The sequence below is a fragment of the Periplaneta americana genome, chromosome 11 (genome assembly GCF_040183065.1).
Source record: "Periplaneta americana isolate PAMFEO1 chromosome 11, P.americana_PAMFEO1_priV1, whole genome shotgun sequence".
In the NCBI taxonomy this organism is placed as follows: domain Eukaryota; kingdom Metazoa; phylum Arthropoda; class Insecta; order Blattodea; family Blattidae; genus Periplaneta; species Periplaneta americana.
This window is the reverse complement of record NC_091127.1, coordinates 124,308,475-124,596,832: the sequence shown is the minus strand read 5'-3', so window position 1 is coordinate 124,596,832 and position 288,358 is coordinate 124,308,475. Positions and strand designations below refer to the sequence as shown.

Sequence of the window (288,358 nt, the reverse complement as noted above, 5' to 3'; positions counted from 1 at the left end):
GTAGACAGAACATTTTCTGCGTTGAAGAGAATAAAATCCTACACAAGAACGTTTATCCGGATTGGCACTAATATCCATTGAAAAAGTCATTTCTACAGAAACATTGCAAGTGGCCCAACTGTAATTTCAAGGACGAAGTCATCAACGTATTTTCGTCCCAATCAAGACGTCTGGAATTCACATAAATATGTAAGGAATTTTATTATAGGGACCTGGTTGAGGTTTTTTCCGGGGTTTTCCCTCAACCCAATATGAGCAAATGCTGGGTAACTTTCGGTGTTGGACCCCAGACTCATTTCACCGGCATTGTCACCTTCATTTCATTCAGACGCTAAATAACCTAGATGTTGACACAGCGTCGTAAAATAACCCAATAAAATAAAATAAAAAATTATTATAGGGATTTTAAAATATATTTTGTGTAATAATAGGGTCAGTGGTAGCCCAAACCCTTTAACCAGTATACGCCACTGGAAGATACTGGTCAAGATACTAACATACCTAAAAATATTAGTCACTGGCCTTCAATCTAATTTCAGTACTGTTTCATAACAATGGCCGTGACATCGGTATATTAATTGTATTAGTTTGAGGTCGATTCAAAGTGAACACACGACGCCGGACGTGTTTCAAGTACAGGCAGCGGAAGCGAATTTGACACAGGCCTAAGCAAGCACTTTCCGCGTTTTGTATACGATTATTGCGCATTATAAAATCAAGACAATACAATCATTGTATATAAGGGTAAAAAGAGTCATACAGATGTTTGACGGAAACGATGCAGCTTTCGTAAGTAATGCCCAAACTCTTCTTGGTGACCCAAATATTAAAAATCAGTGTGAATATAATAGACACATCAAAATTGTCTAAGGAACAGATGATTTTATTAAAAAAATTATTTCCAAACTCAAATAAGTACGAAGCATTCGACACACATAAGTGAGTTATTCATTTATCTATGCACCATACACCATAGCAACCAGTGTTTTGTTTTATTTACATTATTACATTGGAATTTCTTATTTTAGTGCGACAGATAGGGTGATTAATTCATTTGTAACGGAGAATTCGGGTAACTTCAACAGTGTAAAACATTAAAAAAAAATAGTAGAAATGAATACTCAACGTCGTCATTTAAGCTGCGATGACATGTTTAAAGCAATTTATATAATTGAAAACGGTGGAACACAAGCTGACGCAGCGAGGGGTCTGAATACTGGAAGAGGCGTAATATCAAGAATGTGGAGTCGATATCGTGAATTTGGTAGTCATGAAGAACAACATTCAGGTAAACCGAAAGTTGCAACTGCCGCACAAGACAGATTTCTGTGCCTAAGAGCTTTGAGAGAAAGAATTTCAATTGCAAGCATGTTAAGAAGTGCTTTGCAGAATGTTGGGAATGTGGTTGTATCAACTCAGACCATTAGAAACACATTGCCCGAGAGAGGTCTTAATGCCCGTCGGTCATTGGCGTGTCTTGCTATTCACGTGTAAATCGAGAACCTCGTGTTCTGTTGTGCCAGCAACATGAAAATTGGATAGATATGATCAATGAGGTCAGGTTCTCTTTACTGATGAATCACGCTTCGGTCTACATCCATATTTCAGAATGATACGCATATGGAGACAACCAGATCAAGCAGAAAGACTAAGATATGTACAGGTGATTCATAAATTCCAAGGAGGTTCTATCATGATACGGGAAAAAATAATGGCACACAGGAAGACTGACCTCGTTTTAGTTGAAGAAACATTAGGAGCACCTCATTACATTCAAGAGATATTGCAGCCTATAGTCTTTCCCATTGCTGAAGAAATTGGTCCTGAATTCCTCCTAATGCACTACAATGCCACTGCACATGTATAACAACACAATGTTTTTGAAGACAATATTCAAGTTCTAGGGTGGTCTGCTCAGTCCTCGGATCTTAAACAAATTAAGAATTTGTGGGGTAACCTTAAAAAAAGAGTTATAGAGGACATTGAAAACATTGAGACTCTCGATCAGCTGTTCGCACGTCTCAAAATTCACTGGCAGAACATTGGTCAAGATGAAATCTTTCATCTCATATCTTCAATGCCAAGAAGGTGTCGAGCAGTACTGAATGCAAGAGATGCTGCTACTCGAAACCATCGAGATTTTAAAACTTTAATCGTTTCATCATGAGAAAAGGTTATGCGTGTTTTTTTTTACATTATTACACACTTTCATACCGTGTAGAATGTTTTTCTGTACATAAATAATACAGAATAATACTTGCATGTCATGTACTACGTTTCTTCTTTGAGAATTAAATGAAAAATACTGTGTTCCTTAGATAATTTTGATGAGTGTATTTCATCTACAGTAGAGCGTCCCGTTTAGGCACGTGAAAACGTAAACAAAGTGCAAGTAACGCCTGGGGGGAGAACGATCCGTACGATAAAGACGAGGGATGCACAAGGTTTTAGTTACAACATTTATGGCGAAGCATGAATTGAAATTATATTTTCAAAAAATACACAAAACAAAAGAACACAAATTGCATAACGTTATCATATACTTACACATTATAACAAACAAGCAATTGTAACGTTGAAATAATTCAATATTACAAATACAATTTGCTATTTATATGATGTTGCTTTCTAGCAGCATTTTTTTACGGTCATGTATTTCATTCTCTGTATGACTAACATAATATCACCGTATTCTCTGGCCGAATTAACGAAACTACAGTATATTGGTCTGAAGTGACAACACTATTTCCTAAACGTAATTATCCCTTCTCAAAGTTCAATTTATTCAGGCACTGTACATGACCACTTCAGACCAGTATACAATAATAATAATAATAATAATAATAATAATAATAATAATAATAATAATAATAATAATAATAATAATACTAATAATAATAATAATAATAATAATAATAATAATAATAATAATAATAATAATAATAATGCACTTTTTTAGAGATTGGCATTAAGCCTACGGAATATGTCGCTAAGTACTAAATGATAAAACCGTAACAAAAATCAATTGGTTCTGCGAATTATTACACTGCATTGATAACCAGCAAATTCCCACTGATTGCTCTGAACAGAAAATAAGCTGGACAATGCAATCCGTAATTTAGATGTGAAATCGTGCCAGTAATTGAGGTTTCTATATCGTGCGATTAGAGATTTATGTTCAGGAAGGATAAAACACAACTAAAATGAAATAAAAAGAGCCTTAAAATTGAGACGAAGCGAATTCTGAGGATGACGACTCAAATAGACTCCTGCGTAGCTTAGCGGTTAGAGAGCTCAATTCGCACTTCGACGCTATGCCAGGTTGAATTCTTTCCTGAAGCTTTTCCAAATGCAAAACGAATGTCAGGTTATCCCATGGTGAATCTTCAGACTCATCTCGTTAAATACCAACCATCACCGACGCTATATAGAATGTTAAAAAAGTATCCAATATTTTAGGAGGTTAGTATACATCAAAACAAGAAAGAAAGTCTAATAAACATGGGCCCTACAACACATACTTTCTGCGATCTGAACACTTGTTCATAGGAAATGCTCAACGTGACGTCCATTTATGGCAATGCACTTTTCTGCCCTACAATACAGCAGGCTACCAGATAATCATACCGTAGTTGATGGAATACTGATACGTAGCAAAGAATACTGAAAATAAAAGTTTGGTTGCAGATATGAGCGGGGTTCAGCAGAGATGGTGTTGTGAATTTTCGTAATCAGCATGTGTGGATTGATGAAAATTCCGATGCAGTTGAAGAAACAAGGCATCAGCACCGATTCTCAATAAATGTATGGTCAGGCGTTCTTGGCGATAGATTAATAGGGCCATGCGTGCTACCACAGAGATTAACTGGGGCTCGTTATCAGGACTTTCTTATTAACGTATTGCCTACCTTGCTGCAGTATGTGCCATGTCAGCAAAGACTACAGATGTGGTTCATGCACGATGACACACCAGCACATTTTTTCCGCAATGAGCGTGAACACCTGACGCTGACATTTCAGGACCACTGGATTGATTGGAGAGGCACCACACCTTGGCTTGCTCGTTCCTCAAATATAAATCCCCTATACTTTTTGGTTATCAACAACAACCAGGTCAATTTCAAAGAGTGCGTGATTCCTTACGCCGAAGGGCAGAGGAATGCACTGCCATAAATGGACGTCACATTGAGCACCTCCTATGACGGTCAGCGCGTCTGGCTGCGAAACCAGGTGGCCCGGGTTCGAATCCCGGTCGGGACAAGTTACCTGGTTGAGGTTTTTTCCGGGGTTTTCCCTCAACCCAACACGAGCAAATGCTGGGTAACTTTCGGTGTTGGACCCCGGACTCATTTCACCGCCATTATCACCTTCATATCATTCAGACGCTAAATAACCTAGATGTTGATACAGCGTCGTAAAACAACCCAATAAAATAAAAAAACCTCCTATGAACAAGTGTTCAGATCTCAGAAAGTATGTGTTGTAGGACTCATGTTTATTAGACATTATTTTCTTGTTTTGATACATACTATCACCTCCTAAAATATTGGATACTTTTTGAACACCCTGTATAATCTAGTAGTTGCTGTAACCGATTAAAAAAATAAATCTTATGCCAATCACAATGAGAATTCTAACTGTATTAAACCACAAAGATATGGTGCTCCTTGAAAAACGTATCACAGCATAAAAAATAAAATGAAAAATGTGTAACTAATCTGGAATCTTTAATTATAGAAGAAATTACACTCTTGTTATTAAATCTCAATAAGTTTTTCCGTTATAGGGATTATATGCTAGACACAAAACCGAGTAATTTTTTAAAGAGGGACAAAAGCAATACCAGTAGTTAATAACAACAAAAGTTCATATTAGTTACAACACTTTTACATTCACTCTGCGACATCAGCCCTCCTACTCCTGGGAGATCACCCCACTTGAACATCTTAGCAACACGTGTTCATCCCCACAGTACGAGTATTGTCTCATGTCCGTCTGTCTAATGGGGGAGAGGATGCGAATCCTCTGCCTTGATTTATTGCCACATTTTCCGCGCCAGGTTGTCTGACTTCCGGTGTGTTCCTTGTCACAGTTTCCTCCTGTCAGGTCACACTTAAATACGAATGCGTAACGTGTGACCGGATTGTACTGACAATGATGTCATCATCACCATTCATTATTCTCGCGCCGACGAAACAGTCATGAGTTCGAATTCCTTCCGAGACATGACTGTCGCTAGTCATATCAAAAATTTTTTTAATTCGAAAAGGAAGCAAAGCGAGCAAAATTGTATTAAACTATTTTGTTTGAAACATCTCGAAGAATAACCCCTTGAAATTAATGACATTTTTCCGTTTCAACCTGTGTATATGAATTGTACCCCTCCCCGTATATATTTTCTGTATTCCTTTAGCTTGTTGTTCAAACAATAATATAAGATAATGCCTTATTTTTCTACATAATATCGTCATAATGCAAGAACTAGTTAATTAAATTTGTCATATTTTGAGATATTGCCTATTTATTTACTTATTGCACTAAGGAATGTCTCGTTTTCTTTTACCTATTTGTTATATTGGAAAAATAGATGTCGCTGGTATCGTTCAATCAGTTACCTAGTTCTTGCATTACATTCTGTGCGATTTTTGCTATGCTCTAACAGAGATAACAAAAAAACGCAAATTTCGAGTTACCTAGTTCTTGCATTCAGATGACGATATGATCTTATCCTTCCATTTCAAACCAATTTAAGAATAGACTAAGAAAATATTTTTCTAACAATTCTTCTTAAAATTTATTTTATTTATTTATTTATTTATTTAAATTTAAATATGCAGAATAAAGAATATAATTACAAACAAGAGAAACAGAAATAAAATAATACAATCAATATAAAAAAGGAGATACAGTAGTATTAACAAAATTTGAGATCGAATGAGCAGCGCTCGTGTTCGGTCGCAGTTCAGATATAATATTAATAGGCCTATAAGAGAATATAAAATAAAATAAAATAGGAAATAAAATTAAAATTACAGTTACAGAAATTATATAATGCCGGTACATTATTAATACAAGAGAAATATAGAAAATAAAAAATAAATAAATAAAATAGAATAGGAACTAAAATTTAAATTACAGCGGCAATGGAATTATATAATATAATATTAACACTAGACAAGAATAATATCGCACGTGAAAAGTAGGACAATTTATATATATATATATATATATATATATATATATATATATATATATACATATATAAATATATATATATAAAAAAATATATATATACGGTATAAATGTATATAGTTAAAAGTAATAGATGTTTCAAGTTTCTCAATGTTTAATGGTTATATACATCACAGAATAAATATTTACATTATCTTATTATTATTATTATTATTATTATTATTATTATTATTATTATTATTATTATTTCTTACCAATGTTTATTATTGTTTCACTAACATTACTTATCCAACTTTCATTATTTACTTTCATGTTGTTTTATGGTCTAGATCAGTGGTCGTCAGCACTCGCTGAAATGGGTAGAGTCATGGAGGGTAAGGAACTCTGCTCCGTCCTGCACAAGGGGTAGAGAGACAGCATACCCGCAAGCAGCGACGATTGCACGCTAGGGCAGTGTCTTGTCCGCGGGTAAGAGACGCTAGCCCGAGCGTGCAGTGTTTTGATGACCGCTGGTCTAGATATTAACGTAATAACTATGTAACCAATTGTACTTAATTCGAATCAGAGTCTGGCTGGGCGGAAGAAAAGGCCTACTGGTCTTAGCTCTGCCAGATTAAATAAATAAATAAATAAATAATAATAATAATAATAATAATAATAATAATAATAATAATTATTATTATTATTATTTATATTGCATCATGAGTGACTTGAATTAAATTTATATCAAAATATTACATTATTTTCCTCCTCGGAGGCCGAATTTATACATTTAACATAAAAAAGGAAAGATTAAATAGTAAAAATGAAAGAATAGAAGAAAGAAACGAAGACAATAAAACAGTAGAAGAAGTGAAAAGATAAAGAATGAAAAGTAGATATGAAATAAAGAAGAGAAAAGAATGTAGACAGGAAATAAAGAAGAAAAGAAGAGAAAAGCGAAATGAGAAAATTGTAAGGAAGTGAAAAGAAAGTGAACAAAAACGGTCAAAAAAAAGGTGAAAGAAGAAAATTTTCTCATAAAAGGAAAAAAAATTATAGCTAGGAGTGTGAGAACTGAAGAAGTAGAAACATTATCGAAAGGAGAACAGGAAGAAAAAAAATAGACCTTTGAAGAAAAGGAAAACGGTAATACATAGACGAAGGGAAAAAAGGACGAAGAGGTGATAATAAGGAAATAATATGAGAAAATAAAAAATTAAGAATAAAAAAACGTAACAGGAATCAGGCTAGAATGATCAGTACTGTACATAAGGGAAATAGCTTAAGATAATAAAAGGAGGAAAATTAAGAATGGCAGACTTATGAAACAGAATATGAACTGGATTAGGAGTAGCAACAAGAGCAAGCACGCAAAAATGAGGAAGGACAAATGAATAAAGAGAAAAATAAAACAACAAAGAAACGTCGCAAACGAAGAGAGTTAGAAGAGAAGAGTAGTACAAAGTCAGGAAAGATACAGAACGAAGAAAATTGTGTGTCAAAAAGGAGTTAAACAAGAACAAAAAGACGAAGAAGAGAGGGAAGAGAGAGAAGGAACAGACAAATCATACGGGGGGGAGGGAATTTGAATGATAAGGTAACCACACATTCGTCAAGGATTCTTCTACCTCACTTTTTTTCGGAAAAATTTTGATGCCTTATCCATATAGCCTACAGACCGTAGTTATGTCCAAATAAAAAATGAAAAAACAAACAAACAAAACAAAACAAAGAAAAATAAAACAACAAAGTAAAGTCACAAACCAACAAAGTGAAAAGAGAAGAGTAGTGCGAAGTAAGGAAAGATACAGAAAAAAGAAAATTGTACAAGGTTGTTTCCGATCTCTGATAACGAATTTGAATGACATCATGTGCGTCAGGAGTCACACGACAGCTGAACTGTGGCGCGAGGTGACAGACCAGTAGTGAGTGATCTCATAGTCAGAGTGCACGGCGACTCACAGCAGAAATTCCCAAAAAAAATCGACCCATTTTGGGAGGGGTACATAACAACCCTTTCCGATGCCAAGTACAGTTAAGTGACAATGAAAGAAGCCTGTAATAAACGAGGTTTCGTTATTTCCAAGAAAGGCATCTTCTGTGTACTTAATAAGATTGGTAAAGTTTGAATGGAATTAATTTGTATCATCTCGTGGAGTGCGGTGACTTGTGACGGGGAGTGGATTTGCTTGCTTTTTCCACTCTGGAATTTATCCCATCCGAGCTTTGCCAGTCTTATTAGGTACACACAAAATGCCTTTCTTGGAAATAACGATACCATGTTTTTTACATGTTCCTATGATTTTTACGTAACTGTACTTGGTATCGGAAAGAGTTGTTATGTACCCTCCCAAAAAGGCTCGATTTTCTTGGGCATTGCTACTGTGATACACAGTGCACTCTGATTATGAAAAATCATTCACTACTGGTCTGTCGCCTTTCGCCGCAGTTCAGCTGTCGGTGTGATTCCTGACGCACATGACGTCATTCAAATTCGTTATCAGAGATCGGAAACAACCCTGTATGTGTCGATAATGGAAGTAAAGAAGAATAAGAAAACGAAAAAGAGTAAGAGAGAGGATGAACAGAAAAAAAATCACACAAGGGAAAAAAATTGAATAATAAGATAACTACACATTCGCACAAGAATTCTTCTACCTCACTTTTTCTCGGAAAAGTTCTGACACCTGGAAGAGTTATCTATATAGCCCGTGGGCCATAGTTATGTCCAGTAATGTGTTAGCAGAATCACGTGGGTTCACGCTGCATGATTTTGTGATCATCACGGAGTGGAAACGCATCTGCCTGTGGTAGCAGCCAGGTGCTACTGTTAGAACCCATCTTCTCACCCTTTTAAAATATTACATCCCTGGATCCGGATCCATTAACACCAAACATCCTTCGTCTGGCTGGAAACTGCTTATTAGAGGGGGAATGCTACCCTAACACGTCACGGGGATGAAATATCTACTGCTAAAGTGTATTAATTGTTACCGATACTCCGATATTATTTCCAACAACTGATATTCACATGCTTTGGTGGTTTCGGAGCAGGAGGTGAGGGAAAATTGAAGGCTTCATCACCTGCGCACGATGTATGCGAACTGTAGTACAAACTGGTGATAGATGATATTGCTGCAAATAACAAAGCCTGTCCTGACAACGTGACAGACTATTTTTAATGGTAAGGGAGTGTTGTTGGAGTTTTCGAAAACATACTAATATAATCTATTAAGTAAATTAGTTGTACGTAATCATTTTTATATTCAGTCCGCTTTTTTCTTATCGTAATGATTATAGGCATGTAATTTTAAACTTTTTGGGTGCTATTCATAGACATTTCGCAGCACGCGCTACGAGCGTACTAAGCCATCCCCGGCTATCCACTGGTTACTTGTACAGAATTCAAATCATATCCTATCGCTAACACTGGTTTATGAATACGAAAAACGCTGATAATCCACCGAAAGCCCGCGCTAAAAATGTCTATGAATAACGGCCCTTTTAGTGTATTTATGAAGAGTATGGATTTCGTGTAATGTAGAAGTGCTGCTTGTATGTATGTATGTATGTATGTATGTATGTATGTATGTATGTATGTATGTATGTATGTATGTATGTATGTATGTATATATATATATATATATATATATATATATATATAATTATGGTTACACACTGTAAAAACAGCACCAACACTGTTCTTGTCACAATTTGAAGTAAAGATGATTATCATATATTTCAATATGACGATTCTGGAAGAAAATGAATGATGGATGAGCACGTTTCGGTTTGCATATACGGAGTGTCCCAAATTGATGCATACACTCTTTGAAATACTATTTCACAGCAGAGAAATGAGATAGAAATACGATTTTTGCTGTTTATGATTCAGAAGGCAGTGGAAAGCATGTTTATAAACAAACGTGGTGGTGCAATTATCATTCGATGAACGTAAGTGGATACTGAAATGTTATTGGAAAGTGGAGAATGTTGTTGAGGTTCAACGACGTTGGAGGGTTCAATTTGGAACACAACCACCAACAAGGTTAACTATCACAACAATCCGAGACAAGTTTGAAGTCGACGGAACGTTGCAAGATGTGTTGAAAGGGCGGTGCAGAAGAAAGAGAAGTTCCACCGATAACGAGAGTGTTGATACAATTATGCAGGCTTTTGCACAATCCCCAAAGAAGTCAATGAGGCAATGTTCTCGTGAGATTGATATAAGCAAATCCAGTGTTAATAATAATAATAATAATAATAATAATAATAATAATAATAATAATAATAATTTATTTATTTATTTATACTGGCAGAGTTAAGGCCATAGGGTCTTCTCTTACACTCTACCAGGTTACAAAGTATACAAGCAGTGAAAATGTAACAAAAAGTTAAAGAACAGAATACTAACATATTACAAAAAGAATAATAACATAAGAAAATCGACACTAAACAACATGAAAATAATACCATAACCATAATAGAAAAAAGAAAGTAAAATACAGATCTAAAGATTGGAACATAATAAAAGCAACTCGGTTTGTGCAAATAGTTAATAGGGAAAACGTAAGTAAGAATGCAACAAATGGAATGTAATAAAATAATAATAAAAAATAAGAAAAAAAATACAAAAAGTAAATAAAATCCACAATAAAAAGGGTATGATAATAAATTCATCGAGTGATCATTTATTTATCGGTTTCATTTCGCCAAACATCATCTCGCTATCATCAACCATTTACATTAAATAACCTAGTACTGTAGTTGATGCAGCTCAGGTAAATACCGACTAAAAAGACTTCATGACCAATTCCAATTCAAGTAATTGGGCCAATGTTTCCAATTCAAGTAATTGGTAAGATTGAAGTCCCTTTCAAATACAGGAGGATGAAAAAGGCTTGAAGGCAAAGACCAAATGGAAGTTATTAATTTGATGTGATTCTATCTATTTTTGTATCGCATGATTTGTGGCAAAAATATTAAATCCATTTATATCTAGCTATTAAGGAGTCTGTAAACATAGTGATCTCAAAATATTATCTTTCTATCTTGGAAAAGAAACTTACAATTTCCTTTCAGATCAATTACCAAGGAATCTGATAAAACTGACAGAACAATAGAAGATTCTGTTCACTGAAACTGAAGAGCACATTGTAATAATTTCACAACGTATGCAATAAACAAGATACAAGGAATTTTGTCAGTAATTATTATCTGCAGTATAACATCATGAAAAGATACTACTTCATTAATCCACAATGCTTGTAAGACCTAAAGAATCTGCAAGAAAGACTTCCTTCTAGTAATTTTATACGTCCTTCTTGGTAGGCTAATAGGTACTATGCTTGCTACAAAGTTTTGAATGTTTAGATGAGATAAAAACCATTTTTTCTTTGCAAATCTAGTCTTTCAGGTAAGGCTCCCTGTAAAGCAGATTTGAATAATTTCAAGGGAAAAATTGTTCCGGGACCTCTGGTTGAACGTACCAGCGCTCTTTCCAACTGAGCTACCCGGGAACTCCACCCGACACCGTCTCAACTCTTCCCTTTATATCCACACAACTCGCGTGGGCTGACGAAGCGCCAGAAACCCACATCGAGTGCACACAAACTCTGTGTGACTTGGAATTGTGGTTTTCTGTTAACGTACACAGTGACGTATATATTATGCAACTCTAGTCTTTCAGGTAAGGCTCCCTGTAAAGCAGATTTGAATAATTTCACAATTCCAAGTCACATAGAGTTTGTGTGCACTCGATGTGTGTCTCTGGCGCTTCGTAAGCCCACGCGAGTTGTGTGGATATAAAGGGAAGAGTTGAGACGGTGTCGGGTGGAGTTCCCGGGTAGCTCAGTTGGAAAGAGCGCTGGTACGTTCAACCAGATGTCCCGGGATCGATACCCGGCCCCGGAACAATTTTTCCCTTAAAATTATTCATTTTTTCTTTCTTTATTTAATTCGGGTCTAGGACTTTTCGTAACTGGAAATTTAGTCACCGTTATAGTTTGTCACCTATTTTTCGTCAGTATTTTTTGGTCATCATATACATTTTGTCATCACGTTTTTTTTTGTCACTGAGGAGATTTTGTCACCGAAGATATTTCGTCATCATATACATTTTGTCATCATTTTTTACACCGAGGAGATTTCGTCACCAAAATAATAACTGTATTGTATGTCGTTATAAATTGGATGACGAAGCTTTCGCTGAATTTTCAACTTCAGCTTTCGTTGCTTCGACACATTCCGCAGCTCCAGTTCTACCTCAATTTGCTGAGTGTTTCGAATGCTCTGTAGGTTCTTTTACAATGGTTTTCTTTATCTGAGGAAATAGTCCCCAGTGAATTACAAATGTCGTGGTGATCACAACTCCATACAATCTCGGTCTTTGTAACTTGTGCTCTGTATATTAAGTCCATTATAGATTAACTTATCTCTTGATCTATTACTTTTTACGAATCAAAATAATACCACCATATCTTAACTTGAAGATTTTGAAACCAATAAATCCTGTAACTTGAACATTTCGAATCCAAAGAATCAATGTATCCTTGAAACAAAATGAACACTATGAACACAATGAATCCTGTTCTTGAAGATTTCGAAACCAAAAAAACAATGTATCCTTGGAAACGAAATGAACAATATGAACACAATGAATCCTGTTCTTGAAGATTTCGAAACCAAAAAAATCAATGTATCCTTGGAAACGAAATGAACAATATGAACACAATGAATCATGTAATTGAAGATTTCGAATTCAAAGAATCAATGTATTCTTGGAAACGAAATGAACAATATGAACACAATGGATCCTATACTTAAAGATTTCGAATTCAAAGAATCAATGTATCGTTGGAAACGAAATGAACAATATGAACACAATGAATCCTGTTCTTGAAGATTTCGAAACCAAAAAAATCAATCTATCCTTGGAAACAAAATTAACAATATGAACAAAATGAATCCTGTTCTTGAAGATTTCGAAACCTAAAAAAAAAAAAAAATCACTATATCCTTGGAAACGAAATGAACAATATGAACACAATGAATCCTGTACTTGATTTCGAAACCAAAAAATCAATGCATCCTTGGAAACGAAATGAACAATATTAACACAATGAATCATGTAATTGAAGATTTCGAAACCAAAAAATCAGTGTATCCTTGGAAACGAAATGAACAATATAAACATACTGAATCCTGTACTTGAAGATTTCGAAACAAAAAACTCAATGTATCCTTGGAAACGAAATGAACAATATGAACACAATGAAGTAGGAATTTTTATTGCGTATCATTTTATATAAGTATTATCAAGGGAAGCGACACGAAGGAGAGAAAAATTATGGCGGCGAATAGTGATGAGGAAATTAAATTAGTGACAAAATATGGTGGTGACAAAAGTGAATCGGTGACAAAAGTTGCATTGCCAAAATATAATATGTGACAAAATCACCGGGTTACGAAAAATCGGTGACGAAAATTCCGGATCCCATTTATTTACTCTTTTTTCTTTCCTTCTTTTCAGTTGTTTAGTGTGCATACGGTCAATAAATAATCATATTCAATTAATTTTAAAGAAAAGCAAAAGAAAGAATGCATCTGGGAGGATTTCTACAGTACAGATGCCATGATAAAAAGCGAATGGACGCGCGCTAACTACGAGCTGAGGTATCTAATCAACCGAATGGCTGTACATGGCTTCTATTTCAAGCTCTGCAGAACCAAGATCTATCACGAACCAAATACCGAGCTTATGTCCTTACCGATGAGATCCCATAATGGAGTTCTGTATGGAGTGATAAACTTCATTTGTGCGCATATCTTCCTGCATTCATTAATTTTAAAGCAGGCATGTCAGAAATCAGACTCTGAATGTGCAGTTATGTGCGCGGATCGCCGGTCTGTGCGGACTGCAACATTCAAGGGTTACTCTTACCAGTTCTTAGCTGGGGGAGTGTACAATAATATATTCTGCGCTTCTAGGTTTGGATTAACCCTAGGATGGATGGCGGAGGTCTTTGAGGCCTTTCATCAATTTTATTACTCTCTTAAAAGTGTTAAAATATTATGAAATTGCATCAAACTTCATGTAATCTTCTGAAATATATCTAAGAACATGTTGTAAGATCATTTAAGGAGATACATTAAAATAAACTGTTTAAAATTAATTTTTGTTAATGCTACACGTATAATGCACAGCAGGGGCCTCTCAGGCCTGTCCTGCTTTATTCATTATACAGCCATACAATTTTATGTTTTACCGTTAATATGTGAATGTTGACACTTCTGGCATTTGTATCCTAGTAGCACTGTTGCAACATTTTAATTTTATAACCATTTTTGGATTTAACATTGGCAGAGTAAGCTGCTGTTCTCAGTGCTGTTAAATGCAAGTATTTTTGTTATTCTAATTGTGTTTTTTTTATGTCTTACTAATAGAAATAACATCCACCGCTGTAGTCTCGTGGTAATGTGTTCGCTCCCGAACCCATTGGACCGGGGTTCGATTCCCCCCTTGAGACGAGTTGCCTGTGTGAGGCTTTTCGGGGGTTTTCCCTCACACCTATGGATGAATATCAGGTAACTTTATCAGGCGTATAGAACTCCACTCATTCTCGCCACTTCCTTTCCCCCTCCTCATCATCCTTTCCTTATTATTCCGGTTGTCTTTCTTGGCCTTCAGATCACGCCTGCGGCGGCCCTTCGATACTCCTGATGCTCTCGGCCGGCCTCCATGGATATCTCAAAGAACTGTATTTGGTGACCCAGCAAAGGAACCCACTCCCCTCCCGACGGAAGGGGTGGCCTACACCTCAGACCGTTGGGCAGACGGGACGGGTGGCGTATACTTCAAACCGTTTGAGGGGGGAATGTGGTGGAGGCTGTTGTGGTGGAATGGTAGAGGGATGACGGGACTGGTCGTTAGGATGTTAGGGCTTAGGTCGGTTCGGCGTGGGTGCGGTCGTTGGGCTGCAACTGATTTCAGGGTCGCACAATAGGCTTCAGTTCGCGGTGTATAGGGATGTTCCCCTCCCGGCCTCATAGAGAGAAAAAAAAATAGAAATCATGCAAATGTTTATTCTTACTTCTATTTACACACTTATTTCTGAACTTAGAAAGTTTTATTCTTTTGTATAGAGTATGGCATCAACTAGTGTTTCTAAAGAAAGGCCTACTTCAAGTACTACAATAAACACAGATAATTACAATTCTTCAACCGCAATTTCTGAATGGTTGGATGAATCTAGCAAAGCTTCAGGGAATGAACCTGAATACAGGTCTATATCAGATAGTTCAGAATACATTGTACATAAGTAGTGATGAAGCGTCTGACATCACTCATACACAAAATACTCCCTGTCTGCGAACATTCTGATCGGAAGTGATGGAACTCAGTGGAGTAAAACACTATCACCTTCTAACCGGGTGCTACTCATAATATTATACACATTTCTCCAGGTGTCGTAAGAGGAATATTCGTCAATACCGAAGCATGGATGGAGTTACTTCATCACAACTAATATTGTAGCCTATTGTACGAGTATACTGTACAAATCTGGAAGGACGACGTTTAGCAGCCATAAGAAACAAGCTTGGCACGCTGTTACAACCTTGAACATATAAGACCACATATGAAGCACAGAGTCAACAATCAAAACTTGAACATGAATGTCCTTCAAGCATTTGCCCGGTGTGGAGTCAAACGGCCCCAGGAGGTGGATATGGATTTCATCCAAGAATAATGCCAAAAAGAAGATGCTTTTTGTGCCTACGTGACTTAGGAATAAAAATTGCTCAGTGTTGTTCAAAATGTTCTAAGAATGTGGTGCAATAAGCAAAGCATTCTTGTTTGGGAAGACTGTTTTCAGTAAAAGGGCATTGGACTTCATTTTATGTAATAATAATCCGAGGCACGACAGTGCATGAAGGAGCATGACCGACCAGCAGGCTGCTGAACTCACGTCCATATACCGAAGAAGAGGTGGACGCTCATCCAACCAGAATGGCGGTATCCTGGGGTTAGTACGATGATTCCCCCAGCCGTTACAGCTGGCTTTCATAACTGGATTTCGCTACCTATCATAGCTCCCCAAGTGCATCACAAGTTTGGGTGGTCACCGGTCCCATACTCTGGCCGAAATTTCAAGAAAAATTTACTTTCCTCATGAGGAATCGAACCAGCGCGCATTTCGTAACGCGAGTCCTATGCAGGATGCCTTAGACCACGACGACACAGCGCAGGACCACTTTATATAATGGAATTATAAATTCAGAACTTGTGTATATAGAGAAATTTTTATCATATTTAGCTACTCAAAACATACACACAGTGTAAAATTATTCTATTACAGAACTATATTGAATAACTAACTGAATAAAAATATCAAAACATTGAAATTGAACTTAAAAGATAAGAATATCCATTGAATTTATAATGAGGCCCCCATTATGCATTGATGTTCTCCTTGTGTTACTCTTTCTCTTCTTGTGTTCCTCTTATTTTCCTTGTCTTCTCTATATTCTCCTTATCCTTCCCTTCTTCTCTTTATATTTCTTTCTTCTACACATACGTATTTCCCTTCTTCTCCTACATTCCCCATGTTATCTTTGTCTTTCCACTGTTCTCCATGCTTTCTCCTTGTATTCCTCTTGTTCATTCTTGTCTTCCCGTTATCCTTGTATTCTTCTTGTTTCATCTCTTACACCGCCTACACGTAGATCTATATAAAGATGTGTAGCACGATAAAATTATGCGCCTGTATGCAGATGATCTCACCCACACGTAGTTCTACGTAAAGATTTCCAGCATAGGAAAGCTTTGGACCTGTAGATTTTTCAGTATCAGGAATTCTGAAAAAATTGGGAACAGATTTTTGCAGCATTACAATATTTTCCTATACTTTGTACAGATCTATCTTTCTTATCTTTAAATTTGAGTTACAACGTGTTTCACTTAAAGGTATATCATGGGGTATTTACAGAGTTTGGTAGGTCTACACTAAAAAAACAGTAGGCCTACAACACTTTTAATACTTGAGTTTGGCGGAAGTTGAGAAAGTACAAATACGTTGAATCTCAAACAAAGCAGAGCGACAGCCAAGTTGAAATGTCAAAGATTTCTCTTCAATAATATTAAACTGTTTTTTCTAGCTTCTACAATCGTGAAACGGTATCTGTTTCAGTTATTACGTGAAATTTCCTCAGTCTGACAATGCAGGACTCTCGTGATGTGTAGTCAACCTTAACACAGGATATCACCTTGACAACGAACTAAAAACGTTAGCATCGCGTTAGTCTTTACTGGTATCGCGAATGCTGAAGTATTTAATTTTCTGTAAATTCTGTAAATCTATTTTCAGCATGACCACACATTTTTTACAACACGTGTAATTAGAGAATTCATGAATTCTTCCAAATGCACTTTGCTCGGTACTTGCGTGATATTGCGTCTTTATCTCTTACGGAAACAATGTGGTTTCATCATATAATATGTCAATCTTGATCAGATATGATGGCTTCTACAGGTTGTGAAAAAATTTTAAGCACAAGACTTCGTGAGGCAATTTTCTTCAGAACTCTCAGATTAATATATTACTTAATTCCGTAAGCGAATGATGGTGTAATATTGTGACACAAACTTTCTCATAAGTACAGTATTACTTTTCAACTAAAATAGTGAATATCTTAATAAAGTTTTGTCAAATAATAAAACGCGTAATTGCATTCTTTTACATCCCGAAAACTTCCCCTACAACCAGGTTTTACCTGCCTCAATCCTTATTCGAGAGATATAACAGACCCTTCATTGCTTCGGATTCCCATCTAAACCACACGTTTCTGGAGAGGCTGAAAACTAAAGGCTAGTTCACAATAACCCGGAAACGGAAACGAGAACGAGAACGGAAATAATTTTAAATACATTTATTTTAACGTTATTTCCGTTCTCGTTCTCGTTGTTTCCGTTCCCGGCTTATTGTGAACCAGCCTTTAGTCTTGCAAAGTCGTGTCCTCTCCTTCAGTACTTATCGGCAAAGAAACGACAGGATCAAAGAATCGTTGAAATTACTCCAAATTCTGTTAGTGATGTTTTATATATACTATAAGTTTAAAATTAGAGTGTGTTAATTGGATTTTTCAAAGCAAAATGAAGCTTTAAATTTCAGGTTTCTCAAAACTTTAAATTTTGAGTTGTTTTCCTTTTGAACTGGTCCGTCGATAAGGGCCGTATTCATAGACATTTTTAGCGCGGGTTTCCGGTGGATGATCGGCGTTTTTCGTATTCATAAACCAGTGTTAGCGATGGGATATGATTTGAATTCTGTACAAGTAACCAGTGGATAGCCGGGGCTATCTTAGTACGCTCGTAGCGCGTGCTGCGAAATGCCTATAAATAGCACCCTAAAGGTTTTTCAAGCAAATAATGCATTTTCTCTCCGTCACTTTTACAAAGCGTTCCTCAAACTGACGGTCGTGTTGCTATATCAAGAGGGTCGGGAAATTAAGTAAGTTAAAGTTTAAAAAAGAAATGAAACATTTTCTGAAGAAAAAAAAACGAACACATATCGACGGCCCAGTTCAAAAGGAAAACAACTCAACCTCTCTCAAAGTGAGAGTCCAAGTTCCACAACCATACCGAACAACCGGTAATATAACTGTTTTATAAATTCCAACTTCCAGCTTTTTCGAGAGCAGACTGGATGATAAAAACTTCTCAACCAAATAATAACAGTCATTTCTCATATTTATTCTGCATTTAATTACCTCCCGAGTGTCATTTATTTGTTACTGTTGCTCCAAGGTATTTGAATTTTATCATCTTTTCAAAGGATAAATTTTCGTTTTTTATATTTCCATTTCTTACTATGTTCTCGTCACGACACATAATCATATACGTTGTCTTTTCGGGGTTTACTTGCAAACCTATCTCCTTACTTGCTTCAAGTAAAATTCTCGTGTTTTCCTAATAGTTTGTGAATTTTTTCCTAACATATTCAAGTTATCCCAATAAATAAATAGCTGATGTAACCCGTTCAATTCCAAACACTCTCTGTTTTCCTGGAGTTTCCTAATGGCATGTTCTAGAGCAGCGTTTCTCAAACGTTTTTAGAAGTGGGGACCACTTTCTTTTAAGTCAGAACAGTTCCGCGGACCACCTTACTCTTGTTCCCTTCGAAAGCAAATTTATCATTGTTGTAGCATATTTTAATACCAGTAGAATTATATTTTGAAACAGAATTAATTAATTAAAATTAATTTAATTCACGCAATTTTATATTAGTATTAACTAATTGAGTTAATGGTAATAGAAAAAAAATCATTTTCGTTTTTTAATAAATCAAGGCTATTAGAGTTTGGATTATCTTTAACTTACTAACTAAACAAAATAAATAAACGTTGGTACTCACATTAATGCGATAGATAAGCCTGCCGATTATTGCACAGTTCTATATTTGGATGTATGCTGGTAAGTTTAAGTCGGAGATCGTCACATACATCGAGTCGATTTCGGTACTTTGTGTTATTAGATTTAGTGATGAAAGCTCTTTTTCACACAGATACATAAAAGCAAACTGAATTCTAATCTCTAAAGCACCATTGTACAGTTCACTATATTCTCTTTTTACTTGTGATGAGGTCCAGAAATTAACCATACCTTCCGCTTGGAATTTTATTTTAAGTCGAGAGTTCAATTAACTGTTCTCTTTCACTCAATGAAAGTTTGTTATTTTCAATATCGCAATGAAAGGGATCACGAACCCATGGAAATTCGTCATATTTACTTGGAAAATAAGATTCAAATTGTGACCTCAGAGTTTCGAAATGCGAACATACGTCATTGTATAATTCTTTTCCAATAACGAAATCATTTTCAATCAAAAGAAGACTCTAGGGTTGGAAATAGTGAAAAAAATTCTCTGTTTTACGGAACTGACCCGCAAACCAAGTTTCCTCTAGAACACTTTTTTCTCATGCGCATTGAAACAGTCAAGGAATTACCTTGTAGAGAGAGATATAGTTCGTTTAGTTTTGAGAACACATCTGGAAGATATGCCAATGTACTTAGCCACATGTCATCAACTGATGTGCAGGGAAAAGATGGCGAGAAACACCACGTTCATAGTGCTTTAAATCCCTCTTTTGTTGCTGAGAGTAGAGTGGGAAATCGGTAGACAGGTAGGGTAATAAATTTCATAAAATGTCAGTACTGGGAGAAAAAGTGAAAGGTGATTGCCATGTGTCATTTCCAAACTCTGAGATTTTCAGCTATAGTGTGATATGCAATTCGTTTGAATTTTATTTTTTCTTCTTCCTTTTTGAAGGACCACAAGGGCAGACCTCGGGGACCACAGGTGGTCCGCGGACCATAGTTTGAGAAACGCTGTTCTCTAGAGCAAAGTAGAAAGTAAAGGTGATAATGCATCTCTTTGCTTTAATCCGCAGTGAATTGGAAAAGCGTCAGAGAGAAACTGGCCTATACGGACTGTGGTGTACGTTTCACTGAGACACATTTTAATTAATGGAACTAGTTTCTTGGGAATACCAAATTCAATAAGGATATTATATGAAACTTCTCTCTCAACTGAGTCATATGCCTTTTTGAAATAAGACTAATCTTGATAAATGTAATTGTTCAATTTATTATATGCAATCTAATAGGTGTCAAGTTGTGTTGTTTTGTAATCTGTTATTTTGTGTGTTCTTATGAATGTTATAGTATTATTACATCCGTGAAATTGCTCTCAACAGACACTACTCGTGCTATTAATTCACTTTGGATAATTTATCGCCGAATGAACAGCATTAGTTCATTTCCTTTTCTTAATTTTTTTTTTTCATATAATTTATACTGAAATAGCCTATCTGTACCATCTGAATAAATAAGTTACAAAGAATCAACTGTGATTTGAGATTATTATCACTTTTATTTGTTGCTTAAAATGTAAAATTTTAATAATGATAATGTTCATAATTTTCGATTGCGATATTTTGTTATAAGCAAACTGCGGCCGATTCGCGAGACTGAAGTTTGGAACGCACGGAGTATACATTCACATCATGACCCATGGGGTGGGATGGCACTGTTAGAGTACAGTTGGTTTCATAAGAAATTACATTGAAATCTTTGATTTAAACTAGGATTAGATATCCTACTATTTTAGATTTAAATTATTTTTAATTTCGGTAGTATTAGTTAAAGTCTTGAAACTTAAAGAATTTGGCGGTGTTTTAGTCTTCTTAGAGGAATCTGTCCCTTAATCGATAGTCCGCGTTGAACCTACCGCCTTCCTAATTCTGCTCGGCGTGTGTCCTTGCAATCACCACACATAATTGACATCCTGTGATTAAACAAGTACATTTTATTTGTTTTCATTTATTATTTTTTTTACTATTTATACATGCATATTTGTGTTAGTGTTAATTTCACTGTTTCATAATTCACACTACGAAGGAGCATGTCGAAAATTAAGAGCACCAAGCATTCCCTTCAGAACAAACTTATAGAGAAGTTCGTAAATGATTATTTTCTTATTAGTCTAAAGTAGCCATTGTCAACTGGCCTGCATAGTAGTTCGGAGCGCCGAGACGCTGGCTGAGGAGGTAGTAGTGTGCAGTGTGTCGAGTCAAGCCAACGCATCCCATCACAGAAGCAAACTTTCTGACCATAATTTAAAAGTCTTCTTCGATTGTGTTCTACACGAGCATTGACACCTAACATAAACCAGTTAGTGAGGGAAAAACGAATTAAAAAGTCCAGGAAAACCAATGCTTATGATCAGGGAAAATAATTTCTATAATTTGATATTTACATTGTAATATAATTTAGGCCTACTTCAGTCTTGTAACAGGAACGATAATATGTGTCATATGTGATACATAATAACAAATAATTGGTTTGTGATATAGTGACAGGTAAAAAATGGATAATTAATTTTATTTTATTGACGACACTTGAACAAAGGAATGGGATGACATGATTTAAATATTAGTCATGGATTCGATTTGTTTAATATTTTGTAAAGTGAAAATGCATTATAGGTCTGTATGTTCTCAAATACTTTAATATGAAAAAACTATTTGCTTTGAAAACCGTTGCAATACATAACGAAAAAGTACAACTTGCTTGTTGTCTTAAACTAAAAAGTGATTTAAAAATCCAGGAAAACGAAGTGATAATGAACAGCGAAAATAATTTTTATGATTTCTTATTTATGTTGTAATAAAATAATTTACTTCAGTCTTGTAACAGAAAAGATAATATGTTTCACATGTTATACATAATGGTTTTGTTATATATAGTGTCGGTTACAAGATGGATAATTTATTTTAGTGACGACACTTGAATAAAGGAATAGTATAACATGATTTAAATATTAGTACTGGATTTGATTTGTGTAATATTTCGTAACAGTGAAAATGCATTATAGGTCTGTATATTCCTATTTACTTTAATATGAAAAAAGCTATTTACTTTCCAAACTCTTACAATACATAACGGAAAAATACAACTTGTTTCTTGTCTTAAACTGAAAAGTAATTTACTTATTACACAGTTCCTCTTAAAATAAATTAAGTACATGCTTCTTCCATGTTTATTTTTATTATAATTACTAGAAACTGATTAAAAGGGTTGAACAAGTGAACGGACGCCACTGTCATCACCTGATTCCTTCCCCCCCCCCAACTCCTGCTGCACAGTTGATGTCTAAGGGACAGAACTGAGCAGCGAGAAAACGGTGTCTGCACCACAGTGCACTGAGATGACAACTCATGGTCTAAAGGGGGAAAAAAAACTGAATTTTACAAATTGTTAAAAAAATTATTTCAAAAGCAATATAATAGCAAAAAGTACAGGGAAAATATTTAATTATACAGTCACAACTGGCCTTCAATATCAAAATCAGACATAAAACATGAAAAAAAAAAAATTAATCGAGATTTGTATATAGTGTTGGTACATGCCAACATCCCTTTCAACAATATTTCAAAGCGTTTCTTGAAAAAAGGTATTTTGCGTGAAAGTAGGAGATACTTTTCTTTGATATGTTGCGAATGTACAGTACCTTGTAATTCGGTGCATTGAATTGTGAAGAAATGTATTTTATGTAAGTACCTACTGCATATTTTTTTTTCCTCTCTGCTCACACACAAATTATTATTTTACAGTGTTAAAACTTGTACAGTATAATATCCATTGAAACATGTTATGTTAGGCAATTATTTTTTGTACTAGAAATGCACTGTATATATTATATCAGCAAACGTGGACATTTATTTCGTGTCCTACTGTGACTGAATGTTTACATGTTGAGGCAAGGATTAACTGCACTCTCAATCTCTCATTCCCCTCGATCTACACAACACAATGGTCCGTGCGTTCGTAACTTACTGCGTTTCGGCACCCTGCGCCACAAGTCTGGTCATAAGAAAAAAAAACCCTAACAGGGTATGTCATATAATTTCACAACCTTCAATACTACTTCACACCAGCATATAAGCAACTTGAACAACATTATCTAAAAGACAAGATGGAATAGAAGTGTTTGGAAAGTGTTGTAACTTACCTCTTGTTTGATAAACAATCTAGATTTACAAGGACAATATATTCATAACAAAACCAAAAGCTCTAATTGAATCAGTGAAGACCTAAACAATAAACTATAGGCCTATAGTGTATAGTGGTGGTAACAACGAAAACCACACAAATAATATCTCTTTATACAAAATTACAAAACTAACACATAACTCGCGTTTGTCGCATGAACTGTACAAACTGGCAGAAACAGCTTAATATCGCGAGCATTCGAATTAAAACACATAACTCGCGTTTGTCGCGTGAACTGTAACAACTCACAGAAACAGCTTAATATCGCGAGCATTCGAATTAAAACACATAACTCGCGTTTGTCGCGTGAACTGTAACAACTCGCAGAAACAGCTTAATATCGCGAGCATTCGAATTAAAACACATAACTCGCGTTTGTCGCGTGAACTGTAACAACTCACAGAAACAGCTTAATATCGCGAGCATTCGAATTAAAACACATAACTCGCGTTTGTCGCGTGAACTGTAACAACTCACAGAAACAGCTTAATATCGCGAGCATTCGAATTAAAACACATAACTCGCGTTTGTCGCGTGAACTGTAACAACTCACAGAAACAGCTTAATATCGCGAGCATTCGAATTAAAACACATAACTCGCGTTTGTCGCGTGAACTGTAACAACTCACAGAAACAGCTTAATATCGCGAGCATTCGAATTAAAACACATAACTCGCGTTTGTCGCGTGAACTGTAACAACTCGCAGAAACAGCTTAATATCGCGAGCATTCGAATTAAAACACATAACTCGCGTTTGTCGCGTGAACTGTAACAACTCACAGAAACAGCTTAATATCGCGAGCATTCGAATTAAAACACATAACTCGCGTTTGTCACATGAACTGTAACAACTCACAGAAACAGCTTAATATCGCGAGCATTCGAATTAAAACACATAACTCGCGTTTGTCGCGTGAACTGTAACAACTCGCAGAAACAGCTTACTATCGCGAGCATTCGAATTAAAATACATAACTCGCGTTTGTCGCGTGAACTGTAACAACTCACAGAAACAGCTTAATATCGCGAGCATTCGAATTAAAACACATAACTCGCGTTTGTCGCATGAACTGTAACAACTCACAGAAACAGCTTAATATCGCGAGCATTCGAATTAAAACACGTAACTCGCGTTTGTCGCATGAACTGTAACAACTCACAGAAACAGCTTAATATCGCGAGCATTCGAATTAAAACACATAACTCGCGTTTGTCGCGTGAACTGTAGCAACTCGCAGAAACAGCTTAATATCGCGAGCATTCGAATTAAAACACATAACTCGCGTTTGTCGCGTGAACTGTAACAACTCACAGAAACAGCTTAATATCGCGAGCATTCGAATTAAAACACATAACTCGCGTTTGTCGCGTGAACTGTAACAACTCACAGAAACAGCTTAATATCGCGAGCATTCGAATTAAAACACATAACTCGCGTTTGTCGCGTGAACTGTAACAACTCGCAGAAACAGCTTAATATCGCGAGCATTCGAATTAAAACACATAACTCGCGTTTGTCGCGTGAACTGTAACAACTCACAGAAACAGCTTAATATCGCGAGCATTCGAATTATAACACATAACTCGCGTTTGTCGCGTGAACTGTAACAACTCACAGAAACAGCTTAATATCGCGAGCATTCGAATTAAAACACATAACTCGCGTTTGTCACATGAACTGTAACAACTCACAGAAACAGCTTAATATCGCGAGCATTCGAATTAAAACACATAACTCGCGTTTGTCGCGTGAACTGTAGCAACTCGCAGAAACAGCTTACTATCGCGAGCATTCGAATTAAAATACATAACTCGCGTTTGTCGCGTGAACTGTAACAACTCACAGAAACAGCTTAATATCGCGAGCATTCGAATTAAAACACATAACTCGCGTTTGTCGCATGAACTGTAACAACTCACAGAAACAGCTTAATATCGCGAGCATTCGAATTAAAACACGTAACTCGCGTTTGTCGCATGAACTGTAACAACTCACAGAAACAGCTTAATATCGCGAGCATTCGAATTAAAACACATAACTCGCGTTTGTCGCGTGAACTGTAGCAACTCGCAGAAACAGCTTAATATCGCGAGCATTCGAATTAAAACACATAACTCGCGTTTGTCGCGTGAACTGTAACAACTCACAGAAACAGCTTAATATCGCGAGCATTCGAATTAAAACACATAACTCGCGTTTGTCGCGTGAACTGTAACAACTCACAGAAACAGCTTAATATCGCGAGCATTCGAATTAAAACACATAACTCGCGTTTGTCGCGTGAACTGTAACAACTCGCAGAAACAGCTTAATATCGCGAGCATTCGAATTAAAACACATAACTCGCGTTTGTCGCGTGAACTGTAACAACTCACAGAAACAGCTTAATATCGCGAGCATTCGAATTAAAACACATAACTCGCGTTTGTCGCGTGAACTGTAACAACTCACAGAAACAGCTTAATATCGCGAGCATTCGAATTAAAACACATAACTCGCGTTTGTCGCGTGAACTGTAACAACTCACAGAAACAGCTTAATATCGCGAGCATTCGAATTAAAACACATAACTCGCGTTTGTCGCGTGAACTGTAACAACTCACAGAAACAGCTTAATATCGCGAGCATTCGAATTAAAACACATAACTCGCGTTTGTCGCGTGAACTGTAACAACTCGCAGAAACAGCTTAATATCGCGAGCATTCGAATTAAAACACATAACTCGCGTTTGTCGCGTGAACTGTAACAACTCACAGAAACAGCTTAATATCGCGAGCATTCGAATTAAAACACATAACTCGCGTTTGTCACATGAACTGTAACAACTCACAGAAACAGCTTAATATCGCGAGCATTCGAATTAAAACACATAACTCGCGTTTGTCGCGTGAACTGTAGCAACTCGCAGAAACAGCTTAATATCGCGAGCATTCGAATTAAAATACATAACTCGCGTTTGTCGCGTGAACTGTAACAACTCACAGAAACAGCTTAATATCGCGAGCATTCGAATTAAAACACATAACTCGCGTTTGTCGCATGAACTGTAACAACTCACAGAAACAGCTTAATATCGCGAGCATTCGAATTAAAACACGTAACTCGCGTTTGTCGCATGAACTGTAACAACTCACAGAAACAGCTTAATATCGCGAGCATTCGAATTAAAACACATAACTCGCGTTTGTCGCGTGAACTGTAGCAACTCGCAGAAACAGCTTAATATCGCGAGCATTCGAATTAAAACACATAACTCGCGTTTGTCGCGTGAACTGTAACAACTCACAGAAACAGCTTAATATCGCGAGCATTCGAATTAAAACACATAACTCGCGTTTGTCGCGTGAACTGTAACAACTCACAGAAACAGCTTAATATCGCGAGCATTCGAATTAAAACACATAACTCGAGTTTGTCGCGTGAACTGTAGCAACTCTCAGAAACAGCTTAATATCGCGAACATTCGAATTAAAACACATAACTCGAGTTTGTCGCGTGAACTATAGCAACTCGCAGAAACAGCTTAATATCGCGAACATTCTAATTAGAACACATAACTCGTGTTTGTCGCATGAACTGTACTAACTGGCAGAAATAGTTTGATATCGCGAGCATTCGAATTAAAACACATAACTCGCGTTTGTCGCGTGAACTGTAACAAGTCACAGAAACAGCTTAATATGGCGTGCATTCGAATTAAAACATGGCCATAAATAACTTATAATTCACTGGATATTTGCTCATAGTTTTACCTCGTCTATGAACATTTAATTATTTATTTTTACAACTTTCCGCTTTTTTCAGAGATTACTAGATATTCCCAAAAGCCAATTTTGTCTATTCGTCACTTTTCCATTATCAATATATTGTCGTTGTTTCTGCAATAACTCCTATGTGACATATTTATCGACTTTCAGATTTTTGCTCTATTAAATAACTTAAATAATGATACAGCAAATAATAAAATCTCCTATATGTAATTATATTTCTTTCTTTCGAAAATGTAAGAATTCACAATCTCCTATGTACCATTGCCACAGAATGAATAAATGTGTTTTATCTTCCTACTGAAAAATTTTATATTACTATATATGCACATAGGAGTTATCGCAGGAACAACGAAGACGGTCTTGTGACTTTGGCATTGAGAGACCTTTTCATGTAAGTCGTGGTATTCGTCATTTTCAGCGTCCTGGATACGACCAAAACATAATCTTTCTAGGCCATTTGGCATTCTTTAAATATGTGCAAGCCACCTCAGGCTTTCCAAGACAAAGCGTTAGTTTCATCAGTCTCCATTAATTATCCGATATTTACGGGTACATTTCGAAATCTACTCAACTTATTATATTCTGAGACTTCTACGCAATATTTCTATTCCTATAGCACTGTTTCCATGTTAATTTAGGATGCTCCTTTAATTTAGAATGCTCCTTGTTAATAATAATAATAATAATAATAGTAATAATAATAATAATAATAATAATAATAATAATAATAATAATAATTATTATTATTATTATTATTATTATTATTATTATTTTCTGTATGGTTGTGAAACTTGGACTCTCACTTTGAGAGGAACAGAGATTAAGGGTTTTTGAGAATGAGGTTCTTAGGAAAATGTTTGGGGCTAAGAGGGGTGAAGTTACAGGAGAATGGAAAAAGTTACACAATGCAGAACTGCACGCATTGTATTCTTCACCTGACATAATTAGGAACATTAAATCCAGACATTTGAGATGGGCGAATCCAGAAATGCATAGAGTGTTAGTTGAGAGGCCGGAGGGAATAAGACCTTTGGGGAGGCCGAGACGTAGATGGGAGGATAATATTAAAATGGATTTGAAGGAGGTGGAATATGAAGGTAGGGATTGAATTAATCTTGCTCAGGATAGGGACCGATGGCGGGCTTATGTGAGGGCGGCAATGAACCTCCGTGTTCCTTAAGAGCCGTAAATATTATTATTATTATTATTATTATTATTATTATTATTATTATTATTATTATTATTATTATTATTATTATTATTATTATTAATTGTAATTATTGAGACCGTAACGGGCCTTGGGCCTTGTACTTGTTTGGATGATGATGATGATGATGATGATGATGATGATGAGTGTAATTAGTTACCACTGCTACCAGGTATTTACCCATTTGCAGTGTGAATACATACATACATGCATACATACATACATACATACAGTACATTACATACACACATGTTTTATTCTCTCTGTAACCGTCCAACTCTCTGTCGTATGTGAGAATGATTTGTATAACTGTGTTAGTGATATTATTTTTAGTTTCTTTGGGCAGATCTCTACTTAAAAAAAAAGCTCTTGCTTGCATTACTCTACTCAAAATTTCAGATTGACATGTCCAATTTGATTCTATTATTGATCCCAGAGACTTCTAAACGTCCCACTTTTTGTCCTAAATTAAAATCACGACTCTGTTCATGCAAATTTACGACACTCGGCATGGCTGATAAGCTAATATTTAAACGTTCATAATGAGTAGTGATTTTTTAGAGTCACTACCTACTCGTATCTGCCACCATATCTAGTGTCAAGTATTCTGGAACTGCGGAATTTTTTGAAGTCCCGGGACACCGTTTATGAAGACTCTTTGAAGATGATTATAGACTGGAAGTGCGTAAGAGAGATACACTCTGATAATGTTACCTGTCGAGTCGGTGACAGCCACGACGACAACCGTCATCTGTTCAGGAGGAGGAATCTAATCTAAGAAGTCAATTAAACAGATAACAAATCTGCGGCTTACTGAGAACTAACTGGATCTGAAATATTAATATCGCAGAGATTAACACTGGTTCCCATAGCAATAGATGGTTGGATCGATTAACTGAGTAAATAGTAGCCATATGTTTTCATCACGTTTGCCGACATCAACGCATTACTGGCTTCCGATGCTGGAAACAGGGCTTGAAATAAAGATATACTAATCAAAACCATAATTCTTTATCTATACTAATAATAAATCTGTAGCCGAAATTTTTCTGGTAATTTTAGATTTTCCAAAAATAATTGGTCCTAACATATATAATTAACCACCCTGAAACCGAAAATCGTTTTTTTGACATTTTTGTTTGTATGTCTGTCTGTCTGTATGTTTGTTACCTTTTCACGCGATAATGGCTGAACGGATTTCGATGAAAATTGGAATATAAATTAAGTTCGTTGCAACTTAGATTATAGGCTATATGACATTCAAAATGCATTATTTAAAAGGGGGGTTATAAGGGGGCCTGAATTAAATAAATCGAAATATCTCGCTTATTATTGATTTTTATGAAAAATGTTACATAACAAAAATTTCTTTAAAAATCAGTTCCGATAATTTTTATTCTTTGAACAATTTTGATAGGACTGATATTTAATGAGATAAATGAATTTTAAAATTAAAATAACTGCCATCTAAGGCCGTGCAATGAAATAAACAAATGACTTCGTCTATAAGGGGCCTTGGTCAACAACAATCGAAGCTAAGAATCATAGCCTACAGAAAATGTTTCTATGTTCGTATGAAGCAATATCGGAAATTAAATTAACCGATTTGTATAATTAATTATTATTTCACCATTGGAAAGTGTAGTTTCTCTGTATGGACATAATGCTATAATGTTATTACAGTAACTTGTGAGTGAATTGAGGACAGGTAAGATTAAAATAGCTTTTTATGCACAGAAAACTTGATAGGCAATTCTGTGTATTCGTTTCCTGTATTTATTAAAATAATGTTTATCTCAGAGAATTAACGAACAACGAGAGTGTATTGATTTAGCATGCAGTAATAATATGTTAGCTTAGCATTTCATTATTTTATAATCCAAATTTTAACTATGCTCAATTGAATCGAGTTAAAATACATAAAATACATATGCATTAAATGCAATGCAAAAAATTTGGGTAATGAGCCAAGCAGATTATGTTGCCCTGTTGTAAAATAAAATTTGTTCCTCCTGAGATTCAAGAGCCCCCATAACAAATTAAAAACTTACTTATCGGGGTACATCCGTTATCAACAAACTTTTTATATAATATAATATAATATAATATAATATAATATAATATAATATAATATAATATAATATAATATAATATAATATAATATAATTTAAGTTATTTGAAGAGTTCAGAACCATAGTGGGCTAAGTGCCATTTACTGAATACGTAGAAAACAAGAGTTAAAATTAAGTTATTACCATAATTCAATGGAAACATATAACAAGTAAAATAAAGTATACACATTAAATGTAAATGATGTCAATGTTCATTGAACTATGGAAGCATGTAATAAAAATTAAGCAACATGTTAAAGGAATTGTCATTGCACCAAATGAGTGCTCTCTGGACCAAAATGATTCCATTTTAATTATTTAAATATAATTTAAATTAAGTAACATATTAAACGATTTATCCTTCTATCAAACACGAATATTCCCTGGATCAAATGTCCTATTTTAATTATGTAATTACTTTATATTTATTTCTAACGGGTGCAGCGGAGCGCACGGGTACGGCTAGTAAAGTTTAATAATGTTCTAATGCTCGTCAACATCTTCTGGCAGTCAAGTACAAATACAATCACACCAAATACAATAAAAATGTGATACCTACTTTTGCTCAGTCTTTAAACATTTAACAAAATTAAATGTAAGCGCATTCCACGTTAAGAAAAAAGCATTGGTTTTATAGGCCTTGCCTTATACAGGGACATCATTTTATTTTTACTAACATTTTTAATATTAACCTGGCTATACCTTTAGAGAACCGGGAACACCGTTTCCTATCCCGTTCCACGACTAGAGTTCGATGATACTGACGTAAAACACAAACAAATCACTTTACAAGGTATAGGAGGGAAGAAAAGTAGTTCATCCGTTTACGTAAACTAGGAAATATCGCGATTTTGAGTTCGATAATTTTCATTAGGTTTTTGTTTAATCAAAATGCAGTACTGTATTAAGAATAAGTGTTTTTACTCACGAACTGAATTATCCATGCGAACATATTCATTATGCAGTGTATATTATACTGTCTACAGCACATTAGCGTACAATATAGAGAATGAAGTAAATTGAAAAATAATCATAATATGGATATTTAAACACATTTTCGAAAGTAGTGGCCGTTCATTTCGATACAGGCTTAAGTTATTTTGTGCATATTATCGCACTATAGACTATTGCATCTAATTGCAATTGCCAGTTTCGTCCTTCGTACTAGTAACTCATGTTGAAATAATTCTGTACCTACTCTATAAAAGAATACATTACGTACTGTAAATTCAATCTTCACTTCTGCCCGAGTCGCACAGATAAAATTACTCAGACATGCTATCTACTGTCCGTCCAAGTGGTTATGCCGCAGGATCGTAGAAAGGGGGGAAATCACATGACAGTTAATTACTTACCGAGACCCTTTTATTTAAGTTATTTTAAACAGCTGTATACTATTACGTAAACGTCCAATTCCTAACAGAAATTAATGTTTTCAGAAAAGAGCTAAGACAGCCCAGCTTTTACAGTGGGGCGAGCAGAAGCAGGTGGGGGAAATCGGGATGCGACGTAGGCACAGTACCTGTTTGAAAATATGATTCAATATTGAAAGCTCTTTCGTCACTGGAAAACGCGAACATATTTCTGGAACGTACTATACTTTCTAACTCAGTGCTGTTTACTATATACAGCCTTGATTCTGTGTGAAGGACAGTTCGAACATCATTAGTAGAATGGGTGGGAGTGAAGTACATTAAAAAATTCAGGTACAATAAAAATGTTAGTAAAAATAAAATGATGTCCCTGTACATTATACAAGCTAGGTCTATGTGGTAGGTAGGTGTTTCTATGGCAACTGGTCATTTGATGGAATAGCCCCATATGTTCAATGCTTTTTTCTTAACGTGGAATCCTCTAATAGGTGAAAATAAACTTTAGATAAAATAGTTCGTTAAAGAAGTAACCCTGTCCTGAATTTTCACAACTATAATTCAGGCCAAGTGTGTAAGCGATATTTAAGATCACTCTACCCGATCCGTCCACTGATTTTGTCTCAGTTAATAGTTATTTATGCAACTAGTAGGATGTATGTATGTATGTATGTATGTATGTATGTATGTATGTATGTATGTATGTATGTATGTATGTATGTATGTATGTATGTATGTATGTATGTATGTATGTATGTATGTATGTATGTATGTATGTATGTATTTGATTCCCAACATTTATATCCATGTAATGTGGACCTCAAAATGTCTGTATCCGGTGCCACAATTACATTCATTACAGATATATCTTTTGTAGACGCTCTTATTATTTGACTTTAGACCCCATTTAAATAGGTCATTATTCCCACCTTTAAAAACCTAACAACTTGACTTAGATCATTCAAAATTGCCATTTTTACGACTATGTTCTTGATTTTCAGTACACTTATATCGAACACATTTACTTACTTACAAATGGCTTTTAAGGAACCCGAAGGTTCATTGCCGCCCTCACATAAGCCCGCCATCGGTCCCTATCCTGTGCAAGATTAATCCAGTCTCTATCATCATATCCCACCTCCCTCAAATCCATTTTAATATTATCCTCCCATCTACGTCTCGGCCTCCCCAGAGGTCTTTTTCCCTCCAGTCTCCCAACTAACACTCTATATGCATTTCTGGATTCGCCCATACGTGCTACATACCCTGCCCATCTCAAACGTCTGGATTTAATGTTCCTAATTATGTCAGGCGAAGAATACAATGCGTGCAGTTTTGCGTTGTGTAACTTTCTCCATTCTCCTGTAACTTCATCCCTCTTAGCCCCAAATATTTTCCTAAGCACCTTATTCTCAAACACCCTTAACCTATGTTCCTCTCTCAGAGTGAGAGTCCAAGTTTCACAACCATACAGAACAACCGGTAATATAACTGTTTTATAAATTCTAACTTTCAGATTTTTTGACAGCAGACTAGATGATGAAAGCTTCTCAACAGAATAATAACACGCATTTCCCATATTTATTCTGCGTTTAATTTCTTCCCGAGTGTCATTTATATTTGATACTGTTGCTCCAACACATACTGTTTCTAATAATACTTGTTACTGAAACATACTACCCCATTGCCCAATAAGTTTGTTTGTTGTGTGCATTTCATTTTTCAGATCATACTAATTTTCTACATATTATGCTTACTATCCTAGCTAGCCTCCTCCGCCAGACTCCTCACCTATTTTCAATTATCTCTTTCGTTTTACTTAACTACCTATTACACTTCTCTAATTCATTCAGAATTGACACTTTTATCACTCTGTTCTAGATTTTCAGATCACTTAGACTATATCGAACACACACTGTTTCTAATAATACTTGATACTAAAACATATTACACCATTGTCCAATATGCTCGTTATTATGTCTGTTTCATGTGTATCTTTCATTTTCCGATCTCACTAATTTTCTACATATTATACTTCGCCATCCTCGCAACTAGTAGGATATGAGCATCGTTACCACTCCAATGTGTTTTGCAAGAACGAGGCGTAAGCCGAGTTATGTAATTACAGAGAGCGGTAATTATGCTCATCCCACTAGTTGCATACAATATTTTATCCACGTTTATTTAATAATGCGTTTAATGTGTTCACGATACGATTGTTGACTGAGTGCGATATGTAAATGATTACCTCACTCAGTTCGGTAATGAATGTCATTGCCACATTCAGTGCGGTAATCATTTACATATCGCACTCAGTGCGGTAATCATTTACATATCGCACTCAGTGCGGTAATGAATGTCATTGCCATGGTGATATGACAATGGATAAGTACCCATTACCAAACCAATGCGGATAAAATACATTCATCCTTTTATAATATGTGACAATATTCTGTATTTTAATAAATTAATGTTTAATAAGTTACAGACGGATCTCAAATAGTTTATATATATTATTTACTAACTTATTGGAAACAATAAGTTAACAAAGATTCTCTTAGTTATCTTTCTTGCACAGCTTCTAAAATTTCCTCTTCCATGTCGCTCAAGGTCTTGTATTTATTCTTCTTGACTGTTTAATTGTCATATTTTTGAATCACATAAAGCAGACTTGAGAGTTAAGCTATAGATTTTAATTTTTGTCTCTTCATTTGTTTATCCCACAGGACCCTTTCAATGAGACGTGATGTAAAATGCATAAAGGGAGGGGGGAACTAAACAACAATAGTCCATGACTTCTTTTCTTCTAATCACTGGTTCTTTCTACTATCAAACTGAATGCCTCGTGGTTTTACTTCTAGTTCTGTATCTCTATTTGTCACAGCACTGCAATTTTTTACAACTTCTCTATGAATTTTACTATTATCAGCTACACTGGTAACACTATATTCTGATACAATATTGAAGTCGTCCAACACTCTGTGGTGATTGTTATAACTTTCCTCAGATGTACACAAGGGCAATCTCATCTGTAAGGTGCATCTCATTTTTTTAAGATCTTGCCTGCGTTTCTAAAGGATATTTGCAAGAAAAATCAGAATCGCTATCTGAAGAAAGTGTGCTCGTTCCCTACATGTCTGATTACATTTCTGACAGATCCTGGATATCTTAAATGATTGAAGGTTTGTTAGAAGCTTCCGTGGAATTTCGTTTCTTGGATTTTCTCCTTACATTTTCCTGGATTTTAGCTGTTATCTCAGCATCCACACCACTAATAACAATTATCCTGATAATCCTCTGATTGATAAGGAAGCTTCTTTCAAGTTCTGGAACTTTATTCGATATATTGCATTTGTATGATTTGGAGCATTATAAGCAGCTGCGTTGAATAGTTTGCTAGCATTTATTTTAATTTTATGTCTTTTACAAAGCTTTTCTTTTGTTTCTTCTCCAATTTTAGTAAGTACTTTTCGCTCTTTAAGGTTCACACTTTTGTATCATGGTTGTCATTAGAAATGTAGACACTTTTGGAATTGATGCTCGTCTCAAAGTTTCACCTATTCCTTTTGTCACTCCTTCATAAATCAAATCGGCTGAAGGTTCTTTCAGATGAAGACGAGTGAATAAGAAACATCTAATCACATAGGGATATGTTGGCAAAAATTTCATATCAAGATCTCCCAATGTTCCAAAGTCCTTTGCTTTTGATGCACATTTCTTTCTGGATTGGAGCGTAGATTTAGATATAAATGAGAACTAATATGAATGAAAAACCAACTCTAAACACAACTGCAACAGCAATACTGTTCTCCGAGAGCAAAGTAAATTCCAGTTCCCTGCAGAGAAGATGGGTTCTTCCCTCTCCACGCACCGAAGGCATAACAGTACAACTTTCATTCACCCATGAATGTGTTCTTTTAGATGTTTTTGTAGAGTTCACGTAAAAAATAAGCTCATAATTATCGTTTACAATAAAATTAACATTTATTTTTGAATACTATTTCTTTCCTTACTTTTGGAACAATTGCGCTCCAGTATGGAATACATTTTTATCGCTGAAATTTTGCGTGTCAGCTTATAAGATAATATAAAGATAAACTTTATTGTCAGAGGCATAAATATGCATAGACATTACCTATAAAATATATTTAAATACGTAAATTAAAATTACAATAAAGTCAAATATAAAATACATTAGGCAAGAGTTCAAAGGCACACACGTGCGGCTTGTAGACTGTAGGGACACAATTTTATATATTTCCTGAGTTTAAGAGTATTATTTGTATATTTAATATTCTCAGGCAAGCTATTGTAAATTTCAATACCAAATACAAGTTCTGCTAATAGTAGTATACTGGAATAATTAAACTATTTTTATTACGAGTATCATAAGTATGAAAGTCACTATTTTTGTGAAAGTCAGAAAGATTTGAATAAATTAATTGCAATACATTAAAATATATAGCCTATACCATAAAGAGTAAGGATAACATAATGTAAAAAAATATTCCCTACAAGAGGTTCTATTATCAACATCCGCTATGCACCTGACATTACGTTTCTGAACCATAAAAATGTCATTCAACATGGTTCCTGATCCCCAAACCAAATGTCATAGGAAAGCTTTCACTCAAGTTGTGCAAAATAAAAAAAAAAGTTAATACATCATGATTAATTATAGTCTTCAAAATTCGGATTTGATAACAAATACTGTTACTATGCAATGCAACTTTTTATATCTAATTTTTGCAGTTCTTTCTGGGACAGTTTTATATCTACTTTCATATTATACGAAATGTAAAAATAAATTGTTTGCAGATTTTCGTGGAAATATATATGTTCAGTATGTACAGCATTCCTCATACCAATAAGATGGTCTAGGGGCACGTCGTCAGTCTGCTTGTCTAAAACGTACAGCGATTTCTCCTGAAATAATGAGAGCATTTTGTTCATATTAAGCAGGATATATAATAAAAATCAATTTATCTGGAAGTGACACATATGAAATATATGAGCCGTTCAGAGCAGAAGTTGTGTAAGTCAAAAATGGGTAACGAGGGTTAAAGTAAACATTCTGTAAAATACAGCGCAAAGTAGCAATTAATATTCAATTTATTTAAACTATTAGTAGTCAGTGGATAGCAAGAACGACATATTAATTGCTACTTTGCGCTGTATTTTACAGAATTTTTACTTTAAACCTCATTATCCAAGTTTGACTTACACCACTTTTGCTCTGAACGGTTCATATAATACCTCTAGTAAATAAACAGTGTCACGAAAGTGACACACACTTTCACATTTTACGATTTGTTCATTCCGAAACTACTTAAGCTCTTCATGTTATCAGTTGGATTTCTGTCTAGATAACCGCATTTTTACATTAGGCCTATCTGTCAGTCAGTCAATCAGTCAGTCAGTAAGTCAGTCTCAGTCAGTCAGTCAGTCTGCCTGCCAGCCTACCTATTAATTTCCTGGGGGGAGGATAACGGGTTGGGAACTGCCCTCACACATAGGTCGCTGTAGTAGGTCCATTGTACTACCCGGAAAAGAATAATGCGCTTATCCTAAGGCCCCCAATGCTACTGACTTCTCTGCGGGCCGCCCCCGAACTCCCCTACAGAATCCCTTTACCTCCCCGCGTAGTCATTACCGCGATCTCTCAACTCCGGCTCCACGAGCTACCATGAGCCAAGGGTAGACTCCACGGTACATAATACTACCACCAGCAACTAATGACCACATACCATTAAGTCCAATTTCGGTGGCGTCCCGCAGTCGACTCTATATTGGAGTAACCCCGAAATATGTAATGAAATAGATATGATGATGAAAGAGGGAAAGTGTAATTGTGATGGCAAAATGAGTCCGAGATCCAACGCTGTAAGTTACCCAGCAATTCAGCTTCAATTGATTGAAGGAAAACCTCGGTGAAAAGGAAAAGAACCACCAGAAGTTTTCCCAACCAGGATTTGAACTCGGACCGGTTCGTTTCACAGTCAGATATACTCTTACTAACTTTTATTCCACAGCAATGGACTTTACATTCGGCCCATACTTTACACATTTTGATTTCCGTTATCCGAACGCAAGCACAGACTCGCAAATTCGCATGAAAAAGCTATTCATACGGAAAAAAAAAGAGTAAAGAAGAAAGAAAGAAAGAAAGAAAGAAATAAAGAAGGAATGGAAGAGAGTAAGAATTATATAACAAGTAAAGAAAAATATATTTTGACTGAATTTATAAAGCATGTAGTTTAATTAATTATATGATGATGATGATGATGATGATGATGATGATGATGATGATGTTTAGTAGGACGCGTCAGCTACTATGGCCATTTGCGCCCTTATCTAAAAATCTTTACGAAACAAAACGCAATAGTATCACAAGTAAACTGCAAACGTGCATTTTTAAAGTATTGTGAGCAGGTATATGTAATTAATTTTGTGCGAGATCGTGCGTATTTGCTTGGTTTCCGCACAAAACCAATCCGCGGAAAGTCTAAAATTCCACATTCACTATTCCCAATCTAACACACATAACAATTTCCCTCTTCTTACCTCGTAAGTGACATATTGATTTTACTGCTTTAGGCTTTTAACATATTATTTTTAGAGACGTTCGATATGGTAATAATTATAAATTGGAAACTTACCACTGCAATTTCACCTAAATTGCACTGTTAATTATTGTTTTTAAATATTTGCAAAAATTAAGTAAACTCTACAACTCCACTAAAGTTACTGCATTCGTGATGCAAGTAACATTAAGGAAGCCGTGAAAAAATCACCAAGATTCCAGACTCATCACAGACTGGGGGGAAAAAAAGACAGACGTATATCACGGCCTGCTGGAGTATAGTAAACACAGAAAACATTTTAAAGCAACAATGTTGAAGATAGATATTTTTGTTTTGCAAATTTGCCGTCATTGAACAGAAACCAAGATGGAGATTTCATTGCAACTAATTAGAAATTCCTCTTTCAGGTATGTAATAAACGATCTTCGCACAAAATAATGTACGATACACGAGCGGTATGTTTTCTTTGAATTCTCAGAAATTAAAAAAGCTCAACTACGTTTCGCTTTTTCAAACTTTTCCTCGAACATGAAAACTTCAACATACCGCTCTTGTAACGCATATTACTATTTCAGTGCTTCGCATAAAATGTGTAGGCCTTTACAGATGATGCACTCTCAAGAAACGTGCACTCATTCTCAAATAACCACGATGCTTGAGGGGATGCGCTCGTTGCGTACATCTGTCCATGTAATTAGGCACCCTGCAGAGCTACTCAATGAAGGATGCGGATAGTAATCGACCAGATCGATCTCTACCCCTTACATCAACCCCGATGCAGCTGCTATTGAAATCTGTGTGGGTAATAACAAATTTAACGAGTCAATGCGCAAACTACATTATAACGCAACGTAATTCAAATCTTTAAGTTTATTGGATTATACAGAGAGTAACAAACGAAGTAGAAAACATTTATTTCTTTTTATTTGAAAAAATTAAAAACACAAATATTGTAGGCCAGGGCTTCACAAATGTTCAAAATTACACGCGCGCAAATAGCCGTGCAACAGTGTAACGAGGTAAAGACTACTGCTGTGAGGTATTCAAATACATCTTCCGCGATTATTGCATTAAGTCAGCCGCGGCGAAAATGCGACTCACGAGCACATTGTGGCTCGCAGTGCATTTCCCTTGCTTTCTACCTACAACCCCCACCCTCTCACTCACTGGAATCAAACTCCGTTCCATGTATATTTGTCTCTGACCTGCGAGTGGCGTATCGTCGCAATGTCTCTTTCGAAACCATGTACCTCTATAAAAACGAAAGTTTCAAGTAGGATGGGAGGATGCATTTTTTGCTGACAATATGATGAGAATATTAAATGTATGATTTGTTCACAAGTATTACTAGGAAAACGGTTGTATAACATAAAACGGCATTATAAGTTACTACATGTTACTGATGAAACATTAAAAGGTTAAGTGTTGTTGTTGTTATTATCATCATCATCATCATCATCATCATCATCGCTGTACGTCGATCTTTTTTCAGCAGATGTACGAATAATGCGGTTAGATCTTCAATTTAAACTCACATATTTACAATGTGGTGTTAAATGAAAGCTAGATGTAAGGACTTGACAAATGTTGAACTTTTCAAATCTTTGGCAAAAAATAAATATTTGAAGCTTCGTTCTTTCGCTTGCTCTGTTGAAGCCATGTTCGCTACAACTTACGTTTGTGAAAAATTATTTTCAACAATGAAAATAGTAAAAATCAAATTTAGATCACGACTGACAGACAACTACCTTCGTGATGAACTACGACTGGCAGTAAGCGACATAATTCCTGATTTTGAAACTCTGCCGCAGAGACATTCTGAAGACAATTAATTTTAGGTTGTGATAAAGTGTCCTATGTTTTTTTGTTAATTTCTTTCTTCGTTACACGTACTAAACATTAGTTTGTAGCCTTGTACTGTATATATTTTATTTAAGTGCTTGACGTAAGGAAAATGAAAAACCGTTAATGTCAGACAGTTGCTTCAATTCCCCTTCGGGTATCGCCTCCCTCCATAGGTGCTATGCACGTTGCAGCTTACACAGCGGCTCGGCGCGCGATAGCATTTTCGCCACCGCTGCATTAAGTCTAGGGGGCGGAACTAGATGGCGGAGACTGAGTCGAAAGATTACGCTGTTTAGCTATCGATCTTTTTTTTTTGTTCTAACCTTAAGAATAGTGCTGTTTAGATAAATAAAAAATACGTTTGTTATGTTTGGTTAGGCTACATTAGATTAATAAATTCTTAGGTTGGCACAACATGTAAATATTATAGTTTTTTTTATGAATTTGTCCTACAGAATAATATCTGTAATATTGACAATTAATATTTGAGGAGAAAAATTCGCTCCGGCGCCGGGGACAGAACCTGGGTCCTTGGTTCTACGTACCAAGCGCTCTGACCACTGAGCTTCGCCGAATTCAATCCACAGCACCGGACCGAACCCTCCTGCTTGAATGTTTCCCTTTGTGGGCTGACTCCAAGTCAGGCATATATGTTGACGTATATGTCCAATATCAACTGCCATCCTCAAATATTAATTGTCAATATTACAGATATTATTCTGTAGGACAAATAATTAATAAAAAATCTATAATATTCTCATAGCTGCAGTGCATATGTCTGTAGAGATTACTGTACACTTAACTGCGGAATCCCGACCAAACAAGTCACTCAACTGAGTGCGCTCCTAATATAATGGCAGTTAACATAGGCATATGTTGACGTATATGTCCAAACTTGGAGTCAGGCCATAAAGGGAAACATTGAAGGAGGAAGGTTCGGTCCGGTGCTGTGGATTGAATTCGGCGTAGCTCAGTGGTCAGAGCGCTTGGTACGTAGAACCAAGGACCCGGGTTCGATTCCCTGCGCCGGAGCGAATTTTTCTCCTCAAATATTAATTGAAAACATGTAAAGACAATTGTGTGGTATCGATCTCTGAACGGAACTTAACTTTGTTTACTTTAAGTTTGACTCAACTTGTATATGTGAACGATTTTTTTCTGTCGTCAAGTGCACAAAAACAAAAATGGGGTCGAGTATTTCAGATGCTAATTTAAATCATATTCTCAGGGTTTCTGTCAGTCGTACTATTGCACCTGATATAACTGATATCATCGCAAAAAAAAAAAAACAACAAAGAAGCATCAATAGGCTACGTTTTATATTAAGTGTTCTGTTTGTGTGAATAAAAAACATTCAAGTTACTTCAACACACTTCCTGTCAGATATTAGTTATTAAAACAGAAATTGTTAATAAATATGTAACTTACATTTATTTATTTCGCCATCACGTATACAGTTTGCACTGACACCCCCACAGTGCAATGCACTCTGTGAAGCACTGTTGTAGGTTATATAATGATTAATGAAAATACATACTACATAACATTACAATAATTGTATTAATGAAATTATAACTAGGTCATACCCAAAAAAGCAAGATGATTGAGATCGGGTATGAAAAATATTGAAACTCTATCGAAAAAATAGTAATAATAATCAAAACTGCGATTAAACTGTTAATGTAATTACAGGTAAAATAAAAAAAAACACATTACACTATATATATACTCAGTCTTACTAATAAACCGTGTATAGTTTTTATACTAGACTTATGCAGAGTTGAGACAGTAAACTTTACTAATAAACCATGCAGAAGCGATGGACGTATAAACAGCCTGTAACTATACAATGGGAATTGCTTTGCAGTAGTTATATACACGAAACCCCTTGTTTAAGCGTTGTATATAGAGAAAAAATGGCCGCCCCTCTAACAGCTGTTCGTATCGACTGTCATTTTATGATGATGGTTGCCTGGTAACCAAAGAAGAACAAACCAAAGAGCACAGAATAATTAGAATAATATTGCTGTAGCTTGTACTCTTTGACCAAAATATAGTACGATAATCGATTAGAGCCAGTTGTACTATCGATACTTAACACGCCACACTAGAGCGCTCTACCGGATGCAATAAGGAACCTCAGATGTTCTATTATCTTTCGTAACGAAGTCATGACGAAACTATGACGTAGCTGTGTAACAGTTGCACTGTTATACACGACGTGTGTAGTGATTCTTAGCAAAGAATATACATACGACGTACAAACGAGCTACTCATTGTATAAGTATAAGATAGTTAAACGTCTGCATATAGAGTTTTTATTAGTAAGATTGACTGTGTATATATATATATATATATATATATATATATATATATATATATAAAGATAAGAATACGACATTCTTAAAAACAGTTTAAATACGGTTTTTTTTAAATAATTTATTGTTTAATAATTTCAGTTTTGGATTCTTCTTTATAAAATCAATATACAATCTTGGGCCGTTATTAGAACTGTGCCTTAGACCTGCTTTAGTCTTACATTTTGGTTTAATGAGGGAGAGTGAAATATTGTATCTTCATGTATTGTGGTCATGATCGAATGATATAAATTTAGTTTGATATTTATGGTAGGAGTTCAAAATATAAATTTCTTTGATATATAAAACATTAAATTCTTTGCATATGAAATGAGTTGAATAATCAAGTTTTCTTCTTAAAGATATTTTAATAATATTTATGTAGTAATATTAATGGACGAATGGTACTGTGTGATAATTAAAGGCAGAAATTTATACCACAACATGAGGATGTCGTTGAAGGTTTCGTACGTACTAGCACTGAAGATAGAACATTTGGGTTGACGTGAAGTCATTGCGATGTCGAAAACGAAATGCAATCGAAACAAACTTTTAAATATACGTACTGGTACATTATTAACTTCCACAAGAAAATAAAATAAAATGAAATGAAATCTTACAAGAAGATGCAAAATACAGCACATGTTGGCAAAAAACACGGCCTTAAGTGGAGTGAGGATTTATAACGTGATTTTGAAATATATATTAATTATTAAGGGATTATAAAATGTATTAATTCAAATTAAAAATGAAAGATGTATTTAAATGCGTTATTGAAATTAGTATTAATATATATTTTACTGATATATGTCTTTTAATTTGGTGATTTTTTATTATAATTCATTTGATTCGCAATAAGTTATACTCTTTTATTAAGTTAACCTACAAAACTTTCATTTCGACTTTTTACTGATGTTAAACTCTCACTAGTATAATATTTGAGTTACTTTCATTTCAAATCTTCCTTTCTTCGTAATAATTTATTAAGTTTCGTACTATGTGCTCAATTTGCCCTCCGAACTGAGTTTTACTCATACGGGAGTTAGATTTATAGCAAATGTTTATCTAAATTTTAAATTAAGGTTTATTTAACGACGCTCGCAACTGCAGAAGTTATATCAGCGTCGCCGATGTGCCGGAATTTTGTCCCGCAGACGGTCTTTTACATGCCAGTAAATCTACTGACATGAGCCTGTCTCATTTAAACACACTTAAATGCCATCTACCTCGGCCGGGATCGAACCCGCAATTTCGAGCATAGAAGGCCAGCGGTATAGCAAATACGCTACAGAGGGCGACGTTTATCTAAATGTTTTGTATTTTATAGTAATGTTATTATTTGAATATAAGTTCATTTCTGTGATTCATACTTTACAATTACTTTATATATGTCGTTTCTTTTAATAATTAAAATGTATATTCGGATAATAATATTAAAGTTGTTAAAATTACCTCCGTATAATTTGTTCTGTATAATTCTTTATACGCCTAAAAATATGTTATGTTTCTATACCTGAGAGACGATAATACACTTTTTTCTGGCCAACATAATATCTGCGTTTGTCCTTCGGGCGCAAAATTTATTTTCTTATTTGCTCTGCCTATATTTCAAACTGATACGCTGTGTGTATGATGGGAGAGGACTACCTTTCCAGCTGCTCTGTAAACACTGCTTTATCACGTATGCACGTAACTTCAGAGTTCATGTGCCTCAACTGCGAAGTCAAGTAATAAGTAAACTTGTATAAACTAAAAAGTATTTGTAATTTTACAAAATTAAAGAGAAATTAGCTATAAATTTACATGAACTTTTTCTTGTTTTTAGATTCTCTATCTATTCCCCAAAGATTCCCTAAATATTTCTTGTGCTAAACAACATTGTGTGTATGATTACAGTATTGTTGTGATGATTTTGAAAAACTTCTACAAAAATTTTCAAACATTATGAGAGAAAAAAGACTGGCTAAAAAAATGTTGCACATCCATGGGCATACCAAATTGCAATTAGCTGACGTGTATACATTACAATCTAAATCTCATGTGAATAAACAATATAATTTATCTAACTTGGAATTTGGTACATGGCTCAAGGCTTGATCACGTGGCTACGTGACGGTAGAGGAGGTAATTTAATCCGTTTCTCTGTTCTTATCTCAGATGAAAGATAGGACCAACGCAATCAATAAGTGTGTGGGCATTGATATGGAGATAATAGCCTAGCTAAGTACCGCTTCATCTGTTCGCAAATCGTCACTTTGTACTTGAATTCTGTGCACTGAAGATCTCTCTGGTTGGAGCATGAACTTGAAGAGCGCGCTAGCGCTTTGCACGCTAGCATTTTGTGGTGAGTTACAATGAAGATGAGAATAACTTCAACAAATTAATTTTTGCTAAGCTGTGAATTAAGGAATGGAAACATAGTAATATAAAACTGCCCTATATGGTTTATAATATTTGTGTTTATTCACTACATTTCATAAATATTTGTAGTACTGTACCTACACGAATATAATTTCATTGTACATTTGTGCTCATATAAGTCTAACAATGTTTCCATCTAGTGAAGTTACTTTGCAACGGTAAAATGTTTTTGAACTTGGGTGTTTCTTTCTGTTGAAATTATTTTTATTCCATGAAAGGGTGATGTTTTATTACTAGCGGTGATGACTTATTTGAAGATGTTATTTCACAATTTTCAACGAAAAAAGAAAAGAAAAAAAAAAACACCTTAGTGATCACCTGCTACAAAATGTGTAATGTAAATTGTGACGGAACCAAAAGGGTACTTATTTAAACATTTCGTGGTAATGATATGTGGTATAGTGAACAAACCAGCGAACTAGCTGTATTTTCAACAATTACGAGGGAGGATCGAAAAGTAATGCACAACAACTTCTTGTGGCAACGTATTTAATAGGGAAGCAAAACGAAACAATGTAGAAATAAGCTATAGGTTTTACCTATTTTTCAACACAGGAACAAAGTTTCTCGACATATTTCCCCCCATCGTGACACCAGATTCAGTACACATCGTTCATAAAACCCCGTTTTCTGGGCGTATAACCACTTGCGCACGACTGATTTCACTTGGCCTCCTAGGAAGTTTTTCACTGGTCCGAAGAGATGAAACTCAGACTGTTTGAGGTCTGGGCTGTAGGGTGAGTGACTGCCCCCTCAATGCCTCTGATATTGGGTGAAGTTGCAACGGTCACTAGTCGGCCGGAACGTGCTTCATCGGTAAAATTTATTCGGCCCTATTCAAAGAACCTGCACCACCTGGAGATGTTGCTACGCCCCAGACAATCAGCACCATATACGAGTACCTCCAACATTTCCCTGTGCATTTCATTCGAACTTTGTTGTTTTGCTCAGAAAAAACGGACTGCACCTCGCTGCTCTTCACAAGTAGACGATGCTAGCACCCGTTCCATCTTTACTCAGTAGTTACCGCTCGTTCCGCCAGGGTGACACCTAATTGAGCCATTGCTGTCTGTAACGCAAGATTCAAACTATCTGCCAACTTTGAACGTCCTAACCAAAATAGTCTATCGCAAAAAATTGTTGTGTGTTACTTTCCGATCCTCCCTAGTATTACTCAATCAACGACAAATAATTTTATTCTCATCAATAACTGAACTCTAGTTTTCCCGTAAGAATGCCGAAATTTGTAGCTCACTTATCGACGTAGTCGTTGCTCATGGAACACAATGGAATAATAATGAGTGTCACATAAAGAAAACAGAACATAATGATGATGACGATGATCAGTGGAGCGATTGGTGGAATTCAGGCAGGGAACATTGGAGTTTTTCTGCCTCTATCTGAAATATCATCTTTATCCACTTTGGTTTCGCTGAAATTCTGAATTCGGGTCTCCAGTATGAACTTCAAGTTATTTCAAAATTTTTATTTATGAAACTTACAAAGAAAAGTATTACAATCAAAGCAGCCAGTGTATGTATGTATGTATGTATGTATGTATGTATGTATGTATGTATGTATGTATGTATGTATGTATGTATGTATGTATGTATGTATGTATGTATATATATACATATACAGAGCGTTCGCCTACAGGTGGGGCCAGGAAAGCGGCATGTGCTGTACGCCGCTTGGTACGCGTAGTTGTTGAGACACGCTCGACAATCAAGGTCGACAAGTTATCAGTTGTGAGCCAGCTGTTACAGTGTTTTTACGTACAGTGCAGTTTCTTGACACAATTGCTTAAATATTCAGCGTGTGTGTAAAATTTGTTAACAATGCAAAACGCAAAATTCACTCTTGAACAGAGAGTTTTAATGTATGATGCATAAGTGAAAACAAAGTCATATAGAGAGGTGCGTAGGCAATTTGAAGTGAAATATCCGGGTGCTCCAATTCCGGGTCAACAAATTAAGGACAACAGGGTCGCTAAATGCTACAATTCCTAAGCGAAAACGAAGAGTATTGACGGAAGAAAAAATTGATGAAATCAGTGCATCATTTACAGTTTTACACGCTCTCCTAATGAATCTCTAAGAAGTGTTTCACAGAAAGTTAGTGTTCCGAAAACACCATCTTTACTGCTGCTCACTTTTAAATTAAAACCCTACAGAGTGCGTATCGTGCATAAATTACGGCCTAGAGACGATTAAAAATGAGTTCGGTTTTGTAATTGGATTTTACAAAGTATTGTGGACGGTATTGTGGATCCTCATTTATTAATTTTCTCTGATTAGGCGTGGTTTCATTTACGAGGTCATGTTGCCTCACAGAACAATAGGTATTGGAGTACAGAGAATCCCCATTTAATTCATGAGGTTCCATTGCATGACGAAAAGATTGGCGTTTCGTGTGCTGTTACAGCAAAGCGAATTATTGGGCCCGTTTTCTTTCAAGATTTAGTAAATGCACAAAGATATCGCACTCTAATACTCGCGCCATATTTCAGCAACAGCCCATACAGCCCATGAATCCATGAACGATTTAAGGGACGTTTTTGGAGAAAGGATTATTTCTCAGGAATTATGGCCGTCACGTTCCCCCGACCTTACAGTGTGCGATTTTTATTTGTGGGGAACTCTAAAAAATAATGTCTATAGGAATAATTCTCACATCATAATGGGAATTGAAGGGAAATATAACAAGAGATATTAGAAAAATTACCGAAGACGAACTTATTCGTGTGAATGCTAATTTTATTAAACTATGCCAGAAATGTGTGCATTCAGATGGACATCACTACCAACATCGCCTATAACAAGATTAGTACTACGTAGAAAAATTCTCGTGTGCATGCTATTAGTATAGAAAGCTTATGGATAGACGATTCCCGCAAGCGACACCGCAGGCAGGCCGCTTTCCTGGCCCCACCCTTAGGCGAACGCTCTATATATATATATATATATATATATATATATATATATATATATATATATACACGTTAGGCCTATCAGTGACGTACTAATTTTTTTAACAATTTCTTGACATTTTCGAGTCTACAATAATCTGTATCGCCTCTAATTATTTTTTATTATTTATTTTTTTTTTTTTTTTGCTGTATTATTATCTACTTAGTTTTTTGACAAATAGGGTATAATTTTTCACTTGTGTATGAAGTGTTACATCCAGATTCCTCAGGATTGGCTCCGGAGGTTAAGATTTTCCTATACCTACTTTCAGTTGGAAATAGTACACTATCAAGCTGAATGATATATGACTAAAATATTCAATTGTAATTGTCACGATGTCAGCCTGAGTGACGCAAGCGGTAGACAAACGGAATGTTTCGACGCTTGGTCCGAAAGATTGTGGGTTCAAGTCTCATTTCGGGCATGGGTGTTATGTTTGTAATTAGTTCAAGAAAAATGAAAAGGAGATAAAAAAAGGGAAAAATTTAGGAAAATGGCCTCCGATCGGTAAAATTAAGAAAAAAAAAAAAGATAATATGCAGTATTCGACTCAGCCGTCTTACACAGCAATATTTCTGATCGCATGATATAGTGACGTGGTCAGTTTATATGATTCCAGATCTAAATTACGGTCTGGATAAATTTTATTGTGCGAAAAGTGAGAATTTAATGGCCAAACTATAGTGTATAAAACAGGGATGGGCATAACGGAGGGGAGGTAAATGTGATCCAGTTTACTCCTTCCACAATATTTCGAACGTGTCACCATCACATGAACTTGGCTTCTCTTCCGCTTAGGGCTGTATAAAACTAATGCGGCATGCCATTACTTTAAACATTTAAAATCAAGTTAAATAAATAATATATCCATTCATAACAGGCTATATGATCACTGTGACTTAGTACTCATTATACTGCAAAAAATCACTTACAAGCTCTAGGTTGCATATAGGCCTATACTGTTTGGTCAGGACGAGTCTATCTATATTAGGATGAATACTACAGGGACATCACTTTATTTTACTAACATTTTTAACATTAACCTGGCTATACTCGGAAACACTGTTACCTCCCTTCCATTACAGGAGTTTGGAGTTGCTAGTGCAATATGTAAGCAAATCATTTTACTAGCTATAGGAGGAGAGAAAAGTAGTGTATCCATTTATGTTACAGGGAAATATAGTATTACGATTTTCAGTTTGGTCATTACCTTACAGTATTTTATCAAAAAACAGTGGAATAGTAACAATTTTTTTCACAAACTCAAGTCTTCAGGCGGTTATATACATTATGTAATGTCTACTTTATTAACATATTACTAACGTAATTTATTACTGAGAATTTTGTGAGCACTTCCGTAAGAAACCCCAATTTCTACAGCTAACTTCTTGACCGACTTATTACGACCTCGCTGCATCTTTTCTCTAGCATCTTCTACAGCATCTTCTGTCACCTTTTTTGGCCATTTTACACTTTTCTTCCTTTCTGTACACTCCATTGCTCTAAATTTGTCTACCAGATTAATGACATTTCTACGAAAATATTCCGTAATGATATAATCAGGAAATTGTATAAAAAAACTGTTGTTCATATTCGGTTATATTGTAATTCCAGTTTCCATCATCGTCCTTCATACCTACAAACACTAAAACAAAACTCTTGTTTAAATAATGCTGTTAGGTACCGTACCATATTATAGGGTACCGTACTTTCGGTAACTCTAATCTTCACTTGTGCTCAGTCCACACAGATAAATTCAGTTATGCTACACACCATACCTGTGTGAAAATAAACTTCAATAATATAAGCTCTTTCTCCTATAGAAAACGCAACATATTTCTGAAACACACTGTACTTTGTACTGATTACTTCACTGCTAGCAACAGCGGCCGTAAGTTTGTGTGACTGACGTTAGCAAGGACATTAGTGAAAGGGGTAGGAATCATGTACATTTAGAAACGCAGGTACAATAAAAATTGAAGTAAAAATAAAACGATGTCCCTGTATTAGGCTTACTACATAAACGTAAAGCAGTTACGAGATGATAGGACGTGTAGGTACGCGCAATATTTTTCATCAGATTCACTTTAGAAAAAAAAATGTTCGCAGGCATAAATGGATTAAAGAACTTCCTGCATCTTAGCAGCGAAATTATGTAAGTTAGGAGACTTGTCATTAGATAATAATTCATACAATACCTTGCTGGTTTTACCTGGCATTTGAAAAAGGGTACTTATCTCTATGACTCGCGATAAATTGATCAGACTGCATTTACAACTAGTAGTGACTGTGGGTTGGATTTTCCATTAAAATTATTATTGTAGATTCTTGAAAACTTTCTCAGTTTCAACCTGCACAACAAATTACCGTACATTAAAATAACACACTGTTTTATCACATGTAACAACTATTTTATTAATACAAACCATTTTTTACAATCCCGTTTAAATTGTTACTTACAAGTTTATGTTCGCCAAAATTCTTCTTATGTTCAAGATCGAATTGCCTTCTGTTAGTAGGTTTTATATAAATCTCAACTGAACAGTTGAGACATTAAATTTCACCTTTATTCATAACAACAAAATAGTCTTGTTCACATGTTTCTTGGAAATTAAAACGAAACAGTTTATTGGCCATATTCCACCACTTTACACACCCCTGACTAGAACGCTATGGTATCGGTGCAACCTTTCTTGCTGTACGCACACACAGGCAGATAGAATATTGTGGAGGGAGAAATTAAGCGGCGGTGTATACAGTGCCCACGATACCGCCATTCTGGTTGGATGATCGTCCACCTCTGCTTCGGCATGTTGCCGTGAGGCCAGCAGCCGGCTGGTCGGTCTTGGCCCTTCGTGGGCTTTAGCGCCACGGATTATTATATACAGTGCCCGCGCGGGAACATTGTTCCTATCCCTAGTATAAAACAACGATAGTAATACATGATCATAATACTACATATTTCTGACATATGCCAGGATAGTTGACACCAATGTAAGTTACTGTAGAATGTAGATATTTACAAACTTCATTCTTTTTAGTTGGTTATTTAACGACGCTGTATCAACTACTAGGTTATTTAGCGTCGACGGGATTGGTGATAGCGAGATGAAGCCGAGGATTCGCCATAGATTACCTGACGTTCGCCTTATGGTTAGGGAAAACCTCAGAAAAATTCAACCAGGTAATCAGTCCAAGGTGGAATCGCACCCATGGCCAAGCGCAACCCCGGATCGGCAGGCAGGTGCCTTAGCCGACTGAACTATCCACTAGTTTCCTATGTACTTGTCTAGAAATTCCCTAAAATGTAGATTATTTAATTTATTGACTGAACATCATGGTACGCTACACAAATCCATGCTAAACGTCGATTTAATATCTACATAATTATCAGATTGTGATGGTACTGTTTCTTTTTGATTACGTTCAACACACTTTCTGTGTCTTTTGGTATTGCAGTGTCTTTCAGTGCACTGTTTTTGCCACTTTTACGTTTATTTTACACAATGTATATGTAATGTTGTCTATATAGACAGTGAAAATATTAGTTTAAATATCCTCATTTATGCCCTGCAATATTACACGCTTGAGCGTCTTTCCTGAGGCATTTTACCTCTGCAATGAACCTTCAACCATCTAAAAATATTAAGTATTATTTAAATAATACGACTAGTAAGAGCAGTGCTCGATAAGACTACTCACTATGACTGCGTCCCGATTCTGACTTTCTAGAGCAGTAGTGTCAGAGTTGTAAGCTCCAAAACCGGTTGTGGAGCTAGATCGGAGCGTGAACTTGCTTATGTCTGTGGAAACACGGGAGCACGCAACCAGTCTAGTGGAGCGCTCCTCTCCGTTTAGTCTCTGTCTGACAACGCTGCTCTAGAGGAAGAGGGCAGAGGATGTGTAACTTTTAGTATACGAGCTTACTTGTGCCTGCGCTGTGACGTCACATATACTTCGAACCAGACAACTTCATTCCAGTTTATAGGTAGCTGGAGCCTAGTTATTGAAAAAGCACTTAATTTAAGTAAATTTAATCGATTTAAATTAGAATTACAAGCCACTAGAGTGATAACATCAGCATAAATAATCAGTTCAATAGGTATACCCTATTTTATTTCAAGGAGTGCAGTTCGGTGTTCAAAGGAGCCACCGAACTGCACTCCTTGAAATAAAATAAGGTATAGATTAAAGATAAGTCATTAATAGCAACAACGAATAATGCAAGCAGCTATAAATGTTCAGTAATAAATTGCTGCCACATCTTCAGACAATACAAACATTAATACAAAATAAAATAATACGCTCCGATGTAGCCGAAATGGTACCGTATCTTGGTATAAATCTAGAATATTCGTGTTATCGTATTCGATTCCTGACAAAGTTGAAATAAAATTCCCTTGTATAAGGAAACATATGTTAATAACGGTAAATTATAGTGGTAAATAATAACACTTTACAATGTTATTTCAGCCGTAAATGCATCCACTATACCAAGAGCTATTCCAGCAGCCAGTGCGAGTGAAGAATCAGTGGTCAACACATTTACTGGGGATTGTATTTACTTCAAAGCAGGAATTACAATCCAAATATCCGGACAAGTGAGTATATTTTTGTATGTCCATCTTAATTTTCTTTTCTATGAGTATTACGCTTACAAAATGTTAAATGTCTTTGTTAAATAGGAGTTAATTTTTTTTTTTTAAATTACGAAGGCGAAAACAGTATATAGGCCCTACAATTCTCGATATGGAGGGCCAATAGAATAGGTACAAAGCGAGATCAATTGAAGCCGTTCAGAGCAGAAGTGGTGTAAGTCAAAATTGGGTGATGAGGTTTAAAGTAAACTTTCTGTAAAATACAGCGCAAAGTAGCAATTAATATTCAATTTATTTAAACTATTAGTAATCAGTGGATAGCACGAAGGACATATTAATTGCTACTTTGCGCTGTATTTTACAGAATTTTTACTTTAAACGTCATCACCCAATCTTGACTTACACCACTTCTGCTCTGAATGGCTCAATTATTACTCCACCGAGGCCAGTGGAGTCCCGCAGTCCTGAGCGCCACTTGTACTGCTCCTGCGTTCGTATAGCGTTATCGCTATAGTTCACATTATGCCCGCCGCTCTACTCGCCTCGGTCGAGTAATACCCACACAACAGTTCAATGAGATGTGCCACTCATACAGCCCATTGTGCAACCTCCAGAATTGAATTTCGATGTGAGCAGTAAATTTTACGAGAAAGTCTTCTTATTCAAGGACAGTTTTTCTTGTAGATCTGTATGCTAAAAATTTACGAAACGGATAAGATCAACATCACTTATTTTACGGGGAAATCATACTAATTATCAGAAAAATAATTTAATATTCCACCTACGCTAGAGCTTAATATTCAATAATAATATAATACCTAATATTTCTCTGAACACAATCACCATAAAACCTAAAATCGCGTAGCATCAGCCTCCATGGGAAGGAAACTCATCGTAATAACTCGAAGAACTTGCATTGAAAAATGAGACGTTGTGTTCCCGAACACGTTATCTTACTCTTTACCAAAGCTACCTTACAAGAAATTATCAATTTAGTAGAAAATATGTCTGTCAATAATAATAAAATTTTTTTAACATATCTTAACTTCATTTTTCACGTATAATGGGAATTATTATGGATACAAAGTTGTCGTTGCTATAGGTACTTTTTTTAAATATTATAGCCAACTTCCATTTGAAACACTTCTCTTTTACGAGTTAAGTTCAGTATAAAGCCAGTTGTTGGTATAGATCTGTAAAACTTATAAGTGTAACTTGACTATGTGACTTAGAGAATAAATTTCTTAATCACCTCTTAAGTCAACATCGGAAGATACAGTAGGCTACAATTCGCCATAAAAGCACAGAGAGCTCGAAAATTAACGAACATTGTACATAAACAAATAAATAAACAAACAAATAAATAAGCAAACAAATAAGCAAATAAATAAATAAATAAATAAATAAATAAATAAATAAATAAATAAATAAATAAATAAAGGAAATATACATATATACACAAATTATTTTCATTCATACTTTTCGTCGGCCTGGGTAGCGTAGTCGGTATAGTGCTGGCCTTCAAATAATTCCAGTTGTTTATCTTCACTTACTCGCAATGTCCATGTTTCTGTGTCATATAATTCCACACTCTACACACAGCACTTCACTAGTATCTTGCTTAGTTCTTTTTCTAAAGTTCCGTAGATAATGCTCATTTTTTATTAAAGCTTTCTTTATCATTGCTATCCTCCTTCAGACTTCTTATCAGCAGCTTATGTTATTACTTATAGTATGCCCAAGTATTTGAAGCTGTCACTTCGTTTCATTGCCTAATTTTGAATTCACACGTTCACCTTCGTTATTATTTTTCTTCCGATAACCATACTCGTAGTCCTCGTCTTGTTTGCAGTTATATTCACCCCATACTGCTCACAGCTGTCATTTAGCTCCACTAGCATATCCTTTACTATCATCTCCTCTTCTGCTAATGCCATAACATCGAAAAATCTTATGCACTTTATTCTTCTTTCTCCTACTATCACACAGCTAAATTACTCTTTAAGAGCCCACGGCACAGCTTCAATAACTTCTGTAACTGGTTATCACTGATGTTCCTTGTGTAGATGTTTTGGGAAAAATGAAGTAACTTCTTCACGTATCGTAACGCAATGTCTTGAATTGCACAGATTCACGTATAAATATTCTTGTTATTGCTTTCGTTTCTTAGGAGTTTAATAGGGGTAAAAACTAGTTTGCATATGAAAGATTGTGATTGCTTTTGAGCTGCCTAATTATTTATTCGCTGTTGATAAGATGCACAACGAATCAAATCCAAATTGGTGGATCTGAAGATGAAACAATATAAATGGAACGAGATCGTTCTTGAACATGTTGTTGGATTTACTGCACGCAGATCAAATCCAGACATCAGATGTAATCCGCTGAATAGCCTATGTTCTCCAGTATCAATGGCCCATTTGTTGAACTCAAGACGTCAGATTAAGATAGAAAAAGAGTTGGGTTCACGAACAATTTCCTGGAAAATGTGGCACGGAACATTTTATTAACGGTTAGTCCATAATATTGAAATTAGACTTTTCTCTTGTACTTGCTTATCACGATCAATATTTGCTCAATCGATATTTCTCTTCCTACACAAAAAATACTTTTTTCCCCAAATAGTTATCTTCCATTTATAACGAAATTTATCCCTGAAAAACACCACATCATCATCATCTTGCTTTTACGTGGACAAAAACTCATTGTGCAAATCTTAGAATAGGATCCTTCATGCTCACTCTTCTACCCAGCATAGAACGAAATAAACACTGAATATTTGCAAGTGTTAAAATTTTTCACAGAAAAGGTAATGCACATTGCATAACGGACGGTTCCGTTTCGACACTGGTTTCGTGTCTTCGTCAGCGTCTGGTCAACTGTTGATCTGAGCTGTGTAGAAACGGAGCCGTCCATTTCACAAGTTACATTACCTTTTTTAACAATTGTAACATTTTTTTTAAGTTTTAAGTTTTTATAATATTATACAAGTTATATTACATTTCTTTTTACAATTTTAACACTTTACAATTTTAAGTTTTTATGAAGTTCTATAAATTATACGAAATGTTAACAAATCATCAAAAGAAAATAAGAATGTTCTGCCGAAGCCCATACATACAAAACACATTCATCAGCTGTGGTTCCAATGGTAGCACATCTGAATATAAAAATACTGCCGGCTCAGTAGATGCTTGGCATAAGGCTGGTTGTTCAAGTGTTGTTTCGTGTATGTCTTGTGATGTCCTACTCCTTGAGGATGTCCAATACTTGTTAAAAATTGTCATACAAACGAGGACGCAATGCGACAAGATTTCCAATTCTTAAAAGTGTATTATTGTAATGGAAATATTTCATAAAGGACTTTTCTGTTACAAATCATTTTGACAGTTCCCTTCAAAATGATTTTGGTACTATTCTTGTTACTCACAGAATTATTGAATATAAGTTATTATATTTAAAACCAAATACAATTTTGCAGAATGACATACAAGTTCCATACGTAGAAAAGGAGGGTGAGTTCATATCTGAAGATTGTAGTAGCGCGGATGAAAACCAACTGATAATAAGATGGGGTTCTGAGATAACGCCGGAACCGACGACCACCACGCCCGTCCCGACAGACCCGCCGACGGACCCGCCGACAGACCCATCGACGGATCCGCCAACAGACCCGCCGACAGACCCACCGACGGACCCACCAACAGACCCGCCGACAGACCCGCCAACGGACCCGCCGACAGACCCGCCAACGGACCCGCCGACAGACCCGCCAACGGACCCGCCGACAGACCCGCCAACGGACCCGCCGACAGACCCGCCAACGGACCCGACAGACCCGCCAACGGACCCACCGACAGACCCGCCAACGGACCCACCGACAGACCCGCCAACGGACCCGCCGACAGACCCGCCAACGGACCCGCCGACAGATCCGCCAACGGACCCGCCGACAGACCCGCCAACGGACCCGACAGACCCACCGACAGACCCGCCAACGGACCCGCCGACAGACCCGCCAACGGACCCGCCGACAGACCCGCCAACGGACCCGACAGACCCACCGACAGACCCGCCAACGGACCCGCCGACAGACCCGCCAACGGACCCGCCGACAGACCCACCGACGGACCCACCGACAGACCCACCGACAGACCCGCCGACAGACCCGCCGACGGACCCGCCAACGGACCCGCCGACAGACCCGCCGACAGACCCACCGACAGACCCGCCGACAGACCCGCCAACGGACCCGCCGACAGACCCACCGACAGACCCGCCGACAGACCCGCCGACAGACCCGCCGACAGACCCGCCGACAGACCCGCCAACGGACCCGCCGACAGACCCGCCAACGGACCCGCCGACAGACCCGCCAACGGACCCGCCGACAGACCCACCGACGGACCCACCGACAGACCCGCCGACAGACCCGCCGACAGACCCACCGACAGACCCGCCGACAGACCCACCGACGGACCCGCCGACGGACCCACCGACAGACCCGCCAACGGACCCGCCGACAGACCCGCCAACGGACCCGCCAACGGACCCACCAACGGACCCGCCGACAGACCCGCCAACGGACCCGCCAACGGACCCACCAACGGACCCGCCGACAGACCCGCCTACGAACCCACCGATAGACCCGCCGATAGACCCGCCGACGGACCCGGAGAACCCATCACACATCATGCTGAATTCACCAGACAACACGCTGCACACATCAGTCAAGAAGCAAGAGCCATCAGCTAACAGGGATATATCATCTGGCAGAATTGATGTCCGCTCTTTAGATTGGAGTGTTGAGGAGTCCCCTGTTCACAGACGTCATCGTCGTTCCGTGTCTGCACAAGTGGATTATGAGTATAATCTCGTACTCACAGTTAAAAAAGTGGATACGAGTTACAGTCTGAGCAGCATACGCTACTACAAGAACACCGGTGAGTGAAATTGAGCAATTATATACTAGTGTAAGCACACCATTTAATAAGATCTTTTATAAAGAACATATACATAAACAGTAAATAAAAATGGCGTGTTTTATTCAGTAGTACCACAAAAGCAATGACTTTTTCCTAATAACATTAGACTAGCAGAATCCAGGAAGGTCTAAATCACCATATTTGAATAATTACCAACAAAGGAATCAATCAACATGGGCTTTCTATTGTGTTTTGTATTATTATTATTATTATTATTATTATTATTATTATTATTATTATTAGACTATTATTATTATTATTGCCATTATTATTATTATTATTCTGTTATTGTAGAACGTGGTTCGTTTCTTATTTATTTCACATTCTACCTGTTTTTTTTTAAACATTCTTTAACAGCTCTTAAAACCAAGTTTCTAATTCTAATTTGAGTAATGTATTTTCGTTGTTGGGATTGAAATTATGATTCACATGTTGATATAACCACTGCCATAGCCCATGAAATTTAATTTGCGTTTCTCTCTATTCTTCCCTCTCAATTTCCTCTGCGACACATTGCTTATACTTGGGAAGTTGTCGGTTCCATTCAGTGTTTCCAGGTTTTTACGGAAGAAAATCTTTCAGATGGGTTGAAAAATCCCCCAAATTTAGACAAAAATCCCTCTTGGGGTGGTAAGGTCTAAACTCCAAAATACACTTTTTAAAAACGAATTAAAATAATAAATTAGAACAAGACAATGTTCCTAATAAATATCACAGTGCAACAGGGCACTCACCCTCAGATCGGCATATTATTGATGATCCTGTTCACATTCTTCTTCTGCAATCAGCAGCCCAGCTATTTTGATGTCTCTTGAATCATTGTTGTAGGCTACATATTTTCATTGAACAGCTTCAACATTTCAACGGTGATTTGTTCATGTTGCTCATGTCTAGTTTCATCCGCACTAGAGACAACACTGTTTTTGCTGATAGTCCATTTCTTTTCTTCGTTTTTATATCACTAACCACTGAAAATATGCGCTCTACAACATGGGGTAAAGAAAGGCAAATTTTGACTAGTTTTCCTAAATTTTTTAACAAAAATTCAGAATTGAAATTGTGACGTTCTTCTATTCGCTTCCAAATTTCTAATACAGGCAAATTTAGATAAGCAGTTTTCTCTTCAGAAGAAAAATAATTGAGTAAAAGGCTCCATTCATTTAATACTGATTCTTGGTTTACTTTTGTCTTGAATTTATCAATTGTGAAGTAAGTGTGATACTAGACCTTTCAACAATCTTACTGACACCTAATGCAATTTTTGGATGTAGAAAAGTCAAATTACTTATAACATCTTGTTGAAGGGGCAATCTTTTCAAGGACTCATTGAAAGTTACTTGATAGAACTCTAAACATCGTAATCTGAACTTTTATTTTGTCATCAGATAACTTTCTTGTAAAAACACTGGTAATTCTGGGGACATTTTTCAACTGTAATGGATTTTTTATGCGAGGGCGTGGAGCTGTGTCTTTCTAATTCACTCTTACCGGCCGATAGTTCCATTTTGCAACACAAACATTTTACTTTATAGGGATCATTAGATTTAGCCAACTAACCTTCAAAATGAGGTTCCTCCTACCATGATTCAACGAATGATTGTTTCCTCCAAGATTTCTCACTTTAGATAACTATTTCCTGATTTCACGTTTTTTTTAACGGCGTGGACGATCCTTCTTGAGAATCATTCATTGTACCAATAAAATAAACACACGCTTAAAAATATCGGTAATTTAAAACTAAGAAAATAAACAGACACTAAAAAATATCAACTTAAAACTATGGTCATAATGTAAAATATGTACATTTTTCCCGACTGTTAACACAAGCACTTAACTTACGGTAGGCCTATATTCCTAACGTACTCATGTTCGCAACAATCTATTCTCTACTGAAGTACTGATTCGATTTGAATATAAAGCGGAAAGACGTAAACGACAATGGTAAATGGCAGCCAACAAGCAGTAAAATTAAAAAAGAAAAACATAAATCTCATTGGTCGTTTCTATCTGAATCACTCAACTCATTGTTGACTAACCATATCTGTAGTGCTCGGGAAAAGTGGCACAAGTAAAAAATGTTAATTTTACAGGAGAAGGAAAAAAACTGTCTTCACACTAGTTTATGTCGATTTGATTTTCTTATATATGAATTGAATCGGTCATTGCAGAAAGGGGATAAGTCATAAAATCTTACTTTTGAGATAATCAATAAAAACTGTTTTCTTCTTCCAATACTGGAGTAATCATTATAAATATTTTTTCTTACTTTGTTTATGAATAGTGAAGTATAATACTTCATGTTAGACATCTGACGTCTCAAACACTTTTGTTTAAAATTGTTTAATCGAACCATGACTTATCCCCTTTCTGCAAGGAATTGTTAAATATAAAAGAAAAAAATATATAATTTACAATTTTGGGCTAATGTAGTATTTGAAAACAAACTAAATGTTAATAATTACAATGATAATGATGTTTTTGTGTGTAATTACTACATTACTGTCACCATTTCATAATTATTTTTGCATTTTAATTATTATTCCTACTACAGAAATGTACCAATATGTGATTTTATATCATAGTTTTAAATCAAAACTCTATTTTTAAACTAATACTTAAAAACTGCATATAGGAGAGCACAATAAAAATACACTAAAGTACTACACAAAATTATTTGTTTCAATTGTTATAGAGTGTATTGTTGGACGTTGGAAACCACGTCATTTTTAAATTCCTTGTCACAAGGTGGCCAGTTCAGGATCTCTTCGTAAAAGAAAGTGTGTTCCAATGGAATGTATTGCCTAACTTTCGATACGTCTTCGTATTAATGGGAATTTTCCCATTGGTTGCTTTTGTATAGGCATTACTATGCGTCCAGAACCTGGTTTTTTCATACAGAATCTGTGTTTCCTCATTTCACTACCAATGAACAAACTGGATCATCTTTAGAGTAAACAAATTCACTGAATTGTGCTGAAGAAAACATATTCTTATCTTTCCCTTTCTTCCTCAGTGTGTCTAATAAGCAGGTGGTTTTCTTGTAATACTCTGACAAATAGTATTTAAAATTCAAAATATCATCAGTAGTAACTTATTCTGTAGAAAATCTGTTGTGTTTGCTTGGTGGATCAAGGTATTGTACTGGTCTGGCACATATACCCTGTCTGTCTTCCTTAGCGCTTCACTACACCAAAGTTGCGGTCACAGGGAAGAAATTAATGGCCTCGTTGTGGAAAATAATGAATGATTTTGTTAAATCTCCCCATTTGGGTCAGTGCAAGCAACAATCGAATTAAGGTAATATGATTTTTATTTTTCCCTCCACAGTTATCAGAGAAAAGATACAATTCCTTGACTGAAGAAGGGACATTATTTTCAATGTAGTTTAGAAGGAACACACTTCATTTGAAGATTTGTGGCCTATACCTCCATGATAGGAATAGAAGTGCGCCGTATGGTTTTTGAAATTGTGAATGTTGAAAATTGATGACCCAAAGTTGCGTCTAAACAAACAATGATTAGTTTCTTACCCACATTGTTCTCCTGTCGTACGGGCTGCTACAGACTTCCCAACGGAATTGACGTTCCAATGCCTTCAGTTTATTTTTCTTATTTACATTTCTGCGGTAGTTAATTTCATTGCGTTTACGTTTACCACTAATAACACAGTTTCCTTCCCCTGGGTCACTTACTACTTCTAGCTTATCTGTCATTTTCCTTATCAGCTGATGGGCGCGTAACTTATTAGATCCATGGCACTCTGTTGCTTCACGTCGTCAGTCAGTGCAGAAAGAAGGTAAGTCGCTGACTTGTCCCCTTTCTGCAATGACTGCGCTGCTTGTGGTACTCTGCTTTGCGTTGAGAATGAGCAAATTTGTCCCATTTCTGTATAGAAATGTGTGTCTAGGTCTGGAGAAAGCAATGGCACTCTTAACTCATTTTCGCGTTTTTCATGACTTATCCCCTTTCTGCAATGACCGATTCAATTATTGTAATGGGAAAAATATTTATGTCTCTTTTCCCAAGCGAGCAGATGTTCCGTAAGTTGTCAATAAATTAATAAAAAATGTTTGTAGAAACTGACATGCCACTTTTCCCAAGCAATGCAGATATATTAAGCATATAATAGAGTTTTCAGTGTTAAATCATTTCTATGTGCTTTTAATAAAAATTAAGAGACTCATTTTATTAAGCATATAATAGAGTTTTCAGTGTTAAATCATTTTATGTGCTTTTAATAAAAATTAAGAGACTCATTTTATATCTGAAAAATAAAAATAATTTGAAAAATATTAAGAAAATGGAAAAATTGGAAAGGTGTGAAAATCACTACATTTTATGTCATTCTGTCAAAAAATCCCTCAATCCCTTTTCAACCAAAAAATCCCTACGCCGAGGGATAAATCCCTCAACCTGGCAACACTGGTTCCATTATTCCCAGAATTTATATCGTACTTAAAAATACAACACTGTCTTTAGTAGTTCATACACTCAAGACAGTGTTGGAATGAAACCTAAAGACGAAAATTGTAAAAATACAGGACTATCGACAACAATGAGTTTATGAAATGCATTATACTTTTTCCAACACATTTCTAATATTCAATCAACAACACAACTCTACATTATTACGGTGTGAAAGTTTAGGTTCTGTATTCTTCTGCACAAAGCATGGATAAATAGACGTAAAAGTAATGCAATGAATTAACTTCTTTTTAATTGTAAGAGTTATAAAAAAATAAAAAAAAAAGGAATAACAAAACGTCTTATTCTTATATCTTATATCTTCAGGGAAGGAGTACAGCATTACCAAAGATGACATACTCAAAACTGACGTCGGATCAGAGTTCGTGTGCAGCGGAGGTGTTGAAGTAAAGGACGGAGATATGACAGTCTCCTTCAGACGAGTGGAGTTCCTCGCCTTTGCAAACGACGAAAATGTTGAACTACGTAAGTTAAACACTTTGTTCGAAGACAGGGACATTAACGTTTCTATGAATCCAACACATTATATCATACCATACCATATCATATCTTGATATCATACAGCTTTATATATCATGTCATACAGCATCATGTTGTATGTCATATGACACCATATTCATATATTATTACATCATACCACACCACATATCATATATCATCACACACATATCATATCATATATTATATCATATCATAGGCCTATATAATATCATACCACACCATATATCATATCATATCATATCATATCATATCATATCATATCATATCATTATCTCCTATCATATCAAATATCTCTTATCATATATCTATATATTACAATACATAATATCATGGATACTATAAATCATATATCGTGTAATTATATGATATCATACAGCATATATCATTTACCATGTGATACAGCAAAATATTGTATGCCATAAGACACCACATTGTATAGCCTACACCAATTGAAGATATTGGTGTAAAATGAGTCCAGCTCCATTCTTCAGAACTTTCCAGAAGAAATAACAAAACTGAATAAGTGAAGGGATGTATTATTTTACACAAACGTTTTGGACTGATATGAGGTAGTTCAGCAAAAATCCACCACTCTCAATGTTTTTTTTTTTTTCAACTTTTCCACGTATATGATTCAGTTATTGTAATAATCTGTAATGATACTGATGGTACTGCCTCCATTTTGCATCAGAAAATGTTATTTTTCAAGTTTTTATGCCTAAAAACTTCAAAATAATGTAAATATGATTACATAATAGAAAAATCTACTTTCAGAAGTTGGTATAGTTCTGTTTATTTTTAGTGCTTAATATTATTAGACTTCTCATCAAGTCCACACCTGTGGAGTAACGGTCAGCACGTCTGGCCGCGAAACCAGGTGGCCCGGGTTCGAATCCCGGTCGGGGCAAGTTACCTGGTTGAGGTTTTTTCCGGGGTTTTCCCTCAACCCAATACGAGCAAATGCTGGGTAACTTTCGGTGCTGGACCCAGGATTCATTTCACCGGCATTATCACCTTCATTTCATTCAGACGCTAAATAACCTAGATGTTGATAAAGCGTCGTAAAATAACCCAATAAAATAAAAAAAAATAAAAACTTCTCATCAGAATGGTGAGACTATTCTACTCACTGGCATTTAGAAGCATACACATTTGGATGGTACGTATGTTGTTTCTAATTCTTTTATTTGAAGGAACTTTGGTTACTTGAGCGGTACAGATGCAGAGTAAAGATGTAAGTCTTCATTAGAAGGTGCATCGTAATTGCACCAGCTGACGCAACTCCTTCAGGTTTGGAGCTACCCCCTTTTGCACTGGTATCTTCAATAGGCCGTATATACAATGTGATTCAAAACCTCTGCGACAAACTCTGAGGGGTGATAGATCTGACAATAAGGAACTCTTTTTGTTAAACAACCTATGTCTTTTGACGCGTCGTTTCGAAGTTACGTTGAAACTGTTTTTGCGCGGGCGTATGTCAATGTATGGGAATGTGTGCAACCCTGCTTGTTTGTAATAGACGAGAAGGGCTGTTGTTGTTTGTTTACGTCTAATGTTCAATACCTTTCCCTTTCACTTCAGTGTAATCATCAATTGAGAATGGATGTCTACACTTTTCCCGAGTTAGCCGACATGGTAATGTGTTATGGGGAGGCTCGCGGAAACGGAAGAAGAGCTTTCCACATGTACCAACAACAATTTCAAAACAGAAATCACCCTCACCACACAGTGTTTGCTCGACTTTATCAGCGCCTTCGAGACGATGGGTCTCTTCGTCCCCGGCGCATTGGTGGAAGACCGCGTAGACATCCATTCTCAATTGATGATTACACTGAAGTGAAAGGGAAAGGTATTGAACATTAAACGTAAACAAACAACAACCCTTCTCGTCTCTTACAAACATTTCAACAAACAAACAAACAGGGGTGCACACATTCGCATACATTGACGTACGCCCGCGCAAAAACATTTTCAACGGTAACTTCGAAACGATGACACGGCAAAAGACATAGGTTGTTTAACAAAAATAGTTCCTTATTGTTAGATCTATCACCCTTCAGAGTTTGTCGCAGAGATTTTGAATCACTCTGTATAAAATATTTTGTAAATACGTAATGTGGAAGCCAGTCGTATTGCTGATGTCATGGGTGTTCCACCACTTGCCTTTTGTAGTGTGTCTTATGTTATTTCCTTACCACTAAGCAGCATTTTCACGTGCACAACTATGCTAGCGGCTTCCGTCATGCGACCAGCAAGATAGTCGCGACAGAATCTCTTTGGATAATCACTTATCATTACAACTAATCACTTCATATTGTATTTTTTAAAAAGTTTTGAAAGTAGGATATATAGTATTGATGTTCTCATTCCCATTGCAATTACTAAATTGTCTTTGTCGTAGCTCAACTGTGACTCATTCGTGCGCCAAAAGACGGTGTTTTAGTTATCTCAACATGCATTACGCAGTGTGTTTTTAATCAAGATCTCAGAACGTTTTTTGGCACTTAGCACGTTTAGAATGTTAGGTCCTTAATTACTGCAATGTGCAGTTTATGTTTAATAGTACGATTACGAACGTCCTCTTATACAAACGTGAACAAAGATATGCTGTGTAATACGTAGTGGCAAACGGCTGTTTCTGTTTCCTCATTTGTTTCTTGCTCAAGAGCACACAGTGGAAGATATGTTGTTCCTATAGTAATGGTATAACATTTGCTCATTTCTCAGAAAATATTAATTTTAGAATCCATGTTTATAGGACTTTTATTTCTAGCTTTGATGCGCACTACCTCCTGTTTAAGTACTGGAAAATTTTTTTCTGAACATTCTGTATAATAAACGAGCAGCCTAGTTTGTGTACTATATTTCGGAGATATTAATTATCACATACAGAATTATTTATAATTTTCGTTGCAATTATGCAATATTTATTATATATAACACACGAGGAGAGCAATAGTAAGTGCACTTATGATCCCAAATATTTAACATAATTTGTTACGCGTGGGTGCACAAGTGAAAGACGAAATTAAAAGTAAGGAATCTCAATAAATAAATCCGTTGCGGGACAGCACATGGAGAGCCAGGCCTACTTGTGAACGATCATCCAATCAGTAAGGGGATTACATGTGGTCAACAAGAAGGCCATCTTCCAGCTGTTATAGACGGCTTGCTATTCACTATTCATTGTAGCTCTCCAAATTCATCACCGGTTTCATACATTGCCCGAAATTTTATGAGAAAATTTCTTCCTCCATGAAGACCCGAACCAGAGCTTATTCCGTACAGCTAATTCCTTGGCATGAAGCGCTCGAAAAAGCAGCTACGGTATGGGATTCTCAATATATCATAAATCGCTTTTAGATTTCGATTATCGTAAATAAAGAAATAAGGTTAGAAATAATTATAATATACAGTATAATTCTGTGACTTTGTTTCAAAATTTTGGGGATGATAGAGTTGACCGTTATTAGGGTTCCATTTTATTTTATTTGAAAAATACCTCACTAAAACACGGGACATTTTGTAAAAAAGCGGGACACCAAAAAAAAAAATGGAAAAATCTCAACATTATTAACTACAGTAATTAAAGTTTAATTATTCGATGAGGGGGATATGAATCCTTTATAGAGAATACCATACATAAAATTATCACTGTATTATTATTATTATTATTATTATTATTATTATTATTATTATTATTATTATTATTTATGGCTCAACGTTTGGTCGCACTGAGTTTTTGTCTTGCATTATGATCATAATAATAATTATATCCATCAGCAGACTTAAAATAAGATGTGTAATTCCTAAGTTATTGATTGTTGTCATCTTGCAGGTGATGATAATACAGAGATAATATTTTCTTTGCTTACTTTATACTTTATAAAGTATACTCGTATTAAAACAATTATATTTTGTGAGGAGGATAGAAGTTATTCCTGGCAAGGATATTAATATGAATTTATGAGAGGGGGATAACTTTCCAACAGGTGGAGAAATCTCCCTCATCCTCCCCGTTAATTCGCACCGCGGACGTAAGCATTATATATTAAGTACTTGAAGACATCACCTGTACAATATTATTCCCGTTGAGATAAGCGCTACTTCCACAATTGACTACTCTTACTTAACTTACATAATCGAATAATTTTCTAAGCAACAAGTTCACTTTGTATAATTCCTTAAAGGCATGCAAATGTACATACAGTGTATAATACGAGTGCCTATGTATGTGTTAGTGCGTGCGTGTTTACGCCATCGAGCGAAGTAACGAAAATAGAATCTAATGTAACTACAATGTCTGAATTGGTTATATAAGTAGACAGAAATGTAGCTAATAACATGGGAATCTAAATAGTTACGAAATGTACAGAAAGTACTGTATTTTCATATTAATGACACTGTTTATTTATTTAATTTCAGAACCGTGTGAAAATCACGAGGATGAACCAGCACCAGAGTTACCAGTAGACCATGGAGATCCAGACGTTGGGGATTTCGGTGTAGGGGACCCCGAGACTGGCGAAGCCTGTATCCAAGCAAAAATGGGCATCGTCCTGATGGTTGCATATCAAAACACCGATGGAGAAGTGAGTATAATGACGACTTTAAATTAGTAGACTACTAAACAAGTGCAAGATTTTTGTTGTTAGCAAAGATCGGTTCTGTAAGATTTAAAAAACTACTGCCGAGATAGTTTTCAGACCCTATTACCCAGACTGGACGGTGTAGAATAATTTACTGGTTCAGCAGTGGTATTGGTGCTAGTGTATCATGTACGTATATTGAAAGTATACAGTGTATTTAATGTTATGTTTTATTTAACGACGCTCGCAACTGCAGAGGTTATATCAGCGTCGCCGGATGTGCCGGAATTGTGTCCCGCAGGAGTTCTTTTACATGCCAGTAAATAAGTATACAATGTTTCTGTGTCTTAAAAAAATGTTGTATATACAATGTAAACAAAAGAGAAATTTTAAGATATATTACGATTTGTGTAATAATAATAATAATAATAATAATAATAAATTATTATTATTATTTATTTATTTATTTATACTGCCAGAATTAGGGCCATAGGCACTCTACAAGGTCACAAAGTATACAAGCAGTAAAAATTTAACAGAAAATTAAACAAGAGAATACTAACATATTACAAAAAAAATAATAGCATAACAAAATAGACACTAAACAAAATGAAAATAATATCATAATAGAAAAAAGGAAGTAAAATACATTGGAATATAATAAAAGCAACTCAGTTAGTACAAATAATTTATAGGGAAAACGTAAGGAAGAATACAACAAAATGGAATGTAGTAAAATAATAATAAAAAAGAATAAAAAAGACGAAAATTAAATAAAATCCACAATAAAAAGGAGTATGATAATAAATTCATCTGGTGATCAAGAGAACAAAAAAGAGGAAAGGAAGGAAAATAAATTTTTTACAAAACTATCGTAGAGAAAAGAGCTTATAATTGAAAGGAATCTGAATTGAAGAAGTGCAATTTTAGTCTATTTTTGAAACTAGATAATGTCCGACAATCTCTGATATGTTTTGGTAGAGAGTTCCAGACATGAGCTGCAAAGACGGTGAAAGATGAAGAGTAGAAGGATGTTCTGTGTTTAGGAATAGAGAGTGTGATATGGTGTTGTGAGCGAAAGGAAGGAAATCTTTACACTGCAGTGCACTGGGACCGTTAGAAGTAAAAATACAAATTAACCAGTGACTCTCTGAATGATTAGATAAATGAATGAATAGGTAAACAAACAATTAATTAAAAACAAATAAATGGCGAATGAGTGAATTAGTGATGAGTAGACTTCGTGGAATTGCCACGAAAATCGCAAGGTTTACTGCGCATGCGGTATAGACTGTATGAGAAAGGGGCGTGCAAAGGATGGAGTATGCCTCTGATATAAACACCGAGCAGTATACTGTGGTTACAATAAAACCTGTATCCTGCATTCAAGAAATATAATGAATGATCATTGAAGTAGCAAATGTCTAAACATGTAAATACACATTTATTTTATAGTGAGATATATTACCACTTAAAATTTAACGTAAGATATTCACATCATTCTTGAATATGTGCATTGCAGTGAAGAGTTACGTACATTTTGAGCGACTGCAAAGTAATCTCCTCCGATGGTCACTTAAACAGTTTTTATATTGGGAAATGTACGTTCAACATCACACGATGTAATACGTGCATATTTGAAGAACGGAAAGTCACAACTTTTTAGTACACCAACTTCAGACGTCTTGTCGTGACCTAATACCACATCATTTATAATACGAAGTTGTGAATAGGCAGAATTTTTAGCAATAATGTTTCTTAAATTACATTTCACTTTTTCTGAAATTAGCGAATTGTTATTTTGGATGACGGTTTGTGATACTTTATCCACTATATTAAGGGCTTCTGAGAGTTGTAGTTTAAACGATTCTAACAGGGTGATGCTTTTGGACACGATTTTAAAATTAGAGTCAGTGAACACAATATCTTCCAATATTCAGAAGGCAATGATTTTACAGCTGCAACAGCGGAACTGTCTGTGCTATCCAATGCATCAATTACCTCCATTATATTACTGTAATGTTCTGCATAATTCTTGTCTGCACTGAACAAATGTTAAGCTTTGACTATTCCAACCACAGTAAATGCAAAAACAAGTGCTTACATTGGTATACATTAGCTATAGCTGCTCTATCTATTTGGACCGGTCACAACTCTTAACATGAACTGCTTATACTACGAGACCGGGCGGTCGCTCACCTCCTCTATACTACCGTACATCGGCAACCTGATAGCATGCTGCGTGTGACAATTCAACGAAGTCTAGTGATGAGAATATAAACGAACAGATGAAAGAAAAATAAATGAATAAAAAAGAACAGCAGTAAGAACAAGTGATTGAGTTAATAAAATTAAAGGTCAAGTGAACGGGGGAATGAAATAACTAACGAACGAATGAATCAATGGAAACTGAATAAACGAAAATGGAATCAAAAAAGAATAAATTAATGAATAAAGGAATGAGTGAATGAATGAATAAAATAATGAATGAACAAATGGAAGAATGAAGGAATAAATGTATGATGGAAGAATATTTCAATAAAAATTTTATTTAACGACGCTCGGAACTGCCGAGGTCATATCAGCGTCGTCAGTGTGCCGGAATTTTGTCCCTGAGGAGTTCTTTTACATGCTACTAAATCTACTGACACGAGCCTGCCGCATTTAAGCACAATTAAATGCCATCTATCGGGGCCGGGATCGAACCCGCAACCTCAGACACCTCTACCGACTGTGCCACCCAGACCGACTAAGTTAATAAATATATAAAGGAAAAATAAATTAATAAATATGTCATGGCTGAATAAATTAATGAATATTTGATGAATGAATGAATGAATGAATGAATGGACGACTAAACAGGCCTACGTTATGAAAAATGAATGCATAATTAGATTGTAGAAAATTTAATGAATAAACAGATGATAAAAATGAGGAACAAACGGAGATATTAATGAATAAACAGGTGATGAAATAAATAGTACAAGAATTGAAGACTTCTCACGAATAAGGATGTAACCAACAAATCTATAATACATGTTTCGGGAGAAAAAAAAATAATTTCAGGGACATATTTCGTTGGGCTTGTATTTACCAGCAGAACCATTTGATTAACAAGGATACAAATTTATTCAGCTATCGGATGCATTCATTTATTGTTGTAAATGAATGGATCAAAATTACTTTTTCTACCGACGTCACACATTTAATTAATTTGATGTTACACCCTTTTACGAGGGAGGTCTTCAATTAATAGGCCTAAATGAATAGGATATAGAAAAATTCATGAATAAATAAATGATGGAAAAATGATTGAATAGTTCATGTAAGAATGAATAAATAAATTAATTACTGAATTACGGTGAATCAATAATTAAGTAGATTAATGGAAGAACGGAAGGGTGAATGAAAGCGTGAGTGAATGAATGAGCGAGTAAGAAAGTGGAGTGAGTGAGTGAATTAAAATATTAATTAAATATTGATTGTTCGATGGAAGAATGAATGATTAAGTAAATGATAAATGAAGCAATGAATGAAAGAGTGAGTGAACAAAAGAAAAAATGAATGTGTGAATGAATCAAATGTATAGGAAGAGAGTTAACAAACGCAACTGTAAAAGATTAAAAGGATAAGTTACGAAGGAAGTGGAAGATAGAACGAATGAACGACGGCAAAAATTGTTGAACGAATCGATAATCGAAGGATGGGCTAACATAAAGTAAGAGATAGTAAAGGAATTGTGTGTACTAGTCCTTGAAAAGGATTAAGTGCTTGATTTCAGTTATATGAGGTCCTAGTTAATTGATCATCTCACTTTGTTTAGTATCATCCATCCGAGGTAACGTGTGTTAAAAGCACTCTTCATTCGTTAATTGAATAGAGGCTAAGTAGTTATTACACAGTTTTTATAATTGGTTATTTTACGACGTTTCATCAACTGCTATGGTTAACTAGTGCCTGAATGAGATGAAGGTGATAAAGCCAGGGTCCTGCGCCGAAATTTACCCAGCATTTGCTCTTAACGGATTGAGGGAAAGCTCTGGAAAAAAGAAAACTCAATCAGGTAACTTGCCCCAATCATGATTTGAACCCGAGCCCGCTCGTTTCACGGACAAGCATGCTAACCGTTACTGTACAGCGGTGGAATACTATTATTATTATTATTATTATTATTATTATTATTATTATTATTATTATTATTATTATCCAATCTGAATAATCTTATTTAACCACACTAGGCACATTAAGGTCTGAGTTAGGGTGAAATGATTTACATCATGATTTTAATCACTCGATTTTTATTATATAAATCATTGACATAAATCAATTTTTTAATAAAAATCAACTAATTATTTTTTAAATTATGTTTATTAATACTTTTTGAAGTAAAAATTATAGATACATTCTATATGTTAACAACGACATTCTCATTGGGTAAATATTAAAATTAGTTTGCTTTCTTATAGGTTGTCTAATGCTTGTAGTCCTTTGTTGTTCAAATTCAAACCGTTTTTGAGTTAATAGTAAATAGCTATGGTAGTAACTTGCTATGCTAAGGGAAGAGTCACTTTACTGAATGTTTTAAGTTGTTGTACTTGTAAAAGTGTAGTAAGTACAATACAGAGACTCTAAACCTCTTTCTACACTCCTGAAATTACGCACTTTGTACTTTTGTAACTGTACTGTCGCTAAATTCGAGTATAGAGTGAAGGGGTATTATTTTTCAGAACAATAAACTTTATGATGTAAAATTATTCCAGTAGTCCTGCAGTTGCTGTACTGTACAAGAAAAACCTACCTTTCATTCCACTGTGCTAATGGTAAATGTAAAATGGTAATGTAAAACACAAGTGTTCAAAGAAACTCAGCTCTAAACAGGTAACAGAAATACACAATAAAACAAGAAAATCGTCCAAGATAGAGCTATAAGAGGTGTCCAATATAGAGGATATGTTGGACATGTAAAATCACACAGGGTGTTTCCGGGCTAGTGTTACAAACTTTCAGGGATGATGGGGAATGGCACATGTATCAATTTGAGATAAGGAACCCTAGTCCGGAAATGACTGAGTCAAAAGTTACAAGCAAAAATAGTTGTGTGGGAATGGAATTGTAATTTTGCACTACGTGCCCTCCTTCCCTTAACGTTTGGAGCAGTCATGGAAAGATGGTATGGGTTGGATGTCCTCTACGTGGGTACTTGGGCTTGTCTACTGTTCCCATTGGCTCATCCGTATTCGAAAATCAGGTCTGCATATTCCGCTCTCGTGTAGTCCTCCATTTCACTAGGACTGATCGACTGGACACTGCAACTTGTACACATACACTACTGTCTACAGACGTGCATATCAGGACCAACCATGTCCGTTACACATTACGCCATCTGCATTGCTTTAGTGTAGTTTCCGTCCCCATCCCTCAGACAGCGCACTGAATGGAATACTGTAAGTAGACAACGTAAACAACGTCAGATGAATACAGTATGTGTAAGATGCACAGATAAATACACATAAATAAGGTGTACAGAGGAATAAAATTATTCCAGTTCCACACAACTATTTTTGCTTGTAACTTTCGACTCAGTCATTTCCGGACCAGGGTTCCTGATCTCAAATTGATACTGAAAGTTTGTAACACTAGCCCGGAAACATTCTGTATAAATTTGTCCGGTTCCAAGATAATATTTCCAACATAATGAGTTGTCTAATATACAGAGGTGTCCAAATACAGAGGTTTCACTGTATTAGTAAAAAATTCAAGGTCTCCTTACATGATTTCTTTCTTAAATGTGTGAACAAGTGCAAATTTCAAAAGTCTCCTTAAACTCTGTAGCATTTTGAGTACACACGAGAATCCCGCTACACATTGGTGTAAATTGTTGATTCATAATCTTTACAAATGAGGATGGAATGCGCGAAAGGGCAGATGATGATGATGATGATGATGATTATAATGATGATGATAGGAGAGATCCAACATATTAATCAACTTCGACTTGTGTAAGTGAAACAACATGAATCTTTGGTGTGTTAATATATAAAAAACATAATTTTAACATTTTAATACGTGCAATACAGTGCAACTCAAAAACATTTTAACAAATATAGGAACTATATGTGATAACAACTTCAAGATAACCATAATGTTACATAAAACAAGGGACTTTTATTGTAGATATAGTAAATTAGTATAGATTTTAATCATTAGTAACAAGTAAGAGTTTTAATTTATATATTATTTTGTGAACTATGATATGTGATCAAGGGTACATACCATATATTTCACACACATAGGTGTATCTATTTGATCGTGTAATAAGGCAATTCCATACGTTTGAAAATGGCACATAAGTGCCGAAAACGTTAATGTTTAAATTCAAATATAAACTAGATAAGTATAGACGGTTAGCCCAATTTAATATTATTATATTAATCAACGCTTTTTTCTTACCTGTCTGATTTGTTATGTTTAACAGACCAAATATGGCAAAGTCGAAGTGCCGGCAAATGCACGCGCTAATGGATCTTGCTCAGCAGCAGATAACTCGCAGATACTAATTTTAGCCTGGGGAGGCGACGTGGCAACAACCCCTTCATCCCGAGCAGCAATAGCAGACTATAATGCGGTCACTTTATCTTTCAAAAAGACTGAGGAGGAATACTATGTAGATAACATCGGAGTAGATGTAATAGTGGATGAAGAACGCTTCCCGGGTGCAATAAGTAAGTATCATATACAATACATAGAATACTCAAACAGTCACAGATGTAATATATTAGAAACACATCGACAAACTTTACAACCGAAGTGTATTATCACATCTCACGAACGCTTTGAACCACGAAATTCTTAGTTCTTTTTAGGAGTGTATGCTCTGATAAAACTAGATTTGGTCTACTTGCATGTTACAATCAACAGCATTACATTAAATAATAAAATAAAATAAATAGATTAATCATTAATATAGCAATAATTATATGTAATGGGCTGTTAAGATCTTTCACCTTCCAATGGCTCAATTATCCCACTAACTATCTCCCGTCTTGGTGATCAGTACATCGCCTATTTAATACTTATCCTACCTTGTCTTTACTATCCATAATTTATTCACTAGTTCACAAATATCTTACTGTTTGTACCAGTTCACTTCTACAGCCGATTTGTTATTCAGTTCACTATCCGCTACTACTTATGCGCATCATAAATAATTCCTACTATTTACACCTACGTTATTCTCATACCTTAATTTATTAATTAATTTAATGTAATTTAATTTTAATTTATTTAAGTAGCTAGTGGGTACAAATTAAATTTATAAAAGAAAAATGTTTCTAGCCACCACCGTAAGAGCCAAGCTCGTGTACGGTGTGGTCTTAGCCAATAATATAACATAAAATTTACAAGGACAGTTTACTAAATACAGTAAATAACTTAATTCAAAGCAATAAATAACACACAAGAGCAAAAAAAAAAGAAGAAGAAAGAGAAAAAGAGAGAAAAAACACATTTAATATAAATTGACAATCAGACAGAAGCCAGTGATATTCAATAAAAACATGAATATATTCGACAGAAATAAAAGGTAAAAAAATATATTTCTTAATGTTATATATCATAATATTAATTATTCCATATACTCTTTTCTTGATCTTTTACTAGTTCACTCATTAACTCGAAAAATACTGTTTACTAGTCTTTTTTTTACCTCAGTAAAAGAGGTCGTTATCACCCCTGATCTCTACTTCTTTCACTGACCACTCCTCCCCTCTCTTCGCAGCTCACAATTTCTTCAGACACTTATCTTCCTTATACTAACAAATCTCATCTCACCCCCATCATATTTTTTTATCAATTTTCGTTATCCTCAACGGCTTATTTAATGTTTGATTTAATTTCTCGACTTTTTTTTACCATCATGCTTCTAAAATCTTCAATATCCCCAATAGACATTGCATTTCAGTCTTTTAAATTACTTCTTTCAATCATACTCTTATTACTATCACTTCTTTCCCTATTTTCACATCCCGGCTCACGGATTAGTTTATCCCATCACTCATCTTCTTTCCTTTTCCCATGCTCCTTGTGCCCCTTCAACGCTTTCTTAGCAAACTCTTACTCAGCAGTTTAACGTTGCTTCCCTCCCCATGTCGAGTCATGTTTATACAGGGACATCATTTTATTTTTACTAACATTTCTAATATTAACCTGCTATACCTTTGGTTGAGAACCGGGAACACCGTTTGCTACCTTCCACTACTGGAGTTCGATGATACTGGCGTAAAATACAAACAAATCACTTTACTAGGTGTAGGAGGGAAGAAAAGTAGTTCATCCATTTACGTAAACTAGGAAATATCGCGATTTTTAGTTTGATAATTTCCATTATAGGTTTTTGTTTAATACAATACAGTATTAACAATGAGTGTTTTTACTCACGAACTGAGCTGTCCATGTGGACGTATTCATTATGCAGTGTATATTATACTGTGTATTGCCTGCACATTAGTGTACAATATAGAGAATGAAGTTAAATTAAAAAATAATCATAATATGGATATTTAAACACATTTTTGAAAATGGTGGCCGTTCATTTCGATATAGGCTTCAGTTCTTTTGTGCATATTATCGCACTATAGGCTATTGTACCTAATTCCAATTACCAGTTTCGTCCTTCGTACTAGTAACTTATGTTGAAATAATTCTGTACTTACTCTATAAAAGAGTACCTTACGTACTGTAAATTCAATCTTCACTTCTGCCCGATCCTAAAAGATAAAATTACTCAGACATAACTGTCCGTCCAAGTGGTTATGTCATAGTGTCGTAGAAAGGGAGGAAATCACGTGACAGTTAATTACGTAACGAGGCCCTTTTATTTAAGTTATTTTAAACAGTTTTATAACATTACGTAGATATCTAATTCCTAACAGAAATGAAAGTTTTCAGAAAAGAGCTAAGACACCCCAGTCACTAACCTTTACAGAGGGGCGAGCAGAAGCGAGTGGGGGAAACCGGGATGCGACTTAGGCAAACAGACGACAGTGTCTGTGAGAAAATATGATTCAATATTGAAAGCTCTTTCGTCACTGGAAAACGCGAACATATTTCTGGAACGTACTCTACTCACTAACTCAGTACTGCTTACTATGACAGCATACGCAGCCTTGGTTCTGTGAGGAGAACGATTGGAAGTTTATTAGTAGAGCGGTGGGAGTGAAGTACATTCAAAAACTCAGGTACAATAAAAATTGAAGTGAAAATAAAATTATGTCCCTGTACTTCCTCGTTCATCATGTGGTTTCTTAACCTCGTTACTATCTCCTGTTGCCGTGCGGTGACCGTCGACTATCTGATATTCCGTCGTTGCTGTTGGGATGATTTTTTTCACTATTCCTGTTCTTCCTCTTGGGTAAGTGGTTATTCTCGACTGTCTGCTGACTTACTATTTCCTCCCTCAGCATAACTCACCTTTTCTCCCTTGGAATCTGTTCGCTGTTTATATTCCTTTTTCTCTTCGGTGCCTATAACCCAAATTCAGGGTTCTCTTCTTTAAGCAAAACTCCAGATTATAAAATTTACCATTTACTTTCAGCTTATCGTCGTACATTTTAGCGAAATGTTCTTTCGACCTTGCTGCTTTCATATATGGTAGTAGCCGCTTTCTTCTATTTCTGACTTCAACTGACATCTGCTTCTATTTTCACTCCTGAATTACTAATCTTTCTTCGGGTATTCAATATAACTTCCCTTATTATTGTACTAGCCGTACCTATGCGCTCCGCTGCACTTGTTAGAAATAAATATAAAGTAATTACATAATTAAAATAGGACATTTGGTTCAGGGAACATTCGTGTTTGATAGAAGAATAAATCGTTTAATATGTTACTTAATTTAAATTGTATTCAAATAATTAAAATGTGATCATTTTGTTCCAGAGACCACTCATTTGGTGCAATGATAATTCCTTTAACATGTTTCTTAATTGTTATTACATGCAAAATTGCAAATAATTAAAATGTGATCATTTGATTCAGAGAATATCCGTTGTTGGTGCAAGGATAATTCGTTTAACATTTTTCTAAATTAGTCTAGAATGCATCCTTTAATAAATCACTCCAATTAATAGAGTGGATTGTGTACGAAGATAATTTTTATGTTAATCTTACTGTGCATCTTTTTTTTTTTTTTTTTTTGTTTGTTAAGTTTATTTTATTCACATCTTAACATCTGTGGTCATGTTGTGTGTTTAGAATGTGTGGGTAATTATATGAGCAGGCCGTTTTTACTCTTGTTGAGTTCCTGTTGTGTGTTGTAGATGGCCTGTTTTCATGTAATTGAATATAGCGTTTAATTAATGTTTTTGGTATTGGTAATTTAGGCAGTAATGAATCATGGCATATATCTTTCCAATCCAGCATTTTCCTTTATGACTAAGGGAAATCATGAAACACCCCAGTCAGATTGGTCGGCCACGGGGTTTGAACCCGGAAGCTCCCGAATGCGTGTCTAAACGCTACCGTCTGAGCCAACTCGCTCGGATGTATATCATTGTTTATGCAAATAAAAAAATGAGGTACCCTATATAAATATTATTTTAAGAAACACAGGAAACGAATATGAGTAAATTAAGAGCGCAGGAACGCCATTTCGTGACACCTTTTAAAATAACACAGCTCCAGTGAGCTCTATGGTAAACTACTTATTTAGGCCTATTATGGGCTGTATTTTTGGTCCAGTAAAATATTTCTCTTTACGACAAAACTCTTAACTTTTATGTTCTGTGAACAAAAAGAAACTTAAGTGTATAAAATTAGAGTATTTTATGTGAGCCAAATAAAGTTCCAATAATCAAGTTATACAATATTTCGACAGAATATCAAGTTTTCTGTGCATAAGAATCTATTTTAATCTTACCTGTCCTCGATTCACTCAGAAGTTACTGTAATAACATTACAGCATTATGTCCATCTAGAGAAACTACACTTTCCAATGGTGAAATAATAATTATAGGCCTACAAATCCGAGATTACTTCATGCAAACATAGAAATATTCTCTGTATATTAATAGCTTCCGTTTGTTGTTGTCGTCCAAGGCTCCTTATAGACGAAGTCATTTGTTTTTATTTCATTACAGCCAGTTAGGTGGCAATAATGAACGCACTGCTATTTTAAAACTCATTTATATCATTAAAGATCAGTCCTATCAAAATTTTGCATAGAATAAAACTTATCGAAAATAATTTTTAAAGAAACGTTTGTTATGTAACATTTTTCATGATAATCAATAATAAGGGAGATATTTCGATTTATTTATTTCAAGCCACCTTATAATCCCCTTTTTAAATAAAGTATTTTGAATGCCGTATAGCACAAAATTTAAGTTACAAAGAACTTAATTTATATTCCAATTTTAATATAAATCGGCTCAGCTATTATCGCGTGAAAAGGTTACAAACATCCAGACAGACATACAAACAAAAATTTCAAAAAAAGCTATTTTCGGTTTCAGGATGGTTAATTATATATTTTAAATTATTTTTGGAAAATCCAAAATTACCAGAAAAATTTTGGCTACAGATTTATTAATATAGATTTGTAAAGCTCAAAAGGGTAGGCCTATTGGAGCCCCTCCCGAGTCTGTACGAATGGTCGCCATCTTCTTCCCTCAACTCAAGATTAAAAATGATTCTAAACATGTCCTTTACTATCTCCAAACGTTGAGTGCCTGCGCCGCCTTGAGCATCAGCCTTTGACGCAGACGCAGACTGTCCGGGTTCTAGCCCGACCTTGACGGATGTTCTCTAACCGGTCGAATCTAAACCAGTTGTAAGAGCTATTTTGCAGCTCTCTGTTAATAGTAGTAGTAGTAGTAGTAGTAGTAGTAGTAGTAGTAGTAGTAGTAGTAGTAGTAGTAGTAGTAGTAGGGCTATTATCAAGTCTCCAAAGATTCCTATTTCAGCACTAACCATGTAATTTGTATTATTTCAGATGTGGGTAGTAGACAGAAGGTAGAGTTTACGAATTTGACGGTCTTGAACACACCACTAGGCCATTCCGTCGTCTGCAACAATGGAGAGTATTACGACGGCCAGAAAGAAAAAGGCTCATTTTATCTAAAAGTGGAAAGCTTAACTGCCCAAGGTAGCAACGAAACAACAGGCGAAGGTAAAATATTAACTTACGTTTTATTTTCTCGTAATAGATTGTGTCTAATGTGAATAGAATTGTTAGGTGACATGATTCTCTTGACTAAGCAAAAAAAGGAGATTATAATGGAAAGATCTAAATATTTACTGGCATATATAACTTCTCTTTGTGATGGTCCTCAATTTCTAGCAGGATTGTCATTGTATTCGTAAATAAACTTGCCCTATCTCATGGTTATACCCCTACTAAATAATAATAATAGAGAGTTAAAAGTACTGTTTTTATTAATGCTGAATGAACATAGCTTTGATGGCTTAACTTTATCAGAGGAATAAATTTTCTTTAGTAACTTTAAAAACTATACAAAATTGTGAGAAACATTTGCTTTTGTAATCAGTACAAAAACACATTTGGGTTTCGCGTGCGGTACTGTCAAATATTCAGTAATAAAATATTTTCCAGCAGTTTTATATAATATCTGCTTTAAGAGTGAACTTGCTCGTGACTTGGCTCTCAGTTTGTCCAATGTTCATTACATGTCAGTATCTATAAACTTGTGGACTATGGCCTTTAATCCATTTTGAAGTCAAATATTGTAATATCAAATAAATTAGTGTTTCAGTAAATGGTTTTACATTACGGTTTCCAAATTTTGCCTCCATGATCGCTATATATATTTTTTTTCTGAAGACTAAATTCTTCAGATAATTCAATGTTTTGATAATACAGTGTTACCTTTTATGCACACAAAAATCGTTTCTAAGAAACTATGTAGGGTAGTTTCAAAAACCAATTGATGTCAACTGTTTCTCACTGTAGTTCCAGTGTCATACTGCAAAGCTGATGCAGCACCCGCTGAAGAGGACGATGACACAGTGGCTATCGCCGTGGGCACGACAGTGGGAGTAGTTGCCCTTGTTGGGTTGGTGGGTGGTGGTGGCTACTATTACAAGAAGAAGAAATCGTCTTCGTCTTCTATAGAGTAATCGTCTGTGCAAGAACTCTGAGATTCACCACAAGGAAGCGTGAGGTGGATGGGTCCAATGGAGATTTAATCGACACAATATCTGTGCAAATGTGATAAACTTCTGTTGTTATTTAATTTTATATGAAGTAATTAAACTGTTTATATACTGTATATTATTCTTTTAATGGTTATATATACATCTAGGTTTAGTTCATTAAGTACGCAATATGTAACAAATGGATGAAGGAGCAAATATTGAGCATCCATTCATTCAGAATCTACTTATTTCGTTTGAAAAAGAAAATGTAGTAGTTTCTTAAATTATACAATACATAGTTATCCTCTTATAATACTGGTATATGCAGCGGTTAAAAAGCACTCAGCTTCAATTATACATCGGTAGTGATTTCGAATTCCAAACTGCACATGGTTGTTTATTTTGTATATGATATCCTGTGCTGTTCTACGTCATGATTAACACACATCACGAGATTTGCATTGTATTTCTGTTGGTCGAAATAAAAGTATGGACTCAGATAAATCTCGGCTAAATGTAGGGAAAGTCCTTTATATGCTATAGATCAAATAAAGAAGCATCACCTTAAATGATATAGAACAGCAGTTTTCAAACATTTTTACTCCACGGCTCCCTAAATTTCTGCGTCTCCTTTGTTTCAAAAAGGAGTTTAATAATGAAACTTAATCTTTCAAATTTACTGTATATGTAATTATATCTTTATATAGAATTTTTTTTCCATTTGCTGTTCCAAAACTGTATGAAAATGGCTGTCTTCATATGTAAATGTCTGCAAGAAAAATATTAATTACAGGTCATATCATAGCTCGCGACCATAATGCAGTTAAAGAAAACCTCAGGGAGATGCGCCAACAGTACTTACTATCGCATCGCTATCATCGACGACAGGCGGCGAGCTTTGAATGTTTCCGGCAATTTCTTTTAATTTAAACTATCACCGATCCAGTAACACTACTTGTCCGGTCTTCGTGTAGCAGGAATGAAAACAAGCTTAGTATTCGTAGGTTCCAGTCTGGTTTAGGGAATGTAGTCTATGTATGTCCACTTCTAATGTGATATCCTATGCTATGATACTGTATTTGAGGTTGATGTTGTACTTACTTCATGTTACAGGAGTTCCGCTTAATATTAAGTCAAACAATGTAAAAATGTGCGGATAAAATTAACACCGCTACCTTAAAAAACACCTGTATCTACTCACATATTTCACCTACTTTATATGATATGACTGACCTCGATGAGTGTAATTAGAGAGAAAAAGGCATTTAATACTTGCATTACAACAGATCTGCATTTAGTTGAAATAGCTGGTGACATAATATAATGGACCACTATGTGATTTGAGCTATGTTTCTAAGTACATTCCATAGCCTAATTTTCTTGCATCAGATCTGAGCAGCCACACTGACTATATACATACAAAATATAAAATAGAAATGCAATGATTTGTAAGAAAATTATTGTTAATAAATATTCTTAACGAATAGTTAAAGTTTCAAATTTGCAAGCCAGTTGCCCACGTTCAAATTCAAGTGTTGTTTTTGGTAGAGAACTATGAGTTTTTGATGGCTTTGTCGGAGAATTTACGTTTCCTTATCCGCCAATGAAGCAATTCTACATCATAATTTCTCTCATCTTTGCACTTCGAGTAATTTTAGTTCTTGTTAACTAACACAGTAACACAATTGTGAGTTTCATACTTTTCCCATTTAAAGTGAAGAATTCTTATTTTTTCGTTGTACACGTATCTTCAATCTCGATGTGGCTTATTGTAGTTATATGATGTCATATTCATTTAAAGACATAAATGAATAGTAGACTGAGTGATAGATGGCAGCCTTGATGCGTGTGTCAACCCAGCATTTAAATACAACAAATTCAATAACTATGAAGAAATTTAATAAGTAGTATTTTGTATTCTTCTGTACATACCACAAATAAATTATGACTTAAAAGTAATCACGAAGTATGTTCTTGAAGATAAGCTTCAAAATAATGTAACGTACTTTCCTCACCATCATATCACTGTCGCCATTACCAGAACTGTTACTATGATGTTTATTCTTTTTCTACTTTCTCATTATAAATAAAAGAAAGTATTGTGAAGCTGTAACAAATCAATGTATGTATGTATGTATGTATGTATGTATGTATGTATGTATGTATGTATGTATATATGTATGTATGTATGTGTACTGTCGGTTATTCAGGAGAAGACGAGAGCGGACTGAGGAGGAAGGGATGTGAACATATTACGTACGGCAACACGTGCAATATTTGTACTGCAGTAAGCGGAAACATTAGGTTTCCTTCTGTTCAACTTAGCTTTAATTTCCACACGCATTGTTACTCATGTTTCCTGGATACCACACGTGCTTGTGGTATTCCAGTCCCATTTGGAAGCTTCGGGACATCAATCAGTTACATAACCCCCTCCCCCAAAGGCATTCTTTCATAAGCGTGTCAACAGAGATCGCAAGTCTTTTACATGATACTCCTTTCTGCTTGAAATTCGTCCTTTCTCCCAGGAAGTTTGGACTTCTCGTGCATTCTCTGTAGCACTATCTTAAATATGAATAGTTAGCTTTTCGTGGAGGTGTATATAGAAAAAAAAACCCTCAAAACTTGGTGCTTTGAGGATAACTTGTTTCCAGTTATTAATTCACTAGCCCCACCTATCAACCAAATGCCACAATGGTTTTTTAAATTGTTCTTAATTGCTGGAGATGCCGTTTTTACTTGAAAAAAAAATAATAAAATTACAGCCATAACATAGGTAAATATATTCTTCAGCTTCTAGTAAATTTTGAGATATGGCAAGGAAACTTAGAGATACGTAGTTTTGTACAAAAATAAACAAAATTAGATATTGAGATCAATGAAAAAAAAATTCACCATACATTTGACTGGCACCTCAATGTATGCATATTTTTATTTATATACAGATTTCTAATGTTTAGATATCTTTCTGTCCCTAAGGTCTTCAAGTCTTATCCTTGTTCTCCACTCTTCTCTGTCCATTCAATCCATGTCGTTCAGTCTGCACACGCTCATCCCTGTTCTGATCTCTTGTAACCATGAATTTCGAGGTCTCCCTTTCCTTCTTCTCCCAGGCAGACACCATTCTAGTACCATTTTAGGTAACCTTTCTTCTGGAATTCTTCTTACATTCCCATACTAGGTCAACTGCTTGTATCTCACATAATCTAAAACAGAATGTTGAATGTTCATATCATTTCCTATAACTTTATTTCTAATTGTTTTCTAATTTGGAATGTTTCGATGATCTTAAAAATCCATTTCCATTGTCATGAGTTTTGGTGCTAAATTTTTATTAAATTTCCATGTTTCAGCACCATGTAACAGTATTTTTGACCATTGAATTATATATATGCAATTTATTTTCTCTTGTTATATGTTGTCCGATAGAATACTAGTCAACATTGCTGTTACTATTCTGTCTTTAGTAATTCTGTTCCTAATATTAGCTTCTTGTCTATCTTTTTTATCTATTCGAACCCCCAAATACTCAAATTCTTCACAGTCTTTAAATATACAGGGACATCATTTTATTTTTACTAGGTACCATTTCTAATATTAACCTTGCTATACCTTTGAATTGACGCTTGAGAACCGGAAACACCGTTTACCACCCCCTTCCACGACTGGAGTTCGATGATACTGGCGTAAAATACAAACAAATCACTTTACTAGGTATAGGAGGGAAGAAAAGTAGTTCATCCATTTACGTAAACCAGGAAATATCGCGATTTTGAGTTTGATAATTTCCATTAGGGTTTTGTGTAATCAAAGTACAATACAGTATTAACAACAAATGTTTTTACTGACGAACTGAGCTATCCATCCGGACGTATTCATTATTCAGAGTATATTATACTGTCTACAGTACATTAGCGTACAATATAGAGAATGAAGTTAAATTGAAAAATAATCATAATATAGATATTAAACACATTTTTGAAAATGATGGTCATTCACTTCGATACAGACTTCAGTTCCTTTGTGCATATTATCGCACTCTAGACTATTGTATCTAATTTCAATTACCAGTTTCGTCCTTCGTACTAGTAACTCATGTTGAAATAATTCTGTACCTACTCTATAAAAGAGTACCTTACGTACTGTAAATTCAATCTTCACTTCTGCCCGACCCGAAAAGATAAAATTACTCAGAATGCTATCTACTGTCCGTCCAAATAGTTTTGTCGCAGGGTCGTAGAAAGGGCGAAATTACGTGACAGTTAATTACTTAACGAGGCCCTTTTATTTAAGTTAATTTAAAAAAGTTGTATCATATTACGTAGACGTCCAATTCCTAACAGAAATTAATATTTTCAAAAAAGAGCTAAGACAGCCCAGCCACTAGCCTTTACAGAGGGGCGAGCAGAAGCGGGTTGGGGAAACCGGGATGCTTCGCAGGCAAATCTGTGCGAAAATATGATTCAATATCGAAAGCTCTTTCGTCACTGGAAAATGCGAAGATATTTCTGGAACGTACTATACTCACTAACTCAGTACTGTTTACTACTAAGACCGTAAGGTGACTTTGACTGCATACGCGACCTTGGTTCTGTGTGGAGGACGATTGGAAATTTACTAGTAGAGGGGATGAGAGTGAAGTATATTACAAAACTCAGGTACAATAAAAATTGAAGTAAAAATAAAATTATGTCCCTGTATATACAAATGTGTGTATATATATGTATATATATATGTGTGTGTGTGTTTTAGTCTTTACATACATATCATATATAACAGTCTTTGTTCTAAACTATACTGTGATGGCATAATTAACAACGAACAATTATAACAATTTGAACACAGAACTGAGTAACACGTCAACTCTGCTGGCTGAATTGACGAGGCTGGATCCGGGATGGGTCCGTAGACTTCGGCAAGGTTTGGCCGATTGTGCGCCCTATATATGCGATGATTGTCCTTTGGGTGGTATTCGTGAATCCGACGCTGACAGATGGGCCATCCTACTTCAGTCTCCGATAGAGCCAGGTAACTTTTCGCGAACGAGTAGCCTGAGAAGCCCCATGGACCCCGAAGCCTCAAGCCCTTCCTAATCAGCCGACTCTGACAAGTGAGCCATCCTGCCTCAGCCCGGATAGAGCCAGATCCTGTTTGTATATGAGTAGTCATATGCGTCCGAGAGGTCCGGAGCCCTAAGCCCTTCGTATATCAGTCTCGGAAACTCGTATTACCCTCAGACTTCACCCCTGCCTATTTTTACTATTTCAGATGATAGATGAAATGAGGGAGAGGTGGAGTGTGTTGGTGGAATGCTAGGCGAAACGGGAGTACCCCCAAGAAAACACCTCTGCAACGTCTGATTTGTCCACTAAAAATTCCATCACGACCTGGCGGGCGATCGAACCCGGATCTTCTGACTGAAAGACCAGTGCGATAACATTTTGCCATAGGCGTGAAAGCACTTAAACTAACAAACTCTAAACCAAATTGACTGGGATTACTCAGCGCCTCGCGGTGTTTATTTCACTCCGCAATTGCGCCTACATCCCCACAGTATAGGCTCAGCTCTGACGGCCCCGAACGCTACTAACCACTGCGTATTTTCAGCTTCCCAGACACTGGAAAAGTGATTGACATGCAGGGACGGCACGTCCTTATGTGCTACAGTGCTACAGCACAATGATAATTTTTGCTCAAATAATGTATTTGCAATACCATAGTATTTGATCTGCCATTTGACAATTTCCCGTGGTTATGTTCACGACGAGTTATAGAGTATTTAGTCTTCGCTCTTCTCTCTTTGGTGCCTCAGGCGGTACGTTGTGCTACTCAAAACTCTATATGAGAATGTAGGCAACTAATGCGCATGTGCGAAGCTGAAATCACTGCTCTGATTGGCTATTTTTACGCGGGGAAGTGCTGTAGTCAGCTTCAGCACAACACAGCTTGGAGATTACAAAAGTGAAACGTAACGAAAGAATGCTTGTTTGTGGAAGAACTCGGAACTATATACAATTTGTTTGGTAATTCAAGTGTCCGACTGCTGCTGCCATCTACCTGGTTTTTGAGGTTCCTCCTGAATCAATCAGTCTAGAAAATTGAAGCCAAGGAATTATGTGACGGTATAATTCAGGAATCTACTTCTCGTTTCAGTCTTTAACCTACCTAGACCAACAAAATTGTTAAACAGCAAATTTTTTGACAATTTTTCGCATAATTTTCCTGAACGCGAACTTGAAGTTGCTGTCAACAGCTATACTGTACTGAACAAAAGAGTGTTAAAGACACAACTTGGGGTTCTATATGGAAGACCCGATTTCCGAAATATAGATGGAGCTGTTCAATTGTTACAATACATAACATAGCCTCCAACAATTCACAGGATCCATTCTGTGAAGTAACGAAGTTGTTAAATATTTTGGTTACAACACCAATGACCACTGCTGAGACAGAAAGATGTTTTTCTTTCTTTAAACGCATAAAAACGTTTTTAAGGAACACTATGTCCCAGGATCGCCTCACTGCTCTTGCAATACTGTCAATAGAAAAGAGTATGATGTCCAAGATGGAGGGGTTTAACTCCAGGGTAATTGACAAGTTCTGCAGTAGTAAGGAACGTCGTATGGACTTCATATTTCATCACTAAGCGAGTCTCAAATTAAGATAAATACATATAAGTGTATACAGTAGGTCGAAATAGAGATTGTAGCACACTCATTATTTTGACCACCAGCCGCTACTGTTGACATGATTTTTTCGTTCGTCTGTCTGTGAAAATGATTTTCTCCTGAACTATTCGACCAGGCAAGGTACCACACATAGTATTCTTTATTGGACCACCGCTGTGGAGTAACAGTTAGCATGTTTAACAGTTAGCATGACTGAGATTGAATTAATTAATTTCGTGTAATCTTTAGTTCTAAAATATGTTAATAGTCTATACAACTCTATATAGGTTTGTTTCAGATGTATAAACTATTAACGTAGCCACCGGCGTGGCTCAGTCGGTTAAGGCGCTTGCCTGCCAGTCTGAAGTTGCGTTCGGGCGCGGGTTCGATCCCCGCTTGGGCTGATTATCTGATTGGGTTTTATCCGAGGTTTTCCCTAACCGTAATGTGAATACAAGGTAATCTATGGCGAATCCTCGGCCTCATCTCGCCAAATATCATCTCGCTATCACCAATCTCATCGACGCTAAATAACCTAGTAGTTGATACAGCGTCGTTAAATAACCAAATAAAAAAATTAACGTATTTAAAACTAAAGAGTACATGTAACTGAGAATGAATGAGTGAATTAATTAATTAATTAATTAATAGATAAATAAATAATAAATAAATTGTTTTTTTTTTAATTTTTTATTTCATGAAATCACTACACGCAAATTCCATGAGATGGTAAAATTTCCAACTCCCCTCTCAACTTGTAAAAAGTTACATTTTCCAAATATCACTGCCAAGCCGCTAATAGGAGATCAATTGTCTAATAACTGTCATGTTCACCACCAGATCCGATGTTCGAGGATTTGAACATAATCATAGGCGATGAACTTTTAACAACGATACAAATTTACTGCAGCTCTTAGTTGTGAAGGAAAATAAAGATAAAAAGTCCATGTCATGGATCTAAATAAAGAGAGCTCCGTGCAGAATTACGGCGGCAATTTGCTGGTTACATCTACAGGTCTGTGATGCTGTGAGAGTTTCTGATGCTGGAGGATTAAAATCGGGTGACAGTGGAGGATACTCAACAACACCTCTTCGTCCTATCCATTGACCTGGCATTGTTTCGTCGAGGTAGATTATTACTTCTTGGTGGAAGAGCGGTGCGTCATCTTGTTGGAAATGGAACAGCTCATTCTCATAGAGTGCATGAATGGCAGGTAAAATTGATGTGCGAAGCATGTCGAGGTACACAAAGTCAGTAACTCTTCCTCGAAAAAAAAAAAAATTGATCCACTTATATCACTAGATACCAGGCCAATGGATAGAAATTTTTAGAGTTTTCAACTCTAAATTCCGCCAAAAAGTGTGTGATACCCAATAACTGCATTTGTAAACTCCGTGGAAAATATTTTGTCTATGATAATTCCTACGTGTAAATTGCATCAAAATGTTCCATTTCGTTTACCAAAATTTACATGTAATATCCTTAAATCCTTTAAAATTCCCTTTTATGAGGTTCAGACGATTGTAATGGAAGTTCTGAAGGCCTCTCTTCAAATTCTACACTATCAACTCAGGTATGCTCAAAATTGTAAAAGCGCCGATTACACGGATGATGCTGCACTGCATAACACACACTGTGTACGGACTGGGCTCCGCAACTACATTGCACTGTACATTGCAGCACCACCCGTAACATAGTTCTTACACTCTTTCAAATACGGATAATAAACTGAATTTGAAAAAGGAAAGAGTATACACTGCAATATTCAGTTATTACATTATTTATTATATTTAATATAGTTATGATATAATATCATAGATAATATCATTTTCATATTTCACCATATAATCTACATTGCAGTCTTCTCAACATCTACATTCTTTTCTGCAAGTAATCGGGAATCTATTTCCAACGAATTTACTGCAATGCGCTAAAGATGCTCATCTGTTAATCGGGACTTATGTTTGGATTTAGCAACCTTCAGTCTCGAAAATAATTGTTCGCACACATGTGTCGAGGCGAAGGTAGCTAACATAGTGGCAGCGAATAAGCTCATCTTGGGATATTTCGTTTTGTTCATTTTTTAAATAATTCTATGCTTGTCAAGTCATATTCTCTGCATTTAGTTCTGAATTCTACGTTACTTAGTAAATCAATTAACTCGTCCTGGAACTGTACTCTCGAGGATTGTACTAAATTTACTATGAAAGAATTAACAAAAAGACCAAAATCACTCCCCATACGTCTAAAATCACTAAATCTATGTTCTATGAATTCACATTTGAGCTGTTGCAGTACAGAGACATAATTAACAATATTTTGTTCAGGCACCATACATCTCTTTGCAAGTTCACCATTCGTGAAGGGTTTTAGTGTCTTAGCTAATTCTGAACATACTACATAGACTAACTTGCTCCAAAATATAGACTCTGAATTGTCCGACTCTCTTCAATGTTTTGCCTTTCATGAAGTGCTTTCAATTCTTGAAGCTGTAGTGCACGTTGCACACCTGAAAAATTATTTTATCAAATGTTAAATGTTATGTTTTATTTAACGACGCTCGCAACTGCAGAGGTTATATCAGCGTCGCCGGATGTGCCGAAATTTTGTCCCGCAGGAGTTCTTTTACACGCCAGTAAATCTATTGACATGAGCCTGTCGCATTTAAGCACACTTAAATGCCATCGACTTGGCCCGGGATGGAACCCGCAACCTTAGGCATAGAAGGCCAGAAATTATTTTATCAAAATATCTATTCTGCTGGAATAAAATCACCACAATAACAATAATAATAGTAATAATAATAGGTAGCCTAAAATAATAATAATAATAATAATAATAATAATAATAATAATAATAATAACGTTGGTATATGAAAATACGCTATATTACAGAAAACAGCTTTCCTGTCACTTCGGCATGTTCTGGATGGCAGAGCCTATAATGTAGTTTTATGTTGCTCAGTAGTATTCCTGACAGTACCTTACAATATAATAAACACTTTACGTTTTCACCGAACGTACAACAAAAATAGTCTTCCTCCCACACTGTAAGGAATGATCGTTTGCTTACAGAAGGTTTCGACTATCATTGCCCCGCACTGTTCGTGCATTTACTAAGTACTTGAACTGCCTTCCGCAGTCATCCGTCGAGCTTCGAACGAGGAACAGCGCGCTCTACATTGGAAGGTTCGGGAGTCAGAGAATGAGCATACCTGACCTATATGTTAACGTGTAAATTTTTGTTTTAATGTACAAATCGAATCATTATTTTGCTCGTTTCATTTACCTTTATCTTTCATGTTTGTTAATTCCTGATCGCAGTGGTCAATCTCACTTGAGGACGGATGATTTAAAATAAATCTTAATCAGAAGAGTAATTGAACGTGTACTTGACCGACGTATCCGCGAATTCGTGAGTTTTAACCCCAACAAAAGAGGTTTCACCAGCTCCTCTGGTACTCACATCAACACTGCAATTCTAGATTCTCTGCTACGTGAAGCCAAAACAAATGCAAAAGATCTGGCTGTTATTTTCATTGATATACGGAAAGCTTTTGATAACATAGGTCATAACCACTTAAGAAATACCTTAAATGCATTAGCTATTCCAACTAAACTCTCAAATCTTGTCTTCAGCTTACAGACAGGCAATATTACAACGATTCAATCTAACAATGGTAAAACAAAACCCATCACCATAGTCAGAGGTGTGTTACAAGGTTCCCCTTTGTCACCTACTCTTTTCAATCTATGCATTGACCATATTTTGAACGAACTTGGTGAACACGGCATGACTACTCAGTATGGATTTAACTTAAGTCCATCTGAAGATCAATTAACTGCAATGGGCTTCGCAGATGATATTGTTATCATTGGTAAAGACAAAAAATCCTCTTTAACACTCTTCAATCTCGCAGTTCAACAATTCCATGAAATCGGACTAGATATTAACATTAACAAGTGTAAAGGCATGTGTATTAAAAAGGGTCAGCTGTTTGAAGAAAATTTCCACATCCCGTCTGGAAATGAAATAGCTGGTTTGCAAAGAGGTGACTTCATTCGCTATCTAGGAGTCAATTTTTATGACGAGATTAATTTTGATCCTCTTTCAACATTGTCTAAACTAAGAACAGATGTAGAATTGCTTATTTCTTCACCACACTTACAAGCGGATCAAAAATACAACATCATTAACACCTCAATCTGTCCTAGTCTAATATATCCATTTCAGACAGTGCCTCGAAAAAAAAATTCTAATAAATTCATAGTGGATGCAGATATTATGATAAGGGGTGTGCTGAAAGAAGTACTGCAACTGCCTAATGACCTTCCTACAGATATGTTGCATACAGACACAAAATTCAAAGGATTAGGTTTATTCTGTTCAGCATGGGAATTATACTTACAAAATATAAACGCATGCAAGATATTGCTTAAATCCAATAATTCCTTCCTACATGCTACAAGGAAATTATCCCAAAAAATTACATCCAGTCTCACAGCACTCAATATCACCGAATCGGCAAATATTTTGGACAAGTACGGCACTGTAGATACGCGAAAGGTATGGCAAGTATTAAGAGAAAAAGCGTTTGAGAACTGGAGCCAGAAAAAAACATAAAGGCAAAGGCGTGCTCTTATACCAACAATATACCCCGGCCAATAAGTGGATCCGGAATCACAAGGGTCTTTCCTGTAGTGAGTGGAGGGAAGCAATCAACGCGAACGTGTCAGCTGTGCGTAGTGTACCTGGCACGTCTTCGGGCAGTAACCTCTGTCGACGTTGCGACAGGAAGGTTGAAACCCTTGCCCATGTCCTGGGGGTCTGTCCACACGGTTAACTTCTACGAAATACGCGGCATCATACAGTAAGATCTATAATAGCAACTGCCTTAAGGAACAAAGGTTATTCAGTATATGAATAAGCACACGGCATATCCAGTGAGGGCAGTAATCGAAGAATTGACATAATTGCATTTAAACCTCCCTCTCTTGAAGGTTACATCATAGATCCTACTGTGAGATTCGAATCGCACGAACACCAGCCAGAAGAAATACACGAGGAAAAAAGGAATATATATGAACCTTCCATCAGTTTTTATAAGGACAAATACCATCTGGAATCCATCGTCATTACGGGACTAATGATAGCAGCCCGTGGGACCATACCCCGGTTCCTAGTCGACTTCTGTAAATCTTTTGGCCTTCATAAAAGTATTTTAAGAGATCTAACAATTGCAGCACTCAAAGGCTCAATAGCTATTTTCAGGCATCATACGTATGGACCGTGAGTAATTCGCATCTCCTTGACGTTACTTCGTTTAATATCATGTGTTTCAATATAATTCAAATTGTTTATTTTTCACTCTAACAACAATTTATCACTAAGCCTCAAGGCATTTACTCTATTGTATCATGGTACTCTTTGTCGATGGCAACCTGTAGTGGTTACAGGAAGAAATTAAATCAAATCAATCAAACACAAAGGACTCTGGAGTGTGTTTCGTCACATACTCTATACATATCGACTTATCAATCTCCAAGTGACAGAATGTGAGGATTATCTAGCAGAAAATTATCTTAAGGAAGGTTGTAAATTTCTACCAATAATATGGAATAAGGCGGATTCAATCACTAAGCTAAGCACAAATGCTTTTTCCTTGTGACGCTCATTTTAATAATAGCAATATGCGTTACAGAGCGGTATGTTGAAGTTTTCATGTTCGAGGAAAAGTTTGAAACAGCGAAAAGTAGTTGAGCTTTTTTAATTTCCGAGAATTGAAAGAAAACATACCGCTCGTGTATCGTGCATTATTTTGTGCGAAGATCGTTTATTACATACCTGAAAGAGGAATTTATAATTAGTTGCAATGAAATCTCCATCTTGGTTTCTGTTCAATGACGGCAAATTTGCAAAACAAAAATATCTATCGTCAACATTGTTGCTTTAAAATGTGTTCTGTGTTTACTATACTCCAGCAGGCCGTGATATACGTCTGTCATATTTTTCCCCCAGTCTATGATGAGTCTGGAATCTTGTTGATTTTTTCACGGCTTCCTTAATGTTACTTGGATCACGAATGCAGTAACTTTATTGGAATTGTAGAGTTTACTTAATTTTTGCAAATATTTAAAAACAATAATTAACAGTGCAATTTAGGTGAAATTGCAGTGGCAAGTTTCCAATTTATAATTGTTACTATATTGAACGTCTCAAAAAATTATATGTTAAAAGCCTAAAGCAGTAAAATCAATATGTCACTTAAGCGGTAAGAAGAGGGAAATTGTTATGTGTGTTAGGTTGGGAATACTGAATGTGGAATTTTAGACTTACCGCGGATTGGTTTTGTGCGGAAACCAAGCAAATACGCACGATCTCGCACAAAAGACTTTATTCAGCTCATTCAAATTTATTTCGTTTTTTGGACATAATGCAGCAGTTCATAACAGAAAATAACATAAATATCGAGCGTAAATATAAGAAACAGAGAAAATGGTAATCGTTCCTTGAAGCGCTGGGAACTACCCACAACATTAATGAGCAATACAAAAATGGTACTGCTCACAGAATGGATGTGATAAAACTAGCATCCCACATTTTTTTTTTTATAATTTATACAATAGCTCACGGTTTTAACAATTTCAATTCTGACACAACAGTTACGAAATATCATCAATTGTGTGAAACGAAACTATTTTTGTGCGAGATCGTGCGTATTTGCTTGCTTTCCGCACAAAACCAATACGCGGTAAGCGTGAAATACCACATTCAGTATTCCCAACGTAACACACATAACAATTTCCCTCTTCTTACCGCTTAAGCGCCATATTCATTTTACTGCTTTAGGCTTTTAACATATTATTTTTAGAGACGTTTAACATAGTAATAATTACAAATTGGAAAGTTACCACTGCAATTTCACCTAAATTGCAATGTTAATTATTGTTTTTAAATATTTGCAAAAATTAAGTAAACTCTACAACACTACAATAGTAATATACGTTACAAGAGCGGTATGTTGACGTTTTCATGGTCGAGGAAAAGATTGAAAAAGCGAAACTTAGTTGAGCTTTTTTAATTTCGAGAACATGAAAACTAACATACCGCTCGTGTATCGTACATTATTTTGTGCGAAGATCGTTTATTACATACCTGAAAGACGAATTTCTAATTACTTGCAATGAAATCTCCATCTTGGTTTCTGTTTAATGACGGCAACTTCGGAAAACCAAAATATCTTTCTTCAACATTGTTGCTATAAAATGTTTTCTGTGTTTACTATACTCCAGCAGGCCGTGGTATACGTCTGTCTTTTTTTTCCCCCGGTCTATAAATGCGAACTTAAAACAAACGGTAAGGTTATGTAATGATTTATTTTTCATTTTAATATTTTAATAATATTATTTATATAACATATTGCAGTAATAACATCGGCATCTGGAATCTTGTTGATTTTTTTCACGGCTTCTTTAATGTTACTTGTATCAGGAATGCAATAAGTTTCGTGGAGTAGTAGACTTTAATTAATTTTTGCAAATATTTAAAAACAATAATTAACATTGCAATTTAGGTGAAATTGCAGTGGTAAGTTTCCAATTTATAATTATTACTATGTTAAACGTCTCTAAAAATAATATGTTAAAAGCCTAAAGCAGTAAAATGAATGTCGCGCTTAAGCGGTAAGAAGAGGGAAATTGTTATGTGTGTTACGTTGGGAATACTGAATGTGGTATTTCACACTTACCGCGTATTGGTTCTGTGCGGAAAACAAGCAAATACGCACGATCTCGCACAAAAGTTACTGCATTTGTAATGCAAGTAACATTAAGGAAGCCGTGAAAAAATCAACAAGATTCCAGATGCCGATGTTATTACTGCAATATGTTATGTAAATAATATTATTAAAATATTAAAATGAAAAATAAATCATTACATAACCTTACCGTTTGTTTTAAGTTCGCATTTGTAGACTGGGGGAAAAAAAAGACAGACGTATATCACGGCCTGCTGGAATATAGTAAACACAGAAAACATTTATAGCAACAATGTTGAAGAAAGATATTTTAGTTTTTACAAGTTGCCGTCATTGGACAGAAATAAAGATGAAGATTTCATTGCAACTAATTAGAAATTCCTCTTTCAGGTATGTAATAAACGATCTCGCACAAAATAATGTACGATACACGAGCGGTATGTTTGTTTTCATGTTCGAGGAAAAGATTGAAAAAGCGAAACGTAGTTGAGCTTTTTTAATTTCCTAGAAACATGAAACCATCAACATACCGCTCTTGTAACGCATATTACTATTAGGTACATTAGGTTTATTGAAAGCTTGCCAGTCCTAAGTCTGGAGAAAGTGGGAAGGCATTTAATTTGGTTGGTTTTGGTGACATTTACTTATTATTTATTTATTTAATCTGACAGAATTAAGGCCATAAAGCCTTCTCTTCCATCCTAGCAGATAGCACATATAAATAAAAAAAAGAAATACAAACACTGATGAAAATATTAAAAATTAAATTAAAGCCCTGTAGAGAGTCAACAGAGTCAAAAGAACACTATAGAGCTCTCATCGAGCTAATAGAAGAAAAAAAAAAAGAAAGAAAGATATAGATAGCAATGATGATAGTGATAACTGATGATGATAATAATAATAATAATAATAATAATAATAATAATAATAATAAATATATTACATATTAATTGTCAACTTTACAACGGCATAGTTACATTATTTATTATATGTCATGGGTTAAGCCGAAGTTGCGCAACCTGACAGATGTTCAACAAGCAATTCCATGAACTTGAATGTGACTATTTAATTGAAATTTGAATTCTGATATTGTCCGACAATCTTTGACGTGGTCAGGGAGAGAATTCCAGAGGCGTGGAATCGATATGCTGAAAGATGATGAGTAGAAGGATGTTCTGTGTAGATGAATAGAGAGAAGGTACATGTTCCGGGTTCGAGATAGTGAAAGGGAAACAAAAAGAGATGCTAGGTAAGAGGTGTGGAAGAGTGGATGATTATAAATAGTAATAAGAGGGAGCTGAAGAATCTTCTTTCTTTAAGTGGATTCCAAGACAACAATTCTAGTGACGGTGTTACATGATTGAATTTTCTAATGTTACAAACGAAACGAACGCAGATATTGTGAATACGCTGTAGTCTATGGGCAAGATCAGTATTTAGATTCGTGAATAGAGAATCGCAATAATCGAAGTGGGGCATCACTAAAGTTTGGATCAGGTTCTTTTTAAGGCTGAGAGGTAAAAGGTTGGTTAAGTGTCTGAGGGAAATTTACATATGGTCTTAATAAATACCGTAACAATTTTGGCGATATTAACAAGTACATTTCCAGAGTTTACCCCGATCCCAAGAGTTTTACTTGTGGGGTACCCTGAAGGATGTGGTGTATCGCATACAACTAGCTACATTAATGAAGTGCCTTGTGTGGAGTGTGGCATTGTATGGGGGCAGAAACATTAACATTACGACGAAGTGAAAAGAAGCTAATATAAGCATTTTAAATGTGGATATGGAGAATGATGGAACGTGTGAAATGGACAGACAGAATAAGAAATGAAGCTGTGTTAGAGAGAGTGGGTAAAGAAAGATAATGCTGAAACTTAGCAGGAAGAAAGAAAAGGAATTGGCTGAGTCACTGGCTAAAAAGAAACTGCATATGAAGAATGCACTGAAAGGACTGGTAAACGGAAGAAAAGTTCGGAGTAGAAGAAGAAATTACATGATTGACGACATTAAAATACAGGATGGCCCACTTAACAACCTATTTCACTTCCAATAGCGTGTGAAATATTTTAGATATGCACAAACCGACAATTACAAGTTAAATTACATCGAAGAGGAGATCTGATACACGTAATGCATTTCTTGACATGAAGTAATTTTAAAGATATTTGAGTCAACTTCCTTTTTTTTAAATGGGAACTCACTATGTGTTGTATTGCAAATGTTGCATTAGCTCTATCTAATAACAACTGGCTACTTTACTGACTGTTTGAATATTACCTGTAAGAGTATACTGTACATAAGCAATGTCTGACTAAGAATCGAACAGGAGGACAATTCTAGATACATTCGTGAGTCAATTAAATCACAAACACAATGTAGCCTATTGTACACTTTAATACTATGGAAATGTTGCACATGGTGAAGTGAGACATAAAAGTAGTGTACAGACGTGGACAAATTATATTAGACTAAATTAATTATATGTGCAACAAAGCTGTATTTATCGGCAGAAATAATGAAGAAAAATGTATTTTGCACAGAAATAATAAACAGAAAATTGAGTCTGGAGGTTACTAATATTTTGTGAATATTCCCTTATTCTTTATTAACACGTTGATTTTGTCAGGGATGCTGGAAACCAAAGTTTGACACTTTCTTTGAATATCTGCATCATTTAGCCAGATATCAGACAATGTTTAAATCAGTTCATGTTTTGTTGTAAGCCTCTTTTTGTTCACTTTCTTCTTCAGTATAGACCACAGATTTTTAATTTCGTTCATGTCCGGTCTTCTTGCAGGCCATGGGAGAACAAACTGTTGAATATCTTTTACAGTATATAATTGAAACACCAGTTGTGCCAATACAGCCAGACAAAATATACCTAACCATTGGAAAAATATACCAGAAGATGTAAACAATCATATTTACAACAATAGAGACTCTGTGAATTAGGCTGATAGTTGATATGACGAATTATATTATGTTTCCAAGAAAAACGTTTTAGTCTAATAATTTGTCCACATCTGTACAATAAAAAAATAAACAATTTTTTTCGAAATACAAAGCAAAAGATCTCCGGTGTGCGATCAGATTTCTCGCCGATGTCTTAGGCCGGGTGCACACAGAATCAGACGCGGCGCGACGGTCGCGAGGAGACACAAGGAGACACGAAGAGACAACTTCGAATGACTGCTAGAAGTTCGTCGCGAGGAGACAGTCTGATAGCTGCAGTGTACTGCGCATGCGTTAGTAGTGGCTATGATTGCACGCTTTCCTTATCTATAAAAAATACTATTGTTGTGTAGTGCACATTATTCATAATGGAGCTCGATGCGGATAAATTAGTTGATTTAGTACAGGAAAGATACGTTCTGTACAATTTTTGAAACAATATCACGACAATAATGTGGTTTCTAAAAATATGTGAAACATTGCAAATGAGATGAAAGCACCAGGTGAATAATAATTTATAATAATAACACTGCGTAACAAATGTTAACTTTTTTTTTTTGCGCTAGGCATGTGATATATGTTTTCTATATAATTTGAGCCTCCTGAATACGAATAAGACAATAAAAACAGTTGTTGGTTACGGTTTTTGAGAAATGTTGGAATTTATATTTATTCAAAATATTGTTTTATATGATGACAATAAGGCTAAATATTCACTGTTCAGAAGATTACAGCTTTCTTTTTCTGCATTTTCTTTTACACTGGGCATCAGGTACATCACGAGCTAAAGTCCAACAATAGTCTGCTAGCATATTGGTACTCCATTGTCCTTGGTATCTTTTTTCCATAGTTGAAATTTCTTGATGGAAGCGCTCATCATGCTCATCACTGAAATCGCACAATTCTCGGGGGAAAAAAAAAGTCAAGATGTGAGTGAAGGAAGTGAATTTTCAGGGAAATTTTACAACCCCTAGTTTAATACGCCAACAGTAAATTTTTCACTAGTTCTTCATAGTTCTCACTTCTACAGTTATCCAGAAAATTAATTCAACCTCCTTGAATGCTATCCAGACGGCTGTCTCTTTTCCTTCCTGCAAAGATTCGAAGTGATTGTCCTTCATTATTTCTCTAATTTGTGGTCCATTGAGAACTCCCTCCTTTATTTTTGAATCACTAATAGCAGGAAATGTTAAGGAATGCGCGCTGGTCCGAGTCCTCATGGGGGAAGAAATTTTCTCATGAAATTTCGGCCAGTGTATGGGACCGGTGCCCACCTAGCATCGTGATGCACTTGGGAAGCTACGATAGGTAGCGAAAATCGGTTGCGAAAGCCAGATATAACGACTGGGGGGTTCATCGTGCTAACCACACGATACCTCCATTCTAGTTGGATGATCGTCCACCTCTGTTTTGACATGTGGACGTGAGGCCAGCAGCCGGCTGGTCGGTCTGGGCTCTTCACGGGGTGTAGCGCCACGGATTATTATTAGCAGGAAATTTTTCCTGGATATTTTTAAATGTTTCAGTTTTATAATTTATCCCTTTAACAAAATTCTTCATTAACTCTAACTTATTGTGCAAAAGGGGTAAAATTACTTCGCTTTGAGGTATAAGGGGTTGATGTATAATATTTTTCTTACTTGGCTCTAGTGATTGTCGTTTTATTTTATAATGCTTATCTCGAGCGCGAGTCCACACCTGTGGAGTAACGGTCAGCGCGTCTGGCCGCGAAACCAGGTGGCCCGGGTTCGAATCCCGGTCGGGGCAAGTTACCTGGTTGAGGCTTTTTCCGGGGGTTTCCCTCAACTCAATACGAGCAAATGCTGAGTAACTTTCGGTGCTGGACCCCGGACTCATTTCATCGGCATTATCGCCTTCATTTCATTCAGACGCTAAATAACCCAGATGTTGAAAAAGCGTCGTAAAATAACCCAATAAAATAAAAATAAAATATCTCGAGCGCGACTGTCCAATTCGTACAGAAAGCAGCAAAATTTTGTGTAGCCTAATTGCATTCCAAAAAGCAATGCTACAACCTTCAAATTCGCACATATAGACCATTCGTACTTTGAATATTATCATTAAAGCACACTTTAAAGAAATACACGTCTTACACAGAATAGTAACACCACAAAAATATCCTGGTAAACTGAAACGTTTTCATACGGCGAACCTGTTTCTTCCCCTCCAAATGGAACCGAAAAGGGCAATAAAACAATTTCCGCTTCTAGAAGTGGTTTTAATAAGAAAGAAGTGCGCACAAACGTGCAATTTAGTTTGGTATGAGTTACTTTTCTTTACTATATTTCATTAGTGACTTCGTTCTATTCACACATTTACTAAAATGATATTTTGGACACACTTCGTAGCACAGTTTGCACACGCATTCGGGGGAAGGTTCATGGTACTCTGATCTTCTGCACAGTTTGTGGTGAACTGCTAGCCTTGTTATGGCGCTTCGTAACTTGTTGTTCGGTGGTTTTGACATGGTGATATATTGCAAAATATAAACTACAGTAATGTAATTAAAGCTCACCGTGAAAGAAATGCACATCTCAAGTAAAATCAGGTAAACTCAAGTGAATTTATACCGCGAACCTGTTTCACTCCCTCGAAATAGACTCGTAGAAGGACAATAAAATAATTTCCCTTTCTACAAGTGCTTCTAACATGGTGCCCTACTTATACTAATATTGTTTTCACATAATGGGTCTTCACATTTGTAAAACAAAATAGTTACGCACGAAATACGGTGATTTTTTAAATAAAATGCATAGAAAATTAATTATATTGTGCATCTCGAAAACCCGAAGTGATGGAACATTTTGCTTGTTATTTATTAATTCAGGAGGTCGAAATTAGTAAGAATTTGTTAGTTTTATGTCTGGCGCAAAATGACTGTTGACCAGTGTAATTTGTAGTAAGTCTAATTCTCTGCTCTATACTATCATCATTATTGATTTAATATATTATTTTTCTTTATTGTGAGTCGTGAAGTAGTCATAAACATAAAAAAAGACGTTTGTGCAGTACATTTTAATTTTAAGACTCTTTCAATCGTATAGATTTTTAGGAGCTTGCGTTCTTAGGAAATAATAAGCAAATACAATAGAATTTTTCATATAGACAGTCCTCTTTTATTGACGCCATTTTCTAGCCTAGGCCCGTTTCCCAATCCCACAGCCAGCAAATCAGTTGTCGCGAGCAGACAGTTTTAAGCTGTCGCGAGGCGTTGTAAAGCAAAACGTAGCGTCGCGCCGCGCCGTGTCGCGTCGCGTCTGATTCTGTGTGCACCCGGCCTTATCGTTCAATTGTCCAGTACAGAACTGAAATGAATGAGCGGAGCGGAGAGTATTGTGCAACCATCACAGTGAATACGAGTACATTGGTCACCGTTGCTTGTGGAGTAGTTCTCCGAGACACGGAAGTATGAGTATCTGGATGTAATGAGGATCACTTTCAGCACTTGTAATAGTGGTTGTTAAACATGTCTCGCAACCATTTCTTGATGTGTGTATCAATTTGTTAATAAAGTTCTTATGCAGAAATTTTGCAGGTTCAACTGTGTAACATTTTAGGCTGCTCTGTGTATGTATACAGGGTGATTCACGAGGATTTACCGTCCTTTACGGAGTTTCTTACTGAAGACATTTTGACCAAAGAAGTCATATAAACATAGTTCCTATTGTTCAATATTTAAAGTTGTATGTAAAATACGTTTTTTCTTTAGTTTGAAGGTAAAAAAATAATACAAATAGAGAATGAACCATTCAGAAGTATCATTTCTTTAATTGGCAAGTATTATGAAGCTAAAAATGTGCTGTGAACTTCATAGTTGCTCCTTACAGACATCTTTTTCTATTTTTAACTAGAAAATTACATTATTCTTACGCACTTATCACAACAATTATTACAAATCACACCACTTACACCGACTTAATTACTTGCAGTTCAATTTTGCATACTAATTTACAGTCTTGGAGAGTTTACAACACATTTAAAAAAAATGGCCGCACGCTTGTGAACGGCACTCGTCGCGCTACGTAACAGCATACGGCTATCTTTGATTTCCGTAGCGCTCGCGCTGGCTGCTGACTGCATGCTGACCAAGATCACACGTTCACAGCAATGCGTTTCAATAACGAAACGTAACTCTGTAAATATTGAGAATAGGACCCATGTTTATATGAGATTTTTTTGCTCAGAATGTCTTCGGAAATAAGCTCCGTAAAGGACGGTAAATCCTCGTGAATCACCCTGTATACATACAGGGTGTAATTAATATGTGGGAAACTTTGGGGGAAATTGATAGATGAACTAAAACAAGCACAAAAGTTTGTGTACACATATAGTCAATTGATTTGTTTCATTTTAATTATTGCAGGTACTTTTCATTTCATGTGGTTTAGTTCTTATATTAGTGGGTCATGTTTGTTAAGGACTGTAAACGCATGAAAAAATTATGGTAAAATATGCACTGACACTTTTGACAATATATACCAAAATTTTTATGATAACCATACATAAATATTATCACTGAATTGCGAAAGAAGTCTGAATTGAATGGCATACAGTTCACTTAATTTAGATTATCAATCTGTTCTACATAATATGTTTAGTTGTTGAAACAAATCGAAAATACACTGAAACATAAGATCACATAAGTATAAATTCCTGGTAAACTAATGATCTCATTGATCCTAAAGTTTTATCAGATCTTACATATACATACAGCTATAAGAAACTACTTTTCACCTAATTTGAAAAAGATCTGTCGGTTTTATGGTATTTTAAAACAGAGTTTGAAATAGTATATTATGCAACCAGCCTATAATGATAGTAATTAAGAAGCTCGTATGAAAATTATGAAACTCGCTTGCGCTCGTTTCATAAACATCCACACTCCCTTCTTAATTACCATTATAGGCGAGTTTCATACGACTTTTTATGCTCGACCATATATCTAACTTGAAATTATTCATAAGTATCCATGTTATTCTTATCTGACTGAGAAGCGGAACTGACCTTGTGCAATACCTCGTGAATTGTGAGATGTGCGCAGACGCGAAAGTATTGATTTTTTCCTAGGAACAATAATGTCATTGACCTTGATGTTATCCCGTTAAACTTGATATAACCTTGATTATTGAATTCGACATTGAAAAACGAGATGACAAATTGAATTTATTTGAATATTATTTACAATTAACGCTAATTATTATAGTAACAGAACATAACCTTCTGCGACAGTATTGGATTTCCAGCCTCCGTGACTTTTCGCTAATTCTCTTTCGATTGCATATCCGAGAATAATCGATACTTGCGGTTTTATAACAGTACAAAGCTGACTTGTCATTAGCTGAACACCTGTAAGCTGAGTTGTTATTGGCTGAACACCTGTACTCTAATGAGTAGGTGTACTTTAATGACATGCATTAAAGGACTGCTACCAGGTGTATAATTACTACATTTCAGCATGATCGAGCATAAAAATAATTTTCACAACATATATAAAAATGTGAAACTAACTTAATTTTTACGTTATGATAGTGAAAACCAAGTTTCACTATCACAAGGCAATATGTAAGTTCTGGTACAAATTTGAGACCAATGACATCATTAGTTTACCAGAGAGAAGACTACCTTTCCAGCTGCTCTGTAAACATTGCTTCATCATGTATGCACGTAACTTTGGAGTTTATGTGCTTCAACTTCGAAGTCAAGTAATAAGTGAACATGTATGAACTGAAAAGTATTTGTAATTTTAAAAAATCAAATAGAAATTAGCTATATTTACGTGAAATTTTTTATTGTTTTAAGATCCTTTATTCATTCCCCAAAGATTTCCTACACATTACTTCTACTTAACACCATTGTGTGTGTGTGATTCTAGTATTGTTGCAAAGATTTATGGGAAAAAATGGACTGGCTTAAAAATGTTGCATATCCATGGGCACACCAAATTGCAACTAGCTGAGGTACATACATTACAATCTAAATCTCATGTGAATAAACAGTGTAATAATTTATCTTACTAGGAAATCTGGTACATGGCTCAAGGCGTGATCACATGGCTACGTCTCGGTGGAGAAGGTAACTTAATCCGTTTCTCTGTTCTTATCTCAGATGAACGATAGGACCAAAGCAATCAATAAGGGTGTGGACAGTGATATTCAGATAATAGCCCAGCTAAGTAACTCTTCAGTCGTCGCCTTGTACTTGAATTTCTATGCTCTGAAGACCTCTCTGGATGCAGCATGGATTTGAAAAGCGCGCTAGCGCTTTGCACGCTAGCTTTTTATGGTGAGTTACAACGAAGATGAAAATAAATTTTCCTAAGCTGTGAATTAAGGAATGAAAACATAGTAATATAAAACTGCCCTATATGGTTTATAATATTTGCGTTTATTCACTACATTAATTCGTAAGTATCTGTAGTACTGTACGTACATGAATATAACTTCATCGTACATTTGTCCTCATATAAGTCTAACAATATTTCCATCTAGTAAGGTTACTTTGCAACGGTAGAGTGTCACTGAACTAGCGTGTTTCTTTCTGTCGAAATTATTTTTATTCCATGGTAGGGTGATATTTTGTTACTAGTGGTGACGACTTTTTTGAAGATATTATTTCACAATTTTCAACAAAAAAAACGACAAAAAGAAGACCTTAGTGATCGTCTGCTACAAAATGTGTAATGTAAAGTGTGACGGAACCAAAAGCGTGCTTATTTAAACATTCTGTGGTAATATAGTGTGGTATGTGATCAAACCAGCGAACTAGCTGTATTTTCAACAATTATTGCTTAATCAACCACAAATAATTTTATTCTCATCAATAACTAAATTCTAGTTTTCCCTTAAAAATGCCGAAATTTGTAGCTCCCATATCGACGTAGTCGTTGTTCAATCAGTGTCACATAAGGAAAACAGAATATAATGGTGATGACGATCAGTGGAGCGATTGGTGGAATTCAGGCAGAGAACATTAGAGCTTTCCTGCCTCTATCTGAAATATAATCTTTATTCACTTTGGTTTCGCTGAAATTATGAATTCAGGTCTCCAGCAAAAACATCAAAGTTATTTCAGAATTTTTATTTATGAAACTTACAAAGAAAAGTATTACAATCAAAGTAGCCGGCATGAATAGAGAGTTAATTAAACGTTATCAATGACATACTAGTTTTTTAACAAGATACGTAAAACTAATTTCTTGAAATTTTCGACTCTATAATCTGTATCACCTCTAATTACTTACTTACAAATGGCTTTTAAGGAACCCGCAGGGTCATTGCCGCCCTCACATAAGCCCGCCATCGGTCCCTATCCTGAGCAAGATTAATCCAGTCTCTATCATCATACCCCACCTACCTCAAATCCATTTCTATATTATCCTCCCATCTACGTCTCGGCCTCCCTAAAGGTCTTTTTCCCTCTGGCCTCCCAACTAACACTCTATATGCATTTCTGGATTCGTTCATACGTGCTACATGCCCTGCCCATCTCAAACGTCTGGATTTAATGTTCCTAATTATGTCAGGTGAAGAATACAATGCGTACAGTTCTGCGTTATGTAACTTTCTCCATTCTCGTGTAACTTCATCCCTCTTAGCCCCAAATATTTTCCTAAGAAACTTATTCTCAAACACCCTTAATCTGTGTTCCTCTCTCAAAGTGAGAGTCCAGGTTTCACAACCATACAGAACAACCGGTAATATAACTGTTTTATAAATACTAACTTTCAGAATTTTTGCTAGCAGACTGGATGACAAAAGCTTCTCAACCGAATAACAACAGGCATTTCCCATATTTATTCTGCGTTTAATTTCCTCCCGAGTGTCATTTATATTTGAAGAGTCCACTGCAAGAATGATGGATGTCATTTGGAATACATTTTGCAGGAGAAGCAATTGAAAGTTTGAAATGCTTAGCGCTCAAAGCTTAACTGTGATTTTCCGATCATTACTGGACAATGACTATCAGTGTTAATGCCATAACTCGGTATGTATATTCTATATGTCTTAAGCTGTGAATTGACAGTTTTGGTTCATTTTCGACAAGAAAGTGATAGCTAACATTCTTGCAGTGGACTTTTCATTTGTTACTGTTGCTCCAAGATATTTGCATTTTTCCACCTTTTCAAAGGATGGATTTCCAATTTTTATATTTCCATTTCGTACTATGTTCTGGTCACGAGACATAATCATGTACCTTGTCTTTGCGGAATTTACTTCAAAACCTATCGTTGCTTTAAGTAAAATTTCCTTGTTTTCCCTGATCGTTTGTGGATTTTCCCCCAACATATTCACGTCATCCCTATTTGCCTATTTCCGGTATGAAAGGTGTAGTTGATTCTCACGAAAGGTGTAAGGATCTCGAACCCAACTTAAGAGTTGAATTTCCCCATCTCGAGGGCATGCTATATAGAACAAGGTGTCATAAAACTGAAAAGAAAAGAGCAAGTAATTCGTTATTAATCTGTAGTGCGGTAACAGATAAAACATAGCTCTGTCATTCTTGCGTCGTGCATGATATAATTTTCCACACTCATTAACTGATAACACGAGGCGTGACAGAGAGGTAGGCCATTTTATGCTTTAAAATTACCAGTGGGGAAGCTAAGGTGTAAATACTGGGTAGACTGAAAAAATCTGCTTGCCTTTATACAGCAGATGTTTCTCGGCTTTTCTATCAAAATATTTTTTGTGACACAGACCCCATAAGAAGATGATGACTACTCATTCTCACCCCGAAACAGAATACAGATACAACAATATATATATATATATTTTTTTTTTTATTTGCCTCAGAGCACCCTGTTAACCAAGGATTTTTTTATATCACAAAAATTGAAAATTTCTTTTTTGTCTACCTCCACCCGCTATTTTAATAGAAATGTAGCGTCGATCTCCGATCTTTGTAAGCACATTTTGGGCAGTGCATAGTTGCGCCCCAAGGTCGGGTAAGATGCAGCAGGCAAAAAAGGTCTCTGTTTTGTGGGCATAGTTGCGCCCCGTTCCCATCAGGTAGAGAAAGGGGCATGGCATAGTTGCGCCCCGATGAAATAGTTAGAGAAAAAGACATTACGGAAACTCGAGCCTTTGTAATCAACCAACCTTATTGGTTTCTTATCGATTTAATATTAATTATGATACCGTTAAAATTAACACCATGGAGTTGGCAGTACTTTGTTAACTGTTTTTCTACTGTTTATGCAGTGATTATCGATAGCCTACCGTTAAAATGAACACCATGAAGTTGGCAGTACTTTAATAACTGATGTATTCAAATGAGTGAGTCGTTGGAATATGGGGCCTTAGCTGTCTTGACATTTTATTAGTGATCTTGACTAATAGTATAGTGAGGTTAATTTAAAATGAATGTTAAGTTTAATGAAAAGGGTAAAGAGTTAATAATTCACAATGGTTCTGAGTTTCAATTTTCTAAACCCTGTACCGTAGGGTTAAGCTATCGGTGTACAAACAAAAAAAATGCAGTTTATTTATTGTGTGTGATCGATAAAAAAGGGTTATTTTAAACACCAAAATTGATCATATGCTAGGCCTACCTGATTTCAATGAGCTACCACTATAATATTTCTAAGTAATTTATTTATTTTATGGCAATCACTTTCGTGTGTATTATGCCCATCGGGGCGCAACTATGTCATGTCCATTCTGCTACCTGATTTCTTCGGGGCGCAATTATGCCATGTCCATTCTGCTACCTGATTTCTTCGGGGCGCAACTATGCCATGCCTAGGCCTCCCAATTGACCGCGGGGCGCAACTATGCCATACCGGCACATTTTATTGTTTGAAAAATAGTTAGGGCAAAAGTTTCCCAAACTGTAAGAAGATTGTCAGGTAATAATGCGGTGAATTTTTTCGGACTCATCTCGTCAAATAATATCAAGCGGTTCGATAAGTAATGCACATCATTTTTTTCTCATTCATATTCTGTTTTATTACAAATACAAATATACCACATTATTCCCCAATTAATTGGCTACAAATACCTATTTTTTCACATAGTCTTCATTCAAATCTATGGCCCTACACCACATAGATGTTAGAGCCTGTATGCCATCTCGGCTGGTCTTCCTCCAGACCATGTCCTGACGTCTCCTATGAACTCTTCATCATCGTCATATCGCTTCCCGAAGATTTCAACCTTCAGAGGATCAAACAAATGAAAGTAGTAGTAGCAGCAGCAGCAGCAGCAGCAGCAGTAGCAGCAGTAGCAGCAGTAGTAGTAGCAGTAGTAGTAGTAGTAGTAGCAGCAGTAGTAGTAGCAGTAGCAGTAGCAGTAGCAGTAGCAGTAGCAGTAGCAGCAGCAGCAGCAGCAGTAGCAGTAGCAGTAGCAGTAGTAGTAGTAGTAGTAGTAGTAGTAGTAGTAGTAGTAGTAGTGGTGGTTTTATTTTGCCTGGCAGAGTTAAGGCCATAAGGTCTTCTCTTCCGCTCAACCAGGTTTCAATAATACACATGAAATACAAAGTTAAGTGATAGATTACAAAACAACACAAAAGAAGATACCTTAGACATGACATAAAATATTTACTTACTTACTGGCTTTTAAGGAACCCGGAGCTTCATTGCCGCCCTCACATAAGCCCGCCATTGGTCCCTATCCTGAGCAAGATTAATCCAGTCTCTATCATCATATCCCACCTCCTTCAAATCCATTTTAATATTATCTTCCCATCTACGTCTCGGCTTCCCCAAAGGACTTTTTCCCTCCGGCCTCCCAACTAACACTCTATATGCATTTCTGGATTCGCTCATACGTGCTACATGCCCTACCCATCTCAAACGTCTGGATTTAATATTCCTAATTATGTCAGGTGAAGAATACAATGCATCAGTTCTGTGTTGTGTAACTTTCTCCATTTTTCTGTAACTTCATCCCTCTTAGCCCCAAATATTTTCCTAAGCACCTTATTCGCAAACACCCTTAACCAGATATACAATATAGTAGAAAATTATATATAGTCAAGATCAGTTACATAATATAAGGAGCATATAAAATATAAAATAAAGTAGAAAATTACATGTAATCAAAATCAGTTGAAAAGCAAAATCGTACTATATGGCATACATTTTATTGAGTTATTTTACGACGCTGTATCAACATCTAGGTTATTTAGCGTCTGAATGAAATGAAGGTGATAATGCCGGCGAAATGAGTCCGGGGTCCAGCACCGAAATTACCCAGCATTTGCTCGTATTGGGTTGAGGGAAAACACCGGAAAATACCTCAACCAGGTAACTTGCCCCGACAGGGATTCGAATCCGGGCCACCTGGTTTCGCGGTCAGACGCGCTGACCGTTACTTCACAGGTGTGGACATATATGGCATTCAGATACAAATGATTAAGTATTATATCAAGATAATAAAAACGGGAAAAAAAGAAGAGAGAGGAGAAATAAATAACAACTTGATCATTAAGACTATTTAGATGATGCGAGATCCGGACTGCAGGATGGGCAAGGAAGGACAGTCCAGCCAAGTTTTGTGATTTCTTGACGAGTGCGCACGCTTGTCTGTGGCATTGCATTGTCATGGAGAAGGAGAATTTTGTTGGCATCTTTATGGGGATGAACACGCCTAATTCGTCTCTTCAACTTCTTCAGACTCCTGATGTCACGAGCTGCCAATGTGTCCATCAGAGTCACTCCTTTAGAATCCCAGAAGATTGTGGCCATAACCCTGCCGGCTGAGGGTCTTGATTTGAACTTCTTCTTCTTAGGGGAATTCCTGTGATGCCACTCCATGCATTGTCTTTTGGTCTCAGACTCAAAATCGTGAATACATGTCTCATCACCTGTGACAATGTTGGATAAGAAATCAGCGTCAACCTCGTGATGTCCAAGCAACTCTGCTCAAATGATCCTTCTTTGTTCCTTATTGTCGTCAGTTAGGCACATAGGGACCCACTTCACATAAAGCTTTGAATAGCCTAGATGCCGACTTGAACAGCAAGTTGTCGTCCCGAATAAGCCTATCGATGCGTTCAACTCTGTCCGGTGTTACAGCAGCATATGGTCGCCCCGAGCGTGGAAGATCTGACAGTCTCGCTTTAGGCCTACCTCGTTCTGTAGCTGACACACTGCTAACCCAATGACCGACAATACTCCTATCCACTGCTTGATCCCCATAGACATGTTGTAAGACCAGTGAATGTTTGCAATGGTTTCCTGCTCCGCAAAGAGAAATTCAATCACAGCTTTTTCCTTTGTACGTGTTTCACGTGCAGTCGTCATTTTAAAACTAAACTACATCACAGCCATCTAACGGAAAATGGCGAAATTAAATGACGAAATGCAGGCTGTTTTAAATATGATGTGTATAAAATTTCGTTATTTTCCAATGAAACGCAGCCGAGAAAGAAAAATGATGTCCATTTTGCCATCACCAATTCCATCGGCACTAAATAACCTAGTACCGTAGTTGATATAGTGTTATTAAATAAACAAATTAAAAGTATGACTTTTGTAAAATTTCTCAAGAACAAAATCAAGTCTTCTCTATCTATGTTTGATAATGAACTCGCCTCACTGAAGTACCCCGCTGTACCTTTATTTTTCCTGTACTGTTCTACACCGTTAAGCACTTCATCCCGCCTTTCTATAGTCTATAGCAGTCATGTCAACTGATGCCCATAGGTGCAAGCGCGCGCTTTAGAGCTCAGGATAGCCTGAGCGCTTTACAGTGGAAAGGAAAGAGACAGACGAAAAGGTAGCGTATGCCACTTAGTCCAGCTATATACAGGGATGTCCAGCACTGTTTCAATGAATAAAGGGAAACGAAGTTATTAAAACTGTATTCATGTTAATTTTTAGATTTGTCTGAGAAGTATAAGTGCGTTATAAGAATGTGAGTTTTAATTTTAATGCTCATTTTTCACAAGTTTGCTTTTTTTTATTCAAAAGGAATATTTTCTCAACTTCTCTACAGAAAAGTGAAATTTTTAGATATGTTTATTTAGTAGCCTTACAGGTATTGAAACAATGTTTTCGTAAATCTAATATATCGTACATACGTATTATTGAATATACTGTATTGAAAATTTAGAAAATATTAGCATGGAAATTTTTTGTAAGGAAATGAATTAACAAAACATTGTTACATCATAAGCAAAAGATATGTGCCCATGTGTTGTGAAAACGTCAGCTCTATATCTTCAGCAGATCTCGAGAAAATAATTTAATATTATGATGTTAGGAAGTTGCGCACCAACATCATCCTAAAAGCATAATGCGATAAGAATTTTGCTATGTAATATTAGTTACAGTTAAAACATATATCTAGGTAACTTTTCTTTGTGTCATAATATTGTTTTGATTAGTTTATTGATTACTTTTATAAGGCTAAAGATATCGTTAATATCACTTCCAACTTATCTTGTCATACTCAATCTCTTTCTTGGACATAACTTTATGATTGATGTGTTTTTATTTTTATTTTATTGGGTTATTTTACGACACTGTATCAACATCTAGGTTATTTAGCGTCTGAATGAAATGAAGGTGATAATGCCGGTGAAATGAGTCCGGGGTCCAGCACCGAAAGTTACCCAGCATTTGCTCGTATTGGGTTGAGGGAAAACCCCGGAAAAAAACCTCAACCAGGTAACTTGCCCCGACCGGGATTCGAACCCGGGCCACCAGACGCGCTGACCGTTACTCCACAGGTGTGGACATGAATGATGTGTTTCATTCACTTAGTACAGTATAGTTGCACTACTATAGAATTTATGTGAATATTATGTTATTGACGTTTAAAACACAACTACAATAGTAAGAAATTAGTGTTAGTACTTTTGTTTTGCAGACAATATAGGTAATATCAAACAGAAAGAAACCATTTAAAATAACGACATAAAATTTGACGTTTCGTTTGCAGTTTGTGCACCACTCTTTTCTTAATCCAACAGTTTGCTTATTCATATACAAATCCCTTTCTCTTTCCATACTTAGCGCTTGATGCCCGAGTCAGTGGCGGCTCGTAGTCAAATGTCCAGGGTAGGCAAAATTTACAGAACATTTTTATGTAATTCCCGCGATTCAATGACAGCTCGCTTTCATCATCCCCCCCGAAAATTTAACTCTTGCTTACATAACAATACTGTTACATCAATGAGCCGTCTCATAATTTGTCGGTTTTTTCTAGTTTATTGTAATACTGTTGTCTTGCAACCCTTGTTGTTCAGACAACATTTCCGAAATTGGATTCAAATTCTTTTCAAGTCTCTTTAGACTTACCGAGTTACAAATATGATCTGATTCCAAGTACCTTCTTTAGATTACAATAACAAACGTGACCACCTACAGCTTAGCTTTAACTTCACTTCCTGTTAGCCATTTATGTGTTTCATACCATACTTACTTACTTACAAATGGCTTTTAAAGAATCCTCAGGTTCATTGCCGCCCTCACGTAAGCCCGCCATCGGTCCCTACATTGTGCAAGATTAATCCAGTCTCTATCATCATATCCCACCTCCCTAAAATCCATTTTAATATATCCTCCCATCTACGTCTCGACCTCCCCAAATGTCTTTTTTCCTCCGGCCTCCCAACTAACACACTATATGCATTTCTGGATTCGCCCATACTTGCTACATGCCCTGCCCATTTCAAACGTCTGGATTTAATGTTCCTAATTATGTCAGGTGAAGAATACAATGCGTGCAGTTCTGCGTTATGTAACTTTCTCCATTCTCCTGTAACTTCATCCCTCTTAGCCCCAAATATTTTCCTAAGAACCTTATTCTCAAACACCCTTAACCTATGTTCCTCTCTCAAAGTGAGAGTCCAAGTTTCACTATCATACAGAACAACCGGTAATATAACTGTTTTATAAATTCTAAATTTCAGATTTTTTGACAGCCGACTGGATGACAAAAGCTTCTCAATCGAATAATAACAGGCATTTCCCATATTTATTCTGTGTTTAATTTCCTCCCGAGTATCATTTATATATGTTACTGTTGCTCCAAGATATTTGAATTTTTCCACCTTATCGAAAGATAAACCTCCAATTTTTATATTTCCATTTCATAATGTTTCATACCATGAAGGATTAAATTTTCTTGCACCTTTAGCACTGACTTTATGAACAATAGAGCTTAATGCAAGAGTGGGTCGTCCATTGTCCAAAATACTTCTCTTTTCAATGTCATTACGACGCGAAAACGGACAACGTAACAGTTTACTTATTATATCAGTCATAATATAATATTATTGTTATCACTTACATCAACTATAAATCACCAAATATAGGTAACATTAATATACAGTAGGTGCTTGCAAAAATCACATTTTCTAAAATACACTGTTAAAAAAAACATTTTTTAAAACACACTGTTTAAAAACTGTTATACTACTCGTAACAATCTACGTTCCAACTCGTGAAACTTTCAAACAGAAATTTCGCAAATCGTAGGTGTTCGATAATGCTCGTGGGTTCTCGTTAGGGCAGGCAGATTTCTAGCGCGCTGGCTTCAGCATAGAACGCATGCGCTAAGAAAGTATTTAGAATAGCGATCTCTTTTAATGCTTACTCCAGGGCCAGCTTTGAAGTTACGTGGAAGGTCGGCTAACTTCGCTTCTGCCTACCTTCTGACAGTTCTGACGCATCGTGATCTGTCCAGTGTATTCTTGTCGCATAAATCGAACTGCCAGTAGTAAGCAACGTCCAACTAACCCTAAAAAAATCCCATTCATAGTTAATTGAAGAATTTCTAAGCACCTAGACAAGAGTATATAATTATATAAGGTTTTCCAAATGTGTTGGGGTAGTTAATAAATATCCACTTTTAGGTTTTTCTAAATGTGTTGAGGTAGGCTTAGCCTACCCTGCCTGCCCTGAGGAGCCGCCTCTGGCCCGAGTACGACGTCAAGGTCAGAAAAATGCGCTTGCTTTGTCATCACTGGTCTATAAGCTTGGTTTTTCTGAACTGACGCATGCGAGGTGTGAGGCGCGCCTCGCACAAATCCGGACTACACGAGAGAAGTGCAGACCTCGCACCTCACAACTATAGAAACCACTCACTATCTCTCGTGTAGTCAGGATTTGCGCGAATGGCCTCGCACCTCTCATGCGTCGGTTCAGAAAAACCAAGGCATATCTTGTTCATAAGTCTAAAGTCCGGATTTCTAAGCAGAATCAAACAGTAAAATAAGCAAAAAAATAAGCACGAAAAATGATGAAAATAAGCACCAAAATAAGCAAAAACGAATACACGGAAACATTGATAAATTATTTATTTCATACAACTCTTACATTATTATTATTATTATTATTATTATTATTATTATTATTATTACAGTAGACCTCTATTATCCGTGGTAATGAAGGGGGTGGAGTGAACGGTTAATATAAAAAATCGTATAATCCGTAAAATATAAAGTTTCCGTAAATTAAGTGGATAATATAGTTTCGTAATTTCCTCCATGGTCTTGTGTTTTTACGATGCTAGGTAGTGGATCAGAAGTTCACTAATTTAAGTCTGGTTTTCAATGACAGATTTTTAAGGGTCAAGGAAACTTCTTATGACGGCTGTCTGTGAAAAGATAGGAATAGTTCAGGTCTCAAGTTGTAGGTTTAGGGGAGAGTTGGGTAGTATCGGATATCGGGTAATATCGGACAGTGCCTTTCTTTCATCTATCACCAGATGGTAGTACCTGAATAACACGATTACGTTTCTGTTATGTCGCATACAGAAACGTAACCATGTTATTCAGGTACTACCATCTGGTGGTAGATGAAAGAAAGGCACTGTCCGATATTACCCGATGTCTGATATTACCCAACTCTCCCCTATATACTTCATACACTTGATATCTGTTTTTCATTAAATCGTGAAAAGTTGTAATTCCTATTTCGTATTCTGATGCGAGATGAACAACAGTTTCTCTTTTCTCAAACCACTCAATTACTTGCACTTTTTTTTCTTTTGACACCTGTGGAAAACATATTGCATAGAAGTTAGGCCCCTCGAAGAGCAGGCCACATTGTATAAGGATTGTTGTTTAGTCAACTGTCCGAAGAAAGGTCTGAAGCTCACAAGTGATACCAATAAGACATGACTTATGAGGCCAGGAGATAATGGGGTAGGGTGGTCAGCTCCTTTCCCCCTCCATTGCACACATCGCCGACTAGCTACATATTACACTAATTATACTTCAAAAGCATACAAACAATGATTGTTCTTCCTCTGACACATACTGTCAAGTGAGATTGCCTGATAATAGATGTCAGAGGTCTGCATCGGACGTTTTCGCTCGAGCGCCAAGTACTTCATAGCATAATCCGATAGGTAGCGCACATGTATGATGGGTAAAATTGTCGCGAGCGATAAATCCTCGAACGGTATAAGCCGAGCGTTAGACATTCGTTCTTGTTACAGTGATGAACTGTGTAGTAACATCATAGATGTTTATCATTTCAAAATTTTGCAGTGTTTAACTAATCTCTCCATAGTACAACTACAAAACTTGCTTTCAAATGTAATATAAATGTTGTAGGTAAATGTTCCTCCCCCCCATACACAGGAGTGATTTTGTTTTTGCTATATCTGATAGATGTTATTGGATGTAAATGTAATTATTATAAACGGAGAACACAATCACGATAATGCAAGAAATGTATCAAGTTTTCTAGTAATAATAATAATAATAATAATAATAATAATAATAATAATAATAATAATAATAATAATAATCTCTAATAATTAATGTATCAATCTTTGCGTCTGTAACAGTTGTGCAGCATGATTATTCGTTTTATTATATTTTCTGTGACGTTATCTCTGTACTAATATTGTTATTAATTTACTGCTATATAATATTTTGTAAAACGTTTCTACATTGTCGCAGTATATAGGCGGAACACTATGTATGGACCTATCATATTAAATATGTGGTAAATCAAATATTTAATAATTATTAATTAGCAATAATAACTGTATATCTAAGTTTTTCATACTATTTTATTTATAACTTCATGTTACTGTTTAGGTACGTTCCATTAGACGTTTGTCATAAACGCAGAAAATAAAGCCTTATTTTTACCGTGTGAGCAAAACATATGTGTATCTTATCTTTCGCCTTCCATACAAGATTAGACATGTCGGTGAGATGACCGCGTACTGTGCTTCTATTTATTACGAGCGTATCACGACCGATCTTATCTCACTCGAGCGTGCGACATTCGACCGAGTTCAAGCGAGCGATTTAACTCCAATGGAGCACTCTGATAGATGTACATATCAGCCAGAATCTCAATCAGAGGAAAGTGTATAAAGGTAAAGGTTAAAAAAAAACACACTGTAGAAAAAATTCTTACTAATATAATGTACAATACTTCATATTTTTTCTGCAGCAAAAAAAAAAAAAAAAGAGTTAGAGAGAAAGATAGTCGGATAATCCACCAATCGGTTAATAGGTTAACGGGAAATCGGTGTTCTACTGTATTATTATTATTATTATTATTATTATTATTATTATTATTATTGAAAAATGTATCACTAGAACTCGATTGTTCACCCACATTGCTTTTAATCAGTTGCTGGTTTAACTTAGATTTATTCTTAAATCTCTCCTTATGCCGCGTTGTATTAATATGCTGCACGATGTTATATTTTTTTCTTCGCAGAAACACTCTTTTCATACATCAAACAAAATAAGAGACTGCTGTCCTCACTGAAAATATTATTTCCAAACTCATTTACGTATATTTGCGTAAGAATACTGTTTGAGAGGTTGTTGTGGGTGGCATTCCTTAACTGCAACAGCGAGCAATCACATACAACTTATTGAACCAACGCGTGTTGCACAACTTGCACGCAGTTTGGAACTCGGGGATTCACCATCCATGCACATGATATCATTCTGATAACGCGATATCATTCCGATAACGCGATAAGTGCGATAACCAATTGACCTGCCTGGTCGCAGAAGTTTGGCGGGGAAACCCAAGGTTCTCTCCTAATTATAATTATGCAATATTATTTCATAACATTCTGGATCAAATACCCTAGCATTGCTTTCTTACGCATTCGACTGAAGTTAATTTTTATTAGCAAGTAAAAAAAGGGATTCAGTGATAAATAACGGCTAAAGTCAAATATGCACTTTTAACTAATTTAATTTATACAGATTTTAATGTATTAACTATTGAAGAAATTTATAAATATACTCTAATCGACATGAATATCGTACTCGAAGACAAAAGTCTACTTTCCCATTAATTGAGCCTAAATGTCATACAATTGCAGCTCTTAAACATGGTGCTCGTTTCGGCCAAAGATTTTATAATAAAATTACAAACCGTTTTCCAAATTTGAAATATTTTAAAATTGAAGCTTTTAAAAAAGAAATGTATAAAATTATTGTCGGACCATCGAATCTGTGCCCCTTCAGCGCTGTCGTCGTTCTTGGAAAAGTTAACGCCTCTACTCACCCCATTCCACCCGTTTCTCTCCCACTACGTCAAACAGCAGGCCACGAACCTTGCCGAATAGGGATGTTGCCAAACTTCCGTCAAACAGTGTCATGTCTCTTAATATTGCTTATAATAATGTAAGGTTAATTATTACTTATTCATAATTTAATTTAAGTAGGTCTAATGACGCTGATTGACTTACGATTGTTTGCAGATAATTATATTATTACAGTGGATATTTATTGATTAAATGGAAATTACGCGAAGAGAATCTATTTAGTTTTTAAAGAGAAGTATTTTCGTCGTGATAATCACCCGTTTTACTTTTTGACTTGAAAATGAGTAGCGCGCCATCAGTAAAACCTTCGCTGCCTCCAGCATGAGTGATTATCAGCCGTTCGCCAGGACTGTCGTAAGACGTAACGTCAGAAACATCATCGCTTTGCCAGCATTTTTTAACAGTATAATGTGGATGTATCCATGTTTCATCTAAATACACAATATACTTTCCTTCTGTGCGAAATTTCGCAATTTTTCTTAAATAACTGGCCCTCCATGCTACAATATCATTTCTTTCAATCAAAATACATCTTGTATTTCTACATTTTTAAAATCTAAATCCCATGTCTCGAATCACTTTCCGTAGCGTTTCTCTCCCTCCTTGGAAATTTATTGCATCTCTCGCAACCTTCAATAATTTCTCCAATGTCGGAACTTCTTTCTGCATCATATAAAATTCTTGTATCTTTCTTCTTAAAATACATCTGTCCATATCATCTACAAGAATTAAAGGTTCCCTTGGTCTGTTCTTCCCTGGTGACTCTAACTTTTCATCTCCTGCACAGACACCCTCCCTCCTGGTTTTCTTTATTAGGCGCTCTGACCTGCCTATACAAATTATATAAAAAAGTTGTATTATATTAGTATTAGTTAAGTAAGTAATTTTAATACGTAATCAATTGAAATAAAATAAGCCTCACCTGTGATCGCAGCTGCTCTTTTCGTTGACTGATTTATAGGAAACAAATATTGACCTGTTTGTTTCTCTTCATCGCAAAATGCTATTACTTGCTTCATAATATTTCTTTCACCACTCCGTGCTACAGTATTCATGTTGAGTTGACAACACTGGACTGCAAGTGCAAATAAACTGTCCTGCAAGAAGGCTCAAAATTGTGAGTAGTGGGGGAGAGAAAGAGAGAGGGATAGAACAGAGAGAAATAGGAATATAGGGAGAGAAATGAATTGCCGAGGCTGAAAAAGAATTAAGGTTCAGTTCGCATATCTTACGGGGACACAGATCAGATGGTCGGACTATATATATTGACTTGTTTCGAAACAAGATCGACATATATACATCAATATTATGAAGTAAACAAGATCGACATATAGGCTATACATCAGTATTATGAAGTTTAAATGAGGAACATTACTAACAGTTTCACAATTTTATGTATCATCGCAATGCAGTTACAGTTTGTAATTTTACGCATATTAAGTCTGTACACTATTTTAGACATATCATAAGTTAATTTTAAACAGTTCATTTCATCAAATTATCACTGTATTTTACTACAGAGACCAGATATAAGATATTATACAAAGAGCCTGATGATGCCCGAAGGGCGAAAACGTTCGTAAGTTTCATTGTATAGAACGTAATGACTACATATATGGATAAGTGTCATTAGTTTTTGTAAAATTGATTTGTCATATGACTGAATAAATAACACAATATTATAACATATTGTATCATATGGTATTATAAACACAGACGTTTGCGCCCAGGCTACCAAATGGGATCATTTACAATGATTCACATAAACATTGACATAAACATTGTCGTTAGACGTTAACATGAAAGTCTGCAAACTCCAAACTTTCATGCTTATGCTTACGTGATTTGCAAACAGTACACAATCGTGGAGCGCTGATGAATACGACAGAATATGAGGAAATGGCGTCGTTGTTATATTTCCATGGTTAGCAAGTATCTTTGCGGTTATATTTATGTTCCCATCGTGAATGTTCTTGATTTTATCGTAACGTTTACATTTTTAAGTTAACGCTTACGTTATGTTTAATTTTCATTGTGAATGAGCCTTTACTTGCGCGTCTAGGTTGAAATATGTTCTGCTTCAGTATTGTGATGGGAACCTATTTTATTTTGTCTTGCAATGCAATTATTCATTCTTTGAAGATGTCATTCATAATTTAAGTGGTGTATTTTCACCTGTTTGGATTGGTTAGATGAAACTCTTTTCTTTCCTTTTATAATTCAATTATAATAATGTAATTCTAAAAAAAAAAACAAACAAACAAACAAAAAAGTGAAACTTTATGTTCATAAAAACGATGTGATTCGTATTATTATTAGTAATAGTAATAATACTAATAATAATAATAATAATGGTAATAATAACAGTAAAAATAATAATAATAATAATAATAATAATAATAATAATAATAATAGTAATAATATTAATGACAATGCTTTATTTGCCAGAGATCAGTAGGCTTCATGAAAAACTGAAAATGACATAGTCACTTATATATTCAAAAAGAAGAAGCATCTAACTCAAAGTCAGTAAATTCATTAATGCTGTAGAAAGGTCTTACAAATAGACATTCATGTATAACCTGCTTAAAAATTCTGTTCAATAGGCAGATTAAAGAATAAGTCATTAATACCAACAACGAATAATGCAAGCAGCTATAAATGTTCAGAAACAAATTGCTGCCAATACCTTCAGACAATACAAACATTAATACAAAATAAAATAATACGCTCCGATGTAGCCGAAATGGTACCGTATCTTGGTACAAATCTAGAATATTCGTGATTACGTATTCGATTTCTGGCAAAGTTTAAATAAAATTCCCTTATATAAGAAAAAAACATGTTAATAACTGTAAATTATAGTGGTAAATGATAACTAGGCTTCGTATTCCAGCTACCTAAAGACTGAAGTTAAAGAAACATTAGGTATATAGTACACCGAACACAGGTGATGCAACAGATAAGGATATAAACAAACAGGTCTTCGCTTCGTGTTCGTGGAGTACAGTCAACTCCCGACATTCTGAAGCTATAGGCCTACTAGTAAACACAAGCTTGAGCCGTGATGTTCATTTTCTTCGTGATTTTTACAGTGAATAATATCGTGAATTCGTATGTTACGGAACTTGAACATATGCCGATGTCACTTGAAATGATTTTATATTGCAAGAAATTCTTTCAATAACACATGACGTTATTGGCGCATATTGTAGTACAATATATTCCTATTGTCTGAAATTTTTTCACGTTTCATTAGGATATTGCATATGTCGCTCATCACTGAAAACCTTCCAATTTACTATGTACTTTTCTAGAAATCTCCTGAAATGTAGACTATGTAACTTATTAATTGGGATGTTGGCTACAGAAATCCACTCTAAACGTCGAGTTAATATCCTAATAATTTTCAGATTTTGATGGTATAGCCTACTGGTTCTTTTGGATTACGTTCAATACACTTTCGTGCCTTTTGATATAATTGCAGTGTCTTTCAGTGCACTGTTTTTGTCACTTTTAGGTTTATTTTACATAATGTATATGTAATATTGTCTATATTTACCAGTGGCGTATACTGGTTAAAGGGTTTGGGCTACCACTGACCCTATTATTACACAAAATGTATTTTAAAATCCCTATAATAAAATTCCTTACATATTTATGTGAATTCCAGACGTCTTGATTAGGACGAAAATACGTTGATGACTTCGTCCTTGAAATTACAGTTGGGCCACTTGCAAAGTTTCTGTAGAAATGACTTTTCAATGGACATCAGTGCCAAGCCGGATAAACGTTCTTGTGTATAAGTTGATCTACAGTAGGATTTTATTCTCTTCAACGCAGAAAATGTTCTTTCTACCGATGCTGACGTAGCTGGTATTGTCACAATTAATGTTGCCAATTTAAGGACTTCAGGAATAACTTGGTTCAGCTGGTTTTCATATATGGCAGATAATATTTCATGGGTAGGTTTGTTCGAAAAATCAAAGACTTCTGCTGAATATATTACACTTAATTCATTTTTCAAACGTATTTGATCAAAGTGACTGTTATAGGACTGAAATAATTTGTTTAGTGCCTCATTCGGCAAAATTTTCTCTATAAGCAGAAAATTTTTGAGAATCTAGAAGATGTGTGAACTGAAGCTTTCCGTAATCAGAAAATCTGTCAGTAATTTCCATGTGCATACGATCTAGTATGCTGTAGTACAGCTGCCTGCATTTCAATTCATCATCTCCTTTTCTTCGCTTTAATGGTGGTTCCATTGTATTGGCTGAAGAATTTTCATTTTCCATATTACTCCATATGCTATGTCTAGACTTTTTGTCTGAAGAATATTGTAGAGCACATCTGTATGTGCGAACACTCTAGCATAGACTTAAAGAAGAAATATATTCTGAAACTGTGTGAAAAAATTCTAATATCCTTGAGCCTGCACAATTACAGCATCATCCCAGTTTTCTTCAGAGTCATTACAAATTATATTTTTAAAGAAAGCAGTCCGTTTTTCTCTGTATTCCTTTACTGTATTTACAAGCCGAGATGTAAAATTCAATCTAGTTGGTGCTACTTTTGGGAGTTTCTTGTTCGTAAATTCCTTGAGTTTTCTGATCTTTTAGAAAATGATGAGAAAAATGCAGCTAAACCCGACAGTGTTTTGAAAAAAATGCGGCATTCTGGAATGGATGAAGTAGTTTGTTGCAAAACTAAATTGAGAACATGGCTGTAACAATGGACAAATAGTGCTTGAGGATACTTTTCTTGAACTTTTGTTTTCAAGCCATTAATATTTCCCGCCATAACTGAAGCACCATCGTATGTCTGTGCAATTAACTTATTGCCGACATTGTATTCTGCTGTAACACCTTCCACATGCTGAAACAAAGCAGCAGGAGTTTTGTCCGAACTGACATTTGTGAATCCTATAAACCGTTCTTGAACGTTGGCAGTACTGTCGACGTATCTTAAAACAGTGGACAATTGACTCTGATTAGAGCAGTAACTTGTTTCATCAACAACAATGGCCACAAAAGGTTTTATGTTCTTTATCATAACCCCACTTATAGCAAATATTAAGTCATTCTGAATTGCGGGAGAAGTACCACGACATACTGTTGAACTCTCAAGATGATTGGCCAGTAAATGGTCAAATTCACTTAAGGAACTTAAATATTCAATATAATTTCCTATATTGTCTGATTTCACACTCTCGTTATGACCCCGAAAAGCCAATTCTTGTTTTCCTAGAAAGCAGACTGCGTTAATAAGACGCAGTAAAATCTCCCGATTTTTTTTTCACAAGAGCATTGTGTTTGTTGATGTGAGAGCTTTTTGCTTATCTAGCTGTAAATCAATTCTTGTCTTTCCAAAGTTTGCAAAGTTCATGCTACTACATATATGAGCTTTTGATTTGTCGTATTCTAGGACCGCCGTTCGAAGGGAGTTCATATTAGAAAACCCTCTTTTGACCACACATTAGTTTCGCGGATAAATAACAAACATGGCCAGCAAAATAGTTTGGACAGTTTAGAAGTACCACACAACCAATTCCACTTACCATATGATGTTGAAGTGAAATGGCGTGTGTACTCACGCTGTTTTTCTTTTATGTCCACGGACAAATTTAACTCAGGAGTTGGTCTTTCCATTTTCACAATTTCAACTTTCTCGTTGTTATGTACGACGGTTAAAAGGCACTTTTAATAAACCTTTTATTACACAGTCATTTTCAACACAAACCTCTCCAGAAACTTGTTCTGCCATATTTTTCACAATAGCTTATCACTTAATTGGGAAATTAAAAACTTAATAATTCACAATTAATATAACTCTTAGACACTCGAACAAATCACAGATTTAAAATAATGCACTGCAAGAACACAATCACATTCAGAGCTAGCGTACTAAGCGTATTGTTGCTTCGCGCCTGCGAAGAAACCGATCACGAGAGCGGCAACTCACAGCCTACACTGCACGATAGAAACAGTAGGGTGCGGGGGGGACGGGCAGTTGTGCGAAGGACAGCGTGCGCGGAACGGTCACAGGCTACCTCACGTAGCAAGCGGTTTCTCCAGCGATGCCGCCTTGAAAACTTGTTTCTTTTCGAGAGCAGAGAGCGCATATAAATCTAACAATTACTTTAATTTTAATTACTATGGTAAAACTAATAATACAAAATTATTACATTATGTTATATTATAAACTTTTTCTTTTGTAATTTCCTTGGGCTACCGCCGGTAGCCCCGGTAGTCCGCAAAATACGCCCCTGATATTGACAATGAAAATATTAGTTCAAATATCCTCAACTATGCCCAGCAATATTACACGCTTGAGCGTCTTACCTAAGGCATTTTACCTCTTCAATGACCCTTCAATCAGCCACAAAGATGTAGTTATTTAAATAATACAACTAGTAAGAACAGTGATCGATAAGACTACTCACTATAACTGCGTCCCGGCTTCGACTTATTAGCGAAAGGCAGAGCGTGCTAACTGTTTTGTATACGAACGTACCTGTACCTACGCTATGACGTCACATATACTTCCAATCAGGCAACTTCATTCCAGCTTATCGGTAGCTGAATTACGAAGCCTAATAATAACACTTTACAATGTTATTTCAGCCGTAACTGCATCCATTATACGAAGAGCTATTCCAGCAGCCAGTCTGAGTGAAGATTCAGTGGTGAACACATTCGTTGGGGATTGTATTTACTTCAAAGCAGGGATTACCATCAAAATACCCGGACAAGTGAGTATATTTTAACCTGTCCATCTTATTCTTCTTTTCTGTGATATTATGCTTACAAAATTTTGAATGTCTTCGTTAAATAGGAGTTAATTTTCTTTTAATTGTGAAGGCGAAAACAGGTACATTCCTGGGTTACATTCTAACAGCTGTATCTTTGTACCCAATAAAAATTGGACACATTTTATATGGAATTTTTTATTAGAATTCGTCTACACTACCACCTCCTAAAATATTTACTAATTCCTCCTGAAAAACTCTGTATATATATTGTATAAACATGAGTGACAACGGATAATCTTAAAAGTACTCCATGACGGCAATAATTTTATAACATTTGTGGCCATCATGACATACCCTCAGACTTAATTCCTAGGACCTCTTTCTTTGGAGATATCTCAAGGATACCGCATAATGGAATCATCCTCACATAATTCGAGAGCAACAGGTCAAAAGTCATCGTTGTATGGCCACAATATCCGCTGAAACAATGCTCAGAATATTTACAACGAATATGATTAATCGTGTACATATTTTGGGTGGAAAGCACAATAGTGAACATTTTCAGCATTTGTTATGTTATAAAACATCTATATTTTTCCATAATTTCTTCTAATTTTTTAATACTCCTTAGAATTACAAGGTCATTTAGAGTATAAAATTATTAAATATTAATTTTAAGTCCTATATACTAATGCGTTGGCTACTTCAAAATAACTATTGTATTTTCACGTTCTTTTGAGCGATTCATTTGACTGTTTGAATAGATTACACTATTTAGACAGACCCATGTAAAGCAAGATCGATGGACTCCACGGTGGCTGAGTGGTCACACCTTCAGCCTGTCATTCACGCGGTCCGAGTTCGATTCCTGGGCAGGCCTGGAACTTTTCAACAAGAAATCCAGAAGGACTCTTGAGGAAAAAAGGTCGCAGTTGGAGTTTTTCTCGGGGTAATCTTATTTACCCATATTAGGCACGTGCATAATTCCGTCAACATGTCTCCATTTGGTTAGCGGACAACGTTTTTCGTCCAATGGTACATTTCGTCCAGATCATTTCATCCAAGAATTTTCGTCCATACTTTATTATATTGGCCAGTTTATTACGTACTGGCAATATTATAAAATAAATAAACAAATAAATAAATAAACAAACAAATAAATAAATAAAATAACTAAATAAATAAATAAGCAAGCAAACAAACAAACAACCAAACAAACAAATAAACAAGAAAATAAATAAATAAATAAATAAACATTTTAATTATTTATTTATTTACCAGAGTTTCCTCAAATTAGAGACTGCCATTAGGCAAAGCGTACAAAACAAAAAAAAAGAACAAATAGATCATGAAAGATAACAGAGTAAAAAAATGACAGATAAGTTAACAAACAAACAAACAAACAAACAATGGCAGTTCACAGAATAAGAAAAGTTACAAACAAGTAAAGAAGCAATGAAAGCTAATAAGAAAAATAAAAATGATAATGGTGCGTCAGTTTTTTCAGTACGCTGAATTAGAGTCCATATAGGTGGTTCCGTAAGAATTTGACTGACTCTCTAATTATGAGGAGGGCCAGTTCATTTAGAAAAGATTTGTGCAGTCTTATGGTCCTACAGAATTGTGAAGAGAAGTTAGGTATCGTTCCTCTTGCTCCAAACGTCAATTCCGTGAAGTTGAAGTTGGTACTTATAATACGGGATGGTTGGAACGCAGATTGCTCTTTTCTCCTCGTGTACGTCTTCAGGTTGTCCTTTATATGTTTCAAACCTGATGGTGGTGTCGATGATCATACCCTGAGACAGGAATTCGCTAATGGCGATTATGTCAATGCGTCTGTTACTGCCATTGTCGGCAGTTCCGTGGATTTCTTCATAGACGGTGTATTTTAGTTTTCTAAGGGCATCGACCAATTTAGTTCTAATTGCATGGTGCCTATGTATACGCAATGTTTCACCACAAGGGCAGGCTCCCAGAACATGTCCAAGGATTTCTATCTTACTGAGGCATCGCCTGCAGTGGTTGTCCTGAGACCTACCGGATATGGCTCTTACAGCATTTACGTTGGCAGTCATTTTGATAGCCTCCTTCCATTCACCGCTAGTCATTCTATCGGGCTTAGTTATCCATTTGTTAGAGGGAGTGAATTCACTGTACAGAATAACGCCTTTTCCCTTTTGAGGTAAGTTGCACTATGCACCTTTAATTCTGAGTGTAATATAATAAAAATGTTGACAAAATGTGACTAATGTTCATCTTATGACTCAGGGTTATATTCAGTTGGATTAATAACACTATTCTGTAACTAAGTTCCTCTGAGGTAGTCCTCCACACGATCGTGTTCCTTGTAATCTTGATAATTGCGTACCATTTCATCAATGCGTTTCTGAAGTTGAATGTACTTTTTATTACGAGGTGGACGCACCTGTATGTGGCCTTCAAGAAGTTTAACAATTACTTGCTCATTCATGTGCTCAATGAATTTCCACACCGACCGGTGATATACAACCATTAATTTCTGGAACTTAACTTCATCGAGAGGAAGTGGTAACAAAATGAATGTAGTAGAAGCATTGGATTTACTTCATTCATGTATATAATTTCTGCCATTTCACTGTTAAAATTAACTGAAATTTATAAAATATACAATACTAGCTGAAAGTACCCGGCGTTGCCCGGATTGTCTTTTTTTTATAATTAAACTGGTTGTTAGACTTTTCGGAAAACTCAGAAACTCAACTATAAACAACCAAAACGAATTGTCTTTATTAAGCTTTTCTCGCCATAAAGATAAATCCTTAAATAGTGTCACTTACATGATTAATTAACTTCTTAGCCAAATGTTTGAAAGGATTTTCTCAATTTAAAACAACTGTAGATCAGGCAACGAAAGAAAACATTTCATCTCGTACCTTACATTCAAATGTTTTTTAATTTGTATGTGAGTGTATATCTATTTATTTATTGTGGCGTAGTTAAGGCCATCAGGCCTTCTCTTTCACATCACCAAAAATACAAAGGAAATAATAGAAGAAATAATAAATAATAGAATCCCGGTCGGGGCAAGTTACCTGGTTGAGGTTTTTTCCGGGGTTTTTCCTCAACCCAATACGAGAAAATGCTGGGTAACTTTCGGTGCTAGACCCCGGACTCATTTCACCGGCATTATCACCTTCATTTAATTCAGACCCTAGATGTTGATACAGCGTCGTAAAGTAATCCAATAAAATAAAAATAAAATGCATACATACATACATACATACATACATACATACATACATACATACATACATACATACATACATACATACATACATACATACATACAATTTTATATATTAGATGAAAGAGTAACGTTACTAGGCACCACATTCAACAAAATAGAAATAAATGGAATAATACCGTTATGAGGCAACTAGAAATGTCTCGTTGGACGATATGTCATATTGGACGATATGTGTTATGGACGAAATTTGTTGGACGTGAAGTCCTATAAGGCTCCATTCCAAAGCATTCTCCGAACGCGGCTCATAGCTTCATTTAGATCCAGTAACATATCCTTATTATAGCCTCCTCTTCTGCTAACAATCCCATAACATCGGCAAATTTTATGTACTTCATTCTTCTTTCTTCTACTATCGCACAGCTAACTTACTTTTTAAGAGCCCACGGCACAGCTTCAATAACTTCTGTAACTGGTTATCACTAGACAGTGTATGCGGGATGACTTAAGGAAAAGTGAAGTTGTTTCGTATCAGAGTATATGTATTGCACGTGTCGTGTCGTCCGTCTTTTGTGTACCTGGCGAGTACAGCAGCATACAGAACGAAGGGACCCGGTCCATTCATAGTAACATTGCAACGCAATGTGTGCAGTTGTGTTATCCTGCAGGATAGGCGAAGACGATTCAGCTTCGACAACTTACGAGACTATATCGTTGTTTACTGCAACGCTAGTAATTCCATCAATGATGACGAGGTATGTGCTACAGTACGTCATTTTTCTTTTCATTCTGCTGTACGGATATACAGTAGCATGTTGACGTCGTCTGTTTACGTTTAAAACCTGTTCAGACAATGGTCTGAATGAAAAAATTGTAACATATAATAAATGTGCATCTACATTCAACGATAAGTCATCCCGCATTCACTGTCTAGTTATCACTGATGTTCCTTGTGCAGACGTTTGGGAAAGATGTCGTAACTTCTTCACGTATCGTAACGCAATGTCTTGAATTGCACAGATTCATGTATAAATATCCTTGTTATTGCTTTCGGCTCATAGGAATTTAATAGGGGTAAAAACTAGTTGGCATAATGAATTGCTTTTGAGCTGCCTAATTATTCGCTGTTGATGAGATGCACAACGAGCCAAATGCAAATTGGTGGATCTGAAGAAGAAACAATATAAATTAGTGAATTTTGACCGTTTTGAACATGTTGCATTTAGTGCACGCAGATCAAATCCAGACAACAGATATAATCCGTTTCAGTACCAATATGTTCCATTTGTTGACCTCAAGACGTCAGATTGAGATAGAATAAAGACTTGGGTTCACGAAAAATTTCCTGAAAAATGTGACACGAAACATTTTATTAACGTTTAGTCAACAATACTGGAGTTGACTTTTCTATTGTACATGCTTAGAACAATCAATATTTGCTCAATCGTGATTTCTCTTCTTACACACAAAAAAAAAAATCTTTTTTCCCCAAATCATTATCTTCCATTTACAACGCTGTGGAGTAACGGTTAGAATGCCTGACCGTAAACGAGTGGGCCCAGGTTCAAATCATGGTTAGGACAAGTTACCTGGTTGAGGTCTCTTTCTAGGGTTTTCCCTCAACCCATTAAATGCTGGGTAACTTTCGGCGCTGTAGTCTGAATTCATTTCGCCGGCATGATCACCTTCGTATCATTGAGACGCTAGATAACCGTAGCAATTGATAAATCATAGTAAAATATCTCACTAAAAACAACGAATTTTATTCCAGAAAACACCACACACATTCTTGCTATTGAGTGAACGAAAGCTCATTGTGCAAATCTTTAAAATAGCAACCTTCATGCTCACTCTTCTACCAAGCTTACAACAAAATAAACACTGAAAATGTTCAAGTGTTAAAATAGTTCACAGGAAAGGTAATGCACATTGTGTAACGAACGGCTCTGTTTCGACACTGGTTTCGTGTCTTCGTTAGCGTCTGGAGAATTGTTGAAAAATGTTAAATGTTATGTTTTATTTAACGACGCTCGCAACTGCAGAGGTTATATCAGCGTCGCCGGATGTGCAGGAATTTTGTCCCGCAGGAGTTCTATTACAAGCCAGTAAATGTACTAACATGAGCCTGTCGCATTTAAGCACACTTAAATGCCATCGACCTGGCCCGGGATCGAACAAGCAACCTTGGGCATAGAAGGCCAGCGCAAAACCAACTCGCCAACCTGTCGACAGAATTGTTGCACTGAGTTGTGTCGAAACGAAGCCGTTCATTTCGCAAGTTACATTACCTTTTTTAACAGTAAAGATTTAAGTTTCTATAATATTATACAAGTTATATTATATTTCTTTGTACAATTTTAACACTACAAACTTTAACTTTTTATTAAGTTTCACATTTTATACGAAGTGTTAAATCATCAAAAGAAAATAAGAATATTCTGTCGAAACCCATTACATTCAGACCACATTCTGCAGTTATCGTTCCAATGGTAGCACATCTGATTATAAAAATATTGCCGGCTCAGTTACATCCATGGAATAAGGCTGAGTTGTTCATGAGTTGTCGCGTGCATGTCTTGCGAACTGCTGCTCGAGAATGTCTAATACTTGTTAAAATTTGTTATACAAACGAGGACGAAATGTGACAAGATTTCCAAGTCTTAAAAGTGTATTATTACAATGGAAATATTTCATAAATGACTTTTCTATTACAATTTATTTTCAGAGCTTCCTTCAAAATGATTTTGGTAATATTCTTGTTAATAACAGACAGATTGACTATTATATTTAAAACAAAATATATAATTTTGCAGGACGACATAGAACTTCCATACGTAGAAAATGATAGCAAGTTCATATCTGAAGTTTGTAATAACGCGGATCAAAATCAACTGACGATAAAATGGGGTTCTCCGATAACGACGGAACCGACGGACACAACAACCACGACGAAAATGACGGACACCACGTCCGAGCCGTCCCACACCACGAATGAACCATCAACTACGACGAATGGATCGTCAACCACGAATTACACATCAACTACGGACGACCAAACAACCACGGATGACCCATCAACGACTGATGACCCAACAACCACGGATGACCCATCCACGAATGATGACCCAACAACCACGGATGACCCATCAACGACTGATGACCCAACAACCACAAATGACCCATCACCGACTGATGACCTAACAACCACGGATGACACATCAACGACTGATGACCTAACAACCACGGATGACCCATCAACGACTGATGACCCAACAACCACTGATGACCTATCAACGACTGATGAACCAACAACCACGGATGACCCATCAACGACTGATGACCCAACAACCACAGATGACCCATCAACGACTGATGATCCAAAAACCACGGATTACCCATCAACGACTGATGACCCAAAAACCACGGATGACCAATCAACGACTGATGACCTAACAACCACGGATGATCCATCAACGACTGATGACCCAACAACCACGGATGACCCATCAATGACTGATGACCCAACAACCACGGATGACCCATCAACGACTGATGACCTAACAACCACGGATGACCCATCAACGAGTGATGACCTAACAACCACATATGACCCATCAACGAGTGATGACCTAACAACCACGGATGACCAATCAACGACTGATGACCTAACAACCACAGATGAACAATCAACGACTGATGACCTAACAACCAAGGACGATCCATCTACGACTGATGACCTAACAACCACTGATAACCCATCAACGACTGATGACCCAACAACCACGGATGACTCATCAACGACTGATGACCTAACAACCACGGATGACCCATCAACGACTCATGATCCAACAATCACGGATGACCCATCAACGGCTGATGACCCAACAACCACGGATGACCCTTCAACGACTGATGACCCAACAACCACGGATGACCCATCAACGACTGATGACCTAACAACCATGGATGATCCATCAACGACTGATGACCTAACAACCACGGATGACCAATCAACGACTGATGACCTAACAACCACAGATGACGCATCAACGACAGATGACCCAACAACCACGGATGACCCAACAACCACGGAAGACCCATCAACGACTGATGACCCAACAACCACGGATTACCCATCAACGACTAATGACCCAACATCCACGGATGACCCATCAACGACTGATGACCCAACAACCACGGATGACCCATCAACGACTGATGACCCAACAACCACGGATGACCCATCAACGACTGATGACCCAACAACCACGGATGACCTATCAACGACAGATGAACCAACAACCACGGATGACCCATCAACGACTGATGACCTAACAACCACAGATGACCCATTAACGACTGATGACCCAACAACAACGGATGACCCTTCAACGACTGATGACCCAACAACCACGGATGACCAATCAACGACGGATGATCTAACAACCACGGATGATCCATCAACGACTGATGACCCAACAACCACAGATGACCAATCAATGACTGATGTCCCAACAACCACGGATGGCCCATCAACGACTGATGACTTAACAACCACGGATGACCCATCAACGAGTGATGACCTAACAACCACATATGACCCATCAACAAGTGATGACCTAACAACCACGGACGACTCATCAACGACTGATGACCCAACAACCACGGATGACACATCAACGACTGATGACCTAACAACCACGGATAATCCATCAAAGACTGATGACCTAACAACCAAGGATGACCCATCTACGACTGAAGACCTAACAACCACGGATGACCCATCAACGACTGATGACCTAACAACCACAGATGACGCATCAACGACTGATGACCTAACAACCTCGGATGACCCATCTACGACTGATAACTTAACTACCACGGATAACCCATCAACGACTGATGACCCAACAACCACGGATGACACATCAACGACTGATGACCAGACAACCACGGATGACCCATCAACGACTGATGACCTAACAACCACAGATGACCCATCAACGACTGTAGACCCAACAACCACGGATGACCCATCAATGACTGATGAACTAACAACCACGGATGATCCATCAACGACTGATAACCTAACAACCACAGATGACGCATCAACGACAGACGACCCAACAACCACGGATGACCCAACAACCACGGATGACACATCAACGACTGATGACCTAACAACCACGGATGATCCATCAACGACTGATGACCTAACAACCACAGATGACGCATCAACAACAGACGACCCAACAACCACGGATGACCCAACAACCACGGATGACCCATCAACGACTGATGACCCAACAACCACGGATTACCCATCAACGACTAATGACCCAACATCCACGGATGACCCATCAACGACTGATGACCCAACAACCACGGATGACCTATCAACGACTGATGACCTAACAACCACGGATGACCCATCAACGACTGATGACGCAACAACCACGGATGACCCATCAACGACTGATGAACCAACAACCACGGATGACCCATCAACGACTGATGACCTAACAAACACAGATGAGCCATCAACGACTGATGACCCAACAACAACGGATGACCCTTCAACGACTGATGACCCAACAACCACGGATGACCAATCAACGACGGATGATCTAAGAACGACGGATCCATCAACGACTGATGACCCAACAACCACAGATGACCAATCAATGACTGATGTCCCAACAACCACGGATGACCCATCAACGACTGATGACTTAACAACCACGGATGACCCATCAACGAGTGACGACCTAACAACCACATATGACCCATCAACGAGTGATGACCTAACAACCACGGATGACCCATCAACGACTGATGACCTAACAACCACAGATGAACCATCAACGACTGATGACCTAACAACCAAGGATGACCCATCTACGACTGAAGACCTAACATCCACGGATGACCCATCAACGACTGATGACCTAACAACCACAGATGACGCATCAACGACTGATGACCTAACAACCTCGGATGACCCATCTACGACTGATAACTTAACTACCACGGATAACCCATCAACGACTGATGACCCAACAACCACGGATGACACATCAACGACTGATGACCTAACAACCACGGATGACCCATCAACGACTGATGACCTAACAACCACAGATGACCCATTAACGACTGATGACCCAACAACAACGGATGACCCTTCAACGACTGATGACCCAACAACCACGGATGACCAATCAACGACGGATGATCTAAAAACCACGGATGATCCATCAACGACTGATGACCCAACAACCACAGATGACCAATCAATGACTGATGTCCCAACAACCACGGATGGCCCATCAACGACTGATGACTTAACAACCACGGATGACCCATCAACGAGTGATGACCTAACAACCACATATGACCCATCAACGAGTGATGACCTAACAACCACGGATGACTCATCAACGACTGATGACCTAACAACAACAGATGACGCATCAACGACTGATGACCTAACAACCTCGGATGACCTATCTACGACTGATAACTTAACAACCACGGATAACCCATCAACGTCTGATGACCCAACAACCACGGATGACACATCAACGACTGATGACCTAACAACTACGGATGACCCACCAACGACTGATGACCTAACAACCACGGATGACCCATCAACGACTAATGACCTGAAAACCACGGATGACCCATCAACGACTGATGACCTAACAACCACAGATGACCCATCAACGACTGTAGACCCAACAACCACGGATAATCCAACAACCACGGATGACCTATCAACGACTGATGAACCATCAACCACGGATGACCCATCTACGACTGATGACCCAACAACCTCAGATGACCCATCAACGACTGATGATCCAAAAACCACGGATTACCCATCAACGACTGATGACCCAACAACCACGGATGACCAATCAACGAGTGATGACCTAACAACCACGGATGACGCATCAACGACTGATGACTTAACAACCACAGATGAACCATCAACGACTGATGACCTAACAACCAAGGATGACCCATCTACGACTGATGACCTAACAACCACTGATAACCCATCAACGACTGATGACCCAACAACCACGGATGACCCATCAACGACTGATGACCTAACAACCACGGATGACCCATCAACGACTGATGACCCAACAATCACGGATGACCCATCAACGACTGATGACCCAACAACCACGGATGACCCTTCAACGACTGATAATCCAACAATAACGGATGACACATCAACGACTGATGACCTAACAACCACGGATGATCCATCAACGACTGATGACCTAACAACCACAGATGACGCATCAACGACAGACGACCCAACAACCACGGATGACCCAACAACCACGGATGACCCATCAACGACTGATGACCCAACAACCACGGATTACCCATCAACGACTAATGACCCAACATCCCCGGATGACCCATCAACGACTGATGACCCAACAACCACGGGTGACCTATCAACGACTGATGACCTAACAACCACGGATGACCCATCAACGACTATAGACGTAACAACCACGGATGACCCATCAACGACTGATGAACCAACAACCACGGATGACCCATCAACGACTGATGACCTAACAAACTCAGATGACCCATCAACGACTGATGACCGAACAACAACGGATGACCCTTCAACGACTGATGACCCAACAACCACGGATGACCCATCAACGACGGATGATCTAAGAACGACGGATGATCCATCAACGACTGATGACCCAACAACCACAGATGACCAATCAATGACTGATGTCCCAACAACCACGGATGACCCATCAACGGCTGATGACTTAACAACCACGGATGACCCATCAACGAGTGATGACCTAACAACCACATATGACCCATCAACGAGTGATGACCTAACAACCACGGATGACCCATCAACGACTGAAGACCTAACAACCACAGATGAACCATCAAAGACTGATGACCTAACAACCAAGGATGACCCATCTACGACTGAAGACCTAACAACCACGGATGACCCATCAACGACTGATGACCTAACAACCACAGATGACGCATCAACGACTGATGACCTAACAACCTCGGATGACCCATCTACGACTGATAACTTAACTACCACGGATAACCCATCAACGACTGATGACCCAACAACCACGGATGACACATCAACGACTGATGACCAGACAACCACGGATGACCCATCAACGACTGATGACCTAACAACCACAGATGACCCATCAACGACTGTAGACCCAACAACCACGGATGACCCATCAATGACTGATGAACTAACAACCACGGATGATCCATCAACGACTGATAACCTAACAACCACAGATGACGCATCAACGACAGACGACCCAACAACCACGGATGACCCAACAACCACGGATGACACATCAACGACTGATGACCCAACAACAACGGATGACCCTTCAACGACTGATGACCCAACAACCACGGATGACCAATCAACGACGGATGATCTAACAACCACGGATGGCCCATCAACGACTGATGACTTAACAACCACGGATGACCCATCAACGAGTGATGACCTAACAACCACATATGACCCATCAACGAGTGATGACCTAACAACCACGGATGACTCATCAACGACTGATGACCTAACAACCACAGATGACGCATCAACGACTGATGACCTAACAACCTCGGATGACCCATCTACGACTGATAACTTAACAACCACGGATAACCCATCAACGTCTGATGACCCAACAACCACGGATGACACATCAACGACTGATGACCTAACAACTACGGATGACCCACCAACGACTGATGACCTAACAACCACGGATGACCCATCAACGACTGATGACCTGAAAACCACGGATGACCCATCAACGACTGATGACCTAACAACCACAGATGACCCATCAACGACTGTAGACCCAACAACCACGGATAATCCAACAACCACGGATGACCTATCAACGACTGATGAACCAACAACCACGGATGACCCATCAACGACTGATTACCCAACAACCTCAGATGACCCATCAACGACTGATGATCCAAAAACCACGGATTACCCATCAACGACTGATGACCCAACAACCACGGATGACCAATCAACGACTGATGACCTAACAACCACGGATGATCCATCAACGACTGATGACCCAACAACCACGGATGACCCATCAATGACTGATGACCCAACAACCACGGATGACCCATTAACGTCTGATGACCTAACAACCACGGTTGACCCATCAACAAGTGATGACCTAACAACCACATATGACCCATCAACGAGTGATGACCTAACAACCACGGATGACACATCAACGACTGATGACCTAACAACCACAGATGAACCATCAACGACTGATGACCTAACAACCAAGGATGACCCATCTACGACTGATGACCCAACAACCACGGATGACCCATCAACCACTGATGACCTAACAACCACGGATGACCCATCAACGACTGATGACATAACAACCACGGATGACCCATCAACGACTGATGACCCAACAATCACGGATGACCCATCAACGACTGATGACCCAACAACCACAGATGACCCATCAACGACTGTAGACCCAACAACCACGGATAATCCAACAACCACGGATGACCTATCAACGACTGATGAACCAACAACCACGGATGACCCATCAACGACTGATTACCCAACAACCTCAGATGACCCATCAACGACTGATGATCCAAAAACCACGGATTACCCATCAACGACTGATGACCCAACAACCACGGATGACCAATCAACGACTGATGACCTAACAACCACGGATGATCCATCAACGACTGATGACCCAACAACCACAGATGACCCATCAATGACTGATGACCCAACAACCACGGATGACCCATTAACGTCTGATGACCTAACAACCACGGTTGACCCATCAACAAGTGATGACCTAACAACCACATATGACCCATCAACGAGTGATGACCTAACAACCACGGATGACACATCAACGACTGATGACCTAACAACCACAGATGAACCATCAACGACTGATGACCTAACAACCAAGGATGACCCATCTACGACTGATGACCTAAAAACCACTGATAACCCATCAACGACTGATGACCCAACAACCACGGATGACCCATCAACCACTGATGACCTAACAACCACGGATGACCCATCAACGACTGATGACCCAACAATCACAGATGACCCATCAACGACTGATGACCCAACAACCACGGATGACCCTTCAACGACTGATGACCCAACAACCACGGATGACACATCAACGACTGATGACCTAACAACCACGGATGACCAATCAACGACTGATGACCTAACAACCACAGATGACGCATCAACGACAGACGACCCAACAACCACGGATGACCCATCAACGACTGATGACCCAACAACCACGGATTACCCATCAACGACTAATGACCCAACATCCCCGGATGACCCATCAACGACTGATGACCCAAGAACCACGGATGACCTATCAACGACTGATGACCTAACAACCACGGATGACCCATCAACGACTACTGACGTAACAACCACGGATGACCCATCAACGACTGATGAACCAACAACCACGGATGACCCATCAACGACTGATGACCTAACAAACACAGATGACCCATCAACGACTGATGACCCAACAACAACGGATGACCCTTCAACGACTGATGAACCAACAACCACGGATGACCAATCAACGACGGATGATCTAAGAACGACGGATGATCCATCAACGACTGATGACCCAACAACCACAGATGACCAATCAATGACTGATGTCCCAACAACCACGGATGACCCATCAACGACTGATGACTTAACAACCACGGATGATCCATCAACGAGTGATGACCTAACAACCACATATGACCCATCAACGAGTGATGACCTAACAACCACGGATGACCCATCAACGACTGATGACCTAACAACCACAGATGAACCATCAACGACTGATGACCTAACAACCAAGGATGACCCATCTACGACTGAAGACCTATCAACCACGGATGACCCATCAACGACTGATGACCTAACAACCACAGATGACGCATCAACGACTGATGACCTTACAACCTCGGATGACCCATCTACGACTGATAACTTAACTACCACGGATAACCCATCAACGACTGATGACCCAACAACCACGGATGACACATCAACGACTGATGACCTAACAACCACGGATGACCCATCAACGACTAATGACCAGACAACCACGGATGACCCATCAACGACTGATGACCTAACAACCACAGATGACCCATCAACGACTGTAGACCCAACAACCACGGATGACCTATCAATGACTGATGAACTAACAACCACGGCTGACACATCAACGACATATGACCTAACAACCACAGATGACCAATCAACATCTGATGACCCAACAACCACGGATGACACATCAACGACTGATGACCTAACAACCATGGATGACCCATCAACGACTGATGACCTAACAACCACGGATGACCAATCAACGACTGATGACCCAACAACCACGGATGACTCATCAACGACTGATGACCCAACAACCACGGGTGACCCATCAACGACTGATGACACAACAACCACAGATGATCAATCAACGACTGATGATCTAACAACCACGGATGACCCATCAATGACTGATGAACTAACAACCACATATGACCCATCAACGACTGTAGACCCAACAACCACGGGTGACCCATCAACGACTGATGACCTAACAACCACGCATGACCCATCAACGACTGATGATCTAACAACCACAGATGACCCATCAACGACTGATGACCCAAACACGGATCACCCATCAACGACTGATGACCTAACAACCACGGATAACCCATCAACGACTGATTACCCAACAACCAGGGATGACCCATCAACGACTGATGACCCAACAACCACGGATGACCCATCAACAACTGATGACCAAACAACCACGGATGACCCATCAACGACTGATAACCCAACAACCATGGATAACCCATCAACGACTGATGACCCATCAACCACGGATGACCCATCAACGACTGATGACCTAACAACCACATATGACCCTTCAACGACTGATGACTTAACAACCACGGATGACCTATCAACGACTGATGACCTAACAACCACGGATGACCCACCCACGACTGATGACCTAACAACAACGGATGACCCATCAACGACTGACGACCTTACAACCACGGATGACCCATCATCGACTGATGACCTAACAACCACGGATGACCCATCAATGACTGATGACTTAACAACCACGGATGACCCATCAACGTCTGATGACCTAAGAACCACGGATGACCTATCAACGACTGATAACCCAACAACCACGGATGACCCATTAACGACTGATGACCCAACAACCACGGATGACCCATCAACGACTGATGACCCAACAACCACGGATGACCCATCAACGACTGATGAACTAACTACCACGGATGACACATCAACTACTGATGACCTAACAACTACAGATGCCCCATCAACGTCTGATGACCCAACAACCACGGATGACCCATCAACGACTGATGACCTAACAAACACGGATGACCCATCAACGACTGATGACCTAACAACCACGGATGACCCATCAACAACTGATGACCCAACAACCACGCATGACTCATCAACAACTGATGACCCAACAACTACGGATGACTCATCAACGACTGATGACCCAACAAACACGGATGACCAATCAACGACTGATGATCTAACAACCATGGATGACCCATCAACGACTGATGACCTAACAACCACGGATGACCCATCAACGACTGATGAACTAACAACCACGGATGACCCATCAACGACTGATGACCTTACAACCGCAGATGACCCATCAACGACTGATGACCCTACAACCACGGATGACCCATCAACGACTGATGACCTAACAACCACGGATGACCCATCAACGGCTAATGACCCATCAACGACTGATTACCTAACAACCATAGATGAACCATCAACGACTGATGACCCATCAACCACGGATGACCCATCAACGACTGATAATCCAACAACCACGGATGACCCAACAACGGCTGATGACCCAACAACCACGGATGACCAATCAACGACTGATGATCTAACAACCACAGATGACCCATCAATGACTGATGAACTAACAACCACTTATGACCCATCAACGACTGTAGACTCAACAAGCGGGGATGACCCATCAACGACTGATGACCTAACAACCACGGATGACCCATCAACGACTGATGACCTAACAACCACAGATAACCCATCAACGACTGATGACCTAACAACCACGGATGACCCATCAACGACTAATTACCTAACAACCACGGATGACCCATCAACGACTGATGACCCAACAACCACGGATGACCCATCAACGAGTGATGATCTAACAACCACGGATGGCCCATCAACGAGTGATGACCTAACAACCACGGATGGCCCATCAACGAGTGATGACCTAATAACCACAGATGGCCCATCAACGAGTGATGACCTAACAACCACGGATGGCCCATCAACGAGTGATGACCTAATAACCACGGAGGGTCCATCAACGAGTGATGACCTAACAACCACGGATGGCCCATCAACGAGTGGTGACCTAACAACCACGGATGGCTCCTCAACAAGTAATGGCCTAACAACCACGGATGGCCCATCAACGAGTGATGACCTAACAACCACGGATGGCCCATCAATGAGTGATGACCGAACAACCACGTATGGCCCATCAACGAGTGATGACCTAACAACCACGGATGACCCACCAACCACGGAAGATCTAACAACCACGGATGACGCATCAACTACGGATGACCTAACAACCGCGGATGGTCCATCGACCACGGAAGACGTAACAAGCACAGGTGACGCATCATCTACGGATGACCAATCAACCACTGGTTACACAGTAACCACGAGTGACCCATCAGGCAAGGATGTATCATCTGGCAAAATTGATGTTCGCTCTTCAGATTGGATTGTTGGGGAGTTCAATGTTCACCGACGTCATCGTCGTTCCGTGTCTGCACAAGTAGATTACGAGAACACTCTGGTACTCACGGCTAAAAAACGGGATGAAACGTACAGTCTCAGCAGCATACGCTACTACACGAACACCGGTGAGTGAAATTGATCAATTATTTAGTACTGTAAGTAGAGCACTTAAATAATATCTATGAAATAAGAAATAGATAATCAGTAAATGGAAATGGCGAGTTTTTATTTGTAGTACCAGAAAATATTGCAATTTATGTCATTAGTAGTTGAGAGTGACTATCTGCCATACCGATTTTCGCAGGTTAGAATCCGCCGGAAGAAGATGATGAATTTTTAAATCCAAAGAATTTGCTCTTTCGAAAAAAATCAAAACTGGAATCTTAGCACTGTTTATTTATAGCACGTAAAATGACAGTCAATTCCTGAACAAGGGAGTGAGAAGTAAAGTTTGCAAACTGCTTTTTGTCATGTCAAAATTAAATTCTTCCAGTCATCATTTTCGCCTATCCAGAATATCTTAAAGATACTACATTACTCCTTATACGTGATGTTAATTCATATATTAAAATCTCCACATTACCAGTTCTCACAATCTCAAAGGCACAGTGAAAGAATACACAAACTTTCCAGTCTCCATCTCGCAGGATCTGCTTCCGATCAAATGCTGTAAGTAATCGTATCTCTTCAGTTGACGGGATACAATGCTTATGAGAATAAGGTTTTTTGTGTTCTTTTAACTTGAAAAGACGGGTAACAGAAGATGTAATCTCAAGTTATTATAATCGAAGCACTACACTAAAATTTATATTCGCACGAATATGTCATTAATAAGTGTACACTACCGTTTAAAGATACCTCACCTTACTAATCGATAGTGGTCGATAATTTGTTGGTGTAAGTTTGGCTTCTTTAATTATTTCTTCTATAAAGAGATGGCGAAGATAATTAGCAGTGTACATAAATATACTCGCATTACAGAATTCAATATTTCATCCCCCTCTGCTGAATGTAAAACAAGACTTGCTTCAGCTGCAAATCGCTGATATTGTCAATTACGAAATTAATATATGCTTAATGTATATCATCATTTTCCCCGGCACCAAATAATGTTGTCACCTATTGAGAACTAGCGGAACTGTTTCAAATTTTGTCAATTTGTTAAATATTTAGTTCTGGCATCCCGTAGTTAGAAAGTTCGCTTACACGATCAAAAAATCATAGGTCAGATATCTTTGAACTTCAGAGTACAATTTTCCAAGAGGAGGTTTAGACTTTTGACTTTGAAGTAGCTGAAGTAGGCTATCTCAAGCGTCGGAAATACCTATTGGTTCAATATTGCGTACATGATGTGATCAGTTATATCCGGATTTTTGAAGTAATTAACGATAAATTCTTGAATGTGAAACTACTATTATGTCTTTCCGAAATATGGAATGTATGGTAGCTCACATAGTCGGTAATATTATCGATACTATCGATAGTTATGACTTCCACTATCGAAATTATTGACAGTCAAATTGTTTCCAATACTATCAATAGTCTTTGCGACTATCGATATTATTGAAAAAAGAGATCATCATTCATAATATTATAAGACAGACATTACGAATCGTTTGTAAAGATTCATTCACAGTTATTCAGAACTCATCCAAGTCTATGACTCCAAGTATTCTTTTGAATCGTAAACGAACGACTCAAACGATTCTTCACTTTGCAATCATGATTAGAATAAAAGCTAATGACAGTTGAGACACTGGATTGTGTCTTTCTGATTACCTGTAGTCAGTTTTCGTGATCTTCATTAATTTACAAAATTATGGAAGATAGTTCACGTTAATTATAATTTATAAACTCAACTTTACTATCAAGTACAAATTTTTCATATTAAATCCCTATTTAACTACTAAGAAAATTTCAGACAAACATGTTTCATATCTAACTAAGCAAATACAGTATTTTGTTTCCACTTATCCGTTTCTTTTATCATACACCATTCACCCACAACTAAGTATCTTATTCACTGGGGTCTTCAGTTCCTTCGGAAAGACTGTTATCCAAAACTGAAAACTTAATCAATGGAAGGCGAAACCGTCTGCATCCTAACAAAGTAGAAATTCTTATTTTAAAGGGAAACTTAGACTATCCTTGGAGCAATGGTCACATGCTTAAAAAAACATCATAACGATGGCTGATGTTGGGACTTTAAGAATGTTAAAACGTTATGTTTTATTTAACGACGCTCGCAACTGCAGAGGTTATATCAGCGTCGCCGGATGTGCCGGAATTTTGTCCTGCAGGAGTTCTTTTATATGCCAGTAAATCTACTGACATGAGTCTGTCGCATTTAAGCACACTTAAATGCCATCGACCTGACCCGGGATCGAACCCGCAACCTTGGGCATAGAAGGCCAGCGCTATACCAACTCGCCAACCAGGTCGACGACTTTAAGAACAGATTATAATATTTTGGTATGTTATTCGTATGTAATTCAGATTCAATTCAGTATATACAGTATTATTAAATAGTTCAATACGCGGTAGTATCGATAGAATCGATTATAATTATCTATAGGACTATCGATAATAGGAATAACAGTCGATAGTACTATCTTCAGTGCCTATCGCCCATCTCTAATTGGTGCATTACCTCTTTTGCTTTAGAACAATGCTACTTCTAATAAAACACAATTACGATTTTGATAATGCAGTCTGTCAGAAAATTCATTTTTCTCTCCTACGTATTTAAGCATATCAGCTGCACTTAAGGACGTAGATAATAAATGATTAAGATATCGAGAGTGATACGGAGCATTGGTCATTAACATTATAAAAACAGACGCTTTTTCTACACCAGTGGTTTCCAAACATTTTAAGGCGCTTTTGGGTCAGACATTTCTTTGCGATCACCCCTCCCTTCTACCATACCGGTCATTATCCTCATTTGATAAATAGGCTACAAATCTCTGTATAAAACGGTAATAATATTTTGTGCGAGATCGTGCGTATTTGCTTGGTTTCCGCACAAAACCAATCCGCGGAAAGTCTAAAATTCCACATTCAGTATTCCCAACCTAACACACATAACAATTTCCCTCTTCTTACCGCTTAAGTGACATATTGATTTTACTGCTTTAGACTTTTAACATATTATTTTTAGAGACGTTCAATATAGTAATAATTATAAATTGGAAACTTACCACTGCAATTTCACTTAAACTGCACTGTCAATTATTGTTTTTAAATATTTGCAAAAATTAAGTAAAGTCTACAATTCCACTAAAGTTACTGCATTCGTGATGCAAGTAACATTAAGGAAGCCGTGAAAAAATCAACAAGATTCCAGACTCATCATAGACTGGGGGGGGAGAAGACAGACGTATATCACGGCCTGCTGGAGTATAGTAAACACAGAAAACATTTTAAAGCAACAATGTTGAAGATAGATATTTTTGTTTTGCAAATTTGCCGTCATTGAACAGAAACCAAGATGGAGATTTCATTGCAACTAATTAGAAATTCCTCTTTCAGGTATGTAATAAACGATCTTCGCACAAAATAATGTACGATACACGAGCGGTATGTTTTCTTTCAATTCTCGGAAATTAAAAAAGTTCAACTACGTTTCGCTATTTCAAACTTTTCCTCGAACATGAAAACTTCAACATACCGCTCTTGTAACGCATATTACTATTATAGATCTCGGATTATATCTCTGCCTCTGTGCAACGTCACGTTTGCGGTAGATAGTAGGAGGTAAAGAGATAAGTTCACAATGCTTTTAAATGATTGACTAAGATAAGCCGTTTGAAATTTACCGGTCACCCACCGGCACAGATATAATCAGAGATCTCGCAACCAGTGGATACCATCAAAAGAATTGCCGAAATAGTAGTATATGGTGCAACAATGACACGAAACATAACGTAAAGATCATTTCTAATACTCTGAAACTATTACTGGGTAGTGGAGATAAAAGTTCGTTATATAAAACTATTCTTTATCAGTCGGAAGTAAGATGACTTTTGTGGGTTAAGGAAAGAGGATGGTATTTTTTGGTGAAAATGAGTAAATTTTCAAAAAAAAAAATCTTTAAAATACGCTGTGATATGTGTGGAATGCGTAGCATAACATTTTGTAGGTATTTGTGCTCTTATTGGATGTTGAGTCACCTTTTCTAAACTTCGTGCGTTATGGATTTTTAAATCACTCCCCACTTTTATTGTTGTTTCCGGTAAATTACATTTTGAAAAAAAAAAAATTAAATAACCTACCCTTTGATATGTTATGCATTGCATAACATTTTGTGTGTATTTTTGCCCTTATCGGATGTTGAGACGTCATTTTTAAACTTCCTGCGCTATGGATTTTTAAATCACACGCCCGCTTTTATCGGTTTCCAGTAACTTCATTTTTTTTTTTGCTACATTGCCAGACAAAAATGGATATAATTTCTGAACTATTAAAGATACATGCATGCAATTTAGAACACACATTCTTTAGACTATTAGGAAACTTTTCTCTGTAACAGAAGTTTGTTAATTGACTTCATTTTAAAAATAAGCCCGTTTGTTTGCAAGAAAGGAAATCAGAAAATTGTTATTAAATTTTAATTGTTTATTTTACAAACGTAGGGACTAATATCAAAATTCTGTTACAGACAGTTTGTAGAACACGCTTTTGCAAATACATTGCAAAAACTGTTTGAATCTATCTTTAAAAACGGTTTAGATATATCGGTTTTAGTATAATCCAGCATTGGGTATAATTTTTTTCAAATTTGGGCCCCCAAATAATTGTTTTTTCAAAATATTTTTATTTGAGTTGCCACAGCTATGAGCTCTCTACATACAAAAAATAATATTTTACACCAAATAGGAAAAACGTTTTAAAAAATACCATCCTCTCCTTCGCAAGTCTCTCGTGGCTCCGACTTAAAGAACGTAGAACTTTACACTCTTTGTCTTTACTCTTTCGAATTCTGCACACTTCAACACCAAATTACCTTTCGTCTCGTTTCTCTTATCTATACTCTAACCACGACGTAAATACCAGATCACTTATCTGTGGCACGCTAAGTATACCTCTTCATAGAACATCTTGTTATTCATCATCTTTTACAATATCCACCTCGCGTCAATGGAATTCCTTGTCACAAAGTATTAGGGGCTGCAAGACAATAAACACCTTTAAGAACAGCTTAAAAGATAACCTTATTAGCATTTCACTCCAATCATACTGATTTAAACTATCACTGACTACATTGTTACTTTTTTCTTTAGACATCATCCTGATTGTGCTGTATTTTAATTGTCTCGTAATAATCTCTTTCTATTATCTAATATTATTTGAAATATATTAACATTCTATGTATTTTAGTTTAATTCTGCTACACAGTTTATTTCAGTGTTTAATAGTTCATAGTATTTTGTTGTTTAATTCGTAAATAACTTTTGTATAAATGTAACTCTTATCTAAATCAAATTGTTGAATTCTTTGTAAGTTCATGCATATGTATATACACTTTTTGCTGGTTGAGTGGAAGAGAAGGCCTTACGGCCTTAACTCTGCCAGCTAAAATAAATCATTATTATTATTATTATTATTATTATTATTATTATTATTATTATTATTAAAGCAAAGTATTGAAAAGGCTTTTCCAGTTAAGTGCAGAACTTTTAATGTACTGCTATCTGCAAAAGGAGAAATCGGAATATGCGAAATCTATTTTCCAATTCTGTTTGACTTCTAGACTGGTCTACTTTGCTAATGTATTCGAATAGGGTAAGATCACTAGTTCTGAATCAGGCACTAGTTAAGGATCAAACTGCCTGTACTGTCAGTTTCTCAAGTCAGCGGCAGGTGTCTGTTGTACGTTTGTCAGTTGAAGTTCTAGCTCTCTGTTCCCTTTTGGTGGCTTACCCTCATGCACTGTGCCACAGAATATGTAACAGTAGCACAATGTCCAACCATAGCCCTCTCCGATCCCATACTAATAATAATTAGACTTCATGGAATTGCCACGAGAATCGCAAGGTTTACTGCGCACGCGGTATAGACTGTATAAGAAGGGGGTGTGCAAAGGATGGAGTATGCCTCTAATGTAAACACTGAGCAGTATACTGCGGTTACAATAAAACCTGTATCCTGCATTCAAGAAATATAATGAATGATCATTGAAGTAGGAAATGTCTAAACATGTAAATACACAATTATTTTATAGTGAGATATATTAACTCTTAAAATTTAATGTAAGATGCTCACATTACCCTTGAATATGTGCATTGCAGTGAAGAGTTACGTACATTTCGAGCGACTGCAAAGTAACCTCCTCCGATGGTCACTTAAACAGTTTTTATTTTGGGAAAATGTACGCTCAACATCACACGATGTAATACGCACATATTTGAAGAACGGGAAGTCACTACTTTTTAGTACATCAACTTCAGACGTCTTGTCGTGACCTGATGGTACACCATTTATAATACGAAGTTGTGAATAGGCAGAATTTTTTAGCAATAACGTTTCTCGACTTACATTTCACTTTTTCTGAAATTAATGAATTGTTATTTTGGATAACGATTCGTGATACTTTATCCACTATATTAAGGGCTTCTGAGAGTTGTAGTTTAGACGATTCTAACAGGATGATGCTTTTGGACACGATTTTAAAATTAGAATCAATGAACAGAATATCTTCCAATAGCTGTTCAGAAGGCAATGATTTTACAGCTGCAACAGCGGAACTGTCTGTGCTGTCCAATTCATCAATTACCTCCATTATTTTGCCGTAATGTTCTGCATAATAATTAACAGCATTCAACGACGTTTCCCAACGGGTCAAGACTAGCTGCAGGGGTAAGGATATTCCAGGGGCAATTATTTGGAAGAGCAACACACTCATTTTAGTATGTTTGATTGAATTCTTGTGTGCATTGAACAAATGTTAAGCTTTGACTATTCCAACCACAGTATTGCAAAAACAAGTGCTTACATAGGTATACATTAGCTGTAGCTGCTCTAATTTGAACCGGTCACAACTCTTAACATTAACTGCTTATACTACGAGACCGTACATCGGCAACCTGATGGCATGCTGCGTGTGGCAATTCAACGAAGTCTACTAATAATAATACTGTATAGGAGCGGGCTATGGGCAAAGTATACTCAGTTGTTTAGAAAAAGTCGATCTGCAGGCGAGATTCGCAGATACTTTTTAAACTAAAATATAGCAGGTCTACTAAAAAGAGATGGACAAGAGAGATCGTTTCCAATGTATACAATTTTATGACGAAATAAGCGGAGTAGTCAAAAATAAGGTACAAAGAGTAGCAGAGGCAAACAAGGTGTCTAACAAACGTGAAGAGGATTTTGCCCGAAGAAAAGTAACATGAAGTTGAAGAAATATGAATAAGTTCACAAAGGAAGAAATGTCGATGGCAAAGGACCTATTGTACGCGAAATCACCCATCATTCAGTGGGGAGCAGTAGTTTAAGGGCTATTTTGAGAGAGTTAGGATGCAAGTGTAAGAACACTGGAAAAAATAGAAATGCTCTGATCGAGAGGCAAAGAATATCATCTGTATCAGTCTATCATCTCTAAAATTTACAGAGGAAGACAGACCTATCATCTCCTAGTGAGAATGATTATATACATAGAAGCCACAATGATAGAGAATTGGATGGAGATCATAATAACAAATTACAATGAAAGCAGTAGTGAGAATGTAACAATTTCTAATAATAATAATAATAATAATAATAATAATAATAATAATAATAATAATAATAATAATAATAATAATAATAATAATAATAAACGCAAAGTCTGTAAAGTTTTGTTAGTTTTGGTGTTCGTGACTTATTGGCATTATAGGTCTATTTGCATGATTTTTGAGTGTACTTCTACTGTCACGGTGAATGGAGACGGGTCAGTTGGATAGTGACTTGCTTCTTTGGTTAACATTTAAAATTTCACTCATGTCAGTAGACTTAGTTTGTCCTGCCGACAAAATTCCGGCACACCGGCGACGGAATAGCTAAAGACTGGTTCACAATAACCGGGAAACGGAAAATACGACGAGAACGAGAACGGAAATATTGTTAAATTAAATGTATTTAAATGTTAGCATTTACAATTACTATTGTAAATACTCATATTTAAATACATTTATTTTAATTTCTTTCCGTTCTCGTTCTCGTTGTAGTTTCCGTTCCCGGTTCATTGTGAACCAGCCTTAATTCTCGGCCTCAAACCCTAAAGCTTTCGAGACAGCCGGTTATCGATATAGGTAGGTTTTAAATCTGTAGATAAACATTATGGCAATAACTGTAGAAATTATAGAAGTTATGATTGATGAAATATAAAAATTAGACAAATATATGACGTTATAGCCTTTCATTCTGGCTAGGTATTTTTATTTATTGACAGTAGTTAATAGCAAAATTTTTGTAATTTACTACACTTCCGTGTTCACAGTTTGAAAGTGTTTTCCTTTGCAGTAACCTTTTCCTAGAGAACAGATAATTTACATAAGACCTTGCTCTCCTTAGAATAAAACTGCACGTAGCTGTAAAATCTACAGCTGTGACATTGTAACCGAATTATTATCAGTGTTGCATGATTATAGATGTAAAAGGAAATACCACCGATACAAGATGAATATCTGAAGTAGGGAGATCCCAAGAGAAAGAAAGGTTCAGTTAGCAAATGCCTTGGCTACCCTATGACTTTAAGAGGATATTGAGGTCGCGATAGAAGTCGAGAAAAAGAGAATTAGTGACCCAAAGGATATCTTTCTTGCTTGGCTTTTTCTGTTTTAATGTTTACCCCATTCATCAAAATTGAAGACTGTCCTGTGGACGCCACAAAAGATTTAATTGTGTGTAGGCAATGGATCTCATACCAAAAAATGGCAGGAAAGCTTTAAAACAAACTTTAATTTCTTCAAATGTCTCATCTCTTGCAACACGAATCTTGTAATCATTCGAACAATCATTAACGCTGATATAACCTCGGCAGTTGCGAGAGTCGTTAAATAAAATATAACATTTAACATTTTAAAATTTCAGGAGCCAAAAAGATCTGCGATACCTGCAGGCCTACTAAACGACATTTCATACAAGTTGAGAGGATGCGAAGGCATTTCTTTCCCCTTCTACTTACCCTGAGTCCGTCAGTGACAGACCGGTAGCTGTTACCTCTTACACCTGCACCCCCAAGCTGTACACACAAGAAAATAAAATATTAAATAAAGTACATCAGTGAATATAAAATACAGTGACAGAGATGTTTGACGATTATATGTTCGAGTATATTTAAGTGTCGTTCTTACAATATTATCAACTAATAATTAAGTTAAGGAATTTTAGTTTATATTATGAAGTCAGGGGGGAGTGACACAGTGCAGATTGTTCCTTTGTGTATATTGTAGAGTAGCAACTAGCGGTGGAGAAAATATTTATCTTCCGCTCTCAGTAGCTTTTTAATGTGCCAGTTGATATAAATACGAATAAAATGAAATATAAACGCTTAGTAAAGACTTTTGAAATATAGATTACTGGTAAACACCTTCGATAATAAAATTTGTCACTATGTTGAAAGTCAATTAGTCGAACGTTTGTGAGCTGGACAGCAGAATTTTCCCCTTTACTAATAGTAGAGAGTGTGAGCAGAGGGGAAAGACCTATCAATCAAATTGAAATGGAAATTAGTCGTAATATTTCGTTTATCATCCTATCATAAAAGCAATGAGACTACCAGAATCCAGGAAGGTATAAATCACCACATTTGAATAATTACCAACAAAGGAATCAACCAACATAGGCTTTCTATAGTTTTGTATTATTATTATTATTATTATTATTATTATTATTATTATTATTATTATTCTGTTAATGTAAAACGTGGTTCGTTTCTTATTTATTTGATATTTATCTGTTTTTAACATTCTTTAACAGCTCTTAAAACCATGTTTCTTATTCTAATTTGAGTAATGTATTTTCGTTGTTGGGATTTAAATTATGATTCACATGATAATATAATCACGGCCATAGCTCATAAAATTTCATTTTCGTTTCTCTCTATTCTTCACTCTCAATTTCCTCTGCGTCACATTGCTTATATTTTATTTTAGTAGGTTATTTTACGACGCTTTATCAACGGCTTAGGTTATTTAGCGTCTGAATGAGATGAAGGTGATAATGCCGGTGAAATGAGTCCGGGGTCTAGCACCGAAAGTTACCCAGCATTTGCTCATCTTGGGTTGAGGGAAAACCCCGGAAAAAATCTCAACCAGGTAACTTGCCCCGACCGGGAATCGAACCCGGGCCACCTGGTTTCGCGGCCAGACGCGCTGACCGTTACTCCACAGGTGTGGACAAACATTGCTTATACTGGGAAGTTGTGGGTTCCATTATTCCCAGAATTTATATCGTACTTAAAAATACAGCACTGTCTTTAGTAGTTCATACACTCAAGACAGTGTTGGAATGAAAACTGAAGACGAAAATTGTAAAAATACTGGATCATCGACAACAATGAGTTTATGAAATGCATTATACCTTTTCCAACACATTTCTAATATTCAATAACAACACAACTCTACATTATTACGGAATGAAAGTTCTGTTCTGTATTCTTCTGTATAAAGCATGCATAAATAGACGTAAAAGTAACGAAATGAATAATTAACTTCTTTTTTCTTATAGTAGTCACAAAAAAAACACGTCTTAATCTTATATTTGCAGGGAAGGAGTACACGATTGAGAAAAATGACATACTCAAAACTGACGTCGGAGCAGAGTTCGTGTGCAGCGGAGGTGTTGAAGTACAGGGCGGAAATATAACATTCTCCTTCAGACGAGTGGAGTTCCTCGCCTTTGCAAACGACGATAATGTTAAACTACGTAAGTTAAAAACTTTGTTTGAAGACAGGGACATCAACGTTTCTATGAATCCAACAGATTTATATCATATCATATCATATGACTTTATATATCATGTCATACAGCATCATTTTGTATGCCATATGACATCATATTAATATATTATCACACCATACCACACCACACATAACATAACATAACATAACATAACATAACATAACATAACATAACATAACATAACATAACATAACACATAACATAAAACATTACATAACATAAAACATAACATAACATAAAACATAACATAACATAAAACATAACAAAACATAACATAACATAAAACATAACATAACATAAAACATAACATAACATAGCATAGCATAGCATAACATAGCATAGCATAGCATAGCATAACATAACATATCATATATCATATATCACATCATATATCTCTTGTCACATATATCTTATAAATCTATATGTCACATCAAATCATATCATATATAGGCTACCGTAAATCATATGAAGAGTCCACTGCAAGAATGATGGATGTCAGTTTCTTGTCGAAAATGAACCAAGACTGCCAATGTATAGCTTAAGACATATAGAATGTACATAGAGAGTTATATGGCATTAACACTGATAGTAATTGTCCATAATGATCGGAAAATCTCAGTTAAGCTTTGAGCGCTAAGCATTTCAAACTTTCAATTGCTTCTCCTGAAAAATGTATTCCAAATGACATCCATCATTCTTGCAGTGAACTCTTCATATATCATGCATATGATATCATGATATCATACAGCATATATCATTTATCATGTGGTACAGCATCATATTTGTATACCATATACATATACTCTACACCAATTGAAGATACTGGTGTAAGATGAGTCCAACTACATTTTACAGAACTTTTCAGAAGAAATAACAAAACTGAATAAGTGAAGGGATGTATTATTTTACACAAATTTTTTGAACTGATATGAGGTAGTTCAGCAAAAACGAATCATTCTCAATTTTTTTTTCAACTTTTCCATGTAGGGTAAAGTTGCCTAATTCCGTGATATTCCTAAGTCCGTGATAAGTTTCTTTCATTGTATGTCACAAGATTAGGTATCTTGCTACGAAGTTCACCGATGTCTCAAAATTAGGCGAAAGATGCACTCTTTCGGGACAGTTGTCTGTCGCTATGGTCGAATGACAAAGCTTTGACTGACATTCAATTTTAAAAAAGTATCACGGGATTAGGGATATCACAGAAATAGGCAACTTCACCCTACATAATTCTGTTATTGTAATAATCTGTACTAAAACTGATGGTACTGCCTCCAGTTTGCATCATGAAAAGTTATTTTTCAAGTTTTTATGCCTAAAACCTTCAAAATAATATAAATATAATTACATAATAGAAAAAATAAATTTTCAGAAGTTTTTATAGTTCTGTTTATTTTTATTACTTAACAATATTATTAGACCTATATGTCTGTGAAACTCTCATCAAAATGATGAGAATATTCTACTCACTGGCACTTAGAACACAATTGGATGATACGTATGTTGTTGCTAATTCTTTCATTTGAAGGAACTTTGGTTACTTGAGTGGTAGAGACGCAGAGTAAATATCTAAGTCTTCATTAGAAGGTGCGTCGTTATTGCACCAGCTGAAGCAGGCTTCTTTAGGTTTGTAGCTACCCTCTTTATGCACTGGTGTCTTCAATTAGACCGTAAATATAAAATATCTTGTAAATATTATGTAATGTGAAGGCCAGTCGTCTTGCTGGTGTCACGGGTGTTCCACCACTTGCCTATTGTAGTGCGTCTTATTTTACTGTATTTCCTTACCATTAAGCAGCACTTTCACATACACAACTATTCTAGAGGCTTCAGTCAAGCGACCTGCAAGATAGTCGCGATAGAATCTCTTTGGATAATTATTTATCATTACAACTAATCATTTCATATCGCATTAAAAAAAATGTTGAAATTAGAATACATAGTATTGAAGTTCTCATTCCCATTACAATGGGAATTACGTACAGTTTCCCTGAAAAAGGATGAGACGATTGAATATTCCTAAGTCTCAGATGTAAGACACTGCGCATGATCGGAGACCAGAGCACTGATACACAAGATAACGAATATTGAGTTACTTAAATTCAGACTATTTGGTTTGTTACTAGCATCGTTCCGAAATTCACTTCGAAAACTGCAAAAAAAATATGATAATATTACGTAAATGAAAGATAAATATATACATAAATCGTATAGTTAAATCGACAATGGACCTTCATGACTAGATCGACACTCCACACAGAAAGGAAAGCTTTCATGTCGCTTCAATAGCTCAGACGGTAAGACTTCTGCGTGTTGTATAGAAGAGTGCGAGTTCGATTCTTAGTCTATGCAACGATTTTTTTTGTCTAAATAACGTTGAAATAGCTAAGTAACGTTGAAATAGAGTTTTACAAAGTCCTGAGATTAAGTGTTAATGATCGCAAACAATACAAAATTACAAGTTATAATATTATAAACGTTAATCTAATGAATGCATTTATACACACATATACAATGTAAATGCATATATATTAAAAACTAACAATTAAAATGAAATTATAAAAATATATATAATAATAGACAAACTTTTACAAAGGTTTAGAGTCCTTAGGCTATGTAATTTGTTGAGTAATTATTACAATATTTTATTAATAGCTTTCCCATATGTGTAAGAAATGCACTCGCACAAAACAATTTTTGTTAAAAGTATGGCTTTAGATTATTTCATTCTCACACCTTCAGTTAATTTTAACTATGTTATCTACGTGTTTGCAATAGTGTTTAATTTAGTATGCATTCAATTTTATTCATGTTATGATTGAATGAAAAAGCACTGCTGCAGTTATCGACTAATTACATATATTAATACTAATTATTAAATGCATCTGTTAAGTAACCAATTGCAGTATCTTTTGCAAAATCTTGAATGTTTAAGTTGTCAATAATATTTCTGTACTATATACTGTAATACGTTAAAAGAATTTGCAATAGATTTGGGATCCTCTAATTTATAATCATTGGTTTTATTGAAAAAATATTTTCTTTCTTAGGATATCTACAAGTTTAAATTTAATAATATTCCGAATAGATTTAATTGCATTATCTGAATTTTGTACTTTCCTATTCAAATATATTCTATTTCCCTCTTTCATAATTTTTGATAAATTACACTGTACTTCTTGCAGTATTTAAGAACATGAGGATCATTACATTGCAACTCATTACATATAGGTTCTTCTTTTTAATACATGAGATTTTGAAGTCCCTGCGTTATCTACATGTTTTTACTTTTGAATTTTTTCACAACATTGAGTGGAGAAAATCCACTGAAGTGATTATGAAATTAAGTGAAAAATGCAATACATTAACTCTTAATATCAGTAGTACCAGTATCATATACGTTTTTCCAAGATTCATTTTGTAGACATAAATGTAAATAATCATTAGATACAACATTTACGATCCTTTCTTAGTTTTTAAATTAATATTTTGAAATTGTTCAGTGACATTGGAAACACTTAGGATTTGTTTATCATGTTCAGACAAGCCATTTATTATAGGTTCTGTCGAATAGGAATTCAGTCTAATTCTGTGTACAAAACATTTATCAATGGCTGTGCTACTTCAGCTTAGATTTAATTTGATTAGTTTCGCAACAATTGGACTTCCTGTTATATCCTGTTATTTAGATATTTAATTTAGGGTTGATTTATTAACTCTTACTATGCAAGATACCTGTTATTTCAATAATTCTATATCATGTTAAATAGTCATTGTCTACACTAAAGTATTATCGTCATCCCTCATTTCTCATCGTAATGGCGAACCGACGTGACATGAGACAGCGAGTTATAGCTCTAGTTGAGGCTGGATATGGGGCTAGATCTGCTGGCCGTTTGGTCGGTGTTCCTGGAAGTACAGCCGCGAGGTGGGTTATCGTTACCAAAATTTAGGGGAGGTCGAAAATCGCCCTATTCCTGGGCGTCCGCGGATTTCTTCATTGAAAGAGGATGCTCTCTTATTCGAGACAGTTCGACAGGACCCCTTTCTGACTGCTAACGAAATAAGAGCAGTATCTAACTTTCCCGGCTCTTCACAGACTGTGATCAGCAGGTTGAGGAACCGCGGTATTAGGAGCCGGAGGGCTGCGCAAATGGAAATATTGGGGGAAGCACAAGCTGTCGACCGTCTTGCCTTCGCTACCAATCGAGTGGATTTCGATTGGAGAAATGTAATTTTCTCCGACGAAACAACCATCTCGAGTGATTACGAAGGTCCTGTCCGTGTCTATCGTGAGGATGGTCTCCGACATGACCAGCGCTATGTGCACCGACGTGAAAGATCGGGGCGCTTTAGCATATCGTGTTGGGGGTGGATGTCTTACGATGGACCTGGCGTTATAGAAGCATCTATGGCCGGTTTAATGCGGGAACTTACGAGCACATCCTGGAAAATATATTCCTTCCCTCAGCCCGAGAACGTTTTCCCGAAGGAGCATTGCTCTTCCAGCAGGATAGCCATCCCGTGCACTATGCTGCAAGCATTCAAAGATGGTTTCAAAGGAGACCCGAGATCGAAATCATTAATTGGCCTCCGAAGTCACCTGATTTGAATGTCATCGAAAATTTATGGGTGGAATTGAAAAAGAGAAGGATAGTCCCTATGCCCATCGACGCCCTCGAAATCGAGACGAATTATGGGATCAAGTTGTTGACACCTGGGAAGATCTCGCCGGGGATCAGAACTTATTTCACAATCTCGTGACATCCATGAGGATCGACTTAGATCTGTAATAGAAGCTGATGGCATGTGGACAAGATTTTAAGTTAACAGGTCTCTTTTTGTTTCTTATGATTTTTGTTTGAAGAAGAATACTTTTAACTTCCAAGTAAGTTTTATTTTTTTTGACGAGGTTCAGCCAACTTGTAAAACCCAGAAATTGCGCATAAATTATTCCATATTTTTCGACAAATTAGACAGTCGAGGAACTCTGAACAAATTAATTACACTTCAATAAAAAAAAGTTTAACCCGGGATCGAACACGAGACGTTTCGGTTATACAGCGGAACCAACACGCTACTATATGAGCTACCGAGACAAGACAGTGACAGCAGCAGTCCAGAATGTAGATCCCTTAGCAGGCATTTGCCATTCGGTACAGAGAAGCACTGATATTTTGTGATTCGAGCTATGTTGTGAAATCCTGGCCTTAAATGGCAGTCTTCTTCGTGATCCTTATTCTGGTCCTTGTCCTTGTTGTGGTCCTTGTAACAATTCTTGTACTATTTCTCATGTTATGTATCGTTACGTCGATATCGAGTGAACCGCGCTGTAGAACTTTAACTTCCGACGACCAAGAATCGTCTCATTCTTTTTAAGGATAACTGTACGTAAACTATAAAAATTTTAAGTGAAACCTAATAGAATATTTTATGCTCGACCATGCCGAAATGTAGTAATTATACACCTGGTAGCAGCCCTTTAATGGACCTTATTAAAGTACACCTATTCATTAAAGTTCAGGTCTTCCGCCAATCAGAATACGCCATTGTAGCAATATGAAAGCGCAAGTATCGATTATTCTCGGATATGCAATCGAAAAACAACTAGCGAAACGTCACGGAGGCTGGAAATCCAATACTGTCGCAGAGGTTATGTTCTGTTACTATAATAATTAGCGGTAATTGTAAGTAATATTCAAATAAATTCAATTTGTCATCTCGTTTTTAAATTTCTAAATCAATTTCAATGTTGTATCAAGATTAATGTTCATTTTATTCTCTAGATTATATCAAGGTCGTCGACTTTGTTTCTCGGAAAAAATCAATACTTTCGCGTCTATGCACATCTCACAATTTATGAGGTAGGCTATTGCACAGGGTCAGTTCCGTTCCTCACTCACATAACAATAACATGAATAGTTATGAATAATTTCAAGTTAGAAATATGGTCGAGCATAAAAAGTCGTATGAAACTTGCCTATAATGGTAATTAAGACGCTCGTATGAAAATTATGAAACTTGCTTGCGCTCGTTTCATAAACATACTCGCGTCTTAATTACTACCATTATAGGCTCGTTGCATAATGTACTATTATAACACATATATAATATAAGAAAAAAAGGTGTCTGCGAAAATGAACACAGTAATAAAAAACGGTGGTTTCAATTAATTATGCAAAATTGCAAACGTTTTATCAGATAACAAGTGCGATTGTTATAAACTAGATGTAGAAATGAAATTGATGATGTGGAATATTTTACATATGCGCCCTTGGTTTCGGCCAATGTAGAATGCAGTTTTTCCGCATACAAGGTTATACTATCCGACACTCGGCGGTCATTTTCATTTGAAACTTTGAAAATGAATGTTGTTGTTTATTACAGCAGCAATCGAAACCAGGCGAACAGCATGCAAGGAAAGTAAGGTAGCCTACGGAGTAGATGTGATAATAGTACATTATGCAACGAGCCTATAATGGTAGTAATTAAGACGCAAGTATGTTCGCTTATGAAACGAGCGCAAGCGAGTTTCATAATTTTCATACGAGCGTCTTAATTACCATTATAGGCAAGTTTCATACAACTTTTTATGCTCGACCATATTTCTAACTTGAAATTATTCAAACGTAGGTCATGTTATTGTTATGTAAGTGAATAGCGAACTGACCTAAATTGTGAGATGTGCGCAAACGCGAAAGTATTGATTTTTTCCGAGACCGAATGTCATTGACCTTGATATAACGTAGAGAATAAGATGAACATTAGTCTTGATATAATCTGGAAATTGATTTAGAATTGAAAAACGAGATGACAAATTGAATTTATTTGAATATTATTTACAATTAACGCTAATTATTATAGTAACAGAACATAACCTTCTGCGACAGTATTGGATTTCCAGCCTCCATGACTTTTCGCTCATTGTCTTTCGATTGCATATCCGAGAATAATCGATACTTGCGGTTTTATAATGGTACAAAGGTGATTTGTCATTGGCTGAACACCTGAACTTTAATGAGGTGCATTAAAGGGCTACTACCAGGTATATAACTACTACATTTCGGCATGGTCGAGCATAAATAAATTAATGTAGCAGTTAAATATAGGGAAAGCAAAATTGTACGCCATATATAATACGTTTTCGGCATTCTAAAACAGTAATGCAAAACCTAAATACAAAAAAAATCATCTTTTCAGACTTATCTTTTACACTTTGTGACTATTTAAGTATAATTCCCAACAATTATTCTCAGCCCCACCAGCATTTTAGAAATTTTCGATATTAACCCTTATATATATATATATACATGTTGTCTTGATTTTATAATACGCAATAATCGTATATAAAAAACGGAACGTGCTTGCTTAGGCGTGTGTCAAATTCGCTTCCGCTTCCTGTACTTGAAACGCCGACTTCATTCTGATCGGCGTCGTATGTTCACCTCAGACTAATACAAATATACCGATGTCACGGCCCTAGTAATGACGGTCTAGTAAAATTTCCAAAAGCATTAGACTCACAGATAACATTATTTTCTAGGCAAACCACAGAAGTTGCAGAAAAATGTTGTTTTTTGCTTAGTAATTTATGCTCTAGCGCAAGCATTTTTTGGAACTTTATATCGTTTACACCCTCTATATGTAGGTAATGACTCCTATAACGAAGGAAAGGCCGACTACACTACAAGAAAAACGAATTATAGTAGGTCTAATGCTGAGAACTACAGGGACATCACTTTATTTTTACCAACATTTTTAACATTAACCTGGCTATACTCGGAAACTCTGTTGCCCCATTCCATTACAGGAGTTTGATGTTACTAGTGCAATATGTAAACAAATCAGTTTACTAGGTATAGGAGGAGAGAAAAGTAGTGTATCCATTTATGTTGTAGGGAAATACGATATTACGATTTTCAGTTTGATTATCACTTTTACGGAATTTATCAAAATTCAGTAGAGTAGTAACATTTCTTTTTCAAAAACTCAACTTTTCAGGCGGCTATGTTAGTTATGTAATGTCTACTTTATTTAGCATATTAATTATTGGTGTTAACATACAATATAGAAAGTGCATTTAAATTGAGGGGGTCATAAGTAAAGGGCTGTAAGTGCACTTAAGTTACTTTTGAGAAAATGAGGTTTAAATATTTAAGCTTTCGTAAAATCGGTGAAAATTTTATTTAAATTTTAATGTGTGATGCGATTAAAATATCCCTTTGCCAGTAAAATTTTAGATACTTTAGCTTACACTGGATGCACTTAACTCATGTTATTACAAATGCCACTAGTATTCCTTTGCTTCTAGCCACCTCAATTCAAAATAAGCTAATCTGAATTTTTAAATAAGTTGCTGAAAATGGTTGCCGTTCATTACAATGCAGGCTTCAATTCTTTTATGCATATTATTAAAAACATTTTGAAGCATATTCTCTGAAATTGAATTTATCGTTTCTTGAATATAATTTTTAGTACGATATTATTAATATAGGTTCTTTCTTCTATAGAAAATGCAACTATATTTCTGAAACACACTATGCGCTGCAGTGTTTACTTCAGTGCTTGAAGACTTTGAATGCAACAGCGGCCGTAAGGTTGTGTGTCTAACGGGAGCAAGGACATTAGTGAAGGGGTGGGAGTGAAGTACATTCGGAAATGCAGGTACAATAAATATGCAAGTAAAAATAAAATGATGTCCCTGTAGAAATATATGATAAACGTTATAAGCAAGCTTCGAGACTTTGGACCCTATACAATAAGTTTACTGTGCTTGTACTATAGGTTGTTGACTCGCTGCAGGTAGTGAAAGGTAGAGTTATGTTGACGTAACAACGCTGCTATTTAGAGTAGAGTACGGTAGTATGGAGGAACACACACATATGCACATTCTGAAAGTAAATATAGGCTATATTACACAATGACAATGTCAAGAGAATATGAAAAGCATTTATTCTCCTGTCCTTTATAAGCATTTGTGATTAATTATTCACAGTGTTAATGGTGAAAATAAACATGTATCAATTTTAATATCTTCATCTATCCTATTGGTCGTATTTAAAAATTGCAGTTACAGTACCGAATTGCAATGTGCTACAAGATACATTTTCAGTGTCTCAAAAGTAAACCTTTTTCGGTTATCTGCCAAATACAGTTTGTACTGTGAAAAGCTGCGCTCTACGTCGCCTGACGTGATAGGAGCAAAACGAAAAAACCTAACATCATTGCAGTCTCTAAGAGACAGTCCTTTATTCTCGGGTGAATCTATGTCTACTAATTTGCAATATTCATATTACACAATGTTCCATATATTCTATTTTTACATAAAATTGATTTCCACTTCTGTTTTACACGTTCAGTACCCGGTGTACTTGGTGTCTCATTAATTCTCTGTGTCATTTCCGCAATTAATTTGAGGGCTTCCGGCATCTCTTGCTCTGACTTTTCTAGCCTTGTAATAGTTTCAGATACAGTTTGAAAATAGGTTTGCATGAAAACCAAATTATTTATCAGAATCTTCAAATCTAGAACGTTTTTCTTTGCGTATTTGTTGGCATTCATTCTACAGTACCCCCACCCACTATAGCCTACGCTTTACCACTATACTCAGTACGCCGTTACGCGGATTTACCACTGAACTGCTCTATTGGGTCCTAAGTCTCGAAGCCTGGTTATCAGTGTAACTTACACTACAAAACCAAATCAATGACTTGAATATACAATAACTATTCCTAACATCATATGCACGACCAAAGTCCTTCAAAGACGTAAGCATTATATATTGTGTACTTGAAGACATAACCTGCACAATAAGCTTATTATTCCCGTTGAGATAAGTGCTACTTCCACACTCGACTACTCTTACTTAACTTACACAATCGAATAATTTTCTAAGCAACAAATTCACTTTGTATAATTCCTTAAAGGCATGCAAATGTACATATAGTGTATAATACGAGTAACTATGTATGTGTTAGTGCGTGCGTGTGTACGTCATCGAGCGAAGTGACGAAAATAGAATCTAATGTAACTACAATGTCTGAATTGGTTATATAAGTAGACAGAAATGTAGCTAATAACATAAGAATCTAAATAGTTACGAAATGTACAGAAAGTATTTTTCATATTCATGACACTGTTTATTTATTTAATTTCAGAACCGTGTGAAAATCACGAGGATGAACCAGTACCAGAGTTACCAGCAGACCATGGAGATCCAGACATTGGGAATTTCGGTGTAGAGGACTCCGAGACTGGCGAAGCCTGTATCCAAGCAAAAATGGGCATCGTCCTGATGGTTGCATATCAAAACACCGATGGAGTAGTGAGTATAACCATGAATTTAAATTAGTACAAGACAGCTGCAAAATTTTTGCTGTTAGCAAAGATCGGTTATGTAAGATTTAAAAAACTACCGTCGTGATAGTTTTCAGACCCTATTACCTAGACTGTACGGTGTAGAATAATTTACTGGTTCAGCAGCGGTATTGGTGCTAGTGTATCATGTACATTGAAAGTATACGAGGGTGTTTCTGTTGTCTTAAAATGTTGTACATAAAATGTAAACAAAAGAGAAATTTGAAGATATACGATTTGTATTAATTTTCATCATTCAAAGAAAGGAAGAAATTTTTTCTACTGGGATCGTTAGAAGCAAAAATGCAAATTAATCTGAGTGATTAGATAAATGAACAAGTAAACAAAGAATGAATTAGTAAACAAATAAATGGTGAATGAGTGAATTAATGATGAGAAAATAAACGAACAGATGAATGAATAAAAAAGTAGAGCGGTAAGAACAAGTGATTGAGTTAATAAATTAAAGACCAAGTGAAAGGATCATTAAAATAATTAACGAACGAATGAATCGATGGGGATTTAAAGTCGAAAAAGGAATGAATTAATTAATAAAGAAGTGGCAGAATGAATGAAATAAAGAATGAAAAATTTGGAGAATGAAGGAATAAATGTGTAAGGAAGAATCTATAATAATAATAAATCTGTAGCCGAAATTTTTCTGGTAATTTTCGATTTTCCAAAAGTAATTGGTCCTAACATATATAATTAACTACCCTGAAACCGAAAATCGCTTTTTTGAAATTTTCGTTTGTATGTCTGTCTGTCTGTATGTTTGTTACCTTTTCACGCGATAATGGCTGAACCGATTTCGATGAAAATTGGAATATAAATTAAGTTCATTGTAACTTAGATTTTAGGCTATATGGCATTCAAAATACATTATTTAAAAGGGGGGTTATAAGGGGGTCTGAATTAAATAAATCGAAATATCTCGCTTATTATTGATTTTTGTGAAAAATGTTACATAACAAAAGTTTCTTTAAAAATTATTTCTGATAAGTTTTATTTTTTGAAAAATTTTGAAAGGACTGATATTTAATGAGATAAATGAGTTTTACAGTTAAAACAACTGCCATCTAAGGCGGTGTATTGAAATAAAAAACAAATGACTTCGTCTATAAGGGGCCTTGGACACAACAATCGAAAGCTATGAAAGATATCCTACAGATAATGTTTCTGTGTTTGTATGAAGTAATATTGGAAGATAAATTAACCGATTTGTATAATTAATTATTATTTCATCATTAGAAAGTGTAGTTTCTCTGGATGGACATAATGCTATAATGTTATTACAGTAACTTGTGAGTGAATTGAGGACAGGTAAGATTAAAATAGCTTCTTATGCACAGAAAACTTGATAGGTTATTCTGTATATTCATTTCCTGTATTTCTTAAAATAATGTTTATGAATATATTCATTTTTATCTCAGAGAATTAACGAACAACGACAGTGTATTGATTTCGTATGCAGTAATAGTACGTTAGCTTAACAATCCATTATTGTATAATTCAAATTTTAACTATGCTCAATTGAATCGTGTTAAAATACATAAAATATATATGCAACAAATGCAATGCAAAAAATTGGGTAATGAGCCAAGCAGATTATGTTGCGCTGTTGTAAAAGCTGTTCCTCCTGAGATTCAAGAGCTCCCACAACAAATTAAAAACTTTCTAATTCGAGTACATCCGTTATCAACACACTTTTTACATAATATAATATAATATAATATAATATAATATAATATAATATAATATAATATAATATAATATAATATAATATAATATAATATGATATAATATAATATAATATAATATAATACAATATAATATAATATAATATAATATAAACATAATAATAAATCTGTAGCCAAATTTTTTTGTTAATTTTCGCTTTTCCAAAAATAATTGATAATAACAATTAAGAAACATGTTAAAGGAATTGTCATTGCACCAAATGAGTGGTCTCTGGATCAAAATAATCGCATTTTAATATTTTAAATACAATTTATTTATCAAAGCTTCCTCAAATTAGAGGCTGCCATTAGACAAAGCATACAAAACAATACAATAACAAATAGAATGAGAGCTAAAAGAGTAAGAAAAAAGGCAAACAAATACAAAACAAACAATGGCAGTTTACAGAAGGAAAAAAAATTCAAGTAAAGAATCAGTGAAAGCTAAGAATGAAAAAGAAAAATGTTAATGGTGCGTCAATTTTTTCCATACACTGAATTAGAGTCCATATACGTGGTTCCGTAAAAGTTTGACTGACTCTCTAATTATGAGGAGGGCCAGTTCATTCAGAAAAGATTTGTGCAGTCCTAGGGTCTTACAGTAAGTAACATATTAAACGATTTATCCTTCTATCAAACACGAATGTTCCCTGGACCAAATGTCCTATTTTAATTATGTAATTACTTTATATTTATTTCTAACGGGTGCAGCGAAGCGCACGGGTACAGCTAGTACTTTAATAAAAATTTTAATTATGTTTGTTTATTTAACGACGTTAGCAACTGCCGAGGTGATATCAGCGTCGCCGATGTGTTGGAATTTTGTCCCTGAGGAGTTCATTTACATGCCTCTAAATCTACTGACATGAGCCTGTCGCATTTAAGCACACTTAAATACCGACTGCCACCCAGGACCACTAATTTCATAAATATTTGATGGAAAAATATATTAATAAATAATTAATAAATATGACATGGGTGAATAAATTAATAAATATTTGATGAATGAATGAATGAATGTATGAATGAATGACTAAATAGTCCTATAGTGTGGAAAAATCAATGAATAATTACATTATCACTTTCACTGTTTAACTTTGTTCTAGAGTATGCCATTAGGAAAGTCTAGGATAACAGAGAGGGTTTGGAACTGAACGGGTTACATCAGCTGCTTGTCTATGCGGATTACGTGAATATGTTAGGAGAAATTCCACAAACGATTAGGGAAAATACGGGAATTTTACTTGAAGCAAGTAAAGAGATAGGTTTGGAAGTAAATCCCGAAAAGACAAAGTATATGATTATGTCTCGAGACAAGAATATTGTACGAAATGGAAACATAAAAATTGGAAATTTATCCTTTGAAGATGTGGAAAAATTCAAATACCTGGGAGTAACAGTAACATGCCTGTTTTATTATTCGGTTGAGAAGCTTTTACATCCAGTCTGCTGTCAAAAAATCTGAAAGTTAGAATATATAAAACAGTTAAGTTATATTACCGGTTGTTATTTATGGTTGTGAAATTGGACTCTCATTTTGAGAAAGGAACATAGGTTAAGGGTGTTTGAGAATAAGGTTCTTAGGAAAATATTTGGGACTAAGAGGGATGAAGTTACAGGAGAATGGAGGAAGTTATATAACACAGAACTGCACGCATTGTATTCTTCACCTGACGTAATTAGAAACATTAAATCCAGACGTTTGAGATGGGCAGGGCATGTAGCACGAATGGGCGAATCCAGAAATGCATATAGAGTGTTAGTGGGGAGGCCGGAGGGAAAACGACCTTTGGGGAGGCTGAGACGTAGATGGGAAGATAATATTATAATGGATTTGAGGGAGGTGGGATATGATGGTAGAGTCTGGATTAATCTTGCTCAGGATAGGGACAAATGGCGGGCTTATGTGAGGGCGGCAATGAACCTCCGGGTTCCTTAAAAGCCAGTAAGTAAGTAAGTAAACTGTAGAATAGGAATTTATTTTAGTAGCCCTGCAGTCACTGTACTGTACAAGGAAACTCCCCTCCCCTCATTCCACTGTGCTAGTCGCATTTTGCTACTCGACTTCTAAAAATGCAATAAACTTTCAATGTAACTGTGCATAAATGCGACAACCACATTGGACTTCAGGAACGAAGATGGTAATGGAGAAAATGAAATCAGAGATGTGTAGGAACTAATCAGTTCTGGAGAATCTAAATTTAAAGGAAATGTTAATGCCATGGGCATTGTTCAAAAAGATATTGAGTAACAGATGTTCAGGAATGGATTTAAAAGCGTTGGTGCAATTCATGTAAGTTAAGTGAAAAATTTCTGCTAATTGAGTTACATAATTCCACGGCATACTATAAATTGTGAACGAGAATCTAGTTGCTTGAACCTTCTAAAAACTCTAATTAGAAACCGCCTTTGAGTAAAAAGAGTTAGCATTCTGATAACAATAAATCCTGAAACCCCTAAGAGTAAAGAATTTCAATGTTTAGAGTGCCCATAAAATAACGTATAATAATGTGATGTGAATTCAGCAGTAATTGATTCTAAATATACCTACGTCTAATGATTTACTTACATAAGTAATTCTAGAGTGTGGGAAGATGGTTTAAAAGTAATAAAATTCCAAGAAACAAACTACATAACTCTTTGTTTCTGCATACTTTATTAATTTTTATCTTTCTGTACAATTACTTATAATATTACACAAGTTTTTCCAGTTAGCACAATTATAATTTTCAATTTGTGCATTTTCTCTACTGGCTTTTAAGGAACCCGGAGGTTCATTGCCGCCCTCACATAAGCCCGCCGTTGGTCCCTATCCTGAGCAAGATTAATCCATTCTCTATCATCATATCCCACCTCCCTCAAATCCATTTTAATATTATCTTCCCATCTACGTCTCGACCTTCCTAAAGGGGAGACTGGGAGATGATAAAAGTTTCTCAACCGAATAATAACAGGCATTCCCCATATTTATTCTGTGTTTAATTTCCTCCCGAGTATCATTTATATTGTTACTGTTGCTCCAAGATATTTGAACTTCTCCTCCTCTTCAAAAGATAAATTTCCAATTTTTTATATTTTCATTTCGTACAATATTCTCCTCACGAGACATAATCATATAATTTGCCTTTTCGGGATTTACTTCCAAACCTATCTCTTTACTTGCTTCCAGTAAAATTCCCGTGTTCAATATAGAATATATATTGGACATGTGAAAGCATAGAAATTTGTCCGGTTCCAAGAAAATATTTCTAACATAATGAGGTGTCTAACATACAGAAGTGTCCAAATACAGAGGTTTCACTGTATTAGTAAAAAATTCAAGCTCCTTACATGATTTCTTTCTTTAATCTGTGAAGACGTGCAAATTTCTAAAGTCTCCTTAAGCTCTATAATAGGCTATGTTAACTACACAAGAGAATCCCACTATTCATTGGTGTAAATTGTTGATTCATAATCTTTACAGATGAGGATGGAATGCGCGAAAGGGCAGATGATGATGATGATGATGATGATGATGATGATGATGATGATGATAGCAGAGATTCAACATATTAATCAATGCTTTTTTCTTAGTTGTCTGACTTGTTATGTTTAACAGACCAAATATGCCAAAGTCGAAGTCCCGGAAAATGCACGCGTTTCTGGATCTTGCTCAGCAGAGGACGACTCACAGATTCTGATATTATCCTGGGGAGGCGAAGTGGCAACAACCCCTTCATCGCGAGCAGCAAGGGCAGACTATGATAATATAGTCACTATGTCTTTCAAAAAGACTGAGGAGGAATACTATGTAGATAACATCGAAGTAGATGTAGTAGTGGATGAAGAACGCTTCCCGGGTGCAATAAGTAAGTATCATATGCAATACATAGAATAGTGATCGAATATATTAGACACACATCGACAAACTTTACACCGAAGGGTATTATCACATCTCACGATTGCTTTCAACCACGAAATTCTTAGTTCTTTTTAGGAGTCTATTAGAGATGAAAAACGACAGAGAAAACAAGAGTAACAGCGCCAGCAAAGCTGAAAACCCGCACAACAATGTTGCATTACGTCGCGTCCTTGACGTAAACACGCTTCTGAGTGTTTCGAGATGCCGAGATTGATCACTCCTGAAGTCCCGAACGTGAGGCAGCCTTGAATCGCCACAGTTGTTTATACCTGACTGAACTTTGGCAACTGTCATATATGTATAAACAATCAAGTAGCCTATTTCAAACATCATCTCTACCTTTCAGAGTATAATAATCCGTTCCCCAGTCTTTATTTAACTACTAGGCGCTTATTAAAAGGCTAGGAATTTTTTTTCTTATGTATATGATAAAGTGTGCAATCTCGAGTAAAAAGATATTAATTTCATGTTTTATGTTTCTTAGAAATGCAAATTAATTTGAGAATTGTTTTTTATATAACTATAGGTAATATCATGTAATGGAACCAGAACATTTGGTAACTAAGATATTCTGTTTTGTCTTTTTGTCTCATTTAAACAATTGTGTAATTTATTTCACTGATGTATGTTATTCAAAGTTACGAAATTTTTCCACGCCGACCAAATGTTATTTCGAGAATGACGACCCGAGACTCGAAAGACAAATGCAGCGAACACAGCGAGCGAGAGCGGCAGTTAGTTTCGTTTTTCTCTAGAGTGTATGCTCTGGTACAACTAGATTTGGTCTAATTGCATGTTGCAATCAACAGCACTTCTTTAACTAATAAAATAAAATAAATAAATACACAATTCATATACCAATAATTATATGTAATACGCTGTTAAGATCTTTTACGTTCCAATGGCTCGATTAGGTTTGCTTAGGTTCTATCACCCAAACTGGATGTTATCAGATCCTATTTTATTTTCACATTTTATTCACCGAAAGGTTAAGCATGAATGAAAATTATAATTTAGATATTAATAGTATAGGCAAAGAATACCAAATGATCGTGTCTCATTAACTGCAATCCAATGTAGCATCTGGTTACAGTCAAAGATTCTACGCTTCAAATTACAGGCAGTTAGACCAATCGCGGGAATGAGCGCTGTAAATCCTGAAACTTCGCGCGCGAGAAAAGACTGTTCCCTCTCATTAAGGGGCGGAATTTTAAATTCATTTTCCAAAAGAAAATAATAGTAGGCCTATATATTTTAAAAATCCGTAAGAATACTTTGTATGGGCGATTTTAAACGCAATGTCGAGTATGATAACAATTCGAACACCAAGAAACATAAGGAACCATGTCAAGTATAGTAGTTACAGTCGTGCACAACCAGTTACTAAAAATATAAATTATATATTGCTATTGAACGTCTGGCGCTATGGTCAGTATGCGAAACCCTTCTAACTCGCGGATTGCCTCAGGTTCGGTTTATCGAATATTCTAGTTGTTTCTCATTCTTTGTGGATAGACAGCAAAGGAAGACTACATTGAACAATGCAAGAGTTACAAGAGCTCTTGCAAGGACGCGTATATCGTCGTGTAGGCCTACCATTTAATTGATAATTCATCCTCTTTCAGTTCAATCAATCATCCATCGATTCATTCATCATCCATTCATCCCTCCGTCGACTCATTGATTCATTCATATATAGACTGATTGATTAATTCATTAATTGATTCACAGATTTATTGGTTAATTAATTGGTTAATTAGTTTATTCATTCATAGATTCATTGATTGATTCATTCATCCAGTCCAGGTATTACAGTTGGATACCTTCAAGGGCAGCAACATGCTTCGTGAAAGTACAAGCATTTGAGCTTCAGAGCACTTTCTTTTTGTTAATAACACTATCTTCTTAAAAATGATTTATTAATGAAATAATAATGCAGCTCTTTACAGTAATTAAAAGGCACCGTATATTAACATCTACTGTTTGAGAGGAATGCATTTTGAGTTTAAAATGTAAATATTACACTAGAATGTTGGTCTATGTACTTATTTGCTCTTCTCTTTAGTAAGTAAATGCAATTTATTTTATTTTTGCATTTCTTTACATACCACATTTCATATTCTGTATTATACTTATTTTCTTTGTTGTTACCAGAATCCATTTGTTCATTTATATATTAGTTATGAAGATAAGTGTATTAAAGTGTCCAATCAATATTTGTAGATTATATCAAGCAAATACTTTTTTAATAAGGCAAAGTAAATTTCCTTCTATTGTTACTCAGTTTGTGTACTCAGAAAATGTCGGTTTCATGGTGAAGTGCGTCTGGTGTTCTATCTGCAAAACCTAAAGAGTAATTGGTTCAAAATCGAATATTCGGTCGGGTGCCCGACCTTGACGGATGTTCTCTAACCGGTCGAATCTAAACCGTTGTAAGAGCTATTTTACAGCTTTCTGATAATACGTAGTAATAGTAGTAGGGCTATTATCCAGCCTCTAAAGATTCCTGTTTCAGTATTAATCATGTAATTTGTAATATTTCAGATGTGGGTCGTAGACAGCAGGTAGAGTTTACGAATTTGACGGTCCTGAACACACCACTAGGTCATTCCGTCGTCTGCAACAATGGAGAGTATTACGACGGCCAGAAAGAAAAAGGCTCATTTTTTCTGAAAGTCGAAAGCTTAACTGCCCAAGGTAGCAATGAAACAACAGGCGAAGGTAAAATACTAACTTACTTTTTATTTTCTCGTAATAGATTGTGTCGAATGTGAATAGAATTGTTTGGTGACATGATTCTCTTGACTAAGCAAAAAAAGTAGACTATAATGTAAAGATTTAAATATTTACTTGCATATATAACTTCTCTTTGAGATGGTCCTCACTTTCTAGCAGTACTGTCACGGTATTCATTAAAAAACTTGCCCTATCTCATGGTTATACTCCTAAGAAAAAATAATAATAGAGAGTTCAAAGTACTGTTTTTATTAATGCTGAAAGAACATAGCTTTGTTGGCACAACTTTATCAGAGGGATGAATTTTCTTCAGTAACTTTAAAAACCATGCAAAATTGTGAGAAATATTTGCTTTTGTGATGAGTACAAAAGCACATTTGGGTTTCGCGGGCGGTACTGTCAAATATTCAGTAATAAAATATTTTCCGGCAGTTTTATACTGTATATCTACTTTAAGAGTGAACTTGCTCTTCACGTGACTCTGAGTTTGTTCAATGTTCATTACATGTCTGTACTTATAAACTTGTGAACTATGGCCTTTAATCCATTTTGAAGTTAAATATTGTAATATCAAATAAATTAATGCTTCAGTAAATACTTTTACATTATGATTGCCAAACTTTGCCTCAATGATCGCTATATATTTTGGTTTCTGAAGACTAAATTCTTCAGATAATTCAATGTTTTGAAAATACAATGTCACATTTTATTTATACACACAAAGATCGTTTCTAAGAAACAACGTAGTTTCAAGGACCAATTGACTGTCAACTGTTTCTCACTGTAATTCCAGTGTCATTGTGCAAAGCTGATGCAGCACCCGCTGAAGAAGATGATCACACAGTGGCTATCGCCGTGGGCACGACAGTGGGAGTGGTTGTCGTTGCTGGGATAGCGGGTGGTGCGGCGGTGGCTGCTATTACAAGAAGAAGAAATCGTCGTAGTAGTTTTCTAGAATAATTGTCTGTGCAAGAACTCTGAGATTCACCATTGTGCCACAAGGAAACGTGAGGTGAATGGGTCCAATGGAGATTTAATCGACACAATATCTGTGCAAATGTGATAAAATTCTGTTGTTATTTAATTTTATATGAATTAATTAAACTGTTTATATACTGTATTATATATACCTAGTTTTAATTTATTAAGTACGCAGTATGCAACAAATGGATAAAGGTGGAAACATTGAGGATCTATTCATTCAAATTATGGGTATAACGGTAGTTATTTCGAATCCCAAACTGCACATGGATGTTTATTGTGTACATGATATCCTATGCTGTTCTGCATCATGATTACTACACATCACGAGATTTGCATTGTGTTTCTTTCTAGTGTGGTTTAAATAAGATAAATCTCGGATAAATGTAGGGAAAGTCCTTTTTTATGTTGTAAGTCAAATAAAGAAGTATCTTCTTAAATGATACAAGACAGCGGTTTTCAAAAATTTTTACTCCACGGCTCCCTAAATTTTTGTGTCTCCTTTGTATCAAAAAGGAGTTTAATAGTGATACTTAATTTTTCAGTTATACTGTATAGCCTATGTAATTATATCTTTTTAGTACAATTTCTTTCTTGCATTCGCTGTTCCAAAAATGCATGAAAATACCTATCTTCATAAGTAAATTTGCAAGTAATTACAGTCTGCAAGAAAAATACAAGATGGACTGCTCGAATGTACCTAATTTAAATTCTATGTGACTGGTAAACGGTTGAAGATAGAAACCTACAATAACGTTTATATGCAAGGAAAACTCAACAAGTTTCGATATGCACATCACCATATCTCTACTTGAGCTCCAGCTGTCACTGTGACGATATCCAGGCGATGAACGATTCCTTGCCAAGCACGTTGGAACATGTCTTCTGGAATGCTCTCAATAGCCTCTATGATGCGCTCCCGAAGATCACGAAGTGGGCTGGCTTACACTTTATCTTTGACGTAGCCCTAGAGAAAGAAATCGAGCGGTGTTAAATCCGGAGATCTCGGGAGCCATGCGATCGGTGCTACCCTAGCAATCCAACGGCCAGGGAACACGTTGTCTAAAGTCGAACGAATGTCATTGAACAAGTATGGAGGAGCGCGATCTTGCTGGGAAAGGATGTTAGGCTGCAGATGTTCAATTTGTGGAAAGAAGAACTGCTCCAGCATGTCAAGATATGTGGTATCACACAGTTTTTTCTCGGCGAAGAAACACGGTCCAATGACCTGCTGGTGTGACAAACCGCACCACACGTTTAACTTGGGACTATCACGAACGTGCTCTTCTATAGCGTGACGATTCTGCGATCCCCAGATCCGCACATTATGCCGGTTTACTTTACCTGACACATGGAACATGGCTTCGCCCGAGAAGAAAATTGGACATAAAATCAGGATCAGCGCCGAGACGGTCTAGCATCGTATTGGCGAATTCCACTCCTTTGGGTTTGTCATCCGGCTCCAGACGTTGCATTAACTGCACTTTCTAAGCGTACAGTTTGAGACGTTTGTGGACAATTCGTTGCAATGTTGATTTTGGTACTTCAAGCTCCCGCGAAGCTCTTCTTAATTACTTCTGCGGGCTTCGCTCATACGCGGCTTGAACATTTGCAACCATTTCGTCGGATGTTCTACGACGACCACCATGCTTCTTCAACACCGATCCTGTAGCTAAAAATGTATCGTGCCACTTCTTAATGCTCTTAGCAGTTGGAGCATCATTGTTAAACACTTGCCGATACTCCCTTTGAACTCCTAACAATTGATTTAGACTCCGCATACCACAACACAGCTTGTGCTTTCACCTGCGGTGTCGCCATTTTGACATCGATACAATTTACGAAAAGAAACCGTGCCTGCGCACCATCTACGGCAGGATTCGAAACTTGTTGAGTTTTCCTTTCACATAAATGTTACCGTAAGCTTCTATCTTCAACCGTTCACCAGTCACATGCAATTGAAATTAGGTACATTCGAGCGGTCCACCCTGTATTAACTACAGGTTTTATCATACCTCGCGACCATAATGCAGTTAAAGAAAATCTAAGGGAGCTGCGCACACAGAATGCACTATCGCATCGCTATCATCGACGACAGGCGGCGAGCTTTGAGTCAGCGCAAAGGAGGCCGACAGGCCTTTTAAATTCTCCCGCGCCAATCACATTGTTTTCCAACGGTTCAAGTTTAATTGCTGGAATGTTTCCGGAAATTTCTTTTCATTTCAACATTCGCCCAATATGTCTATCCACTAATACTACTTGTCTGGTCATCGTGTTGCTGGAGTGAAAACAAACTTTGTAGTCGTACATTGCAATCTGGTCTACGGTATGTTTGTCCACTTCGAATATGATATCCTATGCCATCATACTGTCTTTGAAGTTGATGTTGTACTGACTTCATATTACAGGAGTTCCGTTTAATGGCAAGTCAAAGAATGTAAACATGTGCACATAAAATAAACACCGCTGTCTTAAGTAACACCTCACACATATTTCATCTATATGATGAGACTGACCTTGATGAGTGTAATTAGAGAGGAAATGGCATTTAATACTTGCATTATAACAGAGCTGCAATTTTTCAAATAGCTGGTAACATAATGGATCACTATGTGATTTGGGCTGTCTTTAACTACATACCATAATTTTCTTACATCACATCTGAGCAACCACACTGACTACATGCATACAAAATATAAAATAGAAATGTAATGATTTGTAAGTACAGACCGATCATTTAGTCCTGATAGCTCGGCGACGCAAAAGAGGGGAAGTAATGGGAGTAGTGGGGAGAGCTCCGGAGTACAGATAAAGGCGAGCGGTCAGTAAAGGAATGCAGTAGAGCTTAACTGTACTGGAAACATACCGCTCTACCGCACGCATGACAACCGATCGCTCCGAAGGCAAGCGAGTGACTAACCCAAACACCCCTTGGCGTAGTAAATGGACTCCCCTGACCAAGGCGCACATTGCCGGCGACTGTCAGGACTAAATAATCGTATTGTAAATTTGTCGTTAATAAATATTCTTAATGAATGGCAAGCCAGTTGCCCACGTTCAAATACAAGTGGTGTTCGTGGTAGAGAACTATGAGTTATTGTTGGCTTTGTCGAAGAATTAACGTTTACGCAATTCTACATCATAATTTCTCTCATCTTTGCACTTCGAGTAATTTTAGACATTTTAACTAACATAGTAACATAATTTTGAGTTTCATACTTGTCCCATTTAAGATGAATTCTGATTTTTTCATTGTACACGTAGCTTCAATCTCGATGTGGGTTATTGTGGTTATATGATGTCATATTCATTTAAAGATGTAAATGAATAATGGACTGAGTGATAGATGACAGCCTTGGTGCGTGTGTCAACCCACCGTTTAAGTACAGTAACTTCAGTAACAATGAAGAGATTTAACAAGTAATATTTTGTATTTTTCTGTACATACCACAAATAAATTATGACGTAAAAGTAATCAGGAAGCATGTTCTTGAAGATAAGTTTCAAAATAATGTAACGCACTTTCCTCACCACCATATCACTGTCGCCATTACCAACACGGTTACCATCACGTTTCTTCTTTTTATACTTTTCTTTCTACTTTAACTTCCTCACTGTAAATGAAAGAAAGTATTGTGAAGTTGTTACAAATCAATGCAAAATGAATGTGAATGTGTGTGAGTGTGTGTGTGTGTGTGTATACAGTATGCGTGCACACATATGCATGTATATTAGAGTGCTACTATAAATTAAAATTTTGAAAAGTCAATGTGTCACTTCTCAATTTTGTTCATTTTATTAATTAAATATTAAAAATACAAAATTCATAGCGTTCTACCAAAGGGCAGATCTTTCACTGCAAACCCAGCTTTCCTATGTTCTACCTTTCTCTTTGTCTCCTCATATCATCCATATATCTTAATGTCGTCTATCATCTGATATCTTCTTCTGTCCCGAACTCTTCTCCCGTTCACCATTCCTTCCAGTGCATCCTTCAGTAGGCATTTTCTTCTCAGCCACTGACCCAACAAATTTCTTTTCCTCTTCCTGATTAGCTTAATCATAATTCTATACCTAACTCGTATAGACATATCTTTGTCAAGCTTGCTCCAAGAATGCGCAAATTTGTGAATGCGCTAGATGTTTGGCCTAATTGTATTAGTATTAGTATTAGCAGGACGAATAGAAGAAATTCGTCCTGGTATTAGTATTAGTATTTATTTCTTTTACCTGGTAGAGATAAGGCCGTCAGGCCTTCTGTGCCCCTCTACCAGCTCCCATCAGTGTATCGAGAACACAAGCAACACTATTTTTTAAAATAATTTATTGTTTAATAATTTCAGCTTTGGATTCTCTTTATAAAATCAATATACAGTATTGGGCCATTATTATAACTGTGCCTTAGACTTGCTTTAGTTTTACATTTTGGTTCAATGAGGGAGAGCGAAATATTGTATCTTATTGTGTTGTGGTCATGATCGAATGATATAAATTTAGTTTTATAATTATGGGAAGAATTCAAAATGTACATTTCTTCGATATTTAAAACATTAAATTCTTTGTATATAAAATAAGATTGGATAATCAGTTTTCTTTTTTCTTTTAATAATTCTATTATGTAGTAATATTAATGGGCGAATGGTACTGTGTGATAATTAAAGGTAGAAATTTATACCTCAACAAGAGGATATTAGGTTAGTTGTGCTTAGACTGCCGTTACGTCATGAATGACGTGAAGCCTGAGGTATGGCCAAGTTACAACTGAAATATGTTCTGTATCACAGCAATTGAATGGGGATACGTTTCTCATGAGTAATGTTCAGCATTGTGCTCCGGTAATTGGTTTGTTTACATTGCACTGCGATTCGTTGATTGGTTAACCACATAAAGCTACAATCCTACCCTGCTTATACCACGGCAAAGTTCCCTGACAGGTAGCCATGAACCTACGCTCACTCTCTCAACAACGGACACTCTATGCACACCTAACCTTGTAGTCTCTGTGGGTAAATTCCTATCTTTAGTGATAATCCACCCCATCCTATAATTCCATACTGTGTTATAGACTGAACTAAGACTAAAAATATTGTTTCAATAGTGTTACTGGCATAAGAGGACACAGTTGAACAAATTTGTACAGAGTTTTACGTAATTTAATACATATTAGTTAATATAAAAATTCTATTTTAAGTTTTGATCAATGAAGATACCTACGTATTTTACATGGATTGATGAGAGTAGTTTAGGACAATTGTAGCTAATTATTATGGTTAATTGCAACTACCGCTCTTCTAATGTGCACAGTCAAATTAACTAGATTGTTGCCTTTCCAAGTTGAAGACCAGGATTCGAAGCCATCTATGTGGAATTTGTGATCGGAATGATAATATTTGGTAAATTTTTTGGAGGGCTGTCTCTTTCTCTGTGCCATTACTTCACTAATGGATCACTTCATTGTTAGGTAACATTCTACGACAAATACTGTAACACACGATCTGGGTAACAGTAAGTGTTTTTTTTTACCTGATCAGTCACTTAAACTAAAAATATATGACGGAATAATTAGGAACAAAATTATTTTTGTAAGTAGCAGTAAGAATATAAAAAAACGTCAAGATAAATTAAAGAGAAATGCCGCACAACTTCAAGTGATTTGATTCGATGATTAAGCAGACTTAATTATTTAATGCTAAACTATTACGTAAATGCGCCTTGGTTCGGTCTCATTTCTTCAATTCTGTGCTTCACTTTAACAACTCTAAATAGCGTTAAAAACTATTTATTTGGAAGATACAAAAAGACAGGCAAACAGATCTAACTATAGCTCAATTAGCTAAGCATGATAAATTTCAATTTGAGGATTGAGGATGGGGGGGAAAGAAGCGTCTGGACCAATTTTCACCGAATATTTTTATTTCCGCTCTTATTTAATCATTTATCAACTGTTAACAAATATTTCGCAGCTACATATATAAACGATATAAATAGAAATACTACGTCTCAGATAAGGTTATTCGCGGACGACTGTATAATATATAGACAAATGAATGATGAATCCGATATCGCCGCCTTACAAAACGATCTTAATGTTATTGAAACCTGGACGACAGAAAATAAAATGAAAATCAATGTCGGTAAAAGTAAGTCAATATCCTTCTGTAGAACGCATAAAGAAATTTGTCTCGGATATCAGCTGAATGGTACATCGGTGCCACAAGTGAACACTTGTAAATACCTAGGTATATATTTCAGTAACACACTGGGTTGGGGGGAACAAGTCACTAATACCACAAGGAAAGCCTGGAAAGCACTACATTTCTCTATGCGTATTCTGAAGAAATCTAACCGAAAGTCAAAAGAATTAGCGTACAAAACCCTTGTTCGCCCAATTATGGAATATGGAGCAGTAGGTTGGGATCCGTACAGACAAAACCAAATCGATTCAATAGAAAAGGTCCAACGAAAGGCAGCAAATGTCAAAATGGGGAAGGGACATGGTTAGGAGATAGTGAAAGATTTAGGGTGGGAACTTCTCAAATCAAGGCGACGAAAAACCAGACTCACCGCATTGTTTAAGGCACAAATGGGACACAAAGCATGGACCGATATCAATGCTAGATTAGCAACACCATCGTACTTAGGAAGAGCTGATCATATTATGAAGTTTAAATGTAGAAAACAAAGAACGGACGTGGCAAAATTTTCCTTTGTTAACCGCACAATAGTAGACTGGAACATCTTACCTGTGGCAATCTTTCAGGGTGGTCCTCTTAAAATCAATACATTTAAGGAAAGGTTGAGAAGATTAGACTGAAAATGTAATTGGAGGTTCAGTGTAATTATTTAAGTTGTGTCATGTAACTAATTGAGTTGATATATAATTAATTAAGTTGATATGTAATTAAGATGATATGTAATTTAGTTGGTATGTAAATAAATTATGCTGATATGTAATTAATTAAGATGATATATAATTAAGTTGGTATGTAATTAATTAAGGTGATATGTAATTATTTAAATTGGTAACAGTTGGGTGAAATAGAAGTACTTATAAGTTAGATTTACTTTTGCTTATCGTAGGCGTTATTATAGAATAGTTTTTACTTATAGTCCTAGGTTTATAGCATTTACTATTTAAAGATTTATGTTTATTTTATTTTATTTCATTTACGTTTATTTATTTTATTTCATGTAATTGTAATTATTGTATATTATATATCACTGCCACCGAGTGTATACCCAATTGTAGTGTTAATAAATACATACATACATAGGCCTACATACATACATACATACATACATACATACATACATACATACATACATACATACATACATACATACATACATACATACATACATACATACATACATACATACATACATACATACATACATACATACATACATACATACATACATACATACATACATACATACATACATACATACATTAGGCTCCAACAACAGGAAAGGCAAATTAGACTTGTATTAGAATAACTTGATAACAGATACAGGATTCGGGAATAGTTCTTAGTAACAGATTCAGGATTCGAAAATAGCTGCTGGTACCAGCTTCAGGATTTGGTAATAGATTCAGAATTCGGGAATAACTCTTGGTAACAGATTCAGGATTCGTAAAACAGCTTTTGGTAACAGCTTCAAAATTTGAAAATAGCTGTTGGTAACAAATTCAGGATACTTTATTATATTCATTTGATTCCTAATATCCTCTTTTATTAAGTTAATCTACAAAACTTTCATTTCGACTTTTTACAGATGTTAAGCTCTTACTAGTATAATATTTGACTTATTTTCATTTAAATTCTTCTTTTTTTCATAATAATTTATTAAGTTTTGAACTATGTGCTCAATTTTCCCTCCGAATTGAGTTTTACTTATCCGGGAATTGGATTTATAGCAAATGTTTATCTAAATGTTTTGTATTTTATAGTCATGTTATTATTTAAATAGGGTAAATATTGGTAATTTCGTGATAATTTTATGAAAATTAATTTAAAATGCAAATGTATAAATATTTTCTTATTCTGATTTTTCCATCTAAGAGACCATAATATGCTATACAAATCTGGAGATATAAGAGATTGGATACGTTTTTGAACAATTGCCAAAAACCACTTTTATAACTTAAGCCAGTTGGTTGGTTATTTCGTGATAACCTTGGTAATTTCGTGATATTACATTGATAATTTCGTGAGAGATAGAAGAATTGTGGAAAAATTCATTAAAGTCAAATGAAATTATCATTTATTATTACAAGACTTCAAACACAGTAATTCCGGCTAATATTCTTAGCAAGAAAACATAGAAATACATATCAACACATAATAAGAATGAAATCAAAATCAAAATTGAAATTAAAAAAGGGATCTTCTTTGCCCTGAAAAGGTGAACACTTTTATTGCATACTTTACTACACATTACGAGGGTCACTACAAAAGTAATGCACAACATTTATTCAAAAATTACATTATTATCTTACATCTTTGCTATTTTCACAGAATGTAGATACATCCTTTAGGAACAAAATGTCACTCTTCCACATACTCCCCGTTCCTTTCAACTGCCTTACGCCACCTAGGAACGAGAGCCTGTAGACCAGCACGGTAGAAGTCTGGATCAACACGTCTGACCCACTCTTTAGTAGCGTGCACGAGGGAGTCATCTTCTAACCTCGTGCCTCGAAGGGATCCCTCAATTTACCAAAGAAATGGTAATCGCATGGTCCCAGCTCAGGACTGTAAGGCGGATGTTTCAGTGTTATGTATCCGAGTTTTCTGATCTGGCCTGTGGTCTTGTGACTGACATGTGACCGTGCGTTATCGTGCAATAGCAGAACATCTTGCTTCTCCCGATGTGGTCGAACACGACTCGTACGAGCTTGAAGTTTCTTAAGAGTTGCCACATACGCGTCAGAATTAATGGTGGTTCCGTGTGGTATGATATCCACAAGCAAGAATCTTTCTGAATCGAAAAATACAGTAGCCATAACTTTTCCTGCCGAAGGCACAGTTTTGAATTTCTATTTCTTTGGTGAATTTGCATGATACCACTCCATTGTCTGTCTCTTTGTCTCAGGTTCAAAATGGTGGGGCCATGTTTCATCTCCTGGCACGATTCTTGCAAGTAAGTCATCTCCACCATTCCCGTACTAGTCCAAAAATTCACTGCGCACTGTTTCTCGAATTTCTTTGTGGACTTTTGTCAACATCCTCGGAACCCCTCTGGCACAAAGCTTTCTTAACCGTAATGCTCAACAAAATGTCACCTCAAACAGCTAAGTTTTCTATCAGTAAAGCTAAGCCTATATGGCGACAACAGGTGTATCTAAATATCCGAAAATATTTTCTAAAATTTCATTAACATATAATAAATCATTCTACCAAATATCATATGCTTGCGTTCAATAGTAAGCCTATAATGCAGTTATAAACTTCCACAAAATTTGTACGCCTGATAAATCGACTCTAACTTGCTCACTCCAAACACAAAAGCTCACTGAAGCAGCTACAATAGTCACACAAAACGTTGCTGTATGTTTCTGGAAACCGGATAACATATGCAATCCCTTGGGGGAAATTTGAATCTCGTAACACAATTGGTTAGTTCACGAAAGAGTCAGGAAAAAATATCACGAAATAACCACTGCCACGAAATTGCCAATGTTTACCCTACAAGTTTATTTCTGTGATTCATACTTTACAATTGCTTTATATACGTCGTTTCCTTTAATTACAAATATATGTTCGGATAATAATAGTAATAATATTATTATTATTGTTATTTAACATTATTATTGCTAAAAGTTGTTAAAATTACCTCTGTATAATTTTTCTGTATAATTCTTTATAGGCCTAAGAATATGTTATGTTTCTACACCTGAGAGACGGTAATACATTTTTTTTCTGGCCAACATTATATTTGCGTTTGTCCTTCGGGCGAAAGTTTATTTTCTTATTTGCTCAGTCTATATTGCAAAATCCCCAACTGATACGCTGTGTGTATCGAGGAAGCGGACTATTTTTCCAGCTGTTCTGTAAACATTGCTTTATTCTGTATGCTCGTAACTTCAGAGTTTATGAGTTTCAACTTCGAAGTCAAGTAATATGTAAACACGTTTGAACTGAAAAGTACTTGTAATTTTTAAAAATCAAATATAAATTAGCTATATTTACGTGAACGTTTTGCTTGTTTTAAGATCCTCTACCCATTCCCCAAAGATTTCCTACATATTACTTGTACTTAACACCATTGTGTGTGTGTGTGTGTGTGTGTGTGTGTGATTCTAGTATTGTTGCGAATGTTTTGAAAAATGTGTACAAAATTTTCAAAATTTATGGCTTAAAAATGTTGCATATCCATGGGCATACCGAATTGCAATTAGCTGAGGTAGGGCCCACATATATTACAATCTAAATCTCATGTGAATAAACAATAACTTATAATTTATCTAACTTGGAATTTGGTACATGGCTCAAGGCGTGATCTAATGAAAGTAATTTAATCCCTTTCTCTGTTCTTATCTCAGATGAAAGATAGGACCAACGTAATCAAGAAGGGTGTGGGCACTGATATTCAGATAATAGCCCAGCTAAGTAACTCTTCAGTCGTCACCTTGTATTGAATTTCTATGCACTGAAGACCTTTCTGGTGTCAGCATGGATTTGAAAAGAGCATTAGCGCTTTGCACGCTAGCATTTTGTGGTGAGTTACAACGAAGATGAAAATAACTTCAACAAATTAATGTTTCGTCAGCTATAATTTTAGTAATGGAAACATAGTAATATGATTTAAAATATTTGTGTTTATTCATTACATTTTGTAAGTTTTTGTAGTATTTTACGTACATGAATTTAACTTCATCGTACATTTGTGCTCATATAAGTCTAACAATGTTTCATTCTAGTGAGGTTACTCTGCAACGGTAGTGTTAGAGTGTTTCTTTCTGTTGAGATTATTTTTATTCCATGGTAGGGTGATATCTTATTACTAGTGGTGATGACTAAGGTTCCGTATTCCACCAGAGTCGTGCAGATTGGTCCAAGCCCACGGGCTTGGGCACCGCTGACCGCAACGGGCTAAGCAGTGTCGCACAGAACTAGCCCGTACCGTCACCCTGCACCTCCGCACGTGTCACGGCGGACTGCTTGTGGAGCGGTTTAGTGCTGTGAACTTGTTCGTATCAAAGCATGAGCCCAAGCTTCCGCTTCTATCAGTTACCTATGAATTGAGTTGGCGTGGGTTTGTGCTTGTGTGTACGGTTCGATCAACGATCAGCTACTGTTTCAAACATTTGATTTCTGTTTTTCAAGAAGAGTCCAAATAATAGTGCATCGCAAAGAAAATACAGTCTCTGTGAGACTGTTATTACACTATCAAAGTTCTTTGACAAAGAATATAATGATAAAATATTACATCAAAGATCTTTGATAAAAGATAGGATTTGGGGTATATTACATTACATAAAATCTTTTCAAAAGGTTTTATCAAACATTACCTAAAATTAGGAACAAATCTCTTATAACACTTGTTCCACAACAATGAACACGCGTTCCGTGGATTTGTTGATACTAATATTTACGCGTTAAATTTACGATTTGTTTATACTGTTATTTACGCGTTAAGTTTATAACACCATTAATAAATATCTGGTCAGGGGTTAAACCATGGATTGCAAGACGTGATAAGAGAGGTATACATCAAAACTCATTGAAAGAGCTGCAATGAGAAGACTTGAAAAGTTATGCAAATTATTATAAAATACACTGGTCAAAAAAAGTTAAGCATATTTCCAGTTTACCCAATAATACCTGATATTTATGTTTCTTTTGGTTTTATGTGGCACGTGTTATGTTTACCAATTCAAACTCTTTCATTTGTTTTGGTCTGCATCACTAGGTAACGTCCAAATCACGGCTAGTAAAGAAAAGCCTGTAATTCGAGCAAAGTTCAGTCAGTGTCATTTTGCTTCATAGTGCTTCATAGTGCAGTAAACAAAGTCTGTAATTCGAGCAAAGTTCAATCAGTGTCGTTTTGCTTCATAGTGCTTCATAGTGCAGTACAATGGCTCGGAACATCCTTACAATGGCAGACCGCATCAAAATCATCACTTTGATGGAACAAAACATGAGACAAGTTGATGTTGCTAACATCCTTCATGTGAATCAGAGTATTGTCTCCAGACTGTGGAGAAAGTTCCAGGAAACCCAGTCAATAGCAGATCGACCTCGCGAAGGCCGTCCACGCAAAACAACACCAGGTCACGACCGGTATGTATGGTAGGACCCCTATAGCCTCAGCTACAACTCTGCGCCATGACCTGCGCGAAGCCACTGTGTTGTTGTAAGTAGCCAAACTGTGCGCAATAGACTTCATGACATAGGGTTGTATGCTCGAAGACCACTCAAGACTCCAGCACTCCGTCCACATCACAGGGGTGCTCGTGCAAGATGGGCTAGAGCACATGAGAATTGGACACGAGGCCAATGGACCAGAACTTTATTCTCAGACGAAGTGAGAATGGGCCTACACCCTGACAACAACTCTATTCGCGTATGGAGACGAACAGGGGAACGAAATCATCCCTCAATGACCGTGGAACGTCACCAACAGTTTGGTGGTTCAATCTTGTTTTGGGCAGGTGTCATGTTTGGCCGCCGCACACCACTGGCTTCAATAGAGGGAAACATGACTGCTGTCGTGTATGAGAACAACATCCTCCAACCCATAGTAAGTGGTTTTGCAGAGACTGTAGGAGAAGGGCTCACTCTACAGGACGATAATGCTCGGCCTCATCGTGCTCATAGTGTGCAGCGGTATCTTGTAGAACATGGGATCCGAAGAATGGATTGGCCAGCATGCTCACCGCATATGAACTGTATAGAGCATGCATGGAGCTTTCTCAGGAGAGCCATTTCCAATCGTCCACATCACCCATTAACGATTCAAGAACTCAGGAATGCTGCCTTGGAAGAATGGGACAATTTGCCTCAGGAGAGCTTAGATGCATTGGTACTGAGTATGCCCCGACGCATACAAGAGTGCCTCAGGGTTCGTGGAGGACCAACACGTTATTAAACAGGGTACTGAAAGCACCATCTCCTTTTCTTTGACGATGTACGAATTTCAACTTCCCTTATCTTTTCCATTGTTTCCAAACAATGCAACTTTTTCATTTCATATTGAGTCCATTGTTAACAAATAGTGTATTTCTACTTTTAAGTTTATTCTGTGGAACCAAGAAACCCAATTATAATTTATCTATTTTATTTTAATTAATAAAAACAGTTATATGCCTAATTATGCTAAACTTTTCTTGACCAGTGTATTATTTACTTACAAATGGCTTTTAACGAACCCGTAGGTTCATTGCCGCCCTACATAACCCCGCCATCGGCCCCTATCCTGTGCAAGATTAATCCAGTCTCTATCATCATATCCCACTTTCCTCAAATCCATTTTAATATTATCCTCCCATCTATGTCTCGGCCTCCCCAAAGATCTTTTTCCCTCCGGCCTCCCAACTAACACTCTATATGCATTTCTGGATTTGCCCATATAATATTAATATTATATTATAAAAATTATTTATTTACATTTCATTTGCTTCATACTCCGATGTCAGAATTTTTGTGGTAGCAACAGTCCAGTTATATTTGCGTGCCGCCATATTTGTTTCACCGTATAGAAATATTTTATTAAAGATAACAAGCTGCACTCACATTTAATAAAAGATCTTTTATCAAAGGAAACCCATTACACTCTCATATATTGTATAATATATATTTTATAAAAAGATCTTTGCCAAAAAATTTTGATAGTGTAATAGCAGCCCGGAAAAACTTTATCACAGACACCGGCCGTTAAAACATACATTCTAAAATACAATCTCTCTAGAGAAAAAGTAGTGAAGGAGAAAATCGCTGCTAGAAAGTTAAAAAATGCAGAGTCGGATGAAAATTTTAAAAAGTAACATAGGGACAGTTTTTAAATCTGTGTTCGACAGCAGTGGAAAATATTTTAATTTTGTACTGTCTCCGTTGTGCTCACGCCACACATCAAGCGAAAGCACAACTAGCGCGCAGAGGATGCATAACTCTTTTATATACGAAAGTACCTGTACCAGCGCTGAGACGTCACAGATGCTTCGAATCAAACAACCTCAATCCAGATTATAGGTAGCTGGAATACGGAGCCTATATATTACCGTTGGTCTACATGGTTGTAAAACTTGGACTCTCACTTTGAGAGAGGAACAGAGATTAAGAGTGTTTGAGAATAAGGTGCTTAGAAAAAAATATTTGGGGTTAAGAGGAATGAAGTTACAAATGCATGGAGAAAGTTACACAACGCAGAACTGAACGTATTATAATTCTTCACCTAACATAAGTACGAATATTAAATCCAGACGTTTGAGATGGGCGGGGCATGCAGCAAGTATGGGTGAATCCAGAAATGTATATAAAATGTTAGTTGGGAGAGCTGATAGGAAAAGACGTTTGGGGAGACCGAGACGTATACAAGAGAATAATATTAAAATAAATTGGAGGGATGAGGGATGATATATGATGGTAGTAACTAGATTAATCTTGATCAGGATAGGGACCGATGGTGGGCTTATGTGAGAGCGGCAATGAACCTCTGGGTTCTCTAAAAGCCATTTGTAAGTAAGTAAGTAAGTACGACCACCGTATCCCGGAAAGAAACTTCCCTACCAGTCAACAGGACTGAGAAATGTGGGACGCCCGAAGAAGCGATGGACTGACCAGTTTTCAAATACTGAAACCGGAAGAAACCAATATGATTTAAACCATTATGATGGTGACTTCATTAAAGTCTTTATGAGAAGAAAGTAAACTTCTTTAAATTTTGCAATTCATTTTGATTAATTTTCAGAAAAGTCTATGATATATAATACGAATATTTATTTTCAGTCAATGACTTTACTATTAATATATATATATATATATATATATATATATATATATATATATATATATAAGGTGCAAGTCCTTACATTACATGATTTAATATTGTATGAACGTTTTCGTCGGTTTCATACCATCATCAGATACAACATTCTATATAGCAATATCATCACTTAACAGGTACATATGTCTCTACAAACCAAAATACAGTATATATTAATAAGCATACAATATGATAAAATGAAACATACATTTAGAAGGTGAAAAGAGACTTGCAGTAATGTTAAAACAAGAATACGGACACGAAAAAGTCAGTTAACATAATTCAAAGACTGTAATGCATCTCTTCGCACAATATAGTATATAGATTTCATTTTATTTGTTTATTATTTTTATCAGTGAAGACCTGCAAACATATTTGTACAAGTATTGTAATCACACGTGTGCTTTTAATCATTTGACAGTCGGGTGTAGTCACACAGGAAAGATACATTTATATCTTAATGATGTAGGTTTTTATCATGTTTTTATCATATTGTATGATTAATATATATTGTATTTTGGTTTGTAGAGACATATGTACCTGTTAGTGATGATATTTCTATATAGAATGTTGTATCTGATGATGTTGATATGAAACCGACGAAAACGTTAATACAATATTATATCATGTAATGCAAGGACTTGCACCTTACATATATTAATAGTAAAGTCATTGACTGAAAATAAATTTTCGTATTATATTCTTTAAATTGTTTATGGATGTCAGCAGTTTTGTAAGCATCAGTTAAGTCACAGCTTAGAAAGCACGGTAGTAGGTTCAAATAATTGTAAGGGAATAGATCTCTGGCTGAGAACCATTTTGCTCTATGTCCAAATTGGCCTTTTTTTTTTAGATTTTGGAGCCAATTTGTTCTACATACCAGTCAACATATTCCTTCGTATCCAATTTGTTCTATCTGCACTCTACAGGTCAATATCGTAAGAATTCATTTGTTCCATGTCCACTCGATTAGAATCTGTTAGTACCAATTTGTTCTATCTCCGCGCGGACTGCGACAATTGCGTGAACCAATGAGACGTCCGTTTGTAATCACGTCATTAGTTGTTATTCTTTGTTAGGATACAAATTCATGAATAAAAGAAGTTTCTTTATTCAAGAAAAAAGTAATAATGAGTGATATTGAGGAAGATATTGACGATCCAGAATATGATACATCAATGTTCTATTATTCAAGGAACTTGGCTGTTTATAACTTGACTGTTAAGGTAATAAAGACTAAAAAATCATATTGTGATATTTGGTATGAAGAATTAGCAGGTAGGGGATTAAATGAAATTGCCAGTGCTATTTTTTTTCTTTTATTTATTTATTTAACCTGGTAAATAAGGCCATCAGGCCCTCTCTTCCCCTCTACCAGGGGATTACAACTACAATATTAAGAATACAATTACAATTATATTTAAATTAATATTAAATTTACAAATACAATAAAAATCAAAGTACTAAAAGATTAACTGATTAATAAAAGCTAGACAGTTTATTGTAAAAGCTAAGAAGAGAGAAGCATTTCTTTTATTGACTAAGTACAAATTAAACCTACTCTACGCAGTAAGAAAATGCTTAATAAGCTTGCTTTTGAACGCTACTAAATTCCGACAGTCTCTGATGTCACTGGGTAGGGTATTCCACAAGCGCGAGAGCGAGATTGTGTATGATGATGAATACGATGTTGTTTTATGTGTTCGTATGGCTAGTATGCGGCTATTTTGAGTGCGTGTGAAGAGATTATGATATGATGACAGGTAACTGAAACAGGAGGCAAGGTAGGTAGGTGTAGAAGTGTGAAGGACTTGGAAAAGGAGAACAAGTGAATGAAAATTTCTACGTTCGTTAAGCCGTAGCCAGTTTAGAGTTTGGAAGGATGGGGTAATGTGGACATCGCAGACGAAGCGAATACAAGAATTATGAACACGTTGTAATTTTTGCGACTGGTTGACATTGAGGTCAGTCAGTAGAAAATCACAATAATCGAAGTGGGGCATTACTAGTGTTTCTACTAGTGTCCACTTTGTGTTCTATTAAACAATTACATTTCAGAATTACCAGATATCAAAAAAATAATTGTGTAGTCTGATTCATGTGATTCAATAATGAGTACTGCTTTGCTATGATTAATGAAAGAAATGCCAGGCGTCAGTTTCGTACTGAGTCAGGTCACAGTCCAGTTCAAGAAGTGGACAGTATGCACTCTGCTACTGATACGAAACTGAAGATGTAATATGAACTGCACAGCCCTGTGTCGTACCTACAGTTTTTTTAATTGTTTTCCGAAATATAAAGTCATTCAATTGTAGCCAGAAATGGTTTACAATAATTGTAATTATTTGAAGTTATTTCAAAGCAATATCAGTATTCACAAATTTATCAGTGATTCCATATTGTTCTTTGAAGCTCCTTCACTATTCCATAGATTCTGTAGTTTATAAAATTAGCCTTGTAAAAGAGTCTCCAGCAACAACCTGCATTAATTAAATGTTCAGATAACACAGACAATAAGATACGCTTATCTCAAAGTAAATTTAAAAGCTTAAAAGATATTTCTACACTTCCATTTCAATTGAATGTTCTAGAAAACGAAAACAATAATACTGTTTATTTCACGTTAAAAAAAAATTTAAAGCATTTAAAACTCTACAGGCAAAAATAAAAATACGATATGCTATTTTACGTTAAACGGCAAAATTAAAAATTATATTTTTAAACTCTTTTGATTTCATTTTGATTAAATATTCGATGAACACAGGAAATAAGAAAATCTTATTTTATGTTATAAAAATCAACTTCATAATTTAAAACAACTCCGTTTGTCAAACTGGAAGCATTTTCTTCAGGCAATTAGAAGTTGTTCCCTCCCACTTTCATTTTCAAAGTGCTAACGGGTAAATTTAGGCTACATACAAGAAGTCAAATTTCCCCAGACGTCTTTAAAATCAATCGTGTGTCTTATGTTTACATTTCACATTTTCTCACCCGTTGTCTCGAGCACGCCAGCTGTTTAGGTCAACTGGCCTACGACATGTATATCTGCCTCCCCAGGAGCAATAACCTTTGAAGGGTTGCCACACCGTATTACGTTTAAAAATTCCTTTGCAGAACGAAAACTTACATTTGTTCGGATCTAATTTCTGCACATTTAAAGAATAAAACTGAAATTCTTTCAATCAGTTATTATCATAATACACTGCTCTTTTAAATTTACTGAGCATATTGGGAATTAATTTAATAGCTTTTCCAAAATACGCTATGAAATGTTTCATATGAAATAATTTTTTTTCTCGAAAAGGAAGCAAAATCGAGCAAAATTGTATGGAACATTTTTGTTTGAGATATATAAAAGAATAAGCCCTTAAATTTATTGACATTACTTACGGTTCACTCTGTATATATGAAGCCAACAGTTTTACTTCCTCATCCAATGGAACCCGGATATAGGATTTATTTCCACCTAAATATTTATCGCCTTCGATCTGAATCGAATCCTCGTAGCACGGGTTCAGAGGAAAACTTGGTAACCACAGTATATAACAGTATTGTTTGTACAGTTATATTTTCAAAATAAAACGCTAATTTATCTTATGAAAATATATAATTTCACTTTTTTTCATATAAGAGAACTATTACAATGGACTTTGGAATATATTAAAGTCAAAAAATAAAACAAAAACTTTTGAATACATTAAATAAAACCAAATAAACGGAAATATGTCCAATTTCTATCTAACAGACTTGTTTGTACACTTTGATTATTTACACATTTGAAAAACAATTAATATCTTGTACCATACCTTTCGACTTTATTACTGCTTGGCATCTACTTCTCATTCATTTTACCGAGTTTTTACATTGTTCTGGTGATTTTAGCTTATTTTTCTCTCACTACACGTTTGAAATTTTCTATGGTTGTAGTTTTAAATTTTTCTGTAAGTAACAGGTGTATGTAAATTAATTTTATTCATGTCACTGTATTCGTGTTTAACTCATGAAACATAATGAATTTAATTTTATTTATATATCGATGGCTCGAAAGCAGACTGTTCCAGGTCCATTTTACTTTTTTTTTTTTTCAGGAGAGTTGTTTTGAGCTCCTGGCATTCAAAGCTTCATGAAACAATTTTGAATAGCTTCACAGTAACCTTATGGAGAGGAATATTTACAATTATGTTAGATTCATATATGCAGACAAGAACTAGAACACAGTGAAACATAGATTTCTTTCTTATAAAAAGTTGAACTTAGAACAGTCTCTCAGCCATCGATATATTGAATATATGAGGTGTACAAACAATACTATTACACACTTTATATGTCTATTTGTATTTTGAAATGTTCTGACATTTTTTATAGCACAGGAAGCTGACCTCATTGTGATTTACTGTCTTGTAAGTCTATGTCAATAATGTAGGTTGTAGTGTTAATGAACCACCTTGCACTGTTATTATTTCAGCCGTATCTGCATCTATTATACCTGAAGCTCTTCCAACAGTCAGTCCGAATGAAGATGCCCCAGTCAATACGTTCGATGGGGAATGCACTTATTTCAAAGCAGGAATTAACATAAAAATAGGCAAACAAGTGAGTATAGGCCTACATATTATATTTTATTCTTAATCTTTTTTCCTATCAGTAGTATGCTGTTAATATTGTTTCATTTTCATTTCATTTATTTCACTGGTCTAAAAAGAAACTTTTTATCTGCTACTGAGGAAATTTCAAGTGTTTATACTGAAATTGACGCGCTGATTCCATATCTGTAATCAGATTTATCATAGCACGTCAGGGTTTTGAGTTATGGGACTGTAACATTAATTCTAAATCTTACTATTCAGTATATAATCTGTACCGTAAAATCAGAGATATAAATTGAGCTTAGTTTATGAGGAGGTTGGTTGCGTCTCTTCTGATGGCTCTATTAGACGTGCTGATATCATCAGAATTGATCGGCAGAAGGATAAGGGTGTCATTCTTGATCCCACAGTCCGTTTCGAGATGCATGAGCAACAGCCACAAGAGGTGTGTCGTGAAAAGCAAGTCATATATGAGCCTTGTTGTCAGAATCTCGGAGCATAATACCACATCACACATTGGACAGTTTCTGGACTCATGTTCGGTGCCCGTGGCACGATCCCACGAGAAACTTTAAATCAGCTTAAACAATTTAAAATTTCTGATGCAACGATTGTTGCCATAGGAACTCATATGTTAAAATCATCCTTAGCTATAATTAGTAATCATTTGTACCCAAGAAACTTTTATTGTAAATGTTTTCCTACGTTTTCTTATGATTTATCTTAATGTTTTTCTTTTTTTTTTTTTCAAATTGTCACATATTTGTTTTTAATCATTGCTCTTTATGAATTGATAGTAGGCCGATATATTGAACCCTCATTTAGGGCCGCCTTTGTTAATATACATATATATATATATATATATTGCTAATTGTTACATTATTTTAAACACACAACATGTAGTAAACACTAAAAACTCTGTTAAAAGTGCTTGAGACCTCTGCTTTTCCGCTTATGTTGGCGTTTGGTTAATCTCTGTAGGAACCAGCAGCAATCACTCATTATGCTCTGACCGTATTGACCCTGGTACCTGGATTCCATCGTTGATACGTCCTGATGGAACCTCTCACCATGTCTGTCACTTACAGCGCCGAGATTTGATGGAAAAAAGTCAAGGTGTGAATGAAGAAAGCAAATTTTTAAAGATATGCGACAACCTAGATTCTGAAGTGCTCTAAGCATGTTATACATAACTCAGCATAATTATTAGTTCGATAATTTCCTAAAAACATAGTTGACACTAGTACAGATGTGTCCCATGCTTAGAGGGCAAGAGCACTCAGTTTTGAACTGAACGTAGTGTCATGCTTCATAATTAAAAAATGTTATTTTAAAATTGTGACGTGATAAAAAACGGACTTCAGATCTGTCATCAGCATACTCAAATTAGGGTTGGTACACTGGTTTTTTTTGTCAGTAGCAAAATCACAATAAAATAAATAAAATAGATCTATATGTATTAAAAATGTAAAAATTTAAAATGTTATTCTTTTAAAATTGTGACGTAACAGAAAAAAAGGACTTTAGATATGTAATCAGCACACTCAAATTAGGGTTGGTACACTTGTTTTTGTTCAGTAGCAAAATCATTGTACACCAGTTTTATATTTCATAGAGATCTAATATCAGCATTGAAGCTTTAAGATGTGGAACAAGTCAAAATTACACTTTTTTTTGGCGAGGTGAGGTCGAGGATTCACCATAGAATACCTGACATTTTCCTTACGGTTGGAAAAAAATCTGGAAAGAAACCCTAACAGATTTATTTTATTTTATTGGGTTATTTTACGACGCTGTATCAACATCTAGGTTATTTAGCGTCTGAATGAAATGAAGGTGATAATGCCGGTGAAATGAGTCCGGGGTCCAGCACCGAAAGTTACCCAGCATTTGCTCGTATTGGGTTGAGGGAAAACCCCGGAAAAAACCTCAACCAGGTAACTTGCCCCCACCGGGATTCGAACCCGGGCCACCTGGTTTCGCGGCCAGACGCGCTAACTGTTACTCCACAGGTGTGGACACCCTAACAGATAATCAGCCCAAGCGGAAATGGAACCTAAGCCCGAGCGCAGCTTCGGATCAGCAAGCAGACCCCTCTGTCAACTGAGCTACGCCGGTGATTCCACAAAAATATACAATACATAACAAGCAAATTAATTCAATTTACAAGCATAAATATTGTGATGTTTGTACTTCTCCTATTGGAAGAGACAAACTGCACATATTATAAGAAATGTATACCTATTTTTCAGTGAAGGAGAGGGCAAATGTGATTCAGCAATTACTAAAAGTGTTCGCGCTGCGGGTGTTTCAATATCATTAGTGAAGAAAGTAATTTCTATCAATATAGCCGAGCATAACTCTCATAGAAAGAAAACTCTGACTGCACTACAAACAGTTACGAAATTCAAGAAACTTGATTATTTCGGACGTGATATAATAGGACGCACCATTTATGAGTGTTACAACAACCACATATCCTCTACACTGGACATCATTTTAAGGGCAGTGCAAGAAAAAGACTTAAGATACAAATTGGGAATTGCTGTATTGGTAATATATATATATATATATATGACTCAATTGTTATAGGTTTGTACTTTTCCGAAATTTGTGAAATTCTCAAATTTATTATGTTAGCTGTATAGAAGAATAAAACTATTATTATATAACACAAATAAATAGGTATACATTTTCATATTTAGAAAATGGGTTTGAGACCCAACTCGTGCAATTGCGTAAATTTTCATGACTCGTTCACTGGCGAATTAATAAATAGTAATATTAATAATAACACGAATAATAATAATAATAATAATAATAATAATAATAATAATAATAATAATAATAATAGGCTAACAAGCATGACAAATATTATTAGAGAAAATAAACACAGATCGTAAGTGACGAACTCTAGTAGTTGTCGCAACGCTGCTTCCTTAGTCGCGTGTCGAGTTGTGTAACAACAACCACTGCTTCGGTAGCTTACTCACTTATTGCACCGATTCCCCTGGTTTTTCTCCAAGCGAACATACAATAGTTATTTTATAAAGCTCTTTATGCTCGACCATGACGAAATGTAGTAATTATACATCTGGTAGCAGCCCTTTAATGGACCTCATTAAAGTACACCTATTCATTAAAATTCAGGTTTTCCATCAATCAGAAAGCACCATTGTAGCAATATGAAAGCGCAAGTATCGATTATTCTCGGATATGCAATCGAAAGACAACTAGCGAAACGTCATGGAGGCTGGAAATCCAATACTGTCGCAGAAGGTTATGTTCTGTTACTATAATAATTACCGTTAATTGTAACATAATATTCAAATAAATTCAATTCGTCATCTCGTTTTCAATGTCTAAATCAATTTCCAGGTTATATCAAGATTAATGTTCATTTTACTCTCTAGATTATATCAAGGTCAATGACATTTGCTCCTCGGAAAAAATCAATACTTTCGCGTCTGCGCACATCTCACAGTTTACGAGATATTGCACTAGGTCACTTCCGCTCCCCAGTCAGATAAGAATAATATGAATACTTATGAATAATTTCAAGTTAGAAATATGGTTGGGCATAAAAAGTCGTATGAAACTTGCCTATAATGGTAATTAAGACGCTCGTATGAAAATTATGAAATTCGCTTGCGCTCGTTTCATAAACATACTTGCGTCTTAATTACTACCATTATAGACTCGTTGCATAATGTACTGTTCTTAAATAGTTATGATGAAGGTTAAATGCTCATTAACAGCCCATTGCATAGCCTCAGTAACTCCTGTATCTAATTGGTTACCATTGATGACCCACGTGTACGAGTTTTCAGAAAGATTGAAAAACGTATTGCCTTTTCCTATTGCAATTTATTGAATTGTTCAGGTTCAGATATAAATAGATTTGCGATTGTTTTCGCCACTTGAGAGGTTAAAAGGGAGATGACCAGTTGGCGTATGTAAATCTATTATTGTTTTTGAGTTGTCTTAATTATTTCTTGTTGATGGAATGTACAATGAGCCAAATCAATAGGCCTAAGTTTTCCAAGACAAATTGTCGATCTGGAGATGAGGAAAAATATAGACTAGCAGTTTGTTAAAAGCGAACGATTAGCGAATTGATATGAGCGTTCTTAAATATGTGTTTGAATTTATCGTACGCACATCAAATCCAGACAATAGTTGAAATCCTCGATATGTGGTCTTCAGTATCCATATGATTATTTGTGATATACTGATATCAGATATATAATGGATAAATAGTTGCGTTGGGGAACAATTTTCTGAAAAATTTGCAAACAAAATATTATTGAACTTATTTGATTGTTCTGTTATACTGCTAACACAATATTTCATACAATCGTGATTTATATTTCAAAAAAAAAAAAAAAAAAAAAAAAAAAAAAAAAAACCTTCTGAGTAGTCATCCTCCATTTCTAATAAAGTTTATTGCTAAAAACCAATTACTTTCCTGTTTTGTGTGAACTATTACACTTTTACTACGTCATACTACTTATGACCAATAAAACGGGTACGAAACAACCTCTTTCAACCAATCATGGCTTCTTATAGCACAATTTTATCGCGTCCCTAGCATTTGTTTAATTTCATCGTTTCCCTAGCATTTGTTTGTTTTTATCACTACCCTAGAATTTATTCTTTGTTTGCCAACATTTCAAACTGCACTGTCTGGACGTCAAAAAACAGAAAATTACAAACCACTCCAGTCAATACATAGCAGTTTCAAATATGACTCGCATTGGCATTCAAGAACAACAATTAATAAAGATCAGTGGTCATAGTTATGCTTCTTCCCTGAAACCCTATTTACAAATAAATGAAGAGCACCATTCAGAAATCCTGAATAAGTTGAGGAATACACCATATACATCAACGAGTTCCACTTCTTTTACGCACACGTCCAATATAACATCAACTGAACTACCAACCACTAAAACATTCAAATTTGAAAATTGTACTTTCAATAATTGTTCCTTTTAAAATTATTTATGTTTATTTTTTGGGGATCATCATCCTTAATTAAAACTTTTCTAGTTTATTTCATCATCCCCAATTAAAACTTTTCTAACACATGTTTATATTATTTAGGTTATGTATAGCTTCTGCCACATGGATAGTCACGTATCAGAAATTGCTTAATATTAAGGTTTATTGAAAATCATCTGTCAAATGACGTTGATTATTGGGATCCGGATAATTGAAGTGGAATGCAACTGTTTTAATAAAAATGAAACTGAATCAACAAAGCCTTCTTGATTAGTAACCGTCCACAGTTTTTAATGAAGATTAATTATTTAGCACAACTGATAAGAAGAAAACAGCAAAGCATAACACACTACTGCCATCTAGCGAAATATTTGCAATGTTGAGATGGTATAATAATAATATATTCGAAGACAGTTGTATTTTCGTAAGTCAATTAATATCTTATTGTATTGGAGTACTTCGTTACTTCTAATCTTTATATACTTTCTTCTAATCATGTCATAGTCAATTAAATCCCACTCGAGCTTTGATTTTCTCTAGATAAATCAAACCCTCCAGTGAGATTACTGTTGATAAAAACTCATTGTGCAGAATGTTGAAATAGGATATTAGGCCTATTTCATAACCATTCTTTGTAAGTCACCTGTCTCACCTTGAAACAAAACAAACAATGATATTCTAACGAAATTTATTATTAGGGACCGTATTTTATCCCTGGGCGTACGGAGATAAGGTTAGCTGTTCATAAACTGTATTGACGTGACGTCATATTTAACGCGTGCCACAGCATCTTGTTTGTGCTGAAGTTGACTTTCTATTCGTGATTCAAAACTAAACCTTATAAACTGCTTACAGTGCATTATAGTTATAAAGACTGACACTGCGATGAGGTTTCCTACAATTTAAATTAATTGTTCGTTTTTTTAATTCATTTATTGTCACTGTGCAGAGTTAAGACCAAAGGCCTTCTCTTCCACTCAACCAGTATAAAAATTCGTAGCAAACATAAATAACAGCAACAGAGAAGATAATGGAATAATAATAATAATAATAATAATAATAATAATAATAATAATAATAATAATATAATAACAGCCAAATGTAGATGTGTTTAGTTACATGTAATGCCAACATTTAAACAATTACAATTTAGTGTTCAATTTGATATTTTAAAAATAAAAATCATATTTCACAAAAGCTGTATTTGAAGAAAGATCATATCGTCATTGTTCCTGCTATAACTCATATGTAACATATTTATCGATTTTCAGATTTTTGCTCTATTAAATAACTTAAATAGTGATACAGCAAATAATAAAATCTCCTATATGTAATTATATTTCTTTCTTTCGAAAATATAAGAATTCACAATCCCCTATGTACGGCTGCCATAGGATGAATTAATGTGTTTTTTCCTCTACTGAAAAATTGTATATTTTGCACATAGGAGTTATTGTAGGAAAAACGACGATATTCTAGAGACGAAAAGCAGTCTTTTTGGCAATCGCCTTTTGTAAGTAGTCAGTGTCTGAAGCCCCTTTATAAACTATTATACACTATTTAGGCTTACACTATAAATAAGTAGGCTATAGTATTATGAAATGAAATATCTTCCATTAAAATACATAACACTGTTCATAATAGTGTAAATAATGTTTTATGAATATAGGCCTATATTTTTATTATAGTGTAAATAGTGAAAATTGCGTATTTTAATGTACCTAGTCCACACCTGTGGAGTAATGGTCAGCGCATCTGGCCGCGAAACCAGGTGGCCCGGGTTCGAATCCCCGTCGGGGCAAGTTACCTGGTTGATGTTTTCTCCGGGGTTTTCCCTCAGCCCAATACGAGCAAATGCTGGGTAACTTTCTGTGCTGGAATTCGGACTCATTTCACTGGCATTATCACTTTCATTTCATTCAGACGCTAAATAACCTGAGATGTTGATACAGCGTCGTAAAATAACTCAATAAAATAAATTTAGTGCACATAGTTTAAATAATATAAATTGTAAATATTAGTGTAATTGTTAAAGTGATCCATCTTTTATTCTGCTTGGCCAAAGAGGAGTCGGTGAGCAGACACAAGTAATAAGCTTGCTACATGCACACAAATTCATCCGCTACAGTAAAAACTCCAGGACAAAGTACGGTCCCTAGACATTGTACACTTCTTCACACATCTGTTCTTCGCTGTGGTTGAAGTGGTAGCATATCTGACTGCAAATATACAGCCACCGGCATAGCTCAGTCGGCTAACGCCTTTTCTTGCTGATTCGGAATTGCGCTCGGGAGCGAGTTAGATTTCCGCTTGGGCTGATTACCTGATTGGATTTTTCCGAGATTTTCCCCAACCCTAAGGCAAATGTCAGGTAATGTATGGCGAATCTTCGGCCTCATTTCGCCATATACAATCTAGCTATTACCAATCCCATCGATGCTAAATTACCTCGTAGTTGATACAGAGTCGTTAAAGTAATAATAATAATAATAATAATAATAATAATAATAATAATAATAATAATAATAATAAAAATAATAATAATAATATAGCAATAACGCGATTAAGACTGTATGTTTGTCCGTTCTCTCATGTTTGTTTTGTCATAGACATGCCAGGTATCCTGTTGCTTGCAATGGTACTTATTGAAAATTGGTACCTGGACGAGAACAAAATTCGACAAGATTTCCATTTTTTTATCATTTCCTGTTAAGAATATATTATATAAATGAATTTTCTGTGAATAATAATAATTTTGACAGCATCGTTTAAAGTAATTTTGATATTCTTCCTGTAAATAAAATTATTCTCCTTTTTATCTTATTGCTATCATTATAAAAATACATTTTTACAGGACATAGACGTTCCATACTTGACAAGAGATTTCGTATCTGAAGATTGTGGAAGCGATAAGAATCAACAGAACACCATCATAATAAAATGGGGTTCTCCAATAACAACCGTACCGCCGACAACAACAGCCAGCTCATCGACACCGGCCGAGACGAAGATACCATCAGAAAGTACATCGACAACAGAGACCACGACACCGACAACAGAGACCGCAGCGACACCGACAACAACAGAGACCGCAACGACAACAGAGACCGCAACGACACCGACGACAACAGAGACCGCAACGACACCGACGACAACAGAGACCGCAACGACACCGACGACAACAGAGACCGCAACTACATCGACAACAGAGACCGCAACGACACCGACAACAACAGAGACCGCAACGACACCGACAACAACAGAGACCGCAACGACACCGACAACAACAGAGACCGCAACGACACCGACAACAACAGAGACCGCAACGACACCGACGACAACAGAGACCGCAACGACACCGACAACTACAGAGACCGCAACGACACCGACGACAACAGAGACCGCAACGACACCGACGACAACAGAGACCGCAACGACAACGACCACAACAGAGACCGCAACGACACCGACAACAACAGAGACCGCAACGACACCGACAACAACAGAGACCGCAACGACACCGACGACAACAGAGACCGCAACGACACAGACGACAACAGAGACCGCAACGACACCGACGACAACAGAGACCGCAACGACACCGACAACTACAGAGACCGCAACGACACCGACGACAACAGAGACCGCAACGACACCGACGACAACAGAGACCGCAACGACACCGACAACTACAGAGACCGCAACGACACCGACGACAACAGAGACCGCAACGACACCGACAACTACAGAGACCGCAACGACACCGACGACAACAGAGACCGCAACGACACCGACGACAACAGAGACCGCAACGACACCGACCACAACAGAGACCGCAACGACACCGACAACAACAGAGACCGCAACGACACCGACAACAACAGAGACCGCAACGACACCGACGACAACAGAGACCGCAACGACACCGACAACTACAGAGACCGCAACGACACCGACGACAACAGAGACCGCAACGACACCGACAACAACAGAGACCGCAACGACACCGACAACAACAGAGACCGCAACGACACCGACAACAACAGAGACCGCAACGACACCGACAACTACAGAGACCGCAACGACACCGACGACAACAGAGACCGCAACGACACCGACGACAACAGAGACCGCAACGACACCGACAACTACAGAGACCGCAACGACACCGACGACAACAGAGACCGCAACGACACCGACAACTACAGAGACCGCAACGACACCGACGACAACAGAGACCGCAACGACACCGACGACAACAGAGACCGCAACGACACCGACCACAACAGAGACCGCAACGACACCGACAACAACAGAGACCGCAACGACACCGACAACAACAGAGACCGCAACGACACCGACGACAACAGAGACCGCAACGACACTGACAACTACAGAGACCGCAACGACACCGACAACAACAGAGACCGCAACGACACCGACAACAACAGAGACCGCAACGACACCGACAACAACAGAGACCGCAACGACACCGACAACAACAGAGACCGCAACGACACCGACAACTACAGAGACCGCAACGACACCGACGACAACAGAGACCGCAACGACACCGACGACAACAGAGACCGCAACGACACCGACCACAACAGAGACCGCAACGACACCGACGATAACAGAGACCGCAACGACACCGACGACAACAGAGACCGAAACGACACCGACGACAACAGAGACCGCAACGACACCGACAACTACAGAGACCGCGACACCGACGACAACAGAGACCGCAACGACACCGACGACAACAGAGACCGCAACGACACCGACGACAACAGAGACCGCAACGACACCGACGACAACAGCGACCGCAACGACACCGACGACAACAGAGACCGCAACGACACCGACGACAACAGCAACCGCAACGACACCGACGACAACAGAGACCGCAACGACACCGACAACTACAGAGACCGCAACGACACCGACGACAACAGAGACCGCAACGACACCGACAACAGACACCGCAACGACACCGACAACAACAGAGACCGCAACGACACCGACAACAACAGAGACCGCAACGACACCGACAACAACAGAGACCGCAACGACACCGACAACAACAGAGACCGCAACGACACCGACAACAGAGACCGCAACGACACCGACAACAACAGAGACCGCAACGCCACCGACGACTACAGAGACCGCAACGACACCGACGACAACAGAGACCGCAACGACACCGACGACAACAGAGACCGCAACGACACCGACGACAACAGAGACCGCAACGACACCGACGACAACAGAGACCGCAACGACACCGACGACAACAGAGACCGCAACGACACCGACGACAACAGAGACCGCAACGACACCGACGACAACAGAGACCGCAACGACACCGACGACAACAGAGACCGCAACGACACCGACGACAACAGAGACCGCAACGACACCGACGACAACAGAGACCGCAACGACACCGACGACAAGAGAGACCGCAACTACATCGACAACAACAGACACCGCAACGACACCGACAACAGACACCGCAACGACACCGACAACGACAGAGACCGCAACGACACCGACAACAACAGAGACCGCAACGACACCGACAACAACAGAGACCGCAACGACACCGACAACAACAGAGACCGCAACGACACCGACAACAACAGAGACCGCAACGACACCGACAACTACAGAGACCGCAACGACACCGACGACAACAGAGACAGCAACGACACCGACGACAACAGAGACCGCAACGACACCGACGACAACAGAGACCGCAACGACACCGACGAATACAGAGACCGCAACAACACCGACGACAACAGAGACCGCAACGACACCGACGACAACAGAGACCGCAACGACACCGACGACTACAGAGACCGCAACGACACCGACGACAACAGAGACCGCAACGACACCGACGACAACAGAGACCGCAACGACACCGACGACAACAGAGACCGCAGCGACACCGACGACAACAGAGACCGCAACGACACCGACGACAACAGAGACCGCAACGACACCGACGACAACAGCGACCGCAACGACACCGACGACAACAGAGACCGCAACGACACCGACAACAACAGAGACCGCAACGACACCGACGACAACAGAGACCGCAACGACACCGACGACAACAGAGACCGCAACGACACCGACGACTACAGAGACCGCAACTACACCGACGACAACAGAGACCGCAACGACACCGAGAACAAAAGAGACCGCAACGACACCGACGACTACAGAGACCGCAACGACACCGACGACAACAGAGACCGCAACGACACCGACGACAACAGAGACCGCAACGACACCGACGACTACAGAGACCGCAACGACACCGACGACAACAGAGACCGCAAAGACACCGACGACAACAGAGACCGCAACGACACCGACGACAACAGAGACCGCAACGACTCCGACGACTACAGAGACCGCAACGACACCGACGACAACAGAGACCGCAACGACACCGACAACAACAGAGACCGCAACTACATCGACAACAACAGAGACCGCAACGACACCGACAACAGACACCGCAACGACACCGACAACAACAGAGACCGCAACGACACCGACAACAACAGAGTTCGCAACGACACCGACAACAACAGAGACCGCAACGACACCGACAACAACAGAGACCGTAACGACACCGACAACTACAGAGACCGCAACGACACCGACGACAACAGAGACCGCAACGACACCGACGACAACAGAGACCGCAACGACACCGACGACAACAGAGACCGCAACGACACCGACGACAACAGAGACCGCAACGACACCGAAGACAACAGAGACCACAACGACACCGACGACAACAGAGACCGCAACGACACCGACGACAACAGAGACCGCAACGACACCGACGACAACAGAGACCGCAACGACACCGACGACAACAGAGACCGCAACGACACCGACGACAACAGAGACCGCAACGACACCGACAACAGAGACCGCAACGACACCGACGACAACAGAGACCGCAACGACACCGACAACTACAGAGACCGCAACGACACCGACGACAACAGAGACCGCAACGACACCGACAACAACAGAGACCGCAACTATATCAACAACAACAGAGACCGCAACGACACCGACAACAACAGAGACCGCAACGACACCGACAACTACAGAGACCGCAACGACACCGACGACAACAGAGACCGCAACGACACCGACAACAACAGAGACCGCAACTATATCAACAACAACAGAGACCGCAACGACACCGACAACAACAGAGACCGCAACGACACCGACAACAACAGAGACCGCAACGACACCGACAACAACAGAGACCGCAACGATACCGACAACAACAGAGACCGCAACGACACCGACAACAACAGAGACCGCAACGACACCGACAACAACAGATACCGCAACGACACCGACGACAACAGAGACCACAGCGACACCGACAACAGAGACCACAAGGACACCGACAACAGAAACCACAACTACGCCGACAACAGAGGCCACAACTACACCGACAACAGAGACCAAAACTACACCGACAACAGAGACCGCAACGACACCGACGACAACAGCGATCGTAACGACACCGACGACAACAGAGACCGCAACGACAACTACAGAGACCGCAACGACACCGACGACAACAGAGACCGCAACGACACCGACGACAACAGAGACTGCAACGACACCGACGACAACAGAGACTGCAACGACACCGACGACTACAGAGACCGCAACGACACCGACGACAACAGAGACCGCAACGACACCGACAACAACAGAGACCGCAACTATATTGACAACAACAGAGACCGCAACGACACCGACAACAACAGGGACCGCAACGACACCGACAACAACAGAGACCGCAACGACACCGAAAACAACAGAAACCGCAACGACACCGAAGACAACAGAGACCGCAGCAACACCGATAACAACAGAGACTGCAGCGACACCGATAACAGAGACCACAACGACACCGACAACAGAAACCACAACTACGTCGACGACAGAGACCACAACTACACCGACAACAGAGACCACAATAGCACCGACAACAGAGACCACAACTACACCGACGACAGAGACCACAACTACTTCGACAACAGAGACCACAACTACACCGACAACAGAGACCACAACTACACCGACAACAGCGACCACAACAACACCGACAGCAGAGACCACAACTACTCCGACAACAGAGACCACAACTACACCGACAACAGAGACCACAACTACACCGACAACAGAGACCACAACTACACCGTCAACAGAGACCACAACTACACCGACAAAAGAGACCACAACTACACCGACAACAGAGACCACAACTACACCGTCAGCAGAGACCACAACTACACAGACAACAGAGACCACAACAACACCGACAACAGAGACCACAACTACGCCGACAGTAGAGACCACAACTTCGCCGACAACAGAGACCACAGATACGCCGACAACAGGGACCACAACTACACCGACAACAGAGACCACAACTACACCTACAACAGAGACCACAACTACACCGACAACAGAGACCACAACTACACCGACAACAGAGACCACAGCTACACCGACAACAGAGACCACAACTACACCGACAACAGAGACCACAACAACACCGACAACAGAGACCACAACAACACCGACAACAGTGACCACAACTACACCGACAACAGAGACCACAACTACACCGACAGGAGAGACCACAACTACGCCGACAACAGAGACCACAACTACGCCGACAACAGAGACCACAACTACACCGACATCAGAGACCACAACTACACCGACAACAGAGACCACAACAACACCGACAACAGAGACCACAACTACACCGACAACAGAGACCACAACTACACCGACAACAGAGACCACAACTACACCGACAACAGAGCCCACAACTACACAGACAACAGAGACCACAACTACACCGACAACAGAGACCACAACAACACCGACAACAGTGACCACAACTACACCGACAACAGAGACCACACCTACACCGACTACAGAGACCACAACTACACCGACAACAGAGCCCACAACTACACAGACAACAGAGACCACAACTACACCGACAACAGAGACCACAACAACACCGACAACAGTGACCACAACTACACCGACAAAAGAGACCACAACTACACCGACAACAGAGACCACAACAACACCGACAACAGTGACCACAACTACACCGACAACAGAGACCACAACTACACCGACAACAGAGACCACAACTACACCGACAACAGAGCCCACAACTACACAGACAACAGAGACCACAACTACACCGACAACAGAGACCACAACAACACCGACAACAGTGACCACAACTACACCGACAACAGAGACCACAACTACACCGACAACAGAGACCACAACTACGCCGGCAACAGAGACCACAACTACACCGACAACAGAGGCCTCAACTACACCGACAACAGAGACCGCAACTACACCGACAACAGAGACCACAACTACACCCTCAACAGAGACCACATCTACACCGACAACAGAGACCACAACTGCACCGACAACAGAGACCACAACTACACCGACAACAACAGATACCACAGCGACACTGCCCACAACGACGACAACAAGAGAGAAACTGTCAGAGACGGCACCGCTGTTGCCGGATAATAGCAGAATTGATGTACGCTCTTTAGACTTAGGCGTTGAGGAGTCCCATGTTCATAGACGTCATCGTCGTTCTGTGTCTGCAGAACTGGATTATGAAAACACTCTCGTTCTCACAGCTATAAAAAAAGATGCGACATACAGCTTGAGCAGCATAAGCTATACGAACCCCGGTGAGTGATATTCAGCAATTATAATAGGATTATAAACAGCGATCTCAAATGAGATCTTGTATAAAAGTATAAATAAATAAGCAGTTAACAGAAACAACAAGTTTTATTCAATAGTACCCGGAAATATTGCAATGTTTGACCTCGGTCGTCAAGCGACTATTCCCTGCTCTATCGAAAGTTAGATTATGCAATTTTAGAATTGATATGAATCCTCTTACAAAAAAAAGTTAAAACAGTCACATGAATGAAATACATACGTAAAACAACAATTCAATTCATGAAAAAGAAGATTACAAATAGAATTTACAGACTGTTTCTTGTTGTGTCAAAACTGAATCCTGCCAGTTATCGTCTTCGCCTATCCGCTTTATTACAGGTGATACTAAATTTTCCCTTGAAGGAAACGTAAACTCAGAAATTAAAATCTCCACAATGCCAATACTGGCCAGTTTTATGTAGTATTTGGAAGGAAATTACTCCAAAAATCTTCACACACACACAGTATCTCGTAGAATTTACTTCGGATCGGATACTAATCATATCATAACTCCATAAGTAATCTTGACTGTTCAGTGGACGGCATATAAGCCCCAATGTTTATGAAAACTACGTATTTTTAAACTTGCAATTTGAAAAGGCGAGTAACAAGCTATAGTCCGATAGACCTATATTTATGCTAGGTGAAAGATGTTCAGTAAGTCCTTTTAAGTGACGAATCATTAGCATAGTATGAATTAAAATTCTTCTACCATTTTGTTCCCTTACTCTTAGAGTTATCAGAAATAATTATTTAATACGATAATTTTTTATCTCAATTACATTTGAGGACTTTTAGAAATACACCTTTTGTAAACATCATTGGATTATACGTTCTCAATTCCAACAAATACTTCGATAAGTTTTCTGTCATGTTTACGGTTTAAAAGTATTTTAATGCTTTAATTTTTAATAAATCACTTTAAGAAATGGATATTTTGCAACGTATTTACCGAAATGTAGATGCGTCCTTCAACGGAAGTCTTGAGTTTCGCAGCGTATAGAGCGTTTTGCAGAGCGGAGCGTGCAGCAGGCAGTGTTTCTTTACAGCTAACCCCTCACTGCTGAGGAGAACGGGTGTAAGTGCTACTGAAGTTATTGCGATGTTGCAATCTTTCTACAAAGTCGATTTCCCACTAAATGAAAAGAAATAATGCAAAATTCTGTTCCTTTTTTCCTAAGGATTTACTTTGTGACGTTGCTGTCACTGAACACCTTCCTATGTTAATAGAAGCAATACACTCAAAGTAATTTTGAAACGAATAGCATGTCGTTAGTAAGTGAAAAAATATAATTTTCCAATGGGTGTTACAGTTTTGGCTTTGAAGTATACAGATATTCCAAGCGTCGTTGCCTACTACATCATCGGGATTGAATTGCATATATCATATCAGCTCGGAGCATTCAGGATTAGAATCAAGCCTGCTTGGTAATTTGGAGGGATGGAAGAAGCGTTCAAAGTAGTGGGGGGGAAGTGGTGACATCATACGCAGTGAACTTCACTGATGCTAAAATTTTAGGATTGAAATTTTGATGTATATATTAGTATAACTACCGCCATAGCCTTAGGAAATTTTATTTGCGTTTCTGTCTATTGTTCTGATTCAAATTGCTCTTAGTCATGTTGACTGTACTAGGGAAGTTCTGGATGGGTTGGGTTATTCCTAGAATTTGTGTCAAAACTACAACACTGTCTGCGTTTATGAACTCGCGAAAGAAAGACCTAATGACAAAAATTGCAAAACTACTGATCACCATGGACAATTGGCTTTTTAAATATTTCATACTTTTCCCAACATGGTTCTAATACTCAAGAAGCATCACAACTGTACATTAATTATGAAAGTTTAGGTCCTGTATACTTCTCTACAGAACGATCGGAGTTTAGAAAATACCATTGAGTATACGGGCGTCTTCTTATCTGATATCTCCGTTCTTTGTAATATAACTGAAATAAATTATTTACGTATTTTCTAATGTATATAAAATAACATTAGTAAATCTAAATACTGTACGCTCTACTAAGCATGGCTTCAAATATAAACACTTTACATAGCTTATATGTAGACTTATACGGTAGGTTACTTTGCTGTATTTCAAAATAATCAAATAAGTGCAACAGATTTGTTTCCGTTATTTTATATATGTTATAAAATACGCACATTTTTATTACAAATAGGCGGATGTCCGCCTATTTAGCCTATGGTATTTTGTAAACTCCAAACGTTCTATACTAAGCATGCATAAAATAGACGAAGAAGTAACATTGTGGTTGATTAACTTGTTCTTTATTTGAAGAGCTTCAATAACAACAAAAATAATAACAATGTAATATTTTTATATTTGCAGAAGGGACGTACGTAATTGTGAAAGAAGACATTCTCCCAATCGAAGTTGGAAAAGAATATGTGTGTAGTGACGGTGTTCAAATAGTGGACGATGTAATGACCGTCTCCTTCAAACGAGTGGAGTTCCTCGCCTTTCGAGATGGCGGCAATGTTCAACTACGTAAGTTAAAAACTTTGAACACAAAGACACCAACGTTTCTATGAATCATATCATATCATATCATATCATCATATCATATCATATCATATCATATCATATCATATCATATCATATCATATCATATCATATCATATCATATATCGTATCGTATCATATCATTTCATATCATATACAGTATATCATATCATATCATATCATATCATATCATATCATATCATATCATATCATATCATATCATATCATATCATATCATATATCATTTAATGTGGAGGCCAGTCGTCTTGCTGATGTCACGGGTGTTACGCCACTTGTCTAATACAGTATGTATACGTTATTTCCTTAACACTAAGCAGTAATTTCACGCATAAAACTATGCTAGCGACTTCCGTCATGCGGCCAGCAAGATAGTCGCAAAATAATCTCTTGGACAATGACTTATACAGTAACAACTAATAGCTTTTATGTCGTTGAAGTTCATATTCTCATTACAGTGGGAAACATGCAGATAAAATGTAACAATTTTAAGTGAAAACGAATAGGTTTGAAATAAAAAAAAAACATAAAAAGACCTTCAACTCGAAATCGACTAAATCGAGTTCCATTTCACTTCGGTTGTTGTAGAAGTTAAAGATATAAATAAAATGGGCAGCTAGTTTGTCACTATATTTGGCAGAAAGTTAATGGAATCATTTCCAATTTTTGTTGCGCTTATGAAATATTTCTAATACCTCCTTATTTAGCTCACGAAAACTATGGTAAGCGGACTTAATTCCCAAACATTTACTGCAATTGTTATTCGTAAATCTACAAGTTAATGACGAAATTTAAAGAAAAGAATCTCAATATATTAAAACCAACAAGAAATCCGTTGCGCGATATCCTGTGGAAGGCCAGACCTACTTGTCGACTGTTGGCCTCAGCAAAGGTGAACGATCATCCTATCAGTACGGTGGTAGCGTGTGGTCAGCATGAAGATTCCCCCCCTCCTCAGAACTTATAAATGTCTTGCGAAACCGGATTTCATTATACGCTATAGCTCCCAAAATTCACAAAATTAATAGATTTTTCTCTTATTTAACAGATTTCCATTAAACTTTCTACAGTAGTTACAGGTAGTATATTTGTATTGTACACAAACTAATTACGTTTGTATAAGAAAAACTACCCCTTATTCACTAAGAGGTCACATTTAGAGAAAATAAATTAAACAACTTTTCTCCTATGTAATAGTTTCAACTAGATTATTTGTTTTGTATACAAACTTATATTACATTTGCATAAGGAAACTACCCCTTTTAGGGATGCTTTTAGTGAAAATTAATAACTTTTCTCCTATTTAATATATTTTCATGAAACTTTGTACAGTAGTTACAGATAGTATATTTCTTTTGTAGATACGAAGTCTGATTACGTTTGTTAAGGGAAGCTACCCCTTGTAGAGGAGTAGGCCTACCTTGAGATAAGTGCTACTTCCACACTTGACTACTCTTACTTAACTTACACAATCGAATAATTTTATAAGCAACAAGTTCAATTTGTATAATTTCTTAAAGGCATGCAAATGTACGTACAGTGTGTAATAAGATTAACTATGTATGTGTTAGTGCGTGCATGTGTACATCATCGAGCGAAGTGACGAAAATAGACTCTAAAGTAGCTACAATTGGTTATATAAGTAGACAGAAATGTAGCTAATAACCAGGCTTCGAGACTTTGGACCCGATACAATAAGTTTACTGTGCATGCACTATAGGTTGTTGACTCGCTGCAGGTAGTGAAAGGTAGAGATGTGTTGAGGTAACAACGTTGCTATTTAGAGTAGAGTACGGTAGTATGGGGAAACACACATATGTACATTCTGAAAGTAAATATACATTACAGAATGATAATGTCAAAAGAATGTGAAAAGCATTTATTCTTCTGTCTTTTATAAGCATTTATGTTTAATTATACACAGTGTTAATGGTGGAAATAAGCATGTAGCAATTTTAATTTCTTCATTTATCCTATTGGTCGTCTTTAGGAAGTGCAGTTACAGTACCGAATTACAATGTACTACAAGATACATTTTCAGTGTCTCAAACGTAAATCTTTTTCGGTATTCTGCCAAAGTTTTACTGTGGAAAGCTGCGCTCTACGTCGGATGACGTGATAGGAGCAAAACGAAAAAACCTAACGTCATTGTACTTTCTAAGAGACAGTCCTTTATTCTCGGGTGACTCTATGTCCACTAATTTGCTGTTTATGTTACAAAATGTTCCATATCCGTTATTTTTACATAAAATTGATTTCCACTTCTGTTTTACACGTTCAGTAACCGGTGTACTTGGTGTCTCATTAATTCTCTGGGTCATTTTCTAAATTAATTTGAGGGCTTCCGGCATCTCTTGCTCTGATTTTTCTAACCGTGCAATAGTTTCAGACACAGTCTGAAAATGGGTATAAAAACCAAATTATTCGTCAGAACCTTCAAATCCAGAACGTTTTCCTTTGCGTATTTGTTGGCATTCATTCTACAGTACCCCCACTCACTGTACGCTCTACCACTATACTCAGTACGCCGTTATGCGGATTTCCCACTGAACTGCTCTATTGGGTCCGAAGTCTCGAAGCCTACTAATAACATAAGAATCTAAACAGTTACGAAATGTACAGAAAGTACTGTATTTTTCATATTCATGACACTATTTATTTATTTAATTTCAGAACCGTGTGAAAATCACGAGGATGAACCAGAACTAGAGATACCAGACCATGGAGAACCAGACATTGGGGATTTCAGTGTATTGGACGAGAGTGGCGAAGCCTGTATTCAAGCACAAATGGGCATCGTCCTGATGGTTGCGTATCAAGACATCAATGGAGTAGTGAGTATAGTGATGACTTTAAATTAGTACTAAATATGTGCAAGATATTTGTTGTTAGCAAATATCGGTTCTGTAAGATTTAAAAAACTACCGCCGAGATAGTTTTCAGACCCAATTACCTAGGTTTATGCCACAGTCGCAATTTGCTACTCGACTTCTAAAAATGTAACAAACTTTCAATGTAAATGTGCAAAAATGCGACAACCACAATGGACTTCAGAAACGAAGATAGTAATGGAGAAAATGCAATCAGAGATGTGTATCAGCTAATCAGTTCTGAGAATCTATATTTAAAAAAAATGTTAATGCCATGGGGAATGTTCAAAAAGATATTGGGTAATAGATGTTCAGGAATGGATTTCAAAGAGTTGGTGCAATTCATATAAGTTAAGTGAACAATTTCTACTATTTTATTTATATAATTCCATCCAGTTTACAGCAGAAAGCCGGAGAGAGCAGTCGCGTGTGCACAACTCGCTAACACAGTATAAAGGCTATTGGCCTGAGGAAGAAGCGAAGAATACAGTAAGAGAAGATGGAACAGTGGTTACAGAAAGAGACATCAGAACAGGATAAAGTATGTGAATTAAGTAGAGAGGAAAGGAATAATAATGCAGGCTTGATTCAAGGAGAAGTAGAAATGAAGAACCAGGCTTTAGAAAACTTAAGACTAAAGGTAGAAAACATCAGTGAAAAGATAGAAGAGTTGATGGCAGAAAATAACCAATTAAAGAAGAAGATGAGTGACTACGATCTCAAGATGAGGAAAAATAACTTAATAATTTTCGGGGTCGAAGAAAGGGGCCAGGAAAAAGAGATGGATAACTTGGAAAAAGTGAGAGATTTATGTGAAGTGATCTTTAATATCGAGTTGAGAGAAGAACATGTCGACCATTCGTACAGGTTAGGGAACGGGACCAAAAGACCTATCTTCTTGAGCTTTAGGAATACAAAAGTACGGGAAGCTATTCTGAATAACCTAGGACGGCTCTGTGGTTCAGGAGTGAGAGTGGTAAAAGATATGCCATTTGAAGTAAGAAATAGAAGAAAACAGCTTCTAGGCTACCTTATATGAAAGCAGCGAGGGCGAATGGTCACTTTGCTAAAATGTACGAGGATAAACTGAAAGTGAACGGAAAATGGTATGATCTGGAGTTTTGCCTGAGGAATGAAGATCATCCAGAATTTGGACTAACGAGAAGAACGAAAGAGGACAGTGGACATATTTCAACTTTGCAGAGGGAAGCAACGAAAAGGCAACAGAGAGTCGGCGTTAGCTACATAAGCGGAGGGAAGGAGCAGGAATGGTGGAAGAAAATCATCCCAACTTCAAGGACAGAACAAGTGATTTTCGCAGATCAATACATGGTAACAGGAGTGAATAGTAATGAGTTCAGGAACTCACATACTGACGTACGAGGAAGTGTAAAGATGATGGCACAGCAAGGAGACGAAAACAGTAACGTGATTATACAGTGTAAGCGGATTCCTAGTCTACATACGATGGCGGTAAGGTTAGCGCACTCCAGAAGGAATGCTGACAATAACGGAACAAGAAACACGGGCGCTAGGGAAAAGGCGAGGGGCGATAAAAAGAGAAACCAAGAATCAGGAAGTGATAGGGAAGAAAGTAGTGAAAAGATTAAGGGTGCGAGTGTAAGTGGAACTCTAGTATGTGAAAGTGAAAGCGTGGGGTGAAAATAAAAGAGGAATAGAAGAAGAAATAAATAGAAAGAAAGACAAAGACAGAAATAAGGCAGAGACGAACAGTAAAGAAAGATCAAAACCTGCCACAGCCGAGGATATAGCAGAGATATTTGATACGTTTAAAAAAATGTGTATGTGATCAAAAAGTGCAAATAAAGTGAAACTGGAAAAGATCGAGAAGTATAGGGGAGAGAGAAAGTGTATAAACAGATGTGTAGAATAAAATATAAGTATTTATAGGAAGTGAGAATAGTGACAATGGATTAATTGTAAGGAGAATAGTGAGAAAGTGAAAGTGAGCGCAAATAGGAATGAGAGAAAATAGTGAGAAAGGGTTAAGAGAAGCGAACAAGTGACAGCATAAAATTAGTACTAAAATTTGAATGTTGGAACAGTAAATGAATATAAAAGAAAGATAGGAGAAAAGGTCAAAGAACAAATAGGACAAACAAATTCAATATGATAATTTATAGAGACACATTGAAATTGAGATTTTAGTGAATAGTAGTTAGAGGATAAACGGGGTGTGAAAGTAGTATAGAATATTAGATTTATTAGGATTAATGAACAAATAGAGAATAGCAAAGGAAATGTAGGAGAAATACTGAAGGGGAGTTTGACAAATTAACAAAAAAAGGTACATAGTGTAATTGGGAGTATTTGTGTAGACGTGTATTGCAAATAATGTGTTATTGTAATAATATGTTAATGGTGGCATCGGATACAGAAATGTGAGGTACACCATTACATGTAAAGAAGAGCTGTGACGAAATATATCATATCATATCAATATATAATTCCATCGCATTCTGTAAATAGTGAGCAAGGATTTAGTTGCATGAATCTTGTAAAAACTGGAATTAGAAACCGCCTTTCAGTAAAAAGACTTAGCACTCTGCTAACAATAAATATTGAAGTGCCTATTCGTAAGGAATTTCAATGTATAGAGTGCCCACAAAATAACGTATTTTAATGTGATGTAAATTCAGCAGTAATTGATTCCAAATATATACTTACGTCTAATGATTTACTTACATAAGTACATCTAGAGTGTGGGAATATGGATTGAAAGTAATAAAACTCTAAGAAACAAATTTCGTAACTTTTTGTTTCTGCATACTTCATTAATTTTTATATTTCTGAATAATTATTTATAATATTGTACAAGCTTTTCACAGTTTGCACAAATATAACCTTTCATTTGTGCATTTTTGCGACAATTACTTATTTTCTAGTTTAAGCCTTGAATAAAAACAGAGAATCGTCCAAGATAGAACTATAAGGAGTGTCCAATATAGAGGATATATTGGACATGTAAAATCATAGAAATTTCTCCGGTTCCAAGAAGATATTTCCAACATAATGAGGTGTCTAACATACAGAGGTGTCCAAATACAGAGGTTTCACTGTATTAGTAAAAAATTCAAGCTCCTTACATGATTTCTTTCTTAAATCTGTGAAGACATGCAAATTTTAAAAGTCTCCTTAAGCTCTGTAGTATCTTGACTACACAAGAGAATCCCGCTACTCATTGGTGTAAATTGTTCATTCATAATCTTTACAAATAAGGATGGAATGCGCGAAACAGCAGATGATGATGATGATGATTATGATGATGATGATTATGATGATGATAGCAGAGATTCAACATATTAATCAATGCTTTTTTCTTAGCTGTCTGAATTGTTATGTTTAACAGACCAAATATGCCAAAGTCGAAGTCCCGGAAAATGTAGGCGTTACTGGATCATGCTCAGCAGAGGACAACTCACAGATACTGATATTATCCTGGGGAGGCGAAGTGGCAACAACCCCTTCGTCGCGAGCAGCAAGAGCAGACTATGATAATATAGTCACATTGTCTTTCAAAAAGACTGAGGAGGAATACTATGTAGATAACATCGGAGTAGATGTAGTAGTGGATGAAGAACGCTTTCCGGGTGCAATAAGTAAGTATCATACACAGTACATAGAATAGTCAACACAGTCAAAGATCTAATATATTAGAAACACATCGACAAACTTTACAACCGAAGCGTATTATCACATCTCACGAATGCTTTCAAACAAGAAATTCTTAGTTCTTTTTAGGAGTGTACTAGAGATGAACAACGATCGAGAAAACGAGACTAACAGCGTCCGCAAAGCCGAAAACCCGCACGACAATGTTATATTACGTCGCGTCCTTGACGTAAAGACTGGTTGTGAGTGTTTTGAGACGCCGAGATTGATCACTCCCGAAGTCCCGAACATCAAGCAGCCTTGAATCGCCACAGTTGTTTATACCTGACTGAACTTTTATCTATTTTGGCAACAGTTATTTATGTATAAACAATCAAGTAGCCTATTTCAAACATCATCTCTACATTTCAGTATATAATAATCCGTTCCCCAATCTTTATTTAATCACTAGGCCCTTATTAAAAGGCTAGGAATTTTCTTTTCATATGTTTATGATCAAGTGTGCAATCTCGAGTAAATAGATATTAATGTCATATTTTGTGTTTCTCAGAAATGAAAATGTACTTGAGAATTGTTTTTTTTTTAATTTATATAACCATAGGTAATATCATGCATTAGAATCAGAACATTTAGTAACTAAGATATTCTCTTATCTCGTTTTGTCTCATTTAAAAATTTATGTTATTTATTTCAATGATGTATGTTATTCAAAGTTACTAAATTTTTCCACGCCGACCAAATGTTATTTCGAGACTCGAAGCGATGCGAGAATGACGACCCGAGACTCGAAAGACAAATGCAGCGAACACAGCGAGCGAGAGCGGCAGTTAGTTTCGTTCTTCTCTAGAGTGTATGCTTCGGTAAAAGTACAGTATATTTGGTCTACTTACATGTTGTAATCAACAGCACTTCTTTCAATAATCCAATAAAATAAATATATACAGCATTCATATACCAGTAACTATGTAATGGGCTATAAAGATCTTTTATGTTCCAATGGCTCGATTAGGTTTGTTTATGTTATATAACCCAAACTGGATGTTATCAGATCCTATTATATTTTCACATTTTATTCACCGAAAGGTTAAGATGAATGAAAATTATAATTTAGATATTAATGGTATAGGCAAATAATACAATATGGTCGTGTCTCATTAACTGCAATACAATGTAGCATCTGCTTACAGTCAAAGATTCTACGCTTCAAATTACAGGCAGTTAGACCAATCGCGGAAATGAGTGCTGTAAATCCTGAAATTTCGCGCGCGAGAAAAAAAAAACTGTCGCTCTCATTAAGGGGCGGAATTTTAAATTCATTTTCCAAAGGAAATAATAGTAGGCCTATATATTTAAGAAATCCGTAAGAATACTTTGTATGGGCGATTTCAAACGAAATGTCGAGAATGATAACAATTCCAACACCAAAGAACAAAAGGAACCATGTCAAGTATAGTAGTTAGAGTCGTGCACAACCGGTTACGAAAAACATTAATTATATATTGCTATTGAACGCCTGGCGCTATAGTCAGTATGCGAAACTCTCCTAACTCGCAGAGTATCCCGTTCGGTTTATCGAATATTCCAGTTGTTTTTCTCATTCTTTGTGGGTGAACAGCAAAGGAAGACTACATTGAACAATGCAGGAGTTACAAGAGCCCTTGCAAGGACGCGTATGTCTTTGTGTAGGCCTACCATTTAATTGACAATTCTTCCTCTCTCAGTTCAATCAATCAATCAATCCAATCAATCAACCAATCAATCAATCAATCATCCATCATCCATTCATCCCTTCAACGACTCATTGATCCATCCATGTATGGACTGATTGATTAATTCATTCATTGATTCACAGATTAATTCATTAATTCATGAGTTTATTCATTCATAGATTCATTGATTCATTCATTCATCCAGTCCTGGTATTGCAGTTGGATACCTTCAACATGCTTCGTGAAAGTACAAGCATTTGAGCTTCAGAGTACTTTCTTTTTGTTAATAACACTATCTTCTTAAAAAAGTGATTTATTAATGAAATAATAGTTCAGCTCTTTAGAATAATTAAAAGGCATTGTATATTAACTTCTGTTGTTTTACAGGTATGCATTTTGAGTTTAAAATGTAAATATTACACTAGAATGTGGGCCTATGTACTTATTTGCTCTTCTCTTTATTAAGTAATTGTAATTTATTTTATTTTTGCATTTCTTTGCGCACCAGATTTCATACTCTGCATTACACTTAGGCTATTTCCTTTGTTGTTACCAGTGTACATTTCTTCATTTATGTATTAGTTATGAAGATAAGTGTATTAAAGTGTCCAATCAATATTTGTAGATCTTTATCAAGCAAACACATTTTTTAATAAGACAAAGTAAATTTCCTTCAATTGTTACTCCGTTTGTGTACTCAGAAAATGTCGGTTTCATATATGATGAAGTGCGTCTGGTGTTCTATCTGCCAAACGTAAAGAGTAATTGGTTCAAAATCGAATATTCGGTCGGTTGCCCGACCTTGACGGATGTTCTCTAACCGGTCGAATCTAAACCGTTGTAAGAGATATTTTACAGCTTTCTGATAATACTAATAGTAGTAGGGCTATTATCCAGCCCCTAAAGATTCCTGTTTCAGCACTGATCATGTAATTTATATTATTTCAGATGTGGGTCGTAGACAGCAGGTACAGTTTACGAATTTGACGGTCTTGAACACACCACTAGGCCATTCCGTCGTCTGCAACAATGGAGAGTATTACGACGGCCAGAAAGAAAAAGGCTCATTTTATCTGAAAGTCGAAAGTTTAACTGCCCAAGGTAGCAATGAAACAACAGGCGAAGGTAAAATACTAACTTACTTTTTATTTTCTCGTAATAGATTGTGTCGAATGTGAATAGAATTGTTAGGTGACATGATTCTCTTGACTAAGCAAAAAAAGGAGATTATAATGTAAAGATTTAAATATTTAATTGCATATATAACTTCTCTTTCAGATGGTCCTCAATTTCTAGTAGGATTTTTACGGTATTCATTAATAAACTTGCCCTGTCTCATGGTTATACTCCTAATAAATAATAATAATAGAGAGTTCAAAGTACTGCTTTTATTATTGCTGAAAGAACATAGCTTTGTTGGCATAACTTTATCAGAGGAATAAATTTCCTTCAGTAACTTTAAAAACTATGCAAAATTGTGAGAAACATCTGCTTTTGTATTCAGTACAAAACCACATTTGGGTTTCGCGGGCGTTACTGTCAAATATTCAGTAATAAAATATTTTCCAGCAGTTTTATATAATATCTGCTTTAAGAGTGAACTTGCTCTTGACGTGACTCTGTGTTTGTTCAATGTTCATTACACGTCAGTGTTTATAAACTTGTGGACTACGGTCTTTAATGCATTTTGAAGTTGAATATTATAACATTAAGTAAATTAGTCCTTCAATAAGTAGTTTTACATTACGGTCGCCAAGCTTTGCTTCAATGATTGCTATATATTTTGCTTTCTGAAGACTAAATTCTTCAGATAATTCAATGTTTTGATAATACAGTGTCACATTTTACGCACACAAAAATCGTTTCTAAGAAACGACGTAGTTTCACGAACCAATTGACTTTCAACTGTTTCTCACTGTAATTCCAGTGTCATACTGCAAAGCTGATGCAGCACCCGCTGAAGACGACGATCACACAGTGGCTATCGCCGTGGGTACGACAGTGGGAGTGGTTGTCGTTGTTGGGTTGGCGGGTGGTGCTGTGGTGGCTGCTATTACAAGAAGAAGAAATCGTCGTAGTAGTTTTCTAGAGTAATCGTCTGTGCAAGAACTCTGGGATTCACCATTGTGCCACAAGGAAACGTGAGGTGGATGGGTCCAATGGAGATTTAATCGACACAATATCTGTGCAAATGTCTGTTGTTATTTAGTTTTTTTTATGAAGTAATTAAACTGTTTATATACGATGAAAGAGTAATGGAACGGAGAAAAATTCTCTCCGGCGCCGGGATTTGAACCCGGGTTTTCATCTCTACGTGCTGATGCTTTATCCACTAAGCCACACCGGATACCCACCCCATCGTCGGAGAGAATCGTCGGATCCCGGCCAACTAGTCACTCATATCGAGTGCACCTCAGCACATGTGTGGACTTCAGTCCTACGTTCATAGACATCTATGACGTAGTGCAGAGGGCGGCCACTAGAGGGAACCCAAGAGTTGGAACTTAATCTGAGACGATTCTGTCCGACGCCGGGGTGGGTATCCGGTGTGGCTTAGTGGATAAAGCATCAGCACGTAGAGCTGAAAACCGGGTTCAAATCCCGGCGCCGGAGAGAATTTTTCTCCGTTCCATTACTCTTTCATCGTATGATGACGCAGAATATCTGCATGGAAATATCATATGTACTTCGGTACATTAAAATAATATATATGTTTATATACTGTATTATATATACCTAGTTTTAATTGACTAAGAAAGTAGTATGTAACAAATGCATGAAGGAGCAAACATTGAGCATCCATTCATTCAGAATCTACAAATTTTATCTGCAAAAGAAAATGTAGTATTTTCTTAAATTATACATTAACATAACTATCCTGTTATTAACGCTGGTATATGCAGCGGTTAAATTGCACGCAGCTTGAATTATGGGTACAATGCCTGTGACTTTGAATCCCAAACTGCACATGAATGTTTAATGTGTACATGATGTCCTATGTTGTTCTGCACCATGATTACTACACATCACGAGATTTGCACTGTGTTTCTTTCTAGTGTGATTTAAATAAAATTATGGACTCAGATAAATCTCGGCTAAATGTAGGGAAAATCCTTTTTATGCCGTAGATCAAATAAAGAATCATTACCTTAAGTCAGCGGTGACCAAAACTCGAACGGCAGCGATTATACGCGAGAGACAGTCGAAGAAGTAAGGAGACGGGGGAGAAGTACATGATAATTACAACAATGTTGGTTCTTGCATTAACATTGAGTTCTTCATCAACCCCGCGAATAAAAATAGCAAGCTTTGCTCTATCAGTAATGTAATTACTGTCATCAAGAACCAATTAAAAATATATTCAAATTTTCTTGCTTTTTTTTTTTTTTAATATTCCTCATGAACACAATCAGACATTTTTTGAATTCTCTTCTGGATATTCAGTCGAGAAATGCGCAGTTTTTCAAAATCAATTAACAACTTTCATTGGACAAATTATTTCAGCCACCTTGATCATTACGCTTTTATAAAACTCTCCTTCGTTGGAAGGATTAAGAGAACGAGCTATTTCGTTCGCCACTAGATAGCTGGCTTTTGTCATATTTCTCTTCATGACTGTGTTTTAAGGCTGATTTCAGTTTTTAGAGTTAAATAACTCGTTTCATTACTACACTAGCACGTAATATGCAATCAGTTTCTCTATATTATTATTATTATTATTATTATTATTATTATTATTATTATTATTATTATTATTATTATTATTATTACTATTATTAATACTGCTGCCGATAAAGCTATCAGTATCATTATTATTAATGACTAGTAAATAACTGATAATAGTCATCAAAAGATTAAAAAAGAAATTAAAATGGAGATACAACGTAGTAATTATTTTATCATTCAAGGGAAATGTAGGCCTATATATTGAGACACGTATGTAAGAATTATGGTAACACTTGCTGATAAATAGAAATAATCATGATAATAACAATAATAATAATAGTAATACTGTTATGCCTGGATATTCAGCGTAATGATCTGTAATGTGGCTTCTATATATTACTACTAATTGAACCGTTGAGCAAAGCAACATGTTACATTTTCTCCGACAGAACAGCGAATAAATTCCTCTTCCCATTCTGTACGAAACCTTCTGTTCCTGCTCGCAGAGACAGAGGGTTTGTAGAACGACATGGTACCGACACTGCTTACCTTCAGTAAGTGAGCGAGACAGAGAGCAATGTACAGGAAACTCCCCTTACCAGTATGAATGTCTTTGATTACACGATGTAATCACGATACCCAGTTTGGTCACCGCTGCCTTAAATGATACAGGAAAGCGGTTTTCAAACATTTTTACCCCATGGCTCCCTAAATCTCTGGGTCTCCTTTGTATCAAAAAGGATTTTAATAATGAAACTTAATTTTTCAGATTTGCTGTATATGTAATTATATCTTTTTAGTACAATTTCTTTTTTGCATTCGCTGTTCCAAAAATGTATGAAAATGACTATCTTCATAAGTAAATTTACAAGTAATTACAGACTGCAAGAAAAATATTAATTACAGATGTTATAATAGCTCGCAACAATAAAGTAGTTAAAGAAAATATCAGAGAGCTGCGCCAACAGTACGTACTATCGCATCGCTATCATCGACGACAGGCGGCGAGCTTTGAGTCAGCGCAAAGGAGGTCGAGAGACCTTTAAGCTCTCCCGCGACAATCACATTGTTTTCCAACGGTCCAAGTTTAATTGCTGGATGTTTCCGGCAATTTCTTTTCATTTCAAGTCTCCCAATATGTCGATGCACTAATAGTATTTGTCTGGTCATCGTATAGCAGGAGTGAAGACAATCTTAGTAGTCGTATATTGCAATCTGGTCTACGGTATGTTTGTCCTCTTCGAATATGATATCCTATGCTATCATACTGTCTTTGAAGTTGATGTTGTACTGACTTCATATTACAGTAGTTCCGTTTAATATCAAGTCAAAGAATGTAAAAATGTGCACATAAAATAAACACAGCTAGCTTAAGTAACACCACACACTATTTCATCTATATATGACTGACCTCGATGAGTGTAATTAGACAGAATATGGCATTTAATACTTGCATTATAACAGATCTGCTTTTAGTTCAAATATATGGTTGGCGACATAACGGATCACTATGTGATTTGGACTATGTCTTTAACTACATAACATAATTTCCTTACATCACATCTGAGCAGCCACACTGACTACATACAAAATATAAAATAGAAATGCAATGATTTGTAAGTACAGACCGATCATTTAGTCCTGACAGCTCGGCGACGCAAAAGAGGGGAAGTATATAGGAGTAGTGGGGAGAGCTCCGGAGTACAGATAAGGGGAGCGGTCAGTAAAGGAATGCAGTGCAGCTTAACTATACTAGAAACACACATCTCTACGACACGCATGACAACCGATCGCTCCGAAGGCAAGCGAGTGACTAACCCATACACCCCTTGTCGTAAGTAAATGGACTAGCCTGACCAAGGCGCACATTGCCGGCGACTGTCAGGACTAAATAATCGTACTGTAAATTATCGTTAATAAATATTCTTAACGAATGGCAAGCCAGTTGCCTACGTTCAAATTCAAGTGGAGTTCGTGGTAGAGAACTACGAGTTTTTGTTGGCTTTGGCGGAGAATTTACGTTTCCTCATCCGCCATTGAAGCAATTCTACTTCATAATTTCTCACATCTTTGCACTTCAAGTATTTTTGTACCTTGTTAACTAACACAGTAACACAATTTTTAGTTTCATACTTGTCCCATTTAAGATGAAGAATTCTTATTTTTTCGTTGTACACGTATCTTCAATCTCGATGTGGGTTATTGTGGTTATAAGATGTCATATTCATTTAAAGACATAAATGAATAGCAGACTGAGTGACAGATAGCAGCCTTGATGCTTCTCTCAACCCAGCATTTAAGTGCAACAACTTCAGTAACAATGAAGAGATTTAACAAGTGATATTTTGTATTTTTCTGTACATACCACAAATAAATTATTATGACTTAAAAGTAATCACGAAGTATGTTCTTGAAGATAAGTATTGAAATAATGTAACGCACTTTCCTCACCATCATATGTACTGTGCCCTTATATTCCCATTTTTCTCCAATATCTGTCGAATATAAAAACAACTGATTAATAGTCGATTTATTACGCCTAAAACCACACTGATGACCCCCAATAATTTCATCCATATATGGAGTTAATCTTCTCAAAGGAATATTGGACAAAGTTTTGTAGACGTCAACAAAAGTGATATTTCTTGAAAGTTACTCTTATTATTATTATTATTATTATTATTATTATTATTATTATTATTATTATTATTATTATTATTCGCTAATATGTTTTCGCGGGATATCAGCCGAGTTAAAATTTTGGAATGTTCCAAGCTTTCAACTGCTATCTCTGCAGCCATCTTCAGGGAAGTTATGTCTGGAAAAATCGAAAGAGAATTGGGAGGACAAATTTAAAAGGTACGCAAAACGCGTCCTTGCAAGGGTTTGAGGGCTGTACAAAACTAAATATGTGAGCTCCAAGCCTGTTGGCCACTAGTCTCACTCCGGGTTACGCTGCTCCACTGAAGGAGCTCTAGAAAATTTTGAAGGGGAAGCCGAAATTGGACGTAACCTCTTAGGTACCACATACGCGAGGGGGACTGAGATTTGATCAAGTGATCACGGAACGGGGCGGGGAGGAGATGGTTGGTGTTTGTCGTTAGGATGGCAAGACGCTGTCATCTGTTGTTCGCTGACAAAGCATGTGAAGGCCGTCGGAAGAAGCGCCGTGAAATCTAAATCTGCAATTTGAGAGGTCCCTGTCCTTCAGATTGCGACTAATTGAGTGACCTCGTATATTTAATAGACAATTTATAGGTTCTGAACTAGGGCATACGTCGTTTACAAGAAAGGGGGAATATATATGGGGAAGGGCATATAGGTCCGTGCCCATTTCTTATAGGGCTCATCCCGATGGACAGAAAGTAGTGGGTTATATAGATGTTAGGCTGTCTCAGGTGATACGGGATTGGTTGGCGGATCGGGCAATCCGGGACCGGGAATTATCATTCCTCGTAAGCTCCGGCCCTCCCGGGATTCTTGTGTGAAGTTTGGCGGGCGACGAGTCCTGTTCCGCCGGTTGGAATCTGTTGCCGTCCTCGGGCCGTGATCTTCGTGACCTTGATTGTAAGAGGGCCTGAACTGGTCCAAGGCCAGTGTCCATGCCTGACTGAGCTGAAGTCCACCGTCACTGTTGAAGTTGTTTTTCTCCAGCTTAATCTCCATGGCCTCCTTGAGGCCATAGTTTAAAACACAGTTTAAAACACAAAAAACACAACAATAAAAATATTTCATTCATATATTGAGAAAAATCTCGGAATTTGAACTTACATTTAAAATAATTTTCTGGATGACTTTTGTTTATAACTAGACCAGGGACTGTATTTTAGAAGGAACCAACAATAGTCTGCAAGCATGCTGGATGATGATCTTCCTTTATATCGCCTTTCCATTTCAGATATTTCTTGATGAAATCTTTCCCCATGCTCGTCGTTTACAGCTCCAAAGTTAGGAGGAAAGAAATCCAAATGAGAATGTAAAACGTGTATTTTGAGAGACATATTACACTCCATTTTGTCATATGCACTTGACATGATTTCCACAACAAGTTCTATGTAGTTCTCTGCCCTAGAATTTCCAAGGAAATTTGAGCAAACGTATTTGAAAACGCGCCAGCCATTCTTTCTGTAACGGAAAGTTTTTCCTCAAACAAAGGGTCAGCCATAGCTTTGTGAATTTGTGGATCGATGAAAATACCCTCTTTCAATTTTCCTTCACTCAAACTGGTAAGCTATTCCTTTAAATACTGAAAACCACACACTTGTTTGTTCATTGCATAGACCTCACTTTGAACTGTTATGAAATTTACTTAATAGAAGGGAACAATGTCTGTTTATTTATTAGAAATACAAAATATCATGCCAACAACCATAATAAACCGTAAATAAGTCATACACTCATAAAATACATTAGCTTTTGTTTCGGTTTACACCCCCAACCTGCGCCAGATGCTTCCTGGGGGAGCGCTTATCGAAAAGTGAAATCATAGTATATCTTAAAAACCTTACGTGATACGAAGAAAAGAGATGCATTTTCGGATTCAGCGCATATCAAATCATGTGGGACACATTGTTTTACGTCGGAGCAAAATTCTTGTTGTTCAGTGTAATCCGGACTAATAGGAGGTTGTGTGATCCGAATATGTAGGAATCCGGATAATTGGGTCGGAAATTAAAAGAGTCCAGAAACAATAATTGTAATAACCTACTGCATGCATTAAAAGTGTAAAATGGATATAGCCCTACAGTTTATAATGAACAAAGTTCACATATTCAAACAAAGTAGAATTTTAAAAATGAATTAAAATTATAAGAACTCTTCATATATCACACGAAACAGAACTTTATTTGTGTATGGTAGTACAGTACACGAAATAAAAAACCTACACATATTCAACTTTCTTTGAATAAACAATTTCAAACTGTCCTAAAATATGATCCGGATAATTGGCGATCCGGATATTTGGAGCTCTACTTACTTTGTTATTTGCTAATATGTTTGTGGTCAAAATGTATTCTAATAAGGAAATGGCAGATATGCATATCAAATACTTGAAATATGGGAGACAGAAAGACAGTTCGTGATTGCGGCATTTAGACGCCTGTATTAGAAAACATTACGATCATTTCGACAACTATGCGGACAAATTATGAATAAACTTTGTAAACGAAGGTGTAAAAAAAGTTGTAATAAGTAGACTTCAAAATTGAGATCCCAGTCGGGGCGATACAGGTTAACTGAGGTGGGGAAACAGGGTATGGGCTTGTTTGCTTTTTTCATCCAATGGATCTATTCACTGCGTTGTCTGTGTAGGTATGGTTGTCATTGAAGGTTTCGTACGTAGACCCTACTAGCACTGAAGCTGGAACATTTGGGATGACGTGAAGTCATTGCGATGTCGAAAACGAAATGCAATTTGAAACAAATGTTTAAATACATGTACCGGTACATTATTAACTATCACAAGAAAATAAAATAAAATAAAACCTTACAAGAAGAAGTAAAATACATCACATGTTGGAAAAAAAACACGGCCTTAATTGTGGATTAAGGATTTAGACCCATAACATGACTTTGAAATACATATTAATTATTAAGAAATTATAAAATGTATTAATTAAAATTAAAAATGAAAGATATATATAAAATAGGTTACTAAAATTAGTAGGCCCTATTAATATATATTTTACTGATATATTTTAAATAAGTATCTTCTGATTTGGTGATACTTTATTATAATTCATTTGATTCCTAGTATCCTCTTTTATTAAGTTAACCTATTCAACTTTCATTTCGACTTTTTACTGATGTTAAGCTCTTATTAGTATAATATTTTAGTTATTTTCATTTAAATCTTCCTTTCTTCGTAATGATTTATTTAGCTTTGTACTATGTGCTCAATTTTCCCTCCGAACTGAGTTTTACTTAGGCTATACGGGAATTGGATTTATAGCAAATGTTTATCTAAATGGTTTGTATTTTACAGTAGTATTATTTAAATACAAGTTTATTTCTGTGATTCATACTTTACAATTGCTATATATATATTTAATGTCGTTTCTTTGAATTACACATGTATGTTGGGATAATAATAGTAATAATAATATTGTTATTATTATTTTTATTAATATTATTATTGTTAAAATTTGTTAAAATTAGCTCTGTATAATGTTCTGTATAATTCTTTATAAGCTTAAGAATAGCCTATGTTATATTTCTACACCTGAGAGCCGGTAATACATTTTTTTTTCTGGCCGACATTAAATTTGCGTTTGTCCTTCGGCCGAATGTTTATTTTCTTATTTGCTCGGTCTACAGTATATTGCAAAATCCCCAACTGATACGCTGTGTGTATGATGGGTGAGGACTATCTTTCTAGCTGTTCTGTAAACATTGCTTTATCATTTATGCACGTAACTTCATGGTTTGTGTTTTTCAACTTCGAAGTCAAGTAATAAGTAAACGCATGTGAACTGAAAAGTACTTGTAATTTTAAAAAATAAAAAAATAAATTAGCTATATTTACGTCAACTTTTTGCTTGTTTTAAGATCCTACATATTACTTGTACTTAACACCATTGTGTGTGTGTGTGTGTGTGTGTGTGTGAGATTCTAGTATTGTTGCGAAGATTCTGAAAAATGTGTACACAATTTTCAAAATTTATGGGAGAAAAGGCACTGGTTTAAAAATGTTGTATAACCATGGGCATACCAAATTGAAATTAGCTGAGGTGAATCTATAATAATAATAAATCTGTAGCCGAAATTTTTCTGGTAATTTTCGATTTTCCAAAAATAATTGGTTCTAACATATATAATTAACTACCCTGAAACCGAAAATCGCTTTTTTGAAATTGTTGTTTGTATGTCTGTCTGGATGTTTGTTACCTTTTCACGCGATAATGGCTGAATGGATTTCGATGAAAATTGGAATATAAATTAAGTTTGTTGTAACTTAGATTTTAGGCTATATGGCATTCAAAATACATTATTTAAAACGGGGGTCTGAATTAAATAAATCGAAATATCTCGCTTATTATTGATTTTTGTGAAAAATGTTACATAACAAAAGTTTTTTTAAAAATAATTTCAGATAAGTTTTATTCTTTGAAAAATTTCGATAGGACTGATATTTAATGAGATAAATGAGTTTCAAATTAAAATAACTGCCATCCAAGGCAGTGTAATGAAATAAAAAACAAATGACTTCGTCTATAAGGGGCCTTGGACAACAACAATCGAAAGCTATGAAAGATAGCCTAGCGAGAATGTTTCTGTGTTCGTATGAAATAATATCAGAAGCTAAATTAACCGATTTGTATAATTAATTATTAATTCACCATAGGAAAGTGTAGTTTCTCTAGATGTACATAATGCTATAATGTTATTACAGTATCTTCTGAGTGAATTGAGGACAGGTGAGATTAAAAAAGCTTCTTATGCACAGAAAACATGATAGGCTATTCTGTATATTCGTTTCCTGTATTTCCTAAAATAATTTTTATGACGAAATGAGTGGTCTCTGGATAAAAATGATAGCATTTTAATTTTTTAAATACAATTTAAATTAAGTAACATAATAAACGATTTATCCTTCTATCAAACACGAATGTTCCCTGGATCAAATGTCCTATTTTAATTATGCAATTACATTATATTTATTTCTAACGGGTGCAGCGGAGCGCACAGGTACGGCTAGTAAATAATATAATTTATCTAACTTGGAATTTGGTACATGGCTCAAGGCGTGATTTAATGGAGGTAATTGAATTCCTTTCTCTGTTCTTATCTCAGATGAAAGATAGGACCAACGCAATCAATAAGTGTGTGGACAATGATATGCAGATAATAGCCTAGCTAAGTACCTCTTCAGTCGTCCGCAAATCGGCATTTTGTACTTGAATTTCTATGCACTGAAGATCTCTCTGGTGTCAGCATGGATTTGAAAAGCGCGTTAGCGCTTTGCACGCTAGCATTTTGTGGTGAGTTACAACGAAGATGAAAATAACTTCAACAAATTAATTTTTCGTAAGCTGTGATCTAAGGAATGGAAACATAGTAATATAAAATTGCCCATTTTGATTTGAAATATTCATGTTTATTCATTACATTTTGTACATTTTTGTAGTACTCTACGTACATGAATTTAACTTCATCGTACATTTGTGCTCCTGTAAGTCTAACAATGTTTCAATCTAGTGAGGTTACTCTGCAACGGTAGAGTGTTAGAGTGTTTCTTTCTGTTGAGATTATTTTTATTCCATGGTAGGGTGATATCTTATTACCAGACACCGGAAAAAGTATTGCTTACAGGGAAACGCGCGATGTAGTATAGATAATGTTTATGAATCGAGGACTCTTGCACGCATCACTGTGCAGGTAGGAGTAGTGCCGGCGTAGCTTAGTACAATGCAGTCAAAAGCAATCGACACGGGTCTTCAGAATGCCGAGACCAAAAGTACGCAAGATAGAAGCACTAAGGAAATATGTTCTTCAATAAAGTGTGTTTTCCATCCATGGTAATGAAGTGTTTTGTGAATTGTGTCACGTGAAATTGGCAGCCGACATGGCATAAGAAGCATATAAATAGAAATAAGCATAAACGCGCATGTAAAAGACAACAGAATTTAAGCAAGGTACAGCAGGAATCTGCTTCACAACTACTTGAACGAACATTTTACGAAGATATGTGTGACGCATTTATTGCTTCAAATATTCCGTTAAACAAATTAGAAAACGCGAAACTCCGTAGCTTTTCAGAAAAGTACACTGGAAGACAAATTCCTAAAGAAGCAACACTGCGGAAGAAGTATGTGCAACATGGATATGAGAAATGTCTGCGTGAAATGAAGTGTAAATTACAAAATGAGAAGATATGGGTTTTTTTCTATTGATGAAAGCATGGACTCCGTTGGACGTCACGTTACAAATGTGGTTGTAAGTGCCCTTAGTGCGGAATGTTGCTGTAGACCAGGTATGCTCAAAATTGTAAACGCTCCGATTACACGGATGATGCTGCACTGCATAACACACACAGTGTAGGAACTGGGCTCCGCAACTACATTGCAGCACCGCCCGTGGCATCGCTCTCACTGTCTTACAAATACGGATAATAAACTGAATTTGAAAAAGGAAATATTCAGTTATTACATTATTTATTATATTTTATACAGTTATGATACTATTATATCATAGATAATATTATTTTCATATTCCACATTCAACATGTGTAGGCCTATTCTTTTCTGCAAGTAATCGGAAATCTATTCCCAACGAATTTACTGCAATGCACAGAAGATTCTCATCTGTTAATCGGGATTTATGTTTGGATTTTTGGATTTAGCAACCTTCATTCTCGAAAATAATTGTTTGCACACATATTTCGAGTGACAACGAATAAGCTCGTCTTGGGGTATTGCGTTTTGTTCATTTTTTAATAATTCTATGCTTGGCAAGTCATATTCTCCGTATTTAGTTCTGAATTCTACGTGACTTTGTAAATCAATTAACTCGTCCTGGAACTGCACTCTCACGGATTGTACACAATTTACTATGAAAGGATTAACAAAAAGATTAATATCACTTTCCATACGTCTAAAATCATTAAACCCATGTTCTGTGAATTCACATTTGAGCTGTTCCAGTACAGAGATGTAATTAACTATATTTTGTTCAGGCACCATAGATTTCTTTACAAGTTCACCATCCGTGAAGGGTTTTTAGTGCCTTAGCTAACATACTACATAACTTGCTCCTAAACGTAGACTCTGAATTGTTCGACTCTCTTCAATGTTTGGCCTATCATGAAGTGCTTTCAATTCTTGAAACTGTAGTGCACGTTGCACCCCTGAAAAATTATTTTATCATAACATGTATTTCTGTTGGAATAAAATCACCACAATAACAATAATTGTACTAGTAATAATAATAATAATAATAATAATAATAATAATAATAATAATAGGCCTAATAATAATAATAATAATAATAATAATGTTGATATATGAATACATATTACAGAAAACAGCTTCCCTGTCATTTCGGCAAGTTCTGGATGGCAAAGCGTATGATGTTTTATGTCGCTCAGTAGTATTCCTGACAATACCTTACAACATAGTAAAAACTTTACGTTTTCACAATAAAAATAGTCTTCTTCCCACACTGTACGGAATGATCGTTTGCTTACTAAAGGTTTTGACTGTGTCATTGTCCCGCACTGTTCGTACGTTACTAAATACTTGAACTGCCTTCCGCAATCATCCGTCGAGCTTCGAACGAGGAACAGCACGCTCTACATTCGAAGGTTGCGATTACAGAACGTAATCGGGAGTCAGAGAATGAGCATATCTGCTGTAGACCCTATCTCTTAATGAGTGAAGTGTTAGACAGAGTTAATTATTCCACCATAATATGTGAACTTTTTTGATAGTGCTATGGAGTTGCTATGGCCATCATGTGTGCAATTCGAAAATGTGTTACTATATGTTACAGATGCTGCAAGCTATATGAAGAAATCTGCTAAGTTTCTTGAAACACGTTATCCGAATATGATACACGTTACATGTCTTGCTCATGGATATCATTGTTCATTGCAACGCATCAATACGTAAATAATATCATTACTAGTATGTCAAGTACAATGAAATATTTAGGTCTCTTAATGAGAATAAATTAGAATTGCACTTTGTAAGCTTCATAGCTAATCACTGGAAACTAGTCAAAAGGACGCACAAATAATGAGACTTTCATGTATTACTTCATTTCTCATGAACCAAACTGTACTACTGCCAACGTCACGCTGTCTATCATTGTTTACCCCATCCCTCTCAAAGCAGGTATGCTATGTTGCATACTAAGCTGATAGCAATACTTTTCCCGGGGCCTACTTATTACTAGTGGCAATGACTAAGGTTCCGTATTCCAGCTACCTAAAGACTGAAGTTAAAGTATGCCGAACACAGGTAATGCAACGGACAAGGATATAAACAAACATGATGTTGCTGTGTGTTCGTGGAGTACAGTCAACTCCCGACATTCTGAAGCTATACTAGTAAACGCATGCTTGAGCCGTGATGTTCATTTTCGTCGTGATCTTTGCAGTGAATAATAACGTGCATTCGTAAATTACGGAACTTGAACATATGCAGATGTCACTTGAAATGAGATACTGCGTATATCACTCATCACTGAAAACCACTAATGTTCTATGTACGTTTCTAGAATTTCCCTAAAATGTATATTACTTAATTTATTAATTGCGATGTTGGCACTGAACATTATGGTAGGCTACACAAATCCATGCTAAATGCCGAGTTAATATCTTCATGATTTTCGGATTATGATGGTACTGGTTCTTTTGGATTACATTCAACACACTTTCTGCGCCTTTTAGTATTACAGTGTCTTTCAGTGCATTGTTTTCGTCACTTTTACGTTCACTTTACACAATTTATATGCAATTTGTCTATACTGACAGTGAAAATATTAGTTCAAATATCCTCAACCATGCCCTGCTTGAGCGTCTTACTTAAGGCATTTTACCTCTGAAATGAACCTCCAATCAGCTACAAAGATATAGTTATTTAAATAATACGACTAGTAAGAACAGTGATCGATAAGTCTACTCACTATGACTGCGTCCCGATTTTGATTTTCTAGAGGAAGAGGGCAGAGAATGCATAACTATTTTGTATACGAACGTACCCGTACCAGCGCTGTGACGTCACATATACTTCGAATCAAACCTCATTCCAGATTATAGGTAGCTGGAATACGGAGACTATATATTATCGTTTGTTCTACATGGTTGTGAAACTTGGACTCTCACTTTGAGAGAGGAACAGAGATTAAGATTGTTTGAGAATAAGGTGCTTAGAAAAAATATTTGGGGTTAAGAGGGATGAAGTTACAGAAGAATGGAGAAAGTTACACAACGTAGAACTGAACACATTATATTCTTCACCTAACATAATTAGGAATATTAAATCCAGACGTTTGAGATGGGCGGGGCATGTAGCAAATATGGGTGAATCCAGAAATGTATATAGAGTGTTAGTTGGGAGACCTGAGAAGAAAAGACGTTTGGGGAGACCGAGACGTATACAAGAGAATAATTTTAAAATAAATTGGAGGGAGGTGGAATATGATGGTAGAGACAGGATTAATCTTGCTCAGGATAGGGACCGATGGCGAGCTTATGTGAGAGCGGCAATGAACCTCTGGGTTCTCTAAAAGCCATTTGTAAGTAAGTAAGTAAGTACGACCACCGTATCCCGGAAAGATACTTCTCTACCAGCCAACAGGACTGAGAAATGTGGGACGCCCGAAGAAGCGATGGACTGACCAGTTTTCAAATACTGAAACCGGAAGAAACCAATATGGTTTAAACCATTATGATGGTGACTTCATTAAAGTCTATATGAGAAGAAAGTAAACTTCTTCCAATTGTTTATGGATGTCAGCAGTTTTGCAAGCATCAGTTAAGTCACAGCTCTGAAAGCACGGTAGTAGGTTCAAATAACTGTACTGTAAGGGCTGGTTCACAATAAACCGGGAACGGAAACGACAACGAGAACGAGATCGGAAATATTGTTAAAATAAATGTATTTAAATGTGAGTATTCACAATTAACTATTATGAATGCTCACATTTAAATACATTTATTTTAACATTATTTCCGTTCTCGTTGTCCTTTCCGTTTCCAGTTTATTGTGAACCAGCCTTTAGAGAATAGATCGCTGGGTGAGAACCATTTTGTTCTATGTCCAAATTGGCCCTTTTTTAGATTTTGGAGCAAATTTGTTCTATATACCAGTCTACATATTCCTTCGTATCCAATTTGTTCTATCTGCACTCTACAGGTCAATATCGTAAGAATTCATTTGTTCCATGTCCACTCGATTAGAATCTGTTAGTACCCATTTGTTCAATCTCCGCGGGGACTGCAACAATTGCGTGAACCAATGAGACGTCCGTTTGTAATCACGTCATTAGTTGCTATTATTTGTAGGCCCGGTGAGAGGGTATGGAAGGCATGGCTGTATCCTGGGGGCCGGGCTTTCAGGAGGCCCTGATAACATGCTGATAGTACTACGAGGGAGAGTCAAAAAGTAGAGAAGAGACTCTATGATAAATTACCTACACATAAAAATAGTGCTAGTCATAAGGCTTGTTATCTAGAGTGGCGGAGCTTGGAGAAACCTCTATGTGAGGATTTAGCAGTTGATATGTTACATTCTAAAACCTTTAATAATGAAGTGGACAGTTGGAAGAAGATTTTAATCCGTATTTTGGATGTGATTCTATTTCTAGATGAAAGAGGCTTGCCACTGAGAGGGGATACCCAATTTATTGGTGATCCCAGGAGTGGTAACTTCCTTGGATCTTAGAATTAATTAGTCTATTCAACCAGTAAACTTTAAGAATAATTTACTCCTGAATGTCCTTACTCAAAAGAAACTGATCAATCTATCTCCAAATTCTGCATTACTTTGCGCATATTTACTACATTGCCATTAAAAGTTGTTTAACCTGTTGGCGCGTGCGAAGGACACATTTCGCTCAACAATGTCGCAAGGGAGACTGGACTTTGAAGAAATAATAGACTATTTTGCGAGTCGAAAGGCAAGAAAAGCTCCACTGTAGATTTCTTAAAAGTAATGTTCTCCTAAAATGTAAGGCATTGACTTAGTGTGTGTGCCTATATTTAAAATAAACAATAGAGAATAGAGTAGTGTAAAATATTTGATCATTTTTGTAATGTCTATAATAAAAAGCACTGTCCAGTGTTCTGCTACTTCACATACGAGTGTTCTCAGCACTCGTATATCGTTTGAAAGGGAGGCCCGTAGAATCTTAGGCAGGGGCCCATTTCGGCTCTCTACGGCCCTGATTATTTGTTAAGGTACAACTTCATCAATATAAGAAGTTTGTTTATTCAAGAAGAAAGTAATAATGAGTGATATTGAGGAAGATATTGACGATCCAGATTATGTTGATATATCTGATCGAAGTAGTATTACATCTGATGAAGGCAAATCTAGATGAGTAAACATTAATTTTATTATTGTGAATGTGAAAATCAACAACAAAATATTCATGGAACTGAGAAGGTTGCAGTCAGGGAAGAGAAAAAACTGGACACCGAAAACGTTGATAAGATCACGGAAGTTATTTCCTTTGATTTGAAAAGTATTATGCAAAGTCCAGAATATGATACATCAGTGTTCTATTATTCAAGGAACTTGGCTGTTTATAACTTGACTGTTAAGGGAATAATGACTAAAAAGTCATATTGTGATATTTGGTATGAAGAATTAGCAGGAGGGGACTAAATGAAATTGACAGTGCTCTTTGTATTCTATTAAACAATTACATTTCAGAATTTCCAGATATCAAAAAATAATTTTGTGGTCTGATTCATGTGATTCATAATGAGTACTGTTTTGCTATGGTTAATGAAAGAAATGCCAGGCGTCAGTGCTAAAATTTAAAGAGTCAGGTCTCAGTGCAGTTCAAGAAGTGGATAGTATGCACTCTGCTACTGATAGGAAACTGAAGATGTAATATGAACTGCACAGCCCTGAGTCCTATCTACAGTTTTTTTAATTGTTTTCCGAAATATAAAGTCATTCAATTGTAGCCAGAAATGGTTTACAATAATTGTACTTATTTGAAGTTATTTCAAAGCAATATCAGTATTCATAAATTTATCAGTGATTCCATATTGTTCTGTGAAGCTCCTCGACTATTCCATAGATTATGTAGTTTAAAAAATCAGGCTTGTAAAAGAGTCTCTTGAACACTGGTTATGCGCAAATAGGCTTTCTTTGAATTTGAAAAAAAAAACTGTGTATACGATTTTTACTAAACCTTCATTTTATTATATTATACCGAAAGAATTAAAGTTTAATGATTCTGTAATACAAAAAGTTGCATCAGTTAAATTTTTAGGTTTGATTGTTAATGAACATTTAACATGGGATAAGCATATTTTGGCTGTCTGTGAGAAAATTGCTCCAATGTCTGGTATTTTGAAAAGGCTTAAAAGATATTTGCCCATATCTTGTCTCTTGAATGTATATTATGCTTTTATCCATTCTCATTTAATGTATATGTCATTTATTTGGGGACATAATAAGAAAACTGCTTTGAGACCTTTACAAGTTATTCAAAATAGTGCTTTAAGAAATTTATTAAGTTTTCATTATTTGACTCCAGTTAAATATCTATATCAATTTTCTTTCGTTCTACCAGTTGAATGAATTATCAAATTGGGTGCTGCTATTTTCATGTACCAAGTTATTAAACAATTTAATACATAGTAATAGGCCTATTACTTTTCAGTTTAATAAAGACATACATACTTATTTAACAAGACAAAAAGACAATATATATTTTTCTCAGCATAGCTCCGTAACTTATGGAACGAAAGAACTTAACCATTTTTTAACAACTTTTAACCAACTTGCTTTAGAATATAGACTTTTACCAAATTGCCGGTGTTTTAAGAATTGTTTAAAAGCAGGCTACGTTTTTGGGAAGATTATTTATTTTAATTCTCAGTTAATTTATTTATTTCATGGTTTCAAACTTTTTCTTCTTTCTGCCCAAAACTTTATGTTACCTTACTATTTGTTCTTATTTTGCTTTCTTTCTTTCATAAATTCTTGTGTTATTGTTTGTTTTTCACAGACTGTAGTTTCATGACTTTTCAATTACATTGTACATCATATGTATGTGTTCTTGTATAGCCCCTTCATATGAGTTATACTCAAAAAATAAAAAAAAAAAAAAAAAAAAAAAAAAAACTCGCTCTGCAAGAAGAAACTCTAGGTCTGCTGTAAACGGATTGACAATGAAGCTAAATGTAGTAAAAGGACAAAACTGACTGATTTTCACTGAAAGGGAAAAAGATATCAGAGCTCTCTTTCTATTACTTTTCGCCAGTTAACATTCAGTTTTATGAAAGCATTTTCAAAGGCCATTCTAGACTTATTGTTGGTTAAATGTGTTCAAAGATTTACAAAACAGTGTATCCTAAGTAAAGAGTGATGATGATGATGATATTTATTGACTTTACTGGCTTTGAGCCAGAGGCCGTTTTAGGGTCTTATACGCGCAGGATGCCCTCTCCAGCCATTGTACATAAATAACAATAAATATATATTTACATACTGTGTATGACACTATTTCTGGCATAAGTGCCAGTAGGTGTGTGAGTGCGGTGATTGGTTTTTTTATTTATTTTATTTTATTTTATTTTTTATTTTAATTTTTTAGTTATTTTTGTGTAGGCCTGATTTGTTAATTTTCGATGCTTAAGGAATGGTGAACGGGACAAGAGTTCGGGGTAAAAGATATCAGTTGATAGCATGAAGGTATTATATGGGGAGATTAAGAAGAAAGCAAGAAATTGGGAAGAATGGGAAATGCTGGGTTTGCAGTTAAAGACCTGCTCTTGGGCAGAACACTGTACATACATACATGCATGCATACATACATACATACATACATACATACATACATACATAAATGCATACATACATACATTTTTTTTTTAGATTTTTAAGTTTCCCCTTCCGGTGGCAGAAGCGTCTTAATGGTTATGGAGACTTTCATGGTGTGGTGTTATTTTATTGATCTGCCTCTCTGTTGCTGTCGTGTTTCCTCTCAGATAGTATTCAAGTTTCCAACACGTGTATGCGGTTTTGTTTGTGTGTTTTAGTTTGGTGGTTGGGGCTGGTGATAGTTTTAGAGGAGTTTCTCCAGTGTTGTTCTATTGTTTGTGTTCGGTGGATTTGCAGAGATGTGTTGTGAATATACGCGATTTACTGCCGAATGTGTGTATTTCCTGTTTATGTTGTTTAGGTGTGTGAAGAGTGGCTTTGTTTTTGTCGTAGTGTAAACTGTGTTGTTTCTGGTGCGTCTGTGCAGGTGGAAGATTTGGCGGAGAATTCTTCTTTCGCGGGTTTAAAATTTCGATTGGGTCGTTGGAGGGGCTTGTGTGAGGAAAATGGAGGGATGTATGCAAAGGGTTCTAACCAATGCTTTGTATAGGTGGAGGAGTGTTTCGGCTATACAGCCGGGTCGATTGATGCCACTCAGGTAGCTTATTGCTCTGGTGGCTGCATTATATTTCCTCCAGGTTTCTTTAGCTACTTCGGTCCAGGAGAGTTTGGAGGTGAGGGGTATTCCTAGATATGCGAGATTCCGCTAGTAAAGAGTAAAATAACATTACATAAATACATACACACAGGATGAACCGTAAGTAATGTCATTAGTTCTGATGGATAATTTCTTTAGTAGAGATCAACAGAAAAGTCAAATGTCATTTCGCTATATTTTGAATCGTTTTCCAGAAAAACGTACATTTAAAAATACATAAATTATTATGACGTCGTGCAACACTGTATCCAGGAGCGGGTGCACGAGAATTATGTTGCTCTGAACAACCTCTTCACCTGACTTGCTCTGAATAAGGGTACGGTTACGAAACAACTCGCTTCTGCTAGAGGTTTGTCGTGCTAGTAGCTAGTAGATGTTTTTGCTCTTGTTTTCGTTTGTAGACTGGATGTTTATCTGAGCGAGTTCTCGGCATTTCAATTACTCAATGCACAGATAACACAGATATTCTGACCTCTTATCTCAATCGATGCTATACATAATCAACACTTCATCGCACAAAAGACACCTGATCTCACTGAATTGCGTAAGAAATACCCATGTATATACACTATCTACCAAAAAGTAATTGGGAACTGTTTTTGCCCCTTTAGAACCTCGTGATACCACCTCTTGTTGCTATAACAGCAGCCACCCTGTCAAGCATGCTCTACACTAGTTTGTGTAGGATATCCACTGGAATGCGTCGCCATTCCTCTTGCAACATGACACTCAGTTGGACAATGCAAGTTGGCCCTATGTTTCGGCGGCTACTATGCAGTGGTATGCAGACAATAATGGTCACCGGTTGGACTGGCCTGCACAGAGTCCTGATCTCAATCCCATTGAGCAGCTTTGAGACGAATTGGACCAGCGATTGAGGTCTCGGGAGATGCGCCAACTTCCATTATCTGAGTGTCATGTTGCAAGAGGAATAGCGACGCATTCCAGTGGATATCCTACACAAACTAATGGAGAACATGCCTGACAGGGTGGCTGTTGTTATAGTAACAAGAGGTGGTACCACGAGGTTCTAATGGGGCAAAACAGTGCCCAATTACTTTTTAGTAGATAGTTTATAATATAGCTGCCGTACACGTAATGAATTTCTCTATAAGTGAAGAGTTATTTTTATATGAAAGTAGTTTTCTGAAATCGAGATATTTACATAGACGAAGGTATTCCCTGCATCCAATTTACGAAAAGCGACGTGAACTAGGTGAATTTCTCATTTTGCATAGAATGCTTAAAGACGACGAACAAAGATTTTTCGAATATTACAGGATGAAGCAAGTTACATTTTACTATATCTTAAATTAGATTAAAAAAACAATATTACAAGAAATAGAAAACATCCCATTTCACCAGAAGAGAAACTTGCATTAGCAATGAGATACGGGGATTTTTTTAAAAATTAAACTATTTAGTAATATAATAGAAGTATAACTTATTTTCTTGCACCTTATACAGTTTCCTTTAACTTCTAAAATAAAATAAAATAGAAATGTCTTCCATATTATATAATACAAGATAATTTCATTTAAATTCTAAAATATAACCAAATGAAATAAAAAATTCTTCCATATTGCATAGTACAAGGTATTTTGATTTAAATTCTAATCAAATAGAATTTTCTTTAATATTATACTAGGTGAATCGTAAATAATGTCTCTATTAAATTGACTGAGCTTATTGGGAATTAAATCAATGGCTCTACCAAAACACGCTATGAAATGTTTCATATAAAACAATTTTTATCTCGAAAAGGAAGCAAAAACAAGTAAAATTGTATTAAACATTTTCGTTCGAAATACCTCAAAGAATAACTGCTTGAAATTAATGACATTACTTATGGTTCAGTCTGTATAGTGCAAACCCAGAAATAAAATTCAGGTGGCCCAAATTTTGTTTCTGGGTCTGTACAAGTCAGTTTCCTTTCAATTCTGAAATATAAGCAACTCGAATAAAATTTTCTTTCATGTTATAACGAACTCAAATCACATATAAAATTTTCTTTCGTATTGTATAGTACAAGTTAGATTCCTTTAAATTCTAAAATTTAATCAAATAAAATGAAAATTTCTTCCATATTATATCGACAGTGCTCAGGGAAAGGGCTTATCCCACAGAAGAAAATTTTTTTTCAGAAACAGCTATAATTAAATTTTAACACACTATTGTTAGTTACTTTATATGAAGTAATGTAAACATAATTGTCAAGGAACATATTTTCATGCTCTGTAATTACATTTTAACTAATTACAGCAAAAAAGGCACATTTAAAGAAATGAGGGTTAAGCACTTTTTCCTAAACTCCGTCGATACAGTACAAGGTAGTTTGCTTTAAATTCTAAAATATAATCAAATTAAATTTTCTTTCATGTTGTATAGTCCAAAATAGTTTCCTTTAAATTCTAATATATAACCAAACTGAAATCAAATAAAATGTTCTTTCATATTATACAGTAATATAGCACAAGGTAGTTTGCTTTAAATTCTCAAATAAAATAAAATTTTCTTTCAGATAATGTAGTGAAGATAGTTTATTTTAAATTCCAAAATCTCATCAAATTTTCACTATCATTATTACTTCCCTCTTGGTTGTTACTTTCTCAATTAGAGACTCTTGCTGGACGAAGAGGTGAATGAAATGATTGTAAATTACTGCTTATTCCAGCGGCCGAGGAAACAGCTGTGATCCAGTCATTATTTCTAAACCAAATGCACTCATTTTCATCCTAAATATAACTTTTAAATATCGTCCATTTGCTTCATTATAGGCAGAAAGCTTATCAAGAAATTATAATCTTCAATTATGGAAACATTTCACATTATCTGCCGTGACCAAACGTCGTCATGGAAGACAATGCTGTTATCAATTTTTTTCAACATTATCATGGAAGACAATGTTAAATGTTTTCATAATTTTTTCCAAGTGTAAACAAAAATGGTTTGAATGCTTCAAAGGACTGTGCACTGTAGCAATATAGTAGCATAAGCGCAATATTTGAATGTGAAAAATGAAAGTGTGTTTAATACAGAGTTACTACAAATAATCTTTCCGATTGCAAACTTGAATAACTATCGTTAGGAGACACTTAGAAGCATGATATTGGTATCCATGGAAAGAGAAACTCAAATATTTTTGTTATCCATTCGGTTAAACCAGCAAACATTAGAAAACATGAAATTGATATCAACAGAAACAGAAACTCCAACAATTGTTTAATTTTTTTCACTGGAAAACATGAAACATGAAACAGAAAGAGAAACATTTGGTTCACAACCGTAAGTAAGTCACATGTGCTCAATGTGAGCTCCTTGTGTCGCACGACACACATCTAGTCTGTAGTCAATTTCCTGCCATACAAGTTATAACATTGGACCATCCACCAGTGCAATGGCCTCTGTGATGCGGACACGAAGATCCTCAATGGTAGGTGGTAATGGTGGCTGATACACTTGTTGTTTTATAAAACCCCATAGAAAAAATCACAAGGAGTGAGGTCGGGGGAACGTGCAAACATTCTAAATCTTCACGGCCAGCACGTCCAATCCATCTCCTTGGAAGTCGTATATTCAGTTCGATTCTGACATCTAAGTGGTAATGGGGTGGTGCCCCATCCTGCTGAAAAATGAGACCTTCCATGCCCTGTTCCAGTTGTGGAAGAAGCCATAACTGTAACATGTCTAGGTACGAATTACCTGTGACTGTCGCCTCGACAAAAAGAAACCTTTTCACGGCTTATAACACAGACTGGGATATGTGAAAATCTAGCACACAAAATGCCCTCCTGTCTTCGTTTGCAGCCATTTTTCTGTTATATCGTCTCCTAGCAACGAAATTAATAAATATGCGGCAGGTTCACCAACATAACAAGAAACATTTGAGTTTCTCTTTCCATTGATACCGTCCACACCTGTGGAGTAACGGTCAGCGCATCTGGCCGCGAAACCAGGTGGCCCGGGGTCGAATCCCGGTCGGGACAAGTTGCCTGGTTGAGGTTTTTTCCGGGGTTTTCCCTCAACCCAATACGAGCAAATGCTGGGTAACTTTCGGTGCTGGACCCCGGACTCATTTCACCGGCATTATCACCTTCATATCATTCAGACGCTAAATAACCTTGATGTTGATACAGCGTCGTAAAATAACCCAATAAAAATCCATTGATACCAATATCATGTTTCAAAGGTCTCCTAACGATAGTTATTCAAGTTTGTAATCGGAAAGATCATTTATAGTAACACTGTATAATTAGCATAAATACTTGTACTGCCAAATTCTTTAGCTATTTATTCCCACAATTCTGCAGTTTTCTTTCTATTACTGTATTCTTTGTTCCTCATGTCCCACAAAGAGCGTCGTTTCTGCACTTCTCTTACTAATTTTTCACAATCCATGATTACCTCTCTACTTACAAGCTTCAGCTGGCGCGAGAAAACTCGTTCAGACCTAAAGACTTGCTCATACGGTAAATAGCGACCGCTAGGTAATGCCAGCTAGCACGTTGAAAAATGAGAATTTAAAAGACTTCCATTCAGAGTAATGTTAATATAAAGTAGCACTAGCTGGAGCTAGGTCGCGCAGCTAGCCGCTAGTTGTTCCGTAACCGCAGCCTAAGCCTACGTAAGTGCAAGGTCATTGCCATGAACGGGGAGGGACATAAACTGTTAAGGGAGCGAAAATGTTTCAATATCTGTATTGCGGCTCATAAGAGGCTATAGTTTTAATTTCTTCTCGTCATAGATACGTAATATTTAAACAGAAAATCAAAATGGAAGCGAATACCTGCTCAACATACGACTGAAAAGTTTCGGCTCTTAGCATGCGTATTTCGGCATTCTTTGACTTAGAAAAACTGGAATGGCTCAACTATTATGTCCCTCATTGTACATTGTTTTTAAACGCGTAAAAATACAGATGATATACTCTTTAATTTTTGTGTTTAAACTGTGTTAGAGAACGGAGAATGAATAGTGATGATTTTACGTTAAACAAAATCTTGAAAAATAGAAAATAACCTCTACAACATAATTTTAATTAAATGTTCAGAGAACACAGACAATAAGGTACGCTTATCTCAAAATAAATTTAAAATAATATAATATAATATAATATTGTTTTATTTGGAGTTCAGTCTAATTGACATATCACAAATTTAAAATCAATGACATTTACATATGTAAATGATCATTGTGTATTATGAAAACTAAAGCAAACGTTTTCGCCCTTCGGGCATCATCAGGCATTTTACATGCAATATCTTGTACATTTTACAGTATGTCTTTGTTGTGGAATGTGTACAAACTGATTAAACACAACCTTTATATAATAATGAAACAACTATTTTATAATTGGCTTATGATGATTAACTAACAAATGGCTTTTAAGGAACCCGAAGGTTCATTGCCGCCCTCACATAAGCCCGCCAGCGGTCCCTATCCTGTGCAAGATTAATCCAGTCTCTATCATCATATCCCACCTTCCTCAAATCCATTTTAATATTATCCTCCCATCTACGTCTCGGCCTCCCTAAAGGTCTTTTTCCCTCCGGTCTCCCAACTAACACTCTATATGCATTTCTGGATTCGCCCATACGTGCTACATGCCCTGCCCATCTCAAACGTCTGGCTTTAATGTTCCTAATTATGTCTGGTGAAGAATACAATGCGTGCAGTTCTGTGTTGTGTAACTTTCTCCATTCTCCTGTAACTTCATCCCTTTTAGGACCAAATATTTTCCTAAGCACCTTATTCTCAAACACCCTTAACCTATGTTCCTCTCTCAGAGTGAGAGTCCAAGTTTCACAACCATATAGAACAACCGGTAATATAATTGTTTTATAAATTCTAACTTTCAGATTTTTGGACAGCAGACTGGATGATAAAAGCTTCTCAACCGAATAATAACACGCATTTCCCATATTTATTCTGCGTTTAATTTCCTCCCGAGTGTCATTTATATTTGTTACTGTTGCTCCAAGATATTTGAATTTTTCCACCTCTTCGAAGAATAAATCTCCAATTTTTATATTTCTATTTCGTACAATATTCTGGTCACGAGACATAATCATATACTTTGTATTTTCGGGATTTACTTCCAAACCGAACGCTTTACTTGCTTCAAATAAAATTTCCGTGTTTTCCCTAATCGTTTGTGGATTTTCTCCTAACATATTCACGTCATCCGCATAGACAAGAAGCTGATGTAACCCGTTCAATTCCAAACCCTGCCTGTTATCCTGAACTTTCCTAATGGCATATTCTAGAGCGAAGTTAAAAAGTAAAAGTGATAGTGCATCTCCTGCTTTAGCCCGCAGTGAATTGGAAAAGCATCAGATAGAAATTGATCTATACGGACTCTGCTGTATGTTTCACTGAGACACATTTTAATTAATCGAACTAGTTTCTTGGGAATACCAAATTCAATAAGAATATCATATAATACTTCCTTCTTAACCCAGTCGTATGCCTTTTTGAAATTTATGACTAACTGATGTACTGATGATTAACAGTCTAAAATTTAAAAATGCATAAATTTAATATATAATAATAAAATCGTGACTGAACTGTTGGTCTTATGTTTAAATTATAACATTATAAAATTGTAAACATGATAAAAACCATTTTATTCCTCTTTAAACTTCATAACAGCTTCCATTAGTTGGATGTTTTACTGCGAGCCTTTGTCTCAATGATTTCTCACTCGTTTTTCTGGTGAAATCATTATTTAAGAATGTGTGTACTGCACTGGGTTATCTGTGTTGACATTTACATTGAAAGAATTTATGGGACTGGGTTTTATAATGAATTGTGGTTGACCTAGTTAATAATGTTTTATTTTCGCTGGCAGAGTTAAGGCCCTAAGGCCTTCTCTTCCACTCAACCAGCCTTAATCAATACAATACATATTTAAATTACAAATATTTCCACTACACTTACAGTAAAAGGTTCTCCAGCAATATTCTTCACTACATATTTATTTAAATTTAGATAAACCTATAAGGTAAAGTAGTAACTTAATTTATGAGCTAATTTAATTCAATCAATTATAATTAATTTGAGATTTGAGATAGTTAGTAAAACAATGAAAATTAATTTAATATAAGCTTACTAGGACTATGTTACAGGGAGAATATATATATATATATATATATATATATATTTCTATTTCTATAATGAGAATATTAATGTAATTGCCATTAGAGGTTTTGTAAATCTATTTAGAGAAATTAATGATAATAATAATAAGAATGGACAGATGTTGGTTTCATTATAAGTAACAAATATTAATCAGCAATTAATCTGTTAAGTAAGAATTTATGTATACAAGAGGGTGGAAGCGCATTATCTAACGAAATTTATAAGCTTGTACTTGCTATTTGGGAAAAGGAAATTGTACCAGATCAATGGAAGGAGTCCATAATCGTACCTATCTTTAAGAAGGGGGACAAGACTAACTGTAGTAACTTTCGAGGAATATCACTTTTGTTGACGTCGTACAAAATTTTGTCCAATATTCTTTTGAGAAGGTTAACTCCATATGTAGATGAAATTATCGGGGATCATCAGTGTGGTTTTAGGCGTAACAGATCAACTATTGATCAGATATTTTGTATTCGACAGATAATGGAGAAAAAAATGGGAGTATAAGGGTACAGTGCATCAGTTATTCATAGATTTCAAAAAGGCATATGACTCGGTTAAGAGAGAAGTTTTATATGATATTCTTATGGAATTTGGTATTCCCAAGAAACTAGTTCGATGAATTAAAATGTGTCTCAGTGAAACGTACAGCAGAGTTCGTATAGGTCAGTTTCTGTCAGATGCGTTTCCAATTCACTGTGGGCTCAAGCAAGGAGATGCACTATCTCCTTTACTTTTTAACTTTGCTCTAGAGTATGCCATTAGGAAAGTCCAAGATAACAGAGAGGGTTTGGAATTGAACGGGTTACATCAGCTGCTTGTCTATGCGGATGACTTGAATATGTTAGGAGAAAATCCACAAACGATTAGGGAAAACACGGAAATTTTACTTGAAGCAAGTAAAGCGATCGGTTTGGAAGTAAATCTCGAAAAGACAAAGCATATGATTATGTCTCGTGACGAGAATATTGTACGAAATGGAAATATAAAAATTGGAAATTTATCTTTTGAAGAAGTGGAGAAATTCAAATATCTGGGAGCAACAGTAACAAATATAAATGATACTCGGGAAGAAATTAAACACAGAATAAATATGGGAAATGCGTGTTATTATTCGGTTGAGAAACTTTTATCATCCAGTCTGCTGTCAAAAATCTGAAAGTTAGAATTTATAAAACAATTATATTACCGGTTGTTCTTTATGCTTGTGAAACTTGGACTCTCACTTTGAGAGAGGAACATAGGTTAAGGGTGTTTGAGAATAAGGTGCTTAGGAAAATATTTGGGGCTATGAGGGATGAAGTTACAGGGGAATGGAGAAAGTTACACAACGCAGAACTGCACGCATTGTATTCTTCACCTGACATAATTAGGAACATTAAATCCAGACGTTTGAGGTGGGCAGGGCATGTAACACGTATGGGCGAATCCAGAAATGCATATAGAGTGTTAGTTGGGAGGCCGGAGGGAAAAAGACCTTTAGGGAGGCCGAGACGTAGATGGGAAGATAATATTAAAATGGATTTGAGGGAGGTGAGATATGATGATAGAGACTGGATTAATCTTGCTCAGGATAGGGACCAATGGCGGGCTTATGTGAGGGCGGCAATGAACCTCCGGGTTCCTTAAAAGCCAGTAAGTAAGTAAGAATTTATGTAATTTTGACCTAAATGAAGTTATTGTCCAACAACCCCTTATATCTCTCGGAAGCGAGTTCCAATTTCTAGCAACTGAAACTGTATAGGATGAAGAATATAAAGATGTTTACGATGCATCCTGTCGACAGGATGATGCCCGAAAGGCGAAAACGTTTGCTTTAGTTTTCACAAAACACAATGATCATTTACATATGTAAATGTCATTGATTTTAAATTTGTGATATGTCGATTAGACTGAACTCCAAATGAAACAATATTATATTATATTATATTATATTATATTATATTATATTATATTATATTATATTATATTATATTACATTATATTATATTGACTATCTGAATATCTTTTTCATCATGCTTTCTAAGATAAATTTAAAAGCTTAAAAAATATTTCTACACTTCTATTTCAATTGAATGTTCTAGAAAACGAAAACAATAATAATGCTTATTTCACGTTAAAAAAATTAAACCATTTAAAACTCTACAGGTAAAAATAAAGATACGATATGCTATTTTACATTAAACGACAATATTAAAAATTATATTTTTAAACTCTTTTGATTTAATTTTAATTAAATATTCGGTAAACACAGAAAATAAGAAAATCTTATTTTATGTTATACAAATCAACTTCATAATTTAAAACAACTCCGTTTGTCATACTGGAAGCATTTTCTTCAGGTAATTAGAAGTAGTTCCCTCCCACTTTCATTTTTAAAGTGCTAAAGGGTAAATTTGCATATAGAAGAAATCAAATTTCCCGAGACGTCTTTAAAATCAATCGTGTGTGCTATGTTTACATTTCTCGTTTTCTCACCCGTCGTCTCGAGCACGCCAGCTGTTCAGGTTAACTGGCCTACGACATGTATATCTGCCTCTCCCAGCAGCTATAAGAGAAAATGCCACACCGTATTATCACAGTCTAGTACAAGCCTGCACAAGGTTTGCGCTCTCCGAGCCGGCTCACAGCTCATGAGCGGAATGCAGATATTAGCTGCGCTCTGTATAAGGGTGGACTGGAAGAAGGGATGATCTCGTACAAAATATACACAAAAGGAAATACTAGTACGAGTGTTTATGAAATGAATTCCCGTTCAGTGTTTGCAAAACTATCTTGAATTATTATTAATTAATAAAGAAATATTTATTTTACGGAAATAATATAAATTCTATAGCTACTTAAATGTACAATATCATTTTGTTATATTTTTATTTATCAGTACATCAAAACGAGGTTTTGTGCCGTTGGCAGCTGAAAGGAACAGTACCCTACTGATCGTAATGAAAATCAGTTATACAGATGTTCGATGTCTGCCTTTATTAAAGTTGATTATAGAAAACAGTTGCTCACAAATATAAATGTTGAGCCAAACATAGCAATCATTTTCACAGCCAGCCTGTGTAGTCGTGGATATTATTGCTACTGTTTAGTCTTGTAAAACTCAACCAGGCTAGTAGTATTATTCAAACGATCTTTAGCCCTTAGGTCACATTGAAGATTAATAAGTTCGAGCTGTAAATCGTTAAATGTTATGTTCTGTCTTTTAGATTACTCAATACTGTACTGTAGCAGTAGGTAAGCAACGTGAAACAGTTACTGAGAATAGGCATACACCAGGGGCGGTTATTCAGGTGAAGTAGGTGAAGTACGACTTCACCTCTTTACATGTAAAACACAATTTTATCTCTTATTAATAATTAATTCTAGTTATTACCGGTACCGTATTTCTAAAATAAAAAAAAAAGTTTTCTTTTCAGTCTTTATGAATAGTGTTTAGTTGTGTAAATAGTACCTGTAACCATCCGCTGACTAGAATAATGTCAACAGTTACGAGCGCCGAGCGGTGTCTATTAGAACTTACAATACAGCAGAGGTGAAATTATTTGGGCTCCCATTCTCATACAGCACTTGGTTTCCATGGTAACGTAACGTCACGCACTAAAGAAAGATTGTATGAGTGAAGTGCGTTTCTGAGTCTTTCAGTTACGGAGAACTGTCAGATTTGTTGTAGTTGGAGTAACCAATTTGCAGATCTAACGGTACTAACAATAGAGAAGAGTTGAAGTTGGTGTCCAAGGTCGGGGGCTATTATTTAAGGGCTGTGAAATTTTACAGTACTATGTACTACCTGACTCGAGAATAGTATCCTCATTCCTTGTGTCCAAGCAGCCACCCCTGCAACGGTAAATTAGCTGGCTCTATGTTATTTTATCAACAGTAATCTCACTAGACGTTTTGATTTATCTGGAGAAAATCAAAACTCGAGTGGGATTTAATTGACTATTACACGATTAGAAGAAAGTATATAAAGATTAGAAGTAACGAAGTACTCCAATACAATAAAATATTAATTGACTTACGAAAATACAACTGTCTTCAAATGTATTATTGTACCATCTCAACATTACAAATATTACGCCAGATGCATGCTAGATGGCAGTAGTGAGCAATGCCTTCTCGTCGAGAAGTTCTCGATCTATTATACACGATGGCAATGTTACTAGTCAAGAAGGCTTTGTTGATTGAGTTTCATTTTTATTAAAATGCAACATTCCACTTCAATTATCCGAATCCCAGTAATCAACGTCACTTGACAGATGATTTTCAATAAATCTTAATATTAAACAATCTCTGATACGTGACTATCCATAATAACTAGGGAACGGAATTTGGAGTAGTAAAAGCTAGTATTGGCATCTACACAGTCAGTTGTTTACAACCCTTTATACCAAGTCCTCCCCTCCATGACATACTCGCAGATCTCTGCACGTCAACAACAGGTGAACGGGACAGTTTCGCATAAGAACTTCAACATGCAGGTTTGCAGTTCAGCGTAGTGAAGTGCATGTACAATGCCGAAAGTGAAACCAACTAACAATATAAAATTGAAAGACTATATTTGTAAAAGCTAAGATCGAGTATCAAAATTCAGGAAACAATTCCCTAAATTATCGCTTCCCCCATGTCCAGTTCTTAATAGATGGGGGTCATGGTTAGAAGCTTGCAATAATTATTATTACGCACATCACCTCCAATCTGTCAAGAAAGTGATCCAGTCTTTCGACTGCGATTCAAATATGCCAGGAACTGCTAAATGATAGGATAATCAAAAAAGAAATCATGGATATTAAGTCAAATTTTTTATATTTACCGGATGACATTATTCGATTAGTACAGTTAGGGGTAGAACTAGTTAAGCAAATAAATATTATGAGTACTATTGTAAATAAACTGAGTGCAGTAGAAGGTGAAGTAGGAAAACGTGTTGGTGAAAAAATGAACAGAGTTTTGAATAAAATTATAGGTACAGTATTCTCAGTCGGATTTCAGATGCACTAACAAACACTTGTCCCAATGACGTCATTCAATGTGTGAATTTAATTGACGTATTTTGTTTCAAGTACTCTCCAATTGTCTCTGCAGATGTAGAGCGGAGTATTTCCATGTTAAAAAATTTCCTTCCTTGCAAAAGAGCAAAGTTGTGTTTAGAAAATTTGAAAATGATATTTACAATTTATTATAACAAGGCACAGCAGGAATAATTGTTTCATCACCAAAACATAGCATTAATTGAAAATGCCATTTCGTTTGGCTCTACATTTTGTTCAACATTTAATGATACTCTATTAGGCTATGTAATGTAGTATATATATATATATATATATATATATATATATATATTCTAAATACTGTAGTGTACGTTGTGTACATATTATCATATTTCATGATATTGTAAATAAAGGTTTTAATTTAGCACGCTCCAGACAGAAAAACACACATATTCAGAGTCGAGTTCCATACAGAAGATAACTATCAGCCATCAATATTTCCCCTGACACGCGAGGACGCAGAGATTGATATTTAATTATGTATATTTGTAATGTTGTTTAATGGTGTTTTGTGCGTTGCCAAGAAAAACACATGTAGTTCAAAGTGAAATACAGATTATGTATGTAGGCCACTATATGTCATTAAACTATTCCATATGTTTATTCTGAAATACGTTTACAGCACGTTGTACTCGTCCATGCTCTGTGACGCAGCTCGCTTGACAGTCACTGATCTACGAATATCTATACTACGTTTCACCATTCTTTATAATACTCCAAATCCCTTTCCCTAATAATAACATATAGCAGAAGCTATAACATAACCTAACTAATATACACAAGTGTTAGAAAAGTTTTAATTAACGACGATGACATAAAAAATAAATATGAATAATATTGAATGTACAATTTTCAAATTTGAATGTGGTTGGTGGTTCAACTGATGTTACATTGGACGTGTGCGTAATAGAAGTGGAACTCGATTTAGGCCTACATGGTGTATTCTACTTATTCAGGATTTCCGAATGAATAATTTTAAAAGGAATAATTATTGAATATGCAATTTTCAAATTTGAATGTGGTTGGTGGTTCAATTGATGTTATATTGGACGTGTGCGTAAAAGAAGTGGAATTCGTTGATGTATATGGTGTATTCCTCAACTTATTCAGGATTTCCGAATGGTGCTCTTCATGTATTTGTAAATCGGATTTCAGAAGATGCATAGGTATGATCAGAGATTTTTATTAATTCTTGTTCTTGAATGCCAATGCGAGTCATATTTGAAATTGCTGTGCATCGACTGGGGTGGTTTGTAATTTTATATATATGTGTGTATATATAGGCTATATATATATATATATTTTTTTTTTTTTGACGTCCAGACCAGCGCAGTTTCAAATGTTGGCATACAAAGAAACAAATGCTAGGGACGCGATAAAATTAAACAAATGCTAGGGACGCGATAAAATTGTGCGATAAGCAGCCATGATTGGTTGAAATATGTCCTTTCGTACCGTTTTATTAGTCAAAAGTAGTATGGCGTAGTAAGAGTGTAATAGTCAGAAATACACCCCACATAGCTTTGGATAGAGATATACTCTCCACCCTCAGTTAAACTCAGACATTTTATGAAGACATTACCGACAGATTTGCTGCTTTAAAATTTAGGACGATAGATTTGGTATGCAAGAAATTGGGTGAGTCCTGAAATAAATTAATTTTCCTGTTTGCATGTGTTCTAGAACTAGTAAAATTGTACGTAGTTTACGAATAGTAGGCCTACTCATTATATTGGTAAAGCTGTTCATGCATTTGTGTATATGAACAGCACTTCACCTATTTTTTTTACGACGAGCCGCTAGTGACCAACACACTGCGCTCCACTACATAACTAAGTGGTCGTTTCCCTCTCCCCTACCCATAGTAGGTCTGTCATTCTGACGTATATTTCTCTCCGTTTCGGCGAGCGAGAAACACGGCTCTCCCGCTTCCAAGGAGCGCGCGCGCTCGTTGAGCGCTGTTTGTGCAGGTATGGTCTAGTATATGCACGAAGCTTGAGTTTATGAGGGTACTAGAAACAATAGACTGTGCAGGTATTATTTCGCATTGTCTGTGATGAGGCGATAGTAGCGATCCTAGTGGTTAGCAACTATCTATGGATGTATATTTACTACGTATTGTGCTTCGTGACTGTATATTCTAGACTGTGATATTACGTTCAAAAATTTCTTTGCAGAACGGAAACTTACATTTGTTCCGATCATATTTCTGCACATTGAAAGGACAAAACTGAAATTCAATTAGTTATTATCATAATACACTGCTGAGCATATTGGGAATTAATTTAATAGCTTTTCCAAAATGGACTATGAAATATTTCATATAAAATAATTTTTTTGTCGAAAAGGAAGCGAAATCAAGCAAAATTATATTAAACATTTTTGTTTGAAATATCTAAAAGAATAAGCCGTTAAATTTATTCACATTACTTACGGTTCACTCTGTATATATGAAGCCAACAGCTTTACTTCCTCATCCAATGGAACCCGGATATAGGATTTATTTCCACCTAAATACGAGGGGGATCCAGGAAATAACGACCGTTTTGTTGTAATAATTAAAAAATATATATATTTATTTGAAAAAACAAAGTCTGTTACATAACTGAAGCTTCCTTTACTTCTCTACATAATCACCACCTACATTTAAACATTTGTCGTATCTGTTCACTAGCTTTAGAATTCCCGTGTTATACTCCTCTGCCGCCAGTTCATTAAGCTAGGTGTTCACTGTCTTCTTCAACTCTTCATCACTTCCAAAACGCGTACCACCCAGAAAGTCTTTCAGCTTAGTGAAAAGGTGAAAATCGCTAGGAGCAAGGTCTGGACTATAGGGCGGATGATCAAAGATTTCCCAACCGAATTGATCCAGCAATTCTCGAGTTGAAGCAGCAGTGTGCGGGCTGGCGTTGTCGTGAAGAAGCACAACTCCTCTCGAAAGCATTCCTCGCCTCTTGTTTTGGATGGCTCGCCGTAGTTTTCGTAAAGTCTCACAATAACGATTTGCATTGATCGTAGTGCCTTTTGGCATGAAATCCAGCAAAAGAACACCTTTGCGATCCCAAAAGACAGTAGCCATGACTTTTTGTGTTGAGAGAGTCTGTTTGAATTTTCTCGGTTTCTTGGGTGATGAGGGATGATGCCACTGACGTGACTGGCGCTTGGTCTCTGGGGTGTTGTGAGACACCCAGGTCTCATCACCAGTCACAATTTGATCAAGAAAGGCGCCTCCATCTGTGTGATATCGCATCAAGAATGTCAATGCTGAGGCCATTCTCTGAGTTTTGTGTTGGTCACTCAATTGCCGTGGAACCCATCGTGCACAGATTTTGTGGTAGCCAAGATGTTGCGACACAATTTCACCAAGCAAAGAACGAGAAATGTCAGGAAAGGCAATATGCAATTCGTCGAGTGATGTGCGCCTGTCTTGCAAGATTCTGTCGTTCACTTTAGTCTTCAGGTCTTCTGTGATGAGTGATGGGCGTCCGGGTCGAGTTTCATCGTGGACATTTGTTCGCCCATTGTTGAATATTTCGCACCATTTTCTCACATTTCTTTCATTCATTACAGTATCACCATACACTTCTTTCAAATGCCGGTAAATTTCTGCAGGTTTCAAATGTCGGGCATTCAAAAATCGAATCACACTCCTCACCTCACAGTCGGCGGGATTATCAATCACGTCGTTCATTTTGAAGTAACACAAAATGCACAATGGCGACTTGTTGCAACCAGTACTCACAACATTATGAGAACACATGTTAAGGAAGCCAGTTGACCTTCAAACAAGGACGGGGAGTCAGCTGCGCGGCGGGTATGCGCGAACGGTCGTTATTTCCTGGATCCCCCTCGTATCTATCGCCTTCGATCTGAATCGAATCCTCGTAGCACGGGTTCAGAGGAAAACTTGGTAACTACGCCTTCTGCGTACAATATATAACAGTGTTGTTTGTACATTTCTATTTTCAAAATAAAACGCCAATTTATCTTATGAACATATATAATTTCATTTCTTTTCATAAGAGAGAACTATTACATATGAACTTTGGAATATATTAAAGTCAAAAAATAAAATAAAATCTTCTGAATGCATTACATAACACAAAATAAACAAAAACATGTCCAATTTTTATGTAACAGTCTTGTTTATACACTTTGATTATTTACACTTTTGAAAAACAATATTTTGCAGCATAACCTTTCGACTTTATTACTGCTTGGCATCTCCTTTCCATTCATTTTACCAAGTTTTTACACTATTCTGGTTGATTTTAGTCTATTTATTCTCACTACACGTTTGAAATTTTCTATGGTTGCACAGTTCTGCTTTCTCACACACCTTTTCAAAATTTCCAACAAATGTTCGATAGGGTTTAAGTCTAGTGATTGAGGAACTGTTCACAGTTGTTGGGATATGTTTCATATGAGTCAATCCTTATTGATTTGAGCAGTACGTCTATTGCCGTTGTCTTCTTGGAACATATACACAAGTGGCATCCCCATTTTTGTGCACTCTGCCTAACATTTGACCTTAAAATATTATTGTACACATATTTATCCATAATTTGAACTCAATATTCCCCACAACATTTGCAGACATAGGTTTTAGTCCCACAATAATATGCATCCATCCTCGTGTTTCACTGTAGGTAATGTGTTGTTTCTGTCGTTACCTCTGTTGGGCTTTCTCCATCTCTTATGAATGGCATCGGAACCATAAAGATTTACCACTGTCTCATCTGACCAAATCACCCAGTTCCAAAATTCCTCATCCTTACCAACACGTTCTTTATCGAACTCGAATCTTCGAGCTCGATTTATCCCACTAATGTACGGCCTCTTCCGTGTCTTCTGCCATGGTAATCATTTTTCCACAACACACGCCGGATAGTTTGATTATTGATCTTCGTGCTTGAAGACTCTTCAATCATGACCAGAATTTGTGGAACACTTAGTCTTGGATTTTTGACAACTTGATTAACTATGAATCTCCCGTCACGTGCATTTAGTAGTTTTTGCTTGGTTTTTCTTGCCAAGTTATTCAAAGTTTCATGATTTCGAAATTTTTCTACAATGTGGTGTACTGTAGAATTTGTTTTATGCATTAGTTTATCTATTTTTTCTATAGGAATAATCTTTCAGAACCAGGCGAACAACAACTTTCTTTAAATCGTAACTGAGCTCCTTACGACGTTCCTTGTACACAATTCCGAATGACAGACTAACAGCAAGTGACGTCCACTGAAAAACAACCCTGTGCGCACTGCATGCTTGTTTATTATGCATCTAAACGTAACTACCCACTGTCCGTGGAGTAAGTGTACAAACAACAGTGGTACATGAATTTCGCGAAATATGTAGTTTTAAATTTTTCTGTAAGTAACAGGTGTATGTAAATTAATTTTATTCATGTCACTGTATTCGTGTTTAACTCATGAAACATAATGAATTTAATTTTATTGATATATTTTGAATATACGAGGTGTACAAACAACACCGTTACGCACTATATATGTTTACTTTTGTATTTCGAAATGTTCTGACATTTTTTATAGCACAGAAAACTGACCTCCTTGTGATTTACTGTCTTGTAAGTCTACTCGTATGTCGATAATGTAAGTTGTAATGTTAACTAACCACCTTGCACTGTTATTATTTCAGCCGTATCTGCATCTATTATACCTGAAGCTCTTCCAACAGTCAGTCCGAATGAAGATGCCCCAGTCAATACGTTCGATGGGGAATGCACTTATTTCAAAGCAGGAATTAACATAAAAATAGGCGAAAAAGTGAGTATAGGCTTATATATTATAGTTTATTCTTAATCTTCTTTTCTATCAGTAGTATGCTGTTAATATTGTTTCATTTTCATTTCATTTATTGCATTGGTCTACAAAAAAAAACCTTTTGTCTGCTACAGAGGAAATTTCAAGTGTTTATACTGAAATTGATGCGCTGATTCCATATCTGTAATCATATTTATCATAGCACGTCAGGATTTTGAGTTATGGGATTGTAACATTAATTCTAAATCTTACTATTCAGTATAAATCTGTACCGTAAAATCAGAGATATAAATTGAGCTTAGTTTATATATTCTTTGCAAATTATTACATTATTTTAAATAAACTCTGTTAAAAGTGCTTCAGACCTTTGCTTTTCCGCTTATGTTGGCATGTCGTTGATCGCTGTAGGAACCAACAGGAATCACCCATCATGCTCGGACCGTATTGACCCTGATACCTGGATTCCATCGTTGATATGTCATGATGGAACCTCTCACCATGTTCGTCACTTAGGGCGCCGAGATTTGATCGAAAAAAGTCAAGGTGTGAATGAAGAAAGTGCATTTTTAAAGATATGCAACAAACTAGATTCTGAAGTGATATAAGCATGCTATATATAGCTCAGCATAATTATTAGTTCGATAATTTCCTAAAGACCTAGTTGACATTAGTACAGATGTGTCCCAAGTTTGGAGGGCAAGAGCACTCAGTTTTGAACTGAATGTAGTGTCATACATCATAATTAAGAATGTTATTATTTTAAAATTGTGACGTGATAAAAAAACTTACTTCAGATCTGTCATCAGCACACTCAAATTAGGGCTGAAACACTTGTTCTTTTTCAGTAGCAAAATCACAATAAAATAAATAGTATTATTAGTATTAGTATTATTTATTAATAGTTCAAAAGTACATAAACGTAATATTAAAACTGATACATGCACAAATAGTGATAATACACAATATTTACAAAATTTAACAACAAATTTTCTATCATATAACTATTCAATTTCTGTTGGTTTAACTTACACTTACTTCTAGTTTTAGTGCAAGTTTTCACCCTATCGCATTTATTTTAAACATTTAAACTTCTTTACATGGTAAGTTTGAAATTCTCTTTTTTTAACTCTATAATAAACAAGTGTATATAAATCGTCCCTGCTGCTATATTCATCTAATTATCTTTTGCAACAGTCATATTTATATTTAAATTTCAGTTCCTCGTTTTCATAATATTTAACTATTTCATGTAATAAATATCGCATTGAGGTTAGCAGATGTCGACAGTAAGTGAACAAATTGAATAGCTAAATCGGTACATTCTATGTGTATATGTAAGGCAGTGTCTAACCTCGTGCTTACGCTTGTCAGCAAAATCCTCGACATAACCTCAATACAGCTGTCAGCTTACTTGTTTAAACACATTATTTGTCAATATAATTACATGATAACATCAATTCCACTTTAATCAATTTAATCGCATGCAGTCATTTACATTCATTGCTATTATGTTTCTAATAAATTTATAACTTAGTACAATCCTGTCTAATTTGAATTATAACGTCTTAATCTTTTGATCATTTACTAATCAGCAAAGCTATTTGCAAAAAAAAAAAAAAAAAAAAAAAAAAAAAAAATTCCAGTGAGTTATTATTCAGCTATTAGGCCTATAATTACGCCGTTATTACTTAATAAATTCATAAATGTATTATTTTCAATTTTATTTATTAAAACTTCGACGTTAATAAATCTTATTTTTGAAATATGGCTACCATTCTTACTTAGTTAATTATTAATTTTTCTAATAGCAGGAAGGTTTATTCGTTGTTGCTGCCTACCTCTTAGCGAGTAAATTCGTTCAGTAACTATATCCTTATTAATAAAATAAATAAAATAGATCTATATGTATTAAAAATGTAAAAATTTAAAATGTTATTACCGTATTTTAAAATTGTGACGTGATAGAAAAAAAGGACTTCAGATCTCTAATCAGCACACTCGAAATAGGATTGGTACACTTGTTTTTGTTCAGTAGCAAAATTATTGAAGATCAGTGTTATATTTCATAGAGACCTAACATCAGCATTGAAGCTTTAAGATGTGGAACAAGTCAAAATTATACTTTTTTTTTTTTGGCGATGTGAGGTCGAGGATTCACCATAGATTACCTGGCATTGTCCTTACGGTTGGAAAGAAAATCTCGAAAGAAACCCTAACAGATAATCAGCCCAAGCGGAAATGGAACCTAAGCCCGAGCGCAGCTTCGGATCAGCAAGCTGACCCCTCTGTCAACTGAGCTACGCCGGTGATTCCACAAAAATATACAATACATAACAAGCAAATTAATTCAATTTACAAGCATAATCACTGGCGAATTAATAAATAATAATATCAATAATAATAATAATAATAATAATAATAATAATAATAATAATAATAATAATAAGGGAAAAACGTAATACGGCGAACGCAAAGCTCCGCCCACGTCCCCTTTCCACTTTTCCCCTACAAGCTCACCACACACCCTAGCGGGAAAGAGTGGAAATAGGGGTTTAGGGTGGGGTGACATCTAGGGTAGGAAAGTGGAATAAAAAGAGTAACGATAACTACGAAGCAAAAGAGGAACTTCGTCCTGTCACTCTCTCTCTCTCTCTCTCTCTTTCTCTGTTCCTTGCTTAATGTCTCTCTCTTTTTTTTTCTTACGACTTCGCAGGAGGGGAGATTCGATCCGTGAAAGTTCGTAACTAAACCTAAACGCACGCTTTTTGTTCACGCTTTAGACCTCTCGGCTACCGAGGCGAGTTGGGGGTAGAAGGGAAAATGAATCTATTTATGTTGAAGGGAACTGCCATAACGTATTGCAGAAAGGGACAATGACCGAATAGCGTGGGTAGAAACTGATGGGCTTGTGAATGTCGCTTGGTAGGGGTTGACTACGGGGGTGGCTTCATTGTGTCCGTGTCCAACTTCGTGTACAGACGTAACCTCGTTTAGTGATGATCCGTACCGAAGACGTGTACTCATTACGAGTGTCCAACCTGTGGGAAGAAAAGACTATTGTGTTACTTCGAGGACGTGCAAAGTTAACAGGTGAGTGTTGTTTAATGAAAACCACATTACATTGTGTTGTGTTCGTACATGTTGTGGACAGTTGTCTAATGCGTATTGCATTGTGGTTGTGGACAGTTGTCTAATGCATATTGTCTAATGCGTATTGCATTGTGGTTGTGGACAGTTGTCTAATGCATATTGTCTAATGCGTATTGCATTGTGGTTGTGGACAGTTGTCTAATGCGTATTACATAGTGGTAGGCAGTGATCCATCGAAGCGGGACAGATAGTAGAGAGAAACAGTAGAGAGAGAGAGCATGCGAGCGAGGTGCCGAGTGGCGCGGGTGGGGATAACTTCCCCTACTGGCGTTCGCCGTAATACGTTTTTGCCAATAATAATAATAATAATAATAATAATAATAATAATAATAATAATAATAATAATAATAATAGGCTAACAAGAATGACAAATATTATTAGAGAAAATAAACACAGATTCGTAAGTGACTTACTTTAGTACATGTTGCAATGCTGCTTCCTTAGTCGCGTGTCGAGGTGTGTAACAACTACTGCTTCGGTAGCTTTCTCACTTATTGCACCCCTTCCCCTAGTTTTCCTCCAAGCGAACATACAATAGTTATGTTATAAAGCTCTTTCTTAAACAGTTATGATGAACGTTAAATCCTCCATTAGCAGCTCATGGCATAGCTTCAGTAACTCCTGTATCTAATGGATTACCATTGATGACCCACGTGTACGAGTTTTCAGAAAGATTGACTAACTTTTTCTCTTTTCCTATTGCAATGTATTGAATTGTCCAATTTCAGGTATAAATATCCTTGTGATAGTTTTTCGGCACTTGGGAGATTAAAAGGGATATGACTAGTTGGCGTATGTAAATCTATGATTGCTTTTGAATTGTCTAATTATTCCTTGTTGATGGAATGTACAATGAGCCAAATCAATAGGCCTAAGTATTTCAAGACAAATTGTCGATCTGAAGATGAGGAAAAATATAGACTAGCAGTTTGTTAAAAGCGAACGATTAGCGAATTGATATGAGAGGTCTTAAATATGCGTTTGAATTTATCGTAAACACATCAAATCCAGACAATAGTTGAAATCCTCGATATGTGTTCTTCAGTATCCATATGATTATTTGTGATGTCCTGACATCAGATATATAATGGATAAACAGTTGCTTTGGGGAACAATTTTCTGAAAAATTTGCAAACAAAATTTTAATGAACTTATTTGATTGTTCTGTTATACTGCTAACACAATATTTCGTACAATCGTAATTTCGTTTTTTAAATAAAAAATACTTTTTTCTTTCTGAGTAGTCATCCTCCATTTCTAATAAAGTTTATTGCTAAAAACGAATTACTTTCCTGTTTTGTGTGGACTATTACACATTTACTACGTCATACTACTTATGACCAATAAAACGGTACGAAACAACGTCTTTCAACCAATCATGGCTGCTTATGGCACAATTTTATCGCGTCCCTAGCATTTGTTTAATTTCATCGTTTCCCTAGCATTTGTTTGTTTTTATCACTACCCTAGAATTTGTTTCTTTGTTTGCCAACATTTCAAACTGCACTGTCTGGACGTCAAAAAACAGAAAATTACAAATCACTCCAGTCGATGCACAGCAGTTTCAAATATGACTCGCATTGGCATTCAAGAACAACATTTAATAAAGATCAATGATCATAGCTATGCATCTTCCCTGAAACCCTATTTACAAATAAATGAAGAGCACCATTCGGAAATCCTGAATAAGTTGAGGAATACACCATATACATCGAGTTCCACTTCTTTTACGCACACGTCCAATATAACATCAACTGAACCACCAACCACTAAAACATTCAAATTTGAAAATTGTACTTTCAATAATTGTTCCTTTTAAAATTATTTATGTTCATCATTCTTAATTTAAACTTTTTTTTTTGTTTATTTCATCATCCCTAATTAAAACCTTTCTAACACTTGTTTATATTATTTAGGTTATGTTATAGCTTCTGCTACATGGATATTTACGTATCAGAGATTGTTTAATATTAAGGTTTATTGAAAATCATCTGTCAAGTGACGTTGATTATTGGGATCCGGATAATTTAAGTGGAATGCAACTGTTTTAATAAAAATGAAACTGAATCAACAAAGTTTTTTTGACTAGTAACCGTCCACAGATTTTAATGAAGATTAATTATTTGGCACAAATGATAACAAGAAAACAGTTAAGCATAACACACTACTGCCATCTAGCGTAATATTTGTAGTGTTGAGATGGTATAATAATATATTTGAAGACAGTTGCATTTTCGTAAGTCAATTAATATCTTATTGTACTGGAGTACTTAGTTACTTCTAATCTTTATATACGTTCTTCTAATCGTGTAATAGTCAATTAAATCCCACTCGAGTTTTGATTTTCTCTAGATAAATCCCTGGGCGTACGGAGATACGGTTAGCTGATCATAAACTATATTGACGTGACGTCATATTTGACGCGTGCCACAGAATCTTATTTGTGCTGAAGTTGACTTTCTATTCGTGATTCAAAACTAAACCTCATAGACAGTTTACAATGCATTATAGTTATAAAGACTGATACTGCGATGATGTTTCCTACAATTTAAATTATTTGTTCGTTTTATTTAATTCATTTATTGTCACTGTGCGGAGTTAAGACTAAAGGCCTTCTCTTCCACTCAACCAGTATAAAACTTCGTAGCAAACATAAATAACAGCAACAGAGAAAACAATGGAATAATAATAATAATAATAATAATAATAATAATAATAATCATATAATAACAGCTAAATGTAGATGTGTTTAGTTACATGTAATGCCAATATTTAAACAATTACAATTTAGTGTTAATTTTGATATGTTAAAAATAAAAATCATATTTCACAAAAGCTGTATTTGAAGAAAGATCATATCGTCGTTGTTCCTGCTATAACTCCTATGTGACATAATTATCGATTTTCAGATTTTTGCTCTATTAAATAACTGAAATAGTGATACAGCAAATAATAAAATCTCCTATATGTAATTATATTTCTTTCTTTCGAAAATGTAAGAATTCACAATCCCCTATGTACGGCTGCCATTGGATGAATTAATGTGTTTTTTGCCTCCTACTAAAAAATTGCATATTTTGCACATAGGAGTTATTGCAGGAGCAACGACGATATTCTAGAGACGAAAAGCAGTCTTTTTGGCAATCGACTTTTGTAAGTAGTCAGTGTCTGAAGCCCCTTTATAAACTATTATACACTATTTAGGCATACACTACAAATAAGTAGGCTATAGTATTATGAAATAAAATATCTTCCATTACAATACATAACATTGTACATAATAGTGTAAATAATGTTTTATGAATATAGGCCTACATTTTTATTATAGTGTAAATAGTGAAAATTGCGTATTTTAGTGTACCTAGTCCACACCTGTGGAGTAACGGTCAGCGCATCTGGCCGCGAAACCAGGTGGCCCGGGTTCGAATCTCCGTCGGGGCAAGTTATCTGGTTGATGTTTTCTCCGGGGTTTTCCCTCAACACGAGCAAATGCTGGGTGACTTTCGGTGCTGGAATTCGGACTCATTTCACCGGCATTATCACCTTCATTTCATTCAGAACTTAAATAAACTGAGATGTTCGTGCAGCGTCGTAAAATAACTCAATAATAGTAATATGCGTTACAAGAGCGGAATGTTGACGTTTTCATGTTCGAGGAAAAGATTGAAAAAGCGAAACGTAGTTGAGCTTTTTTAATTTCCGAGAACATGAAAACAAACATACCGCTCGTGTATCGTACATTATTTTGTGCGAAGATCATTTATTACATACCTGAAAGACGAATTTCTAATTAGTTGCAATGAAATCTCCATGATGGTTTCTGTTTAATGACGCCAACTTCGGAACACCAAAATATCTTTCTTCAACATTGTTGCTATAAAATGTTTTCTGTGTTTACTATACTGCAGCAGGCCGTGATATACGTCTGTCTTTTTTTTCCCCCAGTCTATAAATGCGAACTTAAAACAAACGGTAAGATTATGTAATGATTTATTTTTCATGTTAATATTTTAACAATACTATTTATATAACATATTGCAGTAATAACATCGGCATCTGGAATCTCGTTGATTTTTTCACGGCTTCCTTAATGTTACTTATATCAGGAATGAAATAAGTTTCGTGGAGTAGTAGACGTTACTTAATGTTTGCAAATATTTAAAAACAATAATTAACATTGCAATGTAGGTGAAATTGCAGTGGTAAGTTTCCAATTTATAATAATTATTACTATGTTAAACGTCTCTAAAAATAATATGTTAAAAGCCTAAAGCAGTAAAATGAATGTCGCGCTTAAGCGGTAAGAAGAGGGAAATTGTTATGTGTGTTATGTTGGGAATACTGAATGTGATATTTCACACTTACCGCGTATTGGTTCTGTGCGGAAAACAAGCAAATACGCACGATCTCGCACAAAATAAATTTAGTGTACATAGTTTAAATAATATAAATTGTAAATATTAGTGTAATTGTTAAAGTGATCCATGTTTTATTCTGCTTGCCCAAAGAGGAGTCGGTGAGCAGACACAAGTAATAAGCTTGCTACATGCACACAAATTCATCCGCTACAGTACAAACTCCAGGACAAAGTACGGTCCCTAGACATTGTACACTTCTTCACACATCTATTCTTCGCTCTGGTTGAAGTGGTAGGACATCTGACTACAAATATACAGCCACCGGCATACCTCAGTCGGCCAAGGCGTTTTCTTGCTGATTCGGAATTACGCTCGGCAACGAGTTCGATTTCCGCTTGGGCTGATTACCTGGTTGCGTTTTTCTGAGATTTTCCCCAACCCTAAGGTAAATGTGAGGTAAAGTATGGCGAATCCTCGGCCTCATTTCGCCAAATACAATCTCGCTATTACCAACCCCTTCGACGCTAAATTAAATAGTAGTTGATACAGCGTCGTTATAATAATAATAATAATAATAATAATAATAATATTAATAATAATAATATAGCCACAATGAAATCCAGCCTGTATGTTTGTCAGTTGTCTCATGTTTGTTTTGTCATAGACATGAGAGGTATCTTGCTGTTTGCAATGGTAAGACTTGTTAAAAATTGGTACATGAACGAGAACAAAATTCGACAAGATTTCCAGTTCTTGATCATTTCCTGTTAAGACCATATTACATAAAGGACAATTCTGTGAATAATAATAATTTTGACAGCTTCATTTAAAGTAATTTTGGTATTCTTCTTGTAGATATAATTATTCTCCGTTTTATCTCATTGCTATTATTAAAAAATAAATACATTTTTACAGGACATAGACGTTCCATACTTGACAAGCGATTTCGTATCTGAAGATTGTGGCAGCGATCAATATCAACAGAACACCATCACAATAAAATGGGGTTCTCCAATAACAACCGTACCGCCAACAACAACAACGAGCACATCAAGACCGGTCGAGACGACGATACCATCAGACAGCACATCGACAACAGAGACCACAACGACACCGACAACTGACACCACAACGACAACGACACCGACAACAGACAACACAACGACACCGACAACAGACAACACAACGACAGGGACTACAAGAGAGACCACAACTACACCGACAACACAGGCCACATCTACATCGACAACAGAGATCACATCTACAACGACAACAGAGGCCACATCTACACCGACAACAGAGGCCACATCTACACCGACAACAGAGATCACATCTACACCGACAACAGAGGTCACATCTACACCGACAACAGAGGCCACATCTACACCGACAACAGAGATCACATCTACACAGACAACAGAGGCCACATCTACACCGACAACAGAGATCACATCTACACCGACAACACAGGCCACATCTACACCGACAACACAGGCCACATCTACACCGACAACAGAGGCCACGTCTACACCGACAACAGAGGCCACATCTACACCGACAACAGAGGCCACATCTACACCGACAACAGAGATCACATCTACACCGACAACAGAGGCAACATCTACACCGACAACAGAGATCACATCTACACCGACAACAGAGGCTACATCTACACCGACAACAGAGATCACATCTACACCGACAACAGAGGCCACATCTACACCGACAACAGAGGCCACATCTACACCGACAACAGAGATCACATCTACGCCGACAACAGAGGTCACATCTACACCGACAACAGAGGCCACATCTACACCGACAACAGAGGCCACATCTACACCGACAACAGAGATCACATCTACACCGACAACAGAGATCACATCTACACCGACAACAGAGGTCACATCTACACCGACAACAGAGGCCACATCTACACCGACAACAGAGGCCACATCTACACCTACAACAGAGGTCACATCTACACCGACAACAGAGGCCACATCTACACCGACAACAGAGGCCACATCTACACCGACAACAGAGATCACATCTACACCGACAACAGAGATCACATCTACACCGACATCAGAGATCACATCTACACCGACAACAGAGATCACATCTACACCGACAACAGAGGTCACATCTACACCGACAATAGAGGCCACATCTACACCGACAACAGAGATCACATCTACACCGACAACAGAGGCCATATCTACACCGACAACAGAGGTCACATCTACACCGACAACAGAGATCACATCTACACGGACAACAGAGGCCACATCTACACCGACAACAGAGATCACATCTACACCGACAACAGAAATCACATCTACACCGACAACAGAGATCACATCTACACCGACAACAGAAGCCACATCTACACCGACAACAGAAGCCACATCTACACCGACAACAGAGATCACATCTACACCGACAACAGAGATCACATCTACACCGACAACAGAGGCCACATCTACACCGACAACAGAGGCCACATCTACACCGACAACAGAGATCATATCTACACCGACAACAGAGGTCACATCTACACCGACAACAGAGATCACATCTACACCGACAACAGAGGCCACATCTACACCGACAACAGAGGCAACATCTACACCGACAACAGAGGCAACATCTACACCGACAACAGAGATCACATCTACACCGACATCAGAGATCACATCTACACCGACAACAGAGATCACATCTACACCGACAACAGAGGTCACATCTACACCGACAACAGAGGCCACATCTACACCGACAACAGAGGCCACATCTACACCGACAACAGAGATCACATCTACACCGACAACAGAGGTCACATCTACACTGACAACAGAGGCCACATCTACACCGACAACAGAGGCCACATCTACACCGACAACAGAGGCCACATCTACACCGACAACAGAGATCACATCTACACCGACAACAGAGATCACATCTACACCGACAACAGAGGCCACATCTACACCGACAACCGAGATCACATCTACATCTACAACAGAGGTCACATCTACACCGACAACAGAGGTCACATCTACACCGACAACAGAGATCACATCTACACCGACAACAGAGATCACATCTACACCGACAACAGAGGTCACATCTACACCGACAACAGAGGCCACATCTACACCGACAACAGAGGCCACATCTACACCGACAACAGAGATCACATCTACACCGACAACAGAGATCACATCTACACCGACATCAGAGATCACATCTACACCGACAACAGAGTTCACATCTACACCGACAACAGAGGTCACATCTACACCGACAACAGAGGCCACATCTAAACCGACAACAGAGATCACATCTACACCGACAACAGAGGCCACATCTACACCGACAACAAAGATCACATCTACACCGACAACAGAGATCACATCTACACCGACAACAGAGATCACATCTACACCGACAACAGAGATCACATCTACACCGACAACACAGGCCACATCTACACCGACAACAGAGGCCACATCTACACCGACAACAGAGATCACATCTACACCGACAACAGAGGTCACATCTACACTGACAACAGAGGCCACATCTACACCGACAACAGAGGCCACATCTACACCGACAACAGATATCACATCTACACCGACAACAGAGGCAACATCTACACCGACAACAGAGGCCACATCTACACCGACAACAGAGAGCACATCTACACCGACAACAGAGATCACATCTACACCGACAACAGAGGTAACATCTACACCGACAACAGAGGCCACATCTACACCGACAACAGAGATCACATCTACACCGACAACAGAGATCACATCTACACCGACAACAGAGGCCACATCTACACCGACATCAGAGATCACATCTACACCGACAACAGAGATCACATCTACACCGACAACACAGGCCACATCTACAACGACAACAGAGGCCACATCTACACCGACAACAGTGATCACATCTACAACCACAACAGAGGCCACATCTACACCGACAACAGAGGTCACATCTACACCGACAACAGAGATCACATCTACACCGACAACAGAGGCCACATCTACACCGACAACAGAGGCCACATCTACACCGACAACAGATATCACATCTACACCGACAACAGAGGCAACATCTACACCGACAACAGAGGCCACATCTACACCGACAACAGAGAGCACATCTACACCGACAACAGAGATCACATCTACACCGACAACAGAGGTAACATCTACACCGACAACAGAGGCCACATCTACACCGACAACAGAGATCACATCTACACCGACAACAGAGATCACATCTACACCGACAACAGAGGCCACATCTACACCGACATCAGAGATCACATCTACACCGACAACAGAGATCACATCTACACCGACAACACAGGCCACATCTACAACGACAACAGAGGCCACATCTACACCGACAACAGAGATCACATCTACAACCACAACAGAGGCCACATCTACACCGACAACAGAGGTCACATCTACACCGACAACAGAGATCACATCTACACCGACAACAGAGGCCACATCTACACCGACAACAGAGGCCACATCTACACCGACAACAGATATCACATCTACACCGACAACAGAGGCAACATCTACACCGACAACAGAGGCCACATCTACACCGACAACAGAGAGCACATCTACACCGACAACAGAGATCACATCTACACCGACAACAGAGGTAACATCTACACCGACAACAGAGGCCACATCTACACCGACAACAGAGATCACATCTATACCGACAACAGAGATCACATCTACACCGACAACAGAGGCCACATCTACACCGACATCAGAGATCACATCTACACCGACAACAGAGATCACATCTACACCGACAACACAGGCCACATCTACAACGACAACAGAGGCCACATCTACACCGACAACAGAGATCACATCTACAACCACAACAGAGGCCACATCTACACCGACAACAGAGGTCACATCTACACCGACAACAGAGATCACATCTACACCGACAACAGAGGTCACATCTACACCGACAACGGAGGCCACATCTACACCGACAACGGAGGCCACATCTACACCGACAACAGAGGTGACATCTACACCGACAACAGAGATCACAACTACACCGACAACAGAGGCCACATCTACACCGACAACACAGGCCACATCTACACCGACAACAGAGGCCACATCTACACCGACAACAGATGCTACATCTACACCGACAACAGAGGCCACATCTACACCGACAACGGAGATCACATCTACACCGACAACAGAGATCACATCTACACCGACAACGGAGGTAACATCTACACCGACAACAGAGATCACATCTACACCGACAACAGAGGCCACTTCTACACCGACAACAGAGGCCACATCTACACCGACAACAGAAGCCACATCTACACCGACAACAGAGGCCACATCTACACCGACAACAGAGGCAACATCTACACCGACAACAGAAATCACATCTACACCGACAACAGGGACCACATCTACACCGACAACAGAGATCACATCTACACCGACAACAGAGATCACATCTACACCGACAACAGAGGTCACATCTACACCGACAACAGAGGCCACATCTACACCGACAACACAGGCCACATCTACACCGACAACAGAGGCCACATCTACACCGACAACAGAGGCCACATCTACACCGACAACAGAGATCACAACTACACCGACAACAGAGGCCACATCTACACCGACAACGGAGGCCACATCTACACCGACAACAGAGATCACATCTACACCGACAACAGAGGTCACATCTACACCGACAACAGAGGCTACATCTACACCGACAACAGAGGTCACATCTACACCGACAGCAGAGGCCACATCTACACCGACAACAGAGGCCACTTCCACACCGACAACAGAGGCCACTTCCACACCGACAACAGAGATCACATCTACACCGACAACAGAGGTCACATCTACACCGACAACGGAGGCCACATCTACACCGACAACGGAGGCCACATCTACACCGACAACGGAGGCCACATCTACACCGACAACAGAGGTCACATCTACACCGACAACAGAGATCACAACTACACCGACAACACAGGCCACATCTACAACGACAACAGAGGCCACATCTACACCGACAACAGAGGCAACATCTACACCGACAACAGAAATCACATCTACACCGACAACAGGGACCACATCTACACCGACAACAGAGATCACATCTACACCGACAACAGAGATCACATCTACACCGACAACAGAGGTCACATCTACACCGACAACAGAGGCCACATCTACACCGACAACACAGGCCACATCTACACCGACAACAGAGGCCACATCTACACCGACAACAGAGGCCACATCTACACCGACAACAGAGATCACAACTACACCGACAACAGAGGCCACATCTACACCGACAACGGAGGCCACATCTACACCGACAACAGAGATCACATCTACACCGACAACAGAGGTCACATCTACACCGACAACAGAGGCTACATCTACACCGACAACAGAGGTCACATCTACACCGACAGCAGAGGCCACATCTACACCGACAACAGAGGCCACTTCCACACCGACAACAGAGGCCACTTCCACACCGACAACAGAGATCACATCTACACCGGCAACAGAGGCCACAACTACACCGACAACAGAGGCCACAGCGATACTGACCACAACGACGACAACAAGAGAGAAACCGTCAGAGACAGCACCGCTGTTGCCGGATAATAACAAAATTGACGTACACTCTTTAGACTTGGGTGTTGCTGAATCCCATGTTCGTAGACGTCATCGTCGTTCTGTGTCTGCAGAACTGGATTATGAAAACACTCTCGTTCTCACAGCTATAAGAAAGGATGCGACATACAGCTTGAGCAGCATAAGCTATACTAACCCCGGTGAGTGATATTCAGCAAATATAATAGGATTATAAGCAGCGAACTCAAATGAGATCTTGTATAAAAATTCAAATAAATAAGCATTTAAGAGAAAAAATAAATTTTATTCAATAGTACCCGGAAATATTGCAATGTTTGTCCTCGGTAATCAAGCAATTATTACCTACTCTATCGAAAGTTAGATTATGCAATTTTAGAATTGATAATAATCCTCTTACAATAATAATATAAAACAGTCACATGAATGAAATACAGTATGTAAAAAGATAATTCAATTCCTGAAAAAGAAGATTACAAATAGAATTTACAGACTGTTTCGTGTTGTGTCAAAACTAAATTCTGCCAGTTATCATCTTCGCCTATCCGCTTTATTACAGGTGATACTAAATTTCCCCTTGAAGGAGACGTAAACTCAGAAATAAAATCTCCACAATGCCAATACGGGCCAGTTTTAATGTAGTATTTGGAAGGAAATTACTCCAAAAATCTTCCCAGACACAGTATCTCGTAGGATTTACTTCGGATCGGATGCTAATCATATCACAACTCCATAAGTAATCTTGACTGTGCAGTGGACGGAATATTGGCCCTAATGTTTATGAAAACTATGTATTTTTAAACTTGCAATCTGAAAAGACGAGTAACAAGCTATAGTCCGATAGACCTATATTTATGCTAGGTGAAAGGTGTTCAGTATGTCCTTTTACTGTAAGAGACGAATCATTAGCATACTATGAATTAAAATTCTTCTACCACTTTTTTCCCTTGCTCTTAGATTTCTCAGAGATAATTATTTAATACAATCATTTTTATCTCAGTATATTTTGAGGACTTTTAGAAATACAGATTTTGTAAACATCTTTGGATTATAGTTCTCAATTGCAACAAATACTTCGATAAGCTTCTGTCATGTTTACGGTTTAAAGGTATTTTAATGCTTTAATTTTTAATAAATCACTTTAAGAAATGGATATTTTGCAACGTATTTACCGAAATGTAGACGCGTCCTTCACCGTAAGTCTTGAGTTTCGCAGCGTATGCAGAGTTTTGCAGAGCGGAGCGTGCAGCAGACAGTGTTTCTTTACATCTAACTCCTCACTGCTGAGGAGAACGGGTGTAAGTGCTACTGAAGTTATTGCGATGTTGCGATCTTTCTACAAAATCGATTTCCCACTAAATGAAAAGAAATAACGCAAAATTCTGTTCCTTTTTTCCTAAGGATTTACTTTATGACGTTGCTGTCACTGAACACCTTCCTATGTTAATCGAAGCAATACACTCAAATTAATTTTCAAACGAGTATCATGTCGTTAGTAAGTGAAAATATACAATTTTCCAATGTGTGTTACAGTTTTTCCTTTGAAATTATACAGATATCCCAAGCTTCGTTGCCTACTACATCAGGGATCATCAGCTCGGAGCATTCAGGATTAGGATCAAGCCTGCTTGGTAATCTGGTGGGATGGAAGAAGCGTTCAGAGTAGCGGGGGTGGGAGAGTGGTGACATCATACGCAGTGAACTTCATTGAGGCTAAAATTTTAGGACTGAAATTCTGATGTATATTTTAGTATAACTACCGCCATAGCCTTTGAAAATTTTATTTGCGTTTCTGTCTATTGTTCTGTTTCAAATTGCTCTTAGTCATGTTGACTGTACTAGGGAAGTTCTAGATGGGTTGGGTTATTCCTAGATTTTGTATGAAAACTACAACACTGTCTGCGTTTATGAACTCGCGAAGGAAAGATCTAACAACAAAAATTGCAAAACTACTAGACCACTATGGACAATGGGCTTTTTAAATATTTAATACTTTTTCTTACATGGTTCTAATACTCAAGAAGCATCACAACTCTACATTAATTATGAAAGTTTAGGTCCTGTATACTTCTCTACAGAGAGTTCGGAGTATATAAAATACCATTGAGTATATGGGCGTCTTGTTACCTGACATCCCCGTTCTTTGTAATGTAACTGAAATTAATGTTTTACGTATTATCTAATGTATATAAAATAACATAAGTAAATCTAAATACTGTACGCCGTACTAAGCATGGCTTCAAATAAAAACGCTTTATATTGCTTATATGTAGACTTATACTGTATATTAGTTTGCTGTATTTCAAAATAACCAAATAAGTGGAATAGATTTGTTTCTCTTATTTTATATATGTTATAAATACGCAAATTTTTATTACAAATAGGCGGGCGTACACTAAGGTGACGCCTATTTAGCCTATGGTATTTTGTAAACTCCTAACGTTTTATACTAAGCATGCATAAAATAGACGAAGAAGTAACATTGTGGTTGATTAACTTGTTCTTTATTTGAAGAACTTCAATAACAACAAAAATAATAACAACGTAATATTTTTATATTTGCAGAAGGGACGTACGTAATTGCGAAAGAAGACATTCTCCCAATCGAAGTTGGAAAAGAATATGTGTGTAGTGACGGTGTTCAAATAGTGGACGATGTAATGACCGTCTCCTTCAAACGAGTGGAGTTCCTGGCTTTTCGAGATGGCGGCAATGTTCAACTACGTAAGTTAAACACTTTGAACACAAAGACACCAACGTTTCTATGAATCATATCATATCATATCATACCATATCATACCATATCATATCATATCATATCATATCATATCATATCATATCATATCATTTCATATCATTTCATATCATATATCATATATCATATATCATATCATATCATATCATATATCATATATCATATATCATATCATATCATATCATATCATATCATATCATATCATATATCATATCATATCATATATCATATCATATCATATCATATCATATATCATATATCATATCATATATCATATCATATCATATATCATATATCATATCATATCATATCATATATCATACCATACCATACCATATCATATCATATCACATCATAACATATCATTTAATGTGGAGGCCAGTCGTCTTGCTGATGTCACGGGTGTTACGCCACTTGTCTAATACAGTACGTATATGTTATTTCCTTAACACTAAGCAGTAGTTTCACGTATAAAACTATGCTAGCGGCTTCCGTCATGCGGCCAGCAAGATAGTCGCAAAATAACCTCTTGGACAATTACTTATAACAACTAATAGCTTTTATGTCGTTGAAGTTCATAGTCTCATTACAGTGAGAATGATGCCAAAACGAATAGGTTTGAAATAAAAAAAAAACATAAAAAGACCTTGAATCGAAATCGACTAAATCGAGTTCCATTTCACTTCGGTTGTTGTAGATGTTAAAGATATAAATAAAATGGGCAGCTAGTTTGTCCACTATATTTGGCGCAAAGTTAATGGAATCATTTCCAATTTTCGTTGCGGTTATGAAATATTGCTAATACCTACTTATTTAGCTCACGAAAACAATGGTAAGCGGACTTAATTCCCAAGCATTTACCATAATTGTTATTCGTGACTGAACAAGTTAATGGCGGAATTGATAGAAAAGAATCTCAATATACTAAAACCAACAAGAAATCCGTTTCCCGATAGCCTATGGAAGGCCAGACCTACAGTACTTGTCGACTGTTGGCCTCAGCAAAGGTGAACGATCATCCTATCAGTACGGTGGTAGCGTGTGGTCAGCATGAAGATTCCCCCCAACTCAGAACTTATAAATGGCTTGCGAAACCGAATTTCACTATACACTATAGCTCCCAAAATTCACAAAATTAATAGATTTTCTCTTATTTAACAGATTTCCATTAAAATTTCTACAGTAGTTACAGGTAGTATATTTATTTTGTACACAAACTTATTACGTTTGTATAAGGAAAACTACCTCTTATACACTAAGGGGTCACATTTAGAGAAAATAAATTAAACAACTTTTCTCCTATGTAATAGTTTCAACTATATTATTTGTTTTATAGACAAACTTATATTACATTTGCATAAGGAAAATTACCCCTTCTAGAGATGCTTTTAGTGAAAATTAACAATTTTTCTCCTATTTAACAGATTTTCATGAAACTTTGTATAGTAGTTACAGATAGTATATTTGTTTTGTAGATACGAAGTCTGATTACGTTTGTGTAAGGGAAACTACCCTTTGTAGAGGAGTACCTTGAGATAAGCGCTACTTCCACACTTGACTACTCTTACTTAACTTACATAATCGAATAATTTTCTAAGCAACAAGTTCACTTTGTATTATTCCTTAAAGGCATGCAAATGTACATACAGTGTATAATACAAGTACCTATGTATGTGTTAGTGCGTGCGTGTGTACGTCATCGAGCGAAGTAATGAAAATAGACTCTAAAGTAACTACAATGTCTGAATTGGTTATATAAGTAGACAGAAATGTAGCTAATAACATAAGAATCTAAATAGTTACGAAATGTACAGAAAGTACTATATTTTTCATTTTCATGACACAGTTTATTTATTTAATTTCAGAAAAGTGTGACAATCACGAGGATGCACCAGAACCAGAGATACCAGACCATGGAGATCCAGACATTGGGGATTTCAGTGTAGAGGACCCCGAGACTGGCGAAGCCTGTATTCAAGCACAAATGGGCATCATCCTGATGGTTGCGTATCAAGACACCAATGGAGAGGTGAGTATAATGATGACTTTAAATTAGTACTAAACCAGTGCAAGATATTTGTTGTTAGCAAAGATCAGTTCTGTAAGATTTAAAAAACTATTGCCGACATAGTTCAGACCCCATACCTAGGTTTATGTCACACTCGCAATTTGCTACTCGACTTCTAAAAATGTAACAAACTTTCAATGTAAATGTGCAAAAATGCGACAACCACATTGGACTTCAGAAACGAAGACGGTAATGGAGAAAATGAAATCAGAGACGTGTATGAGCTAGTCAGTTCTGAGAATCTATATTAAAAAAAATATTAATACCATGGGCAATGTTCAAAAAGATATTGAGTAATAGATGTTCAGGAATGGATTTCAAGAGTTAGTGCAATTCATATAAGTTAAGTGAACAATTTCTGCTAATTGATATATATATATATATATATATATCAATCCCATCGCATACTATAAACTGTGAGCGAGGATTTAGTTGCTTGAATCTTGTAAAAAGTGAAATTAGAAACCGCCTTTCAGTAAAAAGAGTTAGCACTCTGCTAACAATAAATCTTGAAGTGCCTACTAGTAAAGAATTTGGGTCATATTCATAGACATACTTAGTGCGGACTTCCGGTGGATGATTAGTGAACTAACGTTTTTCGTAATCATAAACCAGTGTTAGCGATATGATATGAATTTTGTACAAGTAATCACTCAATAGCCGGGGCTAGTTTAGCACGTTCGTAGCGCGGGCTAGCAAAATGTCTATGCATCAATGTTTAGAGTGCCCAGAAAATAACATATTTTAATGTGATGTAAATTCAGCAATAATTGATTCTAAACATACCTACGTCTAATGATTTAATTACACAAGTATATCTAGAGTGTAGGAATATGGATTGAAAGTAATAAAACTTTAAGAAACAATTTACGTAACTTTTTGTTTCTGCATATTTTATTAATTTTTATCTTTCTGTATAATTATTTATAATATTGCACAAATTTTGCCAGTTTGCACAAATATAATTTTTCATTTCTGCATTTTTGCGACAATTATTTATTTTGTAGCTTAAGCCTTGAATAAAAAAGGAGAATCGTCCAAGATAGAACTATAAGGGGTGTCCAATACAGAGGATATATTGGACATGTAAAAGCATACAAATTTATCTGGTTCCAAGAAAATATTTCTAACATAATGAGGTGTCTAACATATAGAGTTATCCAAATTCAGAGGTTTCATTGTATTAGTAAAAAAATGCAAGCTCTTTACATAATTTCTTTCTTAAATCTGTGAAGACGTACAAATTTCAAAAGTCTCCTTAAGCTCTGTAGTATGTTGACTACACAAGAGAATCCCGCTACTCATTGGTGTAAATTGTTGATTCATAATCTTTACAAATAAGGATGGAATGCGCGAAAGGGCAGATGGTGATGATGATGATTATAATGATGATGATAGCAGAGATTCAACATATTAATCACTGCTTTTTTTTAGTTGTCTGATTTGTTATGTTTAACAGACCAAATATGCCAAAATCGAAGTCCCGGAAAATGCACGCGTTTCTGGATCATGCTCAGCACAGGACAAGTCACAGATACTGATATTATCCTGGGGAGGCGAAGTGGCAACAACCCCTTCATCGCGAGCAGCAAGAGCAGACTATGATAATATAGTCACTATGTCTTTCAAAAAGACTGAGGAGGAATACTATGTAGATAACATCGGAGTAGATGTAGTAGTGGATGAAGAACGCTTTCCGGGTGCAATAAGTAAGTATCATATATAATACATAGAATAGTCAACACAGTCTCAGATCTAATATATTAGAAACACATCGACAAACTTTACAACCGAAGCGTATTATCATATCTCACGAATGCTTTGAGCCACGAAATTCTTAGTTCTTTTTAGGAGTGTATTAGAGATGAACAACGATCGAGGAAACGAGACTAACAGCGCCCGCAAAGCCGAAAACCCGCACGACAATGTTGTATTACATCGCGTCCTTGACGTAAATACTGGTTGTGAGTGTTTCGAGACGCCGAGATTGATCACTCCCGAAGTCCCGAACGTCAAGCACCCTTGAATCGCCACAGTTGTTTATACCTGACTGAACTTTTATCTATTTTGGCAACTGTTATTTATGTATAAACAATGAAGTACGTAGCCTATTTCAAACATCATCTCTACCTTTCAGTATATAATAATCCGTTCTCCAGTCTTTATTTAATTAAAAGGCTAGGAATTTTCTTTTCATATGTTTATGATCAAGTGTGCAATCTCGAGTAAAAAGACATTAATGTCATGTTTTGTGTTTCTTAGAAATGAAAATTTACTTGAGAATTGTTTTTTATTATTTATTTATCCATAGGTAATATCATGTAATAGAACCAGAACATTTAGTAACTAAGATATTCTCTTTTGTCGTTTTGTCTCATTTAAAAATTTATGTTAGGCCTATTTATTTCAATGATGTATGTTATTCAAAGTTACGAAATTTTTCCACGCCGACCAAATGCTATTTCGAGAATGATGAGCGGGACTCGAAGCGCTGCGAGAATGACGAACCGAGACTCGAAAGACAAATGCAACGAACACAGCGAGCGAGAGCGGCAGTTAGTTTCTGGTAAAACTATATTTGGTCTACTTACATGTTGCAATTAACAGCACTTCTTTCAATAATGAAATAAAATAAATATATACACCATCGGTTTATCGAATATTCCAGTTGTTTCTCATTCTTTGTGGGTGGACAGCAAAGGAAAACTACATTGAACAATGCAGGAGTTACGAGAGCACTTGCAAGGACGCGTATATCGTTGTGTAGGCCTACCATTTAATGGACAATTCTTCCTCTGTCAGTTCAATGAATCAATCCATCATCCATCGATTCACCCATCATACATTAATCCCTTCAACGACTCACTGATTCATTCATGTATGGACTGATTGATTGATTAATTCATTCATTGGTTCACAGAATAATTCATTAATTCATGAATTTATTCATTCCTGGATTCATTGATTGATTCATTCATCCAGTCCAGGTATTACAGTTGGATACCTTCAAGGGCAACAACATGCTTCGTGAAAGTACAAGCATTTGAGCTTCAGAGTACTTTTTTTGTTAAGTACACTATCTTTTTAAAAAATTATTTATTCATGAAATAATAATGGAGCTCTTTAGAGTACGTAATTAAAAGGCATCGTATATTAACATCTACTGTTTTACAGGTATGCATTTTGAGTTTAAAATGTAAATATTACACTAGAATGTGGGTCCATGTACTTATTTGCTCTTCTCTTTAGTAAGCAATTGTAATTTATTTTATTTTTGAATTTCTTTACGCACCAGATTTCATACTCTGCATTACACTTATTTCCTTTGTTGTTACCAGTGTACATTTCTTCATTTATGTAATAGTTATGAAGATAAGTGTATTAAAGTGTCCAATCAATATTTGTAGATCTATATCAAACAAACACATTTTTTAATAAGACAAAGTAAATTTCCTTCAATTGTTACTCCGTCTGTCGGTTTCATATATGATGAATTGTGTCTGGTGTTCTATCTGCAAAACGTAAAGGGTAATTGGTTGAAAATCGAAAATTTGGTCGGTTGCCCGACCTTGACCGCTGTTCTCCAATCGGTCGAATATAAACCGGTTGTAAGAGCTATTTTACAGCTCTCTGATAATACGTAGTAATAGTAGTAGGGCTATTATCCAGCCTCTAAATATTCCTGTTTCAGCACTAACCATGTAATTTCTAATATTACAGATGTGGGTCGTAGACAGCAGGTAGAGTTTACGAATTTGACGGTCTTGAACACACCACTAGGCCATTCCGTCGTCTGCAACAATGGAGAGTATTACGACGGCCAGAAAGAAAAAGGCTCATTTTATCTGAAAGTGGAAAGCTTAACCGCCCAAGGTAGCAACGAAACAACAGGCGAAGGTAAAATACTAACTTACTTTGTATTTTCTCCTAATAGATTGTGTCTAATGTGAATAGAATTGTTAGGTGACAAGATTCTCTTGAATAAGCAAAATAAGGAGACTATAATGTAAATATTTAAATATTTAATTGCATATATTACTTCTCTTTGAGATGGTCCTCAATTTCTAGCAGGACTGTCACGGTATTCATAGTTATACTCCTAATAAAAATAATAATAGAGAGTTCAAAGTACTGTTTTTATTAATGCCCAAAAACATAGCTTTATTGACACAACTTTATCAGAGGAATGGATTTTCTTCAGTAACTTCAAAACCATGAAATATTGTGAGAAATATTTGCTTTTGTGATCACTTCAAAAGCACATTTGGGTTTCGCGGGCGGTACTGTAAAATATTCAGTAATAAAATATTTTCCAGCAGTTTTATATAATATCTGCTTTAAGAGTGAACTTGCTCTTGACGTGACTCTGTGTTTGTTCAATGTTCATTACAAGTCAGTGTTTATAAACTTGTGGACTACGGTCTTTAATGCATTTTGAAGTTAAATATTATAACATTAAGTAAATTAGTCCTTCAATAAGTAGTTTTACATTACGGTCGCCAAGCTTTGCTTCAATGATCGCTATATATTTTGCTTTCTGAAGACTAAATTCTTCAGATAATTCAATGTTTTGATAATACAGTGTCACATTTTACGCACATAAAAATCGTTTCCAAGAAACGACATAGTTTCACGAACCAATTGACTTTCAACTGTTTCTTACTTTAATTCCAGTGTCATATTGCAAAGCTGATGCAGTACCCGCTGAAGATGATGATACAGTGGCTATCGCCGTGGGCACGACAGTGGGAGTGCTTGTCCTTGTTGGGTTGGTGGGTGGAGCGGTGGTGGCTATTATTATAAGAAGAAGAAGAAATCGTCGTCGTAGCCTTGTAGAGTAATCGTCTGTGCAAGAACTCTGAGATTCTGTTCCTTTCTAGTGTGGTTTAAATAAGATAAATCTCTGCTAAATGTAGGGAAAGTCCTTTTTATGTTATAAATCAAATCAAGAAGCATCACCTTAAATGATACAAGACAGCGGTTTTCAAAAATTTTTACTCCACGGCTCCCTAAATTTCTGCGTCGCCTTTGTATCAAAAAGGAGTTTAATAATGATACTTAATTTTTCAGTTTTACTGTATAGTCTATGTAATTATATCTTTTTAGTGCAATTTCTTTTTTGCATTTACTGTTCCAAAAATGTATGAAAATGAATATCTTAATTAGTAAATTTGCAAGTAATTACAGTCTGCAAGAAAAATACAGGGTGGACTGTTCGAATGTACCTAATTTCATTTGTATGTAACTGGTATACGGTTGAAGATAGAAACCTACAGTAACGTTTATATGACAAGAAAACTCAACAAGTTTCGATATGCACATCACCATATCTCTACGTGAGCTCCAGCTGTCACTGTGACGACATCCAGACGATGAACGATTTCTTGCGAAGCACGCTGGAACATGTCTTCTGCAATGCTCTCAATAGCCTGTAAGATGTGGTCCCGAAGATCACGAAAGTCTCTGACTGGGCTGGCGTACACTTAATCTTTGACGTAGCTCCAGAGAAAGAAATCGAGCGATGTTAAATCCGGAGATCTCGGGGGCCAAACGATCGGTCCTTCCCTGCCAATCCACGGCCAGGGACACGTTGTATAAAGTCGTACGAACGTCATTGAATCAGTGTCCAGGAGCGCCATCTTGCTGGAAAAGGATGTTAGGCTGCAAGTTTTCAATTTGTGGAAAGAAGAACTGCTCCAGCATGTCAAGATATGTGGTACCACACAGTTTTCTCGGCGAAGAAACACGGTCCAATGACCTGCTGGTGTGACAAACCGCACCACACGTTTAACTTGGGACTATCACGAACGTGCTCTTATATAGCGTGAGGATTCTGCGATCCCCAGATCCGCACATTATGCCGGTTTACTTTACCTGACACATGGAACGTAGCTTCGTCCGAGAAGAAAATCTTGGACATAAAATCAGGATCAGCGGCGAGACGGTCTAGCATCGTATTGGCGAATTCCACTCCTTTGGGTTTGTCATCCGGCTCCAGACGTTGCATTAACTGCACTTTGTATGCGTACAGTTTTGAGACGTTTGTGGACAATTCGTTGCAATGTTGATTTTGGTACTTGAAGCTCCCGCGAAGCTCTTCTTAATGACTTCTGCGGGCTTCGCTCATACGCGGCTTGAACATTTGCAACCATTTCGTCGGATGTTCTACGACCACAACCATGCTTCTTCAACACCGATCCTGTAGCTAAAAATGTATCGTGCCACTTCTTAATGCTTTTAGCAGTTGGAGCATCATGGTTAAACACTCGCCGATACTCCCTTTGAACTCTAACAATTGGTTTAAACTCCGCAAACCACAACACAGTTTGCGCTTTCACCTGCGGTGTCGCCATTTTGACAATCGATACAATCTATGAAAAGAAACCGTGTCTGCGCACCATCTACCGACAGGATTCGAAATTTGTTGAGTTTTCTTTTCATATAAACGTCACCGTAAGCTTCTATCTTCAACCGTTCACCAGTCACATACAATTGGAATTAGGTCCATCCTGTATTAATTACAGGTGTTATCATAGCACGCGACCATAATGCAGTTAAAGAAAATCTAAGGGAGTTGCGCACACAGTATGCACTATCGCATCGCTATCATCGACGACAGGCGGCGAGCTTTGAGTCAGCGCAAAGGAGGTCGAGAGACCTTTAAGCTCTCCCGCGACAATCACATTGTTTTCCAACGGTCCAAGTTTAATTGCTGGATGTTTCCGGCAATTTCTTTTTATTTCAACAGTCGCCCAATATGTCGATGCACTAATAGTATTTGTCTGGTCATCGTATAGCAGGAGTGAAGACAAACTTAGTAGTCGTATATTGCAATCTGGTCTACGGTATGTTTGTCCACTTCGAATATGATATTCTATGCTATCATACTGTCTTTGAAGTTGATGTTGTACTGACTTCATATTACAGGAGTTCCGTTTAATATCAAGTCAAAGAATGTAAAAACGTGCACATAAAGCAAACACAGCTAGCTTAAGTAACACCTCACACCTATTTCATGTACTCTATATGATATGACTGACCTCGATGAGTGTAATTAGACAGATTATGGCATTTAATACTTGCATTATAACAGATCTGCATTTAGTTGAATATAGTTGGCGACATAATTGATCACTATGTGATTTGGGCTGTCTTTAACTACATACCATAATTTTCTTACCTCACATCTGAGCAACCACACTGACTACATGCATACAAAATATAAAATAGAAATGCAATGAATTGTAAGTACAGACCGATCATTTAGTCCTGACAGCTCGGCGACGCAAAAGAGGGAAAGGAATAGGAGTAGTAGGGAGAGCTCCGGAGTACAGACAAGGGCAGGCGGTCAGTAAAGGAATGCAGTAAAGCTTAACTGTACTAAAAACACACCGCTCTACCGCACGTATGGCAACCGATCGCTCCGAAGGCAAGTGAGTGACTAACCCAAACACTCCTTGGCATAAGTAAATGGACTCGCCTGACCAAGGAGCACACTTCTGGCGACTGTCAGGATTAAATAATCGTACTGTATATTATCGTTAATAAATATTCTTAACGAATGGCAAGCCAGTTGCCTACGTTCAAATTCAAGTGGTATTTGTGGTAGAGAATTATGAGTTGTTGTTGGCTTTGTCGGAGAATTTACGTTCCATTTTCCACCATTGAAGCAATTCTACATAATAATTTCTCTCATCTTTGAACTTCGAGTAATTTTATACCTTGTTATCTAACACAATAACATAATTTTGAGTTTCATACTTGTCCCATTTAAGGTGAAGAATTCTTATTCTTTGGTTCTACACGTATCTTCAATCCCGATGTGGGTTGTTATGATTATATGATGTCATATTCATTTAAATAAATACATAATAGACTGAATGATAGATGGCAGAACTGATGCGTGTCTCAACCCACCGTTTAAATACAGCAACTTCAGTAACTATGAAGAAATTTAACAATACTTTTTTGTATTCTTCTGTACATATCACAAATAAATTATGACTTAAAAGTAATCACGAAGTATGTTCTTGAAGATAAGCTTCAAAATAATGTAACGCACTATCCTCACCATCATATCACTGTCGCCATTACCAGCACTGTTACTATCATGTTTATTCTTTTTCTACTTTTCTTTCTACTTTGACTTCCTCATTGTAAATGAAAGAAAGTATTGTGAAGTTGTTACGAATCAATGTAAAATGAATGTGAATGCGTGCGTGTGTGTGTGTGTGTGTGTGGTGTGTGTGTGTGTGTGTGTGTACAGTATGCATATACTGTATATATATATATATATATATATATATATATATATACACACACACACACACACGCACGCACACATATACTATATGATTGTTTGTAGGAGTGCTACTATAAATTAAAATTTTGAAAAGTCAATGCCTCACTTCTCAATTTTGTTCATTTTATTAATTAAATATTAAAAATACAAAATTCATAGTGTTCTACCAAAGGGCAGATCTTTCACTGCAAACCCAGCTTTCATATTTTCTGCCTTCCTCTTTGTCTCCGCAAATGATCCATATATCTTAATGTCGTCTATGATCTGATATCTTCTTCTGCCCCGAACTATTCTCCCGTTCATCATTCCTTCCAGTACATTTTTGAATAGGCAGTATCTTCTCAGCCAGTGACCCAACCAATTTCTTATCCTCTTCCTGATCAGAGTCAGAGTTGGCCGCCATCTTTGCCAATTCTCAATTCCAGCTATCCCAGTATGACCTCAGACCCAGATTATACAGTGTGTCTGCTTCATGCCTTTACTTTTGCTTAGTAGCCCAAATAACAGTCGAGATATGTGAAAGGTATTCAATGATTTCGTAGGCGGAATCAGGGGTGGCTATAACGTTGACCAAAAAGTTGGATTCAGACTGTGACAGACTATATGGTCTAAGATATATTATGAGATCGATAACAACCCGAATGGAGTTGGACCATGTCGACATAGTTTGCTCGCTGGAACGACTTATATTTAATTAGATATTCAAATCGTAAATGGTTATCGACTGTAGATTTCAAGCTTTTATAGCTACTGCTATGAAAAATTCTGGTTCATATGATGTTACGATGGATTATGTATTTTAATTTTTAAGTAGTATTAATTAGAATATTTTAGTATCTGGAATCGAAGTTCGAAATTGAAAAGTGAACCAAGTAAAAAAAGTGACGAAATGTCCGTATATTCTCTTTCGGACTCGGAAAGGAGCTTGATAACATTAGTTGCCACATATTTCAAGAGATGACACCTACTTCCGAAATAGCAACTAAGAGTAATAATCACTGTTTTGTACACATTTGATTCAAAGACACCATCAAGACATATAAAGATACTAGAGTACTGCATTCACAGGTTATGAAACTCATTTACAGAAGTAAACGTAAATTCTTCTCGTAGACAGTTAAACAGGAACTGACAATACTGATCACTAGGACCCGGAAGTTCATGCATTTGCATGTTTTTTCTTAGGAGTTAAAAATGTATGCTTTTACATTATGTGCATGAATTATGGAATTTTCAGTTATTTGAACACGATTTTTTGGTGCATATATCTGCATATTTTCGTGATTTTGATAAATGCATCATATTTCAATATTTTAGTGCCTATATGGCATATTTTAATGAGTTTTATGTTGTTCGTTTTTTTTTTCATCTGGAGCTTTGTATTATGCTCGGCATATATTATTAGTCAACAATGTTGTTAATTCATTGGAAGCGAATGATACATCAATAGAAACAGTGCAAAATATTCTGTCAGGCACTGGGTTGGAAGAGAATCTTGCTTTCATATGTGTCTATTTTTCTTTCTTACCAACAGCCATAACTTCACTGGAAGCTGTAGGATCTTCCTTAAATGAATCACTTACTGTTTTTGAAAAAAAAAAAACAATATGCAATCTAAGTTCTATTCCTGGTAGTATAGGACAAAAAGTGAAAGAGAAAGTGAATTATGTAATTTCAAAACATCCTGATTATAAACAGATCTGCGATATTCGAGACATCCTCGAAGGAAAACCGTCTGTCACACCAAGAGACTTGCCTCTCTCTGTGGAGCAGTTAACATCACTTAAACATGTCCCAATAACATCTTGTGACGTGGAGAGAAGTTTTTCACGTTACAAAAGTGTTTTGTGAGACAACACACGAAGTTTTTCAGTTGAAAATTTGTGCAAAGTGATGGTTGTGAACTGCAATTCTTCAGTCAACATTGGCAGCGGGACCACTTCTGCTTCAACCTCTAAGGAATAATTTAAGTTTATTATTATTATTATTATTATTATTATTATTATTAATACTAACTAGTCTTGTCTACTACCAAGGGACATTATTTCTTTTAATTTAATAGTGCATATTTATTGGCATATTTCCAAGTTTTTAAGAGCATATTTGCATACATATTTCATAATTTTTTAGGGCATGAACTTCCGGGCCCTACTGATCACTGAAGGTAAAATGAAAAATGATTTCGAATAAAAAATATATTCTGAACTTTTATGACCGGTGCATTTCATATATTGAGCTATGGAAGGGGAGTTTGAAGAGTGCTGAGCAGTTTTCCTGGATTGAAGTAGGTTCAGGTTATGAATTAAACCTACACTGGATCAAGAAATCAGCTGAGTTTATAAATTCACTCGTTTCTAATCCTATTGCTGCTATGAACTTTGACACACTTTTTGATAAGTGTCGTGGTCGAGAATCTTGTGCTTTTAAAGGTCAAAGAAAATGTGAAGAAGGAGAAAGGAAAAGAATGTGACTCGAACACAGAACTGAAAAATGTAAATCTATGGCCTGAACTTTTCAACAAATCAAAAGAAAGTGAAACGAAATTTAACAATTTTGAGAAAGTTTTAGAATTTGTATACTGTTTCCCAGGAACTTATGCACTTACTGAGAGAGAGTTTTCTTTAATGAAAACCATTTGAACACTCAGAAAAGAAATAGACTTCAAATAAATACGACAGAACTATTGCTTCAAATTAAAGCCAATTCAGGATTTTCGTGCGTGGATTTCTATGACTTCATCAAAGAAAACACTTTCTTTCTAAAGTAAGTACATTCATCCCAAAAGTACCAGAATGAGTGATAGATGACGTAATTGATATGAGGCGTTCCGTAAGAGAAGGGCGATCCCGCCGAGGGTCGAATTTTGTGATTTTTACTCCTCCGAATATTTAAGTTACATATCTGCAACTTACGTCTGGCAGACGTTGGTGGGCTCTCCCTTACTACATCGAAATTATCATAGTTTGTAAGGTTGGAGGAACTGCGTAGCCTGTGACAGGTTCATAATCCTATTCATATTACTCCGTACGAGAAGAGCGAATACGCCACTCCGCCTGAAGGCGCGCGCCATTCATTGTCTCAGTGTTGTAACCACACAGACGAGTACAACCTTAGTGAGGAATTACGTGTATTTATGGACATTGTAATAGCTAATTATGATGAATAGTGACAGTGATAATCAACCAGGCATATCTGGTTATTGTAGAAAACGTCAGAGGCATCTCGAAAAATGGATGAACGTACAAGCTAAGATTCAAAGGAACAAAGGTGAATCGTAGATGAGTACGAAAACATCTCGACATGTGCAAGCTCGCGGTATAGGCCCGCCATGTGCTTGTGGGTGCTTCAGCGCATTAGTTATGGAGAAAATACTAACCTGTATTTCGTAATTTCTGGGAGTTGGGTGATTATGACCTCCAGAATGCCTATATTTCTAAGCTCGTAACCAGTGTTGATGTGAACAGATGTCACTGTTTTTGCCAAAGAGGTTCTATGTCACGCCAATAAAGCTCACTTCTGATAAAGTAAAGGATCTGAAAGCTCTCCTTATCTATGCGCCACAGAACGTTTCTGGATGACGTGATCAGCAAACAAAACGTGCAACTAGCAGTGACCGACTCAGAGAAACACCTTCATGAAGATGATGTAATGGATTATTAGCACCTCTGTTCCCAGAACAAGTGAGACCACTTTTGATAGCAAGGATAATAACATGACAGACATCTACTTATTTTGGTTTATTAATAATTTCAGACACTCTTTGAATGTCACATCACAGTGCGATTAAGTATTTTTATTGCTTATTATTATTATTATTATTATTATTATTATTATTATCATTATTATTATATTGTTATTAATGTCTGCCACTATTGAGTTCTTTCTACGACCTTTGCTTTTTCTAATATACTGTTTTCAAATTATTCTCATAATATTGATGAATTCATAATGTCATCTATGATCACTATTAAGTTGGAATATTAAATTCGACATTTAATTGCAATTTTCAATAAAGGGATTCGTTTTTCAGTGTACAAAGTAATAATTATCATTATTTACAGACGTGTCCTTGGCGGCTTCGCCCTTATCTCGTTTACAGGTAAAATACTTTGATCATCGATTATCTCTACAGGTACATTTGGCGGGTTCGCCCTTCTCTTATGGAACGCCTCATATTGTGTTTAAATCAATCAGATTAGCCATCTGTTTATAACTATCAGGATATTAATATTAAGAGAGCAGAATTATGATTAGAGGGCGGATCTGTGTGCAGTTAGAGAACGAAACAGGTTAGACGCCACGCGAGCAGTAGCAATACAGTCCATGCATACGGCGCCAGCAGTACCAACATAGTCCATGCATACGGCGCCAGTAGTACCAACATAGTCCAGGCATACCAACCTTGAGGGACAATGAACACAGATCCGCTCTCTAATTATAATACTGTAGGTAGGCCTATTCAGTTTTGCTGGATGGTCTTCTTTAATGCAAATGAAGAGTCCACTGCAAGAATGATGGATGTCGTTTGGATTACATTTTTCAGGAGAAGCAATTGAAAGTTTGAAATGCTTAGCGCTCAAAGCTTAGCAGTGATTTTCCGATCATTACTGGACAATGACTATCAGTGTTAATGCCATATAACTCTGTACGTACATTCTATATGTCTTAAGCTATGCGTTGACAGTCTTGCTTCATTTTCGACAAGAAAGTGACA

General features: G+C 36.6%; 4 protein-coding genes across 4 annotated transcripts; all 4 read left to right on the top strand.

The window, feature by feature from the left end:
- Positions 1–45,216: 45,216 nt before the first annotated feature.
- On the top strand, positions 45,217–80,866 carry LOC138709317 (uncharacterized). The gene is made up of 8 exons (XM_069839993.1): positions 45,217–45,376; positions 52,896–53,023; positions 56,502–57,963; positions 62,797–62,955; positions 67,417–67,583; positions 74,056–74,302; positions 79,570–79,746; positions 80,548–80,866. Exons 1-8 carry the CDS (start codon positions 45,331–45,333, stop codon positions 80,712–80,714), a joined length of 2,553 nt encoding a protein of 850 aa, XP_069696094.1. The 5' UTR covers positions 45,217–45,330; the 3' UTR covers positions 80,715–80,866.
- A 23,395-nt stretch (positions 80,867–104,261) lies between these two features.
- On the top strand, positions 104,262–172,398 carry LOC138708547 (platelet binding protein GspB-like). The gene is made up of 8 exons (XM_069838663.1): positions 104,262–104,415; positions 124,244–124,371; positions 130,408–141,727; positions 152,352–152,510; positions 162,704–162,870; positions 168,240–168,489; positions 171,087–171,263; positions 172,072–172,398. The coding sequence occupies exons 1-8, from the start codon at positions 104,370–104,372 to the stop codon at positions 172,236–172,238; spliced, it is 12,414 nt and encodes a 4,137-aa protein (XP_069694764.1). The 5' UTR covers positions 104,262–104,369; the 3' UTR covers positions 172,239–172,398.
- Positions 172,399–191,715: 19,317 nt separating this feature from the next.
- Positions 191,716–221,047, top strand: LOC138708546 (putative uncharacterized protein DDB_G0282133). The gene is made up of 8 exons (XM_069838662.1): positions 191,716–191,843; positions 199,695–204,167; positions 204,217–206,670; positions 209,056–209,214; positions 211,921–212,081; positions 215,488–215,737; positions 218,408–218,584; positions 219,387–221,047. The coding sequence occupies exons 2-8, from the start codon at positions 199,781–199,783 to the stop codon at positions 219,551–219,553; spliced, it is 7,755 nt and encodes a 2,584-aa protein (XP_069694763.1). The 5' UTR covers positions 191,716–191,843; positions 199,695–199,780; the 3' UTR covers positions 219,554–221,047.
- A 7,931-nt stretch (positions 221,048–228,978) lies between these two features.
- On the top strand, positions 228,979–283,357 carry LOC138708545 (mucin-2-like). The gene is made up of 10 exons (XM_069838661.1): positions 228,979–229,107; positions 256,147–256,274; positions 264,695–266,132; positions 266,175–269,737; positions 270,026–270,701; positions 273,085–273,243; positions 275,140–275,303; positions 276,802–277,051; positions 279,063–279,239; positions 280,017–283,357. Exons 1-10 carry the CDS (start codon positions 229,062–229,064, stop codon positions 280,181–280,183), a joined length of 6,768 nt encoding a protein of 2,255 aa, XP_069694762.1. The 5' UTR covers positions 228,979–229,061; the 3' UTR covers positions 280,184–283,357.
- The last annotated feature ends 5,001 nt before the right edge of the window (positions 283,358–288,358 follow it).

What these genes read in the sequence shown, in the direction of transcription:
- LOC138709317 (XM_069839993.1), top strand. Translation starts at nt 45,331, where the DNA reads ATGAACTTGAAGAGCGCGCTAGCGCTTTGCACGCTAGCATTTTGTG. An exon ending in CAATCCAAATATCCGGACAA is followed by an intron (nt 53,024 to 56,501) that starts GTGAGTATATTT and finishes ACAATTTTGCAG; the next exon opens with AATGACATACAAGTTCCATA. An exon ending in ACGCTTCCCGGGTGCAATAA is followed by an intron (nt 74,303 to 79,569) that starts GTAAGTATCATA and finishes GTATTATTTCAG; the next exon opens with ATGTGGGTAGTAGACAGAAG.
- LOC138708547 (XM_069838663.1), top strand. Translation starts at nt 104,370, where the DNA reads ATGGATTTGAAAAGCGCGCTAGCGCTTTGCACGCTAGCTTTTTATG. An exon ending in CCATCAAAATACCCGGACAA is followed by an intron (nt 124,372 to 130,407) that starts GTGAGTATATTT and finishes ATAATTTTGCAG; the next exon opens with GACGACATAGAACTTCCATA. An exon ending in ATCAAAACACCGATGGAGTA is followed by an intron (nt 162,871 to 168,239) that starts GTGAGTATAACC and finishes TATGTTTAACAG; the next exon opens with ACCAAATATGCCAAAGTCGA.
- LOC138708546 (XM_069838662.1), top strand. Translation starts at nt 199,781, where the DNA reads ATGGGGTTCTCCAATAACAACCGTACCGCCGACAACAACAGCCAGCTC. An exon ending in CACCGACAACAACAGAGACC is followed by an intron (nt 204,168 to 204,216) that starts GCAACGATACCG and finishes CGACAACAACAG; the next exon opens with AGACCGCAACGACACCGACA. An exon ending in ACGCTTTCCGGGTGCAATAA is followed by an intron (nt 215,738 to 218,407) that starts GTAAGTATCATA and finishes ATATTATTTCAG; the next exon opens with ATGTGGGTCGTAGACAGCAG.
- LOC138708545 (XM_069838661.1), top strand. Translation starts at nt 229,062, where the DNA reads ATGGATTTGAAAAGCGCGTTAGCGCTTTGCACGCTAGCATTTTGTG. An exon ending in AATCACATCTACACCGACAA is followed by an intron (nt 266,133 to 266,174) that starts CAGAGATCACAT and finishes CCACATCTACAC; the next exon opens with CGACAACAGAAGCCACATCT. An exon ending in CATAAGCTATACTAACCCCG is followed by an intron (nt 270,702 to 273,084) that starts GTGAGTGATATT and finishes TTATATTTGCAG; the next exon opens with AAGGGACGTACGTAATTGCG.